We start from the raw sequence: 260,227 nt of genomic DNA on the forward strand, positions 1-260,227 counted from the left end.
ATTGGGAGAACCAATATAAGTAAATGTTATCTCAGTTTCAGTTATGTGCCCCCCATCCCCACTTTCCTGAAGGATATGGGTACTATTACTGTATCTCTAAGACAGACTAGAATCTTCAAGAAAGGGGCAATTTAACTGTTATGTGCTGACTCTTACTGGTCTTACCTGGAAATAGATTGTGAGGGACTGAAAAAAAGGATTAAGAAAAATTCTTTTTTGAGAGACTCAGTTAATTGTCATATATGGGAAGAACTAGAGAGACAGATTCAGAGAAAACTGATTTTTAACACTTGTTGTGGAGAAAATATCCTCTGAAGAATTCCTGAGAGAGCTGAATGGTGAGACTATATTTACTGAATTGAAGAGAAAAATCTGTAATTGTAGTTAATGATGAGAGGTGACTCTGGCTGTCATTTCTGTCATTGTGATTAAATATTTGAAATATTTAAATACACATCTATATAATTTTTATTCCTCTGCTATCAAGTTGTATAACTAATAATGTTGTGAAGTCTTTTGAGATTAGGGGGTCTGAGAAATAGGAGAAATGGCTTAAGGGGAAAAAAAGGCCTTTTCTGATTTCTGAGTTGGGATATCTAATTAATGAGGGGAATTATAGATTTTTGTGAACTTCTGAAGAACTATCAGAACATATCCCTTGATAGTCTTAGAACCAGATAATAAAAAAGTGAGCCAAGTAAAAAGCTTGGAGTAAGGGATTTGGTGGGGACTTGTAAACTAATGAAATGCTTATCACAGAGGTTAACTAGGGAAATAGTTATTCTCCTAAAAAGTAGATAAATTATATATACAGAAACCACAGCTTAAGAACCTTCTATATGAGACCTTTCTTGAGTCTCCCCATCTGTTCTTACCAACCCATTTCAGACCATATGAATTACCTTGTATTGATTTTGTAATTATTTCTATATTTGTCTCACCCAAAAGAAAATAAGCTCCTAGAGGTCAGTTATTTATCTGCTGTGTGTCCAATCTAGATTGTACTGAAGGCAAGGATCTATGTAACTACTCTCAACTCTCAGAGTAAGCACTTGAATATTTATTGAGTTGAAGTGTTTTTCAATGGATTTCTAGTAAAATTGGGGCTTTGTTAAATAACCTGTCAACAAGCATTAGTGAAGTGAGACAATAAGTAGTTCTTTCAAGTACTTCTAGTGATAACCCCATTGGATAAAATCCAAAGAGAATTTGCCTTATATGAGATTTTCTGCCTTACTGGCTGGTATATGAGTATGCAGTCAAGGATGTTAGACTCAGCCCATGGTGAACATGAAAGGGAAAATTACTCTAGGTACTACCTACTACAGAAGGAATCAACTAAAATTAGATTTTAGATTAGAGAGGATTTGTTGATATTGTGCTAGCATATTTCCAAGAATGCTGCCGATGACAAAGTGACTTCTACAATGTAATCAGCTTTTTATTTACATTGGTGACCTTATGATCTTTCATTTCATGATCCCTACTGCCACCCCTTCATTAAAAATAATTTCACATTTGTAGAGCCCACAGTTCTTTGCCTTCTAGAAATCAATGAAACAGAAAAAAATCAGTTGTTAAGCTTTTACTATAGGGAAAGCACTATGCTAAATGTTGGGGAAAAAATAGGAAATTAAAACAAACCCTTCTCTCAAAGAATTCAAATTCTGATAAGGGGAGATAGCGTCATTTTCAGCTACAAAGTTTAGTGGAAATGTCCCATGGTTGTTAGGGTATAATGATGAAACAGCTGTAAATGCATTTTAAATTTTATTTTCCTTGATATCATCATATGTTTCTTAGTTGGAATTGACAGCGTATACCCATGCATAAACATACAGGAATATATAAATCTAAATCCATGCTCTTACAGTATATCTGCCACATTTATGGCCACCACTGTGCCCTGAAGTTGTTTCCTACTTTGCTGTCTCCATTGCAGATAAGAAGGTAAGTTCAAAGCAGGTTGTGAATACTGCTAGGAAAGGGAAAAGGAGAGGGACCAGTAATGATAAATTAACATTTATAGAGCCTCTCAAAAGTCTTCCTGTAGTTTAAATTCATAAGCTGATAATTAAGCTTACTTGCTTCAAAGTACCTTCTAAGTATCTCATTTGCTCCTTCCAATAACCTTGTGACTTGGGTGCTATTATCTTCATTTTACAAATGAGAAAACTGAGGCTGCGATGTTAAATGACTCTTACAGGATCCCACAGCTACATAAATATCCCAGGAAGGATTCCAACTCAGGTTTTCCTTACTCCAAATTCAGCATTGTATCCACTGTACCATGATACTCCCTCATGAGTATTGTGACCTAGGCCAATGTGTGCTGCTGATTTAGGAAAAGAAGGTTTAAGAAAAAGCTAGATTAATAAGGAAGGTGCCTGCTAGAAAGGGAAGTGAGTAGCATGGATTGTAAGACATTAAAATTTAGAGCTGATAGGAATCAAAAATAATCCAAACCTATCATTTTACATATACCGGAGACTCCACATTTTATTCTCCCTTGGCATAAGAGCAACTGATTCTGGTCTTCCCATCTGTTTTGGAAATTTTTCAAAAGGGGGTTCTAGAGCAATTCTAATAATGCCTCCCAGCTGTTTCCTGGGATGATGGGGAGTGGAAAACAAGGTCTGGGTAGAGTATTGTGTTTTCCTTAACTTGGAAACCAGTGTTGATGTGTATGGGAGGAGATTGTTCAGGAAATTTGCTTCAGGAAAGCTCTATCTTCTAGCCCTCTAATGGGAGAGTTGAGGAAACTGAGGGTGAATAATACCCTCTACAGCTGGAAGAATAATACCTGTACTGGCTGTTGAACAGGATTGTCCTCAGGTGAATGAGATAATTAAAATAAAATGCTTTGTAGATCTTAAAAGAGTGAATAAATATCAGCTATTATTATTAATATTATAGAGACCTTTTGGAGCCAGAATCTATTAGCTATTTTGTAAAAAGTTTCATAATAATAGATGGCACAATGAATAGAGTTTTGGGCCTGGAGTCAGGAAAACTGGAATTCAAACCCTGCTTTCAGAAGTTTTCAAGTTGTGTGATCCTTGTGTGATACAAGTCATTTAACAATTTAATCCACTGGAACAGGAAATGGCAAATTGCTCCTGAATCTTTGTCAAGAAAACCTCATGAGAGAATATACTGGTCCATGGCAAATCAGACATAGGTGTAGAGGCACAAACCCCCCTACTTCGCTCTTTCTACTCCTTTCCTGTGGTCCCATATTGAGTTTGGTACTGTAAATCAGTTTTCTGATGAAAAGATTGTCTATTGAGGGGGAAAAAAGAGTTCTCTTCACTCTCTAAGGTCTTGGATGCAAGTTCTTTATGTGCAAAATAATTTGTAAATAAAACTTTTACATTTTAAACTTCATGAATGTTAAGTGGAATAATAACTGTCTCACAGAGTTGTCCCAAGGTGAATTATATAAGACAAGCTGACATATATTCTTGAGGAAGAGCTGAAACTGATATCCCTAGTTCATTTGAATAGGGGTAAAAAAACAAATAGGGGCAGTGAGATAGGTGCAGTGGATAGAATGTTGGGCCTAGAGTCAGGGAGACTCATTTTCCTGAGTTCAAATCTGATCTCTGACACTTTTTAGCTGTGTAACCCTGAGCAAGTCACTTAATCCTGTTTGCCCCAGTTTCCTCATCTGTAAATGAGCTAAAGAAGGAAATGGAAAACTATTTTAGCATCTTTGATAAGAAAACCCCAAGTGGGTGATGAAGAATTGGACACAACTGAAAATGACTGAGCAACAAAAAAAGAATCTGTGAGAAATCCCTAAAATGTACTCCAAATCTTTTAGGTCAGGAGAAAACCTTTAACACAAGGATTAAAAACATAAGAAGAAATTGAGAGAGGGAAAGTGACTTGTCAATAGTTACAAAGTAGGACATTACCAAGCTAGGAGTTAAATCCAGATCCTCCTTCTTTTAAATTTTAATGGCCTTTTTACCATGCCATGATTCTGAAAGAAGAATGGTTTAATACTGCTGAATACATCTGCAGTAATCTGGAGAGCAGCCCCTGAAGGAGGGAGGGTGATCAGACTCAACAGTCTCCTTATACCTCAGTTTAGGAAACAGTGAGCTTATAGGATCAGAAGATTTCATGGATTTGAAGAAAAATCAGGGTAAAATCATATCTTCTGAATTTGTAAAAGAATATGTAATCACTAGTGTATACTTTTCTACAAGTAAATTTTCTATAAGCAAAATCTCTGTAAGTATATATGCTCACTAGTAGAACTGGAAATTCCTCTGCAAGTATGAAAATATAAAATCATCCCTATGAAAGTCTCTTAACAAACCAGGAGTAAAATGAACATATGTTAATAGGCTCCCTTGTGGAAAGAAAAAGAATAAAAGCACTAGCAGTGGTTCAAATTATAAAACATCCTGATTACATTCAGAAATAGGGCAAAGTTTTTTACTGTTTTTTGGTACCCTGAGGTGAGGAATTCAGTGCATTCAAGTTCGAGTGGCACACCAACTAGTATTTCTGAATGGCCAATAAAAAAAGCAACCTGAAATACATTATTCATAACAATGCAAAAAAAAAAAAAAAAAAGAAAAAAGAAAAGAAAAGAAAAAAAAAGAAAGAAAAGAAAAGAAAATGAAATAAATAGCAATTCATTAGGACTTTGTGATGTCATTTTATTTTTTGTTTGCCAATATGCAGACATGAAACACTCAAAAGATCCTATTAAAATTAAATGAATCAACTTTTTTTTTTTTAAAGAAATCTTGAAAATGAGAACATTGGCATTTACAGTCAGGAATATCATGTTTCCTGCTAAAAACAGTATTAAAATATTTATTATATTAAAATACATAAAAACATTTGCTTAGAAAATAGCTTAATTTTCAATACCAAATAGAAATGTATTCCTCTTAAATAGTTCTCTGTGGAATATCAAATACTGCTTAGGAAAGTGCTGAATATACAGTCAAAGAGTCCACACTTGTCACAACTAAACTTCCCATTATGATTTTGCTCTATTAGTATTATTTTTTTCAAAACAAAAGCTTACCAAGTCCATTCTAAAGTAATCAATATCGTGTCAAATATCTCTAATAAAGAAGAGTATATTGTGCTTAAAGACTCATTAAAAAATTCCATATGCACAATCCTGATATTGTATGAACAAGGAATACTTTGCCATACTTAAAAAAAAAAAAACTTATTATTTGTGCAAACTCTGAAAGTTTCTAATAACTGTGGAACCGAATTTCACATGTAGAATAAAGAAGCCGTAACAACTTCTTAACATCACTTTTCCTTCATCATTCCATTCCTTTAATTATATTTATTTTCCCTCTTCCCGGTAGAGGTCATGGTCTTTAATATAAGAAATGACTGAGTCTGGAAGCAGATACTTCACACTCTGTCCTTGGTACAAGGCTTGTCTTACATATGTGGCACTCAAATCACTCTGTACCACATTCTTAACTAGGTGTATATTATGTTGATAGCGAGTTAAAATGGCTGATTCAGAGATATATTGCTGAAAGTCATGGCCAGCCCTGCTAACACATACTAAGCCAAACTTTTCAACTATTTCTTGGATGTGTTCATCTTTCCAGAGGTTGGGGGTTTGAAAAGTCTTCAGGATATCTGCACCACAGAGCAGCTTTAACTCAGGAGCAGCTGAAAAAACAAAGAGATTCATTGTGAAATTACAGAAAGAGTATTTTAAAGATGATGTCACATTTGTTTGGAAAGTTTTACTTACTTTTGTTTTTGATATGAAAGGTACTCAAATGTTTTGGTATTTATGCTTTAAAAAAATAAAAATATAAACAGACCTAGAACTGTCTTAAGTACAAATTTAGTTAGTTTGTCAGTTAACACTTGGAAAGTAATATATAAGGTAAGGAAGAGAATCTTTGATTATAGTATTATAGCTAAATTCAGTTCCATCCAACAAATGTTTATTAAGAGCCTAGGAGATGTACAACACATTCTATTTTCTAGGAATCTCATTGAACTTATATTTTAGTAATGGGAAAAGAGGATAGAAAAGGATATAAGTAGTTTTGAAAGTAATATTACTATGAAGGAAAGGTCTAGGCAAACTGGTCTGAAAAATCTGAAAAGTCAATATTTGCAATAAAAGACAAATAGTTGTGGTCCAAAGTAGAATTGGCATTTCAATCTGTGCCACATCTTCCTAGTAAAAGCCAAGGATAATTATAGGGTTGATCTGCAATGACCCCATATTTAAAATCAGCCGGAGTCAGGAATTCAGGTTAAGGGAAAAATCTTCAATCTTTATAGAAGTGAAGAGGTGAAGGATTGTGATAGCAGTATGGGCAGACAGGAAGCAAGCTAGCAGAGGGGGATTGGAGGTGAAGGGCGGTCACCATAGCAATGTGAGCAGCTGTGACAAGACTCCAGCCAGCCGTCTCTCCTTCCGCTTCTTCTCCCCTCCCCTGCCTCCACCCACCAAAATCGTCATTTCCTATACAACACATCAGGACTTGCACAAAGAGTGGGCGGGGGCCATTCTTTCTCCAAGCATATATATTAATAGAGTATGGTCCAATTACTATTTAGCCTCACGAGCTTGGGACCTCAGTGCATCAACTCAAGCTTCAGCCCATTACATTAATCACATCATAAGAAATCGCATAATGACAAAAATCTCTCTCAGCCTCAATTATAGGCCATTTGTTTCAAACATTATCCTATCCAATGAAATTCCAATAGAACCAAAGAATCTGGGCAATTCTTGGAGCTTGTTGTGTTGTTATTTGTTTCATATATATACTTTAACTACATTGTGTGTTTAGAAGTACAATGGGGGTGGTTATTATCTTAGCAGAACTCAGTTTCCACTTGTTTGCAATATTATGAAGTATAAAAATAAATATGATAGAATAAGTTTATTTTTTAAAAATTCATTTAAACAGTGAATTTGTCTTTTCCTTCTTTCATAAAATAATTCCATCTTCTGAACATTACACATGTCATTCCATGGAATGCCATAGTTTGCTAATAGGAAGTTGCAGCTTCAGCTACAATTGCACATGCTGGGGGAGGGAGATAGTGGGAAAGAACTAATTCAAAAAATGGACATGCTTTCATATTACCCTTTAAAGCCCCACAAAGTAATCCTGCTAATTTAGAATTTGTGGTAATTTGGACACTGTTTAAGTAGGCGACTACTTTTATGCCATCTGTGTTGGTGAAAAGTTTTTTATAAGAGTACAAAAATATCATGAGGAAGAAGTTTAACTTAGTCAATAGGGGAAACTATAAAAAAGCTTTAGCAGCATCATTTATCAATCATGAATGGATTAATTACCAATGATTTTTATCTTTTCAATAGGCACAACCTCTATTTGGAATTTGGTTAGTTCCTGTTATATATACTTAACTTAAAAATAATACAATGATGTTAAATTACTCTATAATTCATACTTTTCAGTATTTGAGACTGGCCTCATAGCAAACAATAAATGTGTTGATGAGAGCTATGTTGGAATGGCCCTGATTTGAGCCCCAGGTTTGCCACTAACTGGGCTCTGAGCTTCACATCAAGTCACACCAAGTCTCTGAGCTTCAGTCTTGTCACCTATAAAATGGAATTAGATTACATAATGTCCTTAAAATTCTGTGATTTGTTGGTTTCAATTTATCAGATGTAACTCTCTTGCCATTGTAAAAAGAAAGATGCCTCTTGTAAACTCTGGGGGTGATTAGTATATTTGTATGAATTCTAATTGTGAGGTGACAGATATTGTGCTATTTACTAGTTTTGTCCTGCCTATTCCTTGGAAGAGACTAGTGCTAGAAACCTGAAGTCCAAATATCAGGCTTCCTGATTCCCTGGAAAAGAATCTGAGATAGGAAAAATAGAACAATGTGCTAAACCTACAGAGCCTCAGTAAAGATTTAGACCAGAAAACTAAGTTAGAATGGACTAAATGGGCTAAATTTCTTTTAATTACAACTCCTAATAAGCTTTACTTACTGTGTTTGAAAGACATCACAAAACAAGAAAAAAATGCTTCTCTTTCTTTAGAGGACACATGGTGAAATCCCATTTGTGATGCTCAGTAGTTGTATTAATTTGGACAAATCATTTAACTTATCTGAGTCTCAGTTTCCTCATCTGTAAAATGAAGAAGGTGAAGCAGATAGCTGCTGAAATACTTTCTGGCTCTAGATCTATGATTTTATGACTCTATTAATCTTTTTTTCTTTTGCTTTATAAAATAATTGTACAAAACAAACTCTTGCTGTCCAAACTATGTGGCAGAAAGAGAAAAGAGAAGCAGGTACTAAGATCAGAGATAGTTACAAAAGTAGAAGCAAACAGGAAGAAGTGTAATTAGAACTTAGAATATTCGGATAAATTAGAAATCCCTGGCTGCAGGTCTCTGCTACAAAGACTCAATTCGCTTGGGGACTCAGAAGATCAAGGAGTTCAGTACCTTTAGTTCATTCAGTGATCAGGGAAGATAAGGAATGAAAGGTGATAATTCATTAAAATTTAATAAAGATGGTACAAAAAGAAGTTCCAGAACAGGCTTTCAATGGAGATGAGCGTGTGCTGAAAACCTAGATATGAGGTCTTTAGACCCAAGACTAGATTCTAACATCCTTCATAAATGAATTAACAAAAGTGCATTTATTAAGAACTTATTAGATGTAAAGCATTGTGTTAAACACTAGGAATATAAATAAAAAAGTTGACAGCTTCTTTCTTCTAGCAGCTCATAATTTTTTTTTTGAAGCTTTTTATTTTCAAAACATAAGCAAGGATAATTTTTCAACGTTGACCATGGCAAAACCTTGTGTTCCAATTCCCCTGTCTTTCCTTTACCCACTCTCCTGAGAGGCAAGTAATCCAATATATGTAAAACATGGTAAAAATATATGTAAATCCAATATAGGTAATATATTTATTTATACATATATTTATACAATTATCTTGCTGTACAAGAAGAATCAGATCAAAAAGAAAAAAAATGAGAAAGAAAATAAAATTCAAGGAAGCAATAAAAAAAGTAAAAATGCTATGTTGTGATCCACACTCAGTTCCCACAGTCCTCTCTCTGGTGTAGATGGTTCTCATCCTCACAAGATCATCGGAACTGGACTGCATCGTCTCATTGTTGAGAAGAACCAAGCCCATCAGAATAGATCATCATAAAATCTTGCTGCTGTGTATAATGATCTCTTGGTCCTGCTCATTTCACTTAGTATCAGTACGTATAAGTCTCTCTAGGCCTTTCTGAAATCTTCCTGCTGGTCATTTCTTACCAAACAATAATATTCCATAATATTAATATACCACAGTTTATTCAGCCATTCTCCAATTGAGGGGCATCCACTCAGTTTCCAGTTTCTGGCCACTATTAAAAGGGCTGCCACAAACATTTTTGCACATGTGGGTCCCTTTCCCTTCTTTGAGATCTCTCTGGGGTATAAGCCCAATAGTAACACTGCTAGAACAAAAGGTATGCACAGTTTGATAACTTTTTGAGCATAGTTCCAAATTGAAGTTCATAATTCTTGTAGGAGGAGACAATATATGAGGAAGGTCCAAGTCAGATGGAGGAGTTTGTGATTTGCAGTGCAGTAGTGAAGTACTTGATGATACATCTTGATTTTCCCTGATAAAAAACAAATCTAATTCTGATGTTGGAGAATCAGCTTGTGCTTTGTTATTCCTTTACCTACATGCAGTCTCACTAGCCTCTCATCTTTAAAATATTCAGGTACTCTTTGCTGATGATATGATGGTATACTTAGAGAACCCCAGAGATTCTACCAAAAAGTTATTAGAAACAATCTACACCTTCAGCAAAGTTGTAGGATATAAAATAAACCCACATAAGTCATCAGCATTCTTATATATCACTAACAAAACCCAACAGTTAGAGTTACAAAAAGAAATTCCATTTAAAGTAACTACTGATGGTATAAAATATTTAGGAATCTATCTGCCAAGGGAAAATCAGAAACTTTATGAGCAAAACTACAAAACACTTTCCACACAAATTAAGTCTGATTTAACCAACTGGAAAAATATTAAATGCTCTTGGATTGGCAAGCAAATATAATAAAGATGACAATACTACCTAAATTAATCTACTTATTTAGCGCTATACCAATCAGACTCCCAAAAAACTACTTTGATGAATTAGAAAAAATAACAACAAAGTTCATATGGAAAAACAAAAGGTCAAGAATTTCAAGGGAATTAATGAAAAAAAAATCAAATGAAGGTGGCCTAGCTGTACCAGATCTAAAATTATATTATAAAGCAGCAGTTACTAAAACCATCTGGTATTGGCTAAGAAATAGACGAGTTGATCAATGAAATAGGTTAGGTTCAAAGGACAAAACAGCCAATAACTTTAATAATATAGTGTTTGACAAACCCAAAGACACCAGTTTCTGGGATAAGAATGCATTATTTGACAAAAATTGCTGGGAAAATTGGAAATCAGTATGGCAGAAACTAGGCATTGACCCACACTTAACACCGTACACCAAGATAAGGTCAAAATGGGTTCATGACCTAGGCATAAAGAATGAGATTATAAATAAATTGGAAGAGCATAGGATAGTTTACCTCGCAGACCTGTGGAAGAGGAAGGAATTTATGACCAAGGAAGAACTAGAGATCACTATTGACTACAACATAGAAAATTTTGATTATATCAAATTGAAAAGTTTTTGTACAAACAAAACAAATGCAGACAAGATTAGAAGGGAAACAATAAACTGGGAAAACATTTTTACAATCAAAGGTTCTGATAAAGGCCTCATTTCCAAAACATATAGAGAATTGACTCTAATCTATAAGAAATCAAACCATTCTCCAATTGATAAATGGTCAAAGATATGAACAGACAATTCTCAGACGAAGAAATTGAAACTATTTATAGACATATGAAAAGATGCTCCAAGTCATTACTAATCAGAGAAATGCAAATTAAGACAACTCTGAGATACCACTACACACCTGTCAGATTGGCTAGAATGACAGGGAAAGATAATGCGGAATGTTGGAGGGGATGTGGGAAAACAGGGACACTGATACATTGTTGGTGGAATTGTGAACACATCCAGCCATTCTGGAGAGCAATTTGGAATTATGCTCAAAAAGTTATCAAACTGTGTATACCCTTTGATCCATCAGTGTTTCTACTGGGCTTATACCCCAAAGAAATAATAAAGAAAGGAAAGAGACCTATATGTGCCAAAATGTTTATGGCAGCCCTGTTTGTAGTGGCTAGAAGCTGGAAAATGAAAGGATGCCCATCAATTGGAGAATGGTTGAGTAAATTGTGGTATATGAATGTTATGGAATATTATTGTTCTGTAAGGAATGACCAGCAGGATGAATACAGAGAGGACTGACGAGACTTACATGAACTGATGCTAAGTGAAATGAGCAGAACCAGGAGATCATTATATACCTCAACAACGATACTGTTTGAGGATCTCTTCGATAAAGAGAGCTTTAATTGATCAAAGATGGACAGAAGCAGCTACACCCAGAAAAAGAACACTGGGAAATGAATATAAACTGCTTGCATTTTTGTTTTTCTTCCTGGGTTATTTATACCTTCTGAATTCAATTCTCTCTGTGCAACAAGAAAACTGTTCGGTTCTGCACACATATATTGTATCTAGGATATACTGTAACCCATTCAACATGTAAAGGACTGCTTGCCATCTCGGGGAGGGGGTGGAGGGAGGGAGGGGAAAAATTGGAACAGAAGTGAATGCAAGGGATAATGCTGTAAAAAATTACCTTGGCATGCATTCTATCAATAAAAAGTTATTTAAAAAAATAAAATAAAATATTCAGGTAATTTCTAGATGGATTAAGGGTTAGATAGCTGAGTGTTTAGAGAATTCATGTTTAATTCTTCTGAGACATGTGATCCTGGGGAAGTCATTTTACCTCTTCTTGAATAATTCTTTCCTAGCCATCCAAGAGAAGATACCTCCTTTCAATCTGAAGCTAATTTTGGGCACTGAGTTTTCAGCATCTTAGGCTTGAGTCTTATTCATTAAGTTAATGATGAAAATAAAGAAGAATGTATCTCAACCATATTGCCTATAGGGTAAGAAAGTGCCCAGTATCACATCAATGCTACTGTTAGCATGTCAGTCCTTCCTGTTCCACGGTGGCAAGCAGTATATTACAATGGATTGCCTCTAGCGGCCAAGCCTGCTTCAGATTTCAACTCTGGGCAAAGCCATCATCCATCCTAACAAAGAATTCAAATATTTCCTATGAAATTCTCCAGACTGAGTAGCTTCTGCCTTTCAAACTCAAAGAGAACAAATTGCTGGTATTGCAAAAAGACGACCAATATAACTTGTCCTAAAGGCAATAAAGTGAAACAAATATAATGTCCTCAGTGTTCTCTGGCACTCTCTGGCAGCTCACTAAATAACAACAAGGAAAGGCTGCATCCTCAACGGATAATGGTCCTAAAGCTCGTGGGCTTCTGCTGGGCTACAATTCAAATGAGCATAAAAAACTTCAGTCGGTGCCAAAGATTCTGCACCAATTTTTTTTTCAGATGTTTTGTTTGGTGGCTCCAAATCAATAATGATCACAGAAGTGAATTATAAAGCTTGGTGGTGTCGTGCAGGGAAGAAGGGGTGAGCCAAAGGAGCAACAGCCACCGGCAGCCCACAGGATGTGTCTGTATCCTTGAAACTGCAAGGCTTAATTAAGGAGGGTTCCATTAGATGAAATCAGATAAGAACAGGGGTGCCAAGAAGAGGGATGGAGAGGGGAGCCAGAGAGAGAGGGAGGGAGGGAGGAAGGGAGAGAGAAAAAGGGGGGGGGAGAGGTAGAAACAAAGAGGGGGAAGGAGGGAGAGATAGAAGGGGGAGGGAGAGATAGAAAGAGGGAGGAGGAAGAAACAGAGGGGGACAGAGACAGAGAGAGAGAGACATAAGAGAGGCAGAGGGGGAAGGGAGAGACAGAAACAAAGAGCGGGGAGGGAGGGAAAGATAGAGAGAGGGGGGAGGGAGAGACAGAGAGGAGGAGGGAGGGAGAGAGACACAAAGAAAGAGAGGGAGGGAGGGAGGGAAGGAGAGAGAGAGAGAGAAGAGAGAGAGAGAGAAAGGAAGAGGGAGAAGGAGAAGGAGAGAAAAGGGAGAGGAAAAGGGAGAGGGAAAGGGAGAGGGAGAAGGAGAAGGAGAGGGAAAGGGAGAGAAAGGGAGGGAGGGACAGAGAAAGAGAGATAGAGACAGAGAAAAGGAAAGAGAAAGCGAGACAGAGACAGAGACAGAGAGAGAGAAAAGAGAGACAGAAAAGAAGCAGAAACAGAATGAGAGAGAGACAGAATGAGAGAGGTGGGTGGAAAAGGATTAGAAAAGTGACAAGGAAGTCATTCATATCAGGGGATTCAGAGCCTTGGAATACAGCATATTCAATTTAAAGTGAAACAAGATCAAGTGTTTCTTCTTGTAAAAAAGGAAAGGAAATACCATCTAGTACATGAAGCTAAATTCAGCAAAGCAACCCAAGAGGTGAACACATCCTTTAGAGAATCATATATAAGAATCAAGGGGGAAGTGAAGGAACTTAAGATACCATCAATCTAGAAGCTTCACAAACTAAAGTAGAACAGAGTTCAGAGATGAACAAGAATATGTAACTGAGTCTAAGGAGAGCAGCAAATCACAAAAATGATGGGAGATATACTTCTATTGGCAGCAGGAAAATGAAGCTGCAGAATGTAATATGCTACATTCACAGGGAAGAGGGATTAAACTTGTTCTGCTTGGTCCCACAGGATGGAATGAGGATCAATGGGAGGAAACTAAAAAGTGGTAAATTTCAACTCTGTATAAGGAAAAATTTTCTAACTATGAGAATGGTAGAACAAGTCTGTTGACTCTGGAAGCAGTGGAAGCATTCAAGCTGGAGTAGGATGATCATTGGACACTAAAATTCATGAAGAAGATTCATAATTCCAAAACAGTGGAAAGAAGAGTAACGGATTTGAGGTCAGAGAACAGCCAACACCATTTACTACCTGAATGATTCTGGGCAACTCACTTCAGCTCACTGGGTCTAAAGTACACTTTCTGTAAACTAAAAACGCTGGCCCAGGAGATCAATAAGGTCCCCTTTTTTTTGGTTTTAAATCCTATGATCTTTAAAATTCATTTCAAACTCTGAGATTTCATGACAGCAAATTCATTGGTAGCTAAAAAGAAAATGATAGATAAAAAGAATTTCTGCATTCCCCCAAATAATCTCTCTTTTCTCTGAATTACTATAGACTTTGTGTCTTTAATTACATATTCATATTCTATTCCATATTAGAGTTATTTGGGGAGATGTCTTCACTTTCCAACTAGACTATAAGTTCTTTGAGGTCAGGGAATCTGATTTAGTCTTTTTATATCCAGCTTTGAGCCACCAACAGTCCTTTGCATAAGGTAAAGGTTTAAAAATATTTATTGAATGAACTGAACAACAGAATAACTTATGCATTTAGGATGGTTTAAAAAACACATACACATATGCCTGTTATTCACAGAAGCCAAATTATGCTACATTAACAATCCCCATTTTCACTTGATGAAAATTTCTTTTGGCTACATGAAATTAAAACACCAAGAAAAAGGTCTTTAAAGCTGTTTTGGTTATTTAGAGGCCTTGGAAGTTTTCTAGAGATTTTCTGAGTGTTGCTCTGAGGAATAAATGATAATATATATATGATAATATATATATAAAATGCTTTGCAAATGTTACAACCTCAATTATTAATTACTATTATTTTTAAAAACAATGTTGAAAAAGAATGCTCAAGACTCTTAATTTCTATGTCTAAAAAGCTGTCACTCTACATAATACTTCTCATTAACTTGAACATTTAGGAGCAGATTTTAGGTTTAAAGCTATAAGAGACCTTGGACAGTTCTCCTATTGTTTAGTATTCAAAAATAAACATTTCAACAAAGACCTAATCAATACTTTTTATTGTGGATAACAATGTAAATGAAATTGGGCCAGATTACTTATTCTGTTTTTTAAGAAAACTCAGTCTTCCAGGAGAGAAGCACTGAGATAATGAGAAATGGCACTTAGAGATGTAAGTACCAAATGAGAACCCACTGAAGGTTCCTAAGGTTCATGGATACCGAATTACATCTAGACAGTCTCTGGAGTTTCGTGTTTGGATATGAGATATATGTGAGAAATTTCCCCCAAATGGCAATAATTCTCATCTTTAAGAAGATCACATTCTACTGGGGACCCCATATCCCCATATGTATATGTATATATGTATAATACATATATGTATAATACAAAATAAATCAAAGTAACTTAAAAAAAAAAAAGGAATGAGCAGCTAGGAGAATCAAGAAAGGGTTCATAAAAAATATGCTTTTGAGATGACCTCATGAGATTCTAAGTGGGAGCTGAAGTGAGAGTGTTATTCTAAGCACGAGGGTCAGCCTATGAACAAATATAGATGCAAGCAACATACTGTCATGTAGGAAAAAAATGAGGAAAGCCACTTTGGTTGTAAAGGTTTTGTAAAGGGGAGAAATGTTAGTAAGCTTGGAAAAATACACTACAGCCACTATGAAAGAGCATTTAAAATAGATCTTATACATAGGATCTCAGAGCCCATCTAGTCCAATCGTCTTATTTCACAGATGAAGAAGGTGAGAGAGAGAATTAAATGTCTTGCCCAGGGTCACTCAGATAATAAGGGGAGGAGATCACCTTCCTTTTCAGAAGACTGCTTTATCAGAATGCCTCCCTGACTTTGCCACGTGAGATTTATGGCATGCTTTGTAAACACTGTTGGAAAAAAACAAAACAAAACAAAAAACAACCTGGGAATTAACAGGAACAAGAAAAGTTCATATATTTCATACCATCATCATTCAATTTTGTGTTTAAAATTTCAAAATGTTTCAGCTTCTGGTGAATCAACTTTATTTTGAAGAACCAGTCCTTTTAATGAATGCTTTTACTGTTTAAAATTACAGTAACATTTTATTTCCAATAAAGAATTTTCATTTCAGAGGTTTTTGAAGCAACAACAATCATCACCACCCAGGTAACAAGTAGGTAAGTATCTATATAATAGGAACTCTTGTTCATTTTGCAGCTACAAGTGCTATTTCTTACTTTGAACTGACAATGCCAAATTATAACAATTCCATAAGAATGTGAGACATTACAAGGTCACTGGAATTTTAGTCAGGAGAATTTAGGCTCTGACACTTACTAGCTATGTGATCCTTGCCTTTCTAACCTCAGTTACATTATCTGTAAAGTGGTGGTTTAGGGGAAGGTAGGTTTGATCTTCCAGACCTAATCATGTGATCAGCATAATAACATTATGGCTGGTTAGGAAACTTTTTTACATTTTTGACATATGTGGGAAACCGAGATGGCAGAGAATGGTAAAATGATTTTCCAAAGCTCATGTGGTTAGCTGCTGTTGGTACTAGTATTTAAATCCAGTTCTCTTATTCAAATCCATTGCATTACCTACCTTCTCAAACATTTTGTGCTTTTATTCTTTGTTCTACAATATTTTCTTCATTTAAGAAAAAAAAGTACTATTTACAATAATCACAAACCTGTATATGCTGGAGTGGCAATATCTTCAGTAGGTATTTCAGAACCTGCTTTGAAATTTGTGGCCTCTTTCCTGAGCAATTCACTGTAATGATGTCTGTATTTTTTACAAAAAAAAAGGGAAAAAACCATTTCTGCATGAGTTAATCATCAGACACACAAAGGGATGACTTTGTATTTTCAGATTTTAAACCACCATTTGACTTTATTTTAGCTTTGAATGAAGCAATTCATGAATGCATTATATTCATCATCTATGAAAGATGTTAGAAATAAATTAAACGATACAGAATGTTCCAAGTCTTTCCACTTAAAAAAATATTTGTTGAATAGTCTTTATTTCACTAAGATCACACACCCATTTTAAAGACTTCTCATAAAGGATGCAGATTGCCAAAGAAAATACGACATTCCTAGCTTTGAGAAAAATCAAATTAGGTAACTTCTAACTGATGAATGGATTATATATTCAAAAACACCATGTGTTTATTAGTCCTTTTCTTGGAATTTTAAAAGCATTTCCCCATTATTATATAGGAGGCTAGATTCTTAGGCTAGCAGTTAACAACAACAACAACAAAAAAAAATCACATTTAGTCTAAAATGTACCTGAACTACAGTACTAAGCATATGCTAGAACTTAAATTACCACATAATAATGTGTCCCTCACAAAGGATGTTCAGAATTTCAGCTTGGAGTGTCAGAAATACAGTATTCATACTCTGGTTTCCTTACAATATTGATAACAAGAATGACAATTTCCTTATTCTCATGTACTGCAGGAAGCTTGGGGGAAAGCTATCTCTGTTGGGTCAAGGGCTCCAAAGGGATGGAGACTGGGAAAAAGAGTTGAGAGATGTGTGTGATATGGGAGGGGTGAGGAGTCAGTCTAAGACAGGCAAGATTTCTGAAGTACTCCTTACGAGGAGTGAGATTAGGCTGGAGGAAAGAAAAGTAAAATTGGAGTGGGAATGAGGTATAAGAACTGGGGATATTCTAGGTATCAGTTAAACATATTTGTATTCCTAGCACTAAGCACAGTACCTAAATATAGTGGGTATTTAATAAATGTTTGTTAACTGATTGATGAGTCCAGATTTCCAGGTAGGTGGCTTAGGTGACAGTAGTGTCCTTTTTCTCACAAAAAAAGTGCTTAATTTTTCTACCCTAAATGGTGTCTTTCCATCCTACCCCACCCCCCACTTAATAGTATATTACTTTTTCCCCAATTACATGTAAAGATAGTTTTCAGCATTCACTTTTGTAACATTTTGAACTCCAGACTTTTCTCCTTTCTTTTCTTCTGTTCCCCCTCCCCAAGATAGCAAGCAATCTGATATAGGTTATACCTGTACAATCACATTAAACATATTAAATGATGCTTCTTTTAAGGTTTATCTCATGGTTCAAACCCTCTAGAGAGCCTTCCCTGATTAATTTTCCATCTATTTACTTCTCCCAGCACTTAACATACTCTTTTGTTGCTCAGTTGTTTCAATCAACCAAACTAGTTTTATAAACTGTTATTTACCAGTAGGATACCATAAGAAAAAAAAAAGTAGATACAGATAAATAATTTAAGTCCAAATTGACTGTAATACCTACCATGGGATGAATTTATTCACCTTTCTGAGATTCAGTTTACATGTCTGGAAAATGGATAACACTTTTTCAACATAGAGAAGGCTCTTTTATTCCCATTGTTCTTTAGCATAAATGAGTTTTGCATTTTGTTTCAGGTTCTTCTTGCATCTATTGATACAATCATGTTGTTTTTCATATATATTCATATGTATATTAGTACATATGTAATAATGGGAAATGTTTTCCTTATGATGAACAATTCTTTTACATATGGCAAAGAAATCCACTATAGTCTGAATGAACATTATTTTTTTGGGGGGGAGAGACAGAGTAGATAAACTACTATAGCTATTTTTACTAATGTTTTATATAAAATTGGTAAGAGATGTTTTTAGTTATTTGGTATTTTTATAGCATTTATCCACTTTATAAATCTAGTTTTGATGACATATGCTTAGAATAGAAGTTTCTTACAATCTTCCTTATATCCTTTCAAGTCATTAATTCACTTTTTTTTTTCTTTTTGGCAATGTAGTTTCATATTCCTTTTTAAAATTCGAAAGTCTTATCAATTTGGTTAGTTCAAAAAATTTTCTAATTTTGGTTATCAGTTCAGTAGTCTTTTTTATTTTAATTTTGTTTTTGATTCTGTTTTGTTTTTTTGGAGGGGGTTAATTTATTCATTTCCCATTAAAAAATTGCATACCCAATTAATAGTTCCTTTCTTTTTTCTACTTTTAATGCAATTTTTAAAGATATATTTTCCCCTTAGTATTGCATTAGTTGCATTCCATATTTTTAGCATGTTGCCTCATTCTTATTATTTTCTTTAATATAACTTTAGCTATTTTTATGACATTAACTCACTCGCTAATTTAGATATCATTACTCTGTGCCACCTTGCCATTTACTCTGCTGCTGCTCCACATCTCCCTGCCTGGAATTGTATTGCTAAGAACAGTCTTTTAGAAATCACATCTCCTGAATTCTTATCCTGTGGAAGAGCTTTCTTGACTGGTGAGCAAGTATAAACTGAACTAGCCAAATGATATAGCCAAATCTTCAGTCAGGTTATGTTCATATCACATTGAGCCATGTACTGGGGACATCTTGCTATTTGCTCTGATACTATTTTCCTTTCCACAGGACTCACTTTTTCTACCTCCTATTCCAAGTATATTAATCAATGCTTTAATTTTTTTTAAGGGGGAGGGTAGTCTGAAAAAGGCATTTCAGTTACTTCCCCTATGAACTACCTCATCATTCTTGTGACTTTCCAGGCCATGACTTTCTTTGGCCATCACTCCCTTTTATGTTTTATCTCTCCATCTTAGAAAGGAAGCACTTTTGTATTTGTATACCTAACATTTAGCCTATTTCCTGGCATACAGGAAGAGCTTAATAATTTTTCCCAATTATTTACTCATTTTATTTTTTTTAGGTTTTGCTTCTATTTCTCTTATTGATTACTGGTTTTATTACTTTATGGTTTCTGAAGGATATCTAATATTTTCTGCATTTTATATTTCTTATTATTTTGAAATGAAAGAAGGGAGTTATATTGCTTCAGAGGAACTGATATAAGGATACTCTCAAAGTCTCTCTGAAGAACTTTGGAATCGATTTTGAGACACTGGAGACACACTGGCACAAGACTGCACAGCATAGTATACCTTTCCTGCATCAAAGTAATGGGTTCTATAAGCAAAGCAGAATTGCAGTAGCTCAAAAGAAGCATGAGATGTGTGAATTTAAAGACATCTCTATTCCAATTGTTCATATGGATTATTTGAGTCTGACTTCTGGAAGAACTTTCTGAGCTTGCATTCATCTGATCACATCACACCTTGATCTCAACTTAGTGATGTCATTTGGACAATAAACATTGCTCTCATTCTTACAAAATTATCTCTACACATTGATGTTATATAGAAATTGATCTCCTGGATAACTTTTAGTACAAGATTTTATTTTAGACCAATAGATTTTTTTTTTAAAGTCATATAATAAAGTTCAATTTATACCTTCTATATATGTTCTAGTAGAGGTATGAATATAGTGTGACTATCTTGCCTATAAAGTGCACATAAACCAGTTAGTAAAGCAGATATTTCTTTTAGTGACTGAAGTCCTCTTCCTTCTGGTAAAATGAAAATGAAACCCAGATTAATAAGGAATATGTTCTCATGTATCAATTGTTCCTCTCTATCCCAGAGCCACAGTGATTCACAGTAAGTAAAATCCACAACACTCAATTTACCATTCAGTAGAGCTTTGTTGCCATCACAACTTGGCAGATAAATACCACAATGGTATTTGCCCTCTGGCAACAAGATACCAAAAACATTTTCAAGTTTTACAGGCATGAGTTTGTGCTTCATTGGCAACTCTTCCTTAAAGTCTCCCAAATGCAAGTCAATAACTCATTACACTAATATGCAGAGCCTGCATACTGAAATTGCATGGATCATTTAAATAGCTAAATTATCTATGCTGTGCACTAATCTCAACTTTAAAAAATCCAATTAAATGCCTTCTGAATAAATATTTCTAAATTTATAGTCTTTTTTTTTTCTACTTTAAATAAAAACCTGAATTTGAAGGCCCCAAGAAACATGGAGCTAAGAATTCAAAACAAAATTTTAAAACAGAGCTATACAATGTTAAGAAACAAAAGGGGTCTCGTATTCTTTCATTTTGTAGATAAGGAAACTGAAAGCTGTAGGAAAAAAAAAAGACTTGCTTATCATCATAAGAATAATTAAAAACAGACTTAAGATGTGAAAGTAAGTCATCTGCATCCAAATTATCAGTTAATCAAGAAGTACTTCTCAAATTCATATGATGTACCAGGCACTATGCTAATATTATAGCTACAAAATAGGATAAAACAGTCCCTGACTTTCAAGAGCTCTCACATTCTAACACTGAAGACAACATGTATATAACTAGGCATATACAGGATATAAATACAGTAGAGAGAAGGCAATGTGAGATTGGAAGACACTAGCAGGTGGGAGAAATAGAAAAGACCTCCTACAGAAGGTTGGATTTAAATTGGAGTCTGATGGAAACCAGAAAGTGGTAGAGGTTAGCAGGGAGAGCACTTCAGCCAGTCAGTAAAAAAGCAGATTAAAAAGATGAAAGGTCCCATTTAACGGACAGTCATTAGTTCAATAGAGAGATCAATGAAGGAAGGAAGTTGGAGGAAGAGAAATAGAAGACTGGAAAAATAGGGAGGAAGCAGATTATAAAGAATTTTAAATAACAAAGGACTTTATATTTGATTATGAAAGTAAATTGGGGAATCATTGGAATTTAATGGATTTTCAATAGAATTTACAATGTTTATGAGAGAGTGAGAGAGAGACAGAGACATCATACGATGTGCATTTTAAAAAAACAGCTTTGGAAATTGAGTGCAATGTGAATCAAAGTTAGGAGAGATTTGCAGGAGCAAGATCAATTAGCAGGCTACTACAACAGTCCATCTTAAAAGTGACAAGGGCCTGAAATAGAGTAGTGGTTTTGTGAGTGGAGAAAAGGGGATGTCTAGAGATATTATGAACATAAAACAAGACTTAGAAATTGATTGGATGTGTGAGATGTGGGATATGGGTGACTGAGGACCAAGGATGATGTATGAGGGGTGTGAACCTAGTTAACCAAGATGGTAGGGTCTTTACATAAATATGAAATGAGGTCAAAAGGGAAGTTTTTTGTTTTTGCTTGTTTTTTGAGGAGGAAGATAATGACATATTTTGGACCTGTTGAGTTTGAGATACCTAATTAACATCCAGTTGAAGATGTCCAAAAAGCAGGTGGTAAAGTGATACTGCAGCACAGGAGAAAGAGTAGGTAGGATTGGATATATAGATTTTGGAATCATTTACAAGGATTATAATTGAACCTATTGGAGTTGATGAGATCACCATGTATATTACTACAAAGAAGACCAGAAAAATACTCCTGGGAGATACCCATAGTTAGTGGATATGAAATAGAAGAAGGGATCAATTATCTTCACAATTATCACACTAAGGAGTGGTCAGATATAGGAGGAATTTCAAAGAAAACAATTCCCATAAAACTTAGAGAGGCAGGAGTATCTAGAAAAAAAGAGTGACTGTGTCAAGTGCTGCAGAGATGTCCAGAAGGATAAGAACTGAGAAAAGGTCACTAGATTTGGCAATTAAGACTTCACTCGTAACACCGGAGAGAGAAATTTTACTTATGGGATGAAGGTCAGATTTCAGAAAGCCTGGAAGAAACCAAGAGGAAACAGAGGCACCTAGAATAGAGAGCTTTTTCAAGGAGTAGGGGAGAAGGAGAAGAGAGATGTGGGACAATAGCTATCAGTAATAACAGGATCAAGTGAATTTTTTTTATGGAGGAGACATAGATGGATTTGCAGGAAGCCAGCACAGGAGAGAAATTTATGAAATAATGTGGGAATAATTCTTCTGGAATTCTTCTGGAAAAGAATGAGATTGGGGTACATGTACAAAGATTTCTTTTGTTAAAGAAAAGAACCAACTCTTCATTGTAGTGAGGGAAATGAAGGAAGGGATAGTGGAAGAAAATATTTTAGTATTATGGAATTCCTGGGAATTGATAGAAATGGACATCAGGATTTAGATTATGTAATAAAATTGGATAATATAAACTTCAGTGGAGGAGAGAATGATGGTGGTACGAGAATCTGGAAGTGGTATTGAGTCCCTCACCACAAGCAGTGAGTTCAGGGTATTATTGAAAGTACTTCCTGTATATAAAGGGTGGTGGTGAGGGAAATGGTATCATTAGGATGGCATCAAGTCTCAGTGAGTGGCTTGAGGTAAGTAGGGAGAAATGTTTATAATGAAAAGTTTATTAATTATGGAACAGGCGTATCAGAAAATACAGTGGAAAGGTAAGGCAGATCTAGATTGGGGCATTGGGAGCTTTGTTTTGAGGTAGATGGAAGTAAGAAAGAGAGAAGCTGGAGTTGGGTAATGGAGTTTATACATCGGGAACTAGAGGTTCAAAGCCTCTGGGATGGAGAATGTATAAGAGTTGGGATTATGCTAATTTATGTTTATGTAGCAAGAGCAAGCTGAGCACCATGGGAACTGAATTCTGTTTGAGGTATAGAATTTGGCTCCTTTCTATAGTACATTAGCAACATAGCAATTCTGAGGGATTTCTTGGCTCCAAGATTAGAGTATATCAAAGAGGATTAATGACTGTCCATTTGATAGCCTCTAAGTGAAACTGTGTGTAGAGAAAAGCTCCATATCTCTCTTTCTGTTTCTCATTTCTCTTTCTCTCTCTCTCTCTCTCTCTCTCTCTCTCTCTCTCGATCTTTTTCTCTCTCTCGGTCTCTCCTCCCTTCCTTCTTTCTTCCCTCTCTTCCCTCCTTCCTTTCTCTTTCCCCTTTTTCTCCCTCTCCTTTTCTTTCCCCTTTCCTCTCCTCTCTTTCTTCCTCCCTCCCTCTCTTCCTTCTTTCTCTCCTTCCATCCTTCCTTCTGTCCTTCCCTCCCTCCTTCCTTCATTCCTCCCTTTCATCCTTATTTCCACCTCTCTTTCTTCCTTCTTTCCTCCCTCCCTTCCCTCCTTCCCTCCTTTCCTCCTTTCTCCTTCTTTCCTCCCCGTCCTTCCCTCTCCCTATCTTGCTTTTTCTTTATTTCCCTGTCTGTCTTCCTGCCTCTCTCACTTGGTTTGGAACCTAGCTTTCTATGGACTCGGAGGAAGGAGGGAACTTCACGGTCCTCTCTGCTGGGAATATCTCACAGGCCTATGAGAACATATGTTTGCCTAGATGAAAGAATGAACCACAAGACCCTGGCTGCTGCTTCTGTTTTGTGTCTCTTTTCCCTAAGGGCAGGAGATTAAAGAGCAATCCTGAGAGGAGACTGTAATGGACTTGATGTCAACTTGTTAGTTGGAGAATTCCTAAACTAGTTTTCTGATAAAAGGTGATTTCTACACAGCTTCTTGGAAAAGGACACCACTGTTAGTAGGATTTTAAAGCTGAAAGATTTAAAGAGCTAGGTTTTGCTGGTCAATATATCTGGACTTGTAAGTTTCCAGGCAGTAGAAACCCAAAGTGAACATGAAATATCCTTTAACCACCCTATAAAGTTGTCTTCATCTCCTTGGAGTATATAATAGGAGGTTGGTTAGTGTTTCATGTTTTAAGTATTTGTCAATGTGTAGTTATGAGTCTTTTGTGTTCTAAGCATTTCTTTCGTATGGAGGAAATAAAAAGCTGTCATACTTTATATCTACTTTGTACACTGAGTATCTTTTCTATAAGGCAATCTATTAATCCCTTGTGGGAAGTTCTAGATGTGAGCCATACCTCAGCTTTACTTAAGAGATTTCTTTTAGAACAGTGGGCCAGGGGAATAAATAATAGAGTATGAGAAAAATATTATTCTCTTTTCTTTGGGATCAAGCTTCCCTAAGAACTGAATCTTGGCCTACTTGAACTCAGATCCCCTTGTGGGAGGATTTACTCTCTGGGACACTGGCTATATCCATGTAGTGCCTTAAAAGCTGAAAAGCAAGGGGAGGATTGTGGGAAGATGGTGGAATATGTTAGAAAATTCCAAAATTTCAAATTTCAAATTTTCAGATTTCCCCCACAAACAAAATAAAATTGTGTCTCAGGTTGAACATAGATTGGTGAACAACAGATAAGACTTGTAGCAGAATAAGACTCCTCCAGGGACAATTCTGAGAAAACTGGAAGAAAAACACCATGATTAAGGTTTAGCCAGTGTGAAGTGCAACTCCTCCCCCATGCCAGCTGGGCAGATACAGCCAGCTAGGAGTCCCAGGGCCAGCTGGGTTCCAAAGTCCAGGAGTCCAGGAGGATTGAAGGAACCTTTACTGAGTAGGAACACCAGACCCAGCTACGTTGCAGAGAGGGGTCCTGGGTGAGAAGGAACCAGCACATGGGAGTAGAGCTTTTGTTTTAGGATTTCAGGTCAGAGGGTTGAGCTAAAGTGAAGCCAGAGGCACCATTCCCTTCCCCACCATTGAAGGACTAGAGGTGGTAGAGGACACTAATAAGCTCTCATTGAAAAAAAAAAAAGGAACAGGCAAAGGAGGAAAAAACCCAACCATAGCAACTTATTATGGTAATAGGGAAGACCAGGGTTCATCTTCAGAAAAGGACAGTGAAGTAAAAAAGGCTTCTTTTACCCCAAAGATTAATGTTAAATGGCTACCTGTCCAGGAAAAAAAAATCATAGAATTCAAAAAACAAAAACGAACAAACACAAAACCCCCAAATTCCCAAATCAGTTAAAAAATCAAATGAGAGAGATTGAGGAAAAACTAAATTAAATTAAGAACCATCTAAGATAAACAAGAAGACTATAAAAAAAAAAGTCAACCAATTAGAAAAGGAGACTTAAAGAAGAAAATAATTCTTTGAAAATTAGAATTGGGCAAGGGAAAACCAGTGAAATTAAAAGAAACCAACAAATAGCAAAACAATATAAAGAATGAAAAAATAGAAGAAAATGTAAAACATCTTATTTAAAAACCCCAATAGATCTGGAAAAAAGATCAAGAAGAGAAAACATAAGAATTGAACTATCTGAAAGCTGTGACCAAAAAAAAAAAAAAAAAAAAAAAAAAAAAAAAAAAAAAAAAAAAAAAAAAAGGAATCCTGGCACAATAAAAAAAAAATTATCAAAGAAAATTGTTCTGAAGTTATAGAACATGAGGAGAAAGTAGAAATAGAAAAAAAAATCTACCTATCACCATCTCAAAGAGATCCTATAAGGAAGATACAAGACATTATTGTAAAATTTTGAAACTCCCATATCAAAGAGAAAATTTTACAAGGAATAACAACAAAAAAAATTTAAATATGATGAGGCTACCATTAGAATCATACAGGATTTATTAGCAGCTAAAATAAAAGACTGTAGGTCCTGGAATATTACATATCAAAAATCAAAAGAATTAAGCCTATGGCCAAAAAGCATATTCAGCAAAACTGAGTATAATATTGAACAACAATAACTACAACAAAAAATGGACATTCAATGATCTTGCAGATTTTCAGGATTTTATCTCAACTAAACATCAAAGATTAATTTTAAGAGACCAGTAATAATAAACTGTTTGTGGGAAACTGTTCATGAAGATCTAAACCATATGTCTAAGAATGACATTAGTAATTGGGTAGTCCAAAAGAAAATGTTGGGGCATAGCTGAATATGATGACTTTAAAAAGCAAAACTAGTTATGCCTTGAATAAAATTATTATTAGGTTCTCCCCCCCCAAATTCTTTTTCCTTGCCATTAAGACTGGCAGAATTGAGTCAGGAAAAACCTTGAAGCTCTGGCCACTTTACATTCCATTGTATCATAAAATTCAGGTGTATTATCTCGATTCTTGCAAGGATAATTACCTCTCCATTTGAGTATTCCTCCTCATCTCCATGTCTCCTGCCCTCCACCTTCTTATCTTGACCCTTATCTTGTCAGGATTAAGTTATGGCCCTTTTCTGGAATTATGGCTTGTTCATCCTCCCAATGTCTTCGTCCCGCCCCCCCCCCCCCATTTACCTTTGTTTCCCCTAAGATTGCAAACCTTAGTTAGCTATAAAAGTTCCCTGCCTCAGTTCTTCAGTGCTAAATGATTTTTGAACATAAGTTCCATTTGGCTGGCTAGTCTAAAAAAACTCTCCACATTAAAAAGATTAAAACCCAATCTCTATCTTGCCTCAATTCTCTGGCATTACACCATCTAGGAAAAGGTAAAAACAGGAATTCTGCCATATTAATAAGGTACAGAGGAAGAACTGATATAAAAATATTACTAGATGGGATGGAAGCCTGGTAATTCTGAAAACCTCATATTGGCAATGAGTTAAATGGGAAACAATACAAATATATCCACTATGAAGAATACAGCACTTTCCAAAATCTATAAACAAATAAGGGAGGAAGAAACAGGATAACATGAGATATAAAAGGATATGCAGATTTATAATTACTAATTCTGCATTTCCTGCCATACCATTTTTATACTTTTCTCTTTCTTTTCATCCTTTCTTTCCCTGTTCACCAGTGTTTTTCTTCAGGTATGTAGATTTCTGTCAGTGGGACTAGTTGTGTAGATTAATGGGAAAGGGATAAAAAGAAAGAGAAAGGGTGACATAAGATAAGTTGGGGTACAAAAGGGTGTTTAGATTAATAGAAATGGGAAAAGGTGTGTAGATTAATGGGAATGGGATCAAGAGGGAGGAAAGGATAGGGGGAGAAGATAAGGGAGGAATCCATAGGTGGGGGGCAGTTAAGTAATAGCAAGGCAAGTTAAATATTAGAGTTAAAATAGAATTAGCAGGGATTAGAAAATGAGAGATATACACAAACACAATAACAAGGATCAGAAGTAGAATTCGATAGAAAAAAAAAAGTAGAGCTAGAAATCATTGATCTTAAAGTCAAACCTAAAGATTCATTCAATGGAGAAATCTATATTATATGTCATCCATATTAATATTGTTCTAGATGCACATCTATATATGTGTATATGCATATGCATATGTATATATGTATATACATATGTGTATGTATATACATACCTATCACCACCTATATATTTATATATAAGAAAATAATAAGTGTAAGAAAAAGAATAAGAAAAAAATTTAAAAGTTGCAAAACACTTAACATCATTATATTATCTGAAGGTGATAGTAATCCTATATGTTAGGTATCAAAGGTATAATTCTCATTTTATAGAAAATGGAGGCTCAGATAATTTATGTTACATGTCTGTGGTCACACAGTTATTAAGTATAAAAGTATAAAAAGAAAAAAAGTATAAAAGTATAAAAAAGTTACTAAGTATAAAAAGTAGAAAAGTATAAGTATAAAAATATAAAAAAAGATATTAAGTATGAAAGTATAAAAAAAGTATATAAGTATAAAAAGTATTAAAAAAAAGTATAAGTATATAAGTATAAAAAATAATATCCAAATATTCCTATGTCCAGGAATTCATTCAGTCTAGGGTTATTTTCCAAGCTTCTACAATACCTTCCATACTAGACCAATTGTGTCCTATCCTGTATCATTGAGGTCACATATCACTTTTTGTGACCTTCAAATGTGTGCTGTTGTTTTTGCATGGCTGTCTAAACAAACACAAAACTGAAGATGGCTTTGATAATATCATAGATACAGGCTTAGTGGTGAATAAGATAGGTCTGTTTTTTCCTGGACTTTTATATAGCTGTTTTCTCTTCTTTATCACCACAGCATTGACTGTAATATAATGATATAAAACTGATCCACTGTTTAAAGTGATTTTCATTTGCCAATCAGCATTTTCACACATGACATAAAACTTATAGTGTCTATGATCACAGATGACAAGCCATCATAAGTTCTCAGGGTTGAAAAAGAGACTTCAGAGATCATCTAAGTTCAACATGAACTTGAAAGGATTCCTTTTATAACATCCCTAACAAGTGGCTGTCTAGGTTCCACTTGAGAATTTCCAGGGAAGGGAAACTCACTCCCTCTTGAGGCAGCCCATTTCAGTGTAAGGCAGCTTTAACTGTTTAGATTTTTCTTATTTAAAATTTATCTTTCTGCAACTTCTGCTCATTGTATATAGGTTTTGCTCCCTAATGCAAAGAATAACAAGAATATTCCTTCTTGAACACAGAATCCCAATAAGTACTTGAAGGTAGTTATTAAGACCCCACTTCCCTGGGGTCTCCTCCACCAAGCCTTCTCTTAGAATCAACCATTTTGTAATAAACAGATCCAATAAGTCATTTTAAAGATGTTGCTTCTTTGAAATTTTAGAAAATCTGGGTTCAAATACAGCCTAGGACATTTACTTAATTTTGTGATTCTGGGAAGGTTGTCTAAGTTTTGATTCAGTTTTCTCATTGGTAAAATGGGGGTAAGGATGATACCTTTTTGAGGATGAAATGAGATAATATTTATAAGATGATGTGAAAACCTTAAAGTGCCACATAAATGCTATTTGATTCTATATATGTACACTATGGGGAAAATGCAATCACTATTTATACTGCACCTATCAAATCCATTGTCCAGTCTATAGTCCAATAGTGGCTTTTGGTCTACTTAAAAAAAAAAAAAAAAGATTAAAAATACATGTATCTTGTACTGTGATAGCTAAAGGACTATTAACAATTTAACTATTAATATCTCTCAAGGAGTGAACATTTCCTTATTTGTGTTTAAGAAGGTTTAGTCTTAGGTCTGCTTGTCAACTTTTTCTGGCTTATTGTTTTTTTTTTTTTTTTTTTTTTCTTAATCCAAAGGTTTCCATGTAAACTCCCTGTGGTTGTCATCTTTCCCAGACACAAAAAGAATGCTATTATTACCTTAACACTTTTACTGTTTCTATCCACTCCTTTTGTTCACTCTCCCACTGATCCACTCGAATCCAGCTGGATGTCTGTAGTGCCAGTCGTACCATGGAGACTCGGTGTTTTGCAGCTGCAAGATCTTTCTTTCCATAATTGTCATTTACTGGTGAAATTATGCCTTCAATCACCTGGTACATTCCTTGGTAAGAGAAAGTAGAGATATTTTATCCATTTATGGATATACATAATGGGATTCTGAAATTTATGCAAGTGCTGAAAATCAATGTATGTATTCGTCAGTTTATACTGTTCAAAATCCTATTATGGGAGTATTAGCTCCATTAAACAACATTAAAAAAGAGCTGAATGAGTATATAAACTCCTCTCAAAATTCATTTACAAAACAGAGAGTCAGGCTAACTAAAAATAAAGCTAGTGAATTCTGAATTCAAACAATTGCACCAAGATAGCAATTTGAATGACTAAATGAAGAATTGGTTATAAACAGTATTGGTTCCTAGCTACCAGCATAATGCAATGGATTGAGATGGAGTCAGGAAATGTTCAAACTCAGTCTCAAATGCTTACTAGCTGTAGGGTCCTGGGCAAGTCACTTAACTCTGTTTGCCTCAGTGTTCTCATCTGTAAAATGAGATGAGGAAGGAAATGGCAGATCACTCTATTATCTCTGCCAAGAAAACCCGAAATGGGATCACAATGAATTGGTCACAACTGAACAACAATAACAACCACCTGCATGTTACTTAATGGGATCATTTCACTTTCTCATGATCTGGTAACCATAGTTATATATGATTCCTTTGGCCCCAAATTGATAGATTTTTAGAAAAGATAATAGACATATGACATTTAAAGCAAGCTAAGCATGGTATACCATCTTCCCTGACTTTGCCTGACAAGAAGGTCCCTTTACATCTGGGTAGCTATGTTAATGAAATATGAAAATAAGTTTGTCGATTGGAAAAACGATTCAGAAGTAAATACTCCAAGAACTCACAAGTGAAGACGACATTTTAAATTTAGAATAAGAGATAACTCATTAAAAGCCAAAAAGTTACATTCATTTTTTTAAAAATCAGAAACTAGGCCTTGCAGAGAGTAGTCTTAGAAAGCGGGACATCAGAATCTTCCAGGATGCTTGTGAAGGCATCTTAAGGTACAACATAAGTGCTTGGGCCTACTCAACTGTTAGTAGTTTGGCTGAGGTATAGAACTTGTCCATAAAAAAGAAGCCAGTGATGAAAAAAAGGCTGGGTTTTGAATCTCAGATCTGCTATTTATGTGACTTTAGGAAAATTCACTAAGTTTTTCATTTGAATAGATTCAGATGAAAAGATGTGGTTCAATGTTGCTGGTAGTAACAAGTTCTAATTCTTATTTGCCTTTACCCTCTTTGGGTGGGCTGTTACTTCTTTCCAGTCAGTCCATTGGCTCCTCCCTTTGGCATGGCTTTTCCCCCACAACTTCCTTAGTTCCTCCTCTGGAAGGAATAGTTTTTTAAAACTGGGTTGTGGAAGATAAGGAGAAGAAAAATTACAGGATTTTTCTTCTTCCAATTCCAGATAGCTAGTCACAGCCTTTCCTTGCCTGACACATTACCTAGAGAGGAAGATTCTAGTATTAATTGTTTCCTTTGTTTTCTGGGAATTTGTAACATGAATCAGTCATTCTCCTTCTATAGCTCTGAGCCCCTACTTAGAAAAACTCCACTGGAAGAAATAAACAGCAGATGAGAAATTTGCCTATCTCTTCTCCTGGGCATTCCCATATTGTCTCTATTCTTTGTGTTGGTACAATGAAACACACACAGATGAATAATATGGTGGTTATGTATTTATCATGAACACCAGCATAAAAGAGACTAAGCAGAAAGATTAAAAAAAAAACAACTTTAAGAACTAGAGATGTTTTAAGAAACAGGGACATGCTTCCTCTGGTAAAGGAAGAAAGAAGAAAAAAGTAAATAAAGGAATCACTCCCTGTAGGTTTGTTGTTCACAGGGGTGTTTCAGCAGCACTGATTATACTAACACTTCTCATCTATGATCAGCATCCTTAACCTTAGGCTCGGAGTTCAGAACTGAGGTTCTCATAGATGTACTATTCCTTCCCTTGATTACACCTTCTAATTCTACCATTTGTCAAGGCAGCTCCTGGGATATTTTCTTGAGTTTCCTTTCTCATGCAACTCCTGTATTCACTTAAGACTGGAAGGGCTAGCTTATCAAAATGTGAACCCCATTGAGTCATTTCTCTGGGGTAGGGATAAAGAAGCAAGAATAGAAACAAATGAATGATTTCTGTCCAGATTTCTGCCCTGTCCAGAAAGCCTCCACTTCTAGCATCCTGAACTCAATCAATCAATAATAAGCATTGATTAAGTGCCTATTATATATCAAGTGCTAGGATTGCAAATACAAAGAATAAAATTCAGAATTGCAATTAGATTATAGTCTAATAGGGTGTACATATTTATATATGTGTATATGTACATACAAAATATAAACATAACAAATACAAAGAAAATAATTACAAATAAACACAAAGTAGTTAAATACAATTTAGTTAGGGAGAAAAGGCACTAGCAGTTCAGGAGTTATGAAAGGGCCTGAAGTAGAAGGTGGTACTCAAGCCCTTTCATGAAGGAAGAAGAGGTTGTGAAAGAGGCAAGAAAGGGGTTCATTCTAGACATGAAAAATGGCCAGTGCAAAGGCATGGAGATGGGAAATAGAGTATCATATGTGAGGGATAAAGAGGCCACTTTTCATTATACCGTAGAATGTGGGATGTACAGCAATACATTGAAGCTAGAAAAACAAGTTGGTGTAGACGAGATGGAAAATGCCATCCGCATCCAGAGAGAACTATGGAGACTGAATGTGGATTGAAGCATACCATCTTCATCTTTTTGTTTGCTTTTTCTTTCTCATGTTTTTTTTTCTTGTGTTCTGACTACATATGACTAATATGGAAATATGTTTTAAATGACTGTACATGTAAAACCTATATTAGATTGCTTGCTGTCTTGGGAAGGAGAAGGGGGAAGGAGGGAGGAGAAAAAAATTTGGACTCTTGTTGGAATCCTTACAAAGTGTTAAGTCATTAGAGTTGATAGAGACAATAATTATCTAATTTAGTTCAGTATGATTGATCTGATCCTAGGAGATGTTATGGGCCAGAACTTGAAACAAGGTAATAAGTAGAACTGAAAGAAACAATGCTTGTGTTCACACCTTTAGAGAGCTCATATAAGCAAGAAGTTCTTAGGGCCAGAGAGCACTCTGGGAGGAAACCCATAATCCCACTCTCAGATTCCCACAATCCGACTCTCAGAGGAGCATAAATAGAGCTTCAGTGAGCCAATCAAGGGAGTTCAGAGAGAAACCTTCTCTTCGAGGCAAGACAGATTCATTTCATCTTCCACCTTTGTGCTGGCTGGAGGCTGGAGGCTGAAGGGAGCAGAGGCAAAGGACTAGCGGCAAGAGCTCTTGGAACCAAGGAGAGAGAAGGTCTCCAGAAAAACTAGCCGAGCCCCAAGTGAAGGGGATAAGATTTTGGAAGAGACAATAAAAGACTGTACTTTAATCCCTGGCTGCATTTGGAGTAATTATTACTCAGAGCTGAAACTAAGGCTGCTTTCAGAAAACCTCCCTAAGAAACCTGCTCCCAGAGAGAACCATCTTATATTTTAAAGAAGAGAACACCACAGACTCTTATAAAAATGAAAGATGGAAACTATCTTTCATGTAATTGGAAAAATAAAATATTATTGGGAAAAAAACAGGTTAGTGTCAGTTTGTAAAAGATTTTTGAAAGAGAATATGTTAAGAAAATGTATATCAATATACATAATGTATATAAATAAATAAGAATGAGAATAAGACAGAATAAATACAATAGTTTGTATTTTATCCTAAAAGCAATAGAGATCCACTAGAGTTAATTGAGTAGGAAAATGACATGGTCACATCTGTGCTCAAGGAAAATCACGATGGCAACCATGGATGATAGACTGATATGTGGAAAGACTTGAAGCCAGGAAAGCAATTAAGAGACTGTTGTAAAGATCTAGGGGATAGCAGATTGTATATACTTAGGTGTTTTCTGTGTGAGTAGAGAGAAGGGGATCAAATGAGAAAGAAATGGAGAAAGACATAGAAAGATATAGTAACTTATTGAGTATTTGTGGTGAGGAAGAGTAGGAACTCAAAGACAATTCTGAGGTTATAAAGATAGGAGATTGGAGAAAAGATGGTTTCTTAGAGTGAAATAGCAAAGTTTGAAAGAGGGGATGATTTGGGAGCAGGAAGATACTGAATTTAATTTTGACCATGTTAAATTTGAGTTGTACAGAAAATGCCCAGTTTGAAACACCCAGTAGTCAATTGGTGATGTGGGAGAGAGGTTCAGTAAGATGATGACTGGGAAAAGACCATCAGCCTTTGTCATTAAGAGATCATTGTTAATTTTGGAATAAGTAGTATCAATTGAATTAGGACAGATGACAGATTGCAAAAGGAGGAAGAGAAAGAGAGAGTAGATGAAGTGAAGACAGGTAGTATGGAAAGCTTTTTTCTAGGGATATAATCAAGAAGGAGAGGAGAGATATGAGTGATGGAATGGTAGGATCTAATGAAGGATTATTATTCAAGAGAGAGGAGATGTCTGAAGTTTTATTCTAATGGGAAAAAAAAGAAATGGTATCAAGAGCACACAAAGAGAGATTGGCCTTGGAAAAAAGGAAGGTTTTCTCATTCTTAAAGGCTGGAGGAAAAGAGAAGAGTGAATGATGATTCTTAGAGGGTTAGAGATGTGGAGGAGAGAAAATGGAGCTCATATTAAATGATCCCACTTTTCTCAGTAAAGTAACAGGTAAAGTAAATGGCCTCACTTTTCTTAGTAAAGGTAACAGATCTCAGGTGAGGGATGGTTAAAGGAGAAAGATGTGTGAATTCAGATGTGTACACCATAATGGAATGGTGTACAATTATACAGAGATCCCAAAAAATCTCAGTGTAGGTTTTAAGCTTTGGTGGTTTAAAACTAGGGCAGATAGCCTTCTATCAGTTGCTATCCTAACAATGGAGGAAGCACTGGGCTTAGAATCAGGATGATTTATCTTTAAAAATTCAAATCTGGCTAAGGGTACTTACTAGCTATGTGACTCTGGGCAAGTTTGCCTTAGTTCTTCATCTGTAAAATGAAATGGAGAAGAAAATAGAAACGACTGCAGTATCTTTGCTAAGAAAATCCCGAATAGGGTATATAATCATTCACTGAGATTATCAATAAATTTGAAGAATGTGTCTAGAGAGGAAAGAGATAGTTGGGAATAGCTTCTATGGGGAATGAGAAAAGTTACTCAGAGAGGAATAAAAGTCTCTTCACTGCAGGGAGGGCCCAGTTGAAGTTGAATAACATTAATTAATAAGGAACCTACTCAACATCTTTTTGTGTTTTGTTCTGGGTTCCAGCCTATGAGCAAGAAAGGAGGTTATGGAGCAATCTAGAGATGAAGTTTGGGAAAAAGATGATGATGATAGGAGAAAAGCAATGAGGTAATTAGTGAGCAGAGCATCTTTTAGGGATAAAATGGCCAACTGTAGAGTTGAGATTAGGAAGGGAAGAAAGTAAAGTCAAAGGCCATTATGGTAGCTTTAGTAGAGGGACTAGAAGGTGGAGGGATTGGAAGAACATTGGGATTATCAATCATAGTGAGAACAAAGAATAGGTTTAAGAAGGTTAGAAAGAGATGCAATGATAGGAGGTTATGGCTAGATAGAATATCAAAGTTTTCAATTCAAGAAATGGAATACTTGTTAGTAATGTTGAGATCCAGAAGGTGACATCTCTATATTGAGCTGAGGTGGAATGAAAAATTACGTCATGGAATTTAACGATGTTGAGGAATGAGGGAGCTGGGAAGTATGAGAGAGCATCAGTGCAACAGATTCTGTATGTAAAATTAAAAAAAAGTTGGAACAGACTTTATTGTATTTTATCCTAAAAGCAATAGAGATCCACTAGAGTTAATTGAGTAGAAAAATGACCTTCCCTGTCCAGAATTATTATATACCTATGATCCCCATGGCCAGCCAAAATGGTACTAAAGGTGAGAGGCAAATGACATATCTATCCATGTAACTTATTTCCTAAGAGACATTCCCAATAGAACAATAGTTTTAGACACAGTAGACTCAGGTAGCCTTTCTGTCCTCAAGTATCCTTCTCAGAGGAGATCAAGAGTCCATGTAATTTGGTAAAGCCTCTAGGCAATTAGACATCCACAGGGATCAAAAGGTAGAACCAGGACCCGGATCAAGGTCCTAAGCTATAAATTACATGTGAGAGAGAGAGAGCCTAAAAATCTGTTTAATTCAGTCACTTGGTCTTGTTAGTATATTTTAAAAAGAGGCCTGGTTGGTTAGATGCATTCACAGGATTTCCTTGATGGGCCTCTATTGGAGGAGATGTTGGCTTATCTACTCATTCTTTTGTATAGAAGGCAATTGTGCTAAAACTTGTTTAAGAAAAAAAAAGGAAGCTGACCAAAAATTAGTTTATTTTAAATCATAACAGAATAATAAACAATCTTCTTAAACTTGTTGCCATCTAAATTGCTAAAAAAATTGTTAAAAGGCACTAAAATGAAAGGGATATAGCTTTCAAAGAGCTTAGCTGAAAACCCAGAATTGGGCTCTTAATTGAGAACTTCAACAAATGCTTAGTCTGCACAAAACATTATGCAAAGTTCTTGTGATACCAAGATGAAATAAGACATGGGCTCTGTGCTTAAGGAGGCTTATATGAGAGATAGTACATGTAGATAAAAATGAAAAATGAAAAGAATGTAATACATTAAAGGGGTAAAAATAAAGCATATGAGAATTTCAAAGAGTATGTCATCTCTATTTCATGGAAAATCTGGGGGCAACTGAACCAGACCTTTAAAGATACCAATATGTAATAATTCTGTATATATGAAATCTCTTGATGCCCATTTTTTTGTTTTCTGCCATTTCTTTCTACAAAGACACTACATCTGATGATTTAGATAATCTTTCTGAATTGGTCTGCATACTGATTACTGTTAGAGCACTGAGATGAGATAAATCAGTAAAAACAAATGAGCCACAAACACAAAAAAAGAAAATCATGGAATAGTAAATTAAGAAAGACTCTACATCACTTCTTATTAACATGGATAGGGAAGCAACAGATTGCCTCGTGATGATAAAAATTTAGACAATGGGTATGTACATATTTTAAATTAACATTAACAGTATTAGATACCTAACAGGCTTCAGTTTATTAGTTGTGATTTGAATTAGATTACCTCTTATGCCCCTTCTAGCTATAAAGGTCCTACAATAAATGAATTTCTGCCAAAAGTTTTCCAAACTCTCAGTAAGAATCCTGGGATCTAGATTTTTCGGGGTCAATGTACTTTAGAATCCTGTTTGTTCCTAAGGCATAAGCCTCTCTCTTAGTTTAGTCAATGGTCCTCATGAAGCTTAACCCCTTTACCACTCACCCCCTTCCTCACCTTCTTATCTCTTGTCAAAATCCAGCAACAATTCAATAAGCTGTTTCAGCATACCAGCTAGTGGCATTAACTCTTATTTCAATCCTTTTTGGTCTAGAGATGTGGCATTGTTCACTCTTACTCACTACTTTTTTTATTAGAATTTTCTGTCTTTTTGAGAAACAGGAGAGCCAATCAAGTTAGGAATAAAGTTGTTGGTTAGTTCATTATTAATGAAAGGCTGGATGCCTCAGTTTTCTCATCTATAAACTGAGGGTTTTAAGTTTCAGATTTATTATATTCCTCTCCTCCCCTCTCTTCTCTCCCCCCCCCCCCGTTAGTTCTTCAGAAGTGACTTTCCTAATATTTCCTCAATAGATTAACAGTTCTAGACCCAGCAGAGCCAGGAAGCCTTTCTGACCTCAACTATTCAATTAAAGACACATTCCTAGGAATATATATCAGGGTTTTAGTCTCAAGTTTTTCCCCAAAAGAATGATAATCCAAGTTTTAGAGGCTGGCTCCAATATTTTTAAGTAGAACTTCATCCTTAATGCTAGAACTATCTAGTTTGTTTGATTGATTGATTTTCAGATGCTAATTAAAAACAATGGTGTACAATTATACAGGGATCCCAAAAAATCTCAGTGTAGGTTTTAAGCTTTGGTGGTTTAAAACTAGGGCAGATAGCCTCCTATCAATTGCTATCCTAACAATGGAGGAAGCACTGGGCTTAGAATCAGGATGATTTATCTTTAAGAATTCAAATCTGGCTAAGGGCACTTGCTAACTATGTGACTCTGGGCAAGTTTGCCTTAGTTCTTCAAATGTAAAATGAAATGGAGAAGAAAATAGAAAACCACTGCAATACCTTTGCTAAGAAAATCCTGAATAGGGTCATAATCATTCACTGAGATTATCAATAAATTAGAAGAACATAGGATAGTTTACCTTTCAGATCTATGGAGGAGGAAGGATTTTGTGACCAAAGAAGAGCTAGAGACCATTACTGATCACAAAATAGAAAATTTTGATTATATCAAATTAAAAAGGTTCTGTATAAACAAAACTAATACAGACAAGATCAGAAGGGAAGCAATAAACTGGGAAAACATTTTACAGTTAAAGGTTCTGATAAAGGCCTCATTTCCAAAATATAGAGAATTGACTCTAATTTATAAGAAATCAAGTCATTCTCCAATTGATAAATGGTCAAAGGATATGAACAGACAATCTTCAGATGAAGAAATGAAAATTATTTCTCGCCATATGAAAAAATGCTCCAAATCAGTATTAATCAGAGAAATCAAGACAACTCTGAGATACCACTACACACCTCTCAGCTTGGCTAGGATGACAGGAAAAGATAATGCTGAATGCTGGAGGGGATGTGGGAAAACTGGCACACTGATGCATTGTTGGTGGAGTTGTGAATGCATCCAACCATTCTGGAGAGCAATCTGGAACTATGCTCAAAAAGTTATCAAACTGTGCATATCCTTTGATCCAGCAGTGTTACTACTGAGCTTATACCCCAAAGAGATACTAAAGAAGGGAAAGGGACCTCTATGTGCAAGAATGTTTATGGAAGCCCTCTTTGTAGTAGCCAGAAACTGAAAATGGAATGGATGCCCATCAATTGAAGAATGGCTGAATAAATTGTGGTATATGAATGTTATGGAATATTATGGTTCTGTAAGAAATGACCAGAAGGATGAATACAGAGAGGCTTGGAGAGACTTACATGAACTGATGCTGAGTGAAATGAGCAGGACCAGGAGATCATTATACACTTCAACAACAATACTGTATGAGAATGTATTCCAATGGAAGTGGATATCTTCAACAATGAGATGAACCAAATCAGTTCCATTTATTCAATATTAAATAGAACCAGCTATACCCAGCAAAAAAAAAACTATGGGAAATGAGTGTGAACCATAACATAGCATTTCCCCTCCTCCTGTTTTTGTGTGCTTGCATTTTTTTATTTCCTTCTCAGGTTATTTTTACCTTATTTTTAAATCCATTTTTTCTTGTGCAGCAAAATAACTGTATGCATATGTATACATATATTGTGTTTAACATATATTTAAACATATTTAACATGTATTGGTCTACCTGCCATCTAGGGGAGGGGGTGGGGTAAGGGGAAAAGTTGGAACAGAAGGTTTTACAAGGATCAATGCTGAAAAATTACCCATGTATATATCTTACAAATAAAAAGCTATAAAAAAGAGTCACTCACAACGAAATGACTGAACAGCAACAAAACTACACTAATACTTTTTGGGATAGCCTGTATAATACAATTCTTGACATGATCCAGGACACGTATAGAGAAAGCTCCATATACAATTCTTCTTAATGTCTAAATTTTTACTCTAAACCCTGATGATCCTTGTAATAAGCAAGTTTCCTTATATGTACTTTCAGAATATTGTTGGATTATTCATATTTTCAAGCCAATATGAACACTAATTTTGTCTATTTATATTTGTTTGTCTTTCCTTTGGTTCAGAGCATAAGAAAAAAAAAAAACCTATCATGCAATCAAGACTTCTTTATTGGCTGAGAGTAAATTTGGGATCATTCTCTAATGGACCAATGAGCATGATCCAACTCAGTTTGAGTGTGATCTAGGGTCTTTGGAGACCAGGAGAAGAAGGCAGCTCTTATGGTAGTGTTGGGCAAGAAAGAGTCATAAATGTCAAGTCACATATGGAGAATTATATCTAAAAAACTGTTCCTGAATAAGTTTTCCTTTATTTGTACTTCTAATTATATTAGCCTAATATACATTTCTGTATTTACATATATGTAAAGAAGATTTATCAAGGGAGGTCCCAATCAATTTTATGAGTTCTTCATAAAATGATTTTCATAGAGTTCAAGTATAACTGTCATACCTCTTTCTATTCAGTGAATTCCAGTGGCTCCCTATTACCTTTGGAATCAAACAGAAATTTGTCTATCAGGTAAAACACTTTCCTAACTGCTTTTCCAGCTTCTTTATACATTATTTTTTCATTTTACAGTTCTCCCAAACTGACTTCTTTTACCCTCTGGTACATTTTTTTTTTTAAGCCAATAGTCCCCTATGCTTGGAATGCACTTGCCCCTTATCTCTGCCCCTTACAATCCATTATTTCAGTAAATTTGCCGCTCAAACACTACCTTCTACATTAAATCTTTTCTATTCAGTCCAGCTGCTAGTGAACTCTTTCCCAAAATTACCTGCATTGTTTGTTATGCAATTACTCGATTTTTTTTTTGTATAAGTACCATATCTCTCTATATATATTGCATCTGAAAGAAGAAATGTAAATTCCTTGAAGGCAGGGACTGTCTCATTTTTTACTTTGTATCCCCAGAACCTAGCACAGTATATAGCATAAATATTAATTATTACTTGCTCGCTTGATTAATTCAAAGCCCCAAATATCCCTATAAAATAGGATAAAGCTAGGATCAGCTTCTAGAAACTTGAACAAATTGATTGATCTCTGCCAGCACTTTAAAAGGATTCTTTTAGCGTTCAAAAACATTCTTACAGTCTCATACTCCTCTGAGGCAATGGCTTAATAACATTTTGGACTATAAAGATTTCATTATTTTCACAAAGTATGCCTCAGCACATTTATATCACCCTATTATTACAAATTACTATAAATATTTAAAACAAAACTACACTTGTCAAAACAATTGAGAAAAATGTTTTGTAATGTTACTGCTTTTTATTTTGTATTATAATGTAGTCTAATGTTCAAAGTCTGGTAATTTGTAATGTGTTGCCCAGTTATTAATGTGAATTAATGAGGCTTTGCCAGATTTTAAATGACTTTGATCAGTGGTCCTCATAGTTAAGTGATTTTGGAACTGCTTTTGCAATCACCATTAACAAAGGAATCCACATTACTACTGTATATACTGTAGAGTCTAAAGTAATACCATATTCTAATATAGAGATCTCGAATGGCCATAAGTTATATGTGAGAGAATAATAAGTGGCTCAAGGACTGAGTTGAATATTATTCACTCTGATTACACTCTACCATTATAATTTTCTAAGTAAAAGAGATAAAAATATGGATTGAGACTTCCTATTTAGGAAGATTAAAATAGGGATTTATTCCTTATAGAGCATATAATATTAATTTTCGATTTTGATCTTTAAATTCCTGTCTTAATGGATTGTTCAAGAGTTGACAATTTAAGTGCAGGAAAAGTGGCTAATCAACCAGCCAGTGTAGTTTCTAATTACCTATTCTTAATAAAGCATCATGCTGGGTGTTACATGAGAGTAATACAAAGAAACATAGGATATTCTACCTGGCAGAGATCATCACAGATTTGTTTAATCACGGATTTGTTTAATTAAGGAAAGCTCTATGAATGAGTTAGAATTTGAAATGGACCATAAAGGACAGGTAAGCGCTAGGAGAGTGAAAGATCAGGTGGAAGGGGTAAAAGGGCTCAAAGCTCAGAGTGGGAACTCTAAAGAGGAGAACCACAAAGGAGCAACTTCTTATTTTTTGAAAGATAGATGAGCCCTTAAATGCCAGATTATGAAACAGAAACTTTATCCCATTGGCATTCTCAGTTTGCTGTATATATCTAATGCTTTCTCACTTCTGTGACTTTTATTGTACTCAACAACTAGAATACTCCTCCATTCCCAAGATTTCTTGTTTTTGGAAGCCACTGAGATTAAGTGACTTGTACAGGATCACAGACAGTAAGCGTCTGAGGCAGGATTTGAAATGGGGTCGTCTTCTTGACTCCAGAGTCAGTGCTCTATCCACTGAATCACCTAGCTGCTCCCTAAGGCTAACTTTTGAAATCTTAACCTTTAAGGCTAGTTCAAATGCTATCTCTTTCATGAAACTTTCCCTCAACACCTTGATTCAGAAATGATCTTGCTATCCTTAGATATTGTACTTCTCCTTGTATTTTAATCTATAATGATTCAGGGGGTACTGCAATATATTGCATAGGTATGGAGGTACCTTCTCTACTAGATTGTGAGCTCCATAAAAGCAGGGATAAAATGGCATGATGAAAGCAGTATTTTAAGTATTTAAGTATTTTAAAACTAATTCATCAGCATGGAGAAGGATGGATTAGAAAAGGGCAAAATTGGGAGCAGGAAGACCAATAAGAGGCCCCTCTGGGAATCTGGCTGTGACAGCAGACTCAAGCAGGAGAAAAACCATAGCTATGGACATACAGGAATGGAAGGGAGACATTCAAAGGAAAAATAAATAGGGTAAAGACCCTGGAGTTTTCAAGTTCTAGCTCTGCCACTAGCTTTCTGTATGATCTTGGACCAGACACCTGGCTCTCTCAACTTCAGCTGCTATATCTGACTGAGAAGAAAAACACAAAATCTATGGTATGATCCTAGAATTGCCTCTGTAGACCATGATGAAGAAAGAAGACTTCAACATTAAATGTGGTATTGAAATTATATATTAAACAGAGAACACCACAGAAATCAGTGATGAGTATAAGCTTGAGTGAACAGCAGAAAGCCAATTAAATGTATTCTGGTTTGAATGAGGCAAATGAGGGCCAGCAAGACAAAGACAAGATATTAATAATGAGTATCAATTCAAAATAGCTCAGTTCTCTTTTTCTGATTACACAATCCTATCCACACAGCTCTTTTCCTGCTGGGAAAGATAAATTCCCTAGAATATGCAGTGAAATGGCCTTTTATTTTGGTCCCTTTCTTTATCTTCTTCCATCCTGACTATCTTCCTTGCATAGAACTCTAGGAGATGGGACCACAGAGACCAAAACCTATCCAAAAATAAATGAATCAGTTGATACTATAAATAAGCTAATAAAGAGATTATGCCATTAAATAAAGAAGACCATAGTTGTAACAAGGAAGCTAGGTGCCATAGTGGATGGAAGGATTATATTTGGAATCAGGAAAATCCAAATTCAAATTCATTCTTAAATATACACTTAGTTGCATGATCCTCAATAAGTCATTTATCCTCTGCCTCAATTCTGTCATCTATATAATGGTGATAATAGCACTCAGCTCAGAGGGTAGTTTTAAGGATAAAACTAGATAGTATTGGTAAAGATGTTGCATATTTTAAATCACTATGTAAACACTAACTAATATTATTATCATCATCAGTATTATTGTTGACAAAAACTTGGCTAGAAAACTAAAAAAGGAATCTAGCTGATGTTTAATAGTTTTGTTCCAATTGTGCATATTTTTCTATTTTACTTTTCTTTGGTAGATTTATGTACAAAGTTTTACATTTCTCAAGCCAAAAATTTATTAACACATTTTCTAAACCAATTAGCTGGCCTAACTTTTTGTGGGGACAAAAAAATAGAAACAAAGTAACTATATATTTGTTGGGGAATGGATTAACCAACTGTGATATATCAATGAAAAAGAATTTTATTATGCTATGAAAAAGAAACATATGAGGAATTTGATTTATATGAACTAAGACAGAGTGAAGGTGAGCTAGAATAATGACTAGATAATGATTACAGTAGCAGAAACAAAAACAATAATCAAAAACTGTTATATCCAACTTAACTTCAATGCCCAATTTTAGACTGCAGAATCAATCAATAAACAAACATTTATTAAACACCTACTAGTTGCCAAGAACAATGCTAGGTTTTTAGAAAAAAAAAATTAAGTCTCCAGCCTAAATGAAGGTACTTGTAGTCTATCGGGGAAATAACATTCTGCAGATACCTAATATATGCAATATGGATATAAAAAAATTTTGGCAGTAGAGAGCGTTGGAAGACAAAGAGCTGCAGGTATCAGGAAAAGCTTCACGCAGGAAGTGGTATTTGATCTGGACTTTGAGAGGTTGGGATTCTAGAAGAAGAATAAGAAATGTATTCCAGAGATCAGGGACAGCCTGTGACTAAGGAGATTTAAAAAAAAAAAATAACCAAACAAACAAGCCTAAAGTCATGAATAAAACTTAAAAATAATTAAACCGCTCATTTCTTGTCCTGCTCTACATCCCCATGGACTAATGCTAGCATAAGGTTTCCATCAGTTTCAAAGAGAGTTTCACACTTGGCTCTGCACCACCAAGATAGGGTGCAAGATGAAAAACAGATTCAGTTTCTATCAATTAAACTTGAAGTAAAATATAAACTGCCTAGAACAACAATTAGTCCTAACAGAACCAGAGCTTAGTTCCTTTCAAGTTATTCATTCTGTGAGGTCCTTTCAAATACTCCTTGGTACCCTCTGAAATTGTTTCTCTTCTGTGCTGATTTTCCTTTAGTTTTTCTCATTTTTCTCTATACATGGATTTTTTTCTTTGAATTAACTTAGATGCTACATACAGAATATAAAGGCTCCTCAGGTCTCTGAAAAAAATTTTTTAATGTACATGTCATCTTCTGTATGAAGTATTTATTTCTTTCATTTCCAAATGTCTTATTTCTTTTATGTGCAGTTTCTGAAGACTTGGCAAAGAATCAACAGATTTTACTCTTATTTAATAATTTTAAACTTCCTTTTTTGATCTTTCATAGAAGGATCTTTAGTATTCTTTGCTATTTCTCCTGTTACAAACAATTTTGTGTTTCTCCTCTCAATCATTTGGCTTTGGGCAATTTAAAATCCTTGTGCTTTTTACATTATTAAACAGTCTTTATTACTTAGGCTATAATCTCTATGAGGGAAAAAAACCCACATTTTATTTAAACTCTGAATTTCTTTCAGGGCCTATATTAGTGTTCTATATACCTCACATCTTTAATGAGTATTTGTTGTTTCACTGGGGCATATTAGAGAGTTAACTATTAGAGAGAAATGGCTTAATTCAGGTTTGACATTTCACCAGAGGGAAGTTACTTCCTCCATAGTGATGTTCCAAGAGATTTAATGCCTTTGAAGAATGGAAATTGTATCAGGAAATGCAGAGGCTGGTGTAAGGAGACTTTCAGGGCTAGAGAATATGATAGCTTTGTGAAATCTGCCAATAGTACTAGCCATCAGCCTAGAAATTCTGGCCTAATCCTCAAAATCCAGAGACAAGGCCAAAGAGCAAGTAGAGGATATATTCAACTTGTGTAGAGATAGACACTGAGAGATCCTAGGAATGGGTATTCAGGGCACTAGTGAATAGAGCTGGAACCTCAGTCATACCATCCCAGTGAGTTTTACAGGTCACCTTTATTCCTGAAGCAATTGTTTTCTTTGTCTCATCTACAAAATTAGAGATTGGTGTGGGTGGGATGGAAGGAAAGGCAGAGATTAGACTCTTAATACTTGCCAAGAAAAGCCCAAATGGGATCACTAAAAGTCAGACACAGACATGATGGAAAAAACAACTGCACTAAACCTTGGGAATGTGTGAAGTTTTCTCCCTTTGTTTGCTAAGTGTTTTGATCCCAGTTAAATATTTTACTTTTAAATTGCATGCTCTTGGTCAGTTAGTAAAGAGCAAACTGAGTCCAGGTAAATTTGGACATATCCAGCTCAACTGGTAAAGGGGTTTGAGCCAATTGAATAATATGTTACAATGAACAAAATACCTAATGAGAATCCAAGGTTGGGAGGCATAGGCTACAGATGAAATGATTTCAAATTCATTTAGATATTAAGTTCCCTTAATGTATTTAAATCTTACAACGTTCCCTTTTTGATCATTTAGCTCTTCTTTCCCCCCTTTTATATATAACACTTCTCTTCAACTTAAATCTTCTAGTTTTGAAAACATCTAAAACATAGGGCCTCTTAATTTTCAAAAGCTGACCGTTCCTCCCATGGGTTACTTAGTCCTTTAGTCTTTAGTCCTGATGCAGGTAAACTCTGTTAAAAAAAACAAAAAAAAAAACACTTTCCCCTTTTGATCTGTAAAATTAAATCTCTGAAATTCTGTTCCCTTTGATTCCTGGCCTCCCAGACTCCAGAGAGTCCATGAGAGAGAGCATATCCTCCTGGCTGGCCTTTTCTAAGGCAAATCACGCCTCCTCCCCTCACATACACACATTGATAGCTGGATCCCCATTCAAATTCAGGCTGAAAAAGGTCTTCAAAGCAATTTCATTCAATTGGGAGATCCTGGTCTAATCAGCTCAAACTGTCCCTAGTCCCCCACCCCCAGCCCCCACCCAAGATCTGCTCATAAAATAGATTTCTGCTCATTTCTTTGCAGAATGTCCAAAGTAGTATGCTTTGCCTCTTTGGCATAATTGCCGGGACTCCTGCCTGCTGTGAAGACATTCTCTTCTCAGTGCCAGCATCCATTTCCCTAATAGGACTTAGCCACTAGGAAGTCAGGCTTCTTAGCAAAGTTGACTTCTCATCCACCAATAAACTTCCCTTTTGCCATTCAATATTTTGGGTTCGTGAATTCTTTCATGAAGGACCTGCACTGATCAGAAGGGGATTCCCATAATTCTTTAAACTCCTACTAACCTCAGTCCTATTGTTGCTACTTTCTGCTGCTTGCCTTTAGTCTAATCACATAGAGAATGGAGAGAAGAAGAGGAAGATGGTATAATTATATTCAGTGTATGTACTACTGCTTTGCAGTTTTGCTTTTAAGGATAACATTATTATAAAGGGCAGATTAAATGAATTTCAATTCTGGGTCATTTAACTATGGACTCCAATAAACTATCCAATTCAATGTGGGAGTATTTTGGAATGTATTCCTCAGTTGTTTCAGAGCTTAACCCAGAAAAGCTAGAAACTTCAAAAATCATCTGAACTAGGTAAATAAAAGCTTTATTGGAAACAAGTTTTAATCTAGAGATCATCTGTACCCATAATTTCTGAATATCAGTTCTATGAGATAAGTAACTTTTTAGGTATTTAATCACTTTTCTATACTCAGTAAATAGTATGCATTTAATAATTCTCATTGACTATTGTTGAATCATTTCCCTTTCCCTAACCACTCCTGATCACTCCTGAAAATGTAATGACCATATTGATTTAAGACAGGATATTTGCCTATCACCAAACATCCCTATTTCTATTAAATATGATAAGAAGACAAGTAAATTATATACATCTGAGAGAAAACATTTTATTAATAGTTAATGCCTTTCATTGTGCGATTTATTTTTGAAATTCAGGTGAGATCTAACTTTATACCTTAAGACATTTAATGAACGTACATGTCTTAACATCATTTTAATTTTTCAATAAAAATTTTAATTTATTTGTTATTATACTGAAGGATACAGCCTAAGATTTGCCACTGGATTCTATAAAATAGGTCAACACTAAGTTAAATGCTTCAGCTAAACACAGAACATAATTTTATGGACAAAATTAAAACAGTTTAGCTTCCTTTTCTACTCAGTAAGACGAAATGTTGCTGAATAATCAGTTAGTAAATCCTTTAATTCTTCAATTGCACTGCATGGGTCATCAAGATTATATACTTGGTGCTAATATTGGTGGTTATGTAAAATAGGGCATGAGAACCATTTCTAGACCAGTACTGAGTCTAAGTGTAAGGAATTTGCATTATAATGTTATAAAAGCTGATACATAGGAAAAGGTCATGGTGGTGTAGGACATGATAATTTTAATATCAATATGAGTATGATATGTGATTTTTCATTGTTTTATAAAAGAACCAGTTCCTATTACCAACTCCAAAATTGTAATGACAAAAACCCGTTTTTGTCAAAAAGGTATGAATTCCATCAATATGAAACATAATCTAAGAAGAGTATGACACACATTTATGGATTATGAACCCTTATTATATTAATTTCAATGGTACATCTTACGTGAGGCTAATTTTAAAACCCTTGTATCAAAACCTTTTAAGGTTTTTCCATTTACTAGTAAATTTTGTCATCTAGCCTTAAGGGGCTAGTGTTCTAACATCTAGGCATTTACTATAGAGTCCACACTGGAGCCTTTGAATATTAGTATCCAGTACCTCTATTTTCAGAAGAAATCTTTTTAAGTCCATCAGGGTTCTACAGTTCCTGTTCTCACCCAATAAGACCTCTTTAGAGCCTATGGGAATGCTCTCACCTGGTATTGATCAAACAGGTCTGTTTTTAACTCCATGTTAGCTCATGGTGAGTTAAAGCCTCTCTTCTCCAGTACCCAGATAGTGTTTATTTTATTCAAGTCAGCACTGCTATTGCACAGTAGGTTTGAATAGAATCCTTTCTCTAACGCTCTTATCTTTTAGTCTCATATGGTCTTTTGGGGCTGCCCCTCTGGGCTAAGGACATAGCCTGGGGACTACTCCATAAAGATCTCCACAAGAGGAAAAGGAGTTAAAATGATGACTCTGATCATAGGCATTGATTCAAAAGAAGATTTTTAGTCTTCCTAAAGCCAATGAAAAAAAGCTTTCCTTGTTTTGTACCTGCTAGAGCAGGATCCTGTTCCCTGCTAGAAGTGATCTCTCATTGAATTTCTGTCAAAACTTTTGACCTTTCCTCTGTACTTACTACCTTTTGTATATAGATGTTAGACTGGATTGCAAGTTCTTTTAGGGGTCAGAGACAGTGTATTATTTTATATTTTTACCCTCAGACCCTAGTGTCTTAAAAGTAATAATCCCTGATATTTATTATTTATTATATTTATTATTAATGTTTATTGTACTGAGTTGTTGAATTCAGTGATAGAAGATGATTTTCCCCATTTGTACAGGATAGGGATAAGGATTGAACTTTTATTTTATTGATATAGGGAACTGCCATGTAAAGAAACTACTTTTACTAATACAAGACAGCAACTCTGCTGTAACTTAAAAATTTTACTAAGCTGCCTATACCCCTGAATTGCCCAGGGTCACAAAATCAAAATATGTTAAAGGTGGGACCTGAAAAGACTTTGGCTTTTCCTGGCTTTGAGGCCAGCTTTCCAGGTGCTGAACCATGAATGATGAACATGAGACCAATTTACAGTTCCTAAAGAATTACCCAAAAATTTAGTTTGCTCATTACTCAAAAATGAGTCTAGATAACCTGAATTTTGGTTCCTTCTCTATCACTAAGGAACTGTATTCTATTGATAAAGTCAGTAAACCATGGCCTAAGAAATGTCTGGTTCTTAATAACATAATATTAGATATGTGAGCATGTTTGTAGATGGACAAGAATGAATCAGTGGATAAAGAGATTGAAGAGAAAGCTGATCAGTGGAAGGAGATAGAAAAAGGCAGAATCAAAGCATAAAAAGATGTGTTAGCTAAAGCAAAAAATACAAATATCTCTTCGCTAAAGACTTTAGTAAAGGAGAAGTGACTGAAGAGGAGATTGGGAGGAGAGTAGCAGGGTAGGGAAGGAAGAACTTATGACATATGGTCTCCTTTTTGGTTAGTTTGTTGCTTGTTATTCTTCCTTCTCAAATAAGACCAAAATAATATCATTAAGTTTCTCTTATTTGACGTATAGGAGGTGTAGAGAAATGTTGTAGGAAGTTGGAGAAGAAAAGAAATAATGGAATAGATCCCACCAGGGAGAAATAAAAGACTTGTCATACAGCAATGATAATTCAGTTGATACAGACATTATGAATTTGTAATGGATCCAGGTAGCATTGTAATATGACTTTCTTCAGGAAGTAGCACACTGATTGGAGCAGAGAATGCAGATGATGAAGATAATTCAGAGTTGATGCTGGCAAGACAATTACAGATCTGACAAGAAGGCAGGGTATTTAAGAGTAGCTGATAATGTAGACTCAAATGGAAAGTTGAAAGGATCAAGTTTATGAAAGAAGGCCACAGTAGGTGGGGGTGGTAGACTGTAAGAACAAGGACAAATAAAGAGACTAGAGGTTATAATGAGGAGAAAAAATACTTTTGGAGGCAAGAGGAGAAATTGAAGGCCAGAGAGTTATGACTGGAGAGAGGGGTTTGGCGTTTTGGATTTTAAGAATTATAAATGAAGTCATCAATAATGAAGGCTAGAGTTAATGCAGAAGAGTAAGATTGTGGGTCTACTGAATACCTTGATAAAAGAAAGAGAATGAGCTGGGGATGTGTAGAGGATTGAGATGGGAGATGAACATAGAGTAGGCTAAAAGGAGGGTTTAATGAATAAGTTGATAAAGCAACAACATGCAAGTGAGATGAGGAGAAAGGAATTTGACTCTTCCTTGTGAACCAGTAATTTGGGGTTAGAAAGTGGGAAAGGAAGAGCCTTAATCCTGGAGACAATAGATAGGGAAGCATTATTTTTTGGAGATCTGAATTTCTACAAGTGCAAGAAGATGAGAGAATGTGAAGTAATTCGGGATAAAGAAGAATTTGTTAATAAGAGAGCAGGGGTTAGAGTTGAATGGGGTCCAAAGGAAGAAGCTAAGGACTTTGTCATAAAACACTTAAACATTGAATAGTCCCCAAACATGTAACCTGAGAGCAGTATTATAGCAAAATATTACTGCATGAGGCATAAAAAAATCATATTTTCCTAAGAACAACTTTTAAAATCTTTTATTTATTACACTTGTGAAAGCTTGGACAAGTCACCCTACCTTTCTGGGATTAAGGTTTTCATCTGCAAAATGAGGATGAAGGGATCTCTAAGGTCACTTCCAGCTCTAAATCTTATGACTTACATATTTTAATTGGTAACTCATCAGGGCAGAACCACAAGGGTAAGAAAAATGTTGGCTTGTTGTTAGTTAAAATTGACACTCTAAGGAATTTCAGATAAAATAATTATGCTCCCAAATCCTCAAGCTCTCTATCTAAATGGAAAAAAAAGAAAGTGGTTTAAAATGACTGCTAGAATTTGAACATCATTGATTCAATGTTTCTAATCTATCTCCTCCAGAAAAAAAGTCAGTTAAATTAGAAATGTGTAAATGACTAGTGCTTCAGAACAGCCTGAAAAATTACCCATGAATATATATTAAACGACTCTATTTGATTAAAAAACTTTCTGAGCTAGTCCAATATTAGAATAACATACTGAGTTTACAGAATATTTATTTTAGGTACCCTGGTATCCTCTAAAGCTCAGGAGCATAGAAGTTGGCACTGTTGTAGTCTTAAATGGAATTATTATAGCTTACACTTCAACCTTATGTCTAGATTATATTGCATCACCTTATCATAAGGTATTTAATTCTCTCAACATACATTTTGTAATGGAAAATCAAAGTTAAAGTCACAGCAGAAGCTACTATGAAATTCATCATGTTGGACACTGATTAGACACTAGGGAGTACACATTTTCTTTCACCAAAGAAAATTGTTAGTTTAAATGTTATTACAATAAATACATTTCAATTTCAACTTAAACTCTTAGAGGAAAAAAAATTGGGAGCAATAAAATATCTTTTTTTTTCTTTTTTTTGAGGTTGCCAAAGGAAGAAAAGGATAGCTTTAGATTGTATTGTTATCTTTATGATGCAATTCATTCTACAGCACCGACAGTATATGGGGCATGCTAGTTAGAAAATAGTCTCATAAAGTATTGTGGAGTGATAATAAAAAAAATCAGAAAAAAATTGTTTTCTTACTTCTTCATAGAGATATAGGAATACTAAATAAAACTGATCTAATCGCTACAGTATGGAATGTTATTCTTCCTAAGAAGCCAAGCATTTGTAACTTTTTAAATTGGAGGTCAATCCAAGGAAGGTGAAATGAACAGAATATTCCCTGTGGCTCACTTATTATATTGAGGTCAGTTAAAGCCCAAGTGGCCAAGGAAATAGCAGCAGGAAGTCCAGGACAGAGCAAGGATCCAATTCTATTTCTTCTCTCATTCTCAGCAGGTAACTTTATTTTATATTTCACTAAGAAGATTGAGGACATCTGGAGTGAGCTCTTTTACCTCTTCTCCCTTCTATCTCTTAACAACATTTATTCACCTCTATCTTTACACATTTTTTGTTTATTTTACAATCATGTCCAACTCTTTATGACCCTATTTAGAATGGTTTTCTTGGCAAAAATACTGGAATAGTTTCCCATTTCCTTTTCTAGTTTATTTTATAGATGAGGAAACTGAAGCAAATTAGGATGAAATGACGTGTTTAGGGTCACACAGTTAATGTGTCTGAGGTCAGATTTGAACTCAGGAAGATGAATCTTCCTAACTGCAGACCTGGTATTCTATCCACTAAGTCACAGAGCTGCCCACTTTCTTTTCATATTGTTTAGAGCAATAATTTCCATTCTTTCTTTCCAGAGCTAACCACTATGAGACTTGTGACTTTAGTCCCATCCTCTCTTTCCTTGTGCCATCAATTCTGTCCACTTTCTCCACCAGGTATAACTTCTTACTTCACTGTTCCCTTCCTCTCTGTCTGTAATCATATTCAGGTCTCCTTTATCCAAAAAACAAAACAAAAAATCCTAAATTCTTTGACAATGATAGTGCTTATGACTAAGATATATTCTTAGAAATAATGTTCTACAGTGTCTACTTTCACTTTTTACATATACTCATTCTTTTGTTCCATCTTTTTACAACATTTGAACTTAACCAATACTAAATAAGCAGAATATTTACATACATATAACAGAAAGAGAATTCTACTTGTAGCCAAAAACCTATCATATATAGTTTGCTTTTTTTTTAGTGTAATAAATACATTATTTTCAAAGCTGCCCTGATGGTTTGTTTTCTATTGACCTTTAAAATCTAACATTTCTCATGCATTTAAAAATGCTTCAATGACTTTTTCTTATTCTTTGTTTTTATTTTGCTAAATCTATAATTACATTTCTTTATTCTCCCCTCTCCTTATATATAAAGGGGGAAAAAAACATTTATATCAGTTACATATGATCCAGAAAAACAAATCCCCCATACTGGACTTTTCTGACATTTGGAAGAAAATGAATTTCTAATTGTGCATTATAAATCCATTATCTTTCTGTTAGGATAGGGTGGAGTATTTCATTACCAGTGACTTGAAAATGTGATTGGTCTTTACAATTCTATTATTATATAAATTGGTCTCTTGTTTTTGCTCATTTCATTTTGACATCAGTTCATAAATGTTTTCCCAGATTTAATACAATAATTTGTTTAATCATCCCTCAACTGATGGACACTCCCAAAATTCCAGTTCTTTGAGACTACAAAAAGAGCTAATATACATATTGTTGTGTGTAGGTCCTTTTTTTCCTTCTTTGAGCTCTTTAAGGAGAAAGCCTAATAGATCAAAGAAGATAAACAAATTAGTGACATTTTAGGTACAGATTCAATTGTTTTTCAGAATGGATGGAACGATATAGAGTTCCATTATTAATGCAAGTATTTCCCTTTCCATCACCACGGCAACTCCCATAGCTATCCTTTTTTGTCTGATTTTATGTACATTAGGTGGAATCTCATAGTTTTAATTTGCATTTATCTTATTAGTGACTTGGAGAATTTTTTCCATAAATAATACTTTTTATATCCATATTGCACTCATTAAGTATCACTGTTTTCCTTAGTAACCTAAAAATAGCCTAAGTTTAGAGATGTCCTCCTATTTCATGGCCTGTGATATCTGTTAATATGTATGAATCCATTTCTGTGGTAATTCATTATAGGTGCCATAAACAAACACATGCCATATCTCATCCAATCCACAGAATAAGTACCTGAAATAAAGAATAATTCATTCCCTCTTGCTGGTAGAACCAGACCTCTATAGTTAAGTACAGCACTCAATAAAAAAGCTGTGGAATCTCTTATCAGCCAGGTTTTAACAAACTAGGCAACTCAGGTTAAAATAGAGGTTTTTAACCTAGAATTTGTAAACTTAAAAAAAATTTTTTTTGGTAATTTCATTTCAGTATAATTGGTTTCCTTTGTCAACCAATATATTTTATTTCATGTAGTTAAAAACATGTTGAAAAGGCATACCTTACCAGAATGTTAATGGGATCCATGACATAAAACACCTTAAAAATTCTTAGTTTTAGAGGTAGTAAAGAATATTAGGCTTGGGTAGGCATTGCAAACTATGGTCTGTGAAACCATAAGAATCTCCGAAGAGTTTTTAAGAGTTTCTTTAAAAATATTTTGAAATAGTGCCTACCTTTATTTTGTGTCCATTTTGATGTTTTTAGGCTGATATTGCTACTATAATGAGGATGTGAATGCTAAATGATAAAATGAAGTGAAGAGAGTTCTATTCTCTCAGTATTTAAAAAAAAAAGTTGCTCCAGGTCAAACATGAAATATGAGGTATCACCTTCACTTTTTGTTGGATCCATTAGGAACTTATTTTATTCACCTCCATTTTTATATTGAGATGTTTCATAGGAATTCTCTTAGACAATATTTATCTAGCTTGACTGGTAGCAGTGCTATGGATTTATAGTTTGGCAAATTGACATATTCTTTGAAAATGTACATATTTTGTAACTGGAAGGAATGTATAAAATAAAGACATGATAGAACATGATAATCATACCACATGTTTAAACATTTTGTTGTTCTGGGCAAATTCACTAAATCTTACCAAGTTTCAGTTTCCTGGGGGAATAGTGATACTACCCAAGCTTCCTCAAAGGATAGTCAAGGGTTAGGTAAACTAATGCATTTGAAAGTATTTTGAAAACTACAAAGTGCTATATATAAATATAAAGAATTATAACCATTATTCATAATTCATAACAATGCTATGTTATCTTTGCCATTAGAATATAAACTCTTTGAGAACATGGAACTGTTTTTGTTTTTTCTTTGTTGTCTTACTATATATCCGGTTCTGTGCTTGGCACATAGTAAATTCCTAACAGAAAATTATTGTTTTTTTAATTGATTGATCATAACCCCTTTTAGACATTTTTATTTAGTACACAAATACCATTATGGGGAAAATGTAAACTAAAATATTTTAATTTATTTGAGCTCTATTTAACTTTTTACTATGTTTGTCTACTATGTTTGTTGGGGTTACTAATATTATTCTTCACCTAGTTACATTCTGCTACTGGAATATCTATACATACCAAACTCCTGTAACATTGTTAATGAAAGAATAAGATCCACTGTGGGGAGTCAAGAAGAGTTAGATATTCTTGAAAGACTGAAAAAAATGATTAAAACTGATAACTTGATTCAATCGTTTTTGTTGTTGTTGAATACATATTTGATAGTACTTGTTGGACATATAAATACTTGTTAGTATCATTTTTTTAATGTGTAACAGGAGTGCCCTATTCTGATGAAAAAGACTTAAATGAATGCTCATAAACCTGTACTAGAGGAGTATGGGATAGGAGAGAAACAAAAGAAATGGCCTTTGCTCCCCTTTTCTCATCTAAAATCCTTAATATCTTTTCCAACTCTGTCCTTTGCTTCAAACTTGCAGAAAGAGGAAATTCTCTCTCCCCACCTCCCTTTATTTTAAACCAAAATACATTCTTTAGGTGGGCAGCTAGGTGGGGTAGTGGATAGAGTGCCAGGACTAGCGCCAGGAAGACTAATTTTGGTTCGAAGCTGGCCTCAGACACTTACTTAGCAGTGGAATCACAGACAAGTCACCTGACTGATTCCCTCGCTTTGATCATTTGTAAAAACGAGCTGGGGAAAGAAATGGCAATTTGCCGATGGAGCCCTGTTTGTGAAGAAGAGTCAGATACAAGTGAAAAACAATTGAGCAATAATACGCACTAAATATATTTAATTGTATCCGTGTTATTTTCCCTCAATAGAATAAGTGCTTCTTGAGTTTTATATCCAGAGTCAGACACACAGTAGGGACTGCAGAATGTCTGCTTTACTAATCTGTAACCATATCTGTGCAACACTAAAGTTCTTAGGACATGAGATCAACCAATACCTTCTGATCAGGCTGAAATCCTCCACAGTTTTCCTCAACTTTTGGAGAGTCTTGCTCACACATTCATAATGGGAGGGACAATTGATATGACTCACAGTCCTGTCACTCCCATCATAAAGAATTTTGGGAAGGAGAGAGACCATATAGAGCCTGGAGAGGGGAAGAAGGGAAGAAGGGTAGTTGCCATGATAACATTAGCACCAGTCTCTAATCAGTCTTTGTCTTTCTGTATTTACATGTACTTTGTTTCTTAAAACAGCAATTGTGATCAAATCTGTGCACATTATTGCTGGAATATGGTTAAAAGGAGGTGATTAGGTTATTTATTGGGAGGGAAACAAAAAATTCAATATTTTTCCAAATCATAGTTTTTGTCTGTGGGCTAAGATATGTAGAAAAGTTAATGATTCATTTTTATAACTTCCCCTGGGCAGAGAGAACATGTATTCTGGGGTTTCTCTATTTAATGAGTCAGCAACAGTATTTGCTGAGACTAGGTGGGCTGGCTTTGATGTGAGGTTTATGCCTTCTTCCTTGGCTTGGTTTGAAAGGAAAATTACTTTTGGGGAAAAAAAACAAAAAAGGGCTGAGGGAATAGCATTAATAAAAAGATAATCCAAAAAGGGGAGTAACATGGTCCACAAAAATATTGGGACAAATAAGGATGCTAACCAGATAGAATATAGCACCATCAGTGCTAGATATATAACAGCAAATATTTTGACACCAGTGATGATGGGCTTAGTTTTCTTTTTCTTTTTTTTTTAATAATAGCTTTTTATTTTCAAAATATATACAAAAAATAGTTTTCAACACTCATGCTTGCAAAAAAATTTGTTCCAAATTTTTCCCTCTTTTCCCCCCACTCCCTCTCCTAAACAGCAAGTAATCCAATATATGTTGAAAGATGTGCAATTCTTTTATACATATTTTCACAATTATCATGCTACACAAGAAAAATCAGATCAAAAAGGAAAAAATAAGAAAGAAAACAAAAATCAAGCAAACAAAAGAAAAAGAGTGAAAATACTGTGTTGTGATCCACACTCAGTCCTCACAATCTTCTCAGTGGATGCAGATGGCTGTCTCCATCACAAGAGCATTGGAACCGGCCTGAATCACCTGGCTATTGAAAAGAGCCAAGTCCATCAGAAATGATCATAGTATAATCTAGTTGTTGCTGCATGCAATGTTCTCTTAGTTATTTTTTTTAATTGACATTTTTTATTTTCAAAACATATGCAAGTGTTTAACATGTATGAGACTGCCTGCCATCTAGGGGAAGAGGTGGAGCAAAGGAAAAGAAAAATTGGAACAGAAGTGATTGCAAAGGTCAATGTTGAAAAATGACCCATGCATATGTTCTGTCAATAAAAAGCTATAATAATAAAAAAATATGCAAGGATAATTTTTCAATACTGACCCTTTAAAAATCTTGTGTTCCCATTTTCTTCCCTCCCCCCCACCCCATTACATAGATGGCATGTAATCCAATATATGTTAAATATGGTAAAAATATATGTTAAATCCAATATAGGCATACATATTTATACAATTATCTTGGTGCAAACGAAAATCAGAAAAAAAAAAAAAGGGAAAGAAAATAAAATTCAAGCAAACGACAACAAAAAGAGTGAAAATGCTATGTTGTAGTCCCACAGTCCTCTCTCTGGATGTAGATGGCTCTCATTGTCACAGGTCTATTGGAACTGGCCTGAATAATCTCATTGTTGAAAAGAGCCACATCCATCAGAGTTGATCATCATACAATATTGTTGTTGTCGTGTACAACGATGCCCTGGTCCTGCTCATTTCACTCAGCATCAGTTCCTGTAAGTCTCTCCAGGCCTTTCTGAAATCAACCTGCTGGTCATTTCTTACCGAACAATAATATTCCATAACATTCATATACCATAATTTATTCTCCAATTGATGGGCATCCATTCAGTTTCCAGTTTCTTCCCATAACAAAAAGGGCTACTACAAATATTTTTGCACATGTGGGTTCCTTTCCCTCCTTTAAGATCTCTTTGGGATACAGACCCAGTAGAAATACTGCTAGATCAAAGGCTATGCACGGAACAGTGGCCAACCTATCTAAATAAAAAAATAAAATAAAAAGAGAGAGAAGGGAACGAGAGAGAGAGAGAGAAAGAAAGAGAGAGAGAAAGAGAGAATGAGAAGATGAATAATGCAGGGTTTGGGAAGATACAGAAAGAGGGAAGACAGACATATAGACAGATAGATTCTAGATTTTTTTTTTTTTTTTTTTTTACTTTCCTAGAAGGCAAGAGTCAGCTTTGCATTTACAAAGTTTATCAACCTCATCAACAATGACAGACTTGGCTCTTCAACGAGGCGATGATTCAAGACAATTCCAAGAGACTTGGGTTGGAAAATGCCATCCCATCCAGAGAGGGAACTATGGAGACTGAACAAGGTTTGAAATACAGTGTTTTCACCTTTTTGTCATCATTGTTTGTTTGTTTTCTTTCTCATGGTTTTTGTTTTCTTTTGATCTGATTTTTCTTGTATAACCTAACAAATATTCAAATGTGTTTAAAAGAATTGCACATATTTAACTTATATCAGATTGGGCTTGTTGTCTTGAGAGAGAAAAGGTAAGCGAGGGAGGGAGAAATATTTAGAACACAAGTTTTACAAAAATGAATATTGAAAACTATCTATGTGTATTTGGAAATACTACATGTATTTGGAAAAATAAAATACTATTAAAAACAAAGTTTATTGATCATACTAGAAAATATTTAGTATTTTTTAAAAAAGAGAAATAGTCAGATATTGCATTCTCTTTTTGAACACTGAATTAATTGCATTTTAATAACAAAGACATTTCCTTCCAAATAGACATGCAAATTCATGGAATTTCTTTGATAGTTATTTTAAATGGTTATTGGTAGTTGTGGTTCTTTCTGCAAAAAAGTAATTAGGGATTAACTCTATATCATTTCAAGTCACAGCAATTGAAAGAGACATTCCAAATAAACAAATACCTTTTACACTCTTTCTTCTAATCTTCATCTCCTGACTTCTTCAGCTTCCTTTAAGTTCCTGATAAAATATCATCTAATGTCATGGTCCTCTTTGAGAACAAAGGACAAATAACAACCAGTGAGTAGTATGAGCTACCCCACTGGGGCATCCAACTGGCCATTTCTAGTTGGGCAATGCAACTGCCATCCTTCTGTTGATTATTTCTAATTTATACTACATGTAACTTATTTCTACAGTTATTTAAATTCTGTTTCCTCCATTGCGCTGTTACCTTCTTGAGAGCAGGAACTACCTTTTGCCTTTCCAGTGCTTAGTATTATAACCTGAGAGATTAAAGTAAATATTTTGTATATCAGTACATACCACATTTTAGAGAACCACTTATTAGCATTTCAAATTAAAGTTGTCTATCCTAATTGCTCAATCATGTCAGGCATTTTGAATTATGTCTATATGGCTGATAAGGGAGGCAGTGTGGTGTGGATAAAGGACTACTTTTTTTTCTTTTTTTCTTTTTTTTAATAATTATAACTTTTTATTGACAGAACCCATGCCTGGGTAATTTTTTACAACATTATCCCTTGTACTCACTTCTGTTCCGATTTTTCCCCTCCCTCCCTCCACCCTCTCCCCCAGATGGCAAGCAGTTAAATAAATTACAATATATCCCAGATACAATATATGTGTGCAGAACCAAATAGTTCTCTTGTTACACAGGAAGAATTTGATTTAGAAGATAAAAATAACTCGGGAAGAAAAACAAAAATGCAGTTTACATTCATTTCCCAGTGTTCTTTCTTTGGGTGTAGCTGTTTCTGTCAATCATTTATCAATTGAAACTGAGTTAGATCTTCTCTTTGTCAAAGAAATCCACTTCCATCAGAATATATCCTCATACAGTATCGTTATTGAGGTATATAATGATCTCCTGATTCTGCTCATTTCACTCAGCATCAGTTCATGTAAGTCTCGCCAGTCCTCTCTGTATTCATCCTGCTGGTCATTTCTTACAGAGCAATAATATTCCATAACTTTCATATACCACAATTTATTCAGCCATTCTCCAATTGATGGGCATCCATTCATTTTCCAGCTTCTAGCCACTACAACAGGGCTGCCACAAACATTTTGGCACATACAGGTCCCTTTCCCTTCTTTAGTATTTCTTTGGGATATAAGCCCAGTAGAAACACTGCTGGATCTAAGGGTATGCACAGTTTGGTAACTTTTTGAGCATAATTCCAGATTACTCTCCAGAATGGTTGGATTCATTCATAATTCCACCAACAATGCATCAATGTCCCAGTTTTCCCACATCCCCTCCAACATTTGTCATTATGTTTTACTGTCATCTTAGCCAATCTGACAGGTGTGTAGTGGTAGTTCAGAGCTGTCTTAATTTGCATTTCTCTGATCAATAGTGATTTGGAAAGGACTACTTTCAAAGACAGAAGAACTGAGTTCAGATCCTGCCTCTGACAAGCACTGGGTAGGAGCTATAAGCTAATCATAGTTTAATGACATCCTGGGTGATGCTATAAAAATCTGCAGCTATAAAGAGTTTCAATAAAGTCCTCCTATATTGATGAACATACCAATTCAGACCAAAAGCAATGTATGTGAAAAAGGATTGAAATAGAGTAAGATTGAAGCTGAAATATCTACATCTATAGGAAAAAATATACACAAACAGATTTATCTATCTGTATCTATATATCTATATATGTATGTCCACATGTATGTGTGTGTGTATGTATATATGTTTATATATCTAGAGTCACAAATATGAACATGTATTTTGTCTCTTGTTGCCAGAGAATATAGTTCAGGATCTTCTACAGAAGTGTGTGTGTGTGTGTGTGTGTGTGTGTGTGTGTGTGTGTGTGTGCTTGTGTGTGCTTGTGTATGGCTATTAATTCCTTAGATGTGACCTTTGAAAAGGCTATGGTCACGAAAGAGAAAATGTCAATATCACCATCAATTAATGTGCTTGGATACCCATCCTATGATAGAAGTTATAAAGTATATACCTTACCTTCTAATTTTATTACAGATTTTAAATTGGAATTGAAATGATGGGACCAAATGTTCTATGAAGTATCTGACCTCTTGTTGGTATTCAATGTAATAACTGCCATGAAGTACTAAAAGTATATAATTACTATAATAGGAATATGACCTGCTTAAGTACTATTTAGCTAGAAAAAAATACTGAAAATGATAAAATAAGTATATATTTTTTGGTCAGTACATTTTCCTGGAGATGATGTAAATTACTAACCTAATACAGTACTTTTAACAATAATAGCCCAAACTCAAAGCATCTGAAATGTCAACTTTCTTCAATCTAAACAGCACTGTCAACAACAGATTTATTTTGCTGACCTGTTTGGTGAAGATGATTTCTAGCCACTTCAAATAAACGCAGGTGCATATTTGTAATGGGGTTAAAGGAACCACAGGCAAGGAGAATAACAGGAATCTTGCATCTCATTTTGTTAGGAGCATCAAAATTTTGCTTAGCAGCACAGCTCACCTAAAAGAAAAAAAATAAGAGTCAACAGACATTGCTATAATATTTTTTTTCAAATTAGTTTCTCATTATTAATAGACTTGTATGACTAGCCAGTCAAAAATCCAATATGAAAATGTGTATTGTTTGTGTGTGTGTGTGTGTGTGTATATATATATATATATATACATATATATGTATATATATGTATATATATAATATATTCAACATTCAGATATAATAAAATATACAAATATTCAGTTATACCACTTAACATTCAACTTAGGTATAGGAAAGAGCCTTTAAATGTATGCTTTGGCACCAGCAGAGGAATCAAAGTCTGGAAGTCTGAGGGAACTTTGAAAGCAATTTTAATATAACCCCTTCCTGATTTGCTGAATCCTTGTTACAGCACTCCTGAAAAATGGTCCTCCAGACTCAGCTTCAATGGTACCAATATAGTGTAACTCAGTAACCACAATAGGCAGCCTATTTTTAAAAAAATTAAATGGATTTTAGTGATATCTTTTAACATTGACAAATTTAACATTAAATAAATTACTAGATCTGAATGTTATGAAAGGACCAGTGGTCTCTCTGATGCAGCTTTTAATTTTTCATTTTTCATTGCACTCCTTCCCCCACCACTCCCAGAGAGCCATCCTTTGTAATAAATAGAAATGAGGAAGAAAAAGAAGTTCAGCAAAAACTAACCAATGCATTAAAAAAAAAAAAAACCCTAACATTACATGCAACAATTCACTCCTATGCAAGGGATTTGGAGAGATATAGCATGTCTTTTATTTGAAGACAAGCCTGTTCATTATAATTTTGCATCATTCAGTTTTGATTTTGTTGTTATTACTACTGTGGTTATTTCAACTTACATTGTTTAGAAATTGGGCATATTGTTTTCCTGGTTCTGTTTACGTCATCTGCATTACTTCATGTAATTCTTTCTATATTCTCTGTATTTATCATATTCATAATTTCTTATGGCATGGTGATATTTTATTATATTTATTTGAGGCAGAGCTCCAGTGCTACCAATCTCTTACATGTCATTTTTTTACATCAAATAAGTTACTAATAAATCATTAAACATCTTAACAAAGAAGGAAGGTCTAACATAGCAAGGAAATGGAAATAAGGATACAATTAGCTTCTCTGGAAGCATCCTCATCTTCTTATGGAAATGTATCTGGTCATCAGATCATCAGGATATGGCAATTCTTAAGTATCCACCAAGTCTGAGGAGTTCAGATTTCATCTGGATGGGACTTTCTATACCCCAGAAGACCAAAAAGTCAACCAGAGAAGCTGGGGCCAATCAGGTCCCAGGATAGTTTTGTTTTGTTTTAGGCAATTTTCTGTATTTTGTGTGTGGTAGGAAAAAAGCTGCATCAGGGAGACCACTGGTCCTTTCATAACATTCAGATCTAGTAATTTATTTAATGAGAACCCAATTGATGAACCTTTGTTCCAGTTCTCTGCTATCTTAAAATTCTATTGGAGTTGGGGTTGGAGGGGAGAGTATGGAGAGAAGGAGTGGGATGACAGCATTTATTAAGCAACACTTATTATGTACCAGAAACTATTATAAAAACTTTAAAAATATTAACCCATTTGATCCTCACAACAAATCTGTAAGACAGGTACTACTACTACTACTACTACTACTACTACTACTACTACTACTACTACTACTACTACTACTACTACAACTATTATTTTACACTTGAGGGAGGTGAGGCAGAGAAAATAGAAGAGGATTTAAAACAGGGACAGAGACTTAGGGAATACATGATATGGATGAAGAGCCAAAAAAGGAGACCAAGAGGACAGATAGGAGAAAGAAGAGTAAGCAGTGTCACAGAATTTCAAAGGAAAGAGGGTCTCCAAAGGGAAGAAAGCAGCAAACAGTGTCAAATGATGAAGAGATCTCAAGAATAATGAAGACTGTGAAAAGGCCAATGGGTTTGATAATTAAGTGATCAGCCCTGTGTAATATAAAGTCAGGGGAAAGTGAGATGAGATTTTTTTTTGTAAAGTTTGAGGGAAAGTTTTCAAATGACCAAGTGAAGCAAAGGGGGTGCTCAAAAAGAGAAGAAAAGTTTTGGAATACTTACTGTGATGAGTGGGATAAAGTATGAATTAGAGATGATTAGAAAGATTACCTTCCTGCACTGAGGGTCCAGTTGAAATCAGACAACTAATTTGTGGTAGACTTGGTCCACCCCTTGATATCATGTTTCAAGTTATAGTTTTATGACTCCTGCCAGCATGAAAGTATCAATCTTTTGACATTCACCGAGACCTAGGTCCCTATCTAAATAATCCTGCATCCTTGGTCATCCTTTCCAGGATGGAAGAGACAATGGAGAGCAAGGTTTATTTTTATCCCTCCACAGGGACTAAGGGTGATATTGAGAGAAAAAGTAGCCAGTCCTGGAAAGGATGGCTAAGGATGCCACTTTATTTAGAGGGGGACTTAGGTATTAGTGAATGTCAAAAGACAGAAGGAGCAGGAGTTCGAAAGCACTGTATAAAAAGTAGACATCTGGAGTGGGGTTTTGTGGGGGTAAGGTAGGATTGAAGTTATCTATCATACAAATAACAACTAATTATCCTTCTTGGCTTTATGTCATCTTAAACTTGACAAGTGCCCCATCTATATCTTTAAATAATCAATGATAAAAATATTGCAAGAAGCTAAGTCCTATCACATGCCTCCTGTCTCCTCTTCATATTGACAAACCAGGCAAAACAGGCCATTCTTTGTCTCATTTCTTACCTAACCTTATCACTGAATGGGAGTTGTCTCAATCAAACTCAGATCTGGGAAAGAGATCAAGGTTTCCCACTGCATTGAGGGCTATCTCCAGTTGTCCTGATCTGTATCTGGCCACTGGACCCAGATAGCTCTGGAGGAGAGAGACGCTGGTGACTTTGCATGTCCTTCCCTCACAAGTCATGACATTGTCTTCCTAATGTCATGGTTCTTTTCAAGAACAAAGGACAAACATCAACAACTTTTGCTAATTAATACTTTAGGTCTTATAATTCAGCCACTTTTGAATCTATTTAAACTACAACTTAGACAACATATTAAAATTTATAAAAGAATGTTGAAAAAATCTTGTCAAGTGCCTAGATAAAATTTAGATATACTATAACATTCTTCTGATCTACCAAACTAGTAATGGTGGCAAAAAAGCAAGAAAGGAAGAAAGAAAAGGAAGAAAGAAAAGAAAGGAATAAATAAAGAAAGGAAAGAAAGGAACGGAAAATAAAGGAAGGAAGGAAGAAAGGAAGAAAGGGAGGGAGGGAGAAATTTAGTTTGGAAAAACTTGTTCTTAGTGAGCTTGTGCTTACATCTAGTGAATATTGTTTTGCTTTCTAAATCCTTGCATATCAACCATTTAATAATTCACTCTAAATTTTTTTCCTGAGGATTGACATCAAATTTGACTACAAAAGCTAGGCAGAATCCAAGTTCTTCCCTTTTTGAAAATCCATACATTTGTCATTTTCTAGTCTCTGGCAACTTTTACATTAACCAGGATTCTGCAAAGAACACTCACTGTGGCTTGCCAAATGCACTTGCAAGTTCTTAAATAATCTTGCTACTGGAACTCTAGCTCTCTGGATGCTGGTCCCTTTGATACCCCATTTTAGAGACGGCTTCTAGGTCTCTGGAACATAGGCAGAGTTAACAAAATGTAACATAATTTGTTTCTGCAATGACCGGCCTTTATGAAGTCTGACTTTATAACTTTGATCCTGGCTTCTTATATTTTAATTTCCTGCTTAGCTTGTCTTCCCATTGCTGTCACTTTACATCTTGCACTTTGGTTCACGGCCTAGAGCCCTGCTTCACTCCACCTGATTTCCTGGCATCATTGGTTCTTACTAGCTGCTGACAGGGACTCAAATGTGGTCTTGACCTCTACTAAGTTGGTAGCTTTTACTCTCTTGTAATGCTTTGACAAGACAAGGTTCTGACATTGAGAATGTAATTTGTCCAAGTTGACAGATCCAAGCTAATTTCAAATAGCTAGGTACTCTTATCATCTTTTCACAAATCATGGGCTTCAATTTTTCTCATAGTCCTGTCTTTTTCTACAAAAAGGACTAGAATAGTTCTACTTTTTCTCATCTGTCAATATTTCATAATATAATACATATGCATCTTCTTGTATAAAGCAGTTAGATCTAGGATAGAGGTTAAGTGAAGCCAGAGTCCTCAGGGGCTCCCATGAAAACTCTCACCACTGACTACCACAAGAAAAGGTCTCTTTTCAAACCTTATCACTGCTGCTGGGTCCTAGATATCTAAGGGCCACCAAAGCACATCTCTTGTAATTATCTTCTGTGATTATTTCATATAATATAGTAAAAAAAATTTCCTAGGTAGGAGTGAATAAAAATTATTATGTTTGTTAGTGCACTGTGTATAATAGAGATCATATTATAGATAATAAGTAGTCATTGTAGTTTACCTTGCAGGGCAATAACATGATCAGGCAGGAATCATAGGAAAATTTCTTTGGCAGCTCTGTGAAACATGGATTGAAATGGATGGAGATTTGAGGCAAGAATAACAGGGAAGAAATGACAAGGGCCTAATGCAACTACCGAACACAGAATATTAGAGAGCCCTTCATTATTTCTATTTCTTTCTGCAAGTTCAGTGAAAAACTATCAGATATCCAAGCATATTAAATTCAAGGAAGTAAAAGTGATGGTCTTCCCTCTGGATTTCAATAAATGTGAGAGATTAAGGAGAAACAAATATTCATTATTCAGGTCAAGCTACCTTATTTTCATCTTGCTACATTATTGTTCTATTTTGAGCTATAAAAAGTTCTGAACTTATTTATATATGTATATATGTGTATATGTAAGTGAATCTGTCTGTCTCTCTTGTCTCTCTTTCTAGTATCTGTGTCTCTGTGTGTATATATGTTAAAAATGAGAACTCAGGATCGTTTGTACATCTCTAAGAAAGTAGCATTTAATTCCATCAAAAATAGAGTGCAAGTGAAGTTTAGAGAGATGCAGGATTCTTAGCTCAGTAAAAAGGCAGACAAAATTCATGTTTATACTAATAGTAACAATCTAAAATACTTTTCTAATACCCCAAAGGCTATTTATGGACCAAAGACCTAGGGTATATCTCAACTATTCAGTGCTAATGGAGCCACAATGATTAATGATAAGGACATGATCTTGGAGAGATGGGCTCAACACTTCCATAGTGTTCTCAACATAGTATCATTAACCAATGCTAAAACCACTGACTATATACCTCAGGTTGAAACTAATCTTTCTCTAGTCAAATTTCCAAATAAAGAGGTTTTTGCTGAATGTGGATCAAAACATAGTATTTCCATTTTTTTGTTGTATGTTTGTTTGTTTTGTTTTTCTCATTCCTCCCTCCCCTTTGATCTATTTTTCTTGTGTAGCATGATGAATATGGAAATATGTTTAGAAGAACTGCACATATTTAACTAATATAGGATTACTTGCCCTCTTGGGGAGAGAAGAGGTGAGAGAGGGAGAGACAAAAATTTGGAACACAAGGTTTTGCAAAGGTAAATGTCAAAAACATCTTTGCATATATTTGGAAAAGTAAAATACTATTGAAAAAAAAAAGATGTTTTGCATGAAACCTAAAAGGTTTCTCTTGTGTTGCAAACACCTGGTACTGATTCTGTTCCAGCTGAGATTTACAAGATAGGGGGTCTACTACTCATACAAAAACTGACTAAAATCTTCTGGGTTAAATGGCAAGAAGAGGTTATCATCTAAGAGTTCAAGGATATTTTCACTGTCCATCTCTTTAAAGGAAAAGGAAATAGGTCATCCTATTTCCCCATCACCCCATCCCTAGGAGGTAAGATTCTTGCCAGGGTGCTCCTTGATAGGCTAGTCCTTCACTTTCACTCACTGCCAGTGGCTTCAGATAGAGCCAAGGAGCAGTTTATAGGGTGTGTGCACCCTGATAACTCCAGGAGCATTCTGTACATAATGTTCACCCTTCTGACCAAGATTTCTGATACTGTCAGCCATGAAAGCTTATGGAAGATCATGGGAAAATTTGTTCACCCAGAGAAGTTCAACAGTATTTCAGTTTCATGTATGTTCTGGATGCCATGCATGTAGAAGTTCTGGATAATGGAGGATGCTTTAGCACTCTCTCAGTTACCAATGGAATGAAGTAAGGATTTGTGCTGGCTCCCGTGCTTTTTAGCATGATGTTTTCAGTGATGTTACTGGATATCTTCAACAAGGACAAAAATGGCATCAAGGTCAGCTACCATACCAATGTAAATTATTTAACTTGAAAAGGCTACAAGTCAAGACTAAAGTGGAGGGAGAGTTGGTGTGTGATGTTTCGTTGACAGATGATTGTGCATTAAATGCAGCTGCTGAGGCTGAGAAGCAACAGAGTATGGATTATTCTCTGCCACTTGGGCTAATTTTGGCCTGACAATTAACATCAAGGAAATAAAGGTTCTCCACCAGCCAGTACCATCCATCCATAGAACCATTAGTTATAGCAAATGAAGAAAATTTCAAGGTTGTGGATTAATTCACTTAGTTTGGCAGTATACTTTGTAGAAATGTACACCAAGTTAATGAAGTTGATGCACACATTGCCAGAGCTAGATCACTGTCCAAAGGTAAGTGTGGAGAAAGGCTGTATTAAACTGCCAACCAAACTGAAGGTCTACATAACCATTGTGCAGACCTCATTGTTGTATACCTGGGAGAGTATACCAGTGTCATGCCAGTAAACTGAATTACTTCCATTTAAAATGTCTTGGGAAGATTCTGACACTAGACTCTGACCCTTCTCAAGCTGAACTGCCAACATTTAAACCATACTGCAGAAAGAGCAATTCTGATGGGCTGCCAAACATATATTTACATAAAAGACTATCTTATTGAGAAGGGAGGCAAGTGCTCACATGGAGGTCAGAAGTGTTACAAGGACTCTCTCAAGGTCACTTTGAAGAACTCTGGAATCGATTGTGAGCAGAGACACTATCATAGGAACATTTAGCATGATGTGCCTATATCAAAGAAGGATTGTACACTATGAACAAGGAAGAATTGCAGCAGCTCAAAAGAAATGTGAAATGCACCAATTTAGAGATATTTCCACTCCAAATGCTAATGCAGACTATTTATGCCCAATTGTGGTAGAGCCTTCTAAGCTCATGTTGGTCTGATCAACCACAGTTGGACACACTGTACCTTGACCCCAACATAGTTAGGTTCATTTTGGTCCTCTTCAAAGGTAAAGGATAACAATCCATCATAATATCTGTATCAAATGAAACTTTTTGTTCAGGGGGTTGGTCTGTTAGATGTATTTGATCATATTTCAGTCATGTTCAACTCTTTGTGACCTCCTTTGGGTTTTTTTTGGCTAAGACTCTAGAGTGGTTTGCCATGTCTTTCTCTGGTTCATTTTACAGACGAGGAAATGGAGACAAATAGGGTTAAGTGACTTGCCCAGGATCGCACAGCTAATAAGTGTCTCAGGGCCAGATTTTAATTAAGTAAGCAAGTCCCCCCAAAACCCAAAACTAGACCTAACACTCTATTTCTTATATTATCTAGCTACCCACCTGTTAACTGGGGCTGAACTAAATAATCAGAACTAGGGAGAGCTCTTTAGTCAGTTCTCTGATTTGACACTTAGACATGAGAAATGGGCCCAAGATATTTGCAACTTAGTTTCCCCAACAGCATAACAAAGATAAAGAGATTTCTTCTTTTAGCATGCTTCTTTCTCAGTGATTAGCACTACATTTGAGTCAATAGAAGTATTACATGCTGAGCAAGAATAATGCAGGTAAAAGGTAATTGGAATCTTCCTCCCAGGGATGTTGTAAAGTTTAATGAGATCTTATTTGAGAACCATTTTGAACTATTCATAAGAACAACATTATTATGACTATAACAAAATAAAATATTATTCACAATGAACAAATCTTTCAAAATTTTATTTATTTTGGAAAAACATAATTTGTAGATCCATTAAAATATCTAAAATCTTAGGAAATCTGAGGTTTCTATCCATTTTCCCAAAATGACATTAAAGAGGTTTCTTTCTTTTATTTTCTTTCCTCATAGTGCTGGACTCTTTTAAAACAAGTAGATATGTCCCACCCATACTATGTCTGAGGTTATTATAATCAGATAACCCTGTATACAAACATTCTTAGACTAACTGAATGAGAAGCAATTGTACAAATCATATTAAGTACAATTAAATACAATGAACAAATGTTAATCTCACTTGCATAGATTCTGAAAATGCAATTTTATGATTGAAACACAGGGTCAAAATTCTTACCATGGCTATGTCATATGATTAATACAACATAAAGAAATGTACTGACAAGTACATCATTTGTGTTTCATATATGCTACTGATAAAAAAAAAAGTTGATAGAAACTAAGTATTAAAAACAGACAACCTAGGTATATAGGGATAGAACTATCTTAGGGATTAACAAAAAGTTAATTATTAATAAGAACTTAATAAGTAATGACAGAGGATAGATCATAACATTACATGATAAAGAATTTACTAAGTTTAAGTATTTGTGAACACCTGCTCTCAGAGCCTAATTCAAATCAAGATAGAGAAAGAAATCATACATCTAAATGTAACAACAAACCACATTCCTTGACAGTCTGGTATTATGGTCCATTTGAAGTCAGATGACATGAATTTGATTCACAAGTGTTCTACTTTGCAGACATGTGACCTTCAGTAAGTCATTTATTTCTACAGTCTTCAATTTTCTCATATGTAAAATCTGGATAATAATGTTTGTGTTATTTGCTTTATAAGCTTTGGTGATCAAGTCAGATTGCATACTTGAAGTACTTTGAAACCATGTAACACTGTATAAATATGAATTAATATTATTATTATTTAGAAAAAAATCATACTGCAATGCCTCATTGTGATAGGGAAAGGTACTGTATTTCTGAAGGGAATAGAAGAATGCAAATCCTTACAAAGTTTGCCAAAATGGAAAGACTTCAAATGTTGTCCTGGTAATAGACTGTGAGTGCTATCTAAGGATTTGTCCACCTAAGTATAGAAAAATTCAAGCTGGCTGACCATTCTTTTTCTTATGAAGTAATGGAAAAGGGAAATGAGTATTAACATCCTATATTATCCATAAACATTAATTTAATTCTTGGTACTTTAAATATGTCCAATGACCATCACATTGAAGTACATTATAAGAACTGAATAACATCAATATTAATGTTCTCTCTATAAAATGAAGTCATAAGACAAAAACTAAGTTAACAGCAAAATGAAGGGATGATGAGTTTTTTGGGTTTTTTAAGAAATGTGAATAAAAGAATTTATTTAAACACAACAAGAAACCTTAGTTCATAGGACATTTGGTCATTTTACCTTTTAATGTTTATGATGTATATGAGCAAAAAAAAAAAAAAAAAAAGGTTACCATGATGATAACTAAACCAACATCCATTGCAAAGGTACAAAAATTCTTGTATTGGCTTCAATGAAAAGATGGGCATGGAGAAGATGGTCAAAAATATATTGGTTGTATCAATCATTTAATACCACAGTCTTTAAAGAATCAAAATTAAGGGTTTCCCAAAAAGCAATGGACAGACATATGGTATTTATTCATAGGCCACAGCATATTGCAAATTCCATGTAAAAGCATAAAAAGTATCAGAGATACATTACTAGAAAGTGAAACAGGCCAGTTATATAGCAGGAGTGAGGGCTAAATACAGCGAAAGCTTACTGATATTCATTTAATGCTAGGAGACCAAAAGGAAGTCTTGAACTTTACTAGAGTCTCTGTTGAAGATTTATGGGAGGAGATGGATAAGAATTTCACAGGAGGAGAAACTAAGGGTGGATTGTAATTTGCACTATTTGAGAGAGCAACCATATAAATAAGAAAACAAATCCATTGAAATATTAAAACATTAGTATTCTTCCATTGAATTAATTCCTATTGCATTGTCCACCATGATGTGGAGGTAGCTGAAAGGCCCTATAGATTGTGCCAATAAGGTATACTATCTGGCAGGCCTTATACCAAACTAATAAAATATTATGTATATCTATCATCTGAGGACCGATCTGTGTTTAGCCAGGCTAGTTGTAAGGTGACAGATTTTTCAGTCACAACTACTCTCAAATCTAATTTAATTTAATCTGCTTAAAAGGAAAACAACTGGAAAAAAATCTTTTTTTTGAAGTTATGCAAAACATTTCCATAAAAGTCATATTGTGAAAGAAAACAGCTCTCCTATGCTAATTAAAAAAAAACCCTCAAGAAAAATAAGAGTTTAAAAAAAGAGAGAAAGAAGGAATGCTTCAGTCTGTATTCAGACATAATCAGTTCCTCCTCTGAGTATGGATAGGATTTTTCATCATAAGTCTTCCAGAGTGGTTGTGCATCATTGTACTGCTGAGAATAGCAAAGTTATTTATAGCTGGTCATCCCAGAACGTTGCTATTACTTTATACACAGTGCATTTTGTTTAATCACAACTCTCAAAGATCATCTACTAGGACATAGAGAAGCTGCAACCCAACCCAGCAGGAACTTCACCAACAGTCATCTATTCACATACGAGCAGCATAAATGGCGAAGTTGTCCCATCTCCAGGATAGCTGTTGTGGATGGAGAACTACTTAAAAGAAGTGGTATTGTTGATTGCTAGCAAGTATCTCTGAGGTCAAGTACCACAAATAAATTCAGATCAGGATCTCAGTTCTGATAGTGCATTGGATCGGGACAAGATAAAGAAACTTTATAGCAGGGGTATCAGACTCGAATAGAAACCAAAGTCACTAAACTGTACATAAAGGTTCCTGTAGGTACATATTGATTTGGAAAACCACCTATTAACATTATCTATGAATTATTATATTTTTATTTATTTTGTAATTTACCAAATATATCTTAATCTGTTCAGGAATCACTTGGAAATGTGGTAGACTAGGTGCAGCCAGCTGAGTGAGGGTTTGATACTGCTCAACATTCCCTTCTAATTGTGGAATAGGTTTGTTGGGGAGGCTGCACTTGGTGAGCTATACTTCTGGGTGAAAAATGTAAAAACTGATGATGCACTCCATCTGCTAAAGTCTGTAGAGAGCTGGCAGAGAGAAGAACTATGGAAGACCTGTGACAGGGAGAAATCATGGGGAAGGACAGCCTCTCTTAAGGACTCAAATTATTGTGAATGGCAAGCCCGAGCTTTACTGTTCATGGCAGTCAGAGGTTTACTGTCCATGAGGACGGTAGGCACCATCTGCTGGGAACTATGGAAGGAATGGTGATGGACACAACAGAATCAGAATTATGAGCAGTACAAGACAGCACAGGACAGACGGCAAAGTACTCTTGCACATAAGTAGTAGATCTAAACACTATATCTCAAACTCCTGATTACTCATAAAATCAGCTACCTCCACTTCTTTAAATGTAATAATTGTATAGTAGTAGCTGAGCAGTGTACCTGGAAGAAATGCTTCTTAGCTTTGATTTTCCAAGCCAACTCTCTTTCCATCCTCTGAAAACTGCCTCATCACCTCATTCTGTTAGCTTCCCCCTGTTTCACATCTATAAACCACCAGAATAATCCTGGCCATTCTCATAAATGCTTTGGGGGTCAAACAAAACTATATCAAGCCTTAGTGGAACCCACCATCAGAAAGTACCAAACAAAACAAAAACTCCAAGGTCATATCCTACTTATGGTGAACCCAGAGTATCATCTTTATAGATAAGCATTATGCTATGACTTCAAATATAATAAATCTGCCTTTAGATTATGTACCAGTTTCAGAAGCATCAAGTACATCAAAATCAAACTAAGTGTCAGATATATAACTGCATTTTTATCGATTCTCTCCAGGGTATCAAATGGAAGGTCAATTCAGTACAATGTTATTATTCAAGATATCATGCAATAAGGTAGATAAGAGATAAGAAGGTCAATTTACCTTTTCCTGTGGTGAGCTACTATGGATGTACTGAGGGAACTAAAGAAGCTGAAAACACTGCTGTGTTTTTTTTTTTAATAGAAATAAACTGATTGCTTTAGGCAGAGTGGAAATGGATTCTATAAACATCTTTCATAATAAAAACCTCTTGACCAGACTCTTCTTCTTGACAACAACAAAAAATACCAAGTTTGTATTTGTTGGGTTGACAACAAAATGTTTCAGTATCAAGGGAAATCGTTTTCATCAGTACAAGATTTGTAAACTTCTCTAGGGCAATCAACCTTCACATGAACTCAAGAGTACTTTTTTTTTTTCTTTTAAACTTAGTTAAATTCAGTTGCTGTTGCTTTGGACATATATTGCCACTAAAAGCAGTTGGGTACATTACATATTTTCTTATGGCTAGAGTCCTTAATCTGTCATACCTTAGAGGAAACAAACATATCAATTAAGCAATTATGCTAATTACTGGAGGCACATAGGAATACCATCAGTGATCACTTTAATTCTAAGAACTTTACAAATTTGTTAACTATTTGAGAAAAAAAATAGTTTGCAACCACATGATGAATTCTGGCATATAAAAAAAAAAGAGAAGGAAAGCAGGTTTGTGAGCTATTCATGAATCAGATGATTCTAGCAAATACATCTTGTTTCACTGAAAGGGAAGTATGTGATATAAAATAAATTTGTTACTTTAGGATTTCTGTCAAGTAAATAAAAATCAGCAAAATGATTCCAACTTGTCTTCTAGTGGAGAGGGGCTCTTTATGTTTAAAAAAGACAAAGGTTATAAATTAGGATTTTCATAAAATATAAAGGTTTAAAAACAAAGTTGTTTCTGAGGGGAAAAAAGGAGGAGGAGGAATAGGCTTGGGATTGTGTTCTAACTAGAGCTTCCACAACCAACCCATAGTCCCAGATAATTGCTGACTAAAGTCAGAATAACAGTAAGGGTGTAATATTCAATGGGGACTGATGATATTTGCTGAATTAAACTTTTTTGGGGGGAGGGGGATGATTTACAAAGATAAAAGTGTTATTTTTAATTTAAATTTTAAAATCCACACATAACAGCTAGGTGGCATGGCACTAATTTGCCAATAAGATAGAGGGACTGCAAGATGTGGAGCCCCCTTGTCTCCCACCCCACTGGCTACTAAAACTCATTTAGATGCTTAACTGCTCAGACATATTGGATGTGATTAGAACTTCTTTTTATTTATTGTTTCTCCTCCACCTCTTAGTTGGAATATAAACTACTTGATTACAAAGACTATTTCATTTATTTCTATTTGTATCCTCAAAGTTTAGCACAATGCTTGGCACATAATAGGCACTTAATGAATGTTTTTCATTCATTAATTCATGCATTTTTATTTTTCATATTTTTTACTGTATTCCACTTTTTATTCTTTCAAAAGATATCCTTTATAATAAAATATGAAGAAATAAAGAAAAAAATCCTCAAGACTAAACATATCAAAAGATTCTGAAATTATATGCAATATCCCAAGCCTATCACTTTTGCAAAGGAATAGAGGAATATATTTTTTTCGACTATTTTCTTTGGGTTTGAGCTAGGTCATTGTAATTTGGCAGTATTTAGTTTTGAATATTTTATTGCTTTTTTTCTTTTATATTGTTGTAGTTTACACATATGCACAAATATGTGTTGTCATTGTTCCTGGTTTTGCTTATTATACTCTCTATCAGCTGCTATGTCTTCACATGTTTCTTTATACTGATCACATAGTAATTTCTTACAGCACAATAGCATTCCATTATATTCAGGCACCACAATTTGTTTAGACATTCATCAGTTAATGAAATATCTTGATTTCTAGTGCATTAAAACCATAAAAAATGCTAGTATAAATATTTTGTTGAATATGTAGACTTTCTTTTGATTCTATTTCTAGCAATAGAATTTTTGGATAAAAAAGTCTCAAATATTTTAATCACTTCTTTCATTAATTCCATAATGGACAGACTAATTCATTGTCCCACAACAATGTATTAATGTTTTTGTCATTCCACACCTCCTACGACATCGATTATTCCTATCTTTGTTGGTTGTTGTCAATTTGCAGGGTGTGAGAGTGATTTAATAATTTAGGGGTGTTCTTTCATGTGATTGTTAATAGTCTTTTTTAATACTTTATTTTTTTCCTAGTTTCATGTACAAATAATTTTAAAAAAAACCTAAAAAACAAAAACTAAAGAAAAAGGGGTAGCTAGGTGACGTAGTGGTTAGAGCATCAGCGCCAGGATCTGAATTCAAATCCAACCTCAGACACTTAACACTTCCTAGCTGTGTGACCCTGGGCAAGCCACTTAATTCTAATTGCCTCAGCAAAAAAAACAAAAACAAAATAATTTTAACATTTGTTTTTAAAATTTTCACTTCCAAAATCTCTCCTTCCCTTCTTCCTTCCTCCCTTCCCCACTGAGAAGATAAACAATTCAATATACAATATAGGTTATACATGTGATGTCACAGAAAATATAGACCAAAAAAATTAAAACCCCAAAACAAACAAAACAAACCACATCAAATCTCAAATTCTAAAAAATAAATCTTGAGAAAAATAATGAAAACTTTTTTAAAAAGTGTGTTTCAGTCTATATTCAGATGCTATCAGATATATCTCTACTTATAGATAATATTTTCATCATAAGTACTTCAGAGTTGTCTTGAATCATTGTTTTCTTGAGAATATCTAAGTCATTCACAACTGATCATATTACAATATTGCTATTACTGTGTTTCCCCGATAATAAGACCTATCCCGAAAATAAGCCCTCCCCTCACTGTGTAAGATTCCTCTAAAATAAGCCCTCCCCCGAAAATAAGCCCTATTGAGATTGCTACTGTAGTGAAGGTGATCCCCTGCGCTACATGCTACATTACGGTACCCTTTGTATGCACCGTTCCCACCTCCCCACCCCAGGGGGAAACTCTCACCACGCTCCGAACTGCATCCAATCAGAGCTGCAGCAGTGAGCGCGTCATCCTGTTCTTCCCCAGTGATTTGCTTGCTGGCGCCATTGAGAGCAGTGCCGCGGAGGAGAGCTGAGGCAGGACAGCATAAAAACCCGGTATGTAAGCAGGAGTGAGGGGGCATGATGGAGGATAAAAGGGGCATGATGGAGGATAAAAGAAGAACTCAGCCAGCACTCACCGCGCTAAAGAAATGAAGAACTTCCTTGCAGAGAGAAGAATAGATCAGGTAATGATTCCTGCAGGAATGACTGCCTAGCTCCAGACCCTTGATATTGCAATAAACAAGCCATTCAAGGACCATTTGCGCATGGAAATCAATGATTACATTGAAAATAGAATGGAAAGAAATCAGCATGGAAACTTTGTGAAGCCCTGTCTGCAAGAAGTCGTGACTTGGGTGAAGAAGTCATGGGATAAAATTACTGACAGCTGGGTCGCTAAGGCACTACGAGCAGGTTACCTGGACAAGACATGTTCATTTAAAGAGAGCTATATTGCTGGACATGACAGACTGGGTCCACTTCTTTTGAAGGAACTAAAGGCGCAAGACATGGAGGACGGAATTCAGGATATGGACACTTATGATGATGTTGTTGAAGAAGATGACATGATCATTATTGAATAAAGGTACTTTTTTTGTTCACATTTACCTGTTTATTAAAATTGCTGTCAATGTTCATTAAAATAAGCCCTCCCCTGAAATAAGCCCTCTGGTGTTTTTCTGTCCAAAAGAATAATAAGACAGTGTCTTATTATTGGGGAAACATGGTAGTTTATTTATTTTATATTTCACTTTGCATCAGTTCATGTAAATCTTTACAAGTTTTTTCTGAGAGCATCCTGCTCATCATTTCTTATATAGCACAATAGTATTGCATCATAATCATAATCAAATAACACAACTATTTTTTCAGCCATTCCCCAACTGATGGAGAGCCCCTCAATTTCCAATTCTTTACCCCTGGAAAAGAGCTGCTATAATATTTTTGTATATATAAGTTCTTTTCCTTTTAAAAAAAACTTTTTTATTTTTTAATCAGTATTAAATGTTTGTGATAATCATAATTTTATAATATTGTTTGAGGTATGATAATGCTGTATCTTCTTTATTTCTATCTTTTTTTTCCTTTTCATTTCCCCCATTTCACTTTTTATTTTTGTTCCTTCAAATTAATTTTATTACTATTTTATTTAGTGCTATAATATATACTTTTAATAGTTTGGTAAAATTCTAAATATGCTAATTAATTTTGGTAGCATTATATTTTAAAATTATATTGGCAAGGCACAGATATTAGGACTGTTCTTATAATTTAAATTATGTTTTTTTTCCTTCAATGATTGTTTTGTAATTATTTCATAAGAGTATTGAGGATGTTCTAGTAAAGTTTTATTCTATTTTATTCATTTAGTAGTTATTTTGAATAACATTTTCTTTTTTTTAAATTATGACTCTCTGTAATGCAGAAATACTATTGATTTTTTTCTGAAAGCCATCCTGAAGCTATTGTTTTAATTAGTTTGCTGATTTCCTAGGATTATTTTAGTAAATTTAGTAAACTCATGTGTTCAAGCTAAAACAATAGTTTTATCTCTTCTTTGCCAATTTTTATTCTTCTAAATTCTTTCTCTTACTGTTACTATTGCTAGCATATTTAAAAATCTGTCAAATAATTAATGGAGCAAAAGGTATCTTTATTTTACTTTTGTATGCACTGGGAATATTATGGTGTATTTTAGTATATTTTAGTGATTTCCTTTTGCATATAATGCTAGAGTTTGATTTTAGATAGATGAAATTTTATCATGTTAAGAAAATAAATCTTTCTACTTGTTTATTTTGTATGGCCTTTATTAGCCTAAGTAATTATTATACTTTAAAAAAGGCTTTTCTGTATCAACTAAAATAATTGTGTGATTGGGGGATAAGGGGATGCTTTAGATTTTACTACAATTAATTATATTGTTTTTCTAATACTGTATATTTTCCTTACATTCCTTGTAGAAATCTAACTTGTTTATATTGAATGGTCTTGTGGATTAACTGCTATGATATTTTTCCTCTGATTAAATTTAAAACTTTAAAATAGATATTTTAAAATTTTAAGTCTGTAATCTTTTTCTTTGCTTTGTCCTTCCCTGGTTTAGGCATCAGTACTATATTTGTCTTATAAAAGCAATTTAAGAGAATCTTCTTTTCCTGAACTTTTTGAGAATAACTTGTATAGTTTATGCATTCATTGCTCTTTAAAGTTTAGGAGAATTCATCAAAATACATTTGGACAAGAACTTTTTTTCTATTTCTTTTAACCTAGTTAAATTTTCTTTTCTAATGTTGGAAGGTGTCTATTTGATTTTCTGTCAATTTGGGTTTTTTTGTTTTGTTTTCTTTTTTGGTAGATAGTTCTCTATTTTTTGTTTCCAATTTTGTTGGGAACACATATACTTGTGATATGACATGTTCTGATAATTGTGGTTATTTTTTCTAGGCTTATTATGATGATAACTTGTTCACTTTTTATTTTGTTAATTTTATTTCTCACCTTAAAAAAATGAAGATGGGATGAAGCCAAGATGGTGAAATGGACATATTTCTTTCTGACTTTCTCAATGACCCTCAAATAATTACAAAATTCAGCCTCTGAAATAGTTCTAGATTGACAGAATCCATGAATATTGGGAGTGCAGCAAATTACCAGCAGAAGATAATTTTGAAGATCGCCAAAAAAGTCTGTTTTGGTCAGACATGGGAGGAGGCCAGGAACAAGCAGGGAGTCAGAGCACAGAAGCCAGCACATGCTATAGAGATTCCAAGCAGGGTGTGGTCTCTGCTGGTGGTGCAGACTCTGTGTAGTGGAGAATCTATGGGAAGGACTCTACCACAGTGTTGGCTACTCTACCCTGGTTGCAAACCAGTAGATCAGCAGAGAAGTTATAAAACACCAACACATACACAAAAGGTAAAGACTGAACCCCAAAGGACAGGAGTCTCATGGGACCTGGCCACGTCCACCCAGCTCCTGGAGTGACTCAGCATGATCACAGCTACTCGAGGTTTGTGGAGAAGCTTGGAAAAGCTACCTTGCCCTAAAAGCAGATCCCTACTTTAAAAAAAAAAAATGAGTAAAAAGGCAAAGAGAACTCTAACTATAGATAGTTTCTATGGTAAAAGAGAACAGATTTCAAACTCTGAGGAGATTAAAAGTAGATTGTCTCCACATGAAGCCCCAAAGGGGGATATAACCTAGTCTCCATCACACAAGGTTCTTGTAGAAGAAATTAAAAAGGATCTCAAAAGAGAGCTAGAAGAAAAATTGGGAAAAGAAAACTTTGCAAGAGAGTTTGGAAAAGGCATATAGCTAATTAAAAGATAAATTTGATAAAACTGAAAAAAAAATAACTCCCTGAAAAACCGAATTTGTGAAATGAAAAAGGTAAATAACTCCCAGGAAAACAATTTGTGAATTGGAAAAGGTAAAGAACTCCCAGGAAAACAGAATTTGTGAAGTGGAAAAAGAAAATAACTCCTTAAAAAGCAGAATTTGTGAAATGGAAAAAAATTCCAGAGAACAAAACAACTCATTTAAAAACTCAATTGGACAAATACAAAAAGAAGAAAAAAAAGTAAATGAAGAAAATAATTCACTAAAAATCAGAACTGAACAAATAAAAATTAATTATTCTATGAGATATCAAGAATCGGTCAAGCAAAAAATCGGTCAACCAAAAAAAAAAAAATGAAAAAGTAGGAAAAAATGTAAAATACCTACTTGGTTTGAAAACAACTGATCTGAAAAATGATGTAGGAGAAACAATTTAAGGATTGTTGCTCTCCCTGAAAATCATGATGAAAAAAAGAGCCTAGACAACTATTTTTCAGAAATCATCAAATAGAACTTCCCTGATGTCATAGAATCAGAAGGGAAAATAGCCACTGAAAGAATTCACCAAACACCTCCTGAAAGAGAATCCAAAATTAAAACTCCAAGGAATATTGTGGCTAATTTTCAGAATTATCACACCAAGGAAAATATATTACAAGCAGCCAGAAATAAAAGAATTCAAATACCAAAGAGCCACAATAAGGATCACCCAAGATCTAGCAGCTTCCACTTTAAAGGATCAAAGGGCCTGGATTCTGACATTCTGAAAGGCAAAGGAACTTGAAATGTAGCCAAGAATAAACTACCCCACTAAACTGAGCATTTTCTTCCAGAGAAGAAGATGAGCATTCAATGAAACAGGTAAATTCCATTTATTTCTGATGAAAAGACCAGAGCTAAACAAAAAAATTGACATCCAAATATAGGACTCAAGAGAAACACAAAAAGGTAAAAAGAACTCTTGAGAACTGTATTCCTGTTATGGGTATACATAGAGAGTGCATGTATAGTTTGATTTTACTATTATAATATAAAAAGGAACTAGAGATGAAAACAGGATTATACCAGAAAAAATAAAAAGTGGAGATGAAATGAGGGAAATTACATCTCACAAAGAGGCAAAGGAAATCTATTACATTTGAGGGAAAGATGAGAAGGGGACGAATATTGTGTGAATTGTACTCTCATCAGATTTGGCTCAAAGAGAAAATATTAGACATATTTGGGTTACACTGAAACTTTTCTTACCTTATAGAAAAGTGGGAGGGGAAAAGGAAAAAGGGAAGAGAGATAGGCTAAATAGGAGGGAATACAGAAATAGTAAAGGAAAGGTATAAGAAAGGTGGGGGGGGATTCTAAGAGGGAGGGATTCTACAGAGGGAGGACTGCTTGAGGCAAGTGATACCAATAAGCTAAATACTGGGGAGGAGGGAAACAGGAAAAGGAAAGAGAAAAGTATCATTTAGGGTTAATAAGATGGCAGGAAACACAGAATTAGTAGTTTTAATCATAAATGTGAATAGGTTAAACTTCCCCATAAAGCGGAGGCTGATAGCAGAATGGATTAAAAGCCAGAATTCTACAATCTATTGTTTACAGGAAACACACTAGAAGTAAGGTGATACATACAGAGTAAAGGTAAAAAAACTGGAGCAGAATCTACTATGCTTCAGGTGAAGCCAAAAAAGGCAGGAGTAGCCATCCTGATCTCAGATCAAGCAAAAGCAAAAATTGATCTAATTAAAAAGAGATAAGGAAGGGCACTATATCTTGCTAAAGAGTAGCATAGATAACAAAGCAATATCAATACTAAACATATATGTACCAAGTGGTGTGGCATCTAAATTCTTAAAGGAGAAATTAAGAGAGCTGCCAAAAGAAATAGATAGCAAAACTATAAAAGTGGGAGATCTCAATCTTGCACTCTCAGACTAGATAAACCACAAAATAAAATAAGAAAGAAATTAAAGGAGGTAAATATAATACTATAAAAATTAGGTATGATAGCTCTTTGGAGAAAATTGAATGGAGACAGAAAGGAATACACTTTCTTCTTGGCAGTTCATGGAGCCTATACAAAAATTGACCATATAATAGGACATAAAGATCTCAAATTCAAATGCAGAAAGGCAGAAATAGTAAATGCATCCTTTTCAGATCACAATGCAATAAAAACTATAAAAAGCCAGGGGGAAAAATCCCCAGGACCAGATAGATTTATATGTGAATTCTACCAAACATTTGAAGAACAATTAACTCCAATGCTATATAAACCATTTGAAAAAATAGGGATTGAAGGAGTCCTATCAAATTCCTTTTATGACACAGACATGGTACTGATACCTAAATTAGGTAGGATGAAAACAGAGAAAGAAAATTATAGACCAATCTCCTTAATGAATATTGATGCTAAAATCTTAAATAAAATATTAGCAAAAAGATTACAGAAAATCATGCCCAGGATAATACACTATGACCAAGTAGGATTTATACCAGGAATACAAGGCTGGTCAATATTAGGAAAACTATATATCAATAACCAAATTAACAAAAACCATATGATCATCTCAATAGATGCAGAAAAAAGCATTTGATAAAATCCAAAATGGATTCCTAATAAAAATACTTGAAAGTATAGGAATAAATGGACTTTTCCTTAAAATAGTCAGGAGCATATATTTAAAACCATCAGTAAGCATCATATGTAATGGGGATAAACTGGAACCATTCCCAAAAGATCAGGGGTGAAACAAGGTTGCCCACTATCACCATTATTATTCAATATTGTATTAAAAATGCTAGCTTTGGCAATAAGAGAAGAAAAAGAGATTAAAGGAATTAAAGTAGGTAATGAGGAAACCAAATTATCACTCTTTACAGATGATATGATGAAATACTTAGAAATCCCCAGAAAATCTACTAAAAAGCTATTAGAAATAACCTACAACTTCAGCAAAGTTGCAGGATACAAAATAAATCCACATAAATCATCAGCATTTTTATATTTCATTAACAAAATCCAACAGCAAGAGATACAAAGAGAAATTCCATTTAAAGTAACCATCAATAGTATAAAATAATTGGGAATCTATCTGCCAAGGGAAAGTCAGGAACTATATGAAAAAAAAACTGCAAAACACTTTCCACACAAATAAAGTCAGATCTAAACAATTGGAAAAATATCAAATGCTCTTAGGTCAAGCGAATATAATAAAGATGACAATACTACCTAAACTAATCTAGTTATTTAGTGGTATACCAATCAAACTCCTAAGAAACTATTTTAATGACCTAGAAAAAATAGCAATAAAATTCACCTGGAAGAACAAAAGGTCAAGAACTAATGAAAAAGGAACTAATGAAAAAAAAAATCAAATGAAGGTGACCTAGCTGTACCCAGATCTAAAATTATATTATAAAGCAACGGTTACCAAAACCATTTGGTATTGGCTAAGAAATAGACTAGTTGATCAGTGGAATAGGTTAGGTTCAAAGGACAAAAAAGTCAATAACTTTAATAATCTAGTGTTTGACAAATGCAAAGACTCCAGCTTTTGGGATAAGAATTCACTGTTTGACAAAAACTGCTGGGAAAATTGGAAATTAGTATGACAGAATCTAGGCATTGACCCACACTTAACACCATATACCAAGATAAGGTCAAAATGGGTTCATGACCTAGGCATAAAGAATATTATAAATAAATTAGAAGAACATATAATAGTTAACTCTCAGACCTGTGGAAGAAGGAATTTATGACCAAAGAAGAACTAGAGATCATTATTGATCACAAAATAGAAAATTTTGATTTTATCAAGTTGAAAAGTTTTTGTACAAACAAAATTAATGCAGACAAGGTTAGAAGGGAAGTAATAAACTGGGAAAACATTTTTATGGTCAAAGGTTCTGATAAAGGCCTCATTTCCAAAATATATAGAGAATTGACTCTAATTTATATGAAATCAAGTCATTTTCCAATTGATAAATGGTCAAAGGATATAAATAAACAATTCTCAGACAAAGAAATTGAAACTTTCTAGTCATATGAAAAGATGCTCCAAGTCATTATTAATCAGAGAAATACAAATTGAGACAACTCTGAGATACCACTACATATCTGTCATATTGGCTAGAATGACAGGAAAAGATAATGCAGAATGTTGGAGGGGATGTGGGAGAATTGGGACACTAATACATTGTTGGTGGAACTGTGAATGGGTCCAATCATTCTGGAGAACAATTTGGAACTATGCCCAAAAAGTTATCAAACTGAGCATACCCTTTGACTCAGCAGTGTTACTACTGTGATTATATTCCAAAGAGATCTTAAAGAAAGGAGAGGGACCTGTATGTGCAAAAATGTTTGTGGTAGCCCTCTTACAGGTGGCAAGAAACTGGAAACTGAGTGTATGCCCATCAACGGGAGAATGGCTGAATAAATTATGGTATATAATTGTTATGGAATATTATTGTTCTTTAAAAAACGATCAGCAGGATGTTTTTAGAGAGGCTTGGAGAGACTTACATGAACTGATACTAAGTGAAATGAGCAGAACCAGTAGATCATTATACATGGCAATAAGAAGACTCTACGATGATCAAGTCTGATGGATGTGGCTCTCTTCAACAATAAGTTGATTCAAACCAATTCCAACTGTCCAGTAATGAAGAAAGCCATCTATACCCAAAGAGAGTACTGTGGTGGGAACAGAAGGTAGAATACAACAAAGCATTTTCATTTTTTCTGTTATTTTCTTGCATTTTTGTTTTCTTTTTCAGGTTTTTTTTTTCCCTTTCTATACATATATTGGATTTAACATATAATTTAACATGTATTGGACTACCTGCCATTTAGGGGAGAGGATGGGGGGAAGGAGGGAAAAATTTGGAACAGAAAGTTTTACAAGAGTCAATGTTGAAAAAATTACTCATGCATATGGCTTGTAAATAAAAGATATAATAATAATAATAAAGGATAAAAAATGAAGATAATGAAATATCTTCTTTGAAAATGATAATGGCTCTGATCAGAGATACTTGATGTAAAGATTTTTCCCAATCAGTTATTTACTTTCTTAACTGTGATACATAGATTCTATTCTTATAAAAATATTTTATTTCAGATGAGGGATGATAGGTTTTGAACACTGCATGTACTCTCAGACTTGATCAATGTGCTAGTTTGTTTTGATAAGCTAGATTATTTTTAAATCTTTGCTAAAAGGAATAATTCAGTGGGTGAGGAAGGGGTACATTTGAAAACAAAATAAATATAATCTAAAACCCAAATATATTAATAGAAACAGGATCAAATTTATAACTCCTACAAAGTTTTGTTTGTCTTTTCAAAGAACCAGCTTTCAGTTTTGATAATTAGTTCTAGACTATTTTTGGTTTCCAATTTAACTATTTCCTATCAGTTATAAACTGATTCAACTATTATATAATGACTTGGAATTATGGTCAAATATTTATAGCATTTTGGTGACAAAAAAAAAGGAAATTGAAGGTGGCCATTAATTGGGGAATGATATATAATTATGATGGAATACTATTGTACTATAAGAAATGATGAACTAGATGCTCTCAGGAAAACCTGTACTTACAAGAACCAATACAAAGTGAAATGAATAGAACTAGGAGAACATCGTGCATAATAACAGCAATATTATAAGATGATCAACTGTGAATGACTTAGCTATTCTCAGCAGTACAATGATCTAAGACAGTTTTGAAAGACCAGTGATAAAAAAAGTTATCCATTCCCAGAGAAACAAGTGATGAAGTTTGAATACAGATCAAAGCATACTTTTAAAACTATTTGATGGGTTTTTATTTTGGTCTATATATATTTTTAACAACATAATTAATATGGAAATGTTATAATTTCTATCAATTGCTTGGTTTCTCAATTAGGAAAGTAGGGAGAGAGGAAAAAGATTTGGAACTCAATTTCAAAAACAATGAAAATTTTTTATATGTAACTGTGGAAAAACAAAATACTAAAAAAAATTTTTTCCTTTCTAATTTTTAATATATCCTTTATTATTTTTATTTTGAAGGTGTTTAGTTGATGGCTTTCCATTTTTTAAGTGGTTCATTAATCCTTTTTTCCCCTAACATATCACCATGTTTGGGATATATTGTTTTCATATGCATCCCATAAATTTTCACATGTTATTTCATTATTATTATTACCTTTTGCTATAATTAAATTTTTTCTAAAAATTGTTTTTTGACCTACTTGTTATTAAATATTAAATTATTAACTCTCTGTTTAAATTTGTATCTTTTGCTTGTGAGCCCTAAAATGCTTCTCCCTTTAATTTTATTATTTCTTGTAAAGGATATGTTAACATTTCTGCTTTTGCAGAACCCCATTTCATGATCATGAAATTTTGCATAGGCATTATTATGACATCTGTTTTTCTACATTTTCAATGTAGTTCTGAGAAATGTATATATTCTTTAATTATCCCATTCAGGATATGTCATAAATATTTTAGTCTTAAATTCTATGAGTTTGTTCAGTTCTACATTTCCCTTTTTATCTTTTTGTTAATGTTATTCAATTCTAAGAGGAACATTAAAATTTCTTAACATTATGGTGTGACTATTCCTCTTCATAATTTAGTTGCTTTTCCTTTATGAATTAGGTATTATAGCATTCCAAGTATAAAAATTAAATGATAATTGTTCAACATCTTGATTTTTATTTTTGCTTTATCTCATAATATAATTGCCTTTTAAGATACACTTGATGCATAGATAATTTTGTTCCAGCCTCTCATTATGATTTTATTTTTTGTGTTTCTCTTTTAGGTATGATTTTGGTAAGCAATAATAAAGTTTTTTTTTTTAATCATTTTGCCTCTCTTTCATTTTATTGGATTGTTTCATCCATTCACATTTAACATTGAGTGAGATTTACATTTTTTCCAGTTACATCTCTAGTGTTACTTCTTAAAAATATTTTCCCCTCATTTAAGTCAGTACATGATCTCTCTGCTTAGTTTTGGCTTTAAATTAGTTTTAAATAACCTAATACCTTTAGGCTGTCTTACTTCTCTTTCCATTTGTCAAATCCCTTCATTAGTTATGGTGTTTTACTTTTTTAATTATCTATTTTCTTTTCTTTACGTATTTGGTGTTATATTTTCTCCCTCTTTCATCTTTCCTCTATTTTTTCCCTTCTCAATTAAGATGTTAGTCTAACATTCATCCTTCTCTATTTCTCTTAACTTCTTTTGCTTGTTAGTTTATTTCTGTACTGAGCAGAATCAGGAGACCATTGTACATGGAAACAAGAAGATTATATGATGATCAGTTCTGATGGACATGGCTCTCTTCAACAATGAGATGAATTGATACCATTTTCTATGATCTTGTGATGAAGAGAGCCATCTATATCCAGAGAGAGGACTGTGGGAACTGAAAGTGAATCACAACATAACATTCTCACTCTTTTTGTTGCTAGTTTGCATTTTTTCTTACTCATTTTCTTTTCTTTTTGATCTGATCTTTCTTGTGCAGCAAGATAATTGTACAGCTATGTTTACATATATTGGATTTAACATGTATTTTAACATGTATAACATATATTGGATTGCTTGCCATCTAGGAGAAGGGATAGGGGAAGGAGTGGAAAATGTGGAACACAGGACTATGCAAAGATCAATATTGAAAAATTATCCATGCATATGTTTTGAAAATAAAAAGCTTTAATAAAAAAAGAAATGGAAAAAAAAAAACCCAGAATAATCATCTTTGCAGTTCACTCATGGCATAGATACAATATCATAACATGTCCTTTTAAGCTTTTTTTTCCTTCTCCCCATACATGTATCCTATTCTTTCTTAAATGAGTTACTTATAAAACATTCCAAAGACGATTTAAATCCTTTCATGCCCAAATAACAACTGACACTTATCATAAAGAAGGGTGAACCATCAGAACATTTAAAAGGTAAATGCATATTTTCACATGTTTCAGAGTTTGTGCCAGAAATCAATCCTCTTCAATGGTGAGGTGCACCCCTACACATCCAGCAATAAACAAAGCCAAGAAAAGCCAAATAGCTGACAATTAAACTTACTGTGCTATGTTTCAGTAGTCTGCTGCGAGAGTGGAAAGGAATACTTTGAAAGTGGCTGATGTCTACCAAAGGTCAGCCTTTGTGGGGAAGCTAATTAGCATGGCAGAAGCTACAGGAAATAGAACCAACAAGAAGAGTAGAAACACAGAAAGAGGAGAGATGAGAAAAGATGGGCAGCAACAATGATTACATATTGGGGTCAAGCAGCAACCAGCAACTTCTTCTTAAGGCAAAGAGAAGATTCAATAGTAGACAGATGAGAAACCTATAAATTTGGGAAGGAGGGGTGAGGGAGGAATGATACAAGGAGACACTTAAAACTCAGAAACTACTAATGGTGATCATTGTTTCAAGGTGAAGCTCCATCAGTCAAGAGCTACTCTTCTGGATTTAATTTACAGTATTGAAGGAAAGTCATTTCTATTTCAATAGCCCCTGAGACAACATGGCATAATTAGGGTTAGAATATTTGAATTCTACTCCTAAATCTGGCAGTATGGTAAAGAGGGCAGAAGGCTGGACTTGACTTCAGGAAGACTAGAATTCAAATCTCATTTTAGATACCAACTACCTATGTGACTCTCATTAAATCACTTAACTTTTCTGTTCCTTATCTTTAAAATAGGAATAATATTAACACCTATATAACAACACTGTTGGGAGGAGCAAAGGAAATAAGATATAAAGCACTTTATCAAACCCAAAGGACTAAATAAATGCCACTTTTTATTATTATTGCATTCTCAACTTTTTAATGGGATTCAGATGAAATGGTCCTGAGATAAGTTGCTATCCTGCAATTATTACATAATTCCTACAAACTATTAAATAAACAGATAAAAGTTGCTCTTTGAAATTCAATAAAAGTATTGGCATGTAAAATCATCACCTGTAAGTTCATTGAAAGCATCCTAAAAACAACTGCAGTAGCAGATGGAATAGTAATAATATGTGTATCTCTTTCTGTTTTTATATGACTTTTATATTCTCTGTCAAACCTCTATTTTGAAAACATTTTTCCATGCAGATTGCAAACTTTGAAAACATTTTGCCATGCAGATTGTAAATTTTGAAAACATTTTTCCCATGCATATTGCAAATATTGAGTATTTAGTATGACAACATCTATTGAAAACACTGTTCTTAAGTTTTTATAACATGAAAAGACCAATCACCCTACTCAAAGTCACAGGTGATGGCAGAGCCTGACCCAGAGCTCCAATTCAGCAACAAAAGCTGGAGAAATGAATAAATCAAAGATAACAACACCAAATATCAAAAAATCATTGCAAATACAATTCCATAAAAATTGTTAGTGGTTGCTCAAAGAGAAGAAAACTTTTACCAAAAGGGCCTTATGAATACTTTGAAGAAATAAAGCAAGAATGTTAAAAAAAATGCAATTAAGGCTGTGAAGGAAAGAATTAGAAGGAAAATAAGCAGCTTAGAAAGAAAAATGGTAACCCTTCCCAAGAAATGGAATCCCTAAAAACTAGAATAGAATCAATTGACATTAATGACTCCGCTACACAACAAGAAATATTAAAACAAAGTCAAAAGTTTTTTTTTTTAATTAGAAGAAAATGAAAATAACTAACATTAAATATAACTTACTTGAAAAAAAAAATCAAAGAAACATCATTTAAGAACCACTGGATTTCCTAAATACTTTTTTTCAAAGCTTAAAAATTACATTTTTTAGAAGTCATAAATGAAAACTATCCAAATCTATCAAAACCACAGAGCAAAGGAAAGATAGATAAAAGATCCATTCATTACCTCATGAAAATAGTTCCAAAGGAAAAGTCCCAGGAATGATACAGTATCAAGGAACTACAATCAGGTAACACAAAACCTGTATGTGTGTACTAAAAGAAAAGTTGGAACACAATATTTCAAAAGGCAAAAGATATAGGCTTCATTCAAGAATAACTTACCCTACAAAGTTGAGTATAATTCTATGAGGAAAAAAAAAGATATTTAATGGAATAGAAGACTTTCAAACATTCCTTACTAAAAGACCAAAGCTGTATAGCAACTCTGAAATAAAAATACAAGAATAAAGAGAAAACTTGAAAGTTAAAACTTATTTGAGCAACTAGAAGGAGTTATATGATGATTTAGTGTTAACATTCCATACAAGGAGAAGAAACAAAAAATCCCATCAGTACCTTAATGTCCTGAAAAGGGTATTGAGTGAGTTAAACAAGAAAAAAATAGATTTTGTGAAGTATTAGGAAGAGGCAGGATTATTTTTATTCTGAGGGAACAGAAAGAAAAAGTGGGCAATAGGAAAAATACATGAGAAAGAAAGGATGAAGGAGTGGAACTTGCTGCTTCTCATAATTAGGGCATGTGATGAGAATATGCAAAATGTGTGTGCGGGGAAGCTAACTGGGTATTAGATGAATCTCATTCTTATCTGAAACAAAGTCAGTTTAAACACACACACACACACACACACACACACACACACACACACACACACCCCTAGAAATAACTTGGTATAGAAATGCATCAAATTCAACAGGGAAATTAGGAGCCATAGGAGGGGATTAAATAGGAGGTCAATATTTAAGAAAGAAGAAAACCACATTTCCAGATGCTGAAGAGTACAGGGATAGAGGGGCCAAAAATAGATAAGTTTTTCCAAGATAATTGGGCAATTTTTGAAAAACAAAAATAATAAAAAGTGATTGGGTTTTAAAAGTAAGAACAAAAACCAAAGGCCATTTTACACTTATAGTATACTTCTAAATTATTTGAGAATTGCCAGAAAAATGGGGTTGGGTTATTCTCTCAAGTAATGGAAGAGGGGCAGCTAGATGGTATAGTGGATAAAGCATGATCCTGAAGTCTGGAGCACCTGAGTTCAAATCCAGCCACAAGTAATGGAGGAATAAAAGTACTCCTCTAAATTCAAATGGGATCCCAAGGTCATATTTGTAGTGACTATCAAAGGCAGGATTTGAACTGAGATTCCTAACTCCAAAGCCATTGTGCTATCTAATATACAATAGCATTATTGTCTCCAATATTTTTCGGCACCCTTCAGCTCTACATATACTATCTACATTTGCACCTGCATTTACAGTTAGATCCTATATATTTGGACAGTGCAATAGCTGCTGTTCATCATGACAAAGTATTATCAAGAAATGATTACATTAAGTTCATTATGTTTTCTAATCAGACAGAGAAGTATATACTCATTTTAATAAGTTTCTCATTTAAGAAGTTAAAAAGTTGGGGCACATAGATGGTGCAGTGGATAGAGCACCAGCCCTGAAGTCAGGCGGACCTGAGTTCAAATCTGACCTCCGACACTTAACACTTCCTAGCTGTGTGATCCTGGGCAGTCATTTAACCCCAATTGCCTCGGCAAAAAAAAAAAAAAAGTTAAAAAGTTTTCCTACATTTATTATTTATATAATTCTTTCATGAATTCCAACATTGGACAAACTTGTAATATAAAAGATGAGTGTGTGTGTGTGTGTGTGTGTGTGACACACATTTCAACTAGGACAATATATGAGTATACACATGTTGGCACACAAATTATACATTATTGTGTGTATAAATTCACATATTCACATATATATTTATAGATATACCTTCCCCCCGTCCCCTTCTCCTATCCCCTCATATAGCATAGGGGAAGCTAGATGGTACACTACAGAGAGTGCTGGATCTGGAGTTAAGAAAAGTCATCTTCCTGAGTTTAAATCTGACCTTAGTCACTTATTAGATGGATGACTCTGGACAAGTCACTTAACCCTGTTTGCCTCAGTTTCCTAATCTAAAAATGAGATGAAGAAGGAAATGGCAAACCACTCCAGTATCCCTGCCAACAAAATCCCAAATGGTGTCACAAAAAGTCAGACATGACTGAAATGACTGAACAACAATATAACTCAAGAAACTGAAAACGAGTGGTTAGTATACATATACACACAAATATACATAACATATACACATATGTAAGCATATTTTTGTAAATACATATAATTAAATTAAGTAGATATATACTATAAAATGTATATATTTATGCAACAACACGTGCAAATGTGTTATGTGTATCTATATTGATATACAAGTATAATGCCCTAGATGAATCTATTTTAGATGTGCAGACTTGATTTGAAATTGTTTGAAGAAAAAATACAAGAAAATAACAGTAATTGATTTTCTAAAATATTAATTTAATAACTTTTAAATGTAGCAGTTTTCTATGGAGGAAAAACTGAATATAGAATATAAAAGAATGAAACCTCTAAGAGTAAATCTGCTTTTCTATGGTTCAGTAACACAACAACCCACACTATTGCCTTCTCTTAGAAACTGATTCATTATGTTGAATTATTGGACTCTCTATTGAATGGCTATTGGCCATATGGTTGGGCAGTTTTAACTGTTTTCTGATACTTGATAAAAATGAAGAATAATCCTTTTCAGAGAGTTTACATCCCTCGATGAGTTTTTTCCAAATAATAACTGTGCCACAAAATTGAGTTACTATATTTCTAATTTGTGGACACAATATTCCAATATTTTCAAGTTAGCAAAATCTCAAATGACTTGGGCTATTTCCAAGTTTTAGAGTTTATAAAGTTTTCAAGTGAATGCATATATGTATGGGCATGCATGTATGTTGGAAAATAAGTTTGTCAACAAGTTCAAAATCTCAATCTTGGAATTAGATTCCTTAAGAATATACTGTCACATTTTATTTATCAGGTCAGTATTCTGGAAATTTCAACTATACCTAACATAGTCATAAACCCAGATATATATTTAAAAAGAGCTACACAGACAAAATTGCCGTACAAAACACACATGTTCATATTTATTCACTTTATTCCAGTCTTTTAGGACTTAATCAAAATCTGACTCTTGGTTCTGTTCCAATTGTATATGACTCTTTGTGACCTCATTTAGGGTTCTCTTGGCAAAGATACTGGGGTAGTTTGTCATTTCCTTATCTAGCTTATGTTACAAATGAGAAAAATGAGGCAAATAAGGTTAAGTGATTTGCCTGATGTAACACAGCAACTGAGTGTCTATCTGAACTCAAGAAAACAAGTACTCTATCCACTGAATCATTTAGCTGCCACTATTCAACTATCAAATTGCAAGCATTTTCCCTGGTTGGCCAAAGTTATCATCATTATTTGGTCAACTTTTTATGGTTTGCCTGGTCTACATAATCCCTGTTTTTAATTTACACAATGTATTTGTCAATTTACAAATCAATTTGGTTATTTGTTTCTCCAGGTCACAAAAAATCAGAGAAATAATTCAGAAATAGAGCATAGGTAATAGAGGTATCATCTTGAAGGGGGGGAAGTATGAAAATAGAAGATATAATAGGTGACATTCTAACAGCTGAATTCCCATGAATTTCACAATCACTTATATATGGATGACTTCTAAATCAAAATTATCATTTTTTGATCCTCACCTCTAGTCTCCACTTCCAGTTTCTGGCTGGACATTTTCATGGGGATACTCAATCAGTATTCTAAAGTCCATTTACTTCACTGGCATAGTAATTACTCCCTCCAATGGGACTCTTTCATGTCCACTTGTGATTTGTGCTTATGTTACTTCTTAAGTGTTTCAGAGAAGATTTGCTGCATGCTGAAATTGGAAAGGAGTGATAGTGGCTCTCTCCTTATAATGTTGAGCCTGATACTATTTGTTAAAAAGTGGAAAACTAAGACTTTTTACTATAACTATGGAATGCTGAATGCCATCAGCACTTGATGCTAGTAACTCTTAGATTTTTGGCACTCCCTCTCTCTCTCTCTCCCTCCCTCCCTCCTTCCTTCTCTCTCTTCCCCTCTCTCTCTCCTTCTCTCTCTTTATCTCCCCCTTTCTCTCTCTTTCTCTTTCTCCTTCCTTCTCTGTCTTTCTCTTTCTCTCCCTCCTCTTTCCTTTCTCTCTCTCTGTCTGTCTCTTTCTCTCTTTCTCACTCTCCTCTCTTTTCTCTCTCTCTCTGTCTGTCTCTTTCTCTCTTTCTCACTCTCTCTCTCTCCACACACACACACACACACACACACTATATATATATATTTATGTACAGTATATCAGTATATCTGGTATATTACTTGGAAGAGGCCATCTTATCAGAATGTAGACTAGGAGAAGGGAGAAGAAGGATATGCCAATGGATAGAATGGGCCTTCCAGATCCAGTATGGCCATTACTATTCACAAAATTGAATATCACAATCTACAAAAAGATACATTCATGAAAATCTGAATTTGGATGCCTGATGGGCTCTTCTACAAACAATAAATATTATAATTCCTAAACTTTAATCAGATTTATTGTAATGATCTGCTGGCTATTATCAGAGAATTTAAATGGTCAAGTACTTTTCTAAATATCTATATCCAAGGAAGTCTTACATGAGCTCCTAGCACTTCTCCTCATGAACATACAATATGCTATAAGAAATTCAAAGAGAAAGTTCTAAATTAAAAGAATACTGGAAAATTTTATGAAGGAAATGGATCTTGAGTTGGATCTTGAAGAAAGGGAATTATTTTAATTAGACAGTAGTAGGTTTCAGAATAGCCTAGAATCCTTTTTTAGAGAGAGGTGGTATCAAAGGAAAGCGAACACCAGATCAAATATTTAATGAGCCTTATTCTTAAAATACAAATACAAATGATCATATCCTTCTGAAGTTAGACCAGATATATGTAGGCACAAAGGCCCCATCTGAAGCAAAGGAGGCAGGATACCAGTTGAGAGAGGAAAGGAAGGGAACATTTATTAAGTACATATTATATATCAAACCCTGGACTATGCAGTTTGCAAAATATTATTTCATTTACAAAATATTGTATTAATTCATATCAACTCTATGAGGTAGATGCTATTAACAACCCCATTTTATACTTGAGGAAACTAAAACAAACAGAGGTGAAGTATCTCACCAAGGGTCACACAGATTTTTAAATGGATGAACTGGATTTTACTTCAGGTCTCTCTGACTCCAGGCCCAATGTTCTTCCACTGTACCACTTAGGATAAATTGGATTAGTATCAGGAATTGCAAAATTCTAAAATCCTAGGAATAAAGATGAAGTAAAAATATATTTGCTGGGCTAAAGATTCAGGCCAGAAAATTAGTTACAAATCAGGAAATAAAGTACAGATATTCCCAGGGCTGTGGAAACCCTGCCTCTAGGCTGCAAAAATTTGCCCTGGCCTTCACAGATGATTTGACCATGGCCCTTCAAGAACAAAAAATCTACTTAGGGCTACAAACCAGAAGTACCATCTCTTTTATAATTATTATTGAATTTGTATTACAATAACTTGTGTATATATATTAACTCCACTAATAGATAGTAAACTCTTTAAGAATAGGAAACTACATCTAAATTTATATTTGTATCCCTTATGCTCAGTAACCTCCTATATATAGCAAATACTTAATGAATATTTAATCAAATTGAAATATGGAGGTTTACTTAACTAAAGTTTTAATTTATAAGGAATTCTAAAGAATGTCACTCAAAGAGAATTTAATCAACAAATATTTATCTAACAATTGCAAAGTACAAAGTTCCGTACAAGATTTAATGAAGCATATAAAGATCAGTCTTACCTCTCAAACTGATCATAATTTAGTTAGAAAGATTAGGTATACACATGTGAATGATAATATTTTACATTATCATAGTGCTTCAGTGATTACAAAACACATTTCCCCCAATAATTGAAAATCTAATCATGGTAACTATCCAGATTTAGATGGTAAATAGGAAGTAAGAAAGAGGAAGATAGAGGAAGAAGAAATATAAATTATTGTCATAAGATCTAAGACAAACTAGAGTTTCAAAATGGAGTGGTCAACTGATGATAGGCTAACTTTCTAAAATAGCTACATTTCTGGTTCTTTCTCCCAAAATGAATAAGGAAGAACTGACTGAATTTCTGAGATTTGTTTTCTCATTTTGAGCAATCGTGACTCTGAAGGATCTGGTAAAAGATAACCTTCAAGTTATCCTCTCTTTATCTCTTGTTGGTCCATAGTTGTTCATATCAGGATTTCTTAATCTTTTTTTCACTTACAATTCCTTTTCACCCAAGAAATTTTTACATGATTCTAAGTATATAAAATAGATATACAAATCAAACATTTACTAGTGACAAATCAGAAAAAAATTTATTTTAAAACAATTCTTTAGTATACATATAATTTTACCATTAATAAAGAAGAAAAGAAATTTGCATAATGAGATGGATATGTTTGTTTATTTTTACCTAAAGAATTAAATGTTAGAGTAATATTTGATACCTTTTACTATTGCTGATTATATCGATGAGCAAGCTCACAAATTTTAGTATAAGCAGTTGAGTGTTGTCATCATATTTAAGAAAAAAAGCAAACATTTATTAATTACCTTCTATTTAGAGAACACTGCCCTAGACACTGAGGGAAATAAATAATTCAAAAAAGATACTATCTTTTCCCTTGTGGACCTTACCATTTAGACCTTACCAAGAAGATGGCCCAAACATAAATAAAATATAAAAACAGTACATAAATACATTAGAGAATTTAAAAACAAACTTATATGAGTTTTAGGATAAGACATATTATCAATAGGGGGATTAGCACAATCACCAAAGGAAAGCATTTTAACTTTGTTTTAAAAGATTAGTAAGAATTCAACAAAGAGGAAGTCAGAGGACATTCCAGACAGAAATGAGAATGTAAATAGCACAAGGCAGAAGAGAAAATTTCCAACTTTGGCTGTTTGTAAAGTAGAGTAATATGAAATAATGGTAGAAATCCAGGATAGCATTAGATTTTAGAGGCTCTTGAATACCATGAAAAGGAGTATGAAATTTACTCAGCAAGCAACTAGGAATCAATAAAGGTTTATTTCAGCAGAAGGTGGACATAGCCAAATATCTGTATAAAAAGATCATTTTGGCAGTGTTGATTTATGTGGACAGAAATGAGACTGCCAGATACGGAAGATACCTAAAATAATCTGGTAAGAATAGATATTATCCCAAACTAATTTTGTTTCTCTTTTCTCTATCAAAGAGAATGGTTTTGAAAAGAACAAAAATAACTAATAGAGTCTTAGCAATACCTAAAATGGTTAATGAGATATGAGACCACATAAATGTCCTTGAGGTACTTACTCAGCCCAAGTGGACTACATCTTTCAGTCAACTTTATGATGATAAAAAAGTAGTCCACTGTAGTATATTACTAGTGAAAATCTGCTCTCTACTAATATTTTCATCAGTGTTTGAAAGGGTTTGAAGGAGGATACCCAAGATATGGAAAAGAAAGTAATGCACACATAAATACAGAAGATACACAGTAGTAAACATTAGAAAAGTGGAGTGGTATCAGATGTCGAGCATATTTGTACAGGAAATGGAAATCTAAACTGACAACCAACCAGGTACATATTTAATAATAAATATAATTGTCATTTTACTGCATGAAAACAAGGAATAAATGGCAAGCAGCTTCACTTAAATGACAATAGCTAATCTTTTTATATAAACAAAATTTTTACTTTATTCCCTTTTTGTAGAGGGCTGAAATTCTTGAGTTGTTGCACTGAGGTCGGTTGATGCACTTAGGGCTAATTACTGATTGGACAATACTCTATGGGCATATGCTTGGAAAATGGGTCTTCCCACTATCCTGTGCTGGCTCAATGATTGGTGTATACAGAGGATTGTAGGAGGGACTAGGAGGTGGAGTAAGACAAGCCAGAGTCACTTTTTGCAGTAGATGAGGAAGAAGACGGTCACGGAGATTCTGCTTCCATACTGTTCAAGCCTGCGTCTAAAGACCAAGATTTGTTGTTTTCATTATCCCATTCTTTGTGACTCCATTGAGGAGTTTCTTGGTGAAGATACTGGGGTGTTTTGCACTTTCCTTCTTCAGTTCATTTCACAGATGAGGAAACTGAGGAAAAAAGAGTTAAGTGATTTGCTCAAGGTCACATAGCTAGTAAGTTTCTAAGGTCAGATTTGAACTCAGGAAGATGAGCCTTCCTCACTCCAGGCCTGGGGCTTTATCTGTTGTAGTTGTCCTTCCTTTTCAAAGAGAACCAAAATGACATCACTATGTTGGAATAGACTGTGTCTGACTCTGGCTAATCAGATCAATAAAATTTTGGAGCACTCTGCTACATGTCAGATGTCCATATGAACATTTAGGTGACTTTTCTAAGTTTGCATATTTTTCATTTCCTTTGGGCTAATTCAGTTCTGCTTTGCTCATAGAGCACAGCACCTTCTCTGATGAGGGCATACCATGCTGGATAATCCTGTGCCAATGTCTCCCACGACATACAATTGATTCTCAAGTTCCTGAGAAATGCCTTGAGTGTGTCCTTGTATTGCTTTTTCTGACCACTTTGTGAGCACTTATCCTGGGTGAGTTCTTCGTAAAATAATTTTTTTGACAAGCGTACATTTGGCATGAATATTGTGGCCAGCCCAACAGATTTGGGCTTTTTGCAGTGCAGTTGGAATGCTTGGCAGTTTAGTTTAAGAAAGGACTTCAATGTCTGGTATCTATCCTGCCAGGGGATCTTAGGAAGACTTTGAACAATTCAAATGGAAGGGATTCGGTTTGCTGTCATGGCGCTGGCAAAATGTCCAGGTTATACAGGCATACAACAATGAGATCAGCACAAATTGTAGACCTTCAATTTAATAGTCAGTCTAATCTCTCTCATCTCCCACATTCTCCATTAAAGCCTCCCAAAGACTGAGCTAGCGCTGGCAATACGTGTGTCAATCTCATTGTCAACATGGACACCCATGTATAGTATACTGCCAAGGTAAGTGACCTTATTCACATCATCCAAAAGTTCATCATTTACTGTAATTGATGGTTGATGATATGGATGGTGTGCTGCTGAATGATGGAGGACCTAGGTTTTCTTGGTAATTAGCCAAAATTAGCACCAGTATAGTATGACCCATACTTTGTTGTGTCTCTGCTTCAGACACTGCACTGAGTGCAAATCACCTGCAAACAAAAAGTCATGCACCAAGAATTTACCATTAGTGCGGCAGCTGACTTGATGCCATATTGTCCTCATTGAAGGTGTTTGACACCATGGCTGAAAACATCATTCTAAAAAGCATGGGACCAAGCACACAGCTGTGTTTCACTGCACTGGGAAAGCTCGAGCATTGACCATTGTCCAGATCCCGGGCAAGCATGCCATCATGAAACTGTCAGACCATCCTTATGAACTTCTCTGGACAACAGAATTTTGACTTAATATTCCATAAGCCCTCACAACTGACAATATCAAAGTCTTGGTCATCTCTACAAATGCTGTATACAAACCTCTGGAATTTTTCCTGGAGTTATTGGGCAGTCAACACCATATTGATGTTCCTCAGTCCCTTCTCAAGCCATAGTGGCTCTTAGATAGATGACCTTTTTCTAGGTGTGGGGTCAGTTATTAGGGAGCATCTCGCAAGAATCTTGCCACCAAAATGTAAAAGAGAGAGAGACAGACAGACAGACAGACACAGACCCTCCTGTGATTGTCACAGGACTATCTATTCTCTTTACCTGTATCTACTGTGCTACCTAGCTGCCTTCTTCTCCAAGGTAATTCAGGTTGTAAATACATTTCAAGATTCAAACTCATTTCTTCTGGCTCTAAATTCACAATTTATTCCCCTATACCATGTTGTCTCTTTAAAAATCAACTGTCCTTTATGGCTCTACTTTCTACCTTTCATTGAATAAGACTGGCTTATCTTCAGAACCTTAGGAAGAGTAATTGCAGTATAATTTTAAAAGAATCAAGAAATTCTCCTTAATACCTCAAATATTTTCCCCATATGCTTACTGATCCTTCAAATACCTTTAATGGGCACAATGTAATTTATTCCATAATTAGAGAGTAAAATTAAAATATAAATACCTCCTACATAGAATATATTGGTTGAAACTAGGTACATCAAATAAAGTGGCTGCTATTGGGTTCTTTCCTGGTTTAAAAAAGTAGAGAGGTGGGAGGCACTAAGGGGAAAATTCACTATTTTGCTTGGTCTTAGATAGCCCCATAAACTTTTAACTGTGACAGAACAATGAAAACTAGAGCTTTTTATTATTTTACTTTATTTTATTGTATACTGTAGCTTTCTGGGAACACTAATGACATCTAAGAAATTATCTAGGGGCAGCTAGGTGGATAGAGTGGATAGAGCACCAACCCTGAAGTCAAGAGGACCTGAGTTCAAATATGGTCTCAGATACTTAACACATCCCAGCTGTGTGATCCTGGGCAAGTCTCCTAATCCTAATTTCCACAGGGGGGAAAAATTATCTTGAAATCAATGACATCAGACTCCTTTTTTTTTGGGGGGGGGGGTTCTCAAGAGATAAATCTTTTATCCTTTACATGACAAAAGGTTTTGCAAATAAAAATAAGAATTTGACCAATACTAAATTTATAGCATATTTCCACTCTAACAGGATTTCTTGACTTTCATGATTGACTATATGTGATTTCAGAAGCTTCTCCTCTTAGACTTATTGGAATCTCTTCAAGGCTCAGTTCAAATGCTGAGTTTGCCTAATGCTCTTAGTTATTAAAATCATCCCTACTCCAGAGATTTCTTTACATTTATTTTGCACATTTTGTGTACTTACTTAACTCTGTACATGTTATAATTTTCCCTCCTTCCCCTTCCTACAGTAGAATGTAAATTCCAGGCAAATTTTCTTTCTTTCTTTCTTTTTTTTTTTTTGTTTGTTTTATTTCCAGAGGCAAGTACACAGTCAACACTTAACAAATGCTTGTGAAACTAGTTAATATACAAAATATGGGCCAACTGTTTCCAAGAAATAAAGTATCTTTGGGTAGATATGGATATTCATTTATCATAATATGGAACAAAATATATGAATTTTGCAGAATACCAAATATCATATAGGAGAAATTAGTGGAAATATATTTTTATCCCTGAAAAAGAAAGCAAACTACTCAGCAAATAAGAAAGAAAAAGCCAGAAGGGGAAAAAGGAAAGAAAGAGAGAAAAAGGAAAACATAAGACAGAGGGAGAGAGAAATAGAGGGAAAGAAAGAAAAACTTCCAGACTATGTAGATTGCCAGAAATAACAGCATTTTCCTTCTTTTTACTTGGTTACTTGTATTAGTGGTCACCATAAAAAGTAATGAATCTGAAATTTAAAACACATGACAAGGTTAAGGAGCATAAAGTTACATGAGATTAAGGCAAAGCAATAGGTTAAGCATCTGAACAGATAAGCAGGAAAATCAATATGATGCACTAGTAAACAGAGAACTATTTATGAGGTAATCTAGGAAGTGAATGAAGCAAGCCTATGGCTGTCAGGATCTTTTTAAGACACTTCCCAATATGAGAAGAACCGATCATTCACAAAATCAGATTCTGCTTCCAACTTCCCTAATTTTTTTAATGGGACTGATTTAATAATTAAAGCAATTTAAGTAACATGGGATTAAGGCTCGGTCACATATGACTCATTTCTTTTCCTTGTGCTTCTAATAATTCATTCAGTTAATAAATATTTATTAAGCACTTACTATGGACCATGCCTCTATTTAATTCTGGGGATAAAAAGGCAAAAGAAAGTCCCTGTCGAAACGAATGTGAACTATTTGCATTTTTGTTTTTCTTCCCGTGTTATTTTTACCTTCTGAATCCAATTCTCCCTGTGCAACAAGAGAACTGTTCGGTTCTGCAAACATATATTGTATCTGGGATATACTGCAACATATCTAATATATATAGGACTGCTTGCCATCTAGGGGAGGAGGTAGAGGGAGGGAGGGGAAAAAATCAGAACAGAAGTGAGTGCAAGGGATAATGTTGTAAAAAAAAATTACCCTGGCATGGATTCTGTTACTATAAAGTTATTATAAAATAAAATTAAATTAAAAAAAAAAAAGAAAGTCCCTGTCCTGACAATGTACTTGGAGAGAGAATATGCAAACAAACTATGCACAAACTATAGAAAAAATCGGAGATAATTATTAGAGTAAAAAGATTAGAAATAAGAGGAATTGGAAAAAGCTTCCTGTTGAAGGAGGAAATTTACCTGGAATTTGAAGGAAGCCAGGGAAACCAAGAAGCAGATTTGAGGAGGGAGAGAATTCCAGGTATGGGAGGCAGCTAATGAAAATATCCAGAATTGAGAGACTGGGTATCTTACTTCTGGATCACAGAGTATTTAGGGGTGGGAGATATAAGAAGATTGGGAAAGCAGGAGAAGAAAGCAAGTTATAAATAAGATTGGAAAAGCAAGAGAGGAAAGCAAATGATAATGTCAAACAGAATTTTATATTTGATTCTGAAGGTGACAGGGAACCACTGGAGTTTACTGAGTAAGGGGTGTAAAATGTGCTTTAAAAAATTACATTGAAATCAAAGAATACTTACAAAAATATAAATTGCTCAGACTAACAGGAGAAAAAAAAAAGAAAACAATCCTATCTTAGAAAAAGAAATTCAAAAAGTCATCAATGAACTCCCTAAGAAAAAATCCCCAGGGTCAGATGGGTTCACAAGTGAATTCTACCAGACATTTAAAGAGCAATTAATCCCAATACTATATAAACTATAGATAAAGAAAGAGTTCTATCAAATTCCTTTCATAACATAAATATGGTACTGATATCTGGCAAAGATAGAGAAAGGAGACTATAGGCCAATTTCCCTAATAAATATCTATGCAAAAAATTTAAACAAAACTCTAGCAAAGACATTACAACAATATATCAGAAGAATCCTATACTATGACTAAGTAGATTTAGACCAGGAATGAAGAGCTGATTCAATATTAGGCAATCTATCAACATAATTGACCATATCAATAACTAAAACAGTAAAAATCATACAATTATCTCAACAGATGCAAGAAAAGCTTTTTAACAAAATACAACATTCATTCCCATTAAAAAAAAAAAAAAAACAACACCAGAAAGCAAAAAAAAAAAAAAAAAAATAAATGGAATATATATATGTTTAAAGCCATCAATAAGCATTACCTATAATGGAGATAAGCTAAAATTTTCCCAATAATATCAGGGGCAAAGCAAGAATGTCCATTATTCCCACTATTTATTCAATATTCTACCAGAAATTTTAGTTATAGAAATAAAATAAGAAAAATAAATTGAAAAATTAGAAAAGATAGTGAGGAAATAAAATTAATCATTCTTTGCAGATGATATGATAATATACGTAGAGAATCCTAGAGAATGAGCTAAAAAACTACTTGTAATTAATAACTTTATAGCAAAGTTACAGAATATAACATGAACCCTTATAAATCATCAGCATTTATATATATATAACCAAAAAAGTCTAGCAGCAAGAGGTAGAAAGAGAAATTCCATTTAAAATAACTGTAGATAATATAAATATAAATAAATATAGGCTACTTATAAAGATAAACCCAGGATCTATATGATATACAAATAAAGTCAGATCTAAACAATTAGAAAAATCTCAATTGCTTATGAGAAAACTAAGGCAATATAATAAAAATGACAATTCTACCAAAATTAATTTACTTAATAATGCCATACCAATCAAACTTTCAAAAAGTTATGTTATAAAATTAGAAAAAAATAACATTTGGAAGAACAAAAGGTCAAGAACATCAAGGAATTAATGGAAAAAATATGAAGGAAGGCTGTGGCCTGATTGTACCATATCTCAAAATGTATTATAAAAATGTTATCATCAAAAGTATCTAGTATTGACTAAGAAACAGAATGGTACATCAATGGAATAAATTAGGCACATAAGACATAGTTGTAAATGGTCATAGTAATCTAGTATTTCATAAATTCAAAGGCCCTACCTAGCTTTAACATAGCACTAGCAGTGTCAGAGGAGAGGAAAAGCATATAGGAGAGAAGTTGCAAAGGTAAAGCTGACAGGCAGGCCTTGACAATAGATCAGATAAGGAAGCTGATTGAGAGGGAAGAGTCCTGATTCTGATTCTAAGCCAAGAGGACTGGGAGGATGGTGGTACCTTCAACAATAATAGGAAAGTTTGGAAGAGGGAAGAGTTTTGGGAGAAAAGATAAGGAATTCATTTAAGACATGTTGAGTTTAATATAGATATATATAAAGGACATTCAGCTTGAGATGTCCAATAGGCTGGTGGAGGAGTAACAGGAGATGGCAGCAAAGGAGTTAGGTCTGAAAAGGTAAATTTCAAGAACTATCAGGATAAAAATAATAACTAAATCTGTAGGAGAAGAGAAAAGGATCTAAGAATGGGCATCCAAGGTTAGGGGACATGACCTAGAAGAAAATTCAAAAAAGAAAAATGACAAGTATCCAAATAATGTCCCTCACATTCACCTATATCTTTCTAAATCCAATGCCACTGGATTCTCACTACTTCATAGCTAATTCAGCTAACAACCTTCCAAAATATTTTGAAAAGTCTCTTCCTATATTATTATGCCCTTTCTAATCTTTTCTATACACTTTGTAAAATACCACTTTCATCATATTAATCCCCTGATCAGAAAACTTCAATTTATTATCTGAAAAGTAAAGTATAAAAATCTTATGTCTGACATCTCCCCATAACTTTCCATTTATCTTCCAATTTTGCTCTAAAGAATTTTCCAATTTAATTAAATCGGTCTATTGTTCTACTAAACTAACTTTACTTTTCTGTTCCTTTTCTTATTTTCTTTCCCACAAACTGAGAATTCTTTCTTCTCTGCCTATTGAAATCTCATTCATTTCTCTAGGCACAGCCAAATCCTCCCTCTTCTATGTAGCATTGCCTGATGACTCCAATCAGAAATGACCTGGCCTTTACACAGAATCGGAATCACTGTATTTCAGAGTTAGAAGATATCTCAAAGGTCTTTTCATTTATTCATTATTCCCTATATGCTAAGCACAGTGGCTGGCAAAGCATAAGTGCTTGCTGACTGACTTAGAACAACTAATAGATAAATAAGAATGTTACTGATTCTAACAAGTATTCCTACTACTACAAGTAGAACATTCTACTACTGCTACACAGCTTGAATTATTGGTGAATTTTCCCTTATATTAAGCTTAACTCTATCTTTCTGAAACTTTTAATTCTTTGTTTTAGTTCTGCCAGCTGGGGCCAAGCAAAACAAGATGGATTTCTTGAATTCTTTTATGTACCCAGTAATTATTCTCTTGTCAAAATTAAATATTCTTTTGTGTCACAGTTTCTGCTACTATCATGTTTTGGACACAACTTATGAATGTTCTTCATGATGTGTTATCTAATGAGACTAGGGCACAGCTGGATTGTTACTTTTCTCATACTAGATATCATACTTCTCTTAATGGGGCCCAACTCTGTCCTGGTCACATTGTTGAAATATACAAACATTGTAATTCACTAAAATTCCCAGATCTTATTTTCATAACCTGTTTTCTAACTACATCTCCCCAACCCTATACTTGATATTAATTTTTAAGATTATATCTATACCCATTAAATTTCCTATTAGATTCAATTCATCATTATATCCTCTGTCATTCATATTAGTAATCACTCTCAGCTTTGTGTCATTTACAAATTTGATAGCATGTCATCTAGACCTTCACCCATATTTTCAAGGAAAATGTCAAATAGCACACGTTCAAGAGTACAGTTCCTTAGAGCACTCCATCAGAGTCCAACTTGACACTGATTCATTAATGAATAATTACACTTTGGATTCTGCCATTTAATCAGTTCTATATTTAACCAAGTGTACTAATATCTACCTCATATCTTTCCATCTTATCTATGAGGACAAAATGAAAAACCTTGTCAGACATTCTGCTGAAATCTCGTGTCTTATCTTATAACCAAAGGTAGCAATAGAAACTATGTTAAATGCTTTGCTAGAACCCTAGTATAGCATGGAAATCTCTTGATCTAGTAATTCTATCAAAAAAGGAAAGAATAATCAATCTATTGTGAATGAAGCAACATTTATTGTTATTATTGAATCAATTTTCAGTTGCATCTGATTCTTTATGATCCCATTTGGAATTTTCTTGACAAAGATCCTGGAGTGGTTTGCCATTTCCTTCTCCAGTTCATTTTACAGATGAGGAAACTGAAGCAAAAAAGGTTAAATGACTTGTCCAGGGTCACACAGCAAGTAAGTGTCTAGGGACAGATTTGAACTCAGGAAGATGAACCTTCCTAACTCCAGGCTCAGTACTCTATCCACTGCTCTACCTACCTCTTAGTAATAACTACCAATTTTTCTAAAATGTTCATAAACTGTTCCTTTAACAGTATGTCCTAGAATTTTTCCAGGATCTTAAGATTTTCTTTTCTTTTTTTTTTTTTTAATACTGACAATATTTGTATACTGCCAGTCTTGTCACTCATACCTGTCTCTTTCTCCACAATTCCTCTAAGATCACAGATATTAAATACCTGAGATACAGTTTGTCTGGTCCTACCAATTTGAACTCAACTCCCTAGTAAACTAATTTTTTTGGCTATTCTATTCTTCCTGGTCTGAAAGCTCACTCTCCTTGGAGTAAAATAAACAAACAGACAGACAGGCAGGCAGACAGACAGATAGAAAGATAGATAGATAAAAGCCCACCAGTTCTGATTTCATTTATTATTATCATTCTATCCATCTCAAGCAGTGGCCAATCCTATCTCTACTTTGACCTCCCTCTTCTCCCTAATATAGCTAATAAAGAAAAAGATCATTTAATTATCATTAACATTCATCCCTAGACACAGCTCATTCTCAGTTTTAGTGTTCCTAAAAATTCTTATGGACATACCCCTCTTTTGTATTCATATTCCATTATCTGTCCTTGTGTCTATTTCAATACATATCCTTTTGAATTTAACTTGGTCAATAAGTCTCTCTTTAGACAGCTTGCCAACATTTTTTTTTCCTCCTTTGAACTCAATTGTGTTTATGTTTGAAATTTCATTCATGAGAGCTTCTCATCCCCTCTTAAGGATGACATTTCTTGTAATATTTTATGATACTGGAAGTCACCTATTTTTTTTCTCTGAGCCCTTTGAAATACGCTCCCTCAAAATATACATGAAATTTTGCTTTCCTTATCTAAAACAAATTTCCTAGTTACCATTTTTTTCCTTCTTTGTCATTTAACTTTTCTTAGTCTCAGTTTCCTCATTTGTAAAAAGTAGATAATAATAGTACTTATTGTACAGAGCTTTTGAGAGAAACAAATGAGATTAACTTGTGAAAAGTGCTTTTTAATCTGACCATCATCTAAAGGCTAGCTTTTATTTTTTAATTACTTTAGCAACTGGCTCCCCTTTGTTGATTAGAACTAGCTTTCAGGATGGTACTTCCCCTTGTTGTTTGTTTTGGAGGTTATTAGAATTTAATCTATAACCCCGGGTGGCAAGCAAAACCTGTGTCAACAAGTACTAAAGTGAGAAGGGTAATAAGTCCCTCCTAACTTTAAGAAATTTACTGTAAGATGCTACACTCTACTCTCTTATGGATAGAACATCATAAATACATCTAGGTTTTTATCTCTACTTGTATTGAATGATACCCCTAAGGATACACATTTCTTAACCAGTCATTCCTAGAAAGGTTTATATGGGTGTCTTAAAGCATCCCAATGAATGCTGAGTTGGGTTTCCTAGAGGACATGTCTTTAGGGCCTATTCAATCACAAAGCATAAAACTAACAATCAATGGGGGCAGGACAACTTAATTTTCCATCTCTGTCCTTTATCCTTCCTTCTTGTGAGTTCTGATTCCCACTTCATTTTCATTTGGGGCTTTTCAGAACTTTAACTGGTATAAAGATGTGATAATCTTGTCACATTCCACTTTTTGGCAAATATATATATTTATGTGTGTTTGTATATGTATCTACTATTTATCTATCACCTATGCCATCTAGTTAATGTATGTATATATGTATGTAAATTAATACGATGTATACATTTGCAGGACATGTAGTACAGGCATATAATATATTACACATATATACTACATATGCATATGTATGCATGATACAAATGGGACACTTGATTATACATGCAACATATTTGTGCATATGTATATGTGTACAATACATGTATATGCATGCACACATATGTAGACTAGATGATATAGTAGAATCAGGAAGACCTGAGCACAAATCCCATTTCAGACACTTAAGCTGTAAGACCTTAGACAATTCACTTAACCACTCAGCCTCAGTTTTTTTATATTTATAAACTGGAGATAACAGAACCCACTTCACAAACACCAGGCAAATTTTAAAATGCTACATAAATGTCAGCTATTACACAGACAAAAATGTACAGAAAATAAATGCAAATATATACAAAATTATTGAATAAAGCTTATTTAGGAGGGAGTGCACTTTAGTCGTGTAGGACTGCAAGTACAAAGCCATGGAGATGGGAAATGGAGTACAATATATGAGAAACAGGGAGAAGGCCAGTTTGACTAGATCTTAATGACTTGTGAAGAATAATGAGGCTAGAAATCTAGATTTAGGCCAGGTTGTATCAGGTTTTGAAAGATTAACAGTGGGGACATACTCTAGAAGGAAATGGGAAGAGTTGTAACTTTGCCAAGGGAACGCCAAATGGGATACTGAAGAGCTGGATGTGACTAAACAATACAACTAAATTTCTGGGAAAAAATTTCCTCTACTTGGCTAATTGCTCTCTCCTTATCACTTTGCAATCAAGCTTCTGGCGCTGCCAGTGACCTCAGGTACTTCCTAATTGATTGATCCTATTACTTATTTCTGTACTCAGCCTCTTTGACCTCTTCAGATCAACTCTATCTTAGCACATTGCTGTGGAAAGAGTGCAGGATGTGGAGTCAGAACACCTGACTTCAAATCAGGGGCCTGCTATTTATTACCAATTATATGACCGTAGGTAAGACACTTGACTTATCTAGGTTTCAGTTCCTCGTCTGTAAAAAGTCCTTTCAAGCTCTAAACATGTGACCAGCTATCACCAGATATGTCCTGCTCCTTCGTGTTCTTCAGGAGTCAGGCAAGGAGGGCGGTGGCTGGCAATAGGGACATCTCCCTTCTCTTAGGCCTTCTCTACAACCCCTCCACAAGCCTGGGTCTCTCAGACTTCATCCAGCCATGTGACTGTTCACATAGCTTATATAAAATGGAAGTCATGAATTATATTCCTTCCAGTGAGATGAAACATCCCCAGGTCTTACTATTTGATCTGCCTCTAGGACTGAAAATCCTTGGGCACTGTCATCTGACCCTGACATCCTAAATATCCCTGGGCTTTTTTTTCCATCTTTTAAAACTAAGCTTTCTTTTATGTGTTATTTAACCCATTACAGTGAGCTCCTTGAGATAAGGCTCTGTCTCACTTTTTCTATTTGTATTCTTCAGAATTTAGCACTATGCTTAGCAGGTAATAAGCACTTCAAAAAAAATTTCATTTGTTGATTCCTGCTATATATTGTTTGCTCTCTTGGTTTCAAAGACAAAATAATTCAATTCAATAAATGTTTACTGAACATATACTTTGCACAAGGTATAGGAGCTGGGAATATAAGGACAGAAATAAAAACAGTTGCAGCCCTCAAGGAGTTTATATGCCACTGAGGGGGTACACATCAAGTATTCAGAAAAGTAAATATAAAGTAATGTGGAAAAAGAACTTACAAGTGGAGGAATTAGGAAAACTACATAAAGGAATGAATTTGAAGTAAAAGTGAATAGATTCAAGAAGTAGATCTAGTAGAAAGAGTCTGAAAAATTATGGACAAAAAAGTTCACAATACTATACAGGAAGCAGCAGCAAAAAGACATCCCCAAGAAAGCAAAATGGAACTTTAGAAATAGCTGAGGAAAGAAGGAAAACAAAAGAGAAAAGGGAAAAATAAATATGTACCCAAATGAATGCAGAATTCCAGAAAATACCAAGGAAAAATAAAATTTTCTTAAATGAATAATGCAAAGAAATAGAAGAAAATAAATAGAATGGGAAATATAAGAGATCTCTCCAAGAAAATTAGAGATATCAAGGGAAAGTTTCATATAAAATAGGAATGATAAAATATAAAAAACAATAGGGACTTAATTGCACAAGAAAATATTAAGAAGAGAGGGCAAGAATATACAAAAGAACTGTGCAAGAAAGAGTTTAACAAGAACACACTATGGTTACTGATCTAGGGCCAGACATCCTGGAAAATGAAATCAAGTGGTCCTTAGGAAGCACTGCTAACAATAAAGCTAATGGAAGTGATGAAATCCTAGATGAGATACTTAAAATCTAAAAGATGATGCTGTTAAAGTGCTGCACTCAATGTGCCAACAAATTTAGAAAACTCAACAGGGGTCACTGGATCGGAACAGGTTTATCTCCTAATGCTAAAGAAGGATAATGCCAAAGAACATTCAAATTACTGAACAATTGTTCTCATTTCACATGCCAGAAATGTTATGCTTAAGATGCTTCAAGCTAGGTTTCAGCAATATGTGAACCAAGACTTTTCAGAAGAGCAAGTTGGTTTTCAAAGAGGCAGAGAAATTAGCAGCTAAATTGCTAACATTCGCTGAATTCTGGAGAAAGCAAGGAAGTTCCAGAAAAAACATCTTCTGTTTCACTGATTAATAATCCAAAGCCATTGACTGCAGATAGATCACAACAAAATGTGGTAAGTCCTCAAATAGATGGAAGTACCAGATCATCTAATTTGTCTTCTGAGGACCCTGTAAGCAGGCCAAGAAGCAACAGTTAGAAATGATCATAAAATGTGGATTGGCTTAAGATGGGAAAAGAATATGACAAGGTTATATGTTGTCATCTTACTCAATTTATATGCAGAGTACATTATGTGAAATGTTAGGCTGGAAGAATAAAAACAAACAGAACTAAGATTGCTAGGAGAAAGAGCAACAATTTTAGATATACTGATAATACCATTCTGATTGCATTAAGTAAAGAAAAATTAAGAAACCTTTGATGAAGGTGAAAGAAGAAAGTGTAGAAACTAGCTTGAAGCTTAACATCAAAATCAAAACAAAACAAAAAAATCTAAGATCTTGGTAACTGGTCCCATCACTTCTTGGAAAACAAAAGGAAAAGAAATGGAAAGTGTCAGATTTTATATTCTTGTGTTCAAAGATCATTGAAGATGGTGACTCAGCCATGAAATAAAGATACTTGTTCCTTGAAAGGAAAGCTATGGCAAATCTGGACAGTAGAGATATCCCCTTGCTGGCAAAGATCCAATAGGGTCTATGATTGTGATACTTGGACTAAAAGAAAAGGTAAGTACAGAACCAATGCTTTCCAATTGTGGTGCTGAAGTTTTGAAAGTCCCTTGGATAGCAAGGCGATCAAACCAATATTTAAAAAAAAATCAATTCAGACTATTCACTGGAAGGTCCAATACTAAAAATGAAGCTCAAATACTTTGGCCATATAATGACAAGATGGGACTCATTGGAAAAGAATTTGATGTTAGAAAAGATTGAAGGCAAAAGGAAAAGGGGATGGCAGAGGATGAAATGGATAGATAGTATCCTGGAAACAATGAACATGAACTTGGACAGATTTTAAGAGAGATAGAAGGGCCTGGAGTGCTATAGTCCATGGGGTCATGAAGAATTGGACATGACTGAAGGATTGAACAACATCTGAGTTTAGCCTTGAGGAAGCTCCGTTTTTGTAACTGCTTGTCTACTTTATTTGTCTTCCAAAACAATAGTGTTCAAATAGGGCTTCTCATTTAAATTCTCCTTCCCTTTAATAGAGTTTTTTATCCTGTATGTATATGTGTGTAAATATGTTTAAGTATGTGTGACAGACCTCTTTGGAAATCTGGTGAAACTAATAAACCCCCTTTTACAATGTTATTAAATGCATAAAATAAAGTATAGAAGATTAAAAATGAAACCAATTATATTCAAATAAAGATGCAATTTCTCTCATCAAAGTTTATATGTGAAGTCATTGGATCCCAAGTTTAGGTTTATAACCTTTGCTTTAATACAATCTTCAGACTAACCTTTAAGCAGTGATCCAGTTATGCTATTCTGCTCAAAAATTTTCAATATTTCACTAATTTTACTGAATAAAAGTTAAGATTTTTGCTGGCATTTGAGCCTTTCCAAAATCTGAGACAATGGTATATTTCCAGTCTTAAATTTTTTTTTCCTTCACCTCTTTTTGCTTTACTTAAACTTATAGCATAGTGGATAAAGTATAGTCAGGAAGACATTCAAATCCAGGTTCTGACCCTTACTAGTTTTATGATGCTTGAGAAATCACTTAGTCTCTGTCTGCCTCAGTTTCTTAATCTATAAATTAGAAATAATAAAAAGCACCTACCTCCTAGGTTTGTTGGGAGGATCAAATGAGATAATATTTGTAAAGGGTTTTGTAAATCTTAAAATGTTATATAAATGCTAGCTATTGTTATTATTACCCTCTGTCTGTTGAACATATCCTGTACTTTCCCACCTTTAAGTCAGGCCTATCTTAATTTTTATTACATCTATCTAGGAAACTTACTAAATATTTTGTATTAAACTTATTTGTACTTGTGTTACATCCCTTTACTAGACTGTGAACTCCAGAAGGGAAAGCTTTGTGTTCCTTATCTAAACTTTGTAACTCTCACAAAGGCTTGGCATAGCACTCTATGTAGAGTAAGCATCTAATTAATATCTGTTGAAAGTTGAATAAATGGCTACTATATTTATAATGGACAACTTTAATGTCAAAAGCAAGACCATTATAATATTTTCTTTCCTACAGAAGGTTCAGAGATGGGAGTAGTAATAAAATATATATTACATATGTATATTTTTTTAAAATCAGCAAATACTAGATATTGGACACACAGAGACAAAATGAAAGAATTCCTGACTTCAAGATGTTTATCATTTATCAGCAAAGATGTCATACATGTAGAAATATATACAAGATATAGGCAAGTAGTCAGATTTGGGAGGGAAGGAAGAAGAAAGACTCGTGTTTTATTGGCCAAGCTCTGCATTCTTCTATATGTACTTTCAAGATGATATCTTCCCTGCCCCAAATAAATACAATTAAAAAATAAAAAGACAAAAACAAAATAAAAATTTTGGAGGGAAAACACTAACAATGAGGAAATATAAGAAAAGGCCCCATATAGAATGTGATGCTTGAAGTGAGTTTTGGAGGAAAAATGGGGATTCTAAGAGTTTTTGAGTCAGTGAAACTTGATTCAAGTCATGGCCATGCTAACTAACTTGCAAGTTATCACTTCTTTGAGCTTCCATTTCCTTCCATTTTCCTCAATAAAAGATGGGGTTGGGCTGGTGGTTTCCAAGATCCCTTTTAGCTCAAGTTTATAATCATGTGTGGGCTTCAGGCTCAAGAGTATAAGGCTTATCGTAATTCCGAGGCATCATTACAAAGATAGGACAGCAATGATGTGTAATACTTGAAAGAAGAAATTCACTAATCTGTCACATTTGCCTTTTTCTTCCTATTTCCATGTGAATTTGTTGATAGATCAACAATAATGACAACTGGAGAGAGACACTGGCAGTGTGAAACTGAATACCACTCTTTCTTTCCAGGAATCCTTTTTCCTTCATAGTTATTATCAACTTATGTTTCATTCTGTTATTTGTTTATGTGATATACTTTCCTACTGGATTGTTAGGTTCTTCAGGATAGAGACTGTTTTATTTACCTTAGTTTCTCCATCTATCCTGAGCTTATCATGAGTTTTTTTTCTTTAATTAATTCTGTTTCATCTGACTCCTAACCCTGATTTAGTACCCCAGAGACAGCACAAAACACCAAAAGAATATAAAATCAATGTGTTGATTGTTTTAAGAAAAAAAGAATCTTAGTGCATTTCTTTCACATTATCATTAATTGCCTGCAGGGGCACAAATTTGGGAACCAGTATGGATTTTGTTATCAGATTTTCCCCATAGTAGGTAAGAAAGATCTCTTATTTTAGCATATGGCAAAGGAGTTACTTAATTCTTTGCATTTCTGTCTGTCTGCTTTTTGTTGTTGTGGTTCCACTTTTCTCTAAAATATTTACATTAATTTTTTTTCAAAATCTCAGTCATTTACATTATAAGATACTTTAACATACCACTTTCAGCAAACATCACTGTGCTTTCATTTCTATATCAATAGCAGACGACCAAAGTCAGTTGTGCTGAAACATGCAATAGTCTAAACCATTTTGGATTAATTCCTAGAATGCACACTGGAATGCTGAGCAATGCAATTTAATTTATTAGCTTGCAGGTTTGCTGTAAGATTTGAAAACTAAAGTATAAAACATTAGCGCAAGCATGGCAAGGACAAAAGTAACTCTTAAATTTCCTCTTTTTCTAGAGGACACTGCAGGACATCTTGACTGTCAAGAAAAGTTAAATCTGTTGTTGTTCAGTTGTTTCTGACTTTTCCTAACTCCATTTGGGTTTTTTTTGGCAATTCAATTTAATTCAGCTGAGCATTTATTAAGTACCTACTAAAGAAAGACATTTAAGTAAACAGACTGTCTAGACACAGAGATATAGTATTCTCTGGAGATGTTTAAGAGCATAATAGTATCGCTGGGTGTAGCGAAGGTTTAATTTAAAGGCTTGAGTACAAAGTTCTTCAGTTGCTAGTCTTAAGACATTATGTCCCTTAAAAAAAGATTCAATATCTAAATGATGTGAATGTAAAACTATAATTCTTTATTTACTTTGTGGCTATGAAATATCACTGGGTAATAAGCAGGGTTCATCTTTTACTTGGTACATTCACTCTGTTAGTAGATTGTCTATGTGACCTTGAATATGCAACTTAACCTCTTGACCTATTTTTTCAAACTGCAAAATAAGGTAATATCTAGTTCTATCTTCCTTCTATCTAATCTAGAGAATGAGGCAATATCTGGCTCTACCTTCCTTATGAATGAAAATAGTGTAATAAAAAGGATTTTTTTTGAAAAGTTCAAGGTAGATATCACATTCACCGCAGGAGTAAGTTTGAATTATATTAGAAACCAGATTTGATGACCACCTTTAACATTACTGGTTGGCTTTTCAGCCTGCAAAAAAGCAATTCCACATGTTGACTGGGTGGGTTTTTTTTCTTGTTCTTTTTTGCTAGTTTCTGAAAGAAGGCTATTCTCTGCGTTAACCAAACAGTATATAATCATAGTGTTATTGAATCCCAGTACATAACAATTTATTAGCAAGCATAACATGGTGTTAATATTTAATAAGAACCTTCTCTGTGATAAGTATTAGAGACACAAATAAGAAAAAAGAAAAACAGCCCCTAACATTAAGGACTTTACAATTTAATTGCTGGTTATATAAGTTAATCCCAAAATATCAGGGGAATAGAACAGAGGAACTGATTATCTGATATGCTGGTATTGACAGATCAGAATCTGAGGTTAAGAGTCAGTTGTAAAGAATATAATACCCTGGGCAAAAGTTCAAAGTTTTAATTACAGAATTTCCTCACAAAGATCTAAAATATTTAGTTGGATTTAATGCAAAAAAACAAAAAACAAAAAACAAAAAACAAAAAAAAAAAACCCAAGCATAAGTAAGTAAATAAAACCACAGAGAATAGGAAAAGAATAAAACTGGTAGCATAAAGAGTATGAAATGAAAACTAGAGATCAGAGTTTTGAGGTAAAGAGAAACCTAAATCTACATATTTTTGAGTCCTTTACAAAACTGGAATAGGAGACACTACCTGTCATATGATAGAAGCTAGAAGAAGGCTGGAGTACATTCCATGAAGGCTATATCATTTTAAAATTATCAGATCAGCTTCTGTTTAGTTCCTATCTTTGAAGATTTAGTAAATTCTAGATTTAATGGCATAACTGTGAAGAGAACTTCAAACAGCCAAGTTAATTACCACTGTCCACAACTGATTGCTGTAGCCAGTAGGCACTAACTATACAAATACCTACCATGGCTAATGAAAGTAAAGTTACATTCAAAAAAGCCAGAATTTTCATAACTTCTTTCTAATTAAATCCAAAGAAATTTAGTCTTTGCTAAAGTAGCTAATGCAGCAGGAAATGCCATTTGATATATATCTAACTGTGAAATGTGACTGTATCAGTGCCAAAATGAAAAAGAAAAGGGTAATGTTCAGGATACGTGTCATATAAACAGTATTCTTGTTCCAAATGAGATATACTATATTTGAGGAACTTCTGGAAGTTGATGGTCACATCTTTAAAATGATTTTCACACAATGCTATAGCAAGCATTAAGACCTTCTTGGGAGAGGAATGCTTGCAGATAATAACCTTTAATAAACCAGCAAACACAAGGAAAGCTTACAGTGTACTGAGTGAGTCTCTTATGAATAGTCTGCTCTTCTCCTCAAGCTGGCATCCTTTGAAACTTTCATTACTGTACTCACTCTTCTGAACACTCCATTTCAAGCTCTGTCAAACTCAAAGAAAGAAATAAAGGGATCACGAAGATTCACTCTGGTTGACTCAGTCATCTTAACAGCTGATTAGACTAAAGAAAAAAATCAATATGATCAATTATGTGATAATACAGTAATTCAGAAGAGAAAAAATTTTATGAACACCATAATAATCACTTCAATAGTAACATAAATATGAAGCTAGTCTCATCCCAAAAGCAAAATTTACAGATTTCTAGAAAATGTGAAAAATACCAAGAATCACAATCCAATATTTATTCCATAATGTTAGAAGACCTAAGTAGCATAGTCTATTTCTTGTTTCACGTATAAGAGAGATAACCAGCACAACACCATGCACATGCAACTTCTGCCTGGTGTTGAAGAGCTTTAGTTATTACTTTGTATTAAACCACTAGGGCAGAAGCATCATCTGTCACTGTTAAAAATGCAAATATTACCTGGGAGGAAAAGGTTGCTTCTAAACAACTCAATACAATCTAATCTAATCCAACAAGAATTTATAAAATGTGTACTAAACTTAAGAAAATGTCTTGAATTATTTTCTCCAACACACCAGCAAAAATTTGTTTAAATGAATAATTATCACCTCAGAAGGCACAGAGTCTTATCTGAATGGGTAGGGGGAATAAAGGAGTTTTATTAGAGAGAGAAGAGTTTAATAACAACCAGATGTGGGACTAGTAGACGCATGGTGTATGACAAGAACTGATCAGGATGGATTTCTCCAATGCAAGCCCTGAGTAAATGTGAAACTGGGAAAATTAGAGAAGGTGGACTATGAAAGAATGAGGACAAATTTCACTGACCACCATTTTATTTAAAGTTGTCCTTATTGTGGATGTTATAGAGGGTTTTCTTGTTCAAGTGCAGGTTGGGCTAGATGTGCTTTGAAGTGGTTCATTATCCTGTGATTGTAAAATATAGATCTAGGTTCAAATTTCAACTCTGCTACTTAGTATTGATGTGACCTTGGAAAGGTTACCCAATTTATGCTTTAGAGTCTTCATTTACAAAATGAGCCACTTGGACTAAATATTTTCTTACCTCCAAGCTATAAATCTTATAACCCCATGATCAATAAATTTACTGATTAACATTTGATGGAATTAAGCCTGAAAAAATAATCAGTCAATAAAAATAATCTCAATTTTTAAAAAATTTTGAATTGATATATATATATTTTAAATAACCTAAATTTCCGCTGGATCCCTTCTCATTCTGTTTTCCCTTTTAAGGGTTTATTTTCAAGGAACTTTCAGAAAATACATTTTTACCCAATTTTAAATTCCATAAAATTTAATGCTTTAATAAAACATTATGTTACACTTTCTTATAATGAACAACAGGGAATATTTCCATCCCTTATACCTTTATGAGAATAATCTAAAAAATACATAAATTTGGATCTCTCCTTTTCTGTAGACAAAGAAAATGTCAATTCTAGAAGTTGTAGATTCCAAAAAGAACAAAAACAATGCAATCTATTAAATTCATATTTCTTTTAACAAAAGCATCAAACTACTGAAATGGTAAGTTTATTCTACCAGATGTTCTATCTTTCCTTACACCATTTTGTATAAGTTCTGTTCCTACCTGTCTGACCTATATACTGTTACATAATTATCCATATCCTGCCCCTATTCATGCCATGTATACCCTAAAGGTGTTTCCTAGATTTCTATCCTAATAACTCTCTGCTTTCTTCATTCTCTCTATTAATGATTATATCTGCTCCAGTGGATTTAAGGGTCACCAGTAAGAAGATTATTCTTAACCTAATCCTAAATGCACATCAAAACTCAACATTTAAAAAAAAATGGATCTCATTTATTTCCCTTCTTAAACTCTCCTTTTCTTAATTCCCCTGTTTTTGTCTTATCATTCTTACTGTCCTTCAGGTTCATAGTTCTCCCCATCCACACTTAAGCTCTTTAAAGTCTCCACCTGCCTTCAAGACAACTCAAATGTCCCTTCTCCTCTTTGTTGTTGGCACTTTCCCATCCAAAGTTATCCTGTGTCTGCTGTGTGTCTTTCATACTTATATTTGGCAGGAATTAATCTTTGACTTTTCCCTCACCCACATAATTCATATCCAATTAGTTGCCCAATATTGTTTATTTTACCTCCATATCCCTTATATGAGTCTGTTCTTTTCATTCACATAGCCAATTCAACTTTTGTCTAGACTCTTAAAACAGCCTCCAGATAACCTGCCTCAAGATTTTCCTTAATCTAATCTTCACCATGTGGACACTAAAATGATTTTCCTAAAAGGAAATTTTTTTTTTTGTTTTTTTTTTTAATTTTTTTTATTTAATAATTACATTATATTGACACTCATTTCTGTTCCGATTTTTTTTTCCCCTCCCTCCCTCCACCCCCTCCCCTAGATGGCAAGCAGTCCTTTATATGTTGGATATGTTGCAGTATATCCTAGATACAATATATGTTTGCAGAACCGAACAGTTCTCTTGTTGCGTAGGGAGAATTGGATTCAGAAGGTATAAATAATCCGGGAAGAAAAACAAAAATGCAGATAGTTCACATTCGTTTCCCAGTGTTCTTTCTTTGGGTGTAGCTGCTTTTGTCCGTCATTTATCAATTGAAACTCAGGTCTCTTTGTCAAAGAAATCCACTTCCATCAAAATATGTCCTCATACAGTATCGTTGTCGAAGTGTATAATGATCTCCTGGTTCTGCTCATTTCACTTAGCATCAGTTCATGTAGGTCTCTCCAAGCCTCTCTGTATTCATCCTGCTGGTCATTTCTTACAGAACAATAATATTCCATAACATTCATATACCACAATTTACCCAGCCATTCTCCAATTGATGGGCATCCATTCATTTTCCAGTTTCTAGCCACTACAAACAGGGCTGCTACAAACATTTTGGCACATACAGGTCCCTTTCCCTTCTTTAGTATTTCTTTGGGATATAAGCCCAATAGAAACACTGCTGGATCAAAGGATATGCACATTTTGATAATTTTTTGGGCATAATTCCAGATTGCTCTCCAGAATGGTTGGATTCGTTCACAACTCCACCAACAATGCATTAGTGTCCCAGTTTTCCCGCATCCCCTCCAACATTCATCATTATTTTTTCCTGTCATCTTAGCCAATCTGACAGGTGTGTAGTGGTATCTCAGAGTTGTCTTAATTTGCATTTCTCTGATCAATAATGATTTGGAACACTCTTTCATATGAGTGGTAATAGTTTCAATCTCATCCTCTGAAAATTGTCTGTTCATATCCTTTGACCATTTATCAATTGGAGAATGGCTTGATTTCTTATAAATTTGAGTCAGTTCTCTATATATTTTGGAAATGAGGCCTTTATCAGAACCTTTAACTGTGAAAATGTTTTCCCAGTTTGTTGCTTCCCTTCTAATCTTGTTTGCATTAGTTTTATTTGTACAAAGGCTTTTTAATTTGATGTAATCGAAATTTTCTATTCTGTGATCAGTAATGGTCTCTAGTTCATCTTTGGTCACAAATTTCTTTCTCCTCCACAAGTCTGAGAGATAAACTATTCTATGTTCCTCTAATTTATTTATAATCTCGTTCTTTATGCCTAGGTCATAGACCCATTTTGATCTTATCTTGGTATATGGTGTTAAGTGTGGGTCCATGCCTAATTTCTGCCATACTAATTTCCAATTATCCCAGCAGTTTTTATCAAATAATGAATTCTTTTCCCAGAAGTTAGGGGCTTTGGGTTTGTCAAACACTAGATTGCTATAATTGACTATTCTGTCTTGTGAGCCTAGCCTTTTCCACTGATCCACTAATCTATTTCTTAGCCAATACCAAATGGTTTTGGTGACTGCTGCTTTATAATATAATTTTAGATCAGGTACAGCTAGGCCACCTTCATTTGATTTTTTTTTCATTAATTCCCTTGAGATTCTCGACTTTTTATTGTTCCATATGAATTTTGTTGTTATTTTTTCTAGATCAATAAAATATTTTCTTGGAAGTCTGATTGGTATAGCACTAAATAAATAGATTAGTTTAGGGAGTATTGTCATCTTTATTATGTTCGCTCGGCCGATCCAAGAGCACTTAATATTTTTCCAATTATTTAAGTCTGACTTTATTTGTGTGGAGACTTTTTTATAATTTTGCTCATATAATTCCTGACTTTCCTTTGGTAGATAGATTCCCAAATATTTTATGGTATCAACAGTTATTCTGAATGGAATTTCTCTTTGTATCTCTTGCTGTTGGGTTTTGTTGGTGATGTATAAAAATGCTGAGGATTTATGGGGATTTATTTTGTACCAGCTACTTTGCTAAAATTATGAATTATTTCCAATAGCTTTTTGGTAGAATCTCTGGGGTTCTCTAGGTATACCATCATATCATCTGCAAAGAGTGATAGTTTGGTTTCCTCATTGCCTACTCTAATTCCTTTTATATCTTTCTCGACTCTTATTGCCGAGGCTAGTGTTTCTAATACGATATTAAATAATAATGGTGATAGTGGGCAACCTTGCTTCACTCCAGATCTTACTGGGAAAGGTTCCAGTTTTTCCCCATTGCATATGATGCTTACTGATGGTTTTAAATATATGCTCCTGACTATTTTAAGGAAAAGTCCATTTATTCCTATGCTCTCAAGTGTTTTTATTAGGAATGGATGTTGGATTTTATCAAATGCTTTTTCTGCATCTATTGAGATGATCATGTGGTTTTTGTTTGTTTGGTTATTGATATAGTCAATTATGCTAATAGTTTTCCTAATATTGAACCAGCCCTGCATTCCTGGTATAAATCCTACTTGGTCATAGTGTATTATCCTGGTGACAATTTTCTGTAATCTTTTTGCTAATATTTTATTTAAGATTTTAGCATCAATATTCATTAGGGAGATTGGTCTATAATTTTCTTTCTCTGTTTTCAGCCTACCTGGTTTAGGTATCAGTACCATATCTGTGTCATAAAAGGAGTTTGGTAGGACTCCTTCAATCCCTATTTTTTCAAATAGTTTATATAACATTGGAGTTAATTGTTCTTTAAATGTTTGGTAGAATTCACATGTAAATCCATCTGGTCCTGGGGATTTTTTCTTAGGGAGTTGATTGATAGTTTGTTCTATTTCTTTTTCTGAGATGGGACTGTTTAGGATATTTACTTCTTCCTCTGTTAGTTTGGGCAAGCTGTATTTTTGGAGGTATTTTTCTATTTCATTTAAGTTGTCGAATTTATTGGCATAAAGTTGGGCAAAGTAACTCCTAATTATTGCTCTAATTTCCTCTTCGTTAGTGGTGAGTTCTCCCTTTTCATTTTTAAGACTAACAATTTGATTTTCCTCTTTCCTTTTTTTAATCAGATTTACTAAGGGTTTGTCTATTTTGTTGGTTTTTTCATAGAACCAACTCTTAGTTTTATTAATCAATTCAATAGTTTTTTTACTTTCAATTTTATTGATCTCACCTTTTACTTTTAGAATTTCAAGTTTAGTGTTTGACTGGGGGTTTTTAATTTGTTCCTTTTCTAGCATTTTTAATTGCAAACCCAATTCATTGACCTTCTCTTTCTCTATTTTATACAAATAGGCCTCTAGAGATATGAAATTTCCCCTTATTACCGCTTTGGCTGCATCCCATACATTTTGGTATGATGTCTCATTATTATCGTTTTCTTGGGTGAAGTTATTAATTATGTCTATGATTTGCTGTTTTACCCAATCATTCTTTAGTATGAGATTATTTAGTTTCCAATTATTTTTTGGTCTACTTCCCCTGCTTTTTTGTTGAATGTAATTTTCATTGCATCGTGGTCTGAAAAGGATGCATTTACTATTTCTGCCTTACTACATTTGAGTTTGAGGTTTTTATGTCCTAATATATGGTCAATTTTTGTATAGGTTCCATGAACTGCTGAAAAGAAAGTGTATTCCTTTCTGTCTCCATTACATTTTCTCCAGAGATCTATCATATCTAGCTTTTCTAGTATTCTGTTTACCTCTTTGACTTCTTTCTTATTTATTTTCTGGTTTGATTTATCTAATTCTGAGAGTGCAAGGTTAAGATCTCCCACTATTATAGTTTTACTGTCTATTTCTTCTTGCAGCTCTCTTAGTTTCTCTTTTAAGAATTTAGATGCTACCCCACTTGGTGCATATATGTTTAATATAGATAGTGCTTCATTATCCATGCTACCCTTTAGCAAGATATAGTGTCCTTCCTTATCTCTTTTAATTAGGTCAATTTTTGCTTTAGCTTGATCTGAGATCAGGATGGCTACCCCTGCTTTTTTGACTTCACCTGAAGCATAGTAGATTTTGCTCCAACCTTTTACCTTTAACCTGCATGTATCTCCCCGCTTCAGGTGTGTTTCCTGTAAACAACATATTGTAGGATTCTGGCTTTTAATCCATTCTGCTAACCGCTTCCTTTTATGGGGGAGTTTACCCCGTTCACGTTTATGGTTAGAATGACCAATTCTGTATTACTTGCCATCTTGTTAACCCCGGTTTATGCTTTCCTCTCTTCTTTCCCCTTCCCCCCCCTTCCAAGTATTAAGCTTGTGAGCACCCCTTGCTTCTCACAGCCCTCCCTTTTTAGTGTCCCTCCCCCCGCCTTAGAGTTCCTCCCCCTATCTTACCCCTTTCCCTCCCAGTTCCCGTATTCCCTTCCGCTTAGCTTATTCCTTCCCTTTCCACTTTTCCCTTCTCACTTTTCAATGAGATGGGAGAAGTTTCACCTTAGATTGAATATGTCTTAAGATTTTTCACTTAAAGCCAATTCTGAAGGCAGTAAGATACCCACTATATTCATCCCCCTCCATTCTTTCTCTCAGATATAATAGGTTTCCTATGCCTCTTCATGAGATGTACTACCCCCACTTTACCCTTTTTCTGGTACAATGTCCTTTCCACATCAATTTCTAGAACAAGGTATACATGTATTCTTTATACATCTATATAGTCAAAATATAGTTCCCAAGATTAATCTTTACCTTTTTAGATTTCTCTTGAGTTCTATATTTGTAGATCAAACTTTTTGTTAAGTTCTGGTTTTTTCATCAGAAATAGATGAAATTCGCTTACTTCGTTGAATGTCCATCTTCTTCCCTGGAAAAAGATGCTCATTCTCGCTGGGTAAGTTATTTTTGGTTGCATACCAAGTTCCTTAGCCTTTCGGAATATCATATTCCAGGCCCTTCGATCTTTTAATGTGGATGCTGCCAGATCCTGGGTGATCCTTATTGTGGCTCCTTGATACTTGAATTGGGTTTTTCTAGCCGCTTGCAATATTTTTTCTTTCATCTGAGGGTTCTGGCATTTGGCCACTATATTCCTTGGTGTTTTGATTTTAGGATCCCTTTCAGTGGGTGATCGATGAATCCTTTCAATGTTTATTTTTTCCTCTGTTCCTATGACTTCTGGGCAGTTCTCTTTGATAATTTCCTGGAAGACAGTGTCCAGGCTCTTTTTTTCATCATGTTTTTCTGGGAGTCCAATGATTCTCAGATTGTCTCTCCTGGATCTGTTTTCCAGGTCTGTTGTCTTCCCCAGAAGGTATTTCACATTTTTCTCCATTGTTTGATTTTTTTGGATTTGCTTGACTGATTCTTCTTGTCTCCTCGAGTCATTCAATTCCACTTGTTCAATTCTGATTTTCAGTGAAGTATTCTCTTCACTCACTTTTTTAAAATCTTTTTCTAATTGTCCAATTGAGTTCTTTTGTTCTGTGGAATTTTTTTCCATTTCGCCAATTTTGTTTTTTAGAGAGCTGTTTTCTGTTTCCAGTTCACTAATCCTATTTTTCAAGGATTTTACTTCTTTATCCACTCTCTCTTTAACTTTCTCCAGACTCTTTTCCCATTTTTCTTCTAGCTCCCTTGTGAGAGCCTTTTTAATCACTTCTATGAGGTTCATCTGTGCTGAGGAACAGACGATCTCCTCCTTTGGGGAATCACCTGGGGACTGCCTGTTTTTAGTCTCCTCAGGATTTAGAGTCTGCTCTCTGTCTGTATAGAAGCTGTCAAGGGTTAAAGTCCTCTTCAGCTTCTTGCTCATTCTGTCTATTAATCAGAGACAAACTACCAAAGAAAAACAGAAAAAACTGGAGTCTTTCTTTGGGGGGGGGGGGGGGGCTGGGTGTGTTATCGAGCTTCCTCCACAGACTGCAGGGGGCAGCAGTGAGGCACTAGCAGGACTGTGCTGCGCCTGCGCTCTGAGATCCCAGAGCGTGCTGAGTCACTGAGGGGGGGGGAAGGGGGGGAGCGGCCAGGTCCTGAGAGACTCCAGCTGTTTGCGGTTGTATTCTTCAGCCCAGGTGTTTTTAGCTTCTCTGTTGGGCTGTTGACTTGCTGCAGGTTCCAAACCTGTAGCGAAGCTCTCCCCGCAGAGACGGCTACGATCACTCCCCACCCCTCTCAGCTTTGCTCCCGTGCTCTCACTGCCGCTGCCCTCAGCCTGCGCCCGATCTAAAACCGCCCCAGCCCTCCAGTAAAGACAGACCTTTCTTGGCGGATCTCAAGGATGGCTTCTCTTGGTAACTATTTGTGGGTTTTTTTCAGTCAAGCATTGATTCAGAGGCTTGTAATGAAGTGGATAGTGAGAGAAAGCGCGGAGCTTATGCAACTGTGAGCCTCCTCTCCGCCATCTTAACCGGAAGTCCCTAAAAGGAAATTTTATACCCTCAGGATTAAATATAAACTCCTATATTTGGCATTTACTCTTTACAGGCTTGCCCTTTCGGTATCCTTAAATATGACTCTTCTCTACATATTCCGTGGTCTAAGCATAACAATCTGTCTGTTTTTCCTCATACACAAACAACCCATCTCATGATTAGGTACCTCTAGGCTATCCCCGATACCTGTCATAGTCTCCTTTCTCCCCATCCACACTTAAGCACTTTAAAGTCTCCACCTGCCTTCAAGACAACTCAAATGTCCCTTCTCCTCTTTGTTGTTGGCACTTTCCCATCCAAAGTTATCCTGTGTCTGCTGTGTGTCTTTCATACTTATATTTGGCAGCTGTCTCCCCTGATAGGAACTAAGTTAATTTGGGAGAAATAGGATTATTTCATTATTTGCCATTGTATCTCCAATATTAGCACAGTTACTAGGCACATAGTAGATTATTTGATAAATGCTTGTAGTGTTAAAATATATTGCAATAGTTAGTCTGTGTCTCACCCTCCTGCTCAAAAAACTTCTATGGCTCTGCCTTGTCTAAATGATAAAATATAAACTCCAAAGCCTGGCATTTATGGCTTTCCAGAATCTGACTCTCATCACCTGTCTAAAATATCATGCCAATTACAGTGAGGTGGTGGATAAAGTACTGGGCTTGGAGGCAGGAAGACCCAGAGAAAATCCTGGGCAAATCATTTAATTTATCTTTTCTATGCATGATTCTTTAGGATATATATATATATACACACACACACACACTAAATCATCATCAAAGAATTATGATCTTGAGGAAGAGAATTCTATGAACAGTGGATTCCCAATCTGACAAAACCATATTTATATGAATTCAAAAATTCAATTCAGTATGCAGCCATTAAATACCCTACTATGGGAGGTGCTAGGATACAAAGATAAAAACAACATGTATTGCTTGGCCTATATTAGTTACTTATGTTTAGAGAAAGGAGAAGGGGGGAAGGGAGAGAGAAAAATTTGGAACACAAGGTTTTGCAAGGATGAATGTTGAAAACTATCTTTGCATGTATTCTGAAAAATAAAAAAAGCTATTATTATTTTTAAAAAAAGGTATATAGATAAAACACACATGTAAAGTACTGGGAGCCAAAGGAAGGAGTAAGGAGAGGGAAGCCATGGCAATTGGGAAGGATCAGGAAAGGCTCTCATGTAGGAAATAGGATTTGAGGTGAACTTTAAATGGAGCCAGAAATTCCAAGAATTAGAAGTGAGGAAGAATAATGAAAAGCATGAAAGACACAGCCTGTGCAAAGAGACAGAGATGAGAAATGAACTGCTGTGTACAAGAACAAGTAGGCCAGTCAGACTGGAATATAGAGTACACAAAGGGTTTGAATAATTATACCAGTCTAGAAAGACGGAGGTTGGAGATAGATGATGAATGGTTTTAAATGTCAAATAAAAAAGTCTATATTTGATCCTAAAGTATAGCAAGCCATTGAACCTTCTTGAGAAAGGGAATAAAAGCAGCATCACCTGTATCTAGGAATATTAACATGACAGCTGTGTGAAGACTGGAGAGACTAGATACAAAGAGAAAGTGGATCCAAAGATACCAACACAATAGTCCAGCTGAAAAATGCTGTGGGCTGTGGGTGATTTTAGAATGAATAAAAAGAGAATGGATGCAAACCATATTGAGGAAATAGAATTCAGAAGATTTGGCATCTGACTGTATATTGGGGGTGAGTGATAGCAAAGGCTCAAAGATAATTCAAATCTCATTGACTGGTCAAATAAGAGCACCCTATACAACATTGAGAAGTTCACAAGGGGGCCAAGCTTCAAGAGAATGGCAATGGGAAATTCCTTTTGGACAAGAGAGTGTGAGATACTATCTAATAGTGAGGTGGAGATGTCTATTATGTAGTTAGTGCTGCAGTAGTGATGCTCAGGAGAGAATGAAAGCTACATATATGTAGCTGTGAAAGTCATCTGAATAGATCATAATTTAATGCATGACAGGAAGAGGAGAGGAGAGGGAAGGGAAGGGAAAAATAGGAAAAGAGAAAAAGAGAATGGAGAAAGAGAGACAAGAGGGGAGGAAGAAAAAGATTCAAGGACAGAGCCTTAGAGTACACACAGACTTAGGAGAAAGGACAAGGATACCTAATTTTGCAAATAAAAATAAAAAGTCAAAAACTAGGAAAAAAAATCAGAAAACAAATATTATGAATATCCAGGGAGGAAAAAATATAAAGGAAGAAGGGATAGACTAATTGTGTTCAACACTGTGTAGAAGTCAAGAAGAATGAGGACTTAGTAAAAGCTATATTTAAAGCTATATTTATTATAATCATTGGTAACCTTGAAGAGAGTAATGTCATTTAAATGGCAGAACTGAGAAATTAGTGGGAAGGGAGGAAATGGAGGCTATTAGTAAAGGCAGTTTTTGTTTGGATTTCATCTATGAAAGGGAGAATACACTAAGGGAAATTTATTTGTTATGGTTGATATGAGCACAGTGTATTTGCAGATGGGCCCACCCATCTGAAAATTAGCAGATGGGATCTTCTCAACTACGGAGGAAAAAAAGAAGCTTGATTTAGAGTTAAATAAAAAAACAATAAAGCTAACTACTTAAAAAATCAAACAAATATCAAAAATATTTTACATACAATTATGTTTGTATGGGATATCTCATCTCATTTTTAAGCTCACAGTGTTTTTTCTCTATTATTCATCTCAATACTTCAAAATCATGACAAAAACAATATTTAATAAAATGAATTCAAACCTATTTTGTTATAAACTCTTCTTGATTTAAAACTTGATTTAAAGCAAGATGTAACAAAACTGCTCCACATCAATCCTGTGTATGGCTAGAAAATGGAATAAATCTACCATACAATCAATTGTCAATAATTCATATTAATGAAGGCAAACAAAAATAAAAATAATCCAAATCAAGAGATAATTCTTAAATTCTACTTAACCTTTAGAATGCATGTTGATTTTACAGGAAATATCTTGCCTTGATAATTATTTTAAGAGTAATATTAAAATTACTCCATATTCTCTTAATATATACAAATAATTCAAAAAAAGATAAATGAGAGTCAACTCTATTGTATGCTAAGCATTTCCACAGAAAACAATCTGCTTTACACACTGTTCTGCAGATGTAATCATCATAAAAGTTCAATAGCAAGCAGGATTCCAACCCAGATTTCTCAACAATAATAGCCTCCCTCTTTAAGAACATCATAGGTATTTTAATCTTTTACTCATTTCAAGAAATGCTAAACATATGCTCACGTTTCCATTTAAAAAGCTTTTGATTATCAGGCAGGCATTGGAGTTGCAAATTACCCACTTTAGATTATAATTATTTTTACTTCTCTAGATGAAGAAGGAAACTAAGCAGTTTTAAATTTTCCAAGTTGTTGTGCTATGTATATAGGAAAGGATTAAGTATTACTACATCTTTTGCCTATAGCAAAATAACATAGAAAATTTTAAAAATTAAATATAAACTAGCCTGTTTTGTCAGACAAGAATTGCTATATCAGACATTTGAGAGTCACTCACAATATCCACCAACAATCTATCTAAAGTGAAACAAAAGAATGATATCACCAAAAAAACTTATTCTAATCCACTAATTGGAAGTTGGACTGTTTTTAGTATGTTGGATTTTCAAATTCAAACACTTATTTTTCTACTTTTACTAAGAAGTCAAAAAAGCATGGATATCCTAATCTAAGTATTTGATCTAAGTATTGGATCATGTTAAAATAAAAATTCTTCAAGGATCAAAAACTTATCTCAATGCTTTCAAAAATAAAGCCAGCAGCATGGAGGAGAAAACCGCTTTGTTGAGGCAATGTATCACAACTGATGAATTTAATGCAATCAATCAAAGACATCCTGAGTGAAATGGACTAGAATTTTTCATGGAAAGAGGTTACTTGCAGCTTAATGTACCATTTAATTGATAGTCAACCTTAATTGGCAATGAAACATTTAATTAAATATAAGAAAATAAGAAAATGCCTCTGAATGTATAGTTAGCTACTTTCTACTTCAAATTTAAAATTCAACTAAATTGAAGAATTTTATTATTTTAACATTAAACACCAACCATATAAAAAGTCTATTTGAATATGTAAGCGCTTCTCTTCTATTCAAGCCATAGAATGTTAGAGTTGGAAGTGGCCTTATAACTGAAAATATTCACAATTTTCATACATATTAAGTTTTAAACCTAGGAAAATAAGAATACAAGGCCAAATGTTATCTTATAGATTTGAACTTATGGTTTTATTTGCCCAATATGCCTGAAACATCCAGCATTTAGATGTGTATGTATTTACTAGCAAAGAGATAATAAAGTTCAATTCATGTATAAGCAGGTTTTCAAAATCACTGATTCTTTACTTTAGTGGAAATGAACAGGAAGCTAGGTGGCACAGTGATTAGAAAACTGACCAAGAAGTCAGAGATCCAAGTTCAAATCCAGCTTCAAACATTTATCCAGAACAAGTTACTTAATCTCTATCTGTGTAAATCTTCTCATCTGTAAAGTTACACTTTGTTGTAGTTGTATTTTACAACATTTATTTTATTTGCATACTCATACAGGCAAAACAAAAGGGGGTTAACAATACAGAGTCCATATGATGGTATACCTAGAGAACCCCAGAGATTCTCCTAAAAAGCTATTAGAAATAATTCATAATTTTAGCAAAGTAGCTGGATACAAAATAAATCCCCATAAATGCTCAGCATTTTTATACATCACCAACAAAATCCAACAGCAAGAGATACAAAGAGAAATTCCATTCAGAATAACTGTTGATAGCATAAAATATTTGGGAATCTATCTACCAAAGGAAAGTCAGGAATTATATGAGCAAAATTACAAAAAAGTTTCCACACAAATAAAGTCAGACTTAAATAATTGGAAAAATATTAAGTGCTCTTGGATAGGCCGAGCGAATATAATAAAGATGACAATACTCCCTAAACTAATCTATTTATTTAGTGCTATACCAATCAGACTTCCAAGAAAATATTTTAATGATCTAGAAAAAATAACAACAAAATTCATATGGAACAATAAAAAGTCGAGAATCTCAAGGGAATTAATGAAAAAAAAAAATCAAATGAAGGTGGCCTAGCTGTACCTGATCTAAAATTATATTATAAAGCAGCAGTCACCAAAATCATTTGGTATTGGCTAAGAAATAGATTAGTTGATCAGTGGAAAAGGTGAGCTTCACAAGACAGAATAGTAACTATAGAAATCTAGTGTTTGACAAACCCAAAGATCCTAACTTTTGGGATAAGAATTCATTATTTGATAAAAATTGCTGGGATAACTGGAAATTAGTATGGCAGAAACTAGGCATGGACCTACACTTAACAACATAAACCAAGATAAGATCAAAATGGGTCCATGACCTAGGCATAAAGAAGGAGATTCTAAATAAATTAGAGGAACATAGGGTAGTTTATCTCTCAGACTTGTGGAGGAGAAAGAAATTTGTGACCAAAGATGAACTAGAGACCATTACTGATCACAAAATAGAAAATTTTGATTATATCAAATTAAAAAGCCTTTGTACAAAAAAAATTAATGCAAACAAGATTAGAAGGGAAGCAACAAACTGGGAAAACATCTTCACAGTTAAAGGTTCTGATAAAGGCCTCATTTCCAAAATATATAGAGAACTGACTCAAATTTATAAGAAATCAAGCCATTCTCCAATTGATAAATGGTCAAAGGATATGAACAAACAATTTTCAGATGATGAAATTGAAACTATTACCACTCATATGAAAGTGTTCCAAATCATTATTGATCAGAGAAATGCAAATTAAGACAACTCTGAGATACCACTACACACCTGCCAGATTGGCTAAGATGACAGGAAAAAATAATGATGAATGTTGGAGGGGATGCGAGAAAACTGGGACACTGATGCATTGTTGGTGGAGTTGTGAACGAATCCAACCATTCTGGAGAGCAATCTGGAATTATGCCCCAAAAGTTATCAAATTGTGCATACCCTTTGATTCAGCAGTGTTACTTCTGGGCTTATATCCCAAAGAAATACTAAAGAAGGGAAAGGGACCTGTATGTGCCAAAATGTTTGTGGCAGCCCTGTTTGTAGTGGCTAGAAACTGGAAATTGAATGGATGCTCATCAATTGGAGAATGGCTGGGTAAATTGTGGTATATGAATGTTATGGAATATTATTGTTCTGTAAGAAATGACCAGCAGGATGAATACAGAGAGGCTTGGAGAGACTTACATGAACTGATGCTAAGTGAAATGAGCAGAACCAGGAGATCATTATACACTTTAACAACAATACTGTATGAGGATGTATTCTGATGGAAGTGGATTTCTTTGACAAAGAGACCTAACTCAGTTTCAATTGATATATGATGGACAGAAGCAGCTACACCCAAAGAAAGAACACTGGGAAACAAATGTGAACTATTTGCATTTTTGTTTTTCTTCCTGGGTTATTTTTACCTTCTGAATCCAAGTCTCCCTGGGCAACAAGAGAACTGTTCGGTTCTGCAAACATATATTGTATCTAGGATATACTGCAACATATCTAACATATATAGGACTGCTTGCCATCTAGGGGAGGGAGTGGAGGGAGGGAAGGGAAAAATCGGAACAGAAGCAAGTGCAAGGGATAATGTAAAAAAATTACCCTGGCATGGATTCTGTCAATATAAAGTTATTATAAAATAAAATAAAATATTAAAAAAAACAATACAGAGTCCAGGGCATTCATGAACCTTGACTGATTATTCTAATTAGTGGATTCTACTGTCCCAAGAACAATTATCATTTAGAACCTATAGATATAGTGGTTGTCGTTGTTCAGCAATTTTTCTGACTCTTTATGACCCCATCTGGGGTTTTCTTGGCAAAAATATTGGAATGTCTTGCCATTTTCTTCTCTAGCTCATTTTATAGACAGGAAAACAAAGGCAAACAGGCTTGTCCAGGGTCAGAAGTATTTGAAGCCAGATTTGAATTCAGGAATGTGAGTCTTTTTGACCCCTGACTGAGCCTTCTATTAACTGAACCATTACCTGTCCTAAATATAGGAATGCATCAAAAGAAGTAAAGGGGTTTCTTTGATAAACTCACAAACCATTTTAGCAATAGTTTTCTGTGAGCTAAGAGGGGGAATCAAATATAAGAATTCCTAGAAATGTCATCGTTAAAGAATATTTGATGACTATACCTAGAAGAAATGCTACTCATTCTCTTTACCCCAAAGAGGTATTAAAATGCCAAGACCAAAACAATCTATTCAAATAGTCTAACCCTAACTAACCATGCATTTTACATGCCACTCAACTATTCCCTAATGTGGCTCAGGAACTATTAGCTTATATATTTAGTACCCAGTGATACATTGTATACATTACAAAAAGCCTTTTCATTTGCAAGGGTTGTAACCTACATTATCATTTTATTAAGTTGTATTTCAATAGAGTCACAACCTCATTACGTACTCTCTCTTACCCAGTTTGGGTGAAATGAAGAAAAGAAGAGAAAAAAAAAGAAAAGAATGAAAGGTAGGAAGGAAGAAAGGAAAGGAGGAATGAAGGAAATAAAAAAGAAAAGGAAGAAGAGAGAAAATGAAGGAAGGAAGGAAAGGAAAAAGGGAAAGAGGAGGAAAGGAAAAAGATAGTCTCTGAGTTTAAGAAGCTTACATTCTAATGTGGGAAGACAATACACAAGAGAGAGCTGAAGATGGCAAGAATGATACTGGGTGCCTGTTTTGCAGTCCAGAAAATTACGAATAAGGCTAGGAGGAGAATGAAGACAAACTTTCCACAAAACAGAGGTTCCAGGAAGGATTCATCAATAGAAGCATCTGGGAGTATGGGGGGAGGAAGGGGGAGAGATCTTAAAGTATGAGCAGGACATATCACCTGTTCTGGGACAAGAACACCACAGTAGCAGAGAGATCATGGTTTTGAAGTCCAAAAAGTTAAACCTTCTCATCCTCAGCAGTTCTTGAACATGTCCTTCTATAAGACTAACAGAAAAAATCTGTATCTAATGTTGTGATCTTCCTATAATTATTTTTAAAAATCTTTTTTTTGAATACTAGTACAGCTTTATCATTCCTTCTTACAAATTTGACCACTTCATCTTCTTCCCTTGTCAAACATATCTTTGATGTCTTTTATGCCATCTTTGCATACATTATCATTGGTGATGTATTGTAGCTTATTTACATCTACTTTATAGATCTCCATTGACCTTTCAGGTATACACAGTTTTGATTTGTGAGATATTGTGATATTGCATGATCCCCAGTCAACTAACTTCACGAAAAACACTGGTATTAAAAGATTGGCTTCTGTATCTAAGAAAAGCAAGAACTTGCTGAAATCACTGCACAGTTTTTCATAAATAATTCAACTCTCTGACTTTTATTCATCTCTGAGCCTAACTCACAATTCTTCAGCAATACTTTTATGCAGGGATGGACTAATTCAATGAGCTGCTTATCTAACTGTATGTTATAATTTGAAAAATAGCCATTCTTTATGTATGTGACTTTTCCTGTGTAGATTTCTAGGTTGACCACCTTTGGATGGTCCTTTATCTTACTGAAGAGGCTTGCAAATATTCTAAGAGCTAGAAAGAGCCTCAAAGATTATCCAGTCCAATTCCTTCATTTTATGTATAAGCCAACATACTCATAAAGATCAAAACCATGCAATATGCAGGCAGAAGGAGACTTGCAACTTGAATCCTCTTTTGAATCTGAAAGCCAGATTCTCTCAATCCACATCCAGAGCTCCTTCCATTAACCAGCCTCTATGGAATTCACAAGTCTACATATAACTTGGCTTTTGCCTAAGTCTATGACAATTCCTCCCCACCTCTTTTTGGTAATAATAAAGAATACTAAGTATTATGCAAGTAAATCAAAGTACATTGCAGTGAATGAAATTAATGTGTCTAAGAAGAAGTAGAAGTTTGGAAGGACCAAATTAGTCAAATTAAATAGTGAAAAGTGAGAAACATAATCTAAACTGAGAAATGTTGATGTCTCTACTCTGGACATTAGATGGACATAAAGATTGGGAACATTACTATTTGTAAATATCTCTACCTCATCTGATATACTTTCATGACATAATATTTCCATAAAACTGCACAATGCATATACATACTTTTTTTAAATTTAGAATCATAAAATAATTTTTTCCTAAAAAAATTCTTGATTGCCTTTTTGTGCCTTCTTCATTGCCTACTATTATTTCTGCTTTCATTCTTTGTAGTTCCTAGTTCTTCATACCTTCTGACCATCAATTTATGCTTATGTAGGGAGACCATTTTATTGAGTTGATTGAAAATATAAAACTTCATAATTGAAAAAAATAATAAAGCCCCAAATTGGATTATATCATCCACTTTTGCCCCCAGAAAAGAGATAAGGAAATGTATCTGACTTCCTTTATTGGAGAAGTAGGAAATTATGTCTATGCTTATATATTTACATGCTGAATCTCCTCTCCCCCCCAAAAAAGAAAGAAAGCTTTCATAGTTAGGGGCTACTTTTCATTCATTTTTGTATTCCTAGAATTTAGCATAGTGCTTTTATACATAGTAGGTTCATAAAATATAGTTTTGGATTGGAACACTTTTTACTATCCTCTCCTGTGCTTCATATTGGAAATGACTGCATTTCCAGATATATGTTGACCTGATTTGAAGGATCTTGCCAAATTTCATTTTGTCATCCTTTCAATAGGTGTTATTACATATGCTAGTTACCTTCGCAGTGGCCTTTTTTTTTTTTTTTTAAATATACTTCAATTGATATGACCAAGTGATTCATAAAAGGATGTTTCTTTTTGTCTTTGGGCAAATATAAAACCAACTTTACCAAACCACTTTATTTACCTCTCTAACCAGATCCCATGAGCTGTCTTTCTATTAAGTTATACCTTTTTTACCTTGTTTCATTTTTTTTTTTGAGAGAGGGAAGTTCAGAATTGTTGTAATTATTTAATCTGGCAGAAATCTGTCTTCTGTCTCTCTCTTTCTACATATATATATACGTATATATATATATATATATATATATATATATATATATATATATATATATATATATATATATATAATGAATGCCTACCTTTAAGAATAACAACAATTAAACTGATATTTATAAATGGTTTTTTAAAAAAAGAAAAACAAAACCTTATTTGATTCTTAGTATCCTATATCTTCCCTCTCCACTACCTCCCTCCCCCCATATTCATAAAAAGAATATGGAAATGGCACAGGGCTGCCCAGGACTAAGGACCATTTTGTATTTTTAATCTATTTTATGGTCCATCACTACCAAAAGATTCAAAACTGAGTGGTCAGCCTGTTGGTCACATGATAGACACAGTTGGTCAGTAGGTCCATAGTTGCATACAAGGAGAGATTATCTCCTGAAGTGAATGGAATCATTCTACCTTTAAAATTCTAAGTTTCCATTTATGGCTCTGATTTTTTTCAGAACTCTAAAACATTAATTAGTAAAAGATACATCTGCCCAAGGCTAGGTGTCTATAATAAGATTATTCCCTAAATCCTGCCCTCTTCTTTTTTCTCCCACGGTACCTAAATCTATATCTTTCCCTTGGACCTCTCACAAGTTACAAACTGTTACTTCTGCTAGCAAAATATTTTTGCTCGAATGTCTCACCAACTCAATATGTTCAAATCCGAACTTTCCCTCCCCTTCTACTGAAGTGACTATTTTCAAAGGACCAGCCAATTGTTACACAAAGGGCACACACGCCAGCTTAGCTACAGGATCCCCCCGGGAGAAAGAGAAAGCCGCATGTGCAGGGCAAGTCAGGTCACCACAGCCTTGATCATCATTCACCCCCGAGCCCCAAAGCATTGAGAAGAGCAGTGCCCCGCTCACCGAAAACACCAGACCTGTTTCTAGCCTCGAAATCCTTGCGGACAGAGTCCATCTTCCTCACCACTGACAGCAATAACTACCGCTACCCGCTGTGAGAGACGCAGGAGCCCTAGAAGCGACAGCACCTTCCAAAACATCGCTCCTGCTTCCAGCCCCATCTTCACAACTGTTACCCAGGGAAGAAACTTTGTGGAGAAGGATCGAACCATCTCCTCCAACAGGGCAGGGAAGCCTCCCTAACTGAAGCCTGATGGACCCAGCTGAGGGTCCTGAACCCAAGAGCCTTGAGGATGGCAATCTAGCCTACGCCCTCGACCATCCCTCTGGCAACTGCTTCTGCTGGTCAGAGGGCTATAAATATTGAAGATAGAGGAGAGAAGGTTCTTTTCACCAAAGCTTGGCAACGTCAAATAGTTCAATCTCAGAAACTGTGACTATCTTAATCTCTGCTTTTCTGCTGCATTCTAAGGATCATGGGACTTTTCCATTCAAATTGCAGCTAAAACCTTTCACATGTGTTGTCTTTTCATTATAATGAGAGCTGTCATTGAGAACAGGAACTGTTTTACTTTTCTATTTGTATGTTGGTTGTTTAGCATAGTGTTGAGCACACAGTAAGCTCTTAATCAGGGCTTTGTTCATCCATTCATTCAAAGTGACACCAAAATTCATTCAGTAGCTCATGTTTCAAATCTTGGTGTTATTTATTCTTTCCTTCCCCTCAAAATTTCATATCCAATTGGTTACTAAATTGTATGTCCATAATATTTCAATGTTACAGAATTTGCAAAAGAAAATTTACTTTAGTAATTTGAAACAGTACACAATTTCAAGGAAATATGTAATATGAATAGATACTGAACAATAGGAATTTTAAAATAAATATTTCAGCATTAGAATACCATCATGAAGGGAAAAAATCTATAGAAGAATAAATCTAAAATAGTATCTAATCTTTTGCTAAATGCAGAATTCCCTATAACTGAGACAATTATTTTTTGTTTCAATTATTTGTACCCCTCAATTCTGTTGGCTTAAATGCACAAATTAGTTTGATTAGCTGGAGAGAAATCAAAGTGATACAGTGCAAAAAAAAAAAAATCAGAATTTTTTACTGACTTGTTTGTGTTGATAACTAATGATCTCAAAATGTATAGTTGCTAAAGGGACATGAACTATGTAAATTCTCTCAAACTCTTTTGACTATTCACATACCAGTGATGCTCCTAACAGAACTCTCCCTAGTGGCAATGTTTATGAACATCTGCTTAGCTAGCAAATGGGCAGCTAGGCAGGAAAGTGGATAGATCACTGTGGACTTGCAATCAAGAAAACTCATCTTGGTGAGTTCAAACCTGGCCTCAGCCACTTATTAATTGTGTGACCCTGAGCAAGTCACCTAACTCTGCTTTAGTTCTTCATTTGCAAAATGAGCTGGAAAAGGAAATGGCATGTCACTCTAGCCTCTTTGCCAAGAAAACCCCAATGAAGTTGGACATGCCTAAAGACAACAATAATAACCAGCAAACACTTGTCCTATTTTTCTTCATTTTATTGACTATATCAGTCTGTTTTATTCTGTTTTTATTAATAAAAAATTAGATCTTCCCTTACTAAAATCAGATCATCCTTCATTTCTTTTAACAGTTTTTTTTTTTTTTTAATCAAGTATGAAGTCTTGTGCTAATTCTAGCTTTGTTTCTGTGGAAACTATTGAGGTTATTGTTTTTCCCCCCTTTTTCTTAAATTTTCTTAAACTCTCTTTAAATCCAAAATATTTGTTCATCATATTAGAAGATTTTTTTTTCCTTTTTCTAATGCTTGCTCATTTCCTCATCTTTTTGTTATCTGAAAGGCAATTCTTTTTGGAGGCTTTTTGGAAAATTTTTCCTTTCCCGTTTTGCTTATCAGGGATGTGAGGGAAGATATGACTGAAGAGGTAGCTCAGCTCCATTGTGACTTCTCACTATGCCATCTTCCTACCAAAGAACAGTTACTTAAAGATAAATTTGGAAGAAGAGCAAAAAACAGGGCACAGAGCCCAACAAACAAGCATTTACAGGTTACTTTGTGTAGCAGACTACATTTTCAGGGTTAAGAGGTATAGAAAATGCAAAATCCAATTATGTTCACTGTCAGCTGACTATAAAGATCATACAAGACTACTTGATAGATGTTATAAAATAATTTTTAAAAAATGTCTCATTTAGTTTGACTGAAAATATTAAGATAATGTTTTTTTCAATTTAAAATTTTTTCCCTTCAGAAAAAAATATGTAAGATATGAAGAACAAAGTCCAAGGTAGAAACAGAAATATCCCTTTTATAGTTAATATCATTGCCTTACTGACCCATGAAGAGACTGGTGCTATGACTCTTCTTCATTTCAAAAAGGATTGAGAGATTGATTACTTTGAGGAAATAGTCTTTAAGGACAGTAGCCAAGCAAGGAACTAAGTAGTTTTAGTTGAACAGAGGGTGATTATTGTTTTCTAATATTAACCTAAAATTTCATTTTAACATGCTTTTCCTTATTCAAGATTCTTATGTTACCTTACATTGTGATGGGAATAAAGAGATGTCCAAGGGTATGGGGGAAGGAAGGGGAAGATACTATGCCATTTTGGAGATTTCTCTCTCTAAACTAGAAAGCAAGGTAATGCAGCAGATAAAACACTGGGCTTGGGAACACTTGGGCTCTTCATGAGTTCAAATCCTGATTGAGACTTCCTAACTATGTGAACTTGAACAAGTCACCTAGCCTTGTTTCCCTCTATTCCTCTTCTGGAAAAAGGCAGTGGCAAACCACTTCAGTATCTTTAACAAGAAAACCCCAAAATAGGATCACAGAGAGCCAGACACAACTGAAGCAAATGAACGATGCTAGGAATAAGAATAATGTTAAACTAATAAAATTTGTTTCTGGAAGACTCATGCCTAAAATGCAGAGTATGATTTAATTATTTTTCTTTGAAAACATGATCAAAGAGATAACTTTGCTCAACAATCCTCAGGAAGAATTTCTTTGACAAAGGTGTTCACAATTGTTCTAGGCAAAATTCTTCAGAGTTCAAATAAAAGATTTACTAAAGGATGGCGAATTAATGTGAATTAATCAATTAATCTGAAACAAGACTCTTTATCAATATCACAAAGATTAGAAAGGAGTAACACAGAAAGTATTTACCAGCTAATAATTCTTACCAAGTTTACAGAACTAATATGAATTTGAGTAGCCAGAAGATATGTGGTTGTACTATTATCAAATATTTATTTTGCTAACATTATTGCTCAAAATTGTACTCATTTTTACTAGATTTTCAGCTGTGGAATTACATAGATGTTCTCACTCCTTTTCATTTATGATTTAGAGTCATCTGCCACTCCCAAGCATCTCACACCTTCCCAGTCAGTTTTTCCTCTGACTTCTTACAGTCCCAAAGAAGCAAGTCATTTTTACAAAATGAAAAAAGAAAGAAAAACTGGAGGAAAATAGCCAGTATGCATATAAAGAAACATAAATATACTTATTGACAATCACAATGTCTAATCTAAGCAAAGCTATTCTTAACTCCACTTTCCTGCTTGCCTAATTTATATTTGTTCTCATTAATCTGAAATTCAAGAATTCTGAATCACCTCTACCTAGTGCATTCCATAAAAATCTTTAAAACTAAAGATTTCATTTACTTCAATTTCCAATCACCTTCAAGAGTTTTTTTTTTAAAAACCCTAATTTTGTTTTTTAACAAAAAACCCTAATTTTCTGATAGAAAGCAATAAAAACATCTGATTCAGAGTTATCTTAGGTATCCCCCTTAGAGAGGTAAGTATATTTTATTGAAGTTTTTCAGAACATCAATTAATCAAAAAATGTTTGAGTGCCTGACACATGTCCAACACTTGAGCTAACAATGATAGACACTAGAAAGAAATATGTAAGGTCCTTGTACTCAAGGAGCTTACATACAAATGAGGAGATATATACACATACATAGATATTCTGTTAATTACAAATATATATATATAGATAGATAGATAGATAGATAACAATACAAAACAGTATAATGATAGAAGACAGATAGATAAACATTTATAAGTGCTTATTATATACTAATCACTAAACTAAGTGCTAAAGATATAAATATAAGGAAACAAGTGAGTCCCTACCCTCAAAAAGTATATATTATAATGGGGGAAGATGACACATATTGGAGTTTGTCATATGTTACAGAATTGGTTGGGAAGGCCTAAACTCTAGCAAGATTTAACAAAAATTTTAACAAAGTCATAATATAAAGCAGTAAAATGATAAGAATTACCATGATATCAGAAAGGTAAAGGAACTCCTTTATGGAGTTCTCATTATGGAGCAGAAATTTTTTCAAATTTTTCTAAAGAGAGTATCAACTTCTGTCTCTGTCTCTCTCACTGTCTCTGTCTTGGTTTCTCTGTTTCTGTCTGTCTCTCTAAATCTTTCTCCTAAATCTAAATCTAAATCTAAAATCTAAATTTTTCTTCTAAATCTTTTTCTCCCCTTCTCTCAGAGTAGATTGGTTTGAAAGAAGAAAACTGGCATAGAAATGTAGCAGTGGGAAATCTGATGGTTTGGATAGATTTCCCTGAGTGCATAGTTGTCTTCCCTTGAATTGTGGGCATTCCTGCAAAATTCTCGGACATTGAGACTGGTGGTGCTTAGGAGTAGTCCAGAGAATATCAATTAAATTAAATAAATATTTATTTATTATATATGTACTTTAAAGCTTCCTTGTAGTCATCAGTAACAAATCAGTAATCAAAAGGGTTTGGCCTAACTATCCACACAAGAACAACCAAAAGGATGAAAAATATCAATTGCCTAGAATATGTTGGTGTTAGATAGATAACATTTATATCCATTAGAAGCAAAATTACATAATAGATAGAAAGACCATCTTAGAGTCATAAAAACCTGGGCACAAATCTTTACTTCTAACAGAGAGTTATTTCTCAACCCTGAAAAAATCATTTAATTTCAGTGCTCCAGTCAATTCTTTATTTTTTTAATATAGCTTTTTATTTACACATATATGCATAGGTAATTTTTCAGCATTGATGGTTGCAAATCTTTTTGTTCCAACTTTTTCCCTCCTTCCCCCCACCCCTTCCCCCAGATGGCAGGATGACCAATACATGTTAAATATGTTAAAGTATAAGTTAAATACAAAATATGTATACATGTCCAAACAGTTATTTTGCTGTATAAAAAGAGTTGGACTTGGAAATAGTGTACAATTAGCCTGTGAAGGACATCAAAAATGCAGGCAGACAAAAATAGAGGAAATTCTATGTAGTGGTTCATAGTCCTCTCCCAGAGTTCTTTCGCTGAGTGTAGCTGTTTCAGTTCATTACAGCTCTACTGGAACTGATTTGGTTCATCTCATTGTTGAAAACGGCCACGTCCATCAGAATTGATCATCATATAGTACTGTTTTTGAAGTATATAATGATCTCCTGGTCCTGCTCATTTCACTCAGCATCAGTTCATGTAAGTCTTTCCAGGCCTTTATGAAATCATTCTGTTGTTCTCAATTATTTAACATTATAAGTTGCACTATGCCCAAAGGGCTAAAAACATTGCATATTCTTTGACCCAGCAGTGTTACTACTGGGATTATATCCCAAAGAGATCTTGAAGGAAGGAAAGGGAGCTGTATGTGCAAGAATGTTTGTGGCAGCTCTTTTTGTAGTGGCAAGAAACTGGAAACTGAATGGATGCCCATCAATCCGAGAATGGCTAAATAAGTTATGGTATATGAACGTTATGGAATATTATTGTTGTATAAGAAATGATGAATAGGCTGATTTCTGGAAAGACATATGAATTGATGTTAAGTGAAGTGAGCAGAAGCAAGAGAACATTGTACACAGTAATAGCAAAGATTATATAGTGATCAACTATGATGAGTCTGGCTCTTTTCAACAATGAGGTGATTCAAGGCAATTTTAACAGATTTGGGATGGAAAATCTCATCCAGAGAGAGAACTATGGAGACTGAATGCAGATCAAAGCATTTTTTCACCTTTTTTTTTGTTTGCCTTTTCTTTCTGTGTTTTTTTTCCCTTTCATTCTGCCTTTTTTTTTTTTTTTTGCATATGACAAATATGGAAATAAGTTTGCAAGGATTATACATGTTAAATTTATATCAAACTTCTTGCTGTCTTGGGGAAGGGAGTTGGGAGAGGGAAGGAGAAAATTTTGGAATACAAAATCTTACAAAAATGAATATTGAAAACTATTTTTACATGTATTTGGAAAAATAAAATATTATTGAAAAAAAGATTATAAGTTGCAGAGTAGCTGTTGATCTATTTCAGTGGATGAAATTTTCTTGTTAGGAGAACTCTGTATACCAATGCAATACCATATTATATATGTATAATGTCTCTATATAAACACACACAAATACACATGTATGTATGAATGATAAAAGGTACAAAAGAGCTAATGAGGTCTAGAATTATATTGAAAATAGAGTGAACTGGATTGTTTTTAGGAAACTGCAAAGTTATGTTAATGATCTCAAAATTTCTGTTAATGATCATAAACTTCTCTCAGAAACAAAGTCTCATCCTTAATATCAATATTCAATATTACTGATGAGATCCTGGGTTACTAGGAAAGGTTGGCAAAGACAGCCCAAAGTACTGAGACAAGCAGGAGAGAATATTGATGGGGATCAGTTTGACCTTACAGTCCTACCCTCTGTGGAAGTCATGGGTAGCTCCACCTTGTTAAACTCCTGAGATTAAATTCCCCCTATAAATCTGTCCATGGCCCAGGCCATGTTTTCTGAATCCCTTAAGGGTAAGCCCATCACAGTACTCTGCCTCATGGTATCATTCCTGTTATTCCCCTACCATGCTTGGCAGTGTCTTTCCTCTCCTTCTTTCCCCATGCCTCATGGTATCTTTCTCTTCCTTTTAGCTAGCTAACTCTTTTAGGGTGCTAAATTCCTTCATGGATTTAGCCTGCCAGTAAGGGCATACTCCCACCTCATGGTGTATTCCCTTTCTCCTAGTTAATTGTGAGTTCCACTTTAACTTGTCTTTTCCATAGTTAACTTCCAAAACCCCTTTCTTTGTATGTGCTCTCCCAAATCTATTTCATATTTGTATCCTGGTATCTATTATACCTCTTCATTTTGTCTGAAACCTTTTCTCCCAAATAAACCTACCTTTTGCCAAAGAGAAATGCCATTGTGAATTTTTCACATGACTAAACCCCAACATGTAGTGACTATGTTAATCTCAATGTTTAGTGTGCTAAACCTCAAACATATCATTTGGAACTAGGAATTGCTATCCTGAACATAACATTACTATTGCATGGCTTCCAATGATGGAAGACTTTAATTTCTGAAGAATTAAAAATGAATAACATATAGAGGGCAATGGAGAGGAAAATGGTGGTTATGAGAGGGACTCAGTATACAATGAATATGGAACTCTGGAGATAAATCTGAGTAAAATGTGTTACCAGGAAAATTTGTGATAAAAAAAGAAAATTGGTTGGTCATGTGTCCAAAGAAAGGGATAACAGAAAGGAATAGTCCAAATGCTCCACTGGATATCCTTTTGATGACAGAAAAAATCAAGGAAGACTCCTAGCAAACCAGGTGGATCCCTGTGGCAAATTTATGGAAGCATATAGACAAGAATCACACAGGACAAGAAGGAATAAATATATTGTAATATGTCATTGAAGAGAACACCAAAGTTAATTAGATGAAGAATCTATAATCTACTATGTATATAGAAGGTACAAGACAAAAATGAAACAGTTAATTACTTCAAGGCATTTGTATTGCACAGAGAAGGTGATTTGAAAAGGGAGGGGAATACTAAAAACAAAAACAACAACAACAACAACAACAAACCTAGAGGATTAGAGTATGAGAAAAAGTTGCAACCCAAGTTAAACCTTGACTCAAAAATAGATATTATTAAAGATGGTAATGAAGAAGGGATGAATCACTGGCAAAGATGCATAGTTTATATGAAGGTATAGAGTAGAAGACTGCAATGTTGAGTTTGGAGATGAGATGGAATAATGAGATAAGTGAAGAAATATCCCATGGGAGATAACCAAGAGAATATCAATATTCCCTCTGACTCTCTGGATCAGATGTCAGCAAATCTCTTTCTCCCTCAATCCAAATGAAATTGAACAAGGTTAAAAAAAAAACTTTCCTAAAGAATTAAGTGGGAAAGCAAAAAAACAAGCATCATCACACCCCCCAAAAAAAAAACCTAAGTATAGAATCATTGAATTCCAAAGATATAATGAAAATCTTCAGTTTAACCCTACTTGGGGAACAGCAAAGAGATATCTGAATGCCTAAAGCAAAGTTTGAAAACTGTATCCCCAGAGAGTTATTATCCACTGGAGGTTTGAGGAGTTTACTATATAGTTCACACAACCTACTTGCCCTAGAAAATGCAATTTTCAGGTATTAAAATGTATTTTAAAAAATATTTTAAATGTGTCTATCTTTGCATTTCTTTGCATATTAACTCATCCTACATTTTGCTAATTACTTTCACTACCCCTAGATCTATCTTTATTAGGGTAATCTTCATCCTCTGATACATTTTGGGGGCTACATCTAACATAAGTATAAAGCAGATTTGATTCTTATCTTCAGTTAAAGCTAAAATCTTTTACTTCTAACTAACTTCTTGAACTAACCTAGTCTCAGTTCATGTGCCTTTAGATATTTGGTTAACCCTATTTTAAGCCCACAAGCCTATTCTCAACACACAGCTGTCTCTTCAGAATTAAAAAATTGCCTTTCTTTTCTAATTTTGGAATTAAATCCCTGTGCTACACCTCTCACTAGGTTATAACTTCAGGCCAGAGGTGCTTCCAGTGTTCACTAATTCTCAATTCATTTGCAAAATTGAAAAGACTGACACCCATGTGGTCTAATTTATATTTCAAACCTTTGCCTGATCCAGCTACTGGAATCACCAATTTCCCTAGATTCACAAGCTGATGAGTCATTTGATAATTGGTTCTTGACCTCCAGTGACACGGCCCTTTCAGAGAATCCCATCTTACAGTTTCAGGGAATTCTAATACTTTTAACATACAGTAATAACTTAGACAATTTCTTCCTAGAATAAGAGAAGTATTGTTTTATAACAAGGTTGTGTTTTTCTCAGAATTCTGTCAAATAAATGAACTGGAAATAAAAGTGGAAGCAGCATCTAGAGCACTGAATTTTTGGTCAAAGAACTTGGGTTCAAATCTTGACTCTTCTATTTAACACCTGTGTAATTTTGGATAAGTCACATTAATTTCTGGTGCTTCATTTTCTTGTGTGTAAAATGAAATAGACTAGATTAGGACTCCATGAAGGAAGAGGGGAAAAAATGACTCTTGTTTGCAGAACAAACCCCAAATCTGAAATGTGGTTTAGAAATGTGTTTAGAAAGAAATTTGTCCTGGAGAGGAGGTATGGTTCCCCCTGGTTCAGGCTCTGGAAGGTTTACATTCTATAGGATTTAGACAAGGATACCCTCATAACCCATAGTAAAACAATTATGCCCAGAGAACCACTTGACTGAAATACAAGACAACCCAAAACACAAGCTTGGGTGAGTCATCACAAGTTCTGGGCATAATAAACCAAAACAAGAATGCCTTTGGAACAGTCTCAATAGTCTTAGAGTTACTGGGATCAAGAGACATTCTGGGTATGGACAACCTTCAATCACATAAGGTTGGAGTTAAACAGCATGATTTTTCCTGAACTGTAGCTGTAACTTTCTCCTTGGGCCACATGTAATCTCTTTGTTAGGCCAATTCTTCCTAGGGTCACTGTAGAAAGGACAGTATGCATCTTCACAATTCTGGGGATATGTCTGTAACAACTGTCCCAGCTACAGCTACTCAGTAAACACTGTTTTAAATCTAATTAAGACTGGAGAATGAGAAACGCACTGTTAGGGCTCATAAATGGTAGCATTCATGAATGGCCCTTCAGGGTCATCCCTAGAGACCTGGAAGAAGTAAGTAACAGTAATAGCTAGGCTGTGGGGACTCCAAACTGCTAAAATGAATTAGGGGGAGTGAGGCCAGAGGGAGTCCCATATGGTCCTACACACCTTCCCCAATAAAGTGGAAGCTCTTGGAGGCAGGAGCTATTTCATTTTTGTCACTGTATCTTTGGTACCTAGCATAGTGCCTAACTTAATAAATGTTTCCTGATAAGATGAAGAAAGTTTATGAAGTTAAAAAACATGATAAGCTTGACCTAAGTTCAGTGCTAGTTTGCCAGCTCTGTCTCTGGTTTCTGTGTGAACTTAGATAAGGACTTTGTCTTTTTCCTGGGAAAATAAGGAGTATGGATTAAATGAACTGTCTCTTTTAGCTTTAAATACTCCTTTAGTCTAAATAAAATAATGCAGATAAAATGGGTTGAAACTCAAGAATTCCTGATTACATACAGATTAGCTTGAAATGTCAGGAAGTTTCTACTGGAGGACCTAAGACTAGCAGCAAGACTGATAGAGTGCTGAACCAGATATCCCTTAGAAGTGTATTAGTTCCACAGCAGGCTAATTAGGGTTAGAATTTTAGCAGAAGCCCTATCAGGTAGTGGTTAAATCCTCCTACCTCGGGAAAAGACTGGTAGCAGAGAATAGGGCTAATTTGAACCTAAATGTAGAAATTAAGTGTTATTTGCTCCCAAAATTATACAAGGTTAGGTCTTTAATTTAATTAAGTCAATGTCCACAAATCTGCGTCTCTTTAAAAAACAAGTCATGAATATAAAAATGCATTTTTCATCTAAGGCCCTTTGAACACATCAAGTATTTGGATGACAAACATCCATTTGCCTTATATTAGCATTAGGGCCTAAAAGAAAAACCAAGACAAAGAATGGTCAATGACTCCTCTAAAGTTAATCAAGTGAAGATAAAAGAAGGCCACCTGTTTTTTAAAAAAATCTTTTTTGATTATAAGCAAAAAATTCTATTATAATAAATCTATCATAACATCTCAAAGTCAATGATTTTTTATAAATCATTGATAACAAATTCCTGTTTAATAATTTATGAAACAGGTATACTGTGCATGCCTCAGAAATCCTTAAATTGAATTATTATGTACCTCTGAAACCTAATCATTAAGGTGTTTCTCCCCATTCCCCCACCCCCATGTGGACCTATAATTTCCTTGGTGCATAGACAGCTCTCAGTGAGAAATCTCCCTCTACCAAGGCAGGCCAGAAATTTGTTCTACAATTTATAGTCTGAAAGAGTTGCCTGAGGCACTTAGAAGCTAACTGACTAGCCCAGGATTAAACAGCTAGTATATGGCAGAGATAATATATGAATCTAGGTCTTGATTCTAAGGCTAGTTCTCCATCCAATAAACTTGGTAGCTCACTTTTATTTATAAAGATCACAATGGAGAATGCCATCTGCCCCTAGGGAGGACTGTGGGGACTGAGTGTGGATCACAATATAGTATTTTCACCTTTTTTGTTGTTGGTTGCTTGTTTTTTGTTTTCTTTGTCATTTCTTTTTCCTTTTTGATTGATCTGATTTTTCTTGAGCAGCAAGATAATTATGAAAATATGTATAGAAGAATTGCACATGTTTATCATATATTGGATAAGCTGCTATTTAAGGGAGGGGATAGAAGAAAAGAAGAGAGAAAAAATTTGGAACACAAGGCAAGGTTGAATGTTGAAAACTATGCATATGTTTTGAAAATAAAAACCTATTATTTAAAAATAATGATAATAAACACTTACATAGTATTTTAGGATGACATAGCTCTAATGTAATCCCTATGACATCGCTCTAATGTAATGTATGCATTGCCAAGTATTATGATCCCAGTTCTGTTAAACTTAAACTAAAAAATTAAATAACTTCAGCTAAGTAATTACACTACTATTAAATGACATTTAGAATTCAAATCAAGAACAAGTATTCTTTATTCCCTTTTATCACATAAAAATTCATCAAATAAAAATTTGATGTTTCAAATCTACTTACTCTCTACTGTTCTGGTCAGAAATTCTGAGGGTCTGCCCTTTCCAGACTGATTCTTTTGTGAAGGCAAATTAGGCCATTCTTTTCCTCAATTTTTACCTATCCTTTAATTAATAATCACTGCCTCAGAGAAACCTGGACCTTAGGAAAGACCTTAGCTTACACAGGCCAAGATCTCCTAATTATTGAGTATAGGGGTGCATAAGTCCCCAAATAATTAGGAATCCCTATATGATCTACCAAATGTTGGGGAATGAGATTGGACCCCAAAAGTATATTGAGGCATCATGAAATGTCTAAAAGAATTTGTAGGCTTAAACCATCTCTAAATAAAGAGCAATGATTTTATTATTGTGCAATTGACTGGTGGGATAACCCTAAAAGGAGTTAGGTATAACAAGAAAAAAGATGCTATAAGGCAGGCAAAGAACTTGCTGTTATAAGATAGGTGGTTCCTCATGAATTGGGAGTTAGTCATTGTGATCAGGGAAGATTACACCATTGACTGGCCTCTATCTCTAAAAAGATTGTCCTAAAAAGGAGTTGGGGATGGAGATCGGGGTACAGGTAGGTCCTTTTATGGGGGAAAAATAACCTTGGGAGTTGATACCATAACCTGGCCCTCTGATTGGATCCATTAACTCTGGAGTCAATGATAATTTTGTCAATGCAAGGAATTAAACGAGGAATTTGACAAAGAATTCAAAAACTCGTCTTAGCTTGCATTAAGGAGTAGCAGTGGGAATTCAGCTAGGTAGGATCCATGCAACAAAGGCTCACTTAAATTCCACTTAAATTCAACCAAAGCTTTCCTGTCAATTCGCCTTCCTACTGCCCACCTAGATACTAGGTTGCTCTCAGGAACATGGTTTTTTGCCAGGGACTAATTCACTCCATCACTACTGCACTGGGGCTATTACCAGTAGTCTTGACCTATAATTTGACATTGGACTCCAATGACTGGAAGAGAGAGTAAGGCTGATGACTATGCACAGTTCTACCTCACTTAAAAATTCTATTTACTTGCAAGTCAAAACATCACTCTCAGGATGTCATTGGTCCTTTTAGAGAACAATAGGCAAACAGCAACTAGAGTGTCTAGATGTTCTCATAATCCCTCCCTTATCTCAACCCTCCCCCAATCTCCCAGCTGGTGTTTCACCCTCCCCAACACACATACATAGAGTGAAATGCAGACTGTGTTTCTTAAACTTTAAGAAGATCAACTAATGAGCTACTGAGTAAAGAACTCAATGAAAGGAAACAAACACTGCAGAGTTATCTTAACACCTGCTCCTTCTGGCTTTTACATGAGCTCATGACTAGAAACTAGCTAAAGCTGTATCAATTCTACAGCTGTTAAACTTTTCCCATCAAACCTCAATCACTTTCTTTTCTTTATATGGATCCTAAATGCATATTTCCTGTGGTGAGCTAGAAATGTTTTATTGTCAAGGTTCCTCCTTTTCCATCTTCAAGTGCAAATAGTCATCAGAATAAACTGGAGCTTCTAACTAAAGAAAGAACAGTTGGATTAAAAAGAAAAAAATCTAAAACTGCTAACTATATACTAGGTTTACTGATAAACAAATTTATTCTGATAGAATTTCTTCATAATTACTACTAATATTTACTTTCAAAAGGTACAAATGTTATTTGTTTGGGTACTACTCTTAGAGAAAAATGTAAATGGAACCTTTCTCCTTTCTGCTTAAATCTTGCTACTAATAAGGAGCTATTTCATTACAAAGGTAATTTAAGAACCCCACCAATCTAAAAATAGTATGTTGATAATTACACCAGCAGAGGTAGTTAAGTTTCTTTAGTTTCTATATAGTAATGAGTATTTTTTCTTTGTTTTAGGGGAGACAGTAAAATGATCAATGTTTAAGATTCATGGAAACTAATCATTCATTTGTCAAATTAAATAAAATAATGTTATATAATAATAAGAGTTAATGAGACATAGTTTGCTTTTTAAAGACTTTCTTTTCTAGTCTTCATCTTTTACCAACAGGAAATAGACTGGTTTTAGGGCGTAAACAGACACTGGCAGATTACCAGTTATACACATAAAAGCCTTCCTGATGTGGTTTATGTCATGGGGGTTGGGCACCAAAATGACATGGTTGGAGGATTAAAATAATGTAGGTAATGTAGACTCCAGCTGATGGCAGGCACCAAAAGTTGGGGTTCAGGCACCGAAGAATCCACTATGGCCATTCTCTTTGGCAAAAGGTAGATTTATTTAGGGGAAGGCGTTATAAACAAAATGAAGGGATACAATAGACACCAGGAATGGTAAATATGAAATAGAGTTTGGAGAGCATATGAAAGACAAGTTCCTGGGTGGAAGTCACAATTACCCAGTAGAAGGGGGGAGCACCCCATGAGGTTGGGGAATGCCCTTAGTTGGCAGGCTAATCCTGAAAGGGACTTAGCACCTTAAAGGAGTTAGTTGTAAGAAGTGGGGTTGGGAAGCATAGTGGAGTTAGGGGAGATACCATGTGGCATGGGGGGAGAGGAAGGGGAAAGATACCAGGAGGCAGGATGCTGTGGTGGACTGACCCAAAGGAAGGCAGCAATCATGGGATGGCCCATAAGTAAATTTTATAGGGAAAATTTAACCTCAGGAACATTTCTGACAGGGCATGGCAAGATGTGGCTGCTGGAGACTTATGTAGAGGATGGATCTCAGGGGATTGACATTACTTGGATTTCAGACTGAGGACCTCCTCTGAGGATGGGACCATGGAGTTGAACTAATCTCTATTGGTGCATTGGGGATCAATCAATTCCTTAGTCTCTGTCAGGCAACAACACCATTAACAAATTAACACAGTCCCTTCATTAACTGTCATTTTACTTTTCTAACTTTAACAATCTGATGGATTGCATAAGGAGGAATCTCAGAGTTACAATCCTCTAAATATTAATGATCTGAATATTAATGATTGTGTTTTGTTTGTTTTTTGTTTTTCACGTGGCTCTTCATAGCTTAGATACCTTTCTTTGAGAGATGCTTGTTCATAACCTTTCACCATTTATCAACTAGGGAATGGAAAAACATCTTTTAGGCATTAAAAATATTATGGACATAAAAATGTCTCTTTGCTACCTTAGTAGTATCTACTGATTAGGAAAATTATTTCATGAAAAAAACTATTATAAATTAGAAATTTTAAAATGAAATTTTGCTTTATTCCTCTCAATCTCTTCTGCATACATTTAGAAAAGCAATAAATCATAGTGGATGCAATGTTGGCCTCAAAGTCAGGAAGATTTGAATTTAAATTTCACCTCTGGCATTTACTAGCTGAAAAACTATGGGTAACTCAATCTAGGGCAAAATAAAGATCAAAATAACAATTCTTCACATACTTATGCCTTTATGGATCTCATCTAATCATTGAGTTCTCTCTACACACTGATGTTTCTGACCTAGAGTGGGATACAATATTCTAGAAGGACTAAATCTAAAGACTCTTTTTTTTTTTTTTTTTTAAGTTTTACGGGAAACTGCAACATTGTGCAATGATCAACTACGACAGACTTAGTTCTTCTCAGCAATACATACAATAAGTCAAGACAATTCCAAAAGACTTATACTGGAAAATACTATCCACATCCAAAGAAAGAACAGACGGAGTCTGAATGCAAATTGAAGCATAGTACTTTCATTTTATTTTTTTCTGAAGTTCTCCCCCCAACCCTCTTTTATTGTTTCTTCTTTCACACCATGACTAATATGGAAATATGTTTTGCAGAAATGCACATATATAACCTATATCAAAAGGCTTGGGAGGAAGAGAAAGAAGAAAATTTGGAACTCAAACTTTTTTAAGAATTGAAAGATAAAAATTATCTTTTCATGTAATTGGGAAAAAATACTATTTAAAAGAAAAAAATTTTATTTGTGTCTCGCTTTTAAAATATATATTAATTTTTTGATTACTTCCCTCCCTTCCCCAGTGAGTCTTCCCTAGTAACAATCACACACACACACACACACACACACACACAAAACATACTGACCATGATATTCTAGGGAAAAAATGACAACTTTTTTTAAAATCATGAGACTGATACAGTTCTACAGCATTCTATAGAAAAATACAAGTGTTAAATGGCATATTCCTTAGTCTAATAACTTGGTAGTATTAAACTTTACTTTCTGCAGGTTACATGAAGGAAAAACTTAAATTCTTTAAAAGAATGGAGGTTAACTTAAAGAAGATTGACTTAAGCAGCCTAATGGTTTTACAACTATAATTGTATTTTCCTTTGTTAAATAGAATCCCAACTGGAAGCAAGGATATTGGTAAGAGAAGAAGGCCCAGCATACTTTCATAATAGGAAAGGCAAATAGACTACATCCTTCCTGAATGGAAAGGGGGAGACATATCTGAATTAAAAGGATATTGATGCCTGTTGTAATTTTCAATGTCTAAAGAAAGATCTTTGTTGAAAAGATCACATTTCCAAAAGTCTGCATAGTCTGAGAAAACATTTTTTATAAATTCACATTCACAATAGAAAGCCTGTATATATCTAAATGGTAAGAAACTAAAACTTGAAAGGTACATAAATAACAATTTCATCCAATTTTTTTAAAAAATCAGTCAAATGCTTTAAAAGTGAAAATGTGAATTTTTTTTCATCTCTCTCTACTTTTAAAGAGTTATCCATTCCCCAGTAATTCTTTCCATTTAACTAGTAGCATGCTCTGACAAAGATTACAAATATTTTTTCATTTCATCCCAACTCTTTTTTTTAAAGTTTCTATAACTTGTAAAATTTGGTCAGAAACATTTTCCTTTTCCTGATTTTGGACTCAAAATTCAAATCAATTGGTTTCTTGCTTAATACTTTCTTTACTAGTAGTTCTTATCCAATAACACATTTCTGTATATTTTTCTCCTTTAAATTCATACAACTGCAATAAACATTAATCCTCTAATTTTTATCCATTTTAGGAACAACATATCTAGATCAGAAAGGGATCTTAGAGGTCATTTAATTCATACTTCTCTTTCTTATGGATGAGAATACAAATCTAAAAGATTAATCGTAAATGACAGTAAGATCACTCAAAAGGCCTCTAACTCCAAATTTAGTGTTCCATCCACTGCTTCATGAATACTCCTATTTTTCCTTATTTAAAAAATGTTATATGTATATGTACATATATATTCATATACATGCATACGTATATGAAAATGCCCGTGGAAGAATAAATGACTTCATTAGGTGAATTCATTTTTTCAAGCTATTGAGATATTACCTATTGCTTGAAAGAGGAAAAGAGGACTGAACAAATACTCTTCTTATTTGCTTCACATTTTTGTTTAATAACAAATTGTTCTTGTTGTTTGTTCTCTATTTCTCATCAAACAAATGGCCCATCTCTATACAGAGAAAATGATGGAAGTGATTGAATCAACATAAATGAAACAAAGGAAAATAAATCAAACAACCAACAAGTATTTGCTGATCATCTACCAAGAGCTCCTGTGGCCTAGTTTAAGGAATACAAGAGAAATAAAAGCTCCCTGCTCAATAAGTTTACAAGCCTCATGAAACAACAGTACAGATGGCAAATACTTCCAAGTTTCATGATTTCATTAGTACAGATATTCTCTCCACCATGCAAGTAGTTCACATCTTAAAAGATTTTTTTTTTTTTTCTTAATTACTGGAGTAAAAAATTCATCACCTGGCAGCCAACCTTCTGGGAAGGTGCCTCTCCAATGGAAATTTAGGTTAGCCTTAGGCAAGAATCAATATGGGATCTATATAAAAGACTTTCTATCTGGGTAAGATTTGCCGTAGTTTATCCTAATCTGTAATTTCAAGAAATTTTAAGTGACTTCTCCATTAGAGTAGGATTTTAGTCAGGATGTTGGAGCAGACAAATTTTTCTCTATATTTACATCTGGGAACTGACACACCTATATAGCACAGATTGGGTGATTGCCTGGACTTAAGAAAGTGATAGAAAAAATGTTTGTGTGTACATTTTTTTGTAGTCATTTGTTAGCAGCACATAACTAACTTTAATGGAGGAATCATTAAATAATTAAATGTTAACTGATATGGTACAACCTGCAAATTCAGTGTGTCTGAATAGTCAGGACAGCTTCAAGGAATTAGAGAAAGCTTAAAGAGAAACAGGAGATAATTAGGAAAGGAGGAGGTTAAATATTAAAGAATAGAGATAGTACTCAGTACTAAGAGTAACACAAATTTATATCATTTCAAATTAGTGGAAACTGTAATTCAATCGTGTCATTTTACTGAGACTAACTTGATTTGGTTTTAGGTCTTTTTGTCGTTTCAGCGGTGTCTGATTCTTCTGTGAACCTATTTGGAGTTTTTTGGGAAAAGAAACTGGGCTATCTTTCTCCTCCAACTCAGATGAGGAATGAGGCCAGATTAAATGATTTGCTCATGATCATAAAGTTACTAAGAGTCTGATTCCGGTTTGGGACTGACATCAGGCTCTGCCTCCCGTGCCATCTAGTTGTTAATTTAGATTGGACAGTAGAAATTAGATTGGATTTATTTAGAGTTTGAGTACTGAGTTACTTTGGCCAAGTCCCTTCACCGATCTGGGAATTACCTTTAAGATGAGGAGGTTGGGCTTACACGAGTAAACGAGGGTTCTAGCACTAACTCTTTGGATCGTTTACCTGACTCCCAATTCAGTATTCCCTCCATTGCATCGCACAGCTTCTCTTTCTAGCACGATAAAATGGCTGGGAATCTGTAAGAGAGATCTCACTCTGTCCGTAGAGAGAAAGTATTCTGGGGAGGAATCACCGAGGCGCCAAACCGCGGGATTCCCACTTCGGGGTCTGCGAAGTCTCGTCGGTAAACAGCAGGAAGTAGAAGCGCATCACAACTTTATACCCTGCTACCGCAGCCCAATCTACACACCAGAAATGAGAAGTCTAGGAGGTCTTAGAGCGGAAAAACTCACAAATGGCTTAAAAGGGAAAGCCCTGAATTAGAAACATTTTAATTGGATATATGCGCGTGGTGACAAATTATGTCAGTGTCAGAACAGCCTTAGGGAAGAGTAGTTTGCACTTTCGGGACTCAGAGCAATAGTGAAATGAAAACTTGTTGGCAAGTGAAGGGCATCAGGGGGAACAACTCTTACCTGGGAGGCTTCATGATTTAAAGGGGCACAGCTCCGCCAGCTAATCCTGCCAACAAGTTAGATGGAGCAGGCCTGTCAATCAGGCAGGAACTCGCGCGGGGCAGAGCAGGCGCGAAACGGGCGAAGAACTACCTCGCGCTCCCTCCCAGCCCCTCCCCCCTCAATCCCGGGAAAGAAGACAGAACTAGGAAAGCAAAGCCCCGCCCTTCCAGAGGCCCCTCCTCCATTACCTCTCAGACATTGGTCAGACTATCTCATAGAAGGCGGGACTTATCGAAGTTCTCCAATCGCCGCGTGACCAAGAAAAGAAGCGGAAACACCTTGTGGGCCCTGACAGCCTCGGGGAACTGTCGGTTCTGGCACCTTGCGTTAGCCTTGCTTGTCTGCTGACTTTCACCTTGACTGCCTTCTCTGAAGCCCTGCCTTGCGCGAGCTCCGAAAGCCCTGTGCCTTTTTTTCTCCTTTCTATGTCCCCTCTCAGGCTCCGTCCACCATCCTTAGCGTTCTTCCCACTCGCTCTTCTCCATACCTATTCCTTTAGGATTCCGACTCTTCCCCCACCTCACCACCAAAATAACATTGTCTCCATTCGGGCCCCGTCCCCGCAATTTGTTCTTGGACCCGCCCACCAGCCTCACGCGCTCTACTTGCTTCACCCGCGCTTCCTCTCCAGCTGGGGCTGAACCCCGCTCGACCTTGGGAGGAGGCTTTCCCTATTCTTGAGGCTGGAGGCCGCTTGAATTTAGCTATCCGCGCGGACTCAAGCGGGGACGCGGGGAGGTGGGCCATAGGTGCTGCCCTTCCTGTCTTCCCGTTGCTTGGCCTCTGCGCGGGGCTCCATGAACCCCTGTGCAGGTAATCCGAGGTCTTTCTTCTTCAATTTAGCTGTCAATCAGTCCGTCAGCGAGCATTTTATTTAGAGACTACTTTGTTTACTGGTTTGAGCTGCGTCCTGGAGATGTATGGAAAAGCCAAAGACATCCCTGCCCTCAGGGAACTTGCAGTCTTTGAGGGAGACCACGTGCAAACAACTCTGACCAGACTAGAACCAAGTAGGATAAAGTAAGGATGCCAAGTAGAATTAAGGGGAGAGAGCAAAAACTTAAATTGTGTTTGATTTTAGCTGGGCCTTGAAGAAATCCAGGCAGTGCTGCTGTTCCTGTAGGAAAGGCAAGCAACAAGTAGTTATTTAGCACTTGCAATGAAACAGGCACCCTAGCTAGAGGTGGGCATACAGCCAAAACAAAAGCGTTCCTTTCACTCTCCCCTTTCCTCCCAGAGCTTGCGTCCTATTAGGGAAAGACTCTAAGGAAAGTGGGCTAAAGAGGAGATCCAAGAAGAAAATACTCATGCAGAGGCATGGTATGGAGTCAGAAGCACAGCCCAGTGGGAAATGAAGTGCCCCCAAAATGAAGGCTTTAGAAGGAACTCCCCAATGAAAGATGACTTAGGGCAGAAGTGTTTCTGGGTGAAGTCGCAAAAACTGAGGAAGCTTCTGTATGTCTGATGAACACAATCCTGTTTATGGGCCTCAGTTGAATACATGACTGTACCACAATATGCATTTGTGTATGCGGACTAATCAAATAAGATCATTCATTATTAAAGGCATATTATGTGCCCTATGTTTTGCCTGCTAAGTGCCAGAGATAGAAATTGTCAAATCTTGAAATAAATCAAATTCACGGAGTTCATTACATTTTGGTCTCATTGCCTAGATTTCAGTTTCATTTCTCTAATTTAAGGTTTTTTTTTTTTTAAATAATATATAATTCTGGATAAACTAAACCCTTATTTCAAAGACAGCTGCTGCCCTTTGGCAATTCTAGCAAGGAAAACCACCTAATTCTGACTACTTTGCCCTTTGTGCCATGAATCTCAACAGAAAGGGGCAAGAAGCATTAAAAGAGATTCAGCTCAAGCTAGGTTTCTCTATAATTTACTCAGCTTGGGGACTTGGGATTATGATTAAAAAAATTTTTTTTTAATTTCACTAGTCTTTTATTTTTCCAGTTACATGTAAATTTTAGTTTTATTCCTTTTTGTAACATTTTTGAGTTCCATATGCCCAAGGGGCTATAAAACTGTACATCTTTGCTCCAAGAGTCTCACTACAGGATCTAGATCCCAAAGAAATAATAAAAAAGGGAAAAAGACCCATATATACAAAAAATTTATAACAGCCCTTTTTGTAGTGGCAAGCAACTGGAAATTGAGTGATTGCCCATCAGTTGGAGAATGTCTGATAAGTTACAGTATATGAATGTAATGGAATATTATTGTTCCATTAGAAATGATGAGCAGACTGATTTCAGAAAAGCCTGGAAAGACCCACATGAACTGATTTTGAGTGAAGTGAGCAGAATCAAGGGAACATTGTACAGAGCAACAATAAGATTATATGATGCAAATTGTGATGGATTTGAATCTTCTCAACAATTCCAAGAAATTTGTGATGGAAAATTCCATCATCATCCAGAGAGATAAGTATGGAGATTGAATATAGATAGAAGCATAGTATTTTCACCTTTTTTGTTTATTTGTTGCTTTTTTTCCTTTTTTGGAGTTTTTTTTGGTCTTTTGGTCTGATTTTTCTTGTACAATATGATATGGATATGAAATGATATGAATATATGATATAAAAATATGGATCTATATTTTAAAAGATTGAACATATTTAACATATCAGCTTACTTACTGTCTTAGGGAATGGGGTGGTTAGGGAGGGAAGGAGGGAGAAAATTTGGAATACAAATTTTACAAAAATGAATGTTGAAAACTATCTTTATATGCATTTGTAAACATAAAGCACTATTTAAAAAAGAAAAAGAGGTAGAGAAAAAAAGATTTTGAATTCCAATTTTTCCCTTTCTCCCTTACTTCTTCCTTCTCCCAGACAGCAAACAGTCTAATATAGGTTTTATATATATATATATAATCATTTTAAACACATTACCCTATTAGTCGTGTTGTGAAAGAAAAACCAGAACAAAAGAGAAAAACCATGAGGGGAAAACAAACAAACAAAAAAAAAAAGATGAAAATAATATGCTTTAATCAGCATTCAGTCTCCCAAAATTCTCTCTCTGGATGCAGATGGCATTTTCTATCCAAAATTTATTAGAATTCCCTTGGATCATTGTATTGCTGAGAAGACTTAAGTCTATCATAGTTGATCATCATATAATCTTGCTGTTACTGTGTATAATCTTCTGATTCTGTTCACTTTACTCAGCATCTGTTCATATAAGTCTTTCCACTCTTTTAACAAGCTGTTAATAAAGGCTACTATGTGTAGGTATTTTCCTTGCTAAGTTGCAGAGATAGAAAGAAAAACAATATCCCCTTCCTGTAGAAGCTTATATTGTTGTGAGGGGTGACAATGCATACACTTCTAAATATAAGGAAACAAATCCTGGCTCTCTGATTTCATTTGTTAAAAACAACAACAAAAACTTCTCACACAAGGCATCTTCCTCTTTGCCAAAGTATTTTCGTAGCTTCCCTTAAAATTAGTCTTATATCGAGCACTAAGAATATGTGGCATAAATGGCTCTTAAATCAGTCTAATTTTGAGGCCAGATCTTTATTCACCATACCCCCTACATCTTCTCTCTCCCTTTCTCTGTCTGTCTCTCTTCCATCCTTCTTTCCTTTCACCCCTGTCCATCCTTAAAAGTATTTTTTCTTCTGTCCACCCTCCTTTCTTTCAGCTCCCAACCCTTTCCTTTTTTCCTATAGAGTAAAATAGATTTCTATAACCAAGTGTGTGTATTATTCCCTCTTTGATCTAATTTTGGTAAGAGTAAGATTCACTTATTACCCCCAATATTCTCCATCTTCCCCTCTACTGTAAAAGCATTTTCATACCTCTTTTATGTCAGATAATTTATCCCATTCTCACTCTCCCTTTCTCCTTCTCCCAGTGCATTACTCTTTCACATCTCTTCATTTTTGGGGGAGGGGAGATAATTATCCATAACTATATTATCTATCTCAGTAAACTACTAATTGCCTTAATAATGATAAGGATAAGATTCTTAGGAATTATAAGTATCATCTTCACATGTAGAAATGTAAAGAAATTAAATTTATTAAATTCTTGGTGATTTGCCTTTCTTGTTTACCTTTTTATACTTCTCTTGAATCTTGCATTTGAAAATCAGATTTTCTTTTCAGGTCTGGCTTTTTCACCAGGAATGCTTGAAAATCATCTGTTTAATTAAATATCTATTTTTTCCCTTGAAGGATTATAGTCAGTTTTTCTTGATACATGATTCTTGGTTGTAATTCAAGCTGCTTTGCCTTCCAGAATATCACATTCCAAGTCCTCTAATACTCTAATGTAGAAGCTGTTAAGTTTTGTGTTTTCCTGACTCCATGGTATTTAAGTATTTCTTTCTATGTCTTTGTAGCATATTCTCCTTGATCTTGGAGCTCTGGAGTATGGCTATAATATTTTTGGAATTTTCATAGTGGGATCTCTTTTAGAAGATAATTGGCGAATTCTTTCAATTTCTGTTTAACCCTCTGGTTCTAGAAAATCAGGGCAGTTTTCTTGATAATTTCATGAAAGTTTCTTTTTATTGTTGTTGTTATGGCTTTCGGGTAGTACAGAAAATTTTAAATGATCTCTCCTGAATCTGTTTTCCAGGTTACTTGTTTTTTCAATGAAATAAGATATTTCACATTTTTTCTATATTTTCATTTTTTGATTATTTGCTTTATTGTTTCTTGATGTCTCATAATCTCATTAGTTTTCATTTGGCCAATTCTAATTTTTTTTAAGAAATCATTTTCTTGGGATGAGGAGCCAAGATGACTGAATAAAGGCAGAGCCTGAGCTTTCTACCAATCCCATCCACATATCTTTAAATAATGACCCTAAACTAATTCTAAAGTAGTAAAATGCACAAAAAATGGAATGAAACAGTTTTCTAGACTATGACAACTAGGAAGATCATCAGAAAAGGTCTGCCTATCAGGATGAGAGTGCAGCACATTCCATTGCAGGTAGAGCCACCACATTTGGTCCAAGCTAATCAGAAGCAGACCTTGGGAGCTACTCAATGAGTAGCAGCAATGGCAACTTCCAGAACTTTCAACCTAAGATGTAAGGGAGGTCAAACAATTAGAAAGAAAGTACAAAGATCTCTTTGATAGCACTGAGGCAGGACTCTGTTGCTTTTCCTCTACTCAAATCTGGGTTACAATCCTGGTTGGCAGTGCCAGGATGAGGAGCATTAGCGTAACACAGCTTACTAGCCACAATGGAGTTGGGACCCTTCTCAAAATTCCAGGGCAGAAAAGATTACTTGTGGCTACTCATAAACTAAAGCACAGCTAGAAATGTAATGGAATCATGCAACCTTGGAAGAACTGAAAACCTACAGGTCCCTAGAAGAATCTCTGAAAACAGTTGTACAAAAAGTCCTGAAGTTTGGGATAGTACATCCTCCATCCTAGAAACAGACCCCTGCTTTAACAGAGTTAAAAGTCAACTAACAGCAAGCCATTCTCCAATTGATAAATGGTCAAAGGATATGAACAGACAATTTTCAGATGAAGAAATTAAAGCCATTTCTAGTCATATGAAAAAATGCTCTAAATCACTATTGATCAGAGAAATGCAAATTAAGACAACTCTGAGGTACCACTATACACCTCTTAGATCAGCTAAGATCACAGGAAAAAATAATGAGGCATGTTGAAGGGGATGTGGGAAAACTGGGACACTGATATATTGTTGGTGGAGGTATGAATTTATCCAACCATTCTGGAGAGCAGTTTGAAACTATGCCCAAAGGGCTATCAAACTCTGCATACCCTTTGATCCAGCCATATCTCTGCTGGGCCTGTATCCCAAAGAGATCAAAAAAAGAGGAAAGGACCCACATGTGCAAAAATGTTTGTAGCAGCTCTTTTTGAAGTAGTAAGGAACTAAAAACTGAGTGGATGCCCATCAGTGGGAAAATGTAATGGAATATTATTATTCTATAAGAAATGATTGGTAGGCTGATTTCAGAAAGGTCTGGAGAGACTTACATGAACTGATGCTAAGTGAAGTGAGTAGAACTATTGTACAAAGCAATAATAAGATTATGTGATGTCAACTGTGATGAACTTGGCTCTTGGCTCTTTTTCAACAATGAAAGGCTAATTCCAATAGATTGCTGATAGAGAGAGTCATCTGCATCCAGAAAAAGATCTGTTGGCATTTGGAAAAACAAAAAGTCAAGAATATCAAGGGAATTAATGAAAAAAAATCACAAAAGATGGTGATTTAGTAGTACCAAACCTAAAACTACATTATAAAGCAGCAGTCATCAAAACCATTTGGTACTAGCTAAGAAGAAATAAAGTGGTACATCAGTGGAATAGAACATGACACAATCAAGGCCTAGAGCAAGTTAGTATTTGACAAATCCCCAAACTCTAGCTTCTAGAATAAAAATTTACTATTTGACAAAAATTGCTGGGAAAACTGGAAAATAATGTCAGAAAATTGACATAGACATATATCTCATACCCGTACCAAAACAAGGTCAAGATGGATACATGATTTGGGCATAAAGGATGATACCATAAACAAGTTAGGAGGACAAGTATTCTTCTTTTTTTTTTTTTTTAACTATTAAGTCTTTGGAGAAGGGAGGAATTTATGACCAAAGAAGAACCAGAGAACATTATGAAAGGCAAAATGGACAACTTTTGTAGTTTTCTGGTTTGTTTTCTGGAGGTCTCTCACCCAGCCTTCATTTTCGCAGAGTAATCACCACTAGAATAGCCAGAGATAAAGTCCAAAAATCTTTATTGTCTCTTTCACAATCTAGTTTCCTTCCCTGGGGCCCAGGCTAGCTTTCTTGAGGTCTCCAGAATGTGTCTCGGTCTCAGTTGGAGAAATGAAGGAGGATAGGCCTTCCACCATAATGGTGTGAGATGGAATGAATCTGTCTGGCTGAGTTTGTCCCAGCTCATATGCTCTATTATAATTACATTATCTTAGATGTGAATCTTGTAGAATAGGTGTCAATCTTGTAGAACTATATTAAATACTAGGAACATGTACTGAACTAGAGAACTATTAATCACCATGCTAAACTATATAACTATTGTCTTTTCAATTCCACTGACTTAACACATTGTAAGAATCCTTGTTTCAAATACAGAGTTCTGGTCCATAACAAACTTTGATTGTATTAAATTTAAAAGTTCTTGCACAAACAAAACCAATAAAAACAAGATTAAGATTAAAAAGGAAGTACAAAGCTAGGAAAATTCTTACAGCCAATTTTTTTTTTGATAAAGGTCTCATTTCTAAAACATTTAAAGAATTGTATTCAAATTTATAAGAATACAAGTCATTCTCCATATGAAAAAATGCTCTAAATCACTATTAATTAGAGAAATGCAAATTAAAACAACTCTGAGGGGCCACTTCATACCTCTCAGATTGGAAGAAAAGATAATGATAAATGTTGGAGAGGATGAGGGAAAACTGGAACACTAATACATCGTTGGTGGAGTTGTGAAACAATCCAACCATTCTGAAGAGCAATCTGGAATTATGCCCAAGGGGCTATAAAAATGTGTATACCCTTTGACCTAGCAGTACCATTACTGGGACTGTACCCCAAGGAAATCATAAAGAAGGAGAAAGGGCCTATATGTGCAAAAATGTTTGCAGCAGCTCTTTTAGTGGTAGCAAAGAATTGGAAAAGGTTTGGATGCTCATCAATTGGGGAATGGCTGAACAAACTGTGATACATGAAGGTAATGGAATACTATTATTCTATAAAAATGATGAACAAGCTGATTATAGAAAAGCCTGGAAAGATTTACATGAACTGATATTGAGAAAGATTTGGTTATTCTCAGTGGTTCAGTAATCTGAAGAAATTCCAATAGACTGGACAGAAAATGTCATCTGCATTCAGAAAAAGATTAAGGAGAATGAATATAACTCAACACATGCTATGTTCACTTTTTTCTGTTTTTCTTTTTTTTTATATTTCTCCCATGGTTTTTCCCTTTTGCTCTGATTTTTCTCTCCTGACTTGATTCATAAAGCAATGTGAATTAAAAATAAATAAACTTACTACAATAAAAAAGGTTGTCGGGACCAAATGTGGATCACAACATAATATTTCTACTTTTTTTGTTGTTTACTTGCTTTTTGTTTTCTTTCTCATTTTTTTTACATTTCTGATCTAATTTTTCTTGTGCAGCATGATAAATGTGGAAACATGTATAGAAGAATTGGATATGTTTAACATTTATTGGATTGTTAACTCTAGAAGAAAGGTTAGGGGGGAGAGAAGGAGAAAAATTTAGAGCACAAGGTTTTGCAAGAGTGAATGTTAATGTATTGGTCAACTTGCCATTTGGGGGAGGGAATCGGGAAGGAGGGGAAAAATTGGAACAAAAGATTTTGCAATTGTCAATGCTGGAAATTACCCATGCATATATCTTGTAAATAAAAAGTTATAATAATAAATAAAAAAGAATCAAAAAAAGAGTCAATGTTAATAAAAAAAACTAACATATATTTTGATAATAAAAAGCTATTATTTAATATTTAAAATCAAATAATAGGCTTGGAAAATGAGCAAGCGGCAGAAAAAGATTCTGACTATAAAGTTATTATGGTGACAAGAAAGATCAAAATATACACTTGGAGGAAGATAACAAAGTCTAAGCTCTTAACATACAAAGCCTCCAAAAAAAAAAAAATTGGTCTCAGGCTAAGGAAGAATGCAGAAAGAATTTTGAAAATCAAGTACAAGAGGTAGAGGAAAAACTGGGAAGAAAAATGAGGGTTAAGCAAGAAAATAATGAAAAACAAGTCAACAACTTGGTTAAAGAGATGCATGTACACACACACAAATACTGAACAAAATAACAGCTTAAAAAACAGACTACATGAATGGTAAAGGAAGTATTAAAAAGCCAGTAAGGAGAAGAATGCCTTAAAAACATAATTGAACAAATGGAAAGAGAAGAACAAAAAATTACTGAAGAAAAAATTTATTAAAAAGTAGAATTGGTCAAATGGGGGAGAAATTCTATTGAAGAAAACAACTCCATTAAAAGTAGAATTAGATAAATGGAAAATGAAGCACAAAAGTTCACTGAAGAAAATAATACATTAAAACTTAGAAATGAGCAAATGAAAGCTAATAATTTTATGAGAAAGTAAGGAAAAATCAAACAGAACCAAAAGATACAATGAGGCAAATTATCTTACATAAAAGAGGCAAGAAAAAGCTTTTACAGTGGAGGAGGAGAGGAGGGAAGTGAGTGAATCTTCTCTAATTAGAATTGACGCAAAGAAGGAATAACATACATATTGAATTGGGTATAGAAATCTATCTAAACCTGCATGAATGTAGGAGAGGAAGAAGATAAGAGAAGAAGAAGTATGATAGAAGGGAGGGCATGTTGGGGTAGGGAGGTAGTCAGAAGCAAAACTCTTTTAAGGAGGGTCAGAATGAAAGGAGAGAGAGAATAAAACAAATGGAGGAGGGTGGAATAGAGTTAGCAATAGTAATTGTGAAAAAAATTTTGAAGTAAATTTTTCTGAAGAAAGCCTCATTTCTCAAACACATAGAGAACTTAGTCAAAATTTATAAAAATAAGAACCATTCCCCAACTGATAAGTGATGAAAAGATATAAACAGTTTTCGGATGAAGTAATTATAATTTTCTATAACCATATGAAAAATGCTCTAATTCACTATTGATTAGAGAAATGCAAATTAAAACAAATCTGAGGTACTCCCTCACACTATTAGATTAGCTAATAGGCCAGAAAAATAAAATGACATGTTGGAGGGAATGTAGGAAAAATAGTGGAATTGTGAGCTGATTCAACCAGTTTGTAGAGCAATTTGAAACTATGCCCAAAGTGCTATAAAACCATGCATACTTTTGGACCTAACAATACTGCTACTAGGACTGTATCCTAAAAGAGATGAAAACATAAAGGAAAAGGATGTGTATATACAAAAATATTTGTAGCAGCATTTTTTTCCTAGGGGACAAAGAATTGGAAGTTGAAGGGATGCCCATCAATTGGGAAATGTTTGAATAAATTGTGGTATGTAATTATGATGAAATATTATTATGCTATAAGAAATGATGAGCAGGATGTTCTCAGAAGAACCTAGAAAGATTTCTTAGAGCTCATTCAAAATGAAATGAAATGTTTACAAAGTAATAGCAATATTGTAGTATCATCAGCTATGAATAGCATAACTTTTCTCATCAATACAGTGATCCAATACAACTCTGAAAGACTCAAAATAAAAAATGCTATCCTTCTTCAGAGAAAGAATTAAAGTGTCTGAAGACAGATGAAGCATACTGGTTTTACTTTCTTAATTTTTTTGAGGCTTTTGTTTATGTTTTCTTTCATAGCATGACTATTGTGGAAAGGTTTTGGATGATGACACGTGTATAACATATCAAGTTGTTTGCAGTCTCAGTTGTGAGAGTATTGGGGAAGTGGGAGAGGAAAATGAAACTCAGAGTTTTAAAAATGAATGTTTAAAATTGTTTTCACATATAACTGGGGGCAAATAAGGTGGCAAATTAAATATATATATATATATATATATTTTCCTCACTGAGTTTTTGTACTTCCTTTTCGTTTTGGCCAATTCTACTTTTTAAGGATTTCTTTTCTTAAGTGAATTTTTGTACCTCTTTTTCCACTTGGCCATTTCTGTTTTTTCTTTACTGTTCTCTTCAGTATTTTGCATATTTTTTTCCATCTGGCCAGTTGTGCTTTTCATGGCATTCTTCTCTTCATTGGATTTCTGTGCCTCTTTTACTATTTGGCATGTTCTATTTTTTAAGGGTTTATTTTCTTCAGTATATTTTGTGCCTCTTTTATCAAGCTACTATATATACTCTGTTTAATGGTTTTCTTGCATCAATAGCAATTCTACTCCCAATTTTCCCTTTATCTTTCTCATCTGATTTTGAAAATCCTTTTTGAACTCTTTCATTTTAAAAAAATTAGTTTAATCTTATAACAAATAAAGGTTTCCTAGTGATATAATGATTAATTTATACTCAATGTAGAGCATTTAAACTGGGGCTCAGAAAGCCCTTAGATTGAGAGGCAAAAAAGACAAAGGGTTGGAGGCATGAGCTTAAGCTCTCAGAAGCAAAAGGAGAAATTCAATTTGATCTTAGATCTTCCTGGTGGCTGGCCTGGCCTCCTGCTCTTCCCCCATTAATAGCAAGGCCAAACTTTCTCCAGAAAGCTGCCCAGCATCAGGCAAAGAGATAATAAATGATTTGGATTTTAACCCCTGGCTACTTTTGTGGTAAATACTGACCTGAAACGAAAACTGCTCCCAGAGACCCAGAGACCTCCAAGAAAACTGAACTAGAGAACATTATAATTATTGACTATTGTATCTTGCAAATCTAACTTATTCCACTGATCCACTCCTCTATTTCTTAGCCAAAACCAAATAATTTTGATCACTGCTGCTTTACAATATAGTTTTAAGCCTGGTACAGCTAGACCACCTTTGTTTGCTTTTTTCATTAATTTCCTTGAAATTCTTGACCTTTTGTTCTTCCAGATTAATTTTGACATCATTTTTTCTAGCTCTATAAAGTAATTTCTTGGCAGTTTGATTGGTATGGAATTGAAGAAATAGATTAATTTAAGTAGAATTTTCATTATTATATTAGCTTTGCCTACCCAAGAGCACTTGATATTCTTTCATTTATTTAGATCTCACTTTATTTGTGTGAAAAGTATTTTGTAATTGTGTTGATTTAGTTCCTGGAGTTGTCTTGGCAGGTAAACTCCTGAATATTTTATATTACCTATAGTTATTTTAAATGCAATTTCTCTTTCTATTTCTTGATGCTAGATTTTGTTGGTAACAGGATTTATGTGGATTTATTTTATATCTTACAATTTTGCTAAAGTTGTTTTTAGTAGTTTTTCAATTGATTTTCTAGGATTCTCTAAGTATACCATGATCTAAGTATATCATCTCCAAAGAATCATAATTTTGTTTTCTTGTTATCTACTCTAATTCCTTCAATTTATTTTCATTCTCATATTGCTAAAGCTAATATTTGTAAACAATATTGAATAGTAATAGTGATAATGGGCCAATTTTGTTTTACCCCTGATCTTATTGAGAAAACTTCTAGTTTATCTCTACTACATATGATTCTTGCTGATGGTTTTAGATAGTTGCTACTTATCATTTTAAGGAAAACTTAATTTATTCCTATGCTCTCTAGTGTTTTTAATAAGAATGCGTGTTGGATTTTGTCAATTTTTTTTCTGAATCTACTGATATAATTATATGATTTCTGTTAGTTTGGTTATTGATATAGTCAATTATGCTAATAGTTTTCTTGATATTGAACCAGCTCTGCATTTTTGGTATAAATCTTACTTGATCCTGATGTGTTATCCTGGTGATAAGTTGCTGTAACTTCTTTGCTAATATTTTATCTAAGATCTTTGCATTAATATTAATTAGGGAAATTAGTCTGTAATTTTCTTTTTCTGTTTTGACCCTTCTTGATTTAGGTATCAGCACCATATCTGTGTCATAAAAGGAATTTGATAGGACTCTTTCTTCCTCTATTTTTCCAGATAGTTTATATAGAATTGGAATTAATTATTCTTTAAATGTTTGGTAGAATTCACCTGTTTAATTTTTTTTAGGGAGTTGATTAATAACTTGTTCAATTTCTTTTTCTAAAATGAGACTATTTAAGTAATTTTTTTCCTCCTTTGGGCAATCTATGTTTTTGTAAGCATTCATTTCATTTAGATCATCAGATTTATTGGCACACAATTGCGTAAAATAGCTCCTAATTATTGCTTTAATTTCCTAAGAGAGAATGAACAGCTAGTACAAAGACAATATGGTATGTGATACATTGGGTGTGCCTGTGAAGGTAGGCCTTTATGACTGGATAAAAAATAACAGAACAGAAGTAAAGTATTGGAACCTTAGAAAGATAGGACAGAGCCAAGATTTGAAGACTTTAAATATCCAACAGAAGAGTTCATATGTGAATCAGATTTAACTGCATATATGAGGAGACTGATATATGCTTATGCATTTGCTTGTATGCATGCACACACACTAGTACAGTGTAGTCAATAGACAGAACCAAGAGCTGAAGTCTTTGAATTCTCTTTTCTCTATACCAGTATCTGCTATATCCCTAAGACTTCTATCTTCCCTTACTGAATTCCTCTGAGAAACTCCATTTTTTTAGTTACAATATTTTTTTTATTTTTTGCCCAGTTGCAAAAATGTAAGTGTAAACATTTTTACATTTATTTTTAAAATTATGAGTTGCAGATTCTCTTCCTTCCTCCCCACATCCCCCATTGAAAAGGCCCATGTGAAATTGTGCAAAATATTTCCATAAAAGTCATGTTGCAAAATAAAACACATTCCCCTGCCCCAAAAAATTCCTGAAGAAAAAAAAAGTTTTAAAAAAGTATGTTTTAGTCTTTATTTAATTCTTTCTCTGAGTGTGAATAGCATTTTTTTTTTTCATTAAAAACTTTTCAGAGTAGTCTTGGATCATTATATTGCTGAGAATAGCAAAGTCATTCACAACTGATAATCCCATAACTTTGTTTTTTATTATGTAAACAGTACTTTGCTTGAGCTCATGGAGGACTTTCCATATTTTTCTGATAGTATCCTGCTCATCATTTCTTATGGAACGATAATATTCCTCATATTCACATACCACAATTTATTCAGACATTTCCCAATTGATGGGTATTCTCTCAATTTTCAATTCTTTGTCCTGAGAAAAGAGCTGCTAGAAATATTTTAATACATATAGATTGGGAACCTCCATTTTTAGAAAGTGCCCAGACCAGCCATACTTCACTTCATTCCACTGTCCCTGTGCTTCCCTTTCCTCTTGGTGTATTTCTCCTAAAATCTCCATTTTTAGGCAGTGACTAGAACTTCCATAACCTCACTAAGGTTTTTTAATCTTCACCTCCTGTTATTCACCATCTTCTTCCCCTGTCCACTTAGATTGTTAATTCCCTTGAAGACAGGGAATTATAGGGACCTAATTTTTTGCTTATATTCCTAATGCTAAGTATAGTGCCTAGTACATAGTAACTGCTTAATAAATTCCTCTTCACTTCTCTATTTTATATTATTAGGTTACTTTTATATCTAGATTGAAAGTCTCTTTTAATTAAGTAAAATTAATATATTACAAAAATCATAGATATTGTTTTTATATAATATATAAACAAAAATATCATGAAATTAATATTAATTTATATTTAAAAATTTAAATAACTATAATAAATTCAACTATTTAAATTTTATATATTTATATAAAATAAATTTAAATTAAATTGATAAAATATATATGTGTATATATAATAAATTAATGTTAATTTGTAATTTTGTAACATCTTCAGTGCATAGCAAAAATTAGGCATGAAACTGACAGATCACTTCCCTTTTTTGGGCCTCCTATTTAAAATTTTCACTTAAAAATTGAAGTCTTTTAATAGAAGAGATACTACTAACTTGAGGCAGTTTGGTATCACAATTTAGTTTCCTCATCTATAAAATGGTGATTACAATAACATTTATCTCCTAGGATTATTGTGAAGAGAAATTCTGCTCCAGAATTTATGATATGGTTAGGGAGTAGACTAAAATTTAACTTTGTACTTAATGAGAAGAAAAAGTTAACTGCAATATTTAAATATTAAACAAAAAGAATGGGCATAGTGTTTAAAATGAATAAGAGAACAAACTTTTTAAGCACCTTCAAATATTTTGAAAACAAACATCTTAAATAATAAATATTGCTAATCAACAAATATTCTTATATAAAGCATTTTCTATTAATATCATTCTTTTATTATAATTTCAGTTTCTATCTTATCTTAGATGGATATCTATCTATATTTTAAATGAAAAAAATTAAGAATGTTTTAGAATCCAGAGTTTTCAGTAATCCTTACTTGCTTTTTTCTCGATTCAAATTACTGTGCCTAGGAAGAAAATTATTTTCTGTTTAGATCCATGATGAAATCTAATTCCCAATTTCAGATGAATATAATATACTTTTAAAAAATAAAATCCATGTGTTAAATATTTAAGCAAAGAATGGTTTAGAAGACTATTCTAGTTAAAAATAAATTTCTCCCTAACAAAGCCTCCTCGAGTCATGTTAATAATTCAGAATAGTGTTCTTTTACTCACATTCACACTTGAAAGCTCAAGATAGCAACTGGTTACCTGAAAATAGAAGTCTTGATCAAATATTTAAGGTTCCACTTATTTTCATTTTCTACATTTTTTTATTCTGGTGTTCTACTTTTCTTCTTCAGCAGCACTAAGCATATACTAAATGTAATAAAAGTACTTCATAGATTATTAAATGCAGCAATACAATGATCTTTTGCTAGAACATAAGGACAAACTGAGGGCTACTAGCATTGTAACAAAATAATTTTTCCTTGAAGATATAGTCTATGCTCCAAAAAAATGAATCAATCTTGTTTTACAAAATCAGCAAGGAAGAGATAGATTTGGTTCTACCATAGAAGAGACACTAATTAAAATAATAATAATAATAAAATAAATAAGAGTTAATTGTGCCTTATTCTGATTAGTGGCAACTCTTTCCCTCAAAATAAATTTGTACTTAAAATTTTCATAAATGATGACTAAACACCACCTATTTGCCAAAAGAAAAGACTTTTCTTTGATTAGAAAAGGCTAATTATATTTTAGCTCTCATATAGTTTTTTAAACCAAGTTTTTATTGATGTCTTTTGTTTTTTAAATCACCATAGCTTTCTGCAATATCCTTCCTCTTTATTTGCCCCCAGAGCCATCTCCTCTAATGAACAGCATTTTTTAATATACAGAAAAAAATGAAAATGAAGATTAAAATTAGCATAACTAATCATTGTATCAAAAAATATGTCTGAAAATATGTGCAGTGGACAATACTTGTGAATCTCCCACATCTGTAAAGGAGAGGATTTGGAGATATTTTTTTCAAATCTATTATTTGGAACCATGCCTGTTCTTTATAAAGTGAAATAGTCACTTTTGATTTTTGTGTGTGTATGTGTGTGTGTGTGTGTGTGTGTGTGTGTGTGTGTGCGCCCACACAGGCAAGTGTTTCTTCCTTTTACATTGTGGCAGTCATTGTTTATAGTCTTTTTTTATTTTATTTACTTTACTCTGCATCAGTTCATGTAGATCTTTCCATGCTTCTCTCTATTCATCATTTTCATCATCTTTGATAATACAGTAATATATGATATGCATGATAGTATAGTACATTCATGTACCTTGATTTTTTTAGCCATTCCCTGATCAAAGAGCATCTACTTTGTTCCCAATTTTTTGCTTATGTGAGGCTTTCTTCTTATCAATGACTTCCTTCAGTTTATATAATGGCTTATATATAAAATAAATAAATACATAATAGAATAATAGCCACACTAATGGAATCCTGGGGTCAAAATTTATGGACATTTGAGTCACTTTAATCACATAATGACATATTGCTTTCCAAAATAGTTGTACCAATTCATAGCTCCACCATGTACTAGTGTGTCTATATCCTCACGATTCCTCTAAAATTAACTATGCCATTTGCAATGTAGAAGGTGAAACCTCAGGTTTTTTGAGATGCATTTTTTCTTATTATTAGTCATTGGAGCATTCTTTCATATTGGTTGTCTATACTTTATAATTCTTCTTTTAAGAACTGTTGTTTCATTTCCAATGACCACATTTCTATTGAGGAATGACTTTTGTTCTCAAACATATAGTTTATCTTCACCATGTGTACCTTTAACTGTAACTACTTTAAGCATTTACTCATTTTATTAGTAACCTTTTTCACTTTCACACTACATATTTAAGATTGTGACAATGGAGAAAAAAAATGAAAGGCACAATATGCACATATTCGTTGCATAGCAGGTTTTTATCTTCATTGGTCTTGTTTACCCTACAGTTGTTGGAGTTTTTTCCTTCATTATTTAATATTTTTTTTCTCCTGTTGCATCTAAAACGATTTTTAAACATTTGTTTTTAAAACTTTGAGTTCCAGATACTTTTCCTTCCTTTCTCCCCACTCACCCTCCGCCCAGTGAGAAGACACATGTGAAATTGTGTAAAACATTTCCATAAAAGTTATGTTATGAAAGAAAACAGAGTCCTCCCCATGACACCCCCGCAAAATCCCAAGCCTCAAGAAAAATAACATAAAACAAAACCATGTTTCAATCTGTACTCAGATACAATCAGTTCTTTTTCTGGGTATGGATAGCATTTTTCATTAGAAGTCCTTCAGAATAGTCTTGGATCATTATATTGTTAAGAATAGCAAAGTCATTCACAACTGATGAGCTACGATATTGTTTTTTCTTTATACATAGTACATTTCACTTTGCATGAGCTCATGGAAGTCCTTTCAGGTTTTTCTGAGAGCATCCTGCTAATCATTTCTCATATCACAATAATATTCCACCAATATCACATACCACAATTTGTTCATCCATTCCCCAACTGATCAGCAGCTCCTTAATTTCCAATTCTTTGCTCACAGAAAAGAACTGCTATAAATATTTTTGTATATATTTGTCCTTTCCTTTTTAAAAAAAATCTCTTTTGGGATATAGTCCTAGTAGTGATATTGTTAGCTCCCTTTAGGCATAGCTCAAAATTGCTCTACAAAATAGTTGAATCAGTTCACACTTCCACCAACAGTACATCTCATTTTCCCTGACAGCCCATCCAACATTTCTCATTTTCTTTTTCTGGATAATCTAATAAGTATGAGGGGAATACTTCAAAATTGTTTTAATTTGCATTTCTCCAACCAATAGAGTATTTTTATATGACTATAAACAATTATGATTACTTCATCTGAATACTATTCATATCTTTTGATCATTTATCAGTTAGGGAGTAGCTCTTACTTTTTATATATTTGACTCCTTTTCCTATATGTTTAAGAAATGAAGTCTTTATCAGATAAACTTGCTTCAAAATTCTTGACATAATTACTATAGCCAGCTGTATTTCTTCCCCATTTATTTTATTTTCTCTCTCCTTTTTAACTTTTTCATTTTGAGCTCCTCTAGGAAGGCTTTTTGTACTTGAGACCAATTTTTATTACCCTTTGAGACTTCACATATAGACATTTTGACATTGCTGTACTCTTTTGAGTTTGTGTTTTGATTTTCCTTGTTGCCACAGTAGTTTTCTATAGTCAGGGTTTCTTTCAGTTTGTCTTCTGACCTGGAGCTGAAGATGTCACAGCTAACCTGTTGTGCTACTGGTCTGATGAGTTAGATTTGAGGGGCATCAGTTGTTTGTCTGTATTGTGTTTAAGAGCCTCCTTTTGGCTTACTCAGACACCATCTGTACTGGGCTGCATTCCCCCTTTGCCCAAGTAAGACAGATCTTTCCTGAAATCCCTCTAAGTTATCTTAAACTAGAAATTTGTTTTATTCAGTCTTTTTGTATGTTCTGTCACTTTAGACTCCATTTAGAGGCTTTATTTAATATTGATTTCAATATTGGGCAGAATCCAGGCAACTTCCTGGCTTTTCTCTGTCATCTTGACTCCATCTCGAGCTGGTTATACGAGATAATATTCTTAAGGCACTTAGTACAGTGCTTGGTACATGATAGTTGCTAAATGCACATTTTTCCCCCTTTTTTCTGTTTTGCTCTTTATTGTTATGGCATCAAGGACATATTTTTTCATTGTAGAAGGAATTTGGTAGATTGTCTTCTTTTGTCATTTGTGCAATATTGGGATTACTTGTTCTTCAAATGTTTATAGACTTTATTTATAAATTCTTCTGGTTCTTTTTTCCCTTTGGGGGATAATTTCTTTTTCTAAGATTGTGTTTAAATTCTTTATTACTTATCCCTTTAATTTTAATTTGGGGTGTGTGTATGTGTGTGTAAATTGTCATTGGGCAAAATAAATTCTAATGAAAGTCTTTTTTTCTTATTTATTGTGAATTCTCCTTTTTCATGTTTGATACTAGTAATTTGTTTTTTTTTCTTTTATGTCTAATTAGCTAATGATTAGTCTAATATTTAATTTTTAAGAAAAATCTGTAAGTTTTATTTATTAATTCAGTGGTAATTTTGCTTTCAGTTTTATTAACCTTTACTTTGATTTTCAAGATTTTTACTTTTTTTATTATTGTATTTTAAATTTTTTTGGTTTTTAAAAAAATTACATATTTAATACATTCATCTATTCTTTGTTTCATTGATGAAAGTGTTTAGAGATATAAAACGTATCCTAATGATCATTTTGGATAAATCCCAAGACTTTTTACATATCATCCTATTGTTGTCATTGCCTTTAATGAAATTATCTGTTGTTTCTATGATTTGTTTTTTTTTTATTCACCAAGTTATTTAGCCTCAAGTTAATTTTTAATCTTTTCTTTGATAGTCCTTTATTGAATATATTTTAGTCCATTTTTTGTTAGTAATGTATCTCTTTTATACTATTGTTATTCTGCATTTCCTATGAGATCTTAATGTTTTTAATATATAGGGAGAGGAAGAGAATAAGCATTTATATAATGCCAAGAACTTGTTAAGAGCTTTTTACAAATATGGTCTCATTTTATCTTCATAACAAACATTCAAGGTAAGTACAATTATCATTGCTATTTTGCAACTGAAAAAACCGAGGCAAAAATCAGTTAAGTTACTTGCCTAGCATCATACATCTAGTAAAGGTTTAGGGCCAGATTTCAATTTAAATTTTTCTGTCTCTAGACCCAATTTTCTATCTACTATTCTACCATCTATTTAATATAAAGTCACATTTTGTAAAGGTTCCACATATAGCTGGGAAATATATATACTCTCTTTTATTCTCACTTAGTAATCACAATGGATCTGTTCCAAGTGCTTAATTTTTTTCTTGTCTTTTTTTCTTTGTTTAAATTGCCTAGTTTTAAAAGGAGTACAATGAAGTCCTCTACTTCATAATTTTGCTTGTCAGTTTTCCTAGTTTTTCCTTTACATATTCTAATGCTCTGCCATTTGGTGCATATACATTTAGTATTGAAATTAATTCATTGACTATAGTATGTTTCTGCAAAATGTAGTTTTCCCTGTTTAATTCTTTTAGTTAAGCCATTTTTTTTGTTTCCTTCTCTGATATTATGATTGATATCCATGCTTTTTTTTTTTTGAGTTTATAATAGTTTATTTAGTTCATGAGAGATTTTGCTCCTATAATAACAAATTTGGAGCATGCTCAGATCATCTTATATGCAGACTTCCTAAGGAGTTTACCTGAGCATACCTAGAGCTCCTAAATTGTAGGTGAGAGAAAGGATGTCAAAATATTAGTTGTTGTGATGTTATGCATTCTTCTATTTTAACGGTGAATTCATCCCATTTATATTCAACTATAATCATTAATTGTGTATTTTTCTTCATCCTATTGTTCTCTCATGCTTTCTTTTATCTTTTTTGTTCCCTATCTTCTATTATCATACATTCTTATTCTTTCTTATTTTCCTTTTATATATCTCTTCAGAATCCCCTCTCTGAGTTTAGGATTTTTTTTTTTTTGCTTATGACTGATCTCTTCTTGAATTTATTCATCCTCTTATTCCTTTCTTTCCCTTATCTCTTTTCACTTATATTCCTCTGTGGGGCTAAATATGTTTCTACACCAAACTCTTTGTGCATGTATGTGTATGTGCATGTGTATATTTATTCTACTCTTCTTTGGTCAATTGAGATGAAAACAAGACTCAAGGGTTGATCACTTCTATGATCCTCTTTCATGTATATGCATTTCTATTTGTTATCTCTTTTCATTTCTTTTAGGTATTCATATAGTCCATGCAAAAAATCCATTTATTTCTTAGGATATCTGTTTATAGTTGTCAGAGTAATTTTCTCTTTCTAGGCTAAAGCATCTTTAGTTATAAAATAACATTTTATAGTGGCTGTCTTCTTTCGTTAATTTTCTTTTCAGTTCTAGTTTGATGAATTGGGGCTTTTTTTAATTGAACTAGAGCTGAAAAGAAAATTAACCAAAGAAAACATTATCCACTATAAAATGTTGTGAGGGATGTAGAAGACCCTTACCCAAAATGACTACTCAGAGATCCCTCAGTAGAATGCAGAAAAGTTGTTTATTGAAAACCTCCAGAGGATGAACTGTCCCATCATGAGATAAGAAAGAGAAAGCTTGCGGTAGGAGGGCTAAAGAAGTAGTAAAGATACATAGCTTTTATACAAGAAATTACATCACAAGTAAGAGAGCATTGAGAAGGGGAGGGGGAGGCATCTAATTGGTTGTTGCTATTTGGGGAGATTGGAATGGAATTGGATTGGAATCTCCTGATTTCTAGGGAACAGAAAGTCAGGCCTTCAGGCTTAATCAAGCAGACAGTGGTCCAGCTAATAGACTAAATATCAATAAATGTCAAATACTAATAAATGTCATCAGCTCAGGTTAAGTAAATATGTTTCTAGCTGGCCAAGGCTCAAGTAGATATGAGCCTGCACATATTATACAGGTCATAGGGGAGACACAGAAATAATAAAATACAGAAAAAGAATTCATACATTCCTGTAAGTTCTTCATCTTATCTATTCCCCACAACTCCCCCCTTCTAATATGTAAATGATTTTTATCATATTTCTATGAAGAACTTACACACTGTTCAAAATCAGTTAGTATATCTATACATTGTTTATCAAGTTCACAATCAAGATCATCCATCTTTAATACATTCCAGTCTTTTCTCTGAAGAATCATCATTTTAATAGCATCTTCTGTATGTAATATTTTGATAGGGACCATTGAACTATTCTGGTCATTAATGTAATTATACAGAGTAGACATAGCGGCAACAGGATAATACTACTGATTGCAATAAGTTCATACCATAAAAATTAGAAACTATCTTAGAAACCGTTATCACAGAACAGATTGGCATTTGGCAGACATAAAAATACAAAGATAAATAAACAAAGATGACAATCTAGGGAAACTGAGGCACAACATTACACACTCTCCTTCTGAATATTTGAATTATTGAATTACCTCCCCTAGATACCTGGGAGATCTCAGCACCATAATTTTGACCAATCCAATGTGAGGCAAATAAATAAAAATGAAACTAGAAAATGCAAGGACTTATGGCAAGTTACCAGCAGTGCAAAGGCCCTCATCTCAGCCAGAGAATCCAGTTTGAGATGGACAGTTCACTGTGTTAGGTGGTCTGCAGTCATTTGTGCACTTAACTCAGCTTCTGCTTATATAAGGAGTAGCAGGGCTCGAGACAGGCATGCTGCCCATTCAGAGGGGCACCCCACTCCAGGGGAGAAGGGTGAGACTTGGAGTAGCTCCACCTGGCCCCACCCAGAGGGACAGACAGGGTGCTACTAGAATACAGATTTCTGAGCAGAGCTATCCGAGCATGCACAGTTAGACCATGAAGGCAGGCAAACCCCAAGCTTTAGAGGCTTGATCTCAAAACTGCAATGTTATTGAAAATGCTGAGATACCAATTAAGAAATTGGGGTTACAGGGTTGAAGACTACCAGTCCCAAGACCGATGTATATGTCTTGGAGATTTCCTAAAAACAAAATAGTCCCAAAAGCCGAGTCTGCCAGGGCAATTCCACAGAATAAGGGGTTTCAAAGCTAAAACATAGTAAAAACAAAAAGGATTGTTTAAGGACCTCCAGTTCAATCTGAACTGGGATATAGGGGATGGTTCAGAAGTACCTAAGGCAAAGTGAACAGAAAGCTCATCCTCCCGAGGTTTTCAATAAACAACTTTTCTGTCTTCTACTGAGTGATCTCTGAGTAGTCATTTTGGGTAAGGGTCTTCTACATCCCTCACAATGTGTTAAAATGTCTCTTCTGACTGCTGTACTTTTGGCTAAAGTGGTTGACCCTACTTAGTCTTACCCCAGGTCACCTGGATTCTTGCACTAATGTCCACTTCTGGCAGTTACTTTCCCTCCTCCCCAATCTATAAGTTTGAGAATTTTTCATGGACTCTCTATGGCATTTCAGGACAGAACTCTAGGAATCTCCATGCCCTCATGTGCCTGGACTGTCTTAGTCTAACTGCAGACAACTCTCAAATATGGGAGAGTAGGGCCAACTACATTGGAACCTGGCCTGAATTGAGAGGAAAATCACACAGGAGCAGACTTCTAGGGTCTGGATATGCAAATGAGTTGGTAGAGCAAGTGGGAGGTTTCAAGTCAAGGTTCTATTCTATTGTAAAAGTGTAGAATACACAGTCAGGACAGGAACAGGGAGAGAGAATACAATTCTGTACAGCAAAGTTAATATAGTACTTTTTTGGAATGAAGATTTCTTTCAGAATTCTTTATTTAAAATCAGATGTTTATATTGTGAACTTATGTAATGTGAATTTATAAAAAACAAGAACTGTCTGCACTGCTATGCTGCTATAGTTGCTGCCAGTCTCTGACACCTCTAAGTTTCCTACCTTGGTACTTTTTTTTTATTACTCTTGAACTTGGTCAGTGGAATCCTCAACTCATACTGCCTCTGGACAAAGAGTCTTGAAGAATTACATGTCTTGCTAAAACCTACCTTGAACTAATGTTAGTTTTACTGGTAGCCCATTTTCTGGTAGCTAGACTTATTGGTTGCCCTTGGGCTAACCTGTTGTCCAGGACTGGAAGAAAGTTATATTTTCCCTTTGGATTTCTTGATCATTACTTTGGTGTAAACTCTAAAGTTTTTCTGGAATAGCTAGGTAGGGGTAGCTATGTGGTTTGCTTTCCATTCAGCAAATCAGTTTTCTGTTTCCTCCTAAAAACAGTAGAATATATGGATAGACATTAAATTTTGAAGAGAGAGAGAGAGAGAAACAAAGAGAAATAGAAAGAGTCACACAGACAGAAACAGAGACAGAGACAGACGCAGAGACAAGGACAAAACGAATGAGAATTATTGAATGAGGATGAAACTGTTTTGCAACTATGACAACAAGGAATAAAAAAAAACCTGTTTAAAATATTGCAGACTGATAATATCCCTTATGTAAGGTTCCCAGAGATTATGTGCTAAAAGTCTTGTCTTGTTAATACTACCAAAAGTCTTTGAGTTTATTCTTTGAAATATTTTATCCTGATTTGCTATATTTTATACTTAATGATTAAATGAAAAAATAATGTCCTAGATTAATATTTAGAATATTTAAAAGCTACTTTATCATGTCTGTTCTTGAGACAATCTATTTTTAAGGGCATGTAAATAATAAAATGTGACTTTAGCAAATTTGATTCTAAACACATTGTGACTTAGTTGTATATAGTATTTAAGCATTTTTGTTTACTTTTATGGAGAGTTGTCTCTACTATGTCAAGATATCATATCTAAGGCTTTCTGAAATAAAGCAGGTTCTTAAAGGAGGCAGCTTTCATTAGTGGGTAGAGGCTTGAGATCTGGCTTCTGATTGGATCATCTACATATCTTTTGGCAATGAATCAATGCTGCCTTCTAGACAAGGGTAAAGTTGTGTGATATTCTGAGAATCTCCCAGAACATAAACACAATTTAGAATTTTTGTCCAACAGAGTAAGCACAAACATGTAGGATGAGCTTGGGACTACTCCAGAACTTGGATCCTTAGAATGAACAGGATCTGCTAAATAGCTGTCAGAGTCGACAAGCAACTAAATAGAGATTAGTGGATTATTTATTGGTGATGCTGCCACAGGGAATTATGGTTAGATGCTGGTTGTATTAGAGAGCTTGTTAGGTTTCTTCTAGATTTTATCTTCCACTATTCTCTTAAAAGAGGAAAGAAGCTAGGTGCTACAAATTATAATTAATGAGTATGCTGAAAATCTTATTTATTTGAAGTTTAGCAACAAATCAAACATACCTTTATGGACAACATGGAGAAATGTAGGCTAAATAAAAAGAATAGTTAAATAGACTGACTTTCCCATATGATTACTATATATCAACCTGGAGGGAGACTTGTGATAACTTATTGTAAGACTGTACTTACCAATCCTTTTTTTTTTTTTTTGTTATTGTTGTTCAAAATTTTTTTTCAATTATTTATTAATTAACATATTCATTCGATTTGAGAGTGATATAAATCTGGGAAATATGCTTATTATACTGGATGGTAGGATCAGTATCCTAAAAAGATCTTGATATTTTGGAGCAATGGGCTGCATTTTAGTAGATGAAATTCAATAGGTATAATTACAGAGTCTTACACTTAAGTTAAAAAAATTAAACACATGCATAGAATTTGAGAGATATAAATAATGATAGCTAATATTCATAAGAATGTTTTATATACTTTTATCTCGTTTGATCTTCAAAACAACTGAGGTAGATACAAAAAGTATTCACTCCATTTTATATATGAGGAAAGCAAGGATCAGAGAGGTAAGTAACTTGAATTGCCTATGGCCACACAATTAGTAAGGGTCAAAGGTAGTAATTCAAACTCACATAGGTCTAGCCTCATGTTTAGTTTCATATTCTTTGTACTTTAATATACCCTCTTCAAAGAACAGGTCATGTGAAAAATGCTTGGGGATTTTAGTCGACTGCAAGCTAAATAGAGAACCATGCTATGTAGCAGCTCCTTTCCTGTCCTTCCCCATTTCCTCCTTAACTTTGCTTAAGTTAATATAACTTAAGTGTATTAAAGGAAATATATTTAAAATAAATGAGGTAATAAGCCCACTTTTCTTTCCTTGGTAAAATCATTTTGGGATCACTGTGTTCAATTCTTAGTGTTGTATTTTGAGAGAGAATTTAATGGATAGAGAAGGACTTGGATATTAAGTTGACTTGAAAATGAGTTATATGAGCATCAATTGAAGAAATTCATAATATTTAGCTTGGGAAAGATAAAACTTTGGGTGAAAGTTTTTCTCAAATGTTTGAAGAATTATCTTGTTGGGAAAATAGAGATTTGACATATTTTGTATAACTCCAGGTGGAACTAAGATTAGTAGATGATAAAATTGGAGAAGCAGACTTCAGCTCAATATACCTACCCAACAAATAGAATTATCTGAAAATGTAATGAATTACCTTTTGAAATAGTGACTTTCCTTTTGTGAGAGGGTTTTTAAAAGAATGTTTAAGCTATGCCTCAAACTTTTGGGGAAATTATGTCAAGAGGATTAATGCATCAGGTAAAATTTAAAGTAAATAACTTCTCAAATCCCTTCTAATTCTGTCATTCTGTAGTCTTCTTAAGAGATTATTGTTGTCACAATCCTGAGTTACTTTAAAAAATATACACTTACATAAAAACTTAATTCCAATGAAAAAGCAATTCTTCCTTTTTTTCCTCTCTTGTAAGCACTCTCAAGTTTCAAAAGATATCCTTTTTATCTTGAAACTCCAAATTTTTGGCTGGGTAATTTCTCTGTGGCAGCAGATCTTTTTCTCTTTTTCCATATTCCCTCTTTCCTTCCTTTCCATCTTTTGCCTTTCTTCATTCATTCATTTTTTTTAGCATGCTTCAATCTATATTCAATCAATATCACGTGTTAGAACACAGATCACCTGTGAAGGGTTGTTTGATTACCTCAGATCTCACACAAAATGATGGTAATTGGTTGCACAAAGCCCTGAGTCTTTCATCCATCTTTATTGTTTCACATTTAGGCCCAGGTCCATGCTCTGCTCAGGTGCCAGATGGCACCTGCAACAGAGCTTCAAGTTATCACTGCTATAGAAGAGAGGCTAAGTGCCTCTTGAGAAAGGAAGAAACAGACTGCATATTCCCTTCATTTGCACCTGATGACTTATTGCCAGATACTAATTGGCCTGTCTTTCCTCTGGCAAATCAGGATCAGATGATGGTGACTGGATGTGACAGGCTGCCCTATTCCTTTGGCAGCCACTATGGAAATAAACCCTCAAGAAGGAATTTTTTCCCACAAGATCATTTTCAGAAAGGGTAAGTGTGCTTTTATGTTCATACTCTGGTCAAGACATCTTTTTTTTCCCTCTCTCTCTCTCCCTCCCTCCCTTCTTCTCTTTCTCTCTCTCTCCCCCTCCTCTCCCTCCCTTCTCCTCTCTTCCTTTCTCTTTTCTTCCCCTCCCCTCCTCTCCTCTCCTCTCTTCTCTTTGTCTTCTTCCCTCATCCCTCCTCCTTCTCTCCCTCCTTTCCTCCCTTTTTTTCTCCCTCCCTCCTCTTTCTCTCTCTCTTCCTTCCTCCTTCTCTCCCTCCCTCCTTCCTCTTTCTCTCCCTCCCTCCCTCCCTCCTCTTTCTCTCCCTCCCTTCCTCTCTGTCTTTCTCTCTCTCTGTCTCTCCCTCCCTCCCTCTCTCTTTTTCTGTATGTATATACATTTCACACATGCATATGTGGTTGTTTGTCCTTCATTTTCAAAGAGGACCAATGACATCACAGGACTGTGTTTATATGACCTATATATGAATTGGATTTAAGTAAAGCAGAGTTGCACAAAGTTGACAGTCTCTCTCTCCCAGTCAGAATCATCAAAAGCCAGTGGCAAGACAAAAGTCAAAACAAGTGGTGATGGCCTGGGAAACAGTGGATGGTCTTGAAATCTTCGATGTCTGACCAAACTTTAAGGACTCCACAGGGCCTGCTTCAGCTACTTTCAAGGCCACTGGAACAAATTGTTCTCATCCACACATTCCTCTCAGTGAAGTCTTTATGTGCTTGGGGTAGATATTTCCCTAGCTTACTGACAGGTTTGAGTCAAATCAGTTACCCTCAACCTGGATTAGCCCATCTATTGAGATGGTTTCCTGGAGTCTGGCTGCTACAGATGCTACAGCTTTACGTATGCATATGTGTATATAATTAAAATTATTCATTTTTCCTAGACTTATATACATAGGTCAAGTTGAATTCAAATAGTTGAATATACTTTCAGAATTGGACCTCCTGTGCAGTAAAAGAAATTCTTTCTATCTATGTGATGGGAGTGTTATGTATTAACAAGCAAAACATTTATTTTATAACTTGTGATTTGCATTGTCCTTGGTTCATGATTATTGAAGCAATCCCTTTCTCCTATTGTTCCATAACTTTATTTTGTGAATATTCCCACAGTTTAGCAAAAGGTATATGCGTGTATATATGTGTGTGTGTGTGTGTGTGTGTGTGTATGTGTGTGTGTGTGTGTGTGTGTGTGTGTGTGTGTGTGTGTGGTAAGGCAAGTGGTAGTATCCTAATGGCATGGGGGGTGGGATGGGGGAGCTAAGTCAATAACGCAGAATGTAGGCTTAGTTGTGAAATAAATGATTAGTGTTCTTTTTGCTTGTTATAAGAACCATCAACTGAAATATTTCTGCAGCTCAGCCACAATTTTGTTATTTGCTATTGTTAATGAAAAGATGAAATTTGAGCACATGAGTGGAACATGTAGTCAGTACCATAATTAGCCCTTTGAAAGGTGAAGTATGCCCTTTGAAACAAAAGAAAATAGCCTCACTCATACAATGAAATGGCTACAATTTTCTAACTAATGCAGAATCTGCAGTATTTCTGTAATTATCTCCCCTAGGTCTTCTATTCAACATAATTTTTTTGCCTTTTTTCCTCTTTTCTTCCTAAACAAAATCCCTTTTCTACTGCAAAGATTAAATAATATTACATGCAAACAGAGGAAAAAACATTTTCTTGCATGATAAATGTATTTTACTTTGACAAGTTTTTTAAAAAATTGAATAATTAAGCTTTTAACACAAAACATCTAGGCTTAAAGCTTAGTAAAAAATGAAGCAGTTAACCCATTGAATTTAGGGACTGTCATTCTCTTCCAGATCAAGAACTGGAAGGTTATAGTCTTCAATAAGGAAATTCAATCTATTCCAATAAGCATTTATAAAGTGCCTATTATGTGCAAGAGTAGAAAGTTTCAAAGTGGATAACCATCAAGAGAAGCAAATTCAAAGTACTGTATAATGTACTCACCTAAGGAATGAAAAGGTAAGAAATAGAAGTAAGACTGACTCAAATATGACATATCTACATAGGAACATTGACGAATACTGACAACTGAGAAATAGCTGGTGAGAAACCTGTTCTTTTTCAAAACAGTGAGACATGATTCCTAAATTTGTCTAGAAGATTTCATCTGATTTTTATAGATTCTAACTGCATTTCATGAAACATAACTGAATCCCTAATTTTACACTGACTATAAAGTATCTGATTTTTAGGTTGAGAACCTAAAGTGGTATAATTTCTATTTTTGCTCTCACAGAATCTCAGAATATTAAGCTTTAGAATTTATCTTCCCTAAGTCCTTAATTTTATAGATGAAGAAATTGAGGGTCTAAAGGTAGTCCAAGTTCATATAGCTGTGATCTTGTCCAACATAGAGTCAGAACATTAACCAAGATTTTTCAGTTCCAAATTCAGTATTTTTTCAATATACTGTGCTTCTTATAAACCTCAATCATGACACAAAATTCTATGATGCAAGGTAGCTGAGGATCAATGAGCTACTTAGAAGAGAAATTTTGTAAAGATCATACTTAGTATCATTAGTATCTATCATCAATTTCACTATGCACTATAAAAATGATATACTTGGACCACTCTTCTGATATCTGAGATAGACAATCTTATTTGATCATTTACTTTAAATAAACATAATTAAATATTGATTATATGTGTGAATTGAGAGAAGATGCTTTATGACACTGATCATTTCTTCCTTTTCTTTTTCTTTTTCTTTTTCTTTTTTTTTTTTTTTTTTTGAGGCAATCAAGGTTAATTTACTTGCCCAGGATCACATGTCTTATAAGTGTCTGAGGCTGGATATGAACTTAGGTCCTCCTGATTTCAAGACCAGTGTTCTATCCACTGCATCACATAGCTGCCCTTATGGCATTGATAATTTAAAATATATATATGGCTTTAGGATATGCTTCTCAAGATTTTAGCTGCAAAATTCATTTTCCACTTCTGTTTTACATAGGTTAATATCAAAAGTAATCTATAATTCCTAAGCATATGAAATATAGATTACTTGTTTTACTTCCCCTCTCAATAGTGGGTTTTTTTTTATACAAGTAAAAATAATTTTCAACATTTATTTTTGTAAGATTTTGTGTTCCAAATTTTTTCTCTTCCTCCCCAAGAAGTAAACAATCTTATAGGGATTAAACATGTACAATTCTTCTGAACACATTCCTAGCTCTTTAAAGGAATTTTTTGGCAGATTGATTGCTATGACACTGAATTAATAGATTAGTGTAGATAGAATTGTCATTTATATTATCTTGGCCTTGATGAGCAATTGATATTTTTCCAATTGTTTAAATCTAACTTTATTTGTGTGAAAAGTATTTTGTAATTGTGTTCATATAGTTCCTGGGTTTGTCTTAGGAGGTAGACTCCTAGATGTTTATACTGTCTACAATTATTTTCAATGGAATTTCTTTTTCTATCTTTTGCTGTTGGACTTTGTTGGTAACATATAGAAATTATGAAAATGTATGTGGGTTTATTTTATATCTTGTGACTTTGCTAAAGTTGTTTCTCGTTAGATTCTTAGTTTGATTCTCTAGGATTCTCTAAATATACCATCATATCATCTACAAAGAATGATAGCTTTTTTCCTCATTGCCTACTCTAATACTTTCAATTTCTTTTTCTTTTCTTACTGTTAAAGCTTATATTACTAATACAACATTTATCAATAATATTATTAATATTAACAACACTATTAATATTAATACTATTATATTAGCAATATTGGTAATAATATATTAATATAATAATAATTGATATAAATAATAATATTAATATTATTAATAATGAGCATTGTTATTTTACGTCTGATCTTACTGGGAATATTTCTAGCTTGTCTTCATTATATATAATGTTTGCTGATGATTTTAGGTTGATGCTACTTATCAATTTAAAGAAAATTCCATTTATTCCTAGGTTCTCTAGTGCTTTTATTAGTAATAGTAGTTATATTTTGTGAAATACTTTTTCTGCATTTATTGAGGTAATCATTTTATTTCTGTTAGTTTTGTTACTGATATGGTCATTTATGTTGATAGTTTTCCTGATACAGAACCAATCCTGCGATCATTGTATAAATCTTGCTTGGTCATAATGTATTATCCTTATGATAAATTGCTGTAATATCTTTGATAATATTTTATTTAAGGTTTTATGTCAATATTCATTTGGGAAATTGGTCTATAATTTTCTTTCTCTGTTTTTGTTCTTCTTAATTTAGGTATCAGCACCATATTATGTCATATGTCATGTGTCATATGACACCATATCTGTGTCATAAAAGGCATATGATAGGACTTCTTCTCTACCTATTTTTCCAAATAGTTTATCTAATATTGGAATTAATTGTTCTTAATTGTTTGGCAGAATTCACTTTTAATCCATCTGGTCCTGGAGATTTTTTATTAGGTAATTTGATAAGTCATTTGTTAATAGTGCCACAGAGATATAGTTGGGAGCAGAGACAAAACTAATATTTTTAAATTCAATATAAGATAATCTATGTAGTAGATCATTCCCATATAGATGACTAAGTTGATGACAGTGTCAACTTTATTGCCTACTTATCCAGTTTTAGTAATTCATTTGTGTACCTGATATTTAGGAATTGAAATCCAATTTGAAATATTTCAACCTCAAAATCCCAAGCAAAGTCTTTTTAAGAATTCTCCACCCTTTTGAGAAAGCAAGCAGATGAACAAATTGCTGCTAGAATCAGAGCAATAATGGAAATAACCAAAGAACTAATAAAAACTTTCACAAGAAGCAATCAATAAATCTCATCATCAGGACCACTTCTAGGAGCCAAAGTACTTTAGGCAAATCAGAGTATGTTTTAACCTCCCCTAACATTGTTATATAGAACAAACTGGGTTTAAAAGAACCTCAAGAACAGACTTGAAGGTTGAAAAGAATTTCCTAACAGAAAGCCAAAGGAATGTATGGAAGTATGGAATGTGGGAAAATGACAGTTATCTCCTTCCCACTCCTAGTGTCCTGACCCTCTGCTTAAGAAAAGGAATGTGTATTGTATATGTGAAGTGTGCATGTGGTATAAAACTATGCTAATCACTGCATGCCTGTGACTGTGTATTTAAGACTGAGGTCCGAGTGATCATCTTTGTCCTCCATAAGATAGGAATAGTTCTAATTATCAGGTTCCAACTACCATATTCTAAATCAGTAGAGTTACAAAGTTGTTACATGTCCTATAGCATCTGTCACAGTAGTGTGAACCTTGAGGAAAGCGTTACCTAGCACTATGATTTAATCAGGATGGCAAATTCCCAATATGGAAACTCAGAGTATGGACTTAATTTTCTATTGAACTATCTCTCTCTCTCTCTCTGAAATTATTTATAATCTCTTAGTTGTCAAATTCAACAGCCTTTTCTGAATCCTTATTCTTTTTGACTTCTCTCTAGCCTTTGACTATTGATCTTCCTTGTCTCCCTGATACTCTCTTCTCTCAAGATTTTTAGATCACTATTCTCTCCTGATTTTCCTCTTACCTCTCAAACTACTTTGTAAGATCCTCATCCAAGTGAAAGTAAGAATAGATGTCTCCCAATGTTCTATTCTGGGCTGTTTTCTCTTTTCCCCCTACCACTTTACTTGGGATATCATTAGCTCCCATGGATTTATGTTAATGATTCTTTAATTTACCTATCCTGCCCCAGCTACTCTGCTGACCTCCTGTCTACATCTCCAACTCCTTTTTCAGTCATTTCAAACTGTTGTTCAGTAGATGTATTAAACTTAACATGGCCAAAATTGAAGTTATCTTTCCCCAGTATCCTCCTTCCTATTCCTAACCCTATTATTGTCAAGAGCATCACCCTACTTCCCATCTCTCAGGCTCACAATTTAGTTGTCATCCTTAACTTTACTCTCTCTCACTTTCTCCCATCCCTATCTAATTTGTTGCCAAGTTATTTTTAATTCATCTTTGCAATATCTCTTCAATATTCTTCTTTTCTCTGATATTGCCATCACCCCAGTGAAGGCCCTCATCAACTCACTATTGGACCATTGTCATAGTCTGCTGGTCTGCCTGTCCTAAGTCTTTACCTACTATAATCCATTCTCCATTCATCTATCAAAGGGATTTTCCAAAATTAGACTATCTAAATCCCTTATTCAATAAACTCCAGTTAACTATGAACTCCAGGATCAAAACAAAATTTCGTTTGGCATTCAAAGCTTCATAACATAGGACTACTCCCCCATATTTTCACTATTGTTATACCTCACTCCCTACTATGTGCTATTTGATCCAGTGATATTGGCCTTCTTCCTATTCCATGAACAAAACATTCCATCTTACAGGTCTAGGCATTTTTTCTGACTGTTCACATGCCTAGAAAGCTCTTCTTCCTCATCTCTATCTATTGGTTGGCTTTTTTCAAGTCTCAACTAAAATCCAGTCTTTTACAAGAAGCATTTCTAACTTCTTAATTCTAATCCCTTCCTTCTTTTTTTCTTTGTATATAGCTTTGTACATATTTGCTTGCTTGTTATCTCTCCCATTAGATTATGAGCTTCTTGAAAATAGAGATTTTTTTTTTGCCTCTTTCTGTATCCCCAATGCTTAGCATAGTCCCTGAAACACAACAGGCTCTTAATAAAAATTTACTATCAAATTCTACCTGCCAAAGCAGATTGGCAACTGATATATAACTTATACAACTGTTTGCATTAAGGTTAAGTAACTGCCCAGAGTGGCTCATTTAACAAGGGTCAGAGGCAGGACATGAACTCAAATTTCCTGACACTAAGGTCAACTTTTACCTTTACTCTGCTTCTTTTGTATACTTGTTTAATAAGCACCTTTTAAATGAATGAATGAATGAATCTTTGCCATATGATTTAAAGTCTCTAAGTTTTCAGTGAAGTATCAATAGCTTATTACTTTCTAAGTTTATAAATAGAGAACTAGAAGGGATTTCAAAGCCCATTTAATTCAATTCCCTAATTTTATAGGTAAAGAAACTGAGGCTCTGAGAGTTTCTTTTCCAAAATAACATGTTATAAATATCAAAGGCAAGATTTGAACCCAGGTCTGTCCTCTTACTCCAATGCCTGGGCCCTTGCTACTATACCATATTGCTTCATTTATATTATATGGTTTCTTTTTTTGAAATAGCTAAAATTATTTGGGACTTTTTGAAGGATCTCTGGAGTTTAAATAGCTTTTCAATTATTAAGAGCCCAGGAAAGAGCTGTTAAGAAAATAAAATTGATATCACAATATTTTTGAAGCCATATACGCTTATATGTATCACTAGTTCAGGTAGAGTCACAGTATTTTTGGGGTTGAGGAGCATGATAGCATATCAATGCAGAGTGAGACAAAACCCTTCAAAGCAACAATCTATAAGTGGTTTCCATAAAAGATCCAGTCTCTGGAGATAGACTTATAAAATGTCTCCTGTTGTGTCATCCCATACTAATTTCCTAACTTGATTCTGCTTTCTAGGTACTGGAGATTTGAAAAATTCAATCTGATTATTTGTTTAGAGCTTGGTTGGCTTCTGATTTGTATGTAATCTTATGTCCAATTGATTGTCTAGGACATAGTCCTTTTTTGGATGTTACATTAGGTAGGTTAATTTGAGAGATGAACACAAGGCAATAATGTTTGGAAAGTTTTCAAATGGCTTTTATTACATTAATGTAAAATTAATTAATAGTCATCAGATTCTGTTCTTCCAACCAAGGTGAATTTTAAGTAAGCCTCCAATAAACATTATAAGAAGGGTTATATTTTCTGCGAGTTAAGATACACAGTTTGGTTTCTTTCAGAAGGCTTTAGACTTTTGAGTCCATGCTAATTTTCAGTGATGGTGTTAGAGTCAATTTGATGAAAATTATGAAAGCAACAAAGAACACAAAGAAAATTGTGGGGTGGAGGCAACAACTTTATTTCATTTAGGTCTAAAATATGAAAACAAAGAGCTCCTTGATAAAATTAATGAATAATTAATTTAGAATAAGTTCAGAAAGAAAAAAATTAGACTTCTTTCCCCAACACCCAAGCAGAGAATCTCAAATTGTGATCTGTGCTTTAATAGTGAGAAAGTCGTTGAATCAGATTTTGTGATTAGGTATTTGAAAGAAAGAGTTAATCTTATGAATAACAACACATGACTCATCAAATCATGTGCCTAGTCTCTGCAAAAGTCAGAAAGAATACTGTTTCGCCCACCCAGAATATTTGATAATTCAAAAGATGTATTGCAGAGGAGTTATGTTGCTACCTATTCTAACAGCTGATTCTTTTCTTCCCCTAAAACAAGCTGAACTTTGGGCACTTGTAACCAGAACTAGCAGTAAGTCTTCTTTCTTTGTTATATCTAATTGAATAAGCCAGCATCCGCTAAGCAAGCACTCACTTGAAGTCTAGAGAAATTGACTTAATACAGCCATGCTGATTGCAATGAGTAAGAATGGTTGTGGAATAAGTTAATAAACTTTTTTTTTGTCTGCAAAGTTAATATAATACAAATCATCCTAACCATCTGATCCACACCATCAGCCCTAGGCTTATTTATTCAGCCAAAAGATTATGAGTTCTCCTTCACAAGAATGCATTACATAGGACAATGTGGCCAGTTCATCAAAATATTATGCACCATTTGTGCTATTTGCAATCTCTCTAAAATTCATAAATTCAAATCGATAAAAGGAGGGTGAGATCTCGACTGGATACAATGGGGATTTTCCTTGCCTCCTTTTTTTCCACTACAGAAAAGCTGAGATGTATGAAATATTTGCTTTCTCCTCCAACTTATTTCAACTTGATTTCCTGTTGGGCAGGTCCCCTGCTTTAATGGGCTGTAAGAGTATTCATTTTTGTTAATTTTGCATTCGACAATTTTCGTGGCTGGGTTAAGCACCTTGCATATAGTGATTTGTTCGTTCTCATTAGAAGGGAAAAGGTGTAGTCTTACAATCTGCCTGCTTTCATAAATCACATTTGCAGGATGTTTTTAGCATGCGAGAATGCTTTTTTTGTGAACAGTGCCTGGCATGAATAACACTGAAAACACTGAACTGAATGGAGCCCTTGAAAGCACTTGTAAGATCACATCTGTGATTCACTGTACATTCATGCTGATGCACAGACAAAGGTGAATTAGTTCCCGACAAAAATGCATCAATGCTCTATTGAATAGTCAATTATTAAACACATAATGGAATCTGTGGTTAGCAAGGCATGCTGAAGATGTGCAATGTTTGCACAATTCTTAACTGGAAAGGAAGGTTGTCTTGAAAGTCTGGAAAAATTAGACAGGCTATTGGTATCTAAATAGAACTTTTAAAATAAGCATCTTTTCTCAAAGGTGGTTGTGATCCTTTTGCTCATTATTTACACTTTTCCATTTCAATCTTTGATTAGATTTTATTGCATATCCAGTCAACTTTTGGCTCTTTACTACCTGAACTAATTAAAGCAGGAGATAATTGGTAGAGATTGTTCAAAATGGTAGATAATCTAAAAATCTTTTATGTGTTCAGTTGGCTTTGGATTTTAAAGTACATATATTTGAAAATAGATATAAATGGCTTTCTTGAAACCCACAATACTTTAAGGAAGATCATAAGTTGTTCAATTTCCCTGATTTGTCTTTCAATTCATCTTTGGTTCCCATTCCATGTTGGGAATAGAACTCTTAATTTGATTTTTAAAAAGTATTGGCCTAAGAACAATTCTTTTTCTCTTTTTATGATTGCTGCCTTTTTTCATATTTTCTGAGGAGTAGGAGAAGTATTTAAGTGGCTTTGATTTAGAAGATCTTCATTTGTAGCTATAACTTGTTTGGATAAATAGAGATAGTGCAAACTTAAAAAAAATAAAAAAAATTAAGCTGGGCGGATTAATCTTTGCTTGTAATTGGGGAGCTATCCTGATTTGAGGTCATTTCTAAAAGTTATCATAAGGAGATAGATTATTTTAATAGATTTGGCCAGAAATGTTTTAATGGTTAAGATCAGACCAAACAAATAATAAATTAATTTAAGCAAAACAAATAATAAATGACTCCTTCCATTTATATAGCCTTTTTACTTTCAAAGAATTTTCCTATTTATTATCACATTTATCCTCAGCATTCTTCTAGGTGGTAGAGAGAGATATAATCACTGCCTATATTACAAAGATGGAGAAACTGTTGAGTGGTAATATTAAATGGTTTACTCAAACTTATATGGACACCATTGGTGCTGTCCATGGTAAAACTCATTGCACACAGTGGGACAATCTCAAAGAAAAGTGAAAATAGCCTCAGTCAGGAAGATGGAACAATGTGGGAATGAGGGAGTATAATGTTTACCAGTCAGCCAAGCTTGAAAGTTCAATTATCTTTGACTCCCCTCTTTTCATTTCCAATCACATCTAATCAGTATTCATTTCCTATTTATTATTTCTTCAAGTTCTCTCTTGCATTAGAATGGGAACAGATAACTGGGACCAGTCTTCTGAATACCTGAAGAATTTGAGTGAATAATTAAGTCACAATTTAAGCACCCCACCTCTCAGAATGTCTCTGCTTATCTAACCTACCTTACCTCCTAGGTTGATTGACTTATGTGACTAGTGATAGTGAACTTGACTATGAATATGTCAAAGAAAACAGAAACAATTTACTACTAAAACAGTAAGTTCTGAACTTAAGATGCGAATAAATAAATGAAAAAATATTGACTAAACTTCAGACTGAGATGGAGAAAGTTCAGGATCCTCAATCCATAGCAATGTTTTAGCCCAGCATGCTCTGTCATCCTCCTGGAAAGCAACCCCCATAGAGATGCAGGCTGGCAACTGCTCCTGTAGGTGCAATAAATATAGTAACAGATACTGAAGACCCAGAAAAGAAAGTGCTTTCTGAAAGTGTTTATTACTATCAAATGGTTAAAAGTTCTGTGCTAAGTACTGAGGATACAAATAGAAAAATGACAAGATAGAACTGACATACCAATGGGGACACAGCCAACACACATGGAATGTTTCATCTTTAAGTCATATGGAAAGATCCCATAGTCCTTAGATTGTAGCAGTAAAGTAGATATTACAGTCTCTTCTTTAATATCATTTCATTTTTTATAATAGTTTTCCATCATTCAAAATACATGCAAAATATGATTAACCTATATTGGGGGAAGGGAAGGAGAAAAATTTGAAACACAAGGTTTTGCAGAGGTAAATGTTAAAAACTATCTTTGCATGTATTTTGAAAATAAAAATCTATTGTTAAAAACAAAATATATAATGCAGAGACAGTCCTTGACACCCACCCCTGTTTAATCTCATTTCAAATTTTAAAATGGTGTCAGTTTTTAATGTTGAACCATTTGATAGTAATAAAGACTTTCAGAAAGCACTTTCTTTTCTGGGTCTTCAGTATCTGTTACTATATTTATTGCACCTACAGGAGCAGTTGCCAGCCTGAATCTCTATGGGGGTTGCTTTCCAGGAGGATGACAGAGCATGCTGGGCTAAAAACATTGCTATGGGTTGAGGATCCTGAACTTTCTCCATCTCAGTCTGAAGGGAGATTAGTGGTTGAGGTGATGGTATTGGTTTGATTTACATGTTATTTGCAGGTCCAATCTCTCCTTCAAGACGCCTTTCTGTTTTAGCTAGGATGGCTTATCTGCTCTGTATGTGGCAGTCAGTTGGCAGTTGGCAAGGATGATTGCCTCTTTTCTACAAAAGTTGCTTCCTTGAATGAGGGCTGGGAGGGCTGGGCTGAAAGCAGAACTAATAGTCAGGCTATAGAGCAAGTGCTTTTACTTTTCTCACTCTTATACTTACCTGCTTATTGGTGGCAGTTTGTCAGCAATTGTGACCGGTGGTGATTGGGGAAGATGGGCTCTCTCGGAAATGATTTCCCTTTTCAGTTATGGCTGCAGGGGCTGAGCTGGAAGCAAGACTGTTGGTTGGATGGAACACTTTAATTTCCAAGAGAAATAGTGGAATTAGTCATATATGAGATTTAAGTTACCCGGCACTTCCCTCCCTCCCTCTCTCCTTCTTCTCCCTTCTTCCTTACTGTTTCAGCGAGGCTGGCTTGATTAGAACAAAAACCTAACCTCAAATTGAGACTATGTTTATACAACTGGATTAACTATTTGGGCACTTTTAACAAAACCAGCTTTTTAGCTCATTATAGAATGTAGCATGTTTCTACCCTTAGTATAGAAAGGGTAAAAAAGGACCTTTAGTTCCCAGGCAAGCCCTCAGGCTAAGAATACATCAAATGTAAAGAGAAGCTGTATTTAACCCAACTAAAATACAAAACAAAAAGAACTCAAATCTTCTCCCATAAAGTGTCAAAACAACTATTTCCCCCCTTCTCTTATTGGCCCTTGCTAAGCAGCCTGCCAGATCCATGCTGCCTTTTCTATGGGTAAGAACCTCCTCCAATAAGGGGAAAACCCTTAGTGTTGTTAGAGAATTGACCTCTGTTCCTCCCATTAGGCTCAACTCAATCTATATAGCAATCCACACTTAAAATACCACTTCAATTAAGTTGCTTAATTGAACTGTTCCCTAGCCCTTTCACTTATGTTTGCTAGAGGTTAAAGGAAAACTTCCTTCCATTGAATTCCATCTTGCTAAGGACTTAGTCATCTAGAATTCTGATCTCTTCTGTCTCTGCCAAGTGAGAAAGAATTTGAAGGTGAGTATTTTTTCCCTTGACTTACAAAGTAGGTAACTCACAGTGCTAGTCAAAAACATGATCCAAATTTTCTGCCCTTCATTTTGCCTTTTATCTCTTGCCCTTTGCTTCTTTTCCCTCATCTCTGAACTTCTCTGCTTGGATTCTGGAAGTTAAGCAATTAAAAAAATTTTTTTTAAAAAAACTCTGTTTTCTCTATAGTAAACTTTATCTAGGAGTTTAGCATTCAAGAAGAATTCAGTTCAATTCAATAAACATTTGTCAAATGCCTTCTACATGCCCGACAAGGTGCTAGGGGTACAAGGACAAAAATGAAACAATCCTTGGCTTAAAAGACTTGTACATTTCAATGGAGGATACAACATAATACACATATGGCTAAATCCAAGCTATACACAAAAATAAATACAAAATATTCTCTAAGGAAGGACATTATCAAGCAAGGAAATGAGGAAATGTCTCCTTTAGGAGAGAGTAATAATAGCTAGCATTTATGTAATATCCTGAGATTTGCAAAATAGTTTTTAAATTTCTCATTTGATCCTCACAACAACCCAAGGAGATAGGTATTATTGTTATTCCAATTTTATAGCTGAAGAAATTGAGTCAAAGAGTCAATGATTTGCCTAGGATCACACAGCCAGTAAGTGTTTAAGGTAGGATTTGATCTACCTGATTCAAGGTTTAGTGTTTTATCCACTGCACCATCTAACTGCCTAAAGATAGCATTTGTGCTGAATTTTGCAGAAAAATAGTGATTCAATAAAGGTGAGGTGAGGGAGGAAGGAAGGAAGGAGAGATGAATGTCATAATGGGAAGAGCAAGAAGGTTAATGTGGAGTACATGGTAGGTATGAGGATCAAATGAGATAGTTATTTGTAAAGTGCTTTGCAAATCTTGACCTGACATGTGGCTATCATGCAGACAGATGAGAGTGAAATTATGAAGGACTTCAAATGCTAAATGGACAAGTTTGTATTTCACCTGGAAGTGAAAGGAAGCCACTGAAGTTCTTTAAGCAGGGGAATCACATGAGCATACTGTACTTTAGTAGAATCAATTTGGCAAAGTATAGACAATGGATGATGGCAAGGAGAGGTTAGATTTAGGGAGACCAATTAAGAAGCAATTGCAATCAATGGACCAAGGGAAAGGTAGTGAGGGATTGAACCAGAATGATTGTGGTTAAACAGATGAAGTGTAGACTAGAGAGAACTTATAAATTAGATAGAAAGGATAAGGTTTATATAGAGGTTGCTAACTTGGGTTCCTGGAATAATGGTGATGTCATCAAGGAAAAAAGAAAAATTAGTGGGTACGGGGATCCTAAGTAGATGATAATTACTTATAGAACATGTTGAGTTTGAGATGCCAATGGAGCATATAACTGAAGAGAGTTGGGAACATGAGCTTAGAGTTCAGAAAAGATAAGAGAGCTGGATATTTAGATTTAGGTAACAGCTACATAGAGAAACTATTTGAATCCATGATGGGCATGGGGATCACTGAGGGAAGGAAGGAAGGAGGGAAAGAAAAAGTGGGGAAGAGAAAGAGACAGAGAGGGTACAAAAAAGCCAGTTTGCATTTCTTTTAATTTTATATTGCCTGAAAGAGTATGTACCCAAGGTTGCAATACATTTCATTCCTATAGAAGTTTCAGGTTGGGGGTCAGGGATTGTAAGAGAAACAAATATAAACTGTCAAAGGTGGGAAAGTCAGAACCCAAATTAAAAACAGGGATGGAACTGGACAATAGGTCAAAAACCATGGGGAGTTCATCTTTTTTTTTTTTTTTTTCATGTTCTTTTTGCCTGTCACTAGCTTTATGTTTGGAAAAGACTTATCCCCACAGTTTTCTTATTCATATTCCATATTCACCAGCAATCCACATAAGTTCTTATGGTTAGCCATTCTCCAATTGATGGGTATCTACTTTGTTTCTAAATCTTAGATATCAAGAAAAAGTGCTGCTATAAATATTTTGTAGGATATGAGGAGGTTTTTTTCCCCTTATCAATGGCTTCCTTAAGGTATAAACCCAACAGAGTCTTATGTTCAAAAGGAATGAGCATTTTATTTAATTGCCTAATTCTAGGTCCTTTTCAAAATAGCTGTACCATTTTATAGTTTTACTAACAATATGTGCCATTCCATAACTCCTCAAAGATTCTTGCCATTTTTTGGATTGTTTTTAAAAACCAGTTTATAGGACATAAGATGAAACTTTAGATTTGTGTTTTTTTATTTTGTTTTGTGTTTCTCTTATTGATTTAGAACATTTTTATATGGTTGAAAGTATCTTGCAGTTCATTTTTTGAGATGAACTTTTTTTTCATAGCTCTTGACCCTTTTTCTAGTGAGAATGGCAATTGCATATATCTATATATTTATATGCACACAAAACCTTTATTTTTTATTCTATTTATTCATTAACATATTATTTTATATATCTTACATATCAAACCCTTATCAGAGAAATTTGATACAAAGATTTTTTTTCTGTTTGATCACCTCCATTATCTTTTTCTATTAATGTTGTCTACCTATAGGTTTTTTGGTTTCAAGTTCCCTCTTCTGCTACAAACAGTATTATATTACTTCAGTTATTTTACTTTTATCCTTTTTTTAAGATGTGGCTTTATTCCTACTCTTCACTTTACTCTTGATCTCCTCTTTTTGGTTGTTTTCCCTCTTTCTTTAGAGTTTTATTTATCAGTTTTTTTTTTCTCTTCTGCTTTTATTTGGTTATATATTTCCTACTTCTTTTTTTCTTCTCAGTTAATCAAGTAGATTTCTCCTTTTTCTCCTCCCTTTCAGCTAATCCTGTTCATTATTTTTTAAAATTTCATTTTTGCACTCATTTCCAAAATAAGTTTTCTCTCATTCTCTTATTCATTTTCTCTTTCTGTTTATTTTAGACTTATTCCCTAATTCATGACTCCTATAACTATTTGGTCTCTCTTCTCTGTGTATTCTTCATGCAATTACAATTTCTAAGGTGTCCATTGTAAACTTTTTTCTCTAGCTTCTTTCTGCCACTGCCTTATAGGAGTTACCCCATGTATTCCTTTTCTTTTTTCCATTATGTCTCACTCCCAGAACAATGCCAATTTTTGTAATATCAGGGAGGACACTGCACTATATAATAGAGCCCTTCCTTTACCACATCCCTGATTACTTAGATCATCACTAATTTATCCTCTCTCTCTTATTGACCAATTTTCTAGATATTTTCAAGGAAATCTCCTTCTGCTCATGCTGTCACATTGCTCCACGTGCCATTTGTTCTTAGGGATTCCAACTCCCTTTTTTCCAGGCCTTACCGTAAGTCCCTCATCTTCTTTTATCCACCATTTCTCTTCTTCCACAGAAGCATTTATCAGTGGAACCTCCTCCCACTTTCCCAGTAAAGTCTTATTTTTTGCCTCCTCACTTTTCAGTCTTTCCTCCCTCTTCCTTATTATACAGGACAGTAATCTTCTGTAGGCTTTTTTTTTTCTTTTTGAGACCACAGAGGTCACCTTCCCCTCGTTGCTAACCCTTCCCTTGATACCAGTGTATTTATTACTCCTTTTTATCTCTCTGCTCTTCTCCCCCTATCTTATATGCCCTCCCAAGTTGTCATATGGTTCTCCCCATTCCCTCAGCCCATGCATCATTGACAGGTATTGTCTATAATACTCCCTGTCCTCTTCACTGTTCTTTCTACAAGATTTCTGCCTTCTCTCCAGTCTCCTTGTGCATATTTAGAAAAACAAAAACCTCTCACTGGTCTCTCTATGGTCACTCTTGTTGCTGTCTTTGCCTATTGCATTTATTTGTTTCTCTTGCATTTCTATGTTTGAGGATGTTTGAGAGGCAAATGACCATTTCAGTATGGTTTTCTTTATAAAAATATTTCAAACTCTTCCTTATAATTGAACATCCATCTGCCCATCAATTGGGGAATGGTTGAATAAGCTATAACATATGAATGTAATATAATATTATTGTTCTATAAGAAATAATGATGAGATTGATTTCAGGCTAGGCCACTCTGGGCTGCATCCTGAGCTCCAATGTTTGGCAGATTATTTTATTCCACCTTCCCTTTTTCTAGTGGGTACAAAATAGTTTTACATTATTTGAATGTCCTTTCCTTTGTATTTTGAAATTCTTTCCCTGAATGGTTTATAGAACTTGTTTCTGAATTGCATTGTGAAATTTAACTCCTATATATTTTTGAGTTTTTAATTGTGTGTGTATAACTAATCTGTGAAGTCTCTCCATTGGAATTTCATTTTCTATGTTCAGACACTCTGGGCAGTTCTTTTTTTTTTTTTTTATAATTTCCTTCCTTATAATATTATTGGTTTTTTGCTCTATCATGTTCTTCTCAGAACTGTGATTCTTAACCTGCCTCTGCAAAATCTATACTCTAGATCTATATGTTTTGCTTGAATAGTGAACATTTTTTAATATTATTGTTTTTTGCTTCTCTTCTTGTAGGTTGCCCTTCATTTCTATGTATTTGCATTTTCAATCTATTTTTCTCCCCATCTCACTTCCCTCTCCAAGGCTTACCAGTGAAAACTCAAGTTTTCTATTCTGCTCATTATTTTTGCTGTGTAGGTGAAATTATGCTTTTACAATTCTTACTTTTTGTTGTGTTCTGCTTTCTAGAGCCCCCAAGTTGGAGTGACAAAATGTACTGTGCTTTCTAGAGCCTCCATGCCAGGGTGAAAAAACATACCATCTTAGTGGAGGAGTGATGAGATGAGACTCCCGAGGATGGTCGAAATATGGAGTCTGTTTATTCCAAATTCTCTCATCCTTATATACCCTCACACCCTTATATAACCAAAGTAACACTGGGCATGCACTAAGTATATACTGCACGTGGGACCACATAACCTGCAATTGTGTGTGGTTTGCCACCTGGTATCTTTGCCACCTGGTCTCACTCTGCTTTAATCACAACACAAGTTGTCACTGCCCCTGACTTCTCAGGAAGGCTGGGAGTCTTAGGGGAAATGGGGAGCCAAACCAGATATTGTTAGCAAGTTCCCTCTGGGCTGAAGGGTCTTATACCTTACCCCGAGTTACCCCACTATCTGTGGCCCTCTACAATTTTTCTTTTAAACCACTCAGGAAGAGCATGTTGTAGTTCCATGTTTTCTTCAAATTTCACAAAATCCCCTGTCTTGAAAAGTATTAGATGACTTTCCTTTATTTTGCAGTATTTATTCATAGATACTTGAACTCATTTGCTAGCACTGGAGACCATATTAACTTCTATTATTGTATTTTTCCTTTTAACTTATTTGTTTATGGTCAAGATCTCTGAGATTTTTTTTTTTCCTGAAAATTTTAGTACCTTCAATCTTTTCTTCCCTTTGTCCTCCTTATTCACTTGTTTACTTCTTCCCCACTGATAGTCTTTTCCTTGGGTGTCGCATCTCAAAGCATTGCACAATTCACAGTTTGCCAGCCTAAGTTCTCTATGCCCATCTGACTCACAGGTGGTCAGAACTTTCCCCCTCTCCTCTCCATCCTGGTTCTTTCGTACAGGGCTGGTGGTTCACAGGAACTGTGAACAGTTCCATACATGCACAGTTCTCTGTGTGATTACCTGTCTCACTTGCTCTGTTCCTCAGTTAGCACCAGGAATTCAGAGCCTGTTTTTCCCCAGAACTGCCAGTTTAGAGCTTTGCAGTCCTAGTACTTCAATGCTACTGTTCCTGACAGGCTTTTGATCCTGAAAAGCTTTGGACAGTGTGGCTGTTGAAGCCTAAGAAGGCTTCCAAAGCCTGAAGACAGAGTCTCCATGGCCATGGAAAGGAGAGAGAACTAGGATATAAGGGGAAACTTATGTCATATCCTTAGATCAGTTGGTACAACTTCACTGCCAGGAGCATAATAGGTGGGAAAGAGATGCTGAAGTGAACAGCCCTATGGGACTATGGGACAATTGAAATGAAATCCAGGAACTGTTGTGATAACTATTAGAAACAAGCAAATGCTCTGCATTCTCAAGTGTACAAATGAATGAACTAAAGTCAATGTTGTCATATTTTTATATATGGAGATATACATACTTGTACATATATGTGTACTCATACATACATACATACATACATATATGTTATGCTTATACTTTTTAGCTATTCTTGGTAGTAGTTCTGTAAACAAAAAAATTTCAAATTAGAACAATCAGATACTTCACAAAAGCAGTGATCCTGGGTGAGGTTTCAATGGACTTCATAAAAAGGTTCTCACATCAGGAAAATGACTGTTTGAGTTGATATTTAGAGATGAGTATTAAATTGGTTGTGGTCTATTGATGGGAAATGAAGTGGAGAACTGAGAAAATTATTCTGATAATTAAGCCTCCAACTTAAATAAATCCTGTTCCCTTTCTCAAAATTAAACAAAACCAAAATCCAAACTCTTTTCACCTAAATAATCTGAATTATGATAAAACTTTTTGAAGGGGATTTAAATATAAAGTAGCTGAATTTGCTTTAACTTAATTTGGCATTTTGGTATGTAAAACACTTGGTTTCACTGTGCAGTATACTGAAATGAGTCATTGGTATGATTAGTGCTATGCAATAAATTTTAAAAGTTAAAACAGAAGTCATTATTCTTTTTCTAGAACTTGGTCCCAATTTCTCTATCTCCCTTAATGGCATCACTATTCTACTCAGAATAAATCTCAGCTAAATCTCCAAGAGTGTAAAGGAATTATGGGAAGACGAAACTAAAGGAAGGCTACACATAGTTGATTCCTTTCTTTTCCTCACCCTGCTCTTATGTTTATACCCAATCAATTGATCAATCATCTAGTTCTTAATATTCCACTTCTAAACTTTTGTTCCATCTCTCCCCTCCTCTTCATTTCTATCGCTCTCATCCTAGTCCCCGCCTTCATTCTCTTGCCTGAACTGTCTAGGCACACCTTCTATAAAGTTTTTTTTTCCCTTTTCCTTCAAAATAGTCTTTCAGAATCCCCCAAGTTTCATTACTGACCATAAACTTTAGGCAATCCCAGAATAGCTCAGCTCAGTCTAGTTCCCAAGTCCAGTTTTTGTTCTTCACTTGGGTTTTTAACTATCACAGAAAGATATTAAATGTTTCATGTAGTTGACTAATGGGAAGGGAGAAGTGTGCTCTTATTAGCAGCTGTTCCATTTACAGCAAAAAGCTGAATGTGAAATTTGTTTCTCCTACATATTTTTGGAACACAGAGTAAAAGAAAAGAGGAGGTATAGGTAGGAATAGGATTTTTTTTTCCCTTTCTCTCTTTTTTTTTCCTGAGGCAATTGGAGGTAAGTGACTTGCCCAGGATCACACAGCTCGGAAGTGTTAAGTACCTGAGACCAGATTTGAACTCAGTCCTTTTGACTTCAGGGCTGGTGCTCTATCCACTGTACCATCAACCTGCCCCAAGAATAGAATTTTAAAAATTGTAGCCCAGGTTTGTAGATTCAGAGTAATTGTCCCTTTACTTGTTCTCTTTTTATGATTTCTGGAAAGAAATATCAGGATGACTCCGTCCTTAATCCCCAGACTCTGAATCAATTACTGTTTTTTTGTTTTGTTTTGTTTTGTTTTTCCTATATATGTTAAATATGTCGCAGTATATCCTTGATACAATATATATGTGTGTAGAATTGAACAGTTCTCTTGTTGCACAGGGAGAATTGGATTCAGAAGGTAGAAATAACCCAGGAAGTTTTGTTTTATTTTTATGAGGACATCAGTTGAACACTTTTTTGGGGGGATATTGATTAATTCTTTTGGAATAGAGGTTCTTAGCATGAAGTCTGTGAACTTATTTAAGTATTCTGATGACTATATTTTAACATAATTGGTTTCTTTTATGCATTTGTCTATGGTGTTTTATACAGAGGATGTTTATCATTTTGTCTATTCATAGTCATTTTATATATTTAAATATATTCTGAGAGTGATCCTATAGACTTCTCTAGATCATTTCAGAGAAGCCAAAGAGATCCATGCCATAAAAAGATTAACAAAACCTGTTATCTAAAGAAGGATTGTAACATTACTATCCCCCATCCCATCTCACACACATATACTCTGCTCTGGATTATGGTACATGCATTTATATATATACTCATTCATTCACACAATACATAGTATACACATGTGTTCTTATGTGTAAAAACACACATATATGATGGTGTGTATGTGCCTATATATAAGCACACACATATATATGCATATATACTTATATATACATACATATACATATAGTGTCAAAAGTCTTAGTGCAGTTTTAAGCGTTAGTACCTTATAATTATACTTAAATTTTTGGAACATCCTGTATAATTATTTACATTTATATATATATACATATATATGTGAATGTCTATGCATATATATATGTATTTATATAGGCAGATAATATATGTTTGCATATATTATATACACATTACATTATATATTATTATTATTTATATATTATATATGTTATGTTATACACACACACACACACACACACACACACATATATATATATATACACATACACAAATACATAGATATAAACAATATCCTGGCTCATCTCTGGCCAAATCTTAAACTAGAAGTTAGGAAAATGAGGAATTAAAGAATTCCCTATCTGTTTTCTAATATGACAGCCAGCATAATGTGGGGAGTGAGGGAAATGGAACTTTGTGGACCCCAGAGATAGAAGTGGATTAAAAAAAAAGAATATGTATAATGCCTGGAAAACTCCCCAGGGATACTCCATTGCATCAGAAAAGAAGGAAGAGCAGGATCAAGGTGAAGGCTGATTATAACATTGATTTTATCAGAGGCTGAGGCTATTCAGGTTGTCCAGTCAAAGAGCAGAGATAAAATTGATGTACTTTGATCAAACTAACCTGAATATGATAATGACCTCAGTGTGGTAAGAGTGTAGGTAGAACAGACAGGTGAGACTAGAAAGAGTAGTTAACAATGATGCCTCTGATATTAAAGCTTTTGGGGATATTCCTTCTCCTATGTTATTACTGTAATGGGAATGGGGTATTTACTGGTATATCTGCTAGTCTGGAATTGTGCTTTGATCTGCTCCAGAATCAGGGAATATGGCCAGTGATTAAACTGTATTTCTGATTGAGTTTAGAGTTACCTATATAATTTTATCAACTGGGCTTATTCCCAGTCTTTCATCAAAAATAAGGGGGGAACCAGTAGTGAGCACAGTGCTATGACAGACCATCCCCCTCTTTCGTCATGTTAAATTATTTGCTTAAGATGGTATGGAGTCTAGAGACGCAGTCTCAGCAATAACAAGCATTGGTTAAGAACATGAGCTTTGGCAGATTTTATAAATTTGTTTTGTGTCTAAGGTTCTTCATCTGTAAAATGAGGGAGTTGAATCTCTAATGTCCCTTCCAGCTCTAACAGTCAAATCTTAGACATTTTAAAGAAGGATCTAAATGAGAGGTCCATGGCTGGCCAGTGACGTACTTCACTTCAGTTAAGGTGACAGTTCTTCTTATAGACTATGTATAAGTTCTGCTTATATACTTATATAAGAAGGGTCAGAGTTGAGACAAAAAAGAGTGAGAGATGTCAGTAGAGAAGTAAAAATGGATTTTGAGCTCATGCATCTAAGAGTCAGGTTTTTCAGGATTAGAGAGACCAGGGCTCACCCTGGCCTTAATTTTTGTTGTAGCACTATGATAAGTCCTAAAGTATTTACGGGTTTGGGTTTAGTTTAGCAGAAGAGAACCTGTGAGAAGTAGTAAGAGCAAGAGGATGTTAGGGCGAGGCTGGTTGTGTGGGATGATGTCTTGGCTTGTGTGTGAATTGGATTTAAGTGAGGCAGGATTAAACAAAGTTGTCAACCTCACTTTGTCTTCCACAATCATTGAAGTCCAGGGCAGGATAAGAGACAGGATGACTGGCAATGGCCTGGATACAGTGATGACGTTGCTCTCTTTGATGTCTGACCAAGCTCTAAGCACTATGGTTCCTGCTTCAGGTAGCTTCATGGCTGTTGGAATAACTTGTTCTTATACCCCCTACCTCTCATTCACTGTGGGAAGTCTTCACATGCTTGGGGTAGACATTCCCCTAACTCACCAACTACCATCAACCTAGTTTAGCCCGTCTGCCAAAACGGTTTGCTAGGGTGTGGCCTCTGTTCTTGATACAGGTGAACCACAGGTGAGAATTGAGTGCCAGGGAGACACCAAAGGTGAATGAGCAGTCCTGAAAAGGGTTCAGCCAGCACTCACGTCAGAAGCACCAGTCCTTTTGGAATACCCTTACACCTCACTAAGACTCATTAAGGTGAAACACCTGAATTCTACAAAGTATGGATATACTGTATCTATGTGAATCTGTATTTTAGTTACATATGTCCTAAAGATTTGGGCAATATGCCAGTTAATAATATTAGGCCATGCCTTTGTTGCACCAGTATCTTAACTAGTCCCCCAACATCTCTATCTTTCTTCCACATCTTTCCCAGATAGAATCCATTTTAAACTAGACTATAAATTGTTCTTAAAGCACAAATTCAGTAATTTTGCATATTTGCTAAAAAATAACCTTCATTGGTTCCTGATCACCAATCAAAAAAGTCTAAACTCCTTATCTATTACAGCCAGTAATGTAATGCAGGACATAATGCATAGCATTTTTGATTGGCAGACCTTAGCTAGATTTCTGCCCCTAATATCTAGCTTGTGACACTAGGCAAAGCACTTTAATTTCTTCAAGCTAGTTTTCTTGTCTGTGAAATGGGGATAGTAATGCATAATAGACTGTTAGGAAGTTTAAGGAAGATAATTCATATAAACACTTTATACATATCATGACATATCATGGCACAGTGGATAAATGACTCACTAGAAATCCAAGTTCAGTTTGTATGGTTTATACCTAGTAGCTCTGTGACCCTGGGCAAATCATTTAAACCTTCAGTGCCCTAGATAGACCTTTAAAACTATACATTATTGATGAGTTACTGATCTGTCTTGGTGGAAGGGAGTTTCCATACTAGGAATTCATCACCTCAGTGAAGGAGAAAATAGTGGGGAAGCATCTGAGAAATATGAAATAAGAAGGGGAAAAGAGAGAAACCTTGATAAATGGCATCAATTTTTTTCAGTGAAATATGAGGCAAGGTTATCAGATGAGGTGGGGAGGGAAGGGAGAGTTATCAAGTTTTTTTTTAGAGGCATGAAAAGCTATGGGAAAGCTGTTGTGTTGAGTGTGATATAATGAATTATTTAAGGAAATATAAAAAGATTGCCATGTCATAGTAAAGGTCTAGTTAAAATTATGTAAAAATTTGTAGTGGACCCAGTCAAAGGGTGGGTATCTTTATTTAGGAGCATGTGAATAGGAGTGAGAATAATTGTGGTAGTAATCTAAGGCTGAGGCATAACAAGTCAAGATAGGAGATAGAATAAGGACAAAGGACTCTAGAAGAGAGAATACCATAAGATTAACTTGGTTTCTCAAGGGGGGGGCAATATAAGAAAGGATATGTGTATAGACAATACAGGGATTATGGCCTAAGAAAAAAAATTGAATAATTGAAGGATTGGAGATCAAAGGGAGAATTTAGAGTTGAAAGGTAGAGGGAAAGGTGGATGACAACGATCAGATAAAGGAATTTCAGAATTCATGAATGTGAAAGTGCAACACTTGTCAGTGATGGTAGAATCAAGAGTATGACTATCTTTGTGCATAGCTAAGATCATGGGAAATGAATAAATTGAGGAATTGTGACATTCGGGGTGTTTGAAAGAGTATCATGTATTAACATACATTATTAACATGGTCTCCTAGAATGAGGACAGAATTTAGAGAGAAGAGAAAGACTGCGAACCAGGAACTGGATTCATTAGAAGTATTGATCATACCTAGATAACAACCACCAAAATCTTGAGTGAGTGATAAATATGATTTGAATGAAGCCCAAAGGAGCAAAGGTTGCTAAGTATATAGAAGTATATGGAGAACTTGGAAATGACAATGGGAAGTCAGGAAAATTTTAAGTCTTTTACCATGACCAGTGAGGTGGGGATTAAGAGTGAAAATATAACCAGTGCTATAAAGGATGACCAATGAAACTGTGTCTCGGTGAGTTCAAGAAGAGAAGGAGGAATGATGATAATGTTGATGATGATGATAATAATAACAATAATAATAACTAACATTTATATAGCTCTTCCTATATGTCAGGTAAGTGCTAAGTACATTTCAATTGATATTTCATTTGATCCTCACAATAACCCTGGGAGATAGGTGCTGTTATTATTCTCATTTTACATTTGAGGAAACATAGGCAAACAAAGATTAAATGACTTGCCTGGAATCACACAACTAGTTAAGTGCCTGAGGTTGATAAAGGAAAAAGTTCAAGATGAAAGCAAGTTTATTACCTACGGAGCATGTCTTACAGAGACCACATTGGGTGGACCTGGGGGAGGGCAGGTTGATTTGATGGAAATGAGAATAAGTGAATGGGCAATGATGATGACACCTGGGGGTTCAGAATCACTGAAGAGGTATTGCTATTTGTCCTTCATTTTCAAAGAGAACCAATGACATCACAGGGTGATGACTTGCATGAATTGGAGTTATATGAAGCAGAGTTGCATAGTCAGGTAAAATCAGGTTTACAGATTCATCAGAGTCCAGTGGCAAGACAAAAGTCAGAACTTCTGATGATGGTCCAGTTTGCTGTGGATGATTTTGGAATTTTCAATGTCTGACCAAGCTCTAAATGCTCTAGTCTCATGACCATTGCAACACATTGTTCTCATCCACTCATTCCACTGGGGGAAGCCTCCCTATGCTTAGGTTTAATATCCCCCTAACTCATTGATGGGTTTGGAAGCCCCTTGGTTGCCCCCAACCTTATTTAGTCCATCTGCCAAAACAGTCTTACCAGGGAGTGGTCCCTGTGCATGCTACATGTTCCTGGGGTCAGAGCTGAGACCCTGGTAAGAGGGGAACACTGAAGCCTGAATGAGCAGTTCTGAAAAGGGTTAATTAAGCAAGCCCTCCTACCAGAGGAGCCAGCCTTCCATGAACAATCCGTACTCTCCACACTGGAAAGGGTATGACAGGGGAGGAGTATGGTCATCCCTGAGGAATCAGTTCAGGTAGTTTATTATTGTACCCAGGACAGACAGCTGCTCAGGTCAGTAGTGGAGAGGAGGAGTGGGATTGGACCTTTTTTTTTTTTTTACACCATATAAATATTCCAGGCATGGAATTGCCACTCAATGAATAAATCACAGTGTAGAGCCATCCCATTGTATCAGGTAATAGGGTGACACTAGAATGGGGGTTGAGGAGGAGGAGTTGAAGTCAGCACATGTAGAACTGACCAGTGGTAGGTTGGTAGGTTGTGGAAGATGGTGACAGAAAGACTGAGGTAACGGCTGGCCCAAGTTTGAAAGCATCTACTAAGTGATCATGGTTCTGAAACTTTGAGGCACCAGAATTATGTTCAATAGCTGAGGACTCAGCATGTCTTGGACATAGATAGCTAATCTGTAAATAGACTGTCTTGTATTCTATCTAATACAATGGGAAGTCAGGAAAATTTTGAGTCTATCATGACCAATGAGTTTGGGATTATGAGTGAAAATATAACCAGTGCCATAAAGGATGACCTCTGATATAGAGTACCAGCTTCGTCCAGTATTGGCCCAGCTTTATGTAAGGCCATATATATGAAGCCCAGGAAAAAGACCCTATTCCTTGTTGTTTCACTTGAATTTCTGCCCAAGAGAGGAGTTTGTCCAAAGAAATGGCTGATACTATGCAATATGAATGATCTTTTGTTGCATGACCTACTCAGGGCATTTTGTGTTGGTAGCTTTTGATAGTCATTTTCTTCTTTCTAGTGCTAAGGTTCTTAACCATTTTTTGTGTCATGGACCCCTCTTTTGGTTAGTCTATGAATTCCATTTCAGAATAATTATTTTAAATGCTAAAATAAAGTACAAAAGATTGCAAAGGCAGTAAGTTATATTAAAGTAGTTGTAAAATTATTATAAAATAAGTTTACAAACCCCAGATTAAGAACCTGGTACTAAGTGTTATCAAGGATTGGAAATTAGTTCACCAGAGGCATCAGTTGTCTCCAGTTTTTCTGAGAAAGTGAAGTTCTTTTGGAAGTTCCACTGGCCAGCAAATTAAGGGGATTAGGATAGCAAATGGCTTATTGTGAGATCTAAGTGAACCACAATGAATCTATTTTGTAACTCAGTTCTGGAGTTAGATCAGTTTCCTTTCTATTCAATGATGGGTTCAACTTCTAACCAGAAAACTATACAATTGTGGGAACTGCAGTACACTTTATCTTGTTTGAACCTAGCTCTGCTTGGCTGGATAGCTGGAACACCTCTACTTGTTCTTTAGTGATCTTTAACTAAGAACGTAGGTTATACTAACTAAAAACCTGCTCAGATCCAAAGACTGATGCAAGGAGTTTTCTCACATTATGCATTTATTTTATTTTATTATTTTATTTTTTTGTTAAAGCTTTTTATTTTCATAACATTATACATTTCAAGCCATCCATATGTCTTATTTGAAAACTAGCCCCATATTGATCAACCAAGTATTGTTTCCATGTTCCTTTGATAGTTCACAGACTTCTGGGGGAGTGGGAGATACCTCTTTTTATGATTTTGAGAATTACACTTGTTCAATCTCACACTTTCAACTTGGAAAATCCCTAATCGTTCCTTCAATTAGAAATAATATTGCCTAATTTTATATCCTAGTTAATTGTTTTCTTTTAATTAATTTGTATTATTCGATTAATTATTTTTAATATATAAAAATTGTTTCTCCTGTATTCAAGATCCAGGCCTAAGTTGAGAAGGAGTAGTCTCAACTTGTTGAGAAATTGGTGTACATTGTTTAATAAATCAAAATGCTCAGAAGCTTGAATTTTTGTTTCCTTAGTCATTTTATCTTACACTCACTATAGTGGATTAGACAGAAAGGTTTTGGAGCCTGGCAATGAGTTTGTTAAAGAGCCATTAAGACATAGCATGAAAGAGTAAAAAAAGTCTTGTAGGTGGACTAAGAAAATCTTAATTTTTGTTTCTGGTTCTAGCACCCTCATTAGCTACATAACTTAAGTCAAGGTTGATTCATTTCTTTAAGATTGTTTATTCATCTGTAGTATGATGATAACAACTACATAATCTAGCATACTAGGTGGTTAGGAGGATCAACCATTTATTAGCTGTATATTGGTTGTATTATTATTATTATTATAAATGGAAAGAACAATAATGGTATCTTAAAGCCTCTTTGCTTTATGTGTAGGTGATCCCGTATTCTCAAAAGAAATGTTAGAAGAACAGAGGCCCTGGGAGAGTCTGCTAAATGGGAAATACGATAATAACATTAATAACAATAATAGATAATGTATAACTAGGTATAATCTTCCTTAAAAGAGTAAGACAGCTACATGGCTCAGTAGACAGAGCACCAGGCGTGGAGTCAGGAAGACATGAATTTAAATCCAGCCTCAAATACTACTAGAAATCATATTACATAGTACATTAATCAAATACTACCAGAAATATGACTATGGGCAAGTCACTTAACCTCAGTTTAATATCCATCTAATATACACAATCCACTAGAGAATGAAATGACAAACTATTCCAGTATCTTTGTCAAAAACATAAACTTCATGTATAGTGTGGGCCATATATTTATGAGGAGACAGACATGACTATAAGTCTTCCTTGGGGCAAAGAAGCTCATCAGAGGTTTGGCCATCAGATGACATATTGTTTGGCTACCGCATCTCACTAAGTGGACAAAAATACAAAACAATGATAATGAAAAGGATGGTAACACTGGTTGGTATTAAGGAAAGAGAACTGGCTTCTGACTCTGAAGATCAGTGTTTGAATCCTGTCTTTATAGCCTATTACTTGGCTAACTGCAGGAAATTTACTCAATTTTTTCACCTGTAAGATTATGGGTTTGGATTAAATGGACCCTTAGACTGTTTCCAGTTCTGAACTCCAGGATTTGGTGATGAGCATTAATAACTGGCTAATAATCTTCAGCAGAACTTGTTTCTAAATGTCAAGGTGGTGAGGTCCCACCAGTATCTAACACTAGAGGGAGAAATCCACAGGCAAACAGAAACTAATAAGAGATTTTAAAAAGGAAATTTTCACCATCCAAAGGAATGAATCTCTAATAAAAGAATTTTAGTTACTGTGACAAGTCCATGGTAAAGTTGTGTGTTTGTTAGGGTTGGTCCCTATTTGTAGTTCCTCAATAACTTTTTACAAGTGACTCTTCTTTGCCAATAAGTAATACTCTTTTAACAATTTCCTAAAAAACTAGGAGAATTCAGTTCTGATGTAGGGTCTAGATGGTCACTGTTTTTCATTTTTTCAAAGCACTGATATATTTTAGGATAGGGAGAAGAACTGGACTTCTGTTTCATTGATTTCTGATGAGGAAACTCCCTCTACCAATAAAGAATTTTAGAGAGTTGCCTAGAGCACTGAGAGGTTTAATGATCTGTCCATGTTCACATATCCAGTTAGGACTTAAATTCAAAATGTTCCTGGCTCTGAAGCTAACTGTCTACTGTACCATGTTGCTTTTCACTGATATACTTTAAAATCGAAAACTAAATAGATAAAAAACAGTTTCTTTTTTTTCCCCATGGGAAGGATGAGATAGCAGTTTTCTCAGGTCCCCCAAGAAAAGTACAGATATATTTCTGCATAGTGGATAAGGAAGAAGCATGAAGCAAAGACGCAGAGAACTATCAGAGGTAGTTCTTAATAGCTCTCTCAGTGCAAGAAAAAGTGTTGAGAGCAGAAGGAAATAGAAAAGTAAACAAGCTGGAAATAAGGACAGAGTTAGTATTTCTAAAGTTGTATTGAAGAGAGAGCATCAGGGGCTATTTGCATGTAGCAATGCCTATCAGAAATGATAAATGTTTCTGGAAAATCAGAATAACAGTGCTAGAGACACATGCTTCTAGTCTCTAGGGTTAGAGACTTTCAAATGCTTCTTGTCTGTGACAAACATTTTGGCTCTAGGTCATATTCAACATAATGGACCACTGACCTATTTGATCATCAAGACTCAGCTCAAATCTCTCACTCTTTTTCTTTCCCCTGAGGCACTTGGAGTTAAGTGACTTGCCCAGAGTCACACAGGTAGGAAGTGTTTACTGTCTGAGACCAAAGTCTCTCACTTCTATCTCCTGAAATTCTAGTCTCTCTCTTCTTGAAACTTTTAGAGTAAGGAAGTCAGAAACATATAATATGGCTTCTGGTTTCATACTTTCTTGTACTGATTGATGCTACTTATTGTGGTGATTCTTCATATCCTAAGGCTGATGAGATTACCTATTTTCATCACAGTTTCTAGTACTACTCTGGCCATGAGAGTCTTAACTAGAAATTTTATTATATAAAATGAATAGCCTGAAACAAAGTCTAGGGCCCATTTCAGCTTGAGGAGGGGAGGAGATACAGGGATCAGGGATGAAATCTGATCACCTGCTCCGAAGGAGACCTCAGGGAGTCCCCAAGATACCCTAAAACTACTACAAGGAAAGCTGCTACCCAGAGAGAAATAAAGGTATTTGGCTCAACTGGAAAAAATCTGGGTGACTCAGGTACTTAACCTTTAAATGTCCTCAGATAATTCTCTAAGATGATAAACTGGAGATACCCCTCTATATTGGTAGAGTGAGCTTCCTCATTTAGAATTCCCTTCATCAGTGAAATCACAGTTCTTAACTAAAACCAAATCCGAAGAAGAAATAGGTTCATCAAAGTGAAGAAATTTGTCCAAACTGATACAGTTAATAAGAGCCAGAGAAAGGAGTTGCCACGCTGACATGTGCATAGCCTTGCAATAGATGCTGTGTGGGATATAAAAAAAGGAAAGATAAGGTCCATGCCCTAAAAAAGCTGAGAAGAAATATGTGCATGAAAAGTTCTATACATAGACAGCATACCAGGCAGATAGATATACCTTGTTTTGAGATATACCTTTTGTTTTTGTGGTTGCTAGAGTGACCGCCATTGACACAAAATTTAAGCTCTTTTTTTGTTATTGTTCAATTGTGTATGATTATAGGTGTCCTCATCTGGGGTTTTCTTGGCAAAGATATTGCAGTGATTTTCCATTTCCTTCCCCAGCTCATTTTACAGTTGATGGAACTGAGTTTCTGATGCCAGATTAGAACTTAAGAAATAAGTTTCTGACTCAAGGCTCAATACTCCATGTACTGCTTCACCTAGATGCAGCTGATTTTGGCCTTTGAACCTTCTTCCCTCTTTTAATGGAGAGAATCTGTTTTTAAGTCTTGCTTCCTTGCTTTAATTCACAACTGTCTTGACACAAGGCTCCAATTTTGGCCCCCAAAAAACTGTCAAAGGGATTCTCTTTCCCCAAAATATTTCTTAAAGATCCCTAAAAACTGCCAATGGGGTTCCTCCCTCAAGAAAATCAGTTTCTTATTATTTCTATCATGGGATTTTAAAACTTGATTCATATATAGCATAACACAAATTTTTATCAAGTTAAATGAGATATAGTTAAAAAACAACAACATGGGGCTAATATGTGATTGTATCTAATAACACCTCTAATTTCATTAAACATCTTTGTGTTTCAGTTTTGTATTTCTGAATCACGTAAACAGTTATGACGTAGCTATTCAGATAATCCCTGCTTCTATTTGATAAGTAAATACTTTGTGGGCCTGAATGTTTCCTTGGGAGAAAAACATGTTCAGATCTCAATTCCTCTTATTGTTAGTGTATGCTAGTGTAATGGGGTGGTGTGAATTGCATCAGGTATCATGCATCCTTTCTCCCTTTGGATTTGCAGATTTGATTAAACATTAGTGTCTTGTATATCACTGTAGTTTGAGTCTGAGATAGAATCTAAAATATAAAACAACCCCAAAACAACTCCCTTAATGAGTCTTGTCCCATCTGGGCAGGACTGACATTTGTAACATTTTCATTTCTTCATTCTGTGGTAGCATATCTTCCTGATAGGGCCTCAATGGTTGTCTAAGCCCACTCTCTCCTCTTCTCCCTTGTTTGAAGGCTGGGTTAGGAATGGAAATGTCTGCAAATACAAGGTGCGTGTGTGTATGTGTGTGTGTGTGTGTGTATATATATATATATATTCTGTGAGAATTAACTCTCAGATCTTGGGTTATCATCCTCAGACAGCTGCTCCAGCTTTTAATATTTCATATACCCATCTCTAAAGCTAATGTCTAAGCTGGTCATCGTAGAAAAAAATGGGCGAATAATACTATAGAGTAGCTACTTCCCTCTCCTTTTCTTATTCCTCACTCATGTGGAGGAGGTACAGAGGGGTATGTGAAGAGGTCCAAGAGAAGTTTTAACCTTTCTAACCAGGATAGGATGGAAGGAGCAAAGGAAGAATTCCCTTTGCATGTGGGATTAAGCCCATGACAGTTGAATACTGTCTAGACATTAATTGTTGTTTATTGGCTCTGAGTCAGGACTTGAAATCAGTGCTTCTCTGATCACAAGACCAACTCTCTAACCATCATCCCATCCTGCATCTACATTTCCTATAAATTGGGGGTAATATTTGTACTACTCACCTCACACAGTTACAGGGAAAACACTTTGTTAACTTTGAAGTATGATTATATGTGAATTAATATTACCTGACACAATTTTTTATTTCATTCATGTTAGGGGCAAAGCATCTTTGGAAGATGGTTCTAGACCTTTTATTTTATAGAACCTAATGGGTATAGATGATCTCTGAAGCAGCAGGTAATAGAGAAGTGGAGAAAGTCATTTACGGTTATTAGTATCAAACCTACACTGCATTCTCAGTTCTAGTACTGTGCTTTCCCTCCATAGGATTACTCTCCATCAAGAGATCAGTTATCTCTCACAGCAACTCAGGTTTCACTAAATGGAGTTCTCTGTGACTACATCTTTTCTCATGTCTAAAATGGACTCTGTGTCAGAATGCTTGTTAAAACTATTTTTAAAATATCCCACTTAGCATAGAAGTGATGCCAGAAATGCAACCTATACAGAGGGATGATGAAATGATCATTTCCTCTTCCAAGAATGGCCTAGGACTAGTGTTGAACAGAACCGAAAAATCTATTCTTGGAGTTTTTAGAATAGCAGTTTTCTGATTCCTCTCATAATATATAACCTCACCACTGTTGCTTGGAAGTCTGGGGAAAGCATGTCAGCAAAAGCAAACCGTGACTTTTATGATGAGTTTTTTTTTTTTTTCCTTTTCTCCCTTTAGAAACATATGGGTCTGCAGCTCAGTGGGGGTGACTGTCAGCAAGAGATCATGCAGGGTGACCCACATTCATTGGGGACAAGGAACACAAACAGCTGAAGTTAAAAAAAATAAAAGAACAAGTTTCAGGAAATTAAAGTCAGACAAAATGTCAACTCTTTGGGACTCCCTAAATTTTTTTAAAAATAGGTTTTTATTGATATCTTCTGTTTCTTACATTATCATATTACCTCAAGTATCTTTCCCCCTCCTCCTCTCAGAAAGCTATCTTATATAAAATAGTATTTTTCAGAGAGGAAAAAAAAAGCACAACTGACTGATACATTGAAAAATCTGAAAACATATTCTGTGTAACAACTTATGGGTCTCCCACATGCACAAAGGAGTGGTTTGGGAGTGCCCTGTCATATCACTTCCTTAAAATACAGTTTGATCTTTACAATTTTGTGACATTTACTCTTGATTTTTTTGGTGTTTAGTTTTTTCTGTTTACATACTTGTAATGACTATGTATATTATTTTCTTGACTCTTATTACTCTTCAAGTAGATCTTTCTATGCTCTGTATTTACTACAATCATCATTTCTTGTATAATAGTAATATTCCATTATATTACCATGCTACGATTTGTTTAACCATTCTGCAATTAATGGGCATCTTCTTTATTTCCAATTTGGATTTTAATTTCCTAATCTCCTATCCATTTCCTTGCTTCTGCATTCTCTGATTGGCAGTTTCCCTACTTGTTTCTGTCTCATGAGTCCTGGCGTTCTTTAGACACCTCATCACTAATCAGGCTTGACTTTTCTGCTTACACTTTGTCTCTTCCCTCTTTGGACCCAAACTCAGTAGACCTAAAAGAGGGTCACCATTCTCCTGAGTGTTTCCTTAATTTTTTTGCATACTTATATGTGTACATATTATTCCTTCTTATACATCAGGAGTTCTTAATCCTTTTCATGTCATAGTAACAACCCCTTTGACAGATTGATGAAATGTATAAAATCTTTCTCAGAATGGTAGTTCTAAATGCATAAAATAAAAGTAATAGAATGATAGAAGAAACCAATTCTTTTGAAACACAATCATCAAAATATTTTTTAAAAAACAATTTTAGTTAAGCTTAACTTTGATAAGTTAAGTTTTGACAAGTTCCTTCTATACAATGTAAGTTCTAAGAGGACAGGGACTATTTCATTCATTTCTTTGCACAGCCAATACCTAGAACATCATTTGTCACATAGATGTTTAATAAATGCTTGCTTTCTTGATCTTTAATAATTAGCACATGTGAGCCTTGGCCTCAAGGAGTGATAAAAAATGTAGGAAGAGAAAAACCCAGTATTTCATGTATCATAGAACAAAAAATGCCAACATTACTTAATACACTAATTAAACTATTTTCTTAATAATTACTTTCTATCACCTACCATACATCAATCACTGTGCTACTGTGTTCTCCTAGAGCTCAAAATCTTGTTTGGGAAAACAAGACATACCTACATGAAACAATTAAAGCATATTAAAAGCTCTTTATAATTTATTGCTAAGTGAATTATGTAGAAAATCAGCATTTTAGTAATTCAGATGAGAGATGATCAAGTGGGCTGAAAGGATTAAGGAAGACTTATTGGAGGAGGTAGAATTGAAGCTGGGCTTTTTAGGTTGGGATGAATTGTATGGGATGCAAGCAGTGGAAAAATGAGAGAGGGAGGAGAAGGGCGGGGGGAAGGAAGTAAAATAAAGATGGTGTATGCAAGGAGATAGCTCTAGAGGAGTGGTTGCATGCTGAGGAATATTAAAAATCAAAGTTAAAAAGGCAGGCCAAGTACAGATTGTGGAGAAGCTTCGATCCTGAAGTAGTAAACCTTAGATTTGATCCAATAGACAATTGGGAGTCATTAGAGCATTTCTGGTATGTGCAAAATGGATTCAGGAAGATTGATCTCATGGCAATGAATAGAACAGATTTGGGATAGGGAGAGGAGGGTTGTTGCAACAGTCCAGGTGACTTCTCTCAAGAGAACTTGATCAAAATCAATCAAAAACATAATATTGAAAATCGTTTTGCACTGTCTGAGGGGTGGTTCTTTCAAGCTAGTGTTCCTGAGACATCTTAACAGGTTGCTCCATTCATTAACACTCTCCTCTGTCCTCTCTTCCAGATTGTGGGTAAGAGGAGGCAATAGAATTAGACAATGGGGAGACATCTATTCAAAGTGTGGAAGCAGGATGCATCATACTGGACAAATCAATTGCAGGCACTGTTTGCTATCATGAGTGTCTTAATGGATGAAACCAGCAGTAGGTACTTGCCTTAATCTATTCCCTTGGGATATAATTTTGGAAGTATTTTACCTAGGCTTTAGAAGTGGAACACTTTTATTCCCAACCTTCATATGGGGGGAGAAAAAAGGAAATATTCCAGTCTCAGCAAAATTGATACAAATGCCAACCCCAATTTTTAAAATCCCCAATCGTTGGGAATTTGGGTTTCTTTATTGTAAATTTTTCTGAAGTTCCCAGTAGCATCAGAATATCATTTATAAAAATAAAATCATTTCCCCACTTTTAAAAAGTCCATTTCCCAAGTAATTTAACTGTGAAGCAATTGATGATACTTTGAGCTCTGCTTTTCCAAGATCTGAGTTCTTGGATACTGAGCTTTTCACATATGAAAATTTATTGGCTATCCATTCTTATTCTTTCTTGATGAAATAAAGATGTTTATTAGTGGAATAGTGTTCTTGCCATTCACTCCAACCCTATTCTCATTTTCATCTCTTTATTTTCATTTGTTTTGTTCTTTTTTCCTCCTGAAAACCTCTTTTCTTTCCTCCTTCACATCAAATGAGAGATAATTTAAGACCTACCCCCAATTTCTTTTCTATAAAATTTTTCTTCCTTATGCTAGCTCCCTTTGACCATTTTATCTTTTGAAATCCTTTAGTGTTTATAATGTGCACTATTAAATTTAGTATATGATTAGGTCAACAACTAGTATGGGGACAGAGGAACATAGATAGTGATAGAAATAGTGTGGTATAGCAGAAAGGACGATGCCTTTGGAATAAGAAGACCTGGGTTTGAATGCCAGATTAGTCACTCATTATTCCTGGACAAGTCAAAATGTTTTTGGAGCTCTATTTCCTTACTTATATAAAGGAGGGGTTGGGTTAGGTGCCTCCTTATATCTCTATATCTTATTCTTCATATACTACAAATAAATTTTAGAGATTCTTTTGGGGATATGTAGGAGGCAGCTCTAATCAGCTTGAAAGAAATTGTTAATTATAAGTTAATTGTTAAATTGTAAGTGTAAAAATTTTCAATTTAAAAATCAGAAGTTGCTACAAATAAGGACTTGATTTATTATTTGATTGCCTAGACTTAAGAAAATGTTAATACTGCAGATTAAACATAAAAGCAGCAATTCAAAATAACTACCATGTATAGACAAACAAGTTTATAAATGATCCTGATGGTCAGTTCATATCACTGTACTAGCTCTAGTATAGGATCTGAGAGATCTTTCAGTATCAGAACTAGGTTTATTAGATCAGTCACTAGGCTATGTTATGATATTATAGATAAACTTGAAGATATAATTTCACTTGTATCTAGGCAACAATATTTGAGATTTTCCATATGAAAATTTACTTGCATGCAATTGTATATTTAGTGACATGTGAATTACTGTATTTTTAATTTTTATTTTGCTTTTATGTTTGGGTGATTTCGTTTTGTGTTGTGTTCAGTAGCAATGTCTACTTGTTATTTGCTCTGTATATATGAAATCATGCAAAACATTTTCACATTAACCATGCATAACTCCTCCTCCCCCCCAAAAAAAAAATCAAGAGAAATTAAGGAAATAAAAATGTTTCAGTCTGTAATCTGAGATCATCAATTCTCTATCTGGAGAAAGATAGTATTTACATCATGAGTCTTTTGGAGTTGTGGTAGCTCACTGTATTAATCAGAATTACCCAGTCACAATTGATTATTTTTTTAATGATTTCTGTTACTGGATAGATTGTTCTCCTGGGTTTCCTCACTTCTCTTTGTATCAGTTCATATAAGTCTTCCCAGATTCTATGAAACCATTCCTTTCATTTCAATGTGCATTTGTTATATCTCTGTTTCAGTGGTACCAAAAGTAACTTATCTGGCATACCAGTGATGTAAAATGATTTTGTGGTCCCCTGATTTTAGGGGAGGGGGGGCTTCTGTTCTAACAATAGGTCAGTAAATCCTAAATCTTCTGCCTTTGGAGTCTGTCTCAGGAAACTCCCTGCCCAATCTGTCTGATTCTGAATAGACCACTTCTCAGTCAGGATAGTCTCACAAATCAAACTCCTGAGATAAGAGTGAATAGACCTCTCTTCAGTTCATTGCTGACTCAGATAGATAATCTATTGGTCTGATAATCAAATTCTGGAGACCACTCCTCCCCATGGACCAAAGAATTAGCATGTCAGTGATAGAAAGCTGGATCAAGGGGTCTCCTGTCTCTTAGAACTTCGCTAATTTCTTTTGGAATTCAGCCTGCTTTGTAATGGTGTTACAAATATAATAAACTTTGCCCCTTGACTTGGAAATGGGATCAAGGCTTTTGAGACACCTTGTGACACCAGTCTGTGATCTCAAACTTTTGGGGTCCCCTTCCCAACCTGAACACTAGAAAAATCACCTTTGTTTAAAGCACCGATGCTTATTTTTTTTATGCCAAGTTTAGACTTACCCTGCAAAATTTAAGGCTGGGGAGAAATGTAATCTGAGCCCCAAAGTCCATTTAATATGGGACTCTTTCTTTGCTGCTGAAAATCAATTCCCTGTGCTTATATGGGAGGCAGAAAAGAGTTGTTGAGAAGGAGGGGAAGAGGTGCACTCCCATGAAGCTCTTGAATTTCTTCAATATTTGAGAATTTGGCCTCTGATTTCTATTTTGCTACCAACTTGGGGTTTAGGGTATTTTTAGGGAAGAGTGGTATCTCTGTTATGAGAACTTCTGAGCCCTTTTCAGGATTGCTTTCCACCTTTGGTGTTCATCTGATCTGCCTAATTTCTCACCTGTGGTTCCAAGAAGCTGTAGCATGCACAGCAGCCACACCCCGATAAACTGTTTTAGCTGATGGCTAAGCCAGGTTGAAGGTAACCAGAGTCTCAAACCCTGCACTAAATGAGGGGGGTGTCTCTCTCAAGCATAAGAAAACTCCCCAGTAGAATGGGCAGAGAAGACCATACACTAATAATAATAATAATAATACAGATATTAATAACTATCATTTATATAATGTTTTAATATTTGTGAAGTGGTTTATTTCTATGCTCTCATTTATGAGAGCTTCCCAGCACCCTTGGATCCTTCCCACACCTAGGTTAGGAGAAATGAGGCATGTAAGTCATGGAAAATAATGGGACATAGTGTTGGATTCAGGAATACTTGTTTGAATCTCACTAGTGACCCAGTAACTGTGTGATCATAGGCAAAGCGTTTCATCTCTTTGAGTTTCTTTAATGTTTTCTCATCTATAAGAGGGTTTCTGTGAAGATCTAATAAGATAATGTATGCAAAGTCATACATAGTGTCCCAAAAATCTCAGTGCAGATTTAAGCTTTCATTAACTTAAAATGTGCATAAGTTATATGCTGTATTTAGTTAAGCCTATTGTCACAATAATATCATCTCGGGTGATGCTCTGTGTATGTTTAAGCTTTAATAGGCTTAAAACTTCACTAAGACTTTTGAGACACTGTGTGTGTGTGTATGTGTGTGTATTATTACATTTGTTCTGTATCCAGCTCTGATGTACACTTGGTAAACTGGTCCATCTTGTAAAAGATTCATGGCATAGTATGTGGGAGAGTACAAGGGTAAAATTTAATGAAGCTGCTCAGTTTTGGTGGTCTGAGATTGCTTATTGTTTTCTGCTGTGCTTGTTTTTCACGTGTCTGTCTGCTTGTTCTTCGGGAGAAAAACTTTGGGGAGCTTATGTGATCTGACTAGGTCTCACTCCTCCCAGCAGATGTCTGCGTGTTGGTATTCAGGCAAGCTTCTCTGGAACCCAAACACAAAGTACATCAAAGAGGGGATCATCACAGTGATGACAAATCCTGCAGATTCTGCCTAAGCATTGCCATAGATCAGTGATTGAGCTCAACCCTCACCCCATCTTTATTCCCTGGAAAGATTTCCCAGAAATTGTCATCTTATGTAACAAAAATGTCTGTCCTTATTTGCTTTTTAACATGTCTAATCATCTCAACTAGATTGTTGCTCCCTTGGAAAAGAACCATAATGCCTTTTCCTTCTCTATATATCTCATGGTATCTATCACAGTTAGGAGTATAAAATGGATACTTATTAAATGTTTGTGGTTTTGGTTGATTATCCTTGTTTTTTTGAGGACATTGATAATACTGATGAGGATAAAATTTTTCTCATCTCCAACCTAGCAATTTCTGTTTTGTTATGTGATCATAACAATAGCACTCAGAGAAATAAATGTGGGGAAGTAGAGTTCGAGAGACAGAGCCCTTATTAAGCACTTAGTTTGTGTGAGGCACTGCATCAAGTATGGTGATGCAGATCTAAACAAGCAAGACAGTCTCTGCCTCTGTCCTCCAGTTGCTTATATTTTAATGGGGGAAGAAAATATAAAGGGGAGCTGCAAAGGGAAGGGATTGCTTTCCACCTTTGGTGTTCATCTGATCTGCCTAATTTCTCACCTGTGGTTCCAAGAAGCTATAGCATGCACAGCAGCCACACCCCGATAAACTGTTTTAGCTGATGGCTAAGCCGGGTTGAAGGTAACCAAAGAATCTCAAATCCTGCACTAAATGAGGGGGGTGTCTCTCTCAAGCATAAGAAAACTCCCCAGTAAAATGGGCAGATAATACCATACACTAATAAATAATAATACAGATATGATATGGTGATGGCAAGGAAGAATTCATCAATTCATCAATCACAGAGAATTTTATCTCAATTATAGAAATATAGTACTAAATGTTTTTTTTAAAAACTCAATCAAAAGATATTTTAATATAAAGCACATTATTTAATTATATTTAAAAATTATTAAACACTAAATACAAAGCACTGTACTACACTTTGTGGTTTGATGATAATTATGATACTGCTCTTTAGGAGCTCATAACCTACTGGAAAAAAAGGCAAACACAGAAACAACTTTTGAAGGAATGAAAAGGAAAGTGAAATATATACAAAGAAGAGGCAAAGACAAAGTGTTATGAGAAATTTGAGGAGGAAGATCTCACTTTCTTCAGGGAATGGCAGTGGAGAAGAGGAAAAGGCAGCCAAACAGACTGAAAGAAGTAACTTTAATACATAGAAATGAAGGAAGTAAGGAATTCTTTCCTGGCATAAGATTCAGGGGAGCAGAAGCACAGAGATGAAAAAAAGATGAGAAGAGGGACTGAAATGTTCAATTTAACTAGGATAATATTTGAGGGAAAGGGTAAGGCCAGAAACGTTAGTTAAAGCCAGATGAAAGTGATGAACTTGAATGATGGGATCATGTATTCTATTTTATTTGGGAAGCAATAGGGAGTCCCTGAAGGCTTATGAGTGACATGATCAGCATTGGGCATTAGGAGAATTACTAAGGTTAAATGATGTAAAGGATGAAGAGAAGAGGTGGGAAGTCTGAGTATGAGACTATTGGAATCATCTGGACAAAGAGATACTAGTTTCAGAATTAGTATGGTACTAATTATGAAAGAGTTCACATATGTGTGCAGATGTTGGGGGTGGAAGTAGAGGAGAGAATAGATTTTTCTTTCAATTTTTCCAAGTTTGGGAGATTTCTACATAGACTAATGATTTGCTAAGTAAGTTATAGGCTTATAAGAGACCGTATTCTAATCCATTTTCCCTTTGGGGTCAGAGCTCAAGCTTAAGTATTAGCTCTTCATCCTTTAATTAGTTTTGGTATTCTCCATTTCTCAATCTTAGGCAATCTCAAATTCCAGTATATTCTAATAGTAAGAGTCAAGGCAGGTAGGTGGCACAGTGGATAGAGCACCTGAAATCAGGAGGACCTGAATTCAAATCTGATCTCAGACACTTAACACTTCCTAGCTGTATGACCCTGGGTAAGTTACTTAACCTAAATGACCTCAGAGGAAAAAAAGAGTCATATTGGAGGAGGGGAGACCTGAGTTTTAATCTTTGTTCTGGCACTAAATATCTGTGGCATTTCAAACAAATAATTTTACCTTTTTTGCCTTAATTTCTTTTTTATTTTGTATTTTTAAAATTTATTTTATTTGAAAAAAAAAGTAAGAAAAAAAGAAATACAAATAAAGCAAAACAAAAGAGAACATTGTCATGTGCCCACAGAGAGAGGATTCTATATATATTTATATTTATAAATATTAGTAGAAGAGATTATATTCATGAATTTCCATTTTTTCTTATAAATTTTTCTTTGGTTTTCTGCTGCATAATTTATTTTATTTCCCCCCCTTTCATTTCCACCATCACTCCACGCAAGCCACAGTTAAGAAAAGATATATTTATGTACATATATGTAGATATATAGATACATACACACACTCTCCCCTCTCACACCCATATACACGTTGTGCCTATGAAAGATATGCATATTGTTTTTGTCTTGCTGACTGCATAGGATTGTTGTGTGATAAAATGTTATAATAATGTGAGGACAATTTTGAAAAGTGAAGGTAGCTATCCTGCTTTAGGAGGAAGAAAATGTAATGTGAAATTTTCTCCATCCATTCCAAATCTTCACCTGGGATGTAGACTTCTGAAAGCTTTGAGTCGTATTGTCTAGATTGGTTCTGATTAATGGGTCCTTGTCAGGAAAATTGGTGACTTGTTGCTAGAGGCCATGTTATCCCCATGGAGCCATACTGTCATATTCACATGGTTTAAGGAAACTTTTGAAAATTATTTTCACGCTTGATTCTTCTGAGATTATGGTGCTCTATAATTTATAACTATAGAGTATTAATAGGAAAAATTTGCCAACTAGGAGAAGCTTCAGATCATTGAAAGTCCTGCACAAAAGATTAATGCATCTGGGATAAGGAGAAAAGGAGATGACTGGAAAAATAATCTTTGTATTAAACATCTCTGATAAGAATTTGGTGTCTAAGACATCAAAACTAACAGAAATATAGAAGACCAAAAGCCATTCCCCAGTAAGAAAGTGGTCAAAGAATAGATTTGAATAAGAAGTTCTTAAAATAAGAATTTCACATTACTAATAATCATATCTAAAGCAGTAATAATAAGGAAAACACAAATCTAAAAAATAACAGATAAAGTTTCACCTCACACTTAGCAAAGTTGTAGATAGCAAAAAGTGAGAGTAAATCAATATTAGAAAAGTTGTGCAAAGTAATATTAATCCACTTTTTGATAGAACTATAAATTAGAACAACTGTGTGGGAAATCATTTTGATATGCAGATAAAGTGATTAAAGTGTCTATACCTTTGATCCGGAGATACCTCTGCTAGGCATATATCTCAGCAGTAATATCAGTGATAAAAAGAAAGGCTTCTCACCCACTAAAATATTTATAGTAGCACTTTTTTTTTATTATAGTAAAGAAGTATAACCTAAGTAGAGATAAATCAGGATGATTTTAGAAAGGCCTGGAGAGGCTTACATGTGATGTTAAGTGAAGTGAGTAAAATCAAGAGTAAAATTACACAGCAACAACAAGATTATATGGTGAATTGTGGTGGGCTCAGTTCTTTTCAACAATGAGGTGATTCAGGACAGTTCCAATAGACTTGTGATGGAGAGAGCTATCTGCATCCAGAGAGAGGATTATGGGGACTGAATATGGATCACAACATAATATTTTCACCTTTTTTTGTTGTTTGCTTGGTTTTTTTTTCTTACTCACTTTTTTCCTTTTTGATCTAATTTTTCTTGTGAAGCATCATAAATGTGGAAATATGTTAAAGGAAATTAAACATGTTTAATTTATATTGAATTATTTGCTTCCAGGGGAGGGAAGGAAAAAAAAATGGAATACAAGGTTTTGCAAGGGTGAATGTTGAAAACTATCATTGTATGTATTTTGAAAATAAAAAAAATTAAAATCTGAAAAAAGTAGATGTCAATCAATTGAGAAATGGATAAACAAATTGTGGTACATGAATATTACAGGAGCCACCTGTTAATAGTTTCTGAGGATCTTTTTTTTTTTATTTAAATTTTATTTTATTTAATAATAACTTTGTATTGACAGAATCCATGCCAGGATAATTTTTTTTACAACATTATCCCTTGCACTTGCTTATGTTTCGTTTTTTCCCCTCCCTCCCTCTACCCCCCCCCCCAAGATGGCAAGCAGTCCTATATAAGTTAAATATGTTGCAGTATATCCTAGATACAATATATGTTTGCAGAACCGAGCAGTTCTCTTGTTGCACAGGGAGAATTGGATTCAGAAGGTAAAAATAACTCGGGAAGAAAATCAAAAATGCAAATAGTTCACATTCGTTTCCCAGTGTTCCTTCTTTGGGTGTAGCTGTTTCTGTCCATCATTTATCCATTGAAACTCAGTTAAGTCTCTTTGTCATAGAAATCCACTTCCATCAGAATACATCCTCATACAATATCGTTGTCGAAGTGTATAATGATCTCCTGGTTCTGCTCATCTCACTTAGCATCAGTCCATGTAGGTCTCTCCAAGCCTCTCTGTATTCATCCTGCTGGTCATTCCTTACAGAGCAATAATATTCCATAACATTCATATACCACAATTTACCCAGCCACTCTCCAATTGATGGACATCCATTCATTTTCCAGTTTCTAGCCACTACAAACAGGGCTGCTACAAACATTTTGGCACATACAGGTCCCTTTCCCTTTTTTAGTATCTCTTTGGGGTATAAGCCCAATAGAAACACTGCTGGATCAAAGGGTATGCACATTTTGATAACTTTTTGGGCATAATTCCAGATTGCTCTCCAGAATGGCTGGATTCGTTCACAACTCCACCAACAATGCATCAGTGTCCTCGTTTTCCCGCATCCCCTCCAACATTCATCATTATTTTTTCCTGTCATCTTAGCCAATCTGACAGGTGTGTAGTGATATCTCAGAGTTATCTTAATTTGCATTTCTCTGATCAATAGTGATTTGGAACACTCTTTCATGTGAGTGGTAATAGTTTCAATTTCTTCATCTGAAAATTGTCTGTTCATATCCTTTGACCATTTATCAATTGGAGAATGGCTTGATTTTTTTATAAATTTGAGTCAGTTCTCTATATATTTTGGAAATGAGGCCTTTATCAGTTTCTGAGGATCTAATCTGACCAGCAGAATAGATTGTGTCATGTGAAAGGACGATGATGTGAAAGGACAAATAATGACAATAAGGAGATAGGGAGACAGTTGCAGTGAAAAATCTCTGAACCTCTCTCTTTATTCTATTTCCAATATAGAATATATAAAAGTTTTTTTAAGTACAGCAAGGTTATTAAAATAAAAGCATATATTCTTTCACAAGCAACATCTGCATCAATAAATTTGTTTTATGATCTCAGATATCTCTGACTTCTCTAAGTCATATGGTCTTTCCTTGAATCATTCAGTTCTATTCAGAGAGTTAGATAAAAATTACCAAAACATTCCTTTAGTTACTATGCTGTGATTCATAGCTATGGGGGCTGGGATTCACAACTGTGGTGCAGGAGGAGTGCAGTTTGTAGAACTGAGCCAGCTGCTCCTTAAAGGTAAAGTTCCTCTGAACCTTTTTACAGGCTTTCTGAGTTCCACACTTAAGTGTGGTCCTCAACTGAATGTAATGATATACTGTAATCTGTAATAAATGATGAATGGTGAATTAAAAGAAAAACTTACATGAATGGATGTAAAGTGAAAGAAGCAGAACCAGGAAACAAAAAAAATCAAATAAAAGCAATGACTAAAGTAATGTAAATTAAAAGAACAACACTTAAAAAATAGAAAATGAATGTTGTAAATTTATTAAAAATAAGCTTGGCCACAAAAAATACTTATGAGAAGATAGTTCTTCCTAATTCTTTGCAGAAGTATGGAGTTCTTGGGTGAGAAAAAATGCATAAAACATCAAGTTTATTTAATGTATTGATTGATTTTGTTCTTTTTGCTTTTTTTTTTCTTTTTAAAAAATTATGTGATATAAAGAATGGCTCTTTGGGTGAGGAAGAAAGAGAGATGAGGGAGAATCTGGGCAATGTAAAATAAAAGATATAAACAAAATATATATTTTTAAAAAGAAAGTGCTGAATAATTTCCCAATTGCAGTTAAAACCAGAGGGCAAAGAAGATGAGTATAGGCTCATTCTGAGACAGTCAATAGTGTGTGTCATAGGATTTGGCTTTTAGGCTGTCCTAATATAAGCAGAGTGTCTAGAAAAAGGGAGGATATAGAATCATAGATCCAGAAGGTATTTCAAAAACTATCTATTACAACCCTCTCATTTTATAATTGAGGAAACTGAAACCCACTGAAGTTGTGATTTACCCAATTATGTAAAGTCAGCAAGTGACAGAGGACTTGAACTTACTTCTTTGATTTTAAAACTTCTCTTTCCCCAAAAAAGAAGCATAAGTTGCTTTTTTATGATATGACCATTCTCATTTGGCCTGGTGAGCTCACATTGGGAGCACTGTATTGGGTTCTGGGTGTTACATTTTAGGTACTTGAAAGCAATAAGCCTTTAAATATAATTAAATATAAAATATAAGTCTTTCTCCTAGGTCTCCATTGTATTCCCAATCTATCCTGCAGACCACCAAATCAAATTTTCTGCTACCTTGAAATGATTGGAAGGATGTCAACTTTATTGCTATTATTTAAAAAAAAGATGCCTACTTCATCTCTTCTTCTGAGAAATCTGAGTGAAGATGGTGGAAATTTTTTCATTCAGACTTTCTATAGAATTATCATGTCCTATAAAGGCCCTGAAGGAATTCCACAAAGTAAAAAAAAAGTATTAATGTAGGGTAAATATGTGCAAAAAATATTTCTATGTTGGTTATATATAGTATGGTTATTCATTTAATGAGGAGATTAACTGATTGAAAATTAGCTAAATAAATTTAATCTGAATGAAAAATTGAATTATTGTTTGAAAAGCAATTAATGGCTGTTTTTTTAAAATTCTGCTTCTGTAAGTTTATGTAAAATAAGTAGAATCTACTTATATTTTTTGATGTTTCTTTTTCAGTCTTTATAACATTTCATTTGGTACAAATGACCATTATGAATAATTGGGTAAAATCAGGAATTTTAATGGGGCAACAAAATGAAAGTTTTAATAATCAGAATTCTTATGATAAAAAAAACACTCACAGACCAAGTTTTGACCAAATTCCAGATAAAAATAAATACATGATGATAGCTATCTCTAAGCTTTAATCTTAGTTCTACTATTTCTGATACTTAGGTTTTATTACATTACTAAATTTTAGTTTTTTTTAAAAATATGTTTTTTCAATTACATGTAAAAGCAACTTTAAATATTTGTTTCTTTAAAATTTTTAGTTCTCCTTCTCTCTTTTCCCAGCTCCTCCTTGAGAGGGCAAATAATTTAATATTGATTATATATGTGCAGACAGTCATACAAAACATGTTTCCATATTAGATATGTTGCAAGAAAACATAGCCAAGGAAAAATAGAGAAAGGTTTTTTTTTTAATATATTTTAATCTGTATTTAGACTCTGTCTCTGGAGATGGATAAAATTTTTCATCAGAAGACTTTGGAATGGTCTTGATCATTGTATTGCTCAGAATAGCTACATCATTCATAGCTGATTATATTGCTGTTACTATATACAATGTTTTCTTGGTTCTGCTCACTTTGCTTACAAGTGACTTTTGTAAGTCTTCTCAGATTTTTCTGAAAGCATTGTGTTCATCATCTCTTAAGACAAAATAGTATTCTATGACAGTCATAAACCACAACTTGTTCAATAATTCTCTAATTGATGGGCATCACCTCAATTTCCAATTCTTTGCAACCACAAAAAGAACTGCTATAAATATTTTTGTATAAATCAATCATTCTATTTATTTTTAAAAATATCTTTGAGATGTAGTAATGGTATTGCTGGATCAAATGGTATTCAGAATTTTATAACCTTTTGGACACAGTTCCAAATTAGTCTTTATAATGATTGGATCACTTTATAACTCCACTAATATATTATTGTTTCAATTCTTCTATATGCCTTTCTCCAAATTTGTCATTTTCCGTTTTTGTCATAATAGCCAAATTGATAAGTATGAGGTGTGAGATCAGAGTTGTTTTAATTTGTACTTCTCTAATCAAAAGTGCTTTAGGGCATTTTTTCATATAACTACAGATAACTTCAATTTTTTCTAAAAATTGATTGTTAATATCCTTTGACTTTTATCAATTGGGGAATGATTCATATTTTTATAAATTTGTCTCAGTTCTCTATGTATTTGAAAAATGAGACCTTTATGAGAATAACTTGCTGTAATTTTCCCCACTTCCCAATCTCACTTTTCTGCTTTCCTTCTCATCTTGGATGTATTAGTTTTGTTTATGCAAAATCTTTTTAATTTCATGTAATCCAAATTATCCATTTTGCTTTCCATGATCTTTATGTCATTTGGTCATAAACTCTTCCATCTTCCATTAGTGTGAGGGATATGATATTCTATATTCCTCTAATTTGCTTTAATAACACCTTTTATGTCTAAATCACTTACCCATTTTGAACTTTTCTTGGTATGTGGTGTGAAATGTTAATCTATACCTAGTGATTGACAAATTGCTTTTAAGTTTTTGTCAAATAGATTCACTATTTTGGATCTATGGTTTTGTCAAACACTAAATAACTATGATCATTTACTAATATATAGTATAATCTATTTTTCTGGTTTACCATTCTACTTTTTATCCAGTATAGAAATATTTTGATGATTATCATTTTGTAGTATAGTTTGATATCTGGTACCACTTGATCAACTTCTTTCATATTTCTTTTTCATTGATTTCCTTGATACTCTTGCATTTTATTTTTATTTTTTCTTTTCTATAAAATAATCTTTTCATATTTTGTCATGGAACTGAATAAATAAATTAATTTAGATAAAATTGTCATTTTTATTATATAGTCTTGGCTTACTACCCATGAGCAATTACTATTTTCTAGTTGTTTAGATCTGTCTTTATTTGTGTGAAAAATGTTTTGTAATTGTATTCATATAATCTCTATGTTTGTCTTGGCAGGTAAACTTCCAAGTGTTTTATATTGTATGCAATAATTTAAATAGAATTTTCGTTTTTATTTCTTCTTGCTGGACTTTGTTGGTAATACAAAGATTGATTGAAGATAGATATGGCTTTATTTTATATCCTGCAATTTTGCTGAAGTTGTAAATTCTTTTAACTAGTTTTTAAATTTATTTTCTAGGATTCTTTAAGTATACTATCATATTGTCTGCAAAGAGTGATATTTTTATTTCCTCATTAATTATTCTAATTCTTTTAACTTCTTTTTCTTTTCTTATTGCTAGAACTAGAATTTTAATATGATTTTAAACAATGAGATGTGACATCCTTGCTTCATTTTAATTTTAACAGGAAAGCTTTTAACTTATTGCCATTGCAGTTGTTTTCTGATGAGTTTAAATAGATACTACTTATCATTTTAAGAAAAACTCCATTTATTCCCATGCGTTCCAATGTTGTTGTTGTTGTTTTAAATAGGAATGAGTGTTGTATTTTGTCAAAAGCATTTTTGCATCTATTGAGATAGTCATATTTTATTTTTGTTTTTGTTATTGATGTGGTCAGTTATGCTGATTGTTTTCCTTATATTGAACCAGCCTACATCCTTAGTATAAACTCAATTGGTAATAGTGTATTTATCTTTGTGTGATGTATTGCTGTGACCTCCTTTCTAGTATTTTATTTAAAATTTCTGAATCAATATTAACCAAAGAAATTGGCTTATAGTTTTCTTTCTCTGTTTTTACAGATTTAGCTATCAGAACCATATTTATGTCATAAAAAAATAGTAAGACTCCTTTGCTTATTTCCCCAAATAGTTTATTTAGCATTAGAATTAATTGTTTTTTAAATGTTTCCTAGAATTCACTTGTAAATACATCTAGTCCTAAAGATTTTTTGGTGAGTAGAGCTTATTTTTGCCTCATTCATATTTTTTTTTCCTAAAATGGGCTTAAGTATTCAATTATCTCTTCTCTTAATATATGTCCTATATTTTTGTAAATATTCATCTATTTTACTTAGAATGGCGTATTTATTGGCATATTATTTGGCAAAATAAATCCCAATAATTACTTTATTTCCTTTTCACTTTTCTTGAATTTATCTTTTTTATTTTTGATACTGATAATTTGGTTTTCCTTTTTCTTTTAAAATCAAAATTGCCAAAATGGTTTATTTATGTTATTGGTTTCTTTTTTTACAAAATTAGCTCCTAGTTCAATGTTTGTTTGTTTGTTTGTTTGTTTTTTACCCCTAATTGTATTAATTTTCTCTTTTGATTTTCAGGATTTCCAATTTGGTGTTTAATTGGATGTTTAAAATATGTTCTTTTTCTACCTTTTTTTTTTTTTTACTTCTTTGTCCAATTCATTGATCTATTCTCTCTGTCTCTCTGTCTCTCTCTGTTTCTCTCTATGTATCTTTCTATCTCTAACTCTGTGTGTGTGTGTGTGTGTGTGTGTGTGTGTTTGTCTGTCTATCTCTGTCTTTTTTTAATGTAAGCATTTAGAGATATAAATTTTCCCTATGTACTTCTTTGGCTATATCCCATAAATTTTGGTATGTTGTCTAATTTTTTTTTGGCATTCTCTTTAATGAGATTACTGACTGTTTCAGTGATTTGTTCATTGACCTCATTTTTAGGATTAGATTATTGAAAAGTGTTCCATGACATATATTAAGACTGTTCTTTGAGTTCACAAATGTTTGATTCAAAGATCTGTTCAGTCACAAAACTTGTGAAAATTTACACCACTTTGCCATGTGAATTTCTGTTACCTAAATAATATATTCATAGTTTGTGTACATGTGTGTATGTGGGTTTAAAAATTTTCAATCACACAAGCAACATTTATTAAGTTATGTTCTAGGTACTTGTTAATTACTAGGATTGCAAAAAGGCAAAAGCCCCTGTCCTCAAGAAGCTTGTAATTTAATGAGGCATAAAACATGTAAATGCAAATCAAATAAACTATATACAGAGTAAATAAGAAATAATTAAGAGAGGGAAGGCACTAGAATTAAGAAGGGGGCAAAACTTTCAGTAAAAGATGGAATTTTGGTTGAGACTTATAGGAAACTCAGAAAATCAGCAGATAAAGTAGAAGAGCAAGAGTGTTCCAAGAATGAGAGATAATCAGAGAAAATGTCCTGAGCCAAAAGATGGAGTGTTTTGTTCATGATGCTTGCAGCAAGGAAGTCAATATTGCGAGATCAGGGTTTATATGTAAGGAAATCAATGTATATAAAAAGACTGGAAAGGAAGAAGGGGATTATATCATTGAGGACTTTGAATGCCAAACAGAAAATTTTGCACTTGATCTTAGATGTAATAGGGAGTTACTGTAGTTTGAATAGAGGATAACATGATTAGATCTGTACCTCAGAAAAACTTAAATAGCTCCATGATGTCATCAGTGTGGATATAATCCTTCTGGATGCAGATGGCCGCTACTCATACACTCTCATCCTGACTAATTCTGCTCAATGTGCTGAAGGTCTTTGGGGGACTCTTTTAGTATTTTGTGGATAGTCTGTGACACTAGTGTTGTCTATCTATTCTCTCTCTCTCTTTTGTTACATAACTAGCTCACCTCTTTTTCTACTCATAGATATCATTGATAGCATCTTTTATATCACTTTTCATGCACAAGTCATCAATGGTAAATTGTTCTTTGGTCCATTAGATCATCTATGATTTTGATTCTTCTCATAGCCTAAGTTTTATGATTTTCAGCAATATCTATATTTTTAAAAAAGGCTTTTGTAGTACTCAGCATCTTTGGGAATTTCTCAAATAGGATTTACCCTAATATCCAATTAATTAAGTCTTTTCTTGGTTAATTTTCTACTTGTAGAAACTAAGTTATAAACTGCTTACCCATAAGAATGTCATAATCTGAACTATGTGCATTTTTTCATCCATTAGGTTTTTGCCATTGTTTATGGTTAGGTTGATCTTTGAATTACAGTGAACTTCATTGAGGAAGCTTTGTTCTGAATGAAAATCAGTATAATTCAATTAAATCAGTGCAAAGTTATTTGTAAATAAGAATATTTGGAGACCAGGAAATCTCTCTTTCATTTGTACACTTCAGTGATCATCATCTGTAATTCTGGAGAACATCTTAGGTAAGCAAAAATTACTATTGATATTTATTCAATTGAAATGGAATTTTTCATTCAATTCAGTATGATGAAATACGACAAATATTCGTTAAGTGTCTACTAAGTACAGAACATTGTGATAGGCACTGGGGAGGTTAGAGAATTTAGTTAAGTTTTAATACCCATCCTTATGGAGCTTAATCTAATGGGTGCATGTGGAGGAAGATATAATGATAAATTTAAATATATTACAGAGGTGAAAAACAAATTGGAAAGACCCAATGAAGAAAACTGGAGGGTGGAGGGTGGATTTAGACAAAGCTTCATCAAGGTGGTGACATTTGAGCTAAATTTTACAGGGTGGATAGTAACTTAATAAGTGAAAAAGAAGAGATGGAGATTTCTGACAGAACAATGTGAGTGAAAGTATAAATATGGAAATGTGTCATGTATGTTTGTAAGACTGAAAATCCTCCAATTTAAATAGAATGCAATTATATGAAGGGAATTCATATGAAACAAAGGTAGAAAGATAATGTGAAGGTCCTTGAACATGAGACAAAGGAATTAGAAGATTTGGCTAATATTTTTTGCTACTTCATTATTGAATAGTATGGTTTGAGATGTTTAGAACCTTTTCTGAAGTTAAAGCTGGAAGAAACACTTGATGTGCTTTTGCCTGGGAGAAAATTAAGGCTCAGAGAAGGAAATTTTTCTTATTTTCAGCCTGGAAGTAAGTGAATGAACTAGAGGGCACAAAGGTCTTAGGAGGACTGAACAGTTTTGAAGAATTTTTGATAATTGTATTAGTATTTGGAAGTATGTGACAATTTTTAGGATAAGAAGCAATGTGGAATAGCTGATTAAAAAAAAAAAAACAAGTTTTGGAGTCAGTGAGATCTGGATTCAGATGTTGTTTCTGAACATTCAATAGCTGATTGACTTTAGGAAAATCACTTCAATTTCTATGTTGCCTGAGTTGTAATCTGCCTTAGTGGAAAGGGTTTCCACAGCAGGAGTTCCCCCACTGCCACTAAAATCAAAGACTCTTCCATATCTTCATGCACTTATAGGACCTTGTTCATTCTAATACTACACTACAAATGTAGCCATACAAACAATACAGATAGGCAGATGGACAAATGGTATTAGAAAAGGGATAGAAATGAATGGACCCCTTTGCAGTGTCTCAGTGACCAGTAAACTCATAATTACATCACAGATCAAAAAAAAGAATTGGATATTGCTCTAGGCCTTAGCTTTCAGTGTTTGGAAGGCCTGCCTGTAAAAAACTTCTTTAGGGAACAGAATAATTTAAAGAATACTCTTCAGGACTAAGTAAAGTCCAGTTGTTGCCATGCTGTATACTAATAATATATCCTGTGTTTTCCAGATTATGTTCTTTATCTCAGTGTTGAAGTTGGAAAAAGAAATTAATGATTACCAGTAAAAGGGGTATTACTCCCCAATCATGTCCCATCTATAACAAGATATATGAGAAATCTTGAAGAATATCTGAATTCATAAAATCAAAAGCAAAGAGAGGGATTATTCCCTTTAGTAGTATTGCATTAGTAGTGATTTAGAAAGCAAAATGAATAGTATTGGGTACTTTGAAAATAAAAATGATTGTCCTAGGTTGTTCAGATAAATTAAAAGTAGCCTCACAAATCAAGATTACTTTTAAAAGATATTTGGACAACAAAGAGTTCAGGTTTTTATTAAACTTTAAAAAAAACAGGTATAAGGTTACTAAAAATGTTAAAATATATATATATATATATACACACATATATATGTATATATATATACATACATATATATGTATATATATACACACACACACACATATATATAGGCAGCTAGGTAGTACAGTGAATAGATCACTGACCCTGGAGTCAGGAGGATCCGATGTCAAATCTGGCCTCAGAAACATGACACTTTCTAGCTGTGTGATCCTGGACAAGTCACTTAACCCATATTGACTTGCCAAAGAAAAAGTTAAAAATAAGCTTTGGGGGTTCACATAAGCCTTTGCACTGACTTAGAGAGCTGTAGGTATTTGAACCACTCTCAAAATGACCAAAGTAATCAGCCAAGTTGGAATTCAATCTGGAATTATATCTGGAATTTTTTTCTAGAGGAGGAAATAAGTATGATGTCTTCTTGGAAGTAAAGTGACAGCTTGGCTAGAGTGATGGAGTGAGATTCATTTTGAGAATAGCTAAATAGCAAGCTTAGAGAGATAGAGTGTGACCAGACTGGAGTAGGTCTCAAGCATGAGGCAGAGTAGTTGAAATTGATGTAATCTCTCAACCAAATAGAAATTACATTCTATGATATGCTTGAACTGAATTTAAATGGCAACAAAACTGTACTAGACCATAGTTGGTCCATTCTGCAACCCTACTCATTTTTACTTCTTCTTATGAGCATTTGCCTATGCTGCTTCTCTGGCTGAAATTCCTTCCTGTTTCTTCTCCATCCATCTCAGGGCTATCTACCTATCTGAGAAAAATGGATCTTTGCTTAAGGAAGCTAGGTGGTACAGGTCTAGAGTCAGGAAACCTGAACTGAAATCCAGTTTTAACTATTAGCTGTGTGACCCTGCACAAGTCATTTAACCCTGTTTGCCTCCATTTCATCATCTGTAAAAATCAGCTGGAAAAGGAAATTGAGAAGCACTCCAGTATTTTTGCCAAGAAAACTATCTTTCGGAGGCTGAGATCAGCTCTCCCCTGTGTCTTGCTGCCTCTCTCCAAGGATGCCTCCTTCTATTCTTATTCTCCTTTCCTCTTTCCTATTGTGTTGTTATTATTATGTGAAACAGTTGCTCTCATGTTCCTTTGAAAAATATATTATTCTGTTGATTGTTTTTCATTTAATTATCATCTTTTTTCAAGTTGTTAAAATGTATGTAATTTTATAGTTGGGATCATTTTTATCTTTTCTGAATCCACGTTTTATAAAAAAAAAATTATAAGTCCTTATTATGTTCTAAAAATAAAGTTGTACCAATTGCCTATTGTCATGTCAATCTTAAAATATAAACAAAAATATAAAAAAATTCACAGATGAAAGCTTGTTTTCCATTTTATGTGTTGTAACATTTTAAAAAGTTATTTAAAATTTTATATTACAACATTTTTTATCTTTTTTGTCCATAAGAAAAAAGCCTTCCAAATTTTACTGCCATAGGGATCTCAGAGAGTTGCAATTCACTCTAAACAAAAAAAAATAGTCAATTAACTACAAAATGACCTTGACCTTGGGAAAATTACTTCACCTATCTGGTCTTTACTTTCTCTTTCTTAAGAAGGAGAAATCCTGGGCTTATACTCCAAAGAGATACTAAAGAAGGGAAAGGGACCTGTATGTGCCGAAATGTTTGTGGCAGGTCTCTTTGTAGTGGCTAGAAGCTGGAAAATGAATGGATGCCCATCAATTGGAGAATAGTTGAGTAAATTGTGGTATATGAACGTTATGGAATATTATTGTTCTGTAAGAAATGACCAGCAGGATGAATACAGAGAGGATTGGCGAGACTTACATGAACTGATGCTAAGTGAAATGAGCAGAACCAGGAGATCATTATATACCTCAACAACGATACTGTTTGAGGATGTATTCTGATGGAAGTGGATCTCTTCGATAAAGAGAAGATCTAATTCAGTTTCAATTGATCAAGGATGTACAGAAGCAGCTACACCCAAAGAAAGAACACTGGGAAATGAATATAAACTGCTTGCATTTTGGTTTTTCTTCCCAGGTTATTTATACCTTCTGAATCCAATTCTCTCTGTGCAACAAGAAAACTGTTCGGTTCTACACACATATATTGGATCTAGGATATACTGTAACCTATTCAACATGTAAAGGAATGCTTGCCATCTGGGGGAGGGGGTAGAGAGAGGGAGGGGAAAAATCGGAACAGAAGTGAGTGCAAGGGATAATGCTGTAAAAAACTACCCTAGCATGGGTTCTATCAATAAAAAGTTATTTAAAAAAAAAAAAAGAAGGAGAAATCAATCTCTATGGCTGCTAAGGGCCCTTCTTCTTCTTCTCTCAATTCAGCAAATATTTATTAAGTACTCAATATGAACTAGACATTAAAATAATAACTAGGAATATAGGGGAAAATTAAACAGTGTTTGTCTCCATTATACAGAAGGTAGGAAAGAGTAAATTCAATGTATATAAAAATAAGTATAATATAAGGTAGAGAAGTGATGTAGTCCAGAATAGTAAAATGGCTGAATTCGATCCCCACACTCCCCTACCACCAACCAGAACTATGATGGGATAAAAACAGACTTGGATCAGATTGGGGTTAACTAGGCCTTCAAGTAGATTGACCTGGGATGCTTCTGCGGGCCCTTTTGATAAAGAACATGTAAAGATAATGTCAGTGCCCTTATGAGGAACTCCTGAGATGCCAGAGAATTGAGTATGTATAGTTCTTATATTTGCCTTTATCTTCTGATGAATTACTTTTTTTTTAATGTGGTGGTTACTGAATGTTATTTATATTAAATAAATTGCCTATCTTAAACCTCAGGAATTGAAAGGTCTATTGAATTAGATGAGGAAGCAGTGGTGTAAGGCAGATGAGAGATCCACACCAAGTTCTCCAAGAAAATTTGAAGAAGGAAATCTTTTCAAATGAAAAGATTAAAGGTAACTATGAAGAAGAGAGGGTACTCAAGCTGATTTTTGAGGAAAGAAAATTCATGAAGAAGAGAAATAAGAAAGGAGTGAATTTCAGGCAAGTGGAAAGATGGCATTGGAAGGTGGCATGTTGAGTTCAAGGCATAATTAATCATTCATTTTAGAAAAAATGTTCAGTGAATGAAAGGAGGGGATGTGAAATTAGGTTAGAAATGTTGGGGGGGGGTTCATGATTATTAGATTATAGATACTTTCCTAATTCTCTCCTTATTCTTAGTATAATATTTTGTATTAATTTTGTGTGTGTCCTCATTGTATTTTTATCTTTGTAAAATGTAACCTCCTCATGGGTAGGGGATATCTCATTTTTGTCATTGCTTCCCAGCTCCTAATACATAATTAATACTTAACAAATCGTCCTGAGAAAGGATGATGTTGGAAGGGAAAAAAGTTGAGCATTATAGGTCAGCTGGAAAATAACTGATTGAGATAAACTCCAAAAAGAAATGAGTTTCTCAATAATAGTAGCAGAGGGAAAGTCTAGAAATGGTACTGGGAGCAAATAGTGTGCTTATTCCTCCTATCCTTTGTGTCAGAATGTGTAAAAGGAGTGGCTAACATTGAACAGTATGGTAAGGAATGAAGACTCTTCTGGAAAAAATCTAGGTTTTCTTGATCACTAAAAAGGTAGAAATAATTTTAGAGCAAAAGATCTAGAATAAAAAATTTGTTAGTTTTCGAATTTAGGAGGATTTCAGAGGAAGACAAGGACTAGGGTGAGATCAAGAAGAGCTGGATTAAGATGATGAGCCAAGGAATATTTTCAACTCTCAAATGTTCTCATTTGAATGTTGATATGAATGTATGAAAATGCCTTTGCTATTGGTTTTTATTTATTCAATTATTTCCATGACCTAGAATCCTAGATAATCATGATAATTCAAGATTATTTCCAAAAAATTCAAAAAGTCAAAAAGATTATTTCCTATACCCATGAAGTATCAATATATCTTCAGGCTGGCTACTAATACCAAACTTAAAAAAAAAGTTGGGGAATGACTGATACTTTCCTTATCCAAATCACTCGTTTATGGTAGGGACAGAGTTGCCATAGGGCTTATTTCTTCCATCCAACTTGTAGTAGATTCCTCTCATTTTGAGAAGCTTACTAGCTAGGCAAGTTACTCTGCCAGCCTCAGTTTCTTCAACTATAAAAATAGAAACAATAATAAAATCTACTGATACAGACTTTTTGTGAGCTCCAAATGAGACATTTCTAAAATGTTTAGCCTGGTCCTGACACAAAATAGGTACTTTATGATTTTCCCCCACTTCTTGCAATTTAATAACTCTCCCCTATTGTTTGATATTTTAAACTCCCCTATATTTCCTTAGTAGTATTAAATCTACACTATATACCAGACATGGGAGATATAAAGACAAACAAGAGTCCCTACCTTTGAGAAGCTTTATTCAAATGAGGGAGACAATATGGACATAGGTAAATACAAGACATATTCAAATCAAAGATAACAGCACTGGAGAGAAAGACATTAATATCAGGCAGCAGGATGGGGCTCAAGGCAAGCTTCTTATAGAAGGTGGCATTTGGATTGAATCTTGAAGGAAATCAAATTCAATGAGGCAGAATATAATGGATGAGTATTTCATGAATGATGACCAGTCAGTGCTAAGATACAGAGACAAGAGTGCTTGGATCAAAGAAAGCATAATGTGTACATAAATTGGCAAGAGAGAAAGAAGCTGAGTTGTAAAGTCTTTGAATGTGAAACTGAAATGTTTTTATTTAATCCTAGAAGCTTATAAGGAGTTGCCATAGTTCATTTAGCAAGGGAGAGGCTGACATAGTCAGGATTGTGTTTTAGGAAAATAACTTTGGAAGCTGCCTGGAGAATGGATGGAGTAGGAAGAGACTTGAAATAGGAAGACTAAATAGGAAGCTATTGAAATAATAGAGGAGAGAAGTTATGAGATCCTGAATGAGGTTGGTATGAATAGAGAGAAAAGATCATTATACAAAAGATGTTTCTGGTCTTTACCACATAGACATATGATTTTATACTTTCAATTTGTCTTGTTTCATGTACATTAATTTATACTTCTCAAATAAGTGTCTTTAATGATGGAACTCTATTTTCTTTTCCTCTATCCCTCTCAGAATCCAGCATAAGGCTAGGCACTCAGTAGAGGCTCAGTAAGGGCTTTGCACAAAAAAATGAAATAGAGATAAAGTTCTAGTTATGATGCATTGTTCTGGGAAATGTGGCACCGAGCACAAACTATATAAAAATATTTAAGCTGAGAAGTCAGCAAAGTTATATATCTTTGCTCTCTTAGGAACTATCTTTTGAATATATTTGCTAAGCTATGGAAACAATAATTTTGTTACAAAAATTGAAAAAAAATTGGTGAAATAACTTTTTGGGACTAGGAAGTTTTATTTTTCATTTTCAGTGTAGATCTCTTTTCTAGCTGATCCCTGAGGATTTACTAAGGTCAGCCATTGTTTTCTTCCTAGATTTCTTTCTTTTTTTTTTTCCCTTTGTTTTGTTTTTGTTTTTGTTAAGTAGGTTTTAGTTCTATATAATTAAAGAAATTCAAACAATTACTGCTGACTAGAAATGAAATAGGTTACCTGAGAGAAAGTGAGCTTCCCCTTATTGGACTTATTCAAGTAAAGTCTAAATGAGTACTTGAGAGTGATTAAGGAATTGGTTTGATTAGTTTAAACCATACAGCTTCTTAATTCTTGTTGAGATTCTATGATTCTCTTTCTACTTCTGCTCAGATACAGAGTTAAAGTAATTTCTCCTAGCAAATTTCAGCTCCTCTCTATTCCCTATTCTACTTTTTCTGGATGGAATGGGAAGATGAAAATTGTTCCAACAGCCATGAAGACAACTGAAGCAGGAACTATGGAGCACATTCGGCTTGATCTAACATGGAAGATGCCAAGGTCATTCATTTCATCCCAGGCCATTGCTTGTCATCTTGACCTTTCTCCTGCCATTGGACTTTGATGACTCAGAAAGAGAGAATGAGGCTGATGACTTTATGAAACTCTGCCAAACTTAAATCCAATTCATACACACAAGTGAAGACATCATCAAAGCATCAAGACATAATGGCACTGATCTTAGAAAATGAAGGACAACAACCAACCAATTCCTCCTGGAACATAGAATAAAAACTGAAAATATTTGAAAGACAAATAAGTAGAAAGGGATAAATACATAAACTGTTCTTTTTTGGAAAAATAATAAAATGAGGCTGTTGAATCAAAATGAATAAACATGTAGAACAATGTAAATTATTATGATTCACACATTTACAAAAAAAGAAACAGGCAATGGTGAGATGAATAGAATTTTCCACCATAATCATGTGTGCCTAGTACTCTTGTCTTTTGACTCGTACGTAATCCTTTGCTCTTTCTACTGGATGATTGTGTCCCTGGGCAAAACTGAAAAAATAATATAGAGAGTCAATAGTCTGGATTACCATTCCTAAATAGAAATGAATGGCAAATTTTCCATACGTTCCTCCAGATTCCACTTCTACATTTTCCTCATTAAGGGCATTCTGATTTAATTCAACAGTTCTTCAGTATATCCTGTGCCTAATATTGTTACTTCCCAAATGACACCTATCCTAAGAACTTGGAAAAGCTAGGGTTTAGTTATTTCTTTTTCTCAAGCTTTGCTGGATTTGAAATCCGTATTTTAGTTAACTTCAAGTATGAATTCTAATTTTTGTCCTACCAATGGGCAAATTACTTCAACTTGATTGGATTTCAGTAATTGGAGGAGAGAAACACTAATTCTCTTTCCCATTGTGACATTTTATGAGTCTATGATTATAATAGAAAGGAGATAACCTAAAGGAAATAAGATATCCTTGCCTAAATATTAAAGTCAGAGAAAACATGGAAAATGATTTACTTCTCTCATTTTGTTGAGAATCAAAGTTGTGAATAATTTAACTATATAGTTAATTTTGAGTGTGATCACATAAAAAAAAAGTCATCCTTACCTGTAGCAGGAAAATGTGGTAACCTACACTATGAGATAGGAAGGGAGCCCGCAAGACCCTTTTTTTCTCCCAATATTTTTTCCATCTCAATTCTAATTGGCAGAATACTTTAAGATTTACAAAGTTCTTTACTCAATACTGTGAGGGACAAAGAGAAACATTACTCATTAAGTAGCTAAAGCAAATGAAATCATCCCTACTTCACAGATGAGATGGAAATTCAAACACATTAAGTAACTTGTTTATGTCAAATACTGAGTGTCAAAGCTGATTGGACTAAGATTTGTAGAGAGGTCTTTCGTATTTATTTCATTTCCATTAGGAGCAAAAGTAATAGGAAACATTTCATCATTAGAAATTTATTTCTTTGGGTTCCTTTTGGTAATTTTTTAAAGACAATTACTACTGGTGAAATAACACATTTATTTTCTCTCCTTATAGGAAGAATTTGACAGCATGAAGACGTTGGAATTGGTTCTGTGGGAGGACAAAAGTACCAGGGAAAGCAGAAGTAAAGTTGAGTAAATAAAGACAATTTTTACATATTTCAAAGTTTTTCATTAACTTCATCCTGCACACTAGTACCATGTTTTGATGAAATTTGATGGGCAAATGGGGAAAGAAACTGGACAGTATAGATTTTGTGACTATCACTCATTCTCTCTTTTTGTAGGGTAAAATTGACCACGTACTCAGGAAAGGACAAAGATATACTAAAAAGCATATCTGGATGAAAAATGAACAGCTTATCCAGATGTTTCCAAATATGCGATATAAAGACTAGATCAGAGTAGAGAATCTGTCTTGTGAAATTGCTTAGAGTTAAATTGACACTGTAGGGTAGATATTACTCCCTATTAATTACAAATATTCTGAAACTAAAGCTCCCAAGAAAGAAAAACAATATTATATTTCACATTATCTAGATAGCCATGCATTTTCCCTTCAGTGTACCTTCCATTAAGGATTTTAATGCTAAATTGGGGGAAGACAAGAGAAAGATAGAAATACTTCTGACAGAAATGAAGTGATCTCTCATATGATAAGGCTTTAAATAGCTACTATTGGGGAAAACAGCCGAGAAATCTAAAAGAAGAACATTCCATTCCATTCCATTCCATTCCTTCAGAGCCTTAGCTTGGAGGGGTTAGTGGGCAGAAAGAGGCTATAATTACACCTCAAGTGGTTTTAATGACAAGAGAGAGAATTCTGGAGTCCTTTGACAGAATAAAAAGCAAGCAGCTAAAGTTAAGTTGGACATAGTTCACAAATCATGCTTCATCCTCCAGATAAAAATGGGAATGGGAATTCCTGAGGGGGAAGCAATCTCAGGAGGAGGCAGAAAAACTGAAATAGATGCATTTATTTTTAAATAGCTTTGTAATGTGGGCCTCAAAGGCTGCCACATGCATCTCTTGATAATATCCCATGTTCTTCTTTGCTCCTGGCAAGCTCATGCTTTGAAGAGGAGTGTTTTGAGTGATTCTGAGAATCAGCCAGGAAAATGTGTATGTAAGTGATAATCCAGGACCTTTTTGTGGGAGGCCTACAGCCTTGGAAAGAGGGGTGTGTGCATGTGTGTATAACCATGGGTTAGTACTTACTGAAAACTCAGTCTGCTCCTAACTAATTTGGGTAGAATCTAGTCAAAAAATACACAACTGGAAAGAACTCAAGAGATTATTTAATCTAGCTCTACCATTTTATAGTTAAAGTAACTAAGGGAAGAAATTTGCCAATATCACACATGAATGAAGACACAGAAACAGGATTCATATTAAGATTTTCTGATTCCAGTTAATGTTCTTTTCACTTGACCGCATTTCTAACTATCAAGAATGTTGAGTATCCATTAAAAAAAATGTTCCCCAGGTTTGAATTCTGCTTTAGTAAGTAATAGGAGGAGTATTTTGTTCTCTGCAACTGGAAGGAGTCATAAGCATAACATTTTTAAAGTTAGTCTTTCCCTCTCTGACCCAGATATTTCATTATATGCAAGACAAGACAAAGACAGAAAGAAAGATCCCATCCATTTCAAAATATCTCTAATAACATTTTTTTTTGTAGGAGCAAAGGACCAGAAACAAAGCCAGTTTCCATCAAATAAAGTGTGGATAATTAAACTGAGTGATTTAGCAACGTCCTAGACCATAATGGATAGTAGGAAGAATACACAAAAAAGTATGGGAAGACTTATATGAACTGATATAGAGTGAAGTTAGAAACAAGAAAATGATATAACATGACAGCAACAATGTACATATGTCATAGATCTAGAAAGGACTTAACATGTCATCTAGTCTAGTTCCCCTATTTTTCTGATGAAGAAATTGAGGTTCAGATAGGCTGGGAGACTTTGCTCAAGGTCATATAGATTGCTTAAGGTCATATAGGTTATAAATGTCAGAATCTGGATTTGAACCCAGAACCTCTGACTCCAGAGCTAATATTCTTTTCTCTCTACTACTTTAAAACAGATGTTGTTCTTGTTGTTTGTTGTTATTATTGAATCACTCAGTTGTGTCCAAATTCTTTGTGATCCTTAGATCATATTATTACCATCTATGGAATTTTTTGGGCAAAGATACTGAAGTGATTTCCCATTTCCTGCCCTATATACAGATAAGGAAATTTAAGTAAACAGGGTTAAGTGACTTGCCCAGGATCACATAGCTAGTAATCAGATTTGAACTCAGGTCTTCCTAATTCCAGGATCAGTCCTTTATCCACTGAACCAGTTAGCTGTCTCATTGGGTAGATGTAGGCAGCATCTATTATTGTGCTCTGTGCAATTATAATGACCAAACTTTGTCCCTCAGAAGGGATGAGAAAATGCATAGATATTTCATCTCTGCAGAGTTAGGAGAGTTGAGTATGAAACATTATATATACTGTCAAGGACAATCAATACATTGAATTATGATGTTGCACTGATTTTTCCTTTTTCTTTTGTATTTTTTTGTTATGGGGTGACTTTTTAGATAGGGCAGAGGAGAAATTATATTTGGAAAAGATATAAATTTTTTAAAAGAAAATTAACCTTGCAAATATGAAATGTATTGCCTGTAGTCCCTTAAAGAGAAAGTACAGTGAAGCTCAGACATTGGATTGATCAAATGGAAACATCTCCCCGGAACCAGCAGAGGGAGCTTTGTAAAAACAAGCCAAGATATTCTCCTCTCTACATATCTCAGCTCAGACAACCTGGGCCTGGAGCATTAGAAAGTCTGATTTCCATCTGTTTCTCCCATTTCTAATGCCAAACAAATAACAAATTGTCCATTCTGGAAGTTTATATGGATTTATGTTACTCCAACTGATCAGAAATAGTAATTTCCTTCCTTTCAAAAGCTGACTTCCCACAGAGAACCCAAACACTATTAATAAAGGCACAATCTGCTTACCTATTTATATCAGGAAGCTTTCCCCCAACCCGGAATCTCCTTCCCCTAATATGTGTGTGTTTGTCTGTGTGTGTGCACATTTTTAATGACATGTAAAAACAATTTGAGCATTCTTTTTGAAATTTTAAGTTCCAAATTCTTTCCCTTATTCCCTTCTTCCCCCCCCCCCAAGAAAACAAGAAATTTGATGTAGATTATTCATGTGCTATCATGTAAAACACATTTTCATATTCATCCTGTCCCACAGACCAAAAAAATAAAGCAAAAAAAAAAATCTTTCATCTGCATTTGATTCCATCAATTCTTTCTCTGGAAATGGATAGCATTTTTCATTATAAGTCCTTTGGAATTGTACTTTTGGGAATAGCTAAGCCATTCACAATTGATCATCACGTAATATTGCTATTACTGTAGACAGTGTTCTCTTGGTTCTGCTCACTTCACTTTGCATCAGTTCATGGAAATCTTTACACATTTTTCTGAAAGCATCATAATCATCATTTCTTACAGCATAATAGTATTTTGTCACATTCATGTACAAAAGCTTGTTCAGACATTCCCCTATTCATGGGCATCCCCTCAATTCCCTCCAGTTCTTTGCAAACACAAAAAAAGAGCTACTATAAATATTTTTGTACACATTTGTCCTTTTCCTTTTTTTTTTTTTCCTTAAATCTCTTTGGGATATAGATGCAGTAATGATATTGTTGGTTCAAAGGGAACACACAGTTTTATAGCCCTTTGGGCATAATTTCTAATTGAATAGTTAGAATGGTTAAATCAGTTTACAACTACAACTGGAGTACATTAGTGTCCCTACTTCCCCATATTTCCTCTAGTATTTATCATTTTCCTTTTCTGACATATTAGATAAACTGAATAGTATCTTAGAATTGTTTTAATTTACTATTTTCTAATAAATAGTGATTTAGAGCTTTTTTATATAATGGAAGTTTTATATTTATATATTATGTATAGATATTTATATAATATTTTGGAAGGAGGTAATATGGACATTAAAAACAATTCTATATGGGGCAGCTAAGTGGCTTGGAGGATAGAGCACCAGCCCTAAAGTTAGAAGGACCTGAGTTCAAATCTGGCCTCAGATACTTAATGCTTCCTAGCTGTGTGACCTTGGGCAAGTCACTTAACTCCAATTGCCTCAGCATTCGATCTTCTATGAAGGATTTTCAGAAAGATATGGATGAAAATTATACAGGATAAAAAGGCACAGATGACAATTCATAGGCTTATGGATCCACTGAAATACCAAAGTATATATGATTATGTAACAGAAAAGTCCAGAAGTAGTTTGCAGTCCAATTGAAGAGATAAGTCATTTACAATAAAAAACACAATTAGAATATAATGAAATGTGCCATGTCTGTCATTCCCTAATTTAATGACAAGTACAGGCAAGGAGGTGCACCCATGTGAAAGACAATAGGTTCAGAGGTAAATGATTTAAGGAAAGGTGATAAAGGAGATGCATCTCACTACATCTGAATTGCCAAGGTGAAAGTGAAAGAGAAGAGCCCTTGTGGCAGTGGAGACAACTCTTTTCTATGTTGAGAAAGGCAGTCTTCAGTGTGAATGCTTAAAAGTTAAAATCAGCCGGTCACCACAGAAGTGTATGAAGTCTCAATTCATTGGTAATCAAATGGAAAGCTAAAGTCAGGCCCTGACACAAGCGTCCTGAGGCATGGGTAACTGTGAAAAATAATGTAAATTTTACTCAATGTTGTGCATTAAGGTCCAGTTTAACCAGAAGCCAAGACATTTATGTTCAGATACTATAGTATACCGTTCCTGAATCACAATCTTGTTATGGCATAGAGGCCTACACAGCTGAATGAAACTATGAGCTATGCTTTGCAGGGTTACCCAAGGTAGAGAAGTCACAGGGGATAGTTCTGACAAGAGGTGATCCAATTGGAGAATTAAATGGTAAATCACTCCAATATCTTTGCCAAGGAAACTCCATGGGTGGTATTAAAAATACTAAAAATATGATATCAGAAGATGATTCCCTCAGGTTGGAAGGTGTCTAACATATTAGTGGAAGACAGAAGGACCCAGAATGCTATGGTCCATGAAGTCACAAAGAATTGGTCACAATTGAACAAATGAGCAATACTAGTAATTGTTACTTATGAGAGGTAGTGTGGTAAATTGGATAAAGAACTGGTAGAATCAGGAAGACATGGGTTCAACTAACTTCTCTGATATATAATTATTTCCTAAACTGAAAATTTAAGGATGAGAAGGGTGGATTATATTGTCTTTGAGGTCCCTCCCAAATGTAGATCTATGACATTATGGTCCTATAATAACCCAAGGACTCCTAATGGATGGAGTAGCATGTGGAAATGTCAAAAAAAAAAAAAAAGCTGATGTGACCATGGGCTGTAGTAAAACATAAGTGTCCAGAATTAGGGTGATGATAGTCCTTCTGTTTTTTTTTTTTCTTTTGGACTTATACAGAATACTTCTGGAGTATTATGTTTAGTTTTAGGTGCCATATTTAGAGATGGACATTGAGAAACTAGTGATGACTAAGATTGTGGGATAACATTGCAATAACAACACATAAAAATCCCTAAAAGGAATTTCTAGGAGAAATTTATGAGAACATAATAGTTTTTTTGGCAAGTATTTGAAGTATTATTATGTAGAAGAGGAATCAGATTTGTTTCGCTTAGGTCCAGATGAAAGAAGTATAGGTAGAAGTTATAGAGAGGCAGATTTTGGCTCAATTTGAAGAAAAACTCCTTAACAATTAGAGCTACTTAATAATAGATTATTTTCCCTCTAGAGCAGGAATCCTTAACCTTTTTGAGGTCATGGTAGTAATCTGGTGAAACTTAAAGCTCACTGGTCAATATCATGTTTTGAAATGCTTAAAATAAAAAGCATAAGATTACAAAGGGAATCAATGATGCTAAAACAAATATCAAAATAATTTTTAAAATCAAAATCATGCCCTGCTGAAAATTGTTTATTAACCTCTTGAGGACCCTAGCACCCCAGGTTAAGAATTCAAATTCTAGAGTTAGTAAATTCCCTATTAATGAAGAGTTTCAAATAAAGCCAAAACGCAGGAATTGTTGCTGAGGGAATTCTAGTTCATGTATTAAATAAGTTTTGATGGTTCATCTAAATCTGGGATTATATAATTTAATGAGTAATATAAGTTATACTTTCTTTCTGGCCCTACTCCTTGTTATGGTGGGGAGCAGATCTAATCAGACACAGTGGAATAGAGCCCTACATAATACTGATAATCTCATCTAATATAGCATTACTTCATTTCATCTCCCCTTCTCATCCCACTCCCATCCCAAAAAATTATTCTATAATTCTCCAGTGAGTGGAAATCAACTACTTCCCAAAGTTACACTTTTTATTTTAGACCATTGCAATTATTCAGACACTTTTCTTGACATCATAGCTAAAATTCACTTCTTTGCAACTTTGAGAGTACTCCTAACATTTTGCCCTATGTAGCCAAGCAAAATAAGTCTAATCCCTTTTTCTACATGACTTCTCTTCAAATACTTGATATCACATCTTTCCTGAATCCTGTCTTTTTCAGGTTAAGCATCCCTAATTCCTTCAACCAATCCTCATATGTCATGAAGTCAAGGCTGTTCATCATTTCAATTGCCTTCCCCTGGACCTTATTCAGTTTATAAATGTCACTCCTAAAGTGTGGTCCCAGGAATGAGCAAAATTTATTTGAGCAGGGCAAAATAAAATAAAAAAGACCATCATTATCTTATTACTGGAAGCCATGCCTCACAGTGCATTGCAAGATCTCTTTAGCTTTGCCAGCTGCCATATCACATTTTTGAATCATTGAATTTGCAGTCTAGTAAAAGCCCCAGATCTTTCTCAAAGTACTGTCTAGCCATGTTTCTTCCATTTTGTATTTTGTAAAATTGATGTTTTGAAGCCATGTAAAGATTTTTCTGTATCAATTCTTTACAGTTTTTACATGTTAGTCTTATCTAATACATTTACCACCTATTTTCTCCAATTTGTTTCTGTTCTTTTTAATTTTAGAAATAATGCTTTTTTATTGTATAAGATTGTTTTATCTGTACTTAATCAAACCTATTTCTTTTATTTGATTAAAATGTTCTTCACTTCATAGTTGGACAAACATATTATTTCTTATTCCCTAGTTTTTTAATGACAATTTTAGTCCATTTTCTTACCTTTATAATTGCTTTTTTCTTTATGTTTTTGGGACACTTCTGACTCTGGTTCTCCTCCTATCTACCTGCTTCTTTCTTCTTAGTCTCCTTTGCTAGATCCTAATCTAGATCATGTCCTCTAATTGTAGGTGTCTTTCAAAGTTCTGTCTTGAGCCCTCATATCTTCTCCTTCTATACATGGATTGAATTACCATCTTTATGTTGATGATTATTAAATTTTTATAGCATCTCAAACTGCCTATCAGATATTTTAAACTGGATGTTCAGTGGACATCTTTAAACTCAATATATGCAAAACTGAATTCATTATCTTTTTTCTTAAACCCTTCCTCCTTTCAAATGTCCATATCACTATTAAGGACACCACCATTCTTTTAATCCCCCAGACTTGCAACTTAGATATCATCCTCCACTCTTCACTGTTTTTACCCATCCTGTCCAATTTGTTACCAAGACCTGTCAAATACACCTTTGCAATATTTCTCAAATATGACCCCTTCTCTCCTTTGACACTCTCATTCAGATTTAGGCCCTTATCACTTCTTATCTGGACTAGGACAATAGCCTGCTAGTAGGTCTGCCTGACTCAAGATTCTTTCTACTCCAGTCAGTCCTACATTCAGTCACCAAAGTGATTTTTACCAAAGCACAGATCAGACCATGTCATCCTCCTACTCACTAAATTTCAGTGAATGCCAATTATCTCTAGGATCAAATACAAAATACTCTGATGTTCAAAACCCTTTATGATTTTACAAAGCCTTTCCTACCTTTCTAGTCTTCTTACACCTTATACCTTCATGAAAGAGATACTCCCTCTTTTAACCCCAGGCACTTTCTCTGGTGGCTCTCCTACTGGAAATGTTCTTCCTCCTGATCTCCATCTATTAGCTTCTCTGACTTCCTTTAAGACTCAATTAGAATCCTATCTACTATAAAAAGAACTTTCCTAATTTCTCTTGATTCTAGTCCCTAATCTCTTTTAATTATTTACCCTTAGTATGGTTTGTTTGTATATATGTGTTTGCTTGTTGCCTCTTCCATTAGATTGTGAGAGCTCTGAGGGCAGGAGGTCTCAAGCCCTTATAACTTATTCCGAATTCCTAGTCTAACACATATTATATACTTAATATATATTTATTGACTTGACTGAGTTTGAAGTGATCCACAGTTATGTGTGGAGTAAGCCAAGAAGAAAGTCTTTTGGGGAAAAATGAATCTTTAATTAGAGCTTCTATGGAAGAGGTGGACATAGTAATGGGTTCCTTCTCATTAGAGGTCTTCTAGTAAAGGTTGATTGACTACTTGTTGGGGATATTTTAGAGTTTGGAATAGATGACCTCTGATATACTTTTCAACTCTAAGATCTGTGTGTCAAATAACACTAATGACTGATTAACAATTTTTTTATTGACTAATTGAATTAGTTTTGCCTTTTATTTAATCTTTCTACTAGAAGAGAATATCAACTTATCATAATTATTTCTGTTATTAGCCTATACTTGAAAAAAACTATCCTAACCTCTTTCTTATATTAATGCCTACATAATATCTTTAATTTGAATTTCCTATTCATCAAAAATTGGTAAATTAGAATTGGTTAACTCTTATTTGAAGAAATCCTGAGGTGCCCATCAGATACTCAAAGATTATAAAAAAGGATAATGACAGTGTTAGAGAGGGTGTAGGAAGGCAGGCATGCTAATGTGCTGTTAGTGGCATTGTGAAATATTTCAGTCCTTATGGAAAATAATTTGAAACTATATCTTAAAGTCATTACCAGCGATTACTAGGCATTGAAATAGGATATCAATTTTCAATGAGTAGATAATCTTGATCTTACTTATTAAGTTTATAGCTTCCATTCCAATTTTGCACTTGTCCATCTTTATTGAGAAAATTGATGTGATCCTAATAAATGTTCCCTGGTAAATAATTTCCAGCTTTGACAATGAATACAGAGGGGCTTGGAAAGACTTACATGAACTGATGCTAAGTGAAATGAACAGAACCAGGAGATTGTTATACACTTCAACAACAATACTGTATGAGGAGTATTCTGATGGACGTGAATATCTTCAACAAAGAGAAGATCTAATTCAGTTCCAATTGATCAATGATGGACAGAAATAGCTACACCCAGAGAAGGAATATTGGGAAATGAATGTGGACTGCTTGCATTTTTGTTTTTCTTCCCAGGTTATTTTTACCTTCTGAATCCAATTCTTCTTGTTCAACAAGAGAACTGTACAGATCTGCACACATATATTGTATCTAGAATATACTTTAACATATTTAAGATGTATAAGACTGCTTGCCATCTAAGGGAGGAGGTAGGGGAATGGAAGGGAAAAGTGGGAACAGAAGAGTGCAAGGGACAGTGTTGTAAAAATTTACCCATGCATATGTTCTCTCTATAAAAATAATTTCCAGCTTTGTTCTGGAAGCTTGAAGTCTGTTTTCCATATTCTTATAGTGTTAGAGTTTAACCATAATGGATTTGAGAGCATTGGATATTAGGCTTTTTCTTTTTGAGATCATTTGGATTCTTTCAATTTGCATAATACAACTTATTTTTGTTAATTCTGGGAAATGATTTTTTAAAAAGCTTATTAAAGTTGTTTTGTTTTTTTCTAAATTTCTAAATTTCAACCATTCTGATATAGTCACAGAATGATTCATTTTCCAAGTCTGTCATATGTTTCTTTGTTGTGGCCAATTGTTTGGATGCATCTTCTAATTTTTGCTTGATTTCCTTCCATTATTTGTTGCTTTCTTCAGTCTCTTCTTTTATTTGATCTTATTATTTCCTCATGTGTTGATATCTTAACACTTGTTTAATTTCTTTGCATCACTTGACTATTTCTTGAATGTTTTTCCATTTGTTTTGTTTCCGATACTTTATATGGTACAGGTGATATACTTTTTTTTTTTAATTGCATTTTTAGTCTGCCTATCTTTTATTGTGGTTGGGTTTGGGGTTTTTGCATGTTTAAAATTTTTTTTTCCTCTTTGGAATTAGTTTCTTACCTTTTTTGGATGTATCTATATCTATATATGAGAATCCTGACTTCTTTTGAAACTTTATGGTTATAGTTGAAATTACCTAAATTCTTCTTGTATCTAAGGAAGCACAATTTTGGTTGTTTTACCAAAGTTTCAATTGATGAAATTACTTTCTATTGAGTCTGATTTAAATATTGTATATTTAAATAGAAATAGCATAGGACTTGGAGTTAAGTGATATTAAGCTAGAATCCAAGTTCTGGTATTTTTAGTGTGATTTCTTTGTCCATTTCCACAACCTCTGACAAAGCAGTTGGGAGGAAAATACCTTTGAAGCTAAATACTATATAAAGATGAACTATAACTGCTGCTACTATTGCTAAAAAAAACAAACAAACAAACAAAAAATACCTCTGCGTATATACACATATATGCATATACATACAAATTTAAAAACAGGCAGTTGTTTTGGTTTATATTTATGGAAAGGTCACTAAGTCACATTAATTCTTTATCCCTCTATGAGTCAGCATAGTGTCTAAAGTTGACAAAATTTCAAAGATGAAAAAGACCTCATGAATAATCTAATTCAATCTATATCTTATCAAGAAGTCATAGTTGACAAGTGGCTATTGAGACTTCACTTCAAGACTTCGGGGGAAAAAAAAAACCTTTCTCCCTCCCAAGGCAAACATACTTTATCCTTGCTTCCTAGAAAGCTCTAATTTCTATGCTGTCACTTCTTTTATAGAACTCACATATGCCTCATTTTAGGTGCTACCCACTACTTCAACTTCTGTCTTCTGAGGCTAAGCCTAAGATCTCTTTTTCATATGAGAGTTCTTCAGATGCTTGCAGACAGATAGCATACTCAGCACCCCACTTCCCCAAGTCTTCTCTTTTGCAGGCTAATTCTTTCTACCAATTTTCTTGCAGCACGATCTCAGGATTCTTAGGTTTTCCCACTGCCCTCCTTTTGATGTTCTTCAGATTGTCAATGTTCTTTCTAACATGTATAGCATCCCAAACTGAACACATAGAGGAAAAGAATCTGAAAACTTAAAGGAATACAGAAGCCATCTGGTCTAAGTTGTATCTGAGTGAAATTTCACCAATATATAATTTTTGGTAAATATTTATCCACCTTCTCTTAGAAAATTCTAGTAAGGAAGAACCAACTACTTCCTAAAGTAGCCTCTTCTACTTTTGGTGGCTTTAATCATTAGGTATTTGGAGAGCTTTTTCCTCTCCCTCAAAACAAACAACAAAAAAAAAACAAACTTAATTTTTCCTCTTTGCAACTCCTATTCAGTGTTCTTGATTTCTTCATTCTACTTTCTGGGGTCAATCAGAGAAGGTCTAATTTCTCTTCTGCATCATGTCCTTTCATGTATTTGAAGATAGCTTTTCATCCCCATCCCTTTCCAAAGTCTTCTCTTTCTAGGCTAAATATCCCCAATTACTTCAAACCATTTTTGTGAATTTAAGGTATTTCAGTGTTCTGGTTGCCCTCTTCTGGATGTTTTCCAGTTTATCATTATATTTCTTAAATGTGGCACACAGAACTGAACATAATATTCCAGATATGATTTGACCAAAGCAGGCTTATGACATCTATATTCTTATTATGTATGTTATGTCTCTCATTGCAAAACAAAATTGTATTAGGGTGTTTTTTTCACTTCCATAATCTACTCTTGACTCATCGTAGTCTACTAAGACTCCCAAGATCTTTTTTGAACTGTTGTCTAACCATGCTTCCCCCATCAGTACTTGTGAAATTGATTTTTTTAAAGAATCCTATTCTGTTTTTCTCTAAGTTATCAATATCTTTCTTAAAATGTAGCACCCAGATTTGAACACAATGCACTAGAATGTGTTCTGAACAGAGTAGAGTAGGATTGTCACCCCACCTGATCTTAATGCAGCCAAGAATTGCATTAGCTTTTTCAGCTACCATATCGCATTTTAGAATCATATCGACAATTTTCCCTCCACCCTCAAGTTTTTTGTAGATATACTTCTGCTGGTCATACTGTTACTATCTTTTACTTCTAAAGATGATTTATTGAACCCAAGTGTAATCTTAACCTTAAACATAATCTATGGATTAAGGCATTGGAAGACCTTGTTAAAATACAAATTTATGACTTTTAGGGGATAAGATGTCTAGGTATTGTATTAATATACTGTCAGTCATCAAATTCTCATTGTGAATTATTTCTTTAGAAAAAATCAATTTGCTTCATATGTCCCAAGAGGATGGGGCAATCTACAAAGGAGAAAGTATTGAAAAGATAAGTTGTGATAGGACAATGAATTAGATGGTCCTATGTAATCAGAGGGAAGTATAAAGTTACAAGGTACCTGGAAGAGGAGAATAAAAATCAATAAGGGAATAAGGAATGGTATAAAATATTGCATTAAGGGTAAAAAAAAAGGAGAGGAAGGTTAGACCAATTCATCAGAAAGGAAGAAAGGTAGACAGGGATTATAAAAGGAAATATAAGGAATGTTGAATGCAAATTGTGACTGTTTTATGGTTAGCTCCTCTGTCCCCACAATTTCATGGAGGAAAAGCATGCCACTTTGAGTCCTAGAATGTTCTCAGACTCCAAGGATAAAATCATTGAATGTTAGAGATCAGAAAGGTCTTGGAGATCTGGAAGGGATTTCATAGACCAAGTAGAATCTGTTTTGAGTTATGTTCCCTTGTCTGTCTGTGAAGCCTCTGGACTCCTCAGAATGATGTTTTTAAATGTATAAGATAAAATACATAGCATTACAAAGGAAATCAAAGGTTAGTGAAAATAAAGATGTAATTTTTATTTTTCCCATCCAGGTTCACAGACCCTCTGAAATCTATTTGTGGGCCCCTTAGGAATTTATAGATGCCAGAAGAAGAACCTCAAAGCTAGTCCAACCTTCACATTATAATTGAGAGAAATCACATGACTTGTCCAAAAGTAGTCTTGGCTTTTTAGTAGCAGAAGTGGGAACTGAATGTAAGACAAATAGTTGATTCCTAGCTCCATGTGATTGACTTAGTTCATATTTATGTAATTCTTTAAGCTTTTAAAACCCTTTACCTCATTTGATTCTCATAACACTGTAACATAGATGTTATTATTCTCATTTTACAGATAAGAAAACTGAAGTCCAATGACAGAGTTAATCAGTTAGTAAGTACTCCTGTATTAAGGGTTGCCTAGGGTCACAAAGTTGATACTTCAAGTAGGATTTAAACCTAAGTCTTTGGGGGTTTAAATGTATTACTACTCTTCTTGCACTCTTTGGTTCAGACAAATTAAATACAATGCTCTCTCTTGCTCTAGCTCTCTACTGTGCCATGTTGACTTTCATATACTGCTCACCTACTCTTGATACACTAGTTCCAGAAAGCTAATCTGGGAGTCAGGAAGAGCTGGATTCAGATTTTTTCATTCCCCCCACCCATTCAAGCCCTTTTACCATTGTCAAAGTCACTAATACCATGAGATTCTAACATTTGCACTTTTTGTTCAGTTATTAGCAATATTCCATGCTATGGCACTATCCTTGAAAAGGAAAAGTATTAGGAAAACGTGATCATGCTTGCATAAGTCAAATTCAGTAGTGTTTTGGGGAGACTGAATCTAGAAATTTTGGAACAAAAAAGTGACCTAGAGGTCATTTAAGTCACTCCTATTTAAAGCATAAAATCCCCTATTTAATTCATAGGTTTTTTTTTCCTTTATATAAACTTCACCCTTTAGAGAACTGTTTGTTTTTCTGGAATATGAAAAGCTTACAAAAATTATTTCATTCATTGTTAGCTGACATTTGACATATATATTATATATATATATATATATATATATATCTTTATCTTACTCCACACTTCAAGAATCCATGATTTTCATTGGTGGCAGTGTTCCCACTAATGATACAGATTACAGCTTCTCTGTGCCTTAGAAAATGTTATAATGAATTGTTGCTGGCCATCTTTCTGATGAGATACTTCTCTGAACTGAGCTAGCCTGGTCCTTGTGTAAGTCCAACAGTATTCTGGTTATTTTTGTTCATTTCCCTTAATTTATACCTGCTTGCTATTTTCAGTATGCAATTCTACAAGTGTTTAATAAGACCCAGTGTCTTAAAATTAAGCTATTCTTAGCTCCCGTCAATGATCTCTGTTGTCTTGATGCATTAGACACAAACTCTTCTCCCTCATTTCAAAAACTCCATAATCTGGCCCCATCCTATCTCACCAATGTGATAATATTTCTGTAACTCCAGAAAACACATGCTGTACTCCAACTAAGGAGAACCAAAATAATTAATCAATGAAGAAGTATTTACCAAATGAGTACTGTGTACTTGGCACTATGCTAGGTTTGCAAAGGTAAAAATTAACTAATAATTGATATTAAGAAGTTGACATTCTACTGAGGGAAATAAGCTGTATGTGAGCACTTGTAAAATGTTACAGAAAATAAAGAAGCACAAGTCCTAGGTTCTAGAAGAATAAGGAAAAACAATGAGGTGAAGGTAGCAATTGAGCTAAACTTGGAAAGGGGTGGGGATTTTAAGAGGCAAAGGTCAGGAAGAGGGGGGCAGCAAGGGAGTGTAGATGAGGAAAGGAGAAGGGGAAAGTCATTACAAAGGTCCAAAAATTCAATATGGAGTGTTATATATAAAAGACAGTAAGAAGGTCAATTTTTCTGGACCAAAGAGTATGTGAAGTGTAGTGATGCATAAATCTAAGGAGGTCAGTTGGAGGCAGGTTGTGAAAATCTTTAAATGTCAAACAGAAGAGGCTGTATTTGACACTAGAGGCAAGAGAGAATTACTGGAGTTCATCATTGGAATCCCACTTTGTCCATGAAGCCTTCCATGACTTTAATCTGCATTGATCCCTATGAAAAGTATAAAAAATGAACTTAGAATATACTGGTTCCCTAGGAGATTGTTGAACACATTTTGTACCAGTAAAGATTCTGAAAGGTGCAGAGATCACAGAGGAGAAAACATTGTAGCTTTCAAATAGAATTGTAGTGTAGCTATAGTCCTATATTGTTCTAAATGTTTCATGTACATTCATTTTGTTTTTCCCTTTCTCCCTCCCAGCAAGACTGTGAACTCCTTGAGAAAAAGAATTGAATCATATATTCTTAGTCCTATCTATGCTCACCTCCTTCCAACCACATAACAGAGGGCTAGGCTCTCTGTAGGTACTCAGTAAAGAATGTAGAATGAAGAAAAAAAGCTGCTAAAAGAGCCTAAACATCATTTATCACTCAGGCTGACTGACATTGTGGACTGATATGATCACAACATGAAAATTGATGGAGCCTAGGAAGAGTTTTGGCCAAGGGAATGAATAGCTAAAATGTGTCTTTTTATATTTTAAGACATTTTCCTACCCATTTTCTCATTTGATCCTTCTAAAATTGCAACTATTTTTTTCAGATAAGTAAATACATAAAATCGAATTCAAAAAACACTAAGTACACATTATGTGCAAGACATGAGGAAGAATAAGTACTGATCTAACTTTAGAGTCAGAAATATCTGAATTAAAGTTTCACCTCTGACAAGTATTAGCAATATGATTGGGTAAGTCTCAACTCTCAGAATATTACCTAATTAACCCTCAGAATATAAATTATGGGTGACTTTTCAATTTGCTTTGGTGAATGGAGTTTCTGTACTGAGAGCTGGCCACATGAATGAAATTGCAGATCCAAACCACCCACCCACCTCCTCTAAAAATATAGAGGACCTTGCACAAATATTGATGATGCTAAGACAAAATCAGAACAACCCCTGCCTTCAAGGAGCTTATACTCTGCTGCAGGTAGGGTGAAGGGAACATATCATATGCACAAATATATACATATTAAAATATATATAAAGTAATTTAAAAGAGAAACATTAAAACTGAGGGAGAGATAAGATAAACCTCATGTAGGTGGTGTAACCTGGGATATGCTTTAAAAAGAGACCGGAGATTTTAGTAGAGAAAGCATTCCTGATATGGAGAACTATCTATGTAAAATCACAGAGGGCAGAACTAAGATTAAGCTTTATGCTGAAACAGATACACTAACTAGATGTTGGTAGAGTTGAGATAAAAAGCTAGGTTCCCTGAATTATGGTTCAGTGTCCTTACCAGAAGAACCTCATTGCTTTCTTCTCTGAGTTAATTCTCCAGGGATCTGGATTTATAGAAAAGTCTGCCTTTAAAAGGATCTGGGTCAAAGCAGAAAACAGGGAGAGGGCTAAGGAGACACATTTCCCTTAGACTTCTTTCAGTTATAAATGAAGCATGGCCCTGAATTCTGCACGTGGATATAAGAGCAGTAGGTCATTTTTTCTCTCTAGAGGTCCAGGATAAACTTTTAGAGGTCTTAATTCTGAGGTAAGATTAAATGAAAGATACTAATACAGTAAATATACATTTATCTGTGAGTTGTCATGATGAATAGAAGTGTGATACAATATATGTTGGTTGGTTTTTTTTTTGTTTGTTTTTTTTTTTTTTTACTGATATATGTTTTCCCTACCATTTTTGAATACATTTCTCCTTGTTATCTTAAATTATTATCTCTTAAAAGGACAACCATCCTTTCTGATAGAGTAAAAAAACAGAAAGTTTGAAAGTATCTCAAATGCCCACTTCCCTCCTGAATCTTTGTCTCCTCCCTGTCAATCAGGATAGGGCTATAGTGGTATAGTTTAAAGGACATTGAACTAAGAGCCAGAAGATCTGACTTTTAATCTCAGTCCTATGACTAAGCACAGTGGTGTAAACATTTAATGAGAAAAGGTATTTTTTAAAAATTATTTTATTAAAAAAATAGAAAAAAGAAAAACAGAAAAGGAAAACAAAACAAAACAGAACATTGTCAAATGCCCAGCAGGACATCAGGGAGGATTCAAAATATATAACAATAAGTTACCAATTCAAGAAAGGATATATAATAATAGAATAAATTATATTCATGAGTGTCCATTTTTTGTGCTTCCTTGAAGGTTATTCTTTTGTTCTTTGCTGCACACTTAAAACTTTATTTCTCCCCCTTTCGTCTCCTCCCCTCTCCCAAGCAGGATATAGTTAATCACAGATATATGTTATATACATATATAGATATAGATATAGATATATACATATGCATATACCC

The 260,227-nt window shown here is 34.5% G+C and overlaps 1 protein-coding gene and 1 long non-coding RNA gene across 5 annotated transcripts; one reads left to right on the forward strand and one right to left on the reverse strand.

Annotated features, from left to right (window-relative positions):
- Positions 1–4,655: 4,655 nt before the first annotated feature.
- On the reverse strand, positions 4,656–155,575 carry NMNAT3 (nicotinamide nucleotide adenylyltransferase 3). Of its 4 annotated transcripts, none has more exons than XM_051985642.1 (5): positions 155,478–155,575; positions 61,269–61,419; positions 29,588–29,771; positions 16,627–16,721; positions 4,656–5,670 (listed from the first exon to the last, which is right to left on the reverse strand). In XM_051985642.1, the coding sequence occupies exons 2-5, from the start codon at positions 61,375–61,377 to the stop codon at positions 5,330–5,332; spliced, it is 729 nt and encodes a 242-aa protein (XP_051841602.1). In that variant the 5' UTR covers positions 61,378–61,419; positions 155,478–155,575; the 3' UTR covers positions 4,656–5,329. The 4 variants fall into 4 exon arrangements, with proteins under 4 accessions (XP_051841602.1, XP_051841601.1, XP_051841603.1 ...); XM_051985641.1 differs by lacking the exon at positions 155,478–155,575 and adding an exon at positions 155,248–155,398; XM_051985643.1 differs by lacking the exons at positions 61,269–61,419; positions 155,478–155,575 and adding an exon at positions 55,869–55,967.
- A 438-nt stretch (positions 155,576–156,013) lies between these two features.
- LOC127554255 (uncharacterized) lies at positions 156,014–242,950 on the forward strand. The gene is made up of 3 exons (XR_007951925.1): positions 156,014–156,102; positions 182,157–182,266; positions 242,870–242,950. It is a non-coding gene; the product is annotated as an uncharacterized LOC127554255 (long non-coding RNA).
- Positions 242,951–260,227: the final 17,277 nt, after the last annotated feature.

Source organism: Antechinus flavipes, chromosome 3, assembly GCF_016432865.1.
Source record: "Antechinus flavipes isolate AdamAnt ecotype Samford, QLD, Australia chromosome 3, AdamAnt_v2, whole genome shotgun sequence".
Lineage (NCBI taxonomy): Eukaryota > Metazoa > Chordata > Mammalia > Dasyuromorphia > Dasyuridae > Antechinus > Antechinus flavipes.

Bases quoted from the DNA above. Each gene is read 5' to 3' on its own strand.
- NMNAT3 (XM_051985642.1), bottom strand. From the start codon at position 61,377: ATGAGATGCAAGATTCCTGTTATTCTCCTTGCCTGTGGTTCCTTTAAC. The intron at 29,772-61,268 runs GTCAGCAAAATA...TCTCTTACCAAG, and splicing joins AAATCATCTTCACCAAACAG to GAATGTACCAGGTGATTGAA. The intron at 16,722-29,587 runs GTAATAATAGCA...TAAAAAATACAG, and splicing joins GAAACAGTAAAAGTGTTAAG to ACATCATTACAGTGAATTGC.